This window comes from Loxodonta africana, chromosome 24 (assembly GCF_030014295.1).
Source record: "Loxodonta africana isolate mLoxAfr1 chromosome 24, mLoxAfr1.hap2, whole genome shotgun sequence".
NCBI classification, from domain to species: Eukaryota; Metazoa; Chordata; class Mammalia; order Proboscidea; family Elephantidae; genus Loxodonta; species Loxodonta africana.
Genome location: NC_087365.1, coordinates 28486741 through 28775098, shown reverse-complemented (window position 1 = coordinate 28775098; position 288358 = coordinate 28486741). Strand labels below are relative to the sequence as shown.

At 44.8% G+C, this 288358-nt stretch overlaps 1 protein-coding gene, 1 long non-coding RNA gene and 1 pseudogene across 2 annotated transcripts; all 3 read right to left on the bottom strand.

The window, feature by feature from the left end:
- Positions 1 to 108966: 108966 nt before the first annotated feature.
- Positions 108967 to 109482, bottom strand: LOC100672622 (signal-regulatory protein delta-like). The gene has a single exon (XM_023549912.2). The coding sequence runs from the start codon at positions 109432 to 109434 to the stop codon at positions 108970 to 108972; it is 465 nt and encodes a 154-aa protein (XP_023405680.2). The 5' UTR covers positions 109435 to 109482; the 3' UTR covers positions 108967 to 108969.
- Positions 109483 to 117303: 7821 nt separating this feature from the next.
- Positions 117304 to 120626, bottom strand: LOC135227220 (FGFR1 oncogene partner 2-like; annotated as a pseudogene).
- Positions 120627 to 124283: 3657 nt separating this feature from the next.
- Positions 124284 to 261870, bottom strand: LOC104846064 (uncharacterized). The gene is made up of 13 exons (XR_010319228.1): positions 244872 to 261870; positions 244738 to 244795; positions 241349 to 244515; positions 236611 to 236883; positions 235611 to 235767; positions 228328 to 235105; positions 211970 to 226834; positions 159607 to 159917; positions 158010 to 158213; positions 154609 to 154835; positions 145757 to 149967; positions 143790 to 143896; positions 124284 to 143651 (listed from the first exon to the last, which is right to left on the bottom strand). It is a non-coding gene; the product is annotated as an uncharacterized LOC104846064 (long non-coding RNA).
- Positions 261871 to 288358: the final 26488 nt, after the last annotated feature.

Genomic DNA, 288358 nt, shown 5'->3' with positions numbered 1-288358 from the left:
CACACAGCAGCCAATCCAGGGGTTCTCAACATTACTCTAACATGTGGATTTCTTTTGTCTCCATGCAGCCCCAGTGTTGAAATTATGTGGTGATGGTCTCCAAGGAAACCACCCACGCCGTTGCCCCTCACTCAGCCCCCCCCTGCCATTTCCTTCATGGAACCTCTAGGACAATGAGGATGCCCTTTGAAAACCCTCAAACCAAACCACCTCCAGCAGGACCCCACATGCTTCCTGGGAGCTGAGAACTTCTTCGAGGGTTCCATGAGACTCCTGAGAGAAGTGGGGGGTGTCACCTCTCTTAACGCTAGGTCGGTCCTGACACTGACACATGGGACCTCGTGGGATGGACCCCTTGATGACCTTTCTCCTTTGGGACAAACATTGGCCCGCCCTCCCTCCCTGAAGCATGAGCTTCTCCCACAACTTACTTTCAGGCCTTTGACTTCCTGTGGACATAGATAGCAGAGACACCAACCACCAGCAGTGCCTTGAGGCCTAGGAGGAGACCTCCAAGGAGGAAGAATGGAGTCAACAGTTCTGGAAGTCAACAGGCAAGAAGTGCCATTAGTGGAGGAACACAGGAGTTCAATCCCAGGATTTTTGCTTACTCCCTCTAAGGCTCCTTGTGCCCATTGATATTCTGAAGCTTTTGAATCTGTCCGCAGCCTGGCCTCTTTCTCATTTACCTTCTCAGCAGCCAAGGTAATCCTCCTTGAGAGAAAGGGTGGGGAGAACATGTATTCAGGGGCATATACAAAAGTGGCATCTCCTTTAGTTACGTGAACTTCATGACACTGGGGCAGGTATTATTATCCCCAGTGTGATGAGGAAACTGAAACTCAGAGAGTTTAGGGAGTGTCACAAGATTAATGAGATTCAATCCTAAGGATATCCAGCACTGTGATGCCTTAGAATGGCCCCCTAGATCCGTTATTTGGAGTCAAGACATGTCGAACTTCACAGAGTCATGGCAATGAATGTTGACACTGCAGGCAAGAGAGTAAGGACAGGTTTCACTGCACGAGTTTCAAGGCTTTGCACCAAGGAACTGAGAAGCCCTCATGGTGGCCTGACTTAATGAAACCTGCTGGGTGGAAGCACCCCGATAAGCCAAGGAAACAAGAGTCTCAGGCTTGGCAGGGGCCTCACACATGAACTAGTCCACCTGGTCCCAGAGCAGATGCCAGCAGAACCCTTTCTGTTGGACACAGAAAGGTAGACCTGGGCAAGTACCTTTTTGAATTCTTTGTGTTTTTCTTACGAGTGGTTTTTGCTTTTAAAATTAAACAAATAGTGAGAGTAAAATAATCCTTTTTTTAAAAAAGTAATTCTGAGCATGACAACTGTTTGCACTACCCAGGGAGTACCTTAGCCTTACTAATTCTTACTTCTATCATTTCCAATCTGCTGTTAAAGGAAGCCAATTAGTTTTTTACTTCATATATTCTATGTTTTAGTTTTATGATTACCCTTTGGTCTTTTAAAAATAGTTTTTATTTCTTTGATGAGATTATCTTTCTGTTTATTCATTTAAAAATATTTTCCTTTAATCATTGATCATAGCTTTAATAGCCAAATCAAAACTCTTGCCTTGTCATATATACATATGGATTATTTTAGGAATGATTGCCACTGATTGCTTTTTATGTTGAGAATTGCTTACATTTTTCACCTTTCTTCTTATGAGTAATTCTGGATTGTATCCTAGACATTGTAAATGAGATATTGTAGAGACCTTGAATTATTCTGCACTGAAGAGCGCTTTTTTTTTTTTTTTAAACAGTTAATTTTGGCTGAATAGTTTTTGAATAGTTCATTTGATTGAGCTAATACACAGATTTCTGGGTATCCTTCTTGGATTCTTCCTTTCTGGGATTCTGCTGTCCTCTAGTGGCTGTGGTCATGAAAACACTATCCTTTGACTCTTCAACCTGCAAGACTGCAAATGTTCCATCTAGGTTACAGTTGACTGGTGGTCACTGATCCAGGTGATCCTTAACAAAAAGCCACAACAATGGAAAACACAGCCAGCGCTGCTCCCTTCATTCAAATTTGATTGCTCTGCAGTTTCTGCCTGCTTTTGTTTAGTCACTGAAGTCTTCAGACAGTTGGTCCAATGCTTGTACATGTTATGTTCAGAAAATTCAGCCCAATGAGCTACTCCACCTTTTCTTAAAGTCTTACTTATTACATGTAAGATCTTAAGCCAGTGAGAATTTGTTTTAGATTATGGCGTAAATATGAATTCAATTTTTTTTCTTCCAGATGGACAGTCAGTTATGCTGGCAACATTTAGTAATGTTTTCCATCTGGTTTGCTATATCATCAATTATTTCTATTTGTGGCACTTGTCTGTTTTTATTTCTGTACCAATTCTGTATATATTCAAAGGCTGTATAGCATATTCCAGTGATTGGTAAGTGTCTAAGGCTGGGTTCCCTAGAGGAGCAAACCCAGGGAAACGTATATATATGAATACATGTTGTCGTTAACCACTGCTCCACCAAGTATGTAGAGAGAGATTTAATTAAAGGAAATTATTCATGCAGTTGTAGAGGCTGGCAAGTCCCGAATCTATGTATCAGGCATCAGGGTGGAGGCTTCCCCTCACTCACAGAACTGCAGGGGTTGACAAACTTTAGATCAGCAGGTCATGCAGTAGGCTACTGGCTCATGGTGCCCTGGGAGCTGGTGAATCCCAAAATCTGCAGGTCAGGCAGAAAGCTGCTGGCTCACATTCTAGGAGCTGAAGATCAGATAATGAGGTCTTGGATGTAGGATCCAGAGTGAGCAAGTGAACTTTGCCACAACGTCCATATACATTGGATGCAGGCCACAAAACCAAAAAAAAACTCCTCTCACAACTGATGGGCTAATCACATCAGATACATCATGACAGTGATGACATTATATTACACCATGGAAAAGGAATCAGTCCAATATCTGCCAAATTACAATAACCATAACCTGAGCAAGATGACACATAACATTATCCGTCAGAGTCCACCCATTGTCAACCTGGCACATATATACACATCTCCTTAAACCACACATAATCTCTAAATAAAGACAATTATAAAGTCATACTTCGCCTAATGTGACACAACTGACATGTGTACAACTGAAAACACACTAGCCAGCCCTGTTCACATCTTATATTTTATAAGCAATGGAATAAAGCAGAAGAGAAAACAAAAATATTTAATATACAGATATGTAAAAAAAATTATATATATACATATATAGGTGTATATGTATAAATACACACACATTAAAAAAAACAAAAACCAAACCTGTTGCCACCAAGTCAATTCTAATAGCAACCCTATAGGACAGAGTAGAACTACTCCATAGGGTTTCAAATGAGCAGCTGGTGGATTCCAACTGCTGACGTTTGGTTAGCAGTCAGTCATAGCTCTTAACTACTGAGCCACATACACATGCATCTGGCCACGCGGTCCTAGCTAGTGTTCAGAACGGCCTTCTTACACCACCTATTCCTTATTCCCTTTGCCCTCAGCAAGCACCTCACCTGGTTGTGGTTCTTTGTCCGGTGAGGTGATCCAAACATTCATTCCTGAAGGGTCTGGGCCATTATAGTCATGTCGGAATTGGGTTGCTGTAGCTTTCCATTGACTAATCACAGGGGATGGTAGTACTAAGAGATGCCCTAAAGGATCTCCTCTATGCCAGACATACTCATGTTTACCTCCATTATGTAATATCAATTCTATTGCCCCTTGGTAATCATGATCAATCATACTAGCCACTATGGTAACTCCCTTCTTTGTCTGTTGATCCAGAGCCAAGAAGAGCCCAAAGTGGCTGGGTGGCATTCTTAACTTTCAGTTCAATGGAATCAGTGTTGTGTTTCCAGGTGGGAGCATTCTTCTCTTTGGATCTAAGAGCTCTAGACCTGCAGTGCATAGCGTCGTGGGGACAGGGAGCAAAAATTTTGGGAGAGGGCAGCTAGTGGTAATAGTGAGTGCTGCCACTCAAATTTCCACCCCTTGATTCCTAACCCGTGAATTCTGGCTATGGAAGAAATAACACCAACCATATATTGGACACTGGTGAAGAGCATATACAGCCTCCTGAAAAAGTTGCCCAAAACCCTGCAAGGTATTGCCAACTAGTTTGCACCATAGTTGTGTCTTGAGAAGTTCATTCTATGTTCTATTAAGCCAGGGACTTCAGGATGATCGTGGACATGGTAAGAACAATGAATTCCACAGGCATGGGCCCACTACCACACTTCATTTGCTTTGAAGTGAGTTCCTTAATCAGAAGTGATGCTGTGTGGGATACCATGATAGTGGATGAGGCATTCTGTAAGTCCACAGAAGGTAGTTTTGGCAGAATCATTGCATGCAGGGAAGGCAAATCTGTATCCAGAGTAAGTGTCTATTCCATTAAGAACAAAACACTTCCCTCACTATGATGGAAGTGGTCCAATGCAATGAACCTGCCACCAGGAACAGTGCCATATCTTTGCTCTCGAAGGGTTGAGACCAATGGAATATCCTAGATGGCTGCTCACAGCCTAAGCCTTCTTCTACAGCATACCAAGGCCGGTCTGGCATTTCAACTTGATGTAGTGTGGGCCACCATTTAATCTATGCTTTAGAGTCTACCAAATGAACTATTAGATCCTTTCTCAAGCTGAAACATTGAAGAATTTGCATTTAGAGGGCCCATATTAATAAACAGACTGATACAACTTTATGTTCTTTGCATCATTATATCATTCCCTTAATAGCTATTCCCGCACTTATTCCCCAGGTTTCTGTTTGTATACACCAGAAAAATCAAGCAGTTCTTTTGGAGTGTACTGTATCTCCTCCTGGGCCACACCTTGTACTTCACCTCCTGAGGCTCAATGGGACTTAGGTACAGTTACATGTCTAGAAGCAAAAATGGGTGGTGGGGGTGGGTCCTGGGGACATTCAGCAATGTCTTATAAGGCATTGCCTCAGGCAATGACCCAGGCAATGCCCCAGGAGCCAACCTAGGCAATATTTAAGACAAAGACTCTTCAGGCACAATTTGTTAATCTCCTCAGATGGAGGTGAAAAGGATGATGGCTTTACTGAGGAGGGTGGTTTAGCAGACAAAGATGGAGTAATCTCTTCAGATTGATTTAAATGGCTGGTTCTGTTGGCAGGAGTGATTCAATGGAATTTAGACACTCAATGTCCCCAGCTCCCTGATTATCTACCTATATATCACCTTCCCAAGGTTCGGGACCCCATTTCTTCCCCATCAACGCCTTCACTGTAACTTCAGGCACCATTCAGTTTTGGATATTCAGTTGTCATTGTAATTCAGCCACTCTTATGATAAGACTGTGGTTTTGTTTTCAGCAGTATCAGCTCTGTTACTACAAGAAATAAGACTTTTCTTTCAAGGCAGAAGTGGCAACATTCAGGTCTTTTACGCAGTGTTTGAGCTGTGACTCTGAAGCCTTGAGCTCATTTGCTTCTTTTACAACTTTGTCTTCTGAAAGTAAAGCCAACCAACAAGCTTCCTTATTCTTCTCATTCTGACAAAATTGTAGAAAAGTATCAAATATGCAATCACCCAGGGCTTTGTCTCTCACAAATATTTAATCTATTGGTGGTGATATTTTGTGTATTTCTATTGCCACCTCATGCCATAGATTAGCAGTGCCCTCTTTACTGCTGGAAGTAGTCTTCAATGCCTTTAAAACTAGCCGGACTTAAGAAACAATTTGGAAAACGCATCCTTATAATTTTGTTCCTCTAGAATAACTCTCTGTACGAAATGTGTTAGGCTGGGTTCTCTAGAGGAGCAAATTCAGTGAAACGGATGTATGTGAATAAATAAAGATTTAATTCAAAGAAATGGCTCACACAACTGTGGAGGGTGGCAAGTCTTCAAATCCATGGGTCAGGCATCAGACTGGAGGCTTTTCATGACTCACATGTTTGCAGGGGCTGAGGAACTCAAAATCAGTAGGTCAGATGGCAGGCTGCTGACTCATGAGGCTACAGGAGTTTAAGAATCCCAATATCTGCAGGTCAGATGGCAGCCTGTTGACTCACATCCCAAGAAATGAAGATCACATGATGGCAAGTCAGATACAGGGTCGAGAGAGAGTGAGCTAGTGATCATTGTCAGAACATCCATATATATTGCATGCAGGTCACACCCCCCAAGTAAACTGCTCTTACAGCTGATTGGCTGATCATATCCGATCACATCGTGGAAATGATTATATTATATTCCATTATGGAAAATCAATCAGTCCAATGTCTGCCAAACCACTGAGAATCATAGCCTAGCCATGTTGACAGATAACAGTAGCCATCACAGTAAGCAATTCCTCCACACTGTTATTTTTCATTCTTTTCTTAGTCATGCTCATGAATTATTCTTCTATTTCAAATATGAACATCCCACAGGGGACTGAAACATCACTAGGTACGGCCATTTTGTAGAAACAAAAGAAATACATAAATAACAGGTCGAAAGAGGTGAGAAAAGGATACCAATACCCTCTCCCTCTCCCAGGGAGTGAATCAGTACAACCCTTTAAGAGGACAATATGGCAGTGTTATCATTGTCTTAAATAGGTGGACTATTTGACCAGAAGTGCTCCTTTGGGAATTCATGCCACAGTATAGTCACATGTGAGAGATAAATGTACAAGGACACTCTTGGCAGCATTAACTGTATAAGTGGCAAACATCACAAATGCACCGCCCATCCAGTGCACTGTCTGAAGGAGCCCTGGGATAGGCTTGCAAAGCTGTGAGGGAGACAAGGCAGAGGTTAGAAAGAAGAAGGAGGAGGGCTGTGGGCTCACATTGCCCTGGAAAAGTTGCATTTGTTAGGTGAGGAAAGGGCAGGACACTAAGAACAGGATGATTCTCTCCTTCCTTCCTTCCCTCCTTCTCTTTGTCTTTAATATGTATTTATGTGAAAATATTTATAAAGATATGTACCAAACCCTTAGTGGTGGGTGACCTTGGGCTGGGGGATTTCAGGAAAGGAAGCTCACTCTAAACTTTTCCTTTATAGTAACAGACATCTAGATTACTCTACAAAGAGTCCTAGTGGTCAGTGGTTAAGCACTCAGCCGCTAACTGAAGGGTCAGAGGTTCCAACCTACCAGCTGTTCTGCAAAAGAAAGACGTGGCAGTCTGCTTCCCCAAAGATTTACAGTCTTGCGACCCCTATGGGCAGCTCTACTCTCTTCTACAGGGTTCTATGAGTCAGAGTCAACTCAAAGGCAGTGGGTTTGGTTTTGGATTAGGTTACTCTATAATAAGGATGAACACAGGAGCCCTTGTGGGGCAAAGGTTAAGCCTTGGCTGTTAACCAAAAGATCACCGGTGTGAATGCACCCAGAGGCTCCACAAGAGAAAAATCTGGTGATCCACTCCTGTAAAGATTACAGCCTAGAAAACCCTATGGGGCAGTTCTGGTCTGTCACATGGGATCACTATGAGTTGAAATCGAGTCGATGGCACCTAACAACAGAAAGCATGATGACTATTTCAACATTAAAACAATAAAGATAAAATTAAGATACACTTTAAAAATAAGCCAGGTGGGGTGGAATGGAGGTCTCACCAGGGGATGTCTCTGTGGTCTGGTTCTTCGAGGGGGCTGTGAACTTCAGGGTCTTCTGTCCAGTGACTGCTGGCTGCCCATCATGCACCACCCGGCAGGTGAGCACATCCTCCCTGTGGGCAGAAGAGTTCACCAAGATCCAGCTCTTCAGGTTATAGGTCCCATCCTTGTCCTCGGTGGGGATCGAGGCTGAATCTGTTCGGGACACCTTTCCATTTTCCAGCCAGGTCAGCTGTAGGCTCTTGGGGTAGAACTTCTTCACCTGGCAGGTGACGTTCACCTGGTTCCCTTGAATGGGGAGTTGGGTAACCTCCAAGGTGGGCGGAACTGAAACAGCAGGGCAAAAAATCTGATCTTATGGAACACACAGATTAAGGGGCCTGGGGTGTCAATAGTAGCCCGACTGTCATGGCAAGGGATAACCGGGGGCAGTGCTATGCATGCAATAGGCGCTCAAACAATATACGCCCTCTTTGCATAATGGATAAATTCACTACACACAGTGCCTGGAACATGGTAGATGCTCAAGAAATGATAGCTCATATAAGGGTAATAGTGAGTGAAATCAACAAGCACAATGCCTTGCATGAAGTTGGAACATAATAATTTTGGCAAAATAAATAAAATCACCAAGCACATACAAGCTTAGCAAGTAGTTGGTGCTCAGTAATTGCCATTGCCATTGGTAAAATAAATGAAACTAACTAACACTGTGCTTGGCACATGGAAGGTGTTGAAGCAGAAGCTGCCATTAAAATAATAAGTGAAAGTGTTGAGCAGTGTGAGTGACACATTGTAGGTTTGTTAGGGATTGGATTCCAGGCAGTTCAAGTCCTGGAGCAAACCAGGGGGAGCAGACTGGGCTCTGGGTGGGGGTCTGGGCTGGATGTGAGCGTCATCTACCTCGAATGATGTCAGACAAGTTGGCCGTCCCACGAAGAGAGCCCTGCAAGGTACTGTGGGCCACCTCGCAGATGACCTCGCCGTGGACGTCCTCTCGGGTCAGTGTCACCTGGGTCCTGCTGGAGACATTGTAGGAGACACTGTGGTCCAGCGGGACCACCTTGGTCTGGAGGGCTGGGAGTTCATTCCCATTTTTGAACCACTTCAGGGTGACATGTCTTGGGAAGAAGGCGTGGGACTCGCAGCTGAAGATCACTGTCTGCCCAGGTGTGGTCCTCGCCGAGGGTCCCAATACCACAGGTGGAGAGGGCTTGGCTACAAGATGGAGCATTTATAAAAAATAACCATCACTGCACTGTCACCATGAACGAGAATCATGTGATTACTGCTGGCAGGGAGGGGACACTGTCCTCATCTCAAAGAGCAGGAAAAAAAGGTTCAGACAGGTGAGGGGACCTGACTGAGGACAGACAGTGAGTGATGGGGCTGCCATGGGATTCTAGGCCTGAGTCCAAAGTCCACTTTCTTTTCCCTGCACTGGGTGATTTCCCCACCAATCTCAGCCCTGGAACAAGTCTCATTCTTTGTATTAACCATTCCTAGCTGGTCTCACCCAGAAACCTTCCCATGCGTTTATAGAAGTAAATGAAGGGGAAGAAGTGCAGAGTGGGATCAGGAGAAAGGGGGATCAAGAATAATCAGCCACTGGCTGTGTGGCCGCCACATGTCCCAGCTCCCCCATTTGTAAAATGGGACCATAAGCATTTTTCCTGGGCTGGTCAGGATCAAATGAGCCAGCATGTCTGCTCTGGGCAAAGCATAGGAGGTGCTTAAGAGGAAAAAAAGAAACAGACCTGTCTTTAACCCAGGCTTTATTATTTTTTATTTATATCCAGAGATCCCTTTCTTTTAGGTGTTTATTATTTCATACTTTTCATTCTTTCCACCCACATTCCTGCAGGGCCGAATCTGTACCAAGCCTGGAAATTGAAAGGAGGGGGCAGAGGAATGTTTCTCAGAACCTGGGGTCTTCCACAGGGTCAGTTTTAGGTAGAATATGGATATCACTGAGTGCTGAGAAAGCCCAAAGAGGGCTTAACTGTTAATTACAAGAGAAACACAGACAGGGATACAAAGTCCAACAGCACATTTGGTGCCCTGAAAGCTTCCAGGAGTGGAAGAATCAGAAAAACCAGGGCAGTCTATCCCCGTGGTCGGGTCTCCATGGAGTGTCTCTGGGGTCTTCAAATCTTAATTTTTACCCAAATTTATGTGCCAGGAAATAATACAAATATTTGGATTTTGAATATATGACTTGCTTCCTAACACCCCATGGAACATTGTAGGGCATAGTAAGGAGGGTGGCACTTGAATAAGTCAAGTCATGAGAACACCAGCTTCCTGGATATCCCTAAAAGCATAACATGGGATGGCCCTTGACCATTTATTGAGAGTGTCCGGGTCTTGATGCCGGGCTGATCCCTCCAGCCCCTCAGCTCTTTAATCCTCCTCCCAGCCCTATGCACTAGACAACATGATGAGATGTCTCTTTTAGGAACAGGTTCAAAATATCCTGAGCTGTCTGCAGTATCTGTAGGATCTGGGTTGCAAAGTGAGCCCCTCCTCACCCTGTGGTAACTTTTTTTTTTTTTAATGCATATTGCAGCAAAGCAGAATAACACAAGATTTTAAAAGGAGAGGGCTAGAGCTTTCTCCATACTTTGACAAGCACAGCGGGGTGTGGCAGAGAGCAGGGACTCTGGAGTCTGGTGGCTTAGGGTCCCCTCTCCGAGCCTCAGGTCCTCACCTGTAAAAGGGGAGTGTAGTGCCCCTCACTCACAGCCCTGGCTGTAAGTGTAAATGCCATCACAGGGACACGATGGAGCCCCCAGCACCCCTTCTCATCCTGGCCATCACTTGGGAAGACAGCGTGGCAGAGAGGTACGGGCACTCACTAGGAGTTAGCAGCGCTGCATCAGGGTTGAGTTACTTGCCACTGCGACTACTTCCACAAGAGAAAGGGACACACCATCTGGGAACCTTGGTGTCTGCACCCGTAATGTCTGTAAATCACGATAAAGCCTCCTTCCCCGCCTGTGTCCAGGGTTGTGGGGAAACTCAGCTGCTGTGTCTGGGAGGGAATCTGGCCCTAACCACGGAAACTAAACTACCCACTATCCACCTAAACTAAACTACCCACTATCCACCTAAACTAAACTACCCACTATCCACCTAAACTAAACTACCCACTATCCACCTAAACTAAACTACCCACACTCTCTGATCCAGCAGTGCCACCCCCGGTGGATGCCCTGCTTGAGGAGGACGATGCAGGTGCAGGTCACCCCTGGCAGCACCGTGTAAACAGCTGGACACTGGGGACAGCCTATGCATCCATCCACAGGAGACTGTAAAATAAGTGCTGACACATCCCTACGATGGGGCGTTCTGCAGTCCTTAAAAACAATGGAGAAGCTCTGTATGTACTGCAACGGCCTACACAGAGTGATCTGGCTTAAGTTAGACAGAGGCTTTGCAACCGCCTGTGGGCCTCAGGGTCTGAGTGCGAGGGGCATTCTCGACCTTTGGGAAATTGATGAGAAGCAGCACTGCTGGCTCCTGCTCAATGTTGGGTTCAACGAGCTTTTATGCAGCGCCTACTGTGTGCCAGGCTCTTCTGTGGACAGAGTGTCTAATAGCGCAACAGTAAGCATCCTGGTCTGGAACCAGATCTCGGTTTGGGTCCAGAGCCCACCACTAACTCACCCTGTGAGCATGGTCAGGGCCCTGTTGCCTCCCAGCCTCAGGCGCCCCATCAGTGGGTGGAAGCTGGGCTGGATGGTGTCTAAAGTTCCTTTGGGGCTGACATCCAGGATCCAGGAGTTGGGAAGTGGATCCTGGGCCTCTGGCAGAAAACCCCAAAGAAGCATGTTCTTTGCTGCCTCAGCTGGGTAACTCCTAAGTCACTCACATGGTGACCCTCGTCCCTGAGGTGGGGGGCCTTCTGAGTTGACCAGCCTGGCTCTCAGTGGGTGTGTCAGTTCTGAATCACAGGGTTTTCCCAACAGAGCCCTGGGCCAAGCCAACCCTCTAGGCATCTCCCCCACCAGGGCTCTCAGATCAAACTGTGAGCCCCTGCCTCTTAGGACTTTCTGATCAGTGTGATGTTTCTGAATGCTAAATAAAGAAACTCTTACCCCACTCTCTGCCCTGGACCGACCCTCTCCTCCTTGGAGGGGAAGAGAATGGAAGCTTTGCGGGAGGAGAGCTTTTGCCTGCCTTGTTCCTTACTGTTTCCATCGACAGCAGAGCCTGGCGCACAGTAGGTCCTCAGCAAGTGTTTGTCGAGTAAGAGAAGACCCGACCATGGTACAGGGGAAGAATCTGGGGGCAGGAGGTGAGGTTTCTCCCTGTGACTGGGCAAGTCGCCCAAACTGTCAGTCCCCTCATCTGCAGGGACCAGATTGGGAAAGGCGAGGGGAGCCAGGCTGACTAGGTTTTCAGACTTTTCTCCACCTTGTATCAAATAGCATGCCCTCTAGGCCCCAGCTCCGTGATCTGTAAAAGTGGGTGAAAAGTGACCACCATGAGTATAAAATAAACACCCACCATTACAGCTGATACTTAGTTGTTGCTCAAAGAACAGAGGGTGTTATTACTGAGTTGTGATCACACGCCGGGGGGAGAAGGCCCACGCTACTCACCACTCACAGTCACCTCTGTCCCACGACCAGACTTAAACTGCACGTCTTCAGGGCTCCCTTTCCTGAACTTGACACAGAAGTAGGTGCCGGCGTCTGCTGGGGTGATGTTCCTGATGCGGATGGAATAGTCCGTGTTGCCTCTTATTGTCGGGTCTGTAACATTTGTTACTCGGGGGAAGAGGCGTACGCAGTCTAGGCCTCCTTTGAAACTGTAGACTAACTGCCGATCTGATCCATTCCCCTTGAACCACTGGATGGGCCCCACAGGTTGCAGAGAGGAGACAACGCAAAGCAGAGCCACTGCCTCTCCAGGTGCAACCAACACCGATGTCTCACGCTGAGTCACCTGCAGCTCCTGCTCACCTGTCACTCCTGCAGGAAAACAGACTGTTATTCATCCTGCGGGATCCTGCCTGTTGTCTCAGGTGTTTATCAGAAACAACTTCTGCTGACTGAGCTCAAACCATGAGCTGGGCTTCTGCTCAGCATGTCTCATGTACCATCTCATGGAATCCTCACCACAAGCCTACCCCGGGAGACTGCATGACAAATGGGGAAACTGGGTCACACAGTGTTTAATGACCCGGCAGATGTGGGTGTGGACCCCGTCTGAGTGGAGCTCGGAGCCCTCTCTGGAAGAGTCCTGTCTGAGCTGGGCTGTCTGGTTCAAATCTGGATTTACCAGGAAGAAAAGAAGCCCGGTAAGGAGACTGGGGGACGAGGGAAGGACATAGCCAGGACGATGAACGGGCAGGAGGATGATGAAGGGTCAGGAGGACATTGTTGTGAGATGTGTAGAGACCAAGGGAGAAGAGCCCAGGGCCTGATTCTGAACACAGTGGTGGCGAGGGGAGACAGACCACAATGACCAGGGAGAAACAGAGAGAGAAAGAGAGCCTGCCAGACAGACAGAGACAGAGAAGCAGACAGACACACAGAGAGAGGGAAAGGTAGACAGAGACAGAATGAGAGGGCGAGGTGGAATGGAGGAAGAGGAGAGAATGAGCCAGACAGAGACGGGGAGTGGTGACAGCCTGGTGTGTGGGGTGACAGAGATCCAGTCCCAGCCTGAGATCTCCACTGCCCTGTGATGTGCCACTGGGCAAGTCCTGCCCTGACCTAGGCCCCTTTGCCTCGCATGTCAGCCAGGGTTGCAACAAATGCCCTGAGCAGCCCATTCTGGCTCTGCCATGGGCAGGAGAGAGATCTTGTGGATTTCTCCCATCTCTATGGGCCTGGCACTGCCCCGCCAGCAGGGGCAGACATCCAAGGGAGGGGAGGGCCAGAGATCCCGGTGTGCCCTCACTGGGCTAGCCCAGGGCCTGAGAACAGGTCTCATCCACCTGTCCCTCTTCCTGTCTCTTTCCCCCTTCCCAGCTTTTCCCCAGCCTGGCTCCTGGGCCAGGGATCACCTCTGGGACCAGGTTCTCATAGCAGGTGAGCAGAGTCCCAGAGAGGCAACCTGTTCTTCAAACGATGGGCACAGAAGCTAGGACCCACAGAGCCAGGGGTACTGCCAGCATCACCCAGCCTAGAGTGGTGTGGCTGGTGCCAGATGTGTGAGAGACACAGGGAGGTACAGGCGCACCGTGGCAGAGACAAGAAGCAAACCAGCGACATCAGAGGAAGCACTGTAGCTGCCAACAACAGTGAGCCAGGCACATTCCCAGTGGGTCAGTATTTCAGCAGCAGAGACAGGACAAACTAGAAATACTGTTTGGAAGAAGGACAGACTCTGGGGTAAGTGGGCGGGGTGAGGACCTGGGCTCCTCTTTCACTGAGCCTAGCACCCACCCTCTCTGGGCGTCATCATCCATAAAGTGGGGGACCTGCATCTACCTCCTGGTTACTCCTGAGGACTGCATGACCGCACGGCCCAGTCGTCCACACTGCCTGCCACTTCGGTGGTGGTGGCCACCTTCTGGCTCCTGTCCCACTATTATCATCACATAGATGCATTATTTAGGTTTGATTTTCTCTCCATCACCATATCCACCCACTCACTTGTAAGATCCATGAGGCAGTGTTTCTAATACCTTGCCTGGAACACTGTCTGACATCACAGTAAAAAAAACGCGGGAGCTGTTGAACTGATTCAGACTCACAGCAACCCCACATGTGTCGGAGTAGACCTGTGCTCTACAGGGTTTTCATGGCTGAGTTTTTGGAAGTAGATCGATCACCAGGCTCTTCTTCTGAAGTGCCTCTGGGTGGATTCAAACCGTTAACCTTTTGGTTAGCGGTTGAGTGTATTAACTGTTTTACCATCCAGGCACACAATAAACCAAAGAAAACCTGTTGCCATTGGTCCGATTCATAGTGACTCCATGTGTGCAGAGTAGATCTGTGCTCCAAAGGCTCTTCAAGGCTGTAAATTTTTGGAAACAGATTGCCAAGCCTTTCTTCTTAGGTACCTCTGGGGGGGGTTCAAACTGCCAGCCTTTCAGATAGTTGTAGAGTACTTAACTGTGCACTGCCCAGGGACTCCAGGCACATAAACTAGGCCCTCAGTACATACATGCTGAAGGAATGCATGAATGAATGGATGAGTGAGGGATTGTACTTGCTCCATCGTTCTGGGCAAATCCCCTCTCTGAGCCTCTCTCCTCATCTGTGAAATGGAGCTGAGTTTGGCTATTCCAGGAGACAGTGCAAGCCTGGAGCCTGGGCTGAGCGGCTCACAGATCGAGTGTAGTAACTGGCAGTTTTTATTATCCTTATCAATAACACCATGCTGGGCTGTGAGTCAGCAGTTAGTGCAAGGGGAGAGGAGCTGCGGAGTCAGGCAAGCAGCAGGCTGGAGAAGGGCTATCCTTGTGGTGCCTCCAAGGCCTCTAATCACACCTGGGCAGGTGACAATAACATCAGGAGTTGTGGTGGGCTGGCTCCGTTTTTGTTTTGTTTTGTTTTTAGCTCTTCTTGAGTTCTCTCCACCAACTGCAGCTAGATTTAGCTAGTGTTTATAAAGAGTTGGAAGAATTTTAAAAACTTGACTTAAGTGCTGTCTTAGGCTGGGTTCTCTAGAGAAGCAAAACCAGTAAAGAGTATAAATATATAGAGAGAGAGGTTTATATCAAGAAAACGGCTCATGGGATTGTAGAGGCTGGAACTCCCAAGTCCGTGGATCAAGATCAAGGACTCTCTCAATTCACGTAGCTGCAGGAGTTCGTGAAGCCAAGATCAGTAGATCATGGAGAGAAGGGCTTTTGTTTACAGTCTGTGAAGATCAACCAATCCCAAGATTGGCAGATAAGCTGATAGTTCAAGTTCCTAAGAGCCAGAGGTCAGACAAACAGGAGGCAGCCACAGGATACACAGCAAGCAAAAAGCCAGAACAACTGCTTATATTATGATGCAGGCCACACCCCCGAGGAAACTCCCTCTCAACTGATTGGCTCCTCACAGCAAATGCCATCATGGGAGTATCACATATAAACACTGGGGATCATGGCCCAGCCAAGCTGGCACACAATCTTTACCATCACAAGTGCCATATATTGTGACTCCAGCAGAGTCCTTCTTTTCTCTTTCTTTTTCCCTGCAGGTTCTGTTCTGGGAAACGTGTTTGTGAAAAATCACACCTGCTTCTCTGGGCCTGGGGTCATCACACCAGCGTAGTTGGCAACACCGTTTTCTGCTGCTTCTGCTCTGCTGGTAGGGAAAGTGACTGCCCAGGGGTCTTAGAGGTGTTTGGGAGATGACGGTGGCTGGGCAGGTGTTCTCATAAGCTGCTGGTGGGAATGAAGATTAGAAACTCCTATAAGGTCCCAGGAGCCATGGTGGTGTAGTGGTTAAGAGCTAGGCTGCTAAGCAAAAGGTCAGAAGTTTGAATCCACCAGCCACTCCTTGAAAACCCTATGGGGTTGTTCTGCTCTGTCCTGTAGATTCGCTATGAGTTGGAATCAACTTGATGGCAATGGCTTTGGTTTTTTTGATATTAAGGTGCCTTGGTGGTGCAAATGGTTTATGCTTGACAACTAACCTAAAGGTTGGCAGTTCAAACCACTCAGCAGCATTGCAGAAGAAAGGCCTTGTGAGCGCCTCCTGAAAGGTCACAGCCATGAAAGACCTAATGGAGCACAATTCTACTCTCCAACACATGAGTTGAATCTACTCGACGGCCATGAGTTATGGGAAAAGCAGTTTGGCAGGATGCCCCAAAGGTGTGAAAACTGTTCACTAGCCTTTTGCTGGGCTGGTCCACTTCTGGGACTTCACCAGAGCTCATTACTCCAAATACAGAGTGTGCCTTCTCTATAATCTTTAAAAAGTTGGAAAAAAGTTCAAATGGCCAATGATAGGGAATAGCTAAGTGAATTATGGCCTATCCCCCATGTGGAATTGAAATAAAACACATGATTAAGTTTTCTAATGGGAGGAGCCAGCAGAGTGGATGGCAACAGCCCCCTCTATTTGTTGTAGAGAAACCAGTGTCACCAGGACGCTGGGGCCCACAGCACAGGGCCAGTCAGGACTTCATTCCTGGAGCCCACTGTGCGCCAGGCACTGAGCTCAGGGCTGTGAAGTGGCTGTGGTCCCTGCCCTCACAGAGCTGACGTGCTAGCCGGGGAGACAGAGGTTGAGGAAACAATTTGAATGATTACATTTGGAAGGAGCCCCCAGCCCCCATAGCCATGTGGCTCTTGCCGAGGTCTTGACCCCCATCTCATGCCCCCTTCCTGTAAGACACTGAGCTCCCCCCACCCCATTTTCCTTCCTTTTCCTCAAATAGGCCAAGTGGGGAGGACCACCTGCAAATGCTGCTGAGAGATGCAGTCAGATGAGACCTGACAGTACACAGTACTGGGGAAGTCAGCACAACATAATGAAAGCAAGGACATGGAAGCTTCATAGACACATCCAACTCCCTGAGGGACTGAATTATTGGGCTAAGGGCTGGTGACCATGGTCTCGGGGGACATCTAGCTCAATTGGCATAACATAGTGTATAAAGAAAATGTTCCACATCCTTCTTTGGTGAGTAGCATCTGGGGTCTTAAAAACTTGTGAGTAGCCATCTACTGGTCCCACCCCATCTGGAGCAAGGGAAAACGAAGAAAACCAAAAACACAAGGGAGAAATTAGTCCAAAGAACTAATGGACCACAACTACCACAGCCCCCACCAGATGGAGTCCGGCACAACTAGATGGTGCCCGGCTACCACCACTGACTGCTCTGACAGGGATCACAATAGAGTGTCCCAGACAGAGCTGGAAAAAAACGGGGAACAAAATTCTAACTCACAAAAAGAGACCAGGCCTTAAGAGGAACCCAAGGTTGAGAAGGGAGAGTGTTGACATGTCGTGGGGTTATTAACCAATGTCATAAAACAATATCTGTACTAACGGTTTAATAAGAAACTAGTTTGTTCTCTAAACTTTTGTCTAAAGTACAATTAAAACAAAAAAAAGGCCAGACTTACTGGTCTGACAGAGACTGGAGAGACCTCAAAAGTATGGCCCCTGGACACCCTTTTAACACAGTATTGACATCACTCCAGAGGTTCACCCTTCAGCCAAAGATTAGACAGGCCCATAAAACAAAATGAGACTAAATGGGCACACCAGTCCAGGAACAAGGACGAGAAAGCAGGAAGGGACAGGAAAGCTGGTAGGTGGGAACCTAGGGTCGAGAAGGGGAGAGTGATGACATGCCATGGGGTGGGCAACCAATGTCACAAAACAATATGTGTATTAATTGTTTAATGAAAAACTAATTTGCTCTGTAAAACTTCAACTAAAGTACAATTTAAAAAAAAGAAAGCTGGGGGCTGAGAAGTGACCATCAGGCTTCGGAAAATGTGTTTGATGCAGTGATCCTGTGAGAGCTGGACCTCGACGGGACTGTCTTGTTTGTCTGGGTCTCGCAAGTTTTCCACCTTTGACAGGGTGCAGCTTTATCACTTTTCTACTGCCTGTTTTAGTGGAAAATACTTTAGTTTTCCTTCTCTGATAGGTTTCTGCCTTATACAGGCTCTAGCTTTCTCAGGTTTTACTGTATATATATATATATGTTTTGCAATGGGCATTTTTGGCTTTTGAGATTTAAAAAGATTACAACAATTTTGATAAGTGAAAAAATAAGCAGGGATACTTTTTCCAATGGGGGAAAAAAAATCAACTTAGAGCCAAAACAAAATTCTTCAGAGTTTGTCTTATCTGGGGCACAGAGAACAAGCTGAAATTGTCCTTCCCGAGAATCAGCCTTGTCCAGGACGGAGCTCCCTGTCACTTGTATGAACGGGAAAGCAACGGGTAGCAAGGTGACCGCTCTCAGCCGGCCCACGAGCCAGCCGGGCCAGGGCCCAAGGAAGGGTAGGCCACCGTCGCAGGGGCCAAAGAAACAGACTGGAGGCCACCCCTCAGGTTTCTACAAACTCAAGGAGCCCAGGTGCATGGGAGTCTGCAGTAGAGCTTGGCAGTGCCCAGCACTCAGCATCCTAAGATGGCCAGAATGACACCTCACCCAGCACCCACAGCAGGGGTAGCCTGGCACCCACCCTTCCCCGACCACAGTCATTATCCACATGCCCGGGGGCTTATCATCATGAGCATGGCAGCACCTCATCAAGTGTTACCTTTCATAGCTTTTGGATTGTGATTAGTGGCTGTGTGTGAGTGTGTAAAGCAGGAGTGTGCAAAGTACACATGCACATAAGTGTGCTGAGTGTGTGTAAAAGAGTATACAGGCAGAACAAAATATAGTACAGGAGTGTGCAAAAGGACATGTGAACACAAGAATGTGTGAAAGAAAATGCAACAGGATGCAATGTAGGAGTGTGCAAAAACATACACGCGAGCGTGCTGAGTATGCATGAAAGAGTGCGCACACAGGAGAGACATTGGATGCCAGTGTGCACACATGTGCATGAGTGTGTGGAGCAGCGTGAGCACACATACACACGGGGGTGTGTGGGCATGTGAGCATGTGTGTACAGCAGTGTGCAACAGTGCAGCACAGAAGCGTGTCCAAATGGGGGCCAGTGAACAGGGCATGCAGGGGTGCAAGTCATGTAAAGACAGTCTCTGGAACTGGCTGGCCTGGGTGTGCCTGAGTGTGTCAGTGGGAGTGAGAGGGTGTGCGAGAGTGTGTCTGTGCCCGAGGTGGTGAACACCTGTTGGGGGCGTGAGCATGTGGGTGTGTGTGAATGTGTGGATGGAAGAGTGACCACAGGAGTAGTATGCAAGTGAGTCATGTGTGCACAAGTGTGCGTGTGTGTGAGGGGTGGAGACTGATGTGTGCACAAGTGTGCGTGTGTGTGAGGGGTGGAGACTGATGTGTGCACAAGTGTGCGTGTGTGTGGGGGGTGGAGAGTGATGTGTGCACAAGTATGATTGTGTGTGAGGGGGTGAAGGGGGTGTGTCGAGGGTGTAGGTGGGATGGGAGTGGGTGTATATGTGTGTACAGATGTGAGGTGCATGTACCCAGATAAGTACTGGGGGTAGGGGTGGCCCCACTGTTTGTGTACACCCTCGTGTGCCAAGGCATTCATGCCCATCTGTGAACTGCCTGGCGTGGCTGAGTTTGCCATAGGAGTGTCCACATGCAATGAGTGTGTGAGGAGAAAGAGGAGGAAGGGACATCCCCTCAAGTCCCAGCAGCTGCTGGTGGGCAAAACTCTGTGCAACACCTGGTACAGGGTCCTGCCCTTGATAGGAGGCTCAAACCTTTACTGAGCACCTACTGTGTGCTTACCCAGAACACAGCAGCTGTGAGCAGGTTTTGCTGAAAATGCTCTCCTAAAATCACAACCCCAAGGAGGTATGCAGAGGGTGCTTGGGACAGGATACAAAGGGACCTGCAAGGGGTGGGTGGCCATGTGGACTCCACAATTCCTAAGGGGGGAGCTCTGGGCCCGGCTAGCCATGCGAGCCACTGATTTCCCTCTGAATTTAGACTGATTTATTCATGCCTTCCCAAACCTCAGTAAGACCTCACTCTGCTGCTGGACCCTGTCCTCGGTGCTGAGAGCACAGAGCTGAGTAGGACACATCCCTGCCTCTGAGCTTTTCTTTGCTGGGGCAACAGGCAGTGACCATGCACAGAGTGATCAGTGCGGCAAGGGGAAGCTTGGGGGGGTGGGTCTTGGTATAGGAGTGGTATCAGGGAAGGCTTCCTGGAGGTGGTGACACTTGAGTTGTGCAGTTGAGCAGCAGAGACTGGGAGAAGGGAAGGCATTCCAGGATGAAGGAGCCACATGGTCAAAATAGCAGAGGGGAGACAAGAGCTCAGGTAGGTTCGTTTGCTGTGAGCAAGCAGGGATGGGGCTAGCCTGGTCTGGGTTAACCTAGAGGGATGGCTCGGTTGACCATCTGAAGAGCAGGCTGTCAGTGGGGGAAGAAAAAACCCAATAGGTAGAGAGGACCCAGGTACTGTGGCAGAAGCTACCACCTGCAATGGAGCCAGCACACATGGGGTGCACTTGGCCTGGCAAATAATGTGGGGCTGGGTCCAGGTGCTTGCACCTCCAACTACTCCAGGCAGCTCTGAGAACTGGGTAGTATGCGGCAGCCTTGCAGGGGAAGGTTCCACCCATCCCTGTAGCAGGTAAACTCTTAGGGTACCAAGATGGGCCAAAGTTGGATTTACATGCCTGTTCAGCTCGTCCCTACCAACGTGACCAGGCCAAATAGCTTTTTTATAAGGCTCCGCTGCCTCACCTGGAATAGGGGATACAGCCCCGACCGCCTGAGGTGGAGGCTCGGGGGTTAAGAGGGCCAAACTGGGAACTATATGTCTCTTCGACTCCTCGCTCTCCCATGTCGCACACACCATCTATTAGCAGGTCTTGTCACTTCAACTTTGAAGACATAACCAAACTCTGCCCTCTTTGCACCATGTCCACTGCACCACCATTCCTCACCTGCATCATATCGCAGCTTCCAAACTGGCCTCCCTGTGCCCACTTCACCCCTCTACACTGCACACTCTCCTTGCAGCCAGAAAAAAAAAAAAAAGCCAGAGGAGCCTCTAAAACCTGAGTCAGGTAGCATCCCTCCTTTGCTAAAAACCCTCCTGCAGACCCCACAAACTCAAAATGAGATCCAGAATGCTTATGGTGGCCCAGAGGACCCCACTTCCCTGCTCTTCCACAACCATGCCAGATCTCCACTCACCTCAGGGCCTTTGCACGTGCCATTCCCTCTGCCTGCAACTCTCATCCCCTAGGCATTGACAGGGCTGGCCGCCTTGCCTACTTCAGGCCTAGCTGAGATGCCTTCCCTTAACACCCTGTATAAAATAATTCCCACTATGTGCCCCTTGATCTGCTTTATTTTTCTGTGTATCACCCACCACCAGTCATATAACATACACAGTTGCTAACTTCTCTTAGTGTCCACCTCCTCTCCCTACACTTACTCATACCCAGCATGAGAGCAGGGCCTCAGTGTGGTCCCTGCAGTGTCTCCCAGGCTTGGACCAGTGCCTGGCATTTGCTGAATGAATATTTTGATTAGAATTTCAGCCACGAGACCTGAGGACATTTCTTAACCTCTGGGCTTCTGCTTCTTCATCTTTAGAGTAGGGATGATGATGATGATGATGATGATGATGATGATAAAAGGGCTGTTCTGAGAATGAAATGGGCTAATAAACGTCAAGAATTTAGTGCCACAAGCATTCAACACAGGGCAGCCGTTGCCATGCAGCCGGATATTTAAGGCTGAAGGGATGACAGATGATCACAGCCTTAAGCCCAGGAGGCTTAGGATTCTCACAAGGCAGACCCAGCCCTCCCCAGAATATGCCCGAGACTGCTGGGGAGCAGAACCTGCGAGCAGGCTGAGAAAGCTGGTGGCAGGAAGCCAGGGAGGCAGGGATGCCAGAGACCCCAGTGAGCACCTACTGTGTTGGGACAGAGCCGGGAGATGATGAAGCAATGTTTGCAGTGTGGCCCCGTTTGCAAGGTGCCAGGGGAAAAAGCATAAAGACATCTGCACTGGAGACACCCTTCTACTCAACAGGCATAGGAGGACCGGGGGAGGCTGGGAGAGCATCCAGGGGATACCAGCACCCACTAGTCCCTGAGCTTGTTGCCTTGACAACCTCAGGACTTTCTGTCCCACCTCACCATTTTGGTTTAGTGAAGGTGGCTAACGAACTTTGACCTCTGCCACTGCTGAGAGCACAAAAAGCCTCACCTAACCACCGCAGTGACCCAGCAAGACAGTGCTGTCACCACCCCACTTCAGAGGACAAGACTGGGGCTCAGGGCAGGTACAGCCCCTTGGCCAAGGTCACAGGGCTGGCAAGTGGTCTGACTCCACCTTCGTCTGTACCCCCACACCACACAGCTTTGTTCAGTGAATATTTGTGGGGAGGGTGACCCCGAGTTGGGCCCTCCAAACCAAATCTCGAGAAGAGAGTTCAGTGCCAATTGCTTCCTGTTTAATGGACTGCACAGCACCTGCTCATTCATCACACTTTCTAACCTGGGGAGGAAGTTGTGGGAAGCTGCAGGTTTCAGCACAAAATATGGGGTTTCTTGGTTTCTCCCCTAACTGCACCTTCGACTGATGTTTTGTGTTCTCTGATGTTTTGTGGCTCCGTATTGCAGAACAACAGGCAGGGATTTGTGGTGGTCACCAATCTGGTCACACAGGCAGGGTGCTGTATTGGTTAGAGCACAGCCTCTCCTTTCAGACCAGGTTACTGCCTACATGACCTCATGATGCAGAGCTTAGTACCCACCTTTTTCTTTCATTCAACCAATATGCATTAACCCATCTACTATGTGCCTGGCACTGCACTAAGACTCTGGGAGGCCCCCGCAAAAAACCTGATGCTGTCGGGTCAATTTGAACGCAGGGCAACCCTATAGGACAGAGTAGATCTGCCCAAAGGAGTTTCTAAGGAGCACCTAAGGAGCACCTGGTGGATTCGAACTGCCGAACTTTGGTTAGCAGCCGTAGCTCTTAACCACTATGCTACCGGGGTTTCTTCTGGGAGGCCCAGCACTGAATAAGCCAGGTACAACACCAACCGTCACAGAGCTTATATCCTAGTAGGGGGACAGGGCTGAAATAATGAAACAAACATGCAATTGGCTAGAAGAGCTAGGAAGAAAACAAATTTGGCATGGTGATAGAAAATAACAAGTGGGAGCCTCATTTAGAAGGCAGTGGTCAGGGATGGACATTGCTGAGGCCTGAAAAAAGTAAAAGAGGCCAGGGAAGGTGTTCCAGGAGGCGATAACAGCAAGTGCCAAGACCCTGAAGTAGAAAAGAAGCTACATACAAAGGCCACAAGAAGGCCATCATGGCAGAAGCCCATGAAGCAAGGCGAATGTGGAATGAGAATAGGCTGGCAAGATAGATGGGGCCCAGATAACACCACACTCCATAGGCCATGAAAAGGAGTTTGGTTTTACTAAGCATAGAGGAAACCACTGGAAGGTTCTGAGCACTGCAACTGCTATGGAGTGAAGAGACTGAAGGGGGCAAATGTGGAGCAGGAGAGCCAGTGATGAGAAAGATACAGGCTTCAGAGGCCTGGGTTCAAATCTTACCTCTACGCTTACATGTTATGTAACTGTGGGTGAGTCAGTTCACCTCTCTGAGCCTCATTTACTTCATCTGGCTAATGGGTATAATAATCGTTTCCATCTCACAGAACTGTGATGAGAATTCACTGAGATAATGCAAAGAGTAACCAGCCAGCACATGGGCTGTCATGGTCAATGCCAAGTGCTCAGCAAAGAAGATCCAACCTGGACCGGGCCTGATACCTCTCCTAACCCTCCCCACCCCCACCTCCCTCCCCTCCAGCCACACTGGCCTCATTGCTATTAATGGAACATTCCAAGACGATTCTGGCTTCAGGGCCTTTGCACATGCTATTCCTTCTGCCTGCAGTGCTCTTTCCCTGATATCCCATGGGTGCTCCCTCAGTTTTATTCAGGCCTCTGCTCCTCAGAGAGGCCCTTGACTGTCCCCATCCTCCCCATTCTCTATTCCCTCATCCTGCTTGGATGTCTTCCTGGAACCTGTGTCTCCACCTGACATGATTTGTTCACTTGGGTTTGTATTTTTCTTCCCTATTAAATGCCACCTCCTTGAGGGCAGATGTTTTTGTCTGTCTTGTGCATGGCTGTATCCCCAGCACCGAGAACCACTCTTCACACGTAGCAGATGCTCAAAAATGTTTGTTGAATGAATAATTATAACTGAAGTGGCAATGACTTGGACAGCACAGTGGTTAGGAACAAATGGAGGGTGGGAGCCAGGCTTTCACTCTCACCAGCTGTGTAGCTTTAAGAGCAGCCTAACTTGGCTTTGAGGAGCCTCAGTTTCCTTATCTGTAAAATGGGGTGAATGACTCCATGCTTCTTGGCTCACTGTGAGGATCAGAGTACGATGCACACCCAGAGATGCACGCTGGAGTATTTATGGGTAGAATGACTCATAGTGTCTAGCACCACTTTAGAATGTCCAGCAAAGTAAGGGGCAGGTAGAACAAGGATGGTGGAGTGTGATCACTATTGTCGTCACACCATTTTTTCTAACTTTGCACATGTTTGAAGTTTTCCAAAATAAAAAGATAAGGAAGAGCTAATAGGTGCTCAAGCCTCAGCCCGGGCCTGGCACACAGTGGGTGCTACACATGCACTAGTATTTCCCTCCACTCTGGGCTTCCATTTCTGGACACGGCGGCTTGAAGCTCAGGGGCAACAGAGCCGTCCTGACATCCCTGCCCACCCACCATCCCAGCCATCCTCCTGGCTGGAGCCCCGTCGCTCACTCCCTGATTCCAGTCTCTCTCCTGAGGGCACACTGATCTCCTCTGGCTCCCGGCGACAATGGGCAGCATAGCACCCTGCCCCCTAAATGGATGTGCCAGGAAATCTCACAGATACAGAGAACCTGAGGTGTTTTGCATCTCCCTGGACGAGAGCCTGGTGAGACACCTGGCAGGGAAAATCCATCTTACAGAGGGCCCAGTCAGAAAACCTGCCCAGGATGGCCTGAAGTGAACAGGAAAACAGTCTCTGCTGTAAAAATAGGTGCTTCCTTCTCTAGTACAAGGCCCGAAACACATCTTGGGGATGCCCGCCACCCCACCTCCCAGGAGGGTATACTCATTAACAGAAATATGAGAGACATACCAAGAGAGCAGGATGCCAGCACCTCTGGGCTTCAGTTTTCCTACCTGTCAAACATAGGGAGGTGATATCTAAGGAATGGTGCAGTGATTGACAACATGGGCTCTGCGCTCAGGCTGATCTGGGTCACCATCCCAGATACACTGTGTGGCCTTGTTCCTTGGTTTCCACATAGGTCAAAGAGGCCTGATGGTAATTGTGCACTCCACCTAGGGTGACTGTAAGCACCACTGGAGTCGTACACACCAAGTGCTGAGCCCAGTAAGTGGCTGGAAATGATCGCTTCTATTATTATTTTAATATTTTCCCATGGAATTTGGGATCTGTCTGGCTTGAACAGTGGGAACCAGCACAGCCCAGGGTAAAAAGCCTTGTGTTGGACAGCAGGCAGCTTGGCATTCCACCCAGGCCTGCTAAGGCTCTGCTGGGTGACAGTGGCCAGTCCTGCCCTCTCTCTGGGCCTCAGTATTCTTCACTGGATGAGAGGATGGCAGCTTTTCTCAGGACCCATCCAGCTTCCCAGGCCTGGGAATCCACTTGGACAGAGATACCTAGAGGCAGACAGTGCCCATGGTGCCAAGCCTTAGTAACAGACAATTAAATCACATTACCTGGGCTTTTGCTCCACTTGTCCATCCTCCAACAGCATAAAAGCTAGGGGAAAAACCTCAAGCTGCAAGTCATTCATCCACCCACTTAACAGCTTTTGTTGGTCTTTTGAGCACCTACTGTGTGCAAAGAGTTTTGCTAGGCACATTAAAATACCAAAAAACAAAATAAAACAAAAACAAAAAGATCTCATTGCATCCAGTCCATTGTAACTCGTGGCGACCCAATGTGTTTCAGAGTGTAACCCGTAGGGTTTTCAGTGGCTGTGATCTTATGGAAGTAGATCACCAGGTGTTGCTTTTTGCTGCACTGCTGGGTTGGTTCAAACTGACAACCCTTTGGTTAGTAGCCAAGAACAGTTCATTTGTGCCACCCAGGGACCTATGTACCTTACAAAGAGTAGTCTCAATTTTATAGATAAGGAAATTAAGATGGAATCAAATAATGGAGATGATTGCAACACTGTCTAACGGCATTGAGTGCTCACTACAGACCAGGAACACCTTCAAGCATTACCTTCACGTTAATTGACTTAATCCCTGCTTAAAATGAGTTGCTTTGGAGGCGGAGCCAACATGTCACCATGGACACAAACACCACATGACCTCCACAGCAAAGACCTAAAAACCTAAGTAAAACAGAGACAAACAGCAGACTTGGAACCCTAAGCATCAAATGAAGAGATAAAGAACTCAACAAAACACCAAATGAAATAAGAAACTGACAGAGAACAGAGAGTGAGGAGAGATACGGAATGGAGGTTCCCTATCAGCTAATGCAGCACAGATTCACCATCTTGGACTCATGTCGGAGAACAGTGGATGGGGGTATGCGAAAGCAGCTTCATGGAGAAAACAGAGCACCCGGTAACCAGTGGTACATGCTTTCTCACCCCCCTACCCTTCTTCCTCCTGCTTAGGCTCCACTGCTTCCTTGTGGGCCAAGGTCATCATTCTGCTGCAGAGGTACTGCTTCTGTGCTGCTTGAATTCATCCAGCCCACACTAGCCAGCTCCTTTGGTGCCATTTCTTTGTTGTTGTTGTTGTTGCTTTTTTCAGCTTCTTTTGGTTTCTTCTCTCTCTCACCTCCTTCCCTTCCTTTCTCTCAAACAGTGGGCTCTGTGTGCCATTTCTGCTTCTTTTTGACAGGCCATGAAGCACTGCTTAGTTGGGGAACTGCTTCACCAGTCCATGCTGCTACACTGGTGGGATTTCTGGGGTCATTTTTTTTTTTTTCTTTTTTCCTTTTTGTGTTTTTTCATTTCTCGGTTTCTTGTCTCTCTCTACTTACCTTCTTTTCCTGTCTCCTGAATACCTGATGCTGTGTGCCGTCTCTGCCCTTTTGAGACGAGCTGTGCTCCAAGGGTTGGGAGCTGCTTCCCTGGTCACTGGTGGGACCTCTGGGGGCATTTTTTTTTCCTTTTTGTTTTTCTTCATTTCTCAGTTTCCTATCTCTCTCTACTCTCCTCTCCTTTTCCTGTCTCCTGGACACCTGATGCTGTGTGCCATTTCTCCCCTTTCGAGATGGGCTGTACTCCAAGGTCTGGGAGCCACTTTCCCAGTTACCAGTGGGATCCCTGAGGGCATTTCTCTCTCTCTCTTTTTTTTTTTTCCTTCATTTATTGGTTTCTCGTCTTTCTCTACTTTCCTTCTTTCCTGTCTCCTGAATACCTGTACTGTAAACCATCTCTGCCCATTCTAGATGAGCTATGCAGTGTCTAGTGGCTTGGAAGCCATTTCCCCAGTCTGCGCCGCCAAGCCAGTGGGCTCCCTTGGGGATTTTTTTTCTTTGCTCAGTTTCTTGTCTCTCTCTACCATCCTTCGCTTCTTTTCTCCTGAACTCCTGGCTATGTGTGCCATCTCTGCTCTTTCTAGAGGGTTGTACAGTGCCTTGAGGCTGGAAAGCCACTGTAATAGTCTAGCCCACCACATCAGTGGCATCTCTCAGGGCATCTGTTTTATTATTATTATTTTTCTTTCTCTTCTTTTCTCAAATCCTTGTCTCCCTCTACCTTCTTTCCTTACCATTCTTCTGAACAGCCAGCACCATGTGCCATCTGCACTCCTTCTGGAGGGGCTGTGCAGTACCTCTCAACTGAGACCCTACCTTGGTGGGCTCCCTTGGGGCATTTTTTTTCTTTCATTCTTTCCACTTCTTTTTTTCCCTTGGTTTCTAGTTTTTCTCTACCACCCTTCCTTTCCTTCCTCCCAACCGTCTGGCATCTTTTTCTTCTCTCTCTCTGTTTCTTGTCTCTCTCTATGTTACTTTTCTTTCTTTCCCCCAACCACCTAGGCACGTGTGCCTTTCTCTCTTCTTTTATTTATAAATCTAGTTTCTTATTTCTCTCTCCCTTCCTTCCATTCCTTTCTCCCACCCATCTAGCTGCATGTGCCATGTCTGTCCCTTCTTGATAGTCCGTGCCTCACTACCTGGCTACAAAGGTACTGGCACACAGATTCCCCAGTCTGTGCCACTCTGATGGCAAGCTCACTCAGCACTTTTTTTGTCTCCTCTTTCTCTCTCCTCCTTCTCTTCTTTCACATGCTTACTTAATTCCACACATCACAACCTTCCCCCTCCCTTCTGACTACCTGCACCATGAGCTGAGCATTGCACCCCCAAGCAGCACAGTCATGGTCTACTGCAAACTACCTTCCATGGGCCCAAGATCCTGCCCTCTCAGCCCCAGTATGTAACACAAACAACCCATCCCAGCCCCTCCCTTTCAGCTGGACCTGCCCTGCAGCACCGTAGCTGAGAGACTGGCCCTGACCATTGGACAAGATGGTGAGAAGCATCCTGCCCAGAGATGAGCAACAATAAGGAAAGCACAGCTCCCCTGCTCAGACATAACCAAATAAAACAAAAAAAACAGGAAGAAACATCTACAATCAATAAATGAAGAAAATAACTACTGAATATCCAAAGACAGCAGACAATATCAAAACATAAAAACACAGGACAGGATGGTTCCAGTGGGTATCCAAAATGAAACACCAGGTGTGCTTCCGCTAGAAGGAAAGACACTGGACCCACCCAATAGGGAATTCAAGCCTCTAATATTCAGAGTTATCCAAGGGTTGAAGGAAACAGCAGGAAAAAATGAGGAAAAAATAGACAAAATCATGGAAAAGGTGGTCAAAAAAATGGAAGAATTCAGGAAAATAATACAGGAACAAAATGTCAAGATAAATTTACAACTATAAATCATACAAAGACAGCAATTAGAAATCCAAAAGATAAACAACAAGATTTCAGAAATGGACAGTGTCATAGAAGGCCTGAGGAAGACAGGATTGACAAAATTGAAGACAAATATTTGGGTACCACTTTGTCTGAGGAAAATCAGAAAAAAGGAATGAAGAAGAATGAAGAAACTCTGAGGATGATGTGGGATAAAATCAAAAGGAAAAATTTGTGAGCCATCAGAGCTCCAGAACAGGAGATGAAAATGGAAAGCACAGAGAGGATCATAGAAGAATTGCTGGCAGAAATCTTCCCTAATATCATGGGAGATGAAAAGCTGACCATTCAAGAGGCTCAACAACAGCACATAGGATAAAACCCAAAAGAAAATCACCAAGGCATATCATAATCATACCCACTAAAACCAAAGACAAAGAAAGAATCCTGATGGAAGCTCAAGGAAAAAAAGTCACATACAGAAGGGAAAGAATAAGACTAAGCTCTGATTACTTGGCAAGAAAATATGCAGGCAAAAAGGCAATGTGATAACATATATAAAACCTTGAATGAAAAAAATTGCCAAGCAAGAAAAATTTATCCGCAAAACTCTCATTCAAATATGATGGTGAAATTAGGACATTTCCAGATAAACGGAAACTAAGGGAATATGTAGAAACCAAAGCAAACTTACAAGGTTCATTGAAGGGAGTCCTTCGGTTTGAGAACAAACAACATCAGATGACAGCCTGAATCTAGGATACAAGATCATACGAGACAGATACAAACCTAGGAAATGAACTCTCAAGGATTAGTCAAAACTAAAAGATTTACAACAGGGAACCAGAGAGATTAATCTGTAAAAGACAACAACAGAAAAATAAAAGAGGGAATAAAGGGTGTAGGAATAGGACTTTCTAATGGAGAGGAAGGCAAGCAGATACTAAGTAATAAAAGACGGGTTCAAACTTAGGAAGATAAGGGTAAATTTCAAGGTAACCACAACGAAAGTTAAGAAACCTACTCATCAAACTAAAGAAGAAAAACATAAAGTCTCAGTAAACACAAAAACTACAAAAACAAAGGAAAGGGAAAAAAAAATCCACAAACAAAAGGAATTCAGCACAGGAGAGGAAGAGGAGCAAACAAAATGTCAGCACCAAAAAAAAAAAAACCCTACGAAATGACAACAATAAACTCACACCTATCAATAATTACACTGAATATAAATGCCCTAAATGCATCAATAAAGAGAAGAAGCATGACAAATGGATTAAAAAACAAACAAACAAACCATCAATATGCTGTCTACAAGAGACACACCTGAGAAACAAAGATGTAAATTCATTCAAAATCAAAGGATGGAAAAAATATATCAAGCAGAGAGAGGCGGGGCCAAGATGGCTGACTAGGTAGAAGCTACCTTGGATCCCTCTTGCAACAAAGACTTGGAAAAACAAGTGAATCGATCACATACATGACAATCTACAAATACTGACCATCAAACACAGATCTAAAGAGTTGACCTAAGTGACAGGTGAGTAAAATCTGCATCCTGAAGCAGGAACTGCCTCTGAAGCTGGTGACTAGTACTATAGCCTTGGGCCCTCCTGGTTCCCTGGTGCCGAGTGGTGGGGCTGATTGCTGCTTGCTGAGGCGGGGCAGGCACAGGACACAGCCCTAACCCCTAGCCCCCTGGGGTAACCTCCGTAGAGACTCAGCCAGCACAAGGAGGCTGCACACTAACGGGGCTAAGGAGAGAAGGAGCAACCAGGGGGAAGCAGCGACAGTTTTTGGAGTCTGGAGCCAGGGTCCCAGTCAGAAAACCTTGGCACTGGGCTTTGGACTGGGCGCAGGGGAGCTGAACATGGCATCCTGAGATGGCACAAACACGGGACACAGCTCTAGCCCCCTGAAGTGACCTCAGGGGAAGCTCAGCCAGTGCACGCAGGCAGTGCAGTGACGCGGCTGACAGGAGAAGTCACCAGGAGGTAGTGACTGGTTTTGGAGCCTGAAGTGTGGCATCCCAGCCAGGGACCCTTAGCACTGGGCTTTGGACTGGGACTGACCACGGCTTCTGAGACAGCACAAGCACAGGACGAGGGCCTGACCCTTGGGGGCAATCTCGACCCAGCCAGCACACACAGACTACACGCACCTCGGGAATCTCAGATAAAACAGTCATCACCAAGCAAGATAAGTAACTTTGTCTATATTCCTGGGTGATACTATCTTTTTTTACTCTTTTCTATCTATCTGATCCCTCCCCTCCCCTTCCCAGGTGGTTTCATTAACATTGAATTTCCCGGGCGAGAGAGTGAAGTGCTCTGCAGTTTGTTTTTGTTTTGTCTTTTCCTAATCCATTCTTCTGGCCTGAAAGAGGCAGCTACAAAAAAACCAGGGACCAAAAATCCTTCCCTGACTTCCCGAATTTGGAATAAAAATACAGAACCAGCTCCAGCCAAGCATATGAGATCCACAGCCTTGGGCTTTCATCCCTACAGGGAAGAAGGTGGCTATTATAATGCAAAGGAAATTCTGATACTGATCTAACTGTCATTGTTTTAGCGGATTACTGAAAAGACAAGTTTTCCAGGTCTGATATCTCTACCTATTAAACAGAACCCTCACTGACCCACAATGGGGAACTGAGGGCTAAAGCTCCACCCAACCCACCTAGCCTCCTGCCAAAGGGGTCTGAGGATAGTGCCACCTACCAATCTGTAGTGGTACATGCATTGGGTGCCTAAGGTACAGCTGCAGAGCCCACCCACTAAAGTGCTTTAGGAATAGAGACAAATCTACCTCACTGGCACTTGGGGGAAGCCTGTCAGCATCCTACCCCCACCCAGAGCGTGACCCCCTGCTGCTACTAGAATCTGGTGCACACAACTATCGCCAAAACTCCTCCAGGTGGAGAGGTGACAGTCTGCACCACACACTTGGTAATCCAAAATCAGATTCTATTCAAGAATAGTGAATGGATTCTTAGGCTTATACATCTGGTAACAGCCCAAACCAGCTGGTAATAGGACATAAGTGATTCAAAGGCTACAACAATCAAGACAGCACAATCTAGTAGCCCATCTACGTATATTGAAAGAAAACAAAACAAGATAAGATTCAGTGAGCAATTATAAAATAAATCACTACAATATCTTATAGATGGCTCGGAGACAGCAGTCGATATCAAACCACATAAAGAAGCAAACCATGATTGTTTCTACAACTCCCCAAATTAAAGAACCAAAATCTTTCCCAAATGAAGATACAATCCTGGAATTCCCAGATGCAGAATATGAAAAACTAATTTACAGAATGAGTCAAGACTTCAGGGATGACCTCAGAAATGAAATAAGGCAATCTACAGAAAAAGCCAAGGAACACACTGATAAAGCAGTTGAAGAAATCAAAAAGATTATTCAAGAACATAGTGGAAAATTAATAAGCTGCAAGAATCCATAGAGAGACAGCATTCAGAAATCCAAAAGATGAACAGTAAAATTACAGAATTAGACAACTCGATAGGAAGTCCTAGGAGCAGAATCGAGCAATTGGAATGCAGAGTGGGGGAGCTGGAGGATAAGACAATTGACACCAATATGGTTGAAGAAAAAACCAGGTAAAAGAATTTACAAAAATAAAGAAACCCTAAGAATCATGTGGGACTCTATCAAGAAGAATAACTTGCGTGTGATTGGAGTTCCAGAACAGGAAGGGATAACAGAAAATACAGAGAGAATAGTTGAAGATCTGTTGGGAGAAAACTTCCCTGACATCATGCAAGACGAAAGGATATCTATCCAAGATGCTCATCGAACCCCATATAAGATTGATCCAAAAAGAAAAACACCAAGACATATTGTCACCTAAGTTGCCAAAACCAAAGATAAAGAGAAAATTTTAAAAGCAGCCAGGGATAAAAGAAAGGTCTCTTACAAAGGAGAGTCAATAAGTTCAGACTACACAGCAGAATCCATGCAGTCAAGAAGGCAATGGGATGACATATAGAGAGCACTGAAGGAGAAAAACTGCCAGCCAAGGATTATATATCCAGCAAAACTCTCTCTCAAATATGAAGGTGAAACTAAAACATTTACACACAAAGACAAGCTTAGAGAATTTGCAAAAACCAAACCAAAGCTACAAGAAATACGAAAGGAAATTGTTTAGTCAGAAAATCAATATCAGATACCAACACAACACGAGGTCACAGAACAGAACATCCTGATATCAACTCAAACAGGGAAATCATAAAAACAAATTAAGATTAATTTTAAAAAGAAAAAAATGCTCAGAACAGGGAATCACTGAAGTCATTATGTAGAAGATCACAATCATCAAAAAAAGGGACTAAATACAGGAGGCATAGAACTCCCATATGGAGAGGAAAACAAGGCGATATACGACGATACAAGTTAGGTTTTTACTTAGAAAAAGAGGGGTAAATATTAAAGTAACCACAAAGAGGTCTAACAATTGCATAACTCAAAATAAAAACCAAGAAAAACATAACAACTCTGCAAACATAAATTCAACTACTATGAAAATGAGGAACATACAATTTACAAAGAAAAACATCTCAGCACAAGAAAGTAAGTGGAAAAATGAAATTGGCAACAACACACACAAAAAGGCATCAAAATGACAGCACTAAACACATACTTATCTATAATTACGCTGAATGTAAATAGACTAAATGCACCCATGATGAGACAGAGAGTCTCAGACTGGAGAAAGAAACACGATCTGTCTATAGGCTGCCTACAAGAGACACACCTTAGACTTAGAGACACAAACAAACTAAAACTCAAAGGATGGAAAAAAATATATCAAGCAAACAAGAAGCAAAAAAGAGCAGGAGTAGCAATATTAATTTCTGACAAAATAGTCTTTAAAGTGAAATCCACCACAAATGATAAAGAAGAACACTACATAATGATTAAAGGGACAATTGACCAGGAAGATATAACCATATTAAATATTTATGCACCCAATGACAGGGCTACAAGATATATAAAACAAACTTTAACAGAACTGAAAAGTGAGATAGACACCTCCACAATTATAGTAGGAGACTTCAACACACCACTTTCGGAGAAGGATAGGACTTCCAGTAAGAAGCTCAATAGAGACATGGAAGACCTAATTGCTACAATCAACCAACTTGACCTCATAGACTTATACAGGACACTCCAGCCAACAGCTGCAAAGTATACTTTTTTTTCTAGTGCACATGGAACATTCTCTAGAATAGACCACATATTAGGTCATAAAACAAACCTTTGCAGAATCCAAAACATCAAAATATTACAAAGCATCTTCTCAGACCACAAGGCCATAAAAGTGGAAATCAATAACAGAAAAACCAGGGAAAAGAAATCAAATACTTGGAAACTGAACAATAAAAAAAAAAAAATACCCTGCTCAAAAAAGACTGGGTGATAGAAGACATTAAGGAGGGAATAAAGAAATTCATAGAATGCAACGAGAATGAAAACACTTCCTATCAAAACCTCTGGTTATAAGATAAACATACAAAAATCACTTGGATCCCTCTACATCAACAAAAAGAACACCGAAGAGGAAATCACCAAATCAATACCATTCACAGCAGCCCCCAAGAAGATAAAATACTTAGGAATAAATCTTACCAAAGAGGTAAAAGACCTATACAAAGAAAACTACAAAGTGCTCCTGCAAGAAACTAAAAGGGGCCTACATAAGTGGAAAAACATACCTTGCTCGTGGAAAGGAAGACTTAATATAGTAAAAATGTCTATTCTACCAAAAAAAAAAAAAAAATACCAAAAGCCATCTACATATACAATGCACTTCTGATCCAAATTCCAATGACATTTTTTAATGTGATGGAGAAACAAATCACCAACATCATATAGAAGGGAAAGAACCCCCGGATAAGTAAAGCATTACTGAAAAAGAAGAAGAAAGTGGGAGGCCTCACTCTACCTGATTTCAGAACATATTATACAGCCACAGTAGTCAAAACAGCCTGGTACTGGTACAACGACAGGCACATAGACCTATGGAAAAGAATTGAGAACCCAGATATAAATCCATCCACATATGAGCAGCTGATATTTGACAAAGGCCCAGTGTCAGTTAATTGGGGAAAAGATAGTCTTTTTAACAAATGGTGCTGGCATAACTGGATATCCATTTGCAAAAAAATGAAACAGGACCCATACCTCACACCATGCACAAAAACTAACTCCAAGTGGATCAAAGACCTAAACATAAAGACTAAAATGATAAAGATCATGGAAGAAAAAATAGGGACAACGTTCGGAGCCCTAATACAAAGCATAAACAGAATACAAAACATGACTAAAAATGACAAAGAGAAACCAGATAACTGGGAGCTTCTAAAAATCAAACACCTATGCTCATCTAAAGACTTCACCAAAAGAATAAAAAGACCACCTACAGATTGGAAAAAAATTTCAGCTATGACATCTCCGACCAGCACCTGATCTCTAAAATCTATATGATTCTGTTAAAACTCACCACAAAAAGACAAACAACCCAATCAAAAATTGGACAAAGGATATGAACACGCACTTCACTAAAGAAGATATCCAGGCAGCTAACAGATACATGAGAAAATGCTCTCGATCATTAGCCATTAGAGAAATGCAAATTAAAACCACGATGAGATTCCATCTCACTCCAACAAGGCTGGCATTAATCCAAAAAACACAGAATAATAAATGTTGGAGAGGCTGCGGAGAGATTGGAACTCTTATACACTGCTGGTGGGAATGTAAAATGGTACAACCACTTTGGAAATCTATCTGGCGTTTTCTTAAAAAGCTAGAAATAGAATTACCATACAACCCAGAAATCCCACTCCTTGGAATATACCCTAGAGAAATAAGAGCGTTTACACGAACAGATGTGTGTACACCCATGTTTATTGCAGCACTGTTTACAATAGCAAAAAGATGGAAGCAACCAAGGTGCCCATCAATGGATGAATGGTTAAATAAATTGTGGTATATTCACACAATGGAATACTACACATCGATAAAGAACAGTGACGAATCTGTGAAACATTTCATAACATGGAGGAACCTGGAAGGCATTATGCTGAGTGAAATTAGTCAGATGTAAAAGGACAAATATTGTATAAGACCACTATTATAAGATCTTGAGAAATACTATAAATTGAGAAGAACACATACTTTTGTGGTTATGAGAGGGGGGAGGGAGGGAGGGTGGGAGAGGGTTATTTACTGATTAGATAGTAGATAAGAACTACTTTAGGTGAAGGGAAGGACAATACTCAATACAGGGAAGGTCAGCTCAACTGGACTGGACCAAAAGCAAAGAAGTTTCCAGGATAAACTGAATGCTTCGAAGGTCAGCGGAGCAAGGGCAGGGGTTTGGGAACTATGGCTTAGGGGAACTTCTAAGTCAATTGGCAAAATAATTCTATTAAGAAAACATTCTGCTTCCCACTTTTAAGTTTGGCATCTGGGTTCTTAAATGCTAAAGTGGCCATCTAAGATGCATCTGTTGGTCTCAACCCACCTGGATCAAAGGCGAATGAAGAACACCAAGGTCACACGATAAGTATGAGCCCAGGGGACAGAAAAGGCAACATGAACTAGAGACTTACATCCTCCTGAGAAGAGAAGAACTAGATGGTGCCCGGCTACACCGATGACTGCCCTGACAGGGAGCACAACAGAGAACTCCTGAAGGAGCAGGAGAACTGTGGGATGCAGACCCCAAATTCTCATAAAAAGACCAGACTTAATGGTCTGACTGAGACTAGAAGAACCCCGACGGTCACGGTCCCCAAACCTTCTGTTGGCCCAGGACAGGAACCATTCCGGAAGACAACTCATCAGACATGGAAGGGACTGGACAATGGGTTGGAGAGAGATGCCAATGAAGAGTGAGCTACTTGTATCAGGTGGACACTTGAGACTATGTTGGCATCTCCTGTCTGGAGGGGAGATGGGAGGATAGAGAGGGTTAGAAACTGGCAAAATGCTCAGGAAAGGAGAGACTGGAAGGAGGAAGCGGGCTGACTCATTGGGGGAGAGTAAATGGGAGTATGTAGTAAGGTGTATATAAGCTTATATGTGGCAGACTGATCTGATTTGTAAACTTTCACTTAAGGCACAATAAAAATTATTTAAAATATATATATATATATATATCAAGCAAATAGCTACCGAAAAAGAGCAGGAGTAGCAATACTAATCTCAGATAAACTAGACTTTAAAACAAAATCCACCATAAAAGACAAAGAAGGGCATTACATAATGATTAAAGGGACAAGCCACCATGAAGACATAACCATAATAAATATCTACATACCCAATGACAGGCCTCCAAAATACGTAAAACAAACTCTAACAGCACTGAAAAGAAAAACTGACAGTTCCACAATAATAGTAGGAGACTTCAACACACCACTCTCAGTAAAAGGCAAAACATCTAGAAAAAAACTCAACAAAGATACGGAAGGCCACAATCAGCCAAATTGACCTCATAGACATACATAGAACACTCCACCTAACAGCTGCAAAGTACATATTCTTTTCCAACACGCATGGAACATTCTCCAGAACAGACCACATATTTGGCCACAAAGCAACCCTCAACAAAATCTAAAACATTGCGATAATACAAAGTCTATTCTCTGATCACAATGTCTTCGAAGTAGAAATTAATAACAGGAAGAGCAAGGGAAAAAAAATCAATTACGTGGAAAATAATAACATCGTGCTTAAAAACCAATGGGAAATAAAAGAAAGCAAAGATGGAATCAACAATTCCTAGAATCAAACAAGAATGAAAGCACATCATACCAAAACTTTTGAGATATAACACAGGCAGTGCTCAGGGGTCAAATATAGCAATAGATGCACACATCAAAATGGAATAGAGGGATGAAATCAAAACATTAGCTACACAACTCAAACAAATAGAAAGAGAATGGCAAAGGAAGCCCACAGACACCAGAAGAAAGGAAATAATAAAGATCAGAGCAGAAATAAATGAAATACAGAATAGAAAGAATCAACAAAACCAAAAGTGGGTTCTTTGAAAGGATCAACAAAATCAACAAATTGACAAAAGAAAAACAGGAGAGGAGGCAAATAACTCAATTGAGAAATGAAATGGGGAAACATTACAACAGACTCAACTGAAATAAAAAGGACCATAACGTAGTACTATGAAAAACTATACTCCAACAAATTTGAAAACCTAGAGGAAATGGACAAATGTCTAGAAACACACTACCTAACCAAACTAACACAAAATTATTTTGAAAATCTGAACAGACCCGTAACGAGAAAAGAGATTGAAAAGGTGGTTAAAAAAAAAAAAAACTCCCAACAAAAAAAAACCCTGGCCCAGATGGCTTCAATGGAAAATTCTACCAAACATTCAAAGAAGAGCTTACACCAGTACTACTCAAACTATTTCAGAATGTAGAAAGGAGATACTTCTAAATTCATTCTATGAAGCCATCATAACCCAGATACCAAAACCAGGCAAAGACACCAGGAAAAAAGAAAATTATGGACCACTATCTCTCAGGAATATAGATGCAAAAATTCTCAGCCCAGATTGGGGGCTCTTACAGAGCCATGTCACTCCCCAGGCGTTGTCATCTGTGAGGGCCAAGGGGCTGTCAGCATTTCCATCTGAGAAGTACTGTGACTCAGTTAAAAGCTTCTGCCCCAGAGGAATTCTTCTACAAACCTCCACCTAAGCCCAGAGGGGACTCCTGCCTTGGGTCTCCAAACACTCCGTCTTGGACAAAGTAATTCTGATTGAGTCATTAAATTTCTCCTTCCCTCAGAGGCCACCCAAGGAGGCCTGGATTCAAAATCCAGGTTCCTTACCACACACTCTTTGGACAAGTTTTGAACTGGGTAATCAGTTTGGGGAATCTCTGGGTGGTGCAAAGGGTTAACTTATTCAACTGCTAACAAAGGTTGTAGGATCAAGTCTATATACAGACCCCTTGGAAAAAAGGCCAGGCAATATACTTCCCCAAAAAATCAGCCAGCGAAAATGCTATGGACCAAACACCTCATAGGTTTTGTTTCCCTGGTTTGGAGATTTAGGGTCACGTTTTCAAGGGAAATCCAAAGTAAGTGTCCCAATAACATGTTTGGTGCTTCTGTTCTAACTCTTAGTTTGTTTCATAGTGCCTGGGGTCTTAAAGCTCGCAAGTGGCCATCCAAGGAACAACAATTGGTCTCTATTTGCCTGGAGCAACAGAGAAAAGAGAGTCAGGAATAGGAGGAGGATATGGAATCTGTGGCTAATTGCCTCCATGAACAACCACCTCCTTTGCCATGAGACAAGAAGAACTGAAAGGTGTTTGGCTGACATTACTGAACATTTTGATCAAAGATTTTATACAAGAATCTTGATCAAAAGGAGGAAAATGCAGAAGACAGTTTCAAATTCTCATGTACTCCAGACTTTCTGGAGCCATGGAGGCTCGCTGAACCTCTGAAATTTTGCCCTGAGATCATCTTTAAAACCTTAAACCAAAGACAAAAAAAAAAAAAAAAAAAGAACAGCAAAAAATCCCCTGAAGTCTTCTTAAAACCAAACAATAGTTTAGCTTTACAGTAAAGAATGTCTGTCTTGAACATGGTGCTCTTTAAAGATATATCTCTATGAGATCTAATTGACAACAGCAAATGGAAAGATTAGATAGAAAATTTAGGGGGCAGTGAGTTTATGTTAATGAGGAGTAACAACTCAGGAAAGGAGGGTAAGAATGGTTGCATAACTCAAAGAATATAATCAATGTCACTGAACTGTACATGTAGAAATTATTGAATTGGTGTATGCTCTGTTGTGTATATTCTCAACAACATAGAAGTAATCAATTATAAAAAACAGAAAAGAAAAATTGCTGTGGAGCACAGCCCTGCTTTCACACATTATGAAATCACCATGAGTTGGAGTTGACTTAATGGCAACTGGTATTGATAATCAGTTTTGGACTCAACTTTCCTCATCTTTACAATGGGGATAACAGCCACCTCATTCTTTGCTTTGCAAATTAATGAGCTTATACAGAAAAAGCGCTTAGCCCACAGCCTGGTATGAGGTTGACATTCAATGAACATTGGTTGTCCTACCTGTGCTCAACATATGGTTCAAATCAGGGTTTCATACGTGCTGAATGACTATAGGAAAGGAATGAATAACACCATGGGTCTCCACGGGTCCAGTGGGAGAGGCCCCTGCACTGGGCATCAGGCTGACTGGGCTCAAGGCCTGGCTCCAGTATTGACCAGCCAAAGCCACGCCCTTCTTCTCCATTCTGTTCCTTTTTGTAAAGGTGATGGATCATTCCCATTTCTCATGTTGCTATGAGTTTTAAATGAAGACTCAGGCTTGTCCAGGGCACAGACCAAGTGCTCCATAAGGACCACATTCAGCAGGACCACTTTATGTATTTGCACTTGCTAAGCCCTGGAGGGGTACGACAGTCAAAGCTTACACAGACGCTGCTGCACACAATGCACAATGCAGTATTCTGAACACTTGGCTACATTTACTAACTTGTTTGATTTTCACCATAACCCTATCAAAAGGCATTATTATTTCTCCGCACTTTACAGACAAGTAACTTGCCCAAAGTCTAACAGCTGATAAGTGATGGAACTTGGAATTGAACTCTGGCAGGTTGGTTTCAAGAAATATCTGTGCTTTTAATCATTTTACTAGATGGCCTTTCAGCTGAGATGTTAGCACTTCTGGGAGGAGGAGGGGTGCTCTCCTGTCTGCCCAGAGGTCTGTGCCCAGCTCTGAGGAGAAGGGAGTGGATGGGTGGGAGAAACACCCACATCCAGAATGTAACCCTAGGATGCTGGATTCTGGGTGACTTCATAGTGTGCAAAGCACTATTTACCAGTTTTTTCTACTGTTGTTGTTAAGTGCCGTCCAGTTGATTCCAACTCATAGTGACCTTATGTACAACAGAGTGAAACTCTACCTGGTCCTGTGCCACCCTCATAATCATTGTTATGCTTGAGTCCATTGTTGCATCACTGTGTCAATACATCTCATTGAGGTTCTTTCCTTTTTTCGCTGACCCTCTACCATGCATGCATGATGTCCTTCTCAAGGAACTGGTTCCTCCTGATAATGTGCCCAAAGTATGTGAGACAAAGTCTCACCATCCTCACTTTTAGGAAGCATTCTGGATGTCTGTCTTCAAAGACCAATTTGTTTGTTCTTTTGGCAGTCCATGATATGTTCAATATTCTTCTCCAACACCATAATTCAAAGGGGTCAATTCTTCTTTGGTCTTCCTTGTTCATTGTCCAGCTTTTGCACACATATGAGGCAATTGAAAATGTCATGTCTTGAGTCAGGCACACCTTAGTCCTTAAAGTGACATCTTTGCTTTTTAACACTTTAAAGCAGTCTTTTGCAGCAGATTTGCCCAGTGCAATGCATTGTTTGATTTCTTGACTGCTGCTTCCATGGGCTTTGATTGTGGATCCAAGTAAAATGAAATCCTTAACAACGTCAATCTTTTCTCTGTTTATCATGATGTTGCTTATTGGTCCATTTGTGAGAGTTTTGGTTTTCTTTATATTGAGGTGTAATTCATACTGAAGGTTGTACTCTTTGATCTTTATCAATAAGTGCTTCAAGTCCTCTTCATTTTCAACAAGCAAGGTTACGTCATCTGCATATCACAGGTTGTTAACGAGTCTTCCTCCAATCCTGATGCCACATTCCTCATATAGTCCAGCCTTCTCAAATTATTTCCTCAGCATATAATAAGTGTGGTGAAAGGATACAACCCCGACACACATCTTTCTTGGCTTTAAACCATGCAATATTCCCTTGTTCTATTTGAAAGACTGCCTCTTGCTCTAAGCAGGGGGTTCCTCATGAGCACAATTAAGTGTTCTGGAATTCTCGTTCTTTGCAGTGTTATCCATAATTTGCTATGATCCACAAAGTCAAATGTCTTTGCATAGGCAGTAAAAGACAGGTAAATATCTTTCTAGTGTTCTCTACTTTCAGCCACCATCCATTTGACATCAACAATGCTATTCTTTGTTCCATGTCCTCTTCTGCATCTAGCGTTTTTTCTACTAGGTTTGTTATGTGTATATATATATTTGAAACTGTTAGAAAAATATATGTATTTTAAATAAACATATTTAGAATATAATATGTACTCATATTAGATAGTACATAATACAACATGTATATAATGCACACATACACACACACACGCACACATCCATGGGTGGTACAAGTAGTTAGCCCGGACACTACTAACAGAAAATTAGAGGTTCAAGTCCACCCAGAGAGGCCTTAGAAGAAAAGCCTGATGATGTACTGCTGAAAAATCAGCCACTGAAAATCCTAAGGAACGTAGGTAGTTCTACTCTGACACACATGAAGTCACCGTGATTCAGAGTCAAGTCCACAGCAATAGGAAAAAAAATACATGTGTATATATACATATACATAGGAGCCCTGGTGGTGCATTGGTTAGGCTCTTGGCAGCTAACCAAAAGGATGGCGGTTGGAACACACCCAGCGGCTCTGCGGGCAAAGGTCTGATGATTACTTCCATAAGATTACAGCCAAGAAAACCCTATGGGGTGGTTCTTCTCTGTCACACAGGGTCTCTATGAGTAGAAAATCAACTCCACAGCACCCAACAACAACAAATGTATACATGTATGCATACATATAATACACACATGCACATACATACATATATCACCTTTGCAGTTGAGTGGATTCGGACTCATAGCGACCCTATAGGACAGAGTAGAACTGCCCCATACAGTTTTCAAGGAGCACCTGGTGCATTCCAACTGCGGGCCTTTTGGTTTGCAGCTGTAGAACTTAACCACCATGCAACCAGGGTTTCCACATACATATGTACACACATACGTATACACACGCTGTTGTTGTTGTTAGGTGCCGTCGAGTCAGTTCCAACTCATAGAGACCTTACGCACAACAGAACGAAACACTGTCCGGTCCTGCGCCATCCTTACAATCGTTGTTATGCTTGAGCTCATTGTTGCAGCCACTGTGACAGTCCACCTCATTGAGGGTCTTCCTCTTTTCTGCTGAGCCTGTACTCTGCCAAGCATGATGTCCTTCTCCAGGGACTGATCCCTCCTGACAACATGTCCAAAGTATGTAAGACAGTCTCGCCATCCTTGCCTCTAAGGAGCATTCTGGCCACACTTCTTCCAAGACAGGTTTGTTCGTTCATTTGACAGTCCATGGTATATACAATATTCTTCGCCAACACTACAATTCAAAGGCGTCAACTCTTCTTCAGCCTTCCTTATTCATTGTCCAGCTTTCACATGCATATGATGTGATTGAAAATACCATGACTTGGGTCAGGCGCACCTTAGTCTTCAGGGTGACATCTTTGCTTTTCAACACTTTGAAGGCGTCCTTTGCAGCAGATTTGCCCAATGCAATGCATCTTTTGATTTCTTGACTGCTGCTTCCCTGGCTGTTGATTGTGGATCTAAGTAAAAGGAAATCCTTGACAACTTCAACCTTTTCTCCATTTATCATGATGTTGCTCATTGGTCCAGTTGTGAGGATTTTTGTTTTCTTTCTGTTGAGGTGTGATCCATACTGAAGGCTGTGGTCTTTGATCTTCATTAGTAAGTGCTTCAAGTCCTCTTCACTTTCAGCAAGCAAAGTTGTGTCATCTGCATAATCCAGGTTGTTAATGAGTCTTCCTCCGATCCTGATGCCCCGTTCTTCTTCATATAGTCCAGCTTCTCGTTTTATTTGTTCAGCATACAGATTAAATAGGTATGGTGAAAGAATACAACCCTGGCGCACACCATTCCTGACTTTAAACTGATCAGTATCCCCTTGTTCTGTTCGAACAGCTGCCTCTTGATCTATGTAAAGGTTCATCATGAGCACAATTAAGTGTTCGGGAATTCCCATTCTTCGCAGTGTTATCCATAGTTTGTTATGATCCACACAGTCGAATGCCTTTGCATAGTCAACAAAACACAGGTAAACATCCTTCTGGTATTCTCTACTTTCAGCTAGGATGCATCAGACATCAGCAATGATATCCCTGGCTCCACGTTCTCTTCTGAAATCGGCCTGAATTTCTGGCAGTTCCCTGTCGATATACTGTTGCAGCCATTTTTGAATGGTCTTCAGCAAAATTTTGCTTGCGTGTGATATTAATGATATTGTTCTATAATTTCCACATTCAGTTGGATCACCTTTCTTGGGAATAGGTATAAATATGGATCACTTCCAGTCAGTTAGCCAGGAAGCTGTCTTCCATATTTCTTAGCATAGGTGAGTGAGTACCTCCAGCACTGCATCTGTGTGTTGAAACAGCTCAATTGACATCCCATCAATTCCTGGAGCCTCGTTTTTCTCCAGTGCCTTCAGAGCAGCTTGGACTTCTTCCTTCAGTACTATCAGTTCCTGATCATATGCCACCTCTTGAAATGCTTGAACGTCCACTAATTCTTTTTGATATAATGACTCTGTGCATTCCTTCCATCTTCTTTTGATGCTTTCTGCATCATTTAATATTTTCCCCATGGAATCCTTCACTATTGCAACTCGAGGCTTGAATTTTTTCTTCAGTTCTTTCAGCTTGAGAAACGCCGAGCGTATTCTTCCCTTTTGGTTTTCCATCTCCAGCTCTTTGCACATCTCATTATAATACTTTACCTTGTCTTCTTGAGAGGCCCTTTGAAATCTTCTGTTCAGTTCTTTTACTTCATCAATTCTTCCTTTTGCTTTAGCTGCTCGACACTCAAGAGCAAGTTTCAGAGTCTCCTCTGACATCCATCCTGGTCTTTTCTTTCTTTTCTGTCTTTTCAGTGACCTCTTGCTTTCTTCATGGGTGATGTCCTTGATGTCATTCCACAACTCGTCTGGTCTTCGGTCACTAGTGTTCAATGCATCAAATCTATTCTTGAGATGGTCTCTAAATTCAGGTGGGATAGACTCAAGGTCATATTTTGGCTCTTGTGGACTTGCTCTGATTTTCTTCCATTTCAGCTTGAACTTGCATATGAGCAATTGGTGGTCTGTTCCACAGTTTGCCCCTGGCCTTGTTCTGGCTGATAATATTGAGCTTTTCCATCGTCTCTTTCCACAGATGTAGTCAATTTGATTTCTGTGTGTTCCATCTGGCGAGGTCAATGTGTATAGTGGCCGTTTATGTTGGTTAAAGAAGATATTTACAATGAAGAAGTTGTTGGTCTTGCAAAATTCTATCATTCAATCTCTGGCATTGTTTCTATCACCAAGGCCATATTTTCCAACTACTGATCCTTCTTCTTTGTTTCCAACTTCCGCATTCCAATCACCAGTAATTATCAATGCATCTTGATTGCATGTTCAATCACATATATATACATTAATACGGAAACCCTAGTGGCGTTGTGGTTAAGAGCTATGGTTGCTAACCAAAAGGTCAGCAGTTCAAATCCACGAGGCACTTCTTGGAAAATCCATAGGGGCAATTCTACTCTGTCCTATAGGGTCGCTATGAGTCAGAATTGACTTGACTGCAATGGGTTTGGGTTTTTTTTTTTTTTTTTTTGGTTTATACTTTAATACATGTATATTATGTATGAACACATAAATACGTATACATATATATGTATATATACACACATACACAAGTACATACATGTGTAAATATACATATACATATGTATATATACACACACGTGTATACACACACATACATGCATATGTATGTAATTAGGCAGCCAGCCTCCCAAGATCTATGGTCTTTAGCAGGAACAAAGAGTCTGATGCTGCACCCTCACTTCCTCCTTCAAGATGGCGCCAGAGCCTGCAGGTTAAGTCCCAGGAGGGCATGGAGCCTTCACAGGGTGCCAGGTGTGTGGGAGGTGAAGGAAAAAAGAGCAAAAACCAATTTCTGTCACATGGATTCTGACTCACAGTGACCCTGTGTGTGTCAGAGTAGAACTGTGCTCCATATGGTTTTCAATGACTGTGATCTTTCAGAAGTAGATTTGCTAGGCCTTTCCTCTTAGGTGCCTCTGGTGGATTCGAACAACTAAACTTTCTATCACTTAGTAACTGGGTACCACCCAGTGACTCTGTGGGAAGTGAGGAAGGACTGAATGAAGAACTGGAACTCCTGTGGGGTAAACCTTGCTGGACCTGGTTGGGGAGGAAAAGACCCCTCCAAGCAGTAAGACCACCCTGGGGAAAAAGTAAGGCTTCTATGGGGATTTCTTTAGGAGTTTCTTGTTTTAAACAACTATTTAAGGAAATGTCTTAAAGAGGAAGAGGCAGAGGAGAAAAAAGACTGAGAACTGTAAGGTAATTTAAGAAGAAGGAGGGCAACAGGAGATGAGGTGATGTGGGACAGAGACCCACCTGCCCCACTGCCAAGGAGGGAGGGGCACCACTGTCAAACTCAGGCTCAGGTGAGCATCCCTGCCGGGTGGTGCCCCAGGGGAACCACACTCACCTGTGAGTCCCAGCAGCAGAGGCAGCAGTAGGGAAGGCCGAGGCAGGCAGGGCTGGTTGGCAGAGACAGGCATCGTGGTGGTCCCTGGAGCTTGCTTTGTGCTAATGTTATCCTGGGAAGGCGCTGGACTCTGCTCTGCAGGGAGAGATGTAGCCTTTTCTCCTGTGGTGTCAGAGGAAGTGACTGTGATGGGAGGAAGGGGCTGTGAGACTTTGGAAGTTTCTGCTTCTAGATTGTGAAAGAGAAACCACACACCACCTAAGAGGTTACTGAGATGAGGATTCAAAGAAACAACGATTTTTGGAGAGGTCCTGGCCAACCCCTTTAGTGCCCACGCTCAGTGCCCTAGGCCCTGTGCCCCATCCCAGGGACGCCGGTAGCCCTTCCTCATCCAGGAGCACCAGGGGCATGGGCTGGATGAAGGCTTCTGCCCCAGAACCTCTCAGTGGTGGAAGGTGTGTCAGCCTCCTGTACCTACCCAGCATCTGGGGTCAGATGAGCTACACAGCTGGAGTCAGGAAGAGAGCTCCATAGGGCCAACACTGCCTTTTGGTGGAGATCCCAGGGGGTGGGGGCCCTGTTTTCCCCACTCCAGTGCTATCTGTGGTTTCAATATGCCTGAGTCAGTGTCTACTGAAGGATCCTGGATTTGCAGCCAGTCCCTGCCAGGGGTACAAGGATCTCTTCCTTTCTCCTTCTTGCTGGGAAAATAGCTTTGACTGAGCAAGGAGTTAAAACCTGGGAGGGGCTTGTGGTTTCTGTTTTAGAGGATAGAGGAAGCCTGTAGGGGAGGAAGGGAGAAGGGGACTAGCGGTGATCAACCTGGAGGAAGAACAGCACACCCAGAAGCACAGCTAGGACCAGAGGTGCCTCTCCTGTCTGCCCACCAGCCTGGGGATAGCTGTGGGGAGAGCGGATGGCAGAAGCCATGCCCACACCAAGAATGTGCCTCCACTTCCCACTTCTGAACAATCATGTCCACCTCACACCATGGTGTCCAGAGTCTCTCAACCCTGAGCTCTTCACTTCTGTGGGCCCGTCGCCAGGCACTCTGTCTGTGACTTAGTTTCTTCTGTGCGCCAGGCCCCTGCCTCTTTTCTAGAGGCTGACTGTACCTTTGTGATGAGAACGGACAAACCCAGTGTGGAAATTCAAGACTTGACAAGTTTCCTCTTCCCTTGAGACCGTATTATTCTAGCTTTTTTTTTTTTTCCTTCTGAGAGAGATTCCATAGAGGGGTCTTGACAAGAAGTTGACAGTAGTGGTCCCTGTGACATCCACCATCCCCACCCCAACCCCTCTTTTGAAGGACGACAGATTGCATTTTCCAGAGATGACCACGTTGCTATCCCTGTCCCACACCATCTCGACACCCCTTCCATGTGTTGTTGGTGTCTGTTCCCTCCTCCTGAACCTGGGCAGGCTGTGTCTATGGCCGAAATGAGGCTCTGTGACATCTTAGGCTAGATCGTTCAATTTCTCTGTATTTCCATCTTGCTCTTTTGGGATACTTATTGTTCGAATCTCATCTGAGGCACCAGTCCATGGCCAGATTCTATCACCATATAATTATAGAAGTTTCCAGATGATTCTTCGGAAACCCTGGTGGGGTAGTGGTTAAGCGCTATAGCTGCTAACCTAAAGGTCAGCAGTTCAAATCTGCCAGGAGCTCCTTGGAAACTCTATCGAGCAGTTCTACTGTGTCCTGTACGGTCACTATGAGTTGGAATGACTTGACGGCAACAGGTTTGGCTCTTTTTTTGTTTGTTTGTTTCCAGATGATTCTAGCCCACAGCAGTCTACTCACCCCCAGCTGAATCTTTCTGTCTGAGGTCCCAGAGAAGATACAGCAGAGACAAGCCATACGTGTGCCCTGTCTGAATTCCTGACCCACTCTATCCGTGATCGTAATAAAATGGTGGGTTTTGGCCCCTACGCAGATTCAGAAAACAAGCCTAAACTGGAGGAATTGGTACTTGAGAAGAGGGAGAGGAGTAGGACATGCAAGAAATTAGACATGAGGGTGGGATTCAGGCCCCCTGTTCTCCCTTCCCAGGTGGAATTGGCTGGATGAGCCCTCAGCTTTCCTATTGGGCTGCTCCATGTCTTGTCCTGAGACCTCGCACTGTGGTGTAGAGAGGAGGGTGGGAGACAGGCAGGCAGCAAGGGAAGGCTTATAAAGCTCATTGCTCCATATTTCTCCTCTCTCAGCTAGGAAGGAAGCAGCAGAGCCTGAAGTTCCCTCATTGCAGGGGAGGGAGTTGCTGTGGTGAAGCACGTCCATCCATCCACTCACTCACTCAACGCCTGCTTCCCGAGTGTCTGCACTTGTGCTCAGCATGGGACGCAGAAGGAGTGGATGCCCTTCTCTGTGAGGGCAGACACAGCCCCCTCCCAAGATTTAACCCCTTCTACTGACTCTTGGACATCTTTTGAAAATCCTTGATCAAACCCCGTTTTCCCCATTATTATACATGAGATGGAGGCTCTTAGAGGATATAGGGAGATCTCTGGGGAAGCAATGCCCCTGGGTGAATTGGCTTGCACTCAGCTAATAACAGAAAGTTTGTTGGTTTGAATCTGCCCAGTGATGCCATTGAAGAAAGATCTAGTCATCTGCTTTTGTAAAGGTTACGTCCAAGAAAACTCTGTGACACAGTTATGATTTGCATCACATGGGGTCACCATGAATTTTGACAGACTAAAAGAGGATTATTTTTTTTTTTTTTTTGTGAGGAAGTAGGCAGATGTGTCCCTTTCCGACCTCCAGATGAAACTTAGTACCATGTGACCTTGTAGGCCCTTCTTGACCTGGCCCTTTCTAATTTCACCTGCTCCCAGGTCAGGCTCTGACCACCATCTCATCCACCTCCTTGAAGCCTGAGCCTCCTTTCAACTTGAGCTCAAGCCCTCCACATCCTGCAGAATGGAGTGTTGAGACCTTTCTCATCAGCAGCACCTTGTGGCCTGTGAGGAGATCCAGGAAGAGAAGGGTGGGCAAGAAGAGCCTCCAGAGGGCACCTGGGAGCTCATCTGACAGGGCCTCCTCTCTCCCACCTGAGGCCACAGGGGCCCATCAGTGACAACTCTTCCCACTGCTCTGGGCCCTGCCCAGACACAGTAACCTGAGGCAGGAGCCCAGGCAAACATTCACCTGCATCTCACACTGCTCAGTGGGGCTTCATTTAGGGAAAAGGAAGAAAAACCTCAATCATTTAGTTTTCTTGCATTACCTCCTTCACTCCTCAGTCCTATGAGATGGGTATTACTACCTCCATTTTGGTAAGAAGATCCAGGCTCAAAGATTTTAGGAAACTTTCCAGGGTCAAAAGGTAGCAAGAGTCTGTCAAATACAATGCTCATTCTTGTCCCTCTAGATCAAGAAAGAACATGTACCAAGGACACCCAGAGTCCCTTCTGGGGACTAGGAGGGGCTAGGAGGGCAATGACACATCAGGGCCAAGGAGTGATCGTCTGCACTGGTAATATGTGGAGTACAGACATGATCCCATGGAGAGAACATCAAGGCTGCCCTGCTCGGCAACTAAGCAAAGATTGAAACACCTCCTGTTGTTAGGGGGCAGTGAGTCAGTTCAGACTCATAGCGACACTATGTACAACAGAAGAAAACGCTGCCCCATCCTGCTCCGTCCCTACAATTATTGTTATACTCGAGCCCATTGTTGCAGCCTCTGCATCCATCTATCTCATTGAGAGTCTTCCTCTTTTTTGCTGACTCTCTATTTTACCAAGCATGATGTCCTTCTCAAGGGAATGGTCCCTCCTGATAACTTATCCAAAGTATGTGAGATGAATTCTTGCCATCCTTGCTTCTAAATAGCATTTTGGTTGTACTTCTCCCAAGACCTATTTGTATGTTCTGTTGGCAGTGAATAATATATTCAATATTCTTCACCAACACCATTAATCAAAGATGTCAATTCTTCTTTGGTATTCTTTATTCATTGCCCAGCTTTTGCATGCTTGCAAGGCAGTTGAAAACACTATGGCTTCTGTCAGGCACACCTTATTCCTTAAAGTGACATCTTTTCTTTTTATTGATTTAAAGAGATCTTTTGCAACAGATTTGCCCAGTGCAATGCGTTGTTTGATTTCTTGACTGCTGCTTCCATGGGCATTGATTGTGGATCCAAGTAAAATGAAATCTTTAACAACTTCAATCTTCTCTTTATCATGATGTTGCTTACTGGTCCAGTTGTGAGGATTTCTGATTACTTTATGCTAAGATGTAATCCATACTAAAGGTATGGATTTGATCTTCATCAGTAAGTGCTTCAAGTACTCTTCACTTTCAGGAAACAAGGTTGTGTTATCTGCATATCACGGGTTGTTAATGAGTCTTCCTTCACTCCTGATGCCCCATTCTTCTTCATGTAGTCCAGCTTCTTGGGTTATTCGGTGATCATACAGATTGAGTAAGTATGGTTAAAGGATACAACCCTGACAAACACCATTCTTGACTAAACAATGCAGTATCCACTTGCTCTGTTTGAACATCTACCTCTTTGCCTACATACAGGTTCCTCATGAGCACAATTAGCTGTTCTGGAATTCCCATTCTTCACAATATTATTCATAATTTGTTACAATCCAGACATTCAAATGCCTCTGCATAGACAATAAAACACAGGTAAACATCTTTCTGGTATTCTCTGTTTTCAGCCAGGATCAATTTATGATCACCATGTCGTCTCCTGAATTCGGATCGAATTTCTGGTAGTTATCTGAGAAACAAAGACAGAAATCACGTAATAGAAATTTGCAAGACTAGACTTCTGGCCAACATGGCTCTATAGACAGAAGCACCACACTGTCCCTCCACAGCAAAGACCTGAAAAACTAAGTAAAACAGAGACAAATGTCAGTCCTGGAACTGGAAGTGTCAAATGCAGATATAAAGAACTCAGTCAAGCATCAAATACCATAAGAAACTGAGAACAGAGTGAACAGAGAGTGAGGAGACATACATGCAAAGGTTCCCTATCAGATAATGCAGCACGGATTTCCCATCTCGGACTCCTGCTGGATATCAGCAGACAGGGAGCACAGGAAAGCAGCTTCACAGAGCTCCCAGCAGGAGACAGAGCACCTGGTAACCAGCAATACATGCTTTCCCACCCCCCACCCTTCCCCCACTGCTCTATCTCCATGCTTCCTGGCTGGCAGTGGTGGCTCAAACAACCAGAAAGAGCAGCATCTGTGTATTCACCCCACCCACATCAGAGATCGGTGGACAGGTAGCGGCTTCACGAAGTTCTCAGCAGGAGACAGTGCACCTCATAGGCAATGATATATACCTTTTTAACCCCCATCCTTCTTCCCCCTTCCCCCTGAACTCCTCTGCTTCCCACTGGCGGCAGTCTCTTGGCCAGGAGGCAACTGCTTGGATTCACCCTGCCCACACTCCCTGAGTGCCCTTTATCTGTTCCTGATGTTGCTTTTTTCCACTTCTTTCGGTTTCCACAATGCCTCCAACAAGCTCCCTGTACTTTCTCTTGAACACCTGTGTGCCATCCTTGCTTCCTCTTGAAAGTATCTGAAGTGCCGCTGAACTAGGAAAACACTTCCCTGGTGGACAACACCACGCTGGTGGGATCCCCAGGTTCTTCTTCTTTTTTTTTTCCTTTGTTTTGTTTTCCTTTATTCCATTTTGTTTTATTTATTTGCTTGTTTTGTTTTTCTTTTCATGGCTTGGGAGCCCGTTCTAGCAGGGCTGCACTGCACAGCTTAGGAGCCACTTCCCCACATAGGTGGGATCCCTGGGGACATTTCTATTTTCTTTCTTTTTTTTCACTCTTTTTTCCTTTCTGTCTTCAATTCTCAGTTCTCGTCTCTCTATACTTACTTTCTTTTCCTGTCTCCTGAATACCTGGTGCTGTTTGACACCTATAACACATCTAGCCAGGTTATACTGCACAGCCTGGGAGCCATTTCCCCAGTCTTTGAAGCTGCACTGGCAGGACTGCTGGGGGATTTTCTTTTTTTTCCAATTTTTTTATCTGATAATTTTTTCCCTTTTTTTTTTCTTTTTGTTTTTCTCCCTTTCTCAGTTTATCATTTCTCCACTCCAACGGCAAGCTCCCTTGACACACTGTTTGTTTGTTTTTGGCTCCTGTTTCTCTCTCCTCTTTCTCATAACCATATTGGTTCCACACATCACAACCTCTCCCCTCCTTCCTGCTTACCTGCACCATGCACTGAACATCATAACCCCAAGCAGCACAGGCACGGCCTATCAGAACCTGCCCAGCACTGATTCCCAGCCAGCCCTGTAGACCCAAGTACATGCCACAAAGAGCCCACCTTAGCCCTTTCCCATCAGCTGGACTTGCCCTGCTGCACAGTAGTTGAACGACTGGCCCTGCCCATTGGATAAGGAGGTGAAAAGTTATCGTGACCACAGATGATTAAACAACAAAGAACACACAGCCCGCCTACTCAGACATAACCAAATAAAACAAGCAGGATGAAACAAACAGAACTACAATAAAAAAATGAAGCAAGGAGGGGATGATTCCAGTGGGAGTCCAAAATAAAACACCAGATAACTTTCCAGTAGAATAATATTCAGAGCTATCCAAGAGTTGAAGCAAAAAGCAGACAAAAATGAGGAAAAAATAGACAGATTCATGGAAAAGACAGACAAATTCATAGACAATACAGACCAAAAAATGGAATAATTCAGGAAACTAATACAGGAGCAAAATACCAAAATAAATTCACAACTGGAAATCATACAAAAACAATTATTAGAAATCCAAAAGATAAACAACAAGATTTCAGAAATGACCAGCACCATAGAAGGGCTGAGGAGCAGATTTGAAATGATGGAAGACAGGATCAGCAAAATGAAGGCAAACACTTGGATACAACAATGTTTGAGGAAAAATCAGAAAAAAAAAAAAATGAAGAAACCCTGAAAATTATGTGGAATGCAACCTAAAGCAAAAATTTGTGAGTGATTGGAGTTCTAGAACAGGGGGAGAAAATGGAAAACACATACAGGATCTTTGAAGAATTGCTGACAGAAAACTTCCCTAATATCATGAAAGATGAAAAGCTGACCATCCAAGAAGCTCAAAGAACCCCATATAGGATAGACCCGCACATAGGATAGACCCCCACATAGGATAGACCCCCAAAGAAAATCACCAAGACATATCATAATTACACTCACTAAAACCAAAGACAAAGAAAGAATCCTGAGATCAGCTCAAGAAAAACAAAAAGTCACATACAGAGAGGAAAAAATAAGACTAAGCTCTGATTACTCAGCAGAAACCATCCAGGCAAGAAGGCAATGGGATGACATAAATAAAACATGGAAAGAAAAAAAAATGCCAACCAAGAACAATATATCCTGCAAAACTCTCTTTCAAATATGGTGGTGAAATTCAGACATTTCCAGATAAACAGAAATGAAGGGACTATGTAAAAAAAAAAAAAAAAACCAAACTTACAAGAATTATTAAAGGGAGTCCTTTGGATTGAGAACAAATAACATCAGACAACAGCCTGAATCTAGGACACAAGGCCATACACCAGCCAGATACCAACCTAGGAAATGAACTCTGAAGGATTTATCAAAACTAAAAGATTTACAACAGGGAACCAGAGAGGTTAATCTATAATGACAACAATGTCAGAACAAAAAAAGTGGGAATAAATGGTGTAGGTATACAACTATCTAATAGAGAGGAAGGAAAGGTGATACCATGTAATAATAGGCTGGTTCAAACCTAGGAAGATAAGGATAAATTTCAAGGTTACCACAAAGAAAGTTAACAAATCTACTTATCAAAGAAAAGAAGAAAAACATAAAGTCTCAATAAAAACAAAACCCACAAAAAGAAATGAAATGAAAAAGAAATCCACAAACAAAAGGAATACAGCACAGGAGAATAAGAGGGACAAAGAAAACATTAGCACAACCAAAAAAAAAAAAAAAAACCCTACAAAATGACAGCAATAAACTCACACCTATCAATAATTACGCTGAATGTAAATAGCTGAAATGCACCAACAAAGACACACAGAGTGACAGAATGGATTAAAAAAAACTGTATCCAACAATATGCTGTCTTAGAAACAAAGATGTAAATATATTAAAACTCAAAGGATGGAAAAAAATATATCAAGCAGATATCTTCCACAAAAGAGCAGGAGTAGCAATACGAATCTCAGATAATATAGACTTTAACACAGAATCCACCATAAAAGACAAAGACGAACACTATATAATGATTAAAGGGACGATCCATCATGAAGACTTAACCATACTAAACATCTACTGACCCAGTGACTGGGCTCCAAAATACATATAAAAAAACCTCTAGCAGCACTGAAAAGAGAAATTGACAGTTCCACAATAACAGTAGGAGATCTCAACACACCACTCTCAGGAAAGAACAGGACAAGAGAAAGAAACTCAACAAAGATACAGAAGATCTAAAGGGCACAATCAACCAACTTGACCTCACAGACATATATAGAACACTCCACCCAACAGCTGCAAAATACACATTCTTTTCCAACACACATGCTACATTTCCCAGAATAGACCACATCTTAGGCCACAGAGCAACCCTCAATAAAATCTAAGACATTGAGATAATACAAAGTATCTTCTCTGATCACAACACCATCCAAGTAGAAAATAACAGGAAGAACAAGGAAAAATAAATAAATTACATGGAAACTGAATAACTCCCTGCTTAAGAACCACTGGGTAAGAGAAGAAATCAGAGATGGAATAAAAAAAATTCCTAGAATCAACTGAGAATGAAAAAACATCATACCAAAACTTTTGGGACACAGCAAAGGCAGTGCTCAGAGGTCAATTTATAGCAATAGATGCACACATCAAAAAAGAAGAAAGGGACAAAACCAAAACATTAGCTAAACAACTTGAACAAGGAGAAAGAGCACAGCGAAAGAAAGACCACAGCCACCAGAAGAAAGGGAATAATAAAGATCAGAGCAGAAATAAATGAAATAGAGAATAGAAAAACAATAGAAAGAATCAACAAAACCAAAAGTTGGTTCTTTGAAAGGATCAACAAAATTGACAAACCACTGGCCAAATTGGCAAAAGACAAACAGAAGAGAATGCAAATATCCCAAATAAGAAATGAAATGGGGGACATCAGAACAGACCCAACTGAAATAAAAAGGATCATAACAGAGTATTAGGAAAAGCTATACTCCAACAAATTTGAAAACCTAGAGGAAATGCGCAAATTTCTAGAAATATACTACCTACCGAAACTAACAAAATGAATTTGAAAACCTGTCCATAACAAGAAAAAAAAAATTCCCAACAAAAAAACCCCTGGCTCAAATGGCTTCACAGGAGAATTCTACCAAATATTCAGAGAAGAGTTTGCACCAGTACTACTCAAACTATTTCAGAACATAGAAAAGGAAGTGACACTTCCAAATTCATTCTATGAAGCCGGCATAACCCTGATACCAAAACCAGGCAAAGACATGACAAAAGAAAATTACAGACCAATATCTCTCATGAATACAGATGCAAAAATTCTTAAAATTCCAGCCAATAGAATTTAGCAGCATATCAAAAAAATAATACAAAATGACCAAGTAGGAGTCAACCAGGTGTGCAAGGATGGCTCAACATTAGAAAATCAGTCAACATAATCCACCACATAAATAAAAGGAAAGAAAAGAATCACATGGTCATCTCAATAGACACAGAAAAGGCATTAAACAAAGTCCAACACCCGTTCCCGATAAAAACTCTCAATAAATAGTTATAGAAGGGAAATTTCTCAACACAATAAAGGGCATACATGCAAAACAAATGGCCAATATCATTCTTAACAGAGAGAGGGTGAAAACATTTTCCTTCAGAACAGGAACAAGGCAAGGATGCCCTTTATCACCACTCCTATTTGACGTTGTACTGGAAATTCTAGCTAGAGCAATAAGGCAAGAAACATAAAAATAAAGGCCATCCAAATTGGTAATGAAGAAGTTAAACGGTCCCTATTTGTGGATAATTTGATACTAACATAGAAGACCCAAAAGACCCCATGAGAAAACTACTGCAACTAATAGAAAGATTCATCAGAGAATACAAGATAAATATACAAAAATCAGTTAGATTCCTATACACCAATAAGGAGAATGACAAAAACAAAACAATACCATTTACAATAGCCCCTAAAAAATAAAATACCTAAGAATAAATCTAACCAGGGATGTAAAAGACCTATACAAAGAAAAGTATAAAACGCTACTGCAAGAAACCAAAAGAGATCTATGTACATGGAAAAACATACCATGCTCATGGATAGGTAGACTCAACATTGTGAAAATGACAATTCTACCCAAAGCGATTTACAAATACAATGCAATCCCGATCCAAATACCAACAGCATAATTTAAAGAGATGGAAAAACTGATCTTTAACTTTACATGGAAAGGGAAGACACTCTGGATAAGTAAAGTAGGATGACTTACAGTACCTGACCTCAGAACCTACTATGCATACAACTACAGTAGTCAAAATGGCCTGATACTGGTACAATAACGGATACTTTGACCAATAGAACAGAATTGAGAACCCAGGTATAAATCCATCCACCTATGGTCACCTGATCTTCGACAAAGTCCATCAAATAGGGAAAAGACAGTCCTTTTAACAAAAAAAAAAAAGGACACTGGTAAAACTGGATGACCATCTGCAAAAAAAAAAAAAAAGTGAAACAGATCCCATACCTCAAACCATGTACAAAAACTAACTCAAAATGGATCAAAGACGTAAATATAAAGCCAAAAACCATGAAGTTTATAGGAGAAAAAAATAGGATCAACGCTAGAGGCCCTAATACACAGCATTAACAGGATACAAACTACAACCAACTACATACAAGCTCCATAGGATAAGCTAGATAACTGGGATCTTCTAAAAATTAAACACATGTTCATTGAAAGACTTCGCCAAAAGAGTAAAAAGAGAATCTACAGACTGGGAAAAATTTTTTGGCAATTACAAATCAGACAAAGATCTAATATCTAAAATCTACAAGAAAATCCAACACCTCTACAACAAAAAGACAATAATCTGATCAAAAAATGAGCAAAGGAAATGAACAGGCACCTCACCAAGAAGACATTCAAGCAGCCAACAGACACATGTGGAAATGCTCGCAATGTCTAGCCATTAGAGAAATGCAAATCAAAACCACAATGAGATATCATCTCGCCCTGGCATTACTGGCATGACTCAGTAAGACAGGAAATAACAAATGTTCAAGATGCTGTGAGGAGATCGGAACTCTCAAGCACTGCTGGAGGGAATTTAAAATGATACAACCATTTTGGAAAACGATATGGCGCTTCCTTAGAAAGCTAGAAATAGAATACCATGTGATCCAGGAACCCCACTCTTAGGAATATATCCTAGAGAAATAAGAGTTGTCACAAGAATAGACATATGCACACCCATGTTCACTGCAGCTTTTTTCACAATAGCAAAAAGACAGAAACAACCTAGAAGCCCATCAACAGATGCATGGATAAAGAAATTGTGGTACATACACACAATGGAGTATTATGCAATGATAAAGAACAATGATGAATCTGTGAGGCATCTCATAACACGGATGAGTCTGAAGGGCATTATGCTGAATGAAATAAGTCAATCACAAAAGGACAAATATTGTATGAGACCACTATTGTAAAAACTCATGAAAAGGTTTTCATACAAAAAAGAAACAATCTTTGATCGTTATGAGGGAGGGGAGGCGTGAGGATGGAAAAACTTTTAATAGACAATGGGTGAGTGGAAATTTGGTGAAGGGTAAGACAATACACATTACTGGGGAAGCCAGAAAACCTGTACAAGGCAAGGTCACAGTAGCTCCATAGACACATCCAGACTCCCTGAGGGACCAAACTGCTGGGTGGAGGGTTGTGGGGACCATAGTCTTGGGGGACATCTAGCTCAATTGGCATAACAGTTCATAAAGAAAATGTTCTACGTTCTACTTTGGTGAGTAGTGTCTGGTGTCTTAGAAGACTGTGAGGGGCCATCTAGGATACTCCACTGGTCTTACCCACTCGGGAGCAAGGAAGAATGAAGAAAACTAAAGGTACAAGGGAAAGATTATTCCAAAGGACTAATGGACCATGTCTACCACGGCCTCCACCAGACTGAGTCCAGTACAACTAGGTGGTGCCTGGCTACCACCACTGACTGCTCTGACAGGGATTATAGTACAGGGCCCCAGATAGAGCTGGAGAAAAATGTAGAAGAAAATTCTAACTCAAAAAGAAATACCAGATTTGCTGACCTGGTGGATGCTGGAGAAACCCTGGGAGTATGGCCCCCGAAAACACTTTCAGCCCAGTAATTGTGTCACTCCTGAGCTTCATCCTTCAGCCTAAGATTGGACAGGCCCATAAAACAAAATGAGACTAAAGGGGTACACCAGCCAGGAGCAAGGCCTAGAAGGCAGGAGGGAACAGGAAGGCTGGTAGTAGGGAACCCAAGGTTGAGATGGGAGAGTGTTAACATGTCGTGGGGTTGTTAACCAATGTCATAAAACAACATGTGTACAACTCTTTAATGAGAAGCTAGTTTGTTCTGTAAACCTTCATCTAAAGTACAATAAAAAATAATAGTAAAATGGAAAAAAAAAGAATTTTGCAAAAGCAACCACTTGTTAATTGCAAATACCTTTTTTCAACAACATCAATGGCGACTATACATGTGGACCTCGCCAGATGGCATAACAGGAATCAAATCGACTACATCTGTGGAAAGAGACAGTGGAAAACTCAACATCATCAGTTAGAACAAGGCCAGGGTCTGCTTTCAGCCCGGATGCATTTATTTTCACCACATCCTCTTCTGAATCCGGCTTGAATTTCTGGCAGTTCTCTGTCCATGTACTGCTGTAGCCGCTTTTGAATGATCTACAGCAAAATTTTACTTCCATGTGATATTAATGTTATTGTTCGATAATTTCCATATTTGTTTAGATCACCTTGTCCATAGAATCCTTCAGTATTGCAACTGAAGTCTTACATTTTTTCTTCAGTTTCTTCAGCTTGAGAAATACGAAGCATGTTCTTCCCTCTTGGTTTCCTAACTCCAGGTCTTTGCACATTCATTATAATATTTTGTCTTCTCAAGCCGCCCTTTCAAATCTTCTCTTCAGCTCTGTTACTTCATTTCTTCTGTTTGTTTTAGCTACTCTACATTGATGAACAAGTTTTAGAGTCTCTTCTTATCTCCATTTTGGTCTTATCTTTCTTTCCTGTCTTTTTAATGACCTCTTGCTTTCTTCATGAATGACGTCCTTGATGTCATTCCATAACCCAGCTGGTCTTTGGTCATTAGTGTTCAGTGGGTCAAATCTGTTCTTGAGACGGTCTCTAAATTCAGGTGGGATGTACTCGAGGCCAGATTTTGGCACTCCTGGACTTGTTCTAATTTTCTTCAACTTCAACTTGAACTTGCATAGGAGCAATGATGCTCTGTTCCACAGTCATCTCCTGACCTTGTTCTGACTGATGAGATTGAGTTTTCCATTGTCTCTTTCCACAGATGTAGTCGATTTGATTCATGTTTATTCCTTCTGGTGAGGTCCTCGTGCATAGTCGCCATTTATGCTGTTGAAAAAATGTATTTACAATTAACAAGTCATTGATCTTGCAAAACTCTGTCATGAGATTTCTGGCATTGCTTCTATCACCAAGGCCATATTTTTCAACTACCATTTCTTCTTTGTTTCCAACTTCTGGTAATTATTAATGCATCTTGCTTGTATGTTTGATCAAATTCAGACTGCAGAAGTTGGTAAAAATCTTCAAATTCTTCATCTTTGGCCATAATGGTTGGTGTGTAAATTTGAATACTAGTCGTGTTAACTAGTCTTCCTTGTAGGCATATGGATATTATCCTGTTACTGACAGCGTTGTACTTCAGAATAGGTCTTGAAATGCTCTTTTTGACAATGAATGCAATGACATTCCTCTACAATTTGTCATTCTCAGCATAGCAGACCATATGCTTGTCAGATTCAAAATAGCCAATACCAGTCCATTTCAGCTCACTAAGGCCTACGATGCTGAAATTTGTGCATTCCATTTCATTTTTGATGATTTCCAATTTTCCTAGATTCATATTTCCCACAGACCATGTTCCTATTATTAGTGGATGTTTGCAGTTGTTTCTTCTCATTTTGAGTCATGCCACATTAGCAAATGAAGGTCCCAAAAGCTTGACTCCATCCATACACATTATTACAGTTGACTCTACTTTGAGGAGGCAGCTCTTCTCCAGTCATATTTTGAATGCCTTCCAGCCTTAGGTTCTCATCTTCCCACTCCATATCAGACAATGTTCCAGTGGTATTCTTAAGGTTTTCATTGACTAATTTCTTCAGAAGTGGACTGACTTGTCCTTCTTTCTAGTCTGTTTTAGTCTGGAAACTCAGCTGAAACCTGTCTGCGATGAGAGACTGCTGGTATTTAAAATACCGGTGGTAAAACTTCCAGAATCACAGCAACGCACACCATCGCAGTGCAGAAAACCAACCCATACATGAGGATACTCAGTTGGTGACCCTTTTTTGTATAAGCAACCATAGCCAGGCAGTCATTGCTGTGACTGGTCCCCACCACTTCCTTCCTAAGGGAGGGACTGGATGTCAAAGCCAGGAGAGGTGTTAGAAAAACAGGAAAAGGCAAAGCAGGGAGTGAACACCCTCGATTAAATGACAAGATTCCCCTCCCTTCATGTTGTCAGCATCTTATTCCGTTTTTCTGGAACGGTGACCTCCACACTGGGAGGCCCATCCATGGGTCCTGCCAAGAACTGGGCAGAAATTTTCTTCCAGCTTCAATCATTCTACCTTTGTCCCACCCCACCCCCTTCCCTTAGACTATAAGAGTTTTGGAAGGTGGGAATATTAGTGGCATAATGGTCAAGAGCATTGGCTTTGGAACCAGATACAATCCAGGTTCAAATCCTGAATCTACCTCTTAGTAGTCAAGTAATCTTGAGCCCATCATGTAGACCCATATAATCTACAACCTTCTTGATATCTTCATTTCTATGCCTCGGGTGTCCAAAACTGACTTCATGATCTACACTCACATTCTCTTCTCCCAAGAGGTAAAGTGCTATTTTCATCCCATCATATTTAGAGTGCCTAGTATAAACATGATTTGGAACTGTTGATGTGGACTTTGATCACCTGGATGTGGTAGTGTTTGTCGGATTTTTCCATGGTGAACTTACATCCCCCCATCCCTTCCATTCTGTACTCTTTGGAAGGGCAAGCACAGTACACACTTAAGGAATAGGGAGTTAGGTTCCTTCTCCTTTAGAGTGCAGTATCTACATAAATGTTTGTAGATATTTGGTTGGGATATTTGTCTCTTTTCACAAATTTGTTAATTTATTCAATCATTTACTTGCATCAGTATGAACTCATGAATATTATATATTTTGGGATGTAATTCAATACTATTTTATTTATTTTGTTGCTGAAATCATTCCAGCCTTGGCTATTGGGAACTCTTTTAGTTGTTTCTTGCATTAATGTGGGGTTTTTTGTTTTTGGTGTTTTTGTTAGGTGGTTGTTTGAACACTTCCTTACTTTCCAAAGGATGTTGAGTTTTTGATGGAATTTCTAAAACTCAAAGAAGAGACAGCAGTCTTTAAAGAAAGGACTTTAGAATTTAAGAACCAAGTGATCGAATGGAAAATCACTTTATTTTGAAATTCAACATCTAATATAAACCAATGTCTTGCATAAAATATTATTCATTTTTTTATTAAACAAAATATTTAAGAGCCTATTATAGGGCAGTCATTGTTTTATCACTGAGGATACCTTTCCTGTTAGAAGTTACATTCTATTCCCCGAAGACAGACAACAAACTATTAAATACAGGAAGCTCTTCCTTGACATGGTGCTGATATGCATGAAGTTTGAAGAGAAGAGTTTAGTTAAATAACACCAATCTGCAAACAACATGGTTTCAAATTTTAGTTTCAAGTCAGCATGTGATAAATTCACTGTGAGTAATTGCATAAAGTACAAGCCTCACTGCTGGCTCGTCAGCCCACAAATCACTACATAATAACACATGCTCATCATGATCAGTGAACAATCAGGTCACTCCTTCTTTCAAAGTCTGTCAGCAATTGATTTGTGAAACTTATTCATTTTATGCACAGACAGCAAAGCATGGAGATCTGTTCCCTCCTGTGATGGTTAATGTTGTGGGTCAACTTGGTTGAGCCATGATTCTCAATGGTTTGGCAGTTATGATTAGGTTGGCAACTATATAGTGATGCAATCACCTTAGTAATGAGATCTGATACAATGTAATCACCTCCATGATGAGATCTGTTATGAGCAGCCAATCAGTTGAAAGTAGTTTCCTTGGGGGTGTGACCTGCATCCAATATAGATGGACTTTCTGGCAAAGCTCGAGGGCTTTTGTTCACTTTATATTGTGTGTCTGCCCCCTGTTTATCGGACCTTGGTTCTTGGGACTTAAGCTAGCAGCTTGCCTGCCAATCTTGGGATTCTTCAGCTTCCACAGCCTGTGAGGTATTGGCCTGACAGGTTTCCTGCAGTTCTTGTGCTCTTTGATCCCTGCAGCTACATGAATTGGGAGACGCCTCCAGCCTGACGCATGAAATAGGAAATTTCCGGCCTCTACAACATCATGAGCTTTTTCCTTGATATAAATCTCTCTCTCTCTCTCTCTCTCTATCTATCTATCTATCTATCTATCTATCTATCTATCTATCTATCTATCTATCTATCTATCTATCTATCTATCTATCTATCTACATACTCTCCACTGGTTTTGCTTTGCTAGAGAACCCAACATAAGACAATTGGTACCGAAAGTGGGTCTAGAGAAACAAAACTGTAAGGATGAGTTTTCTAAATTGGTTCTCAAGTCTAGTTGCTCTTAAAGAAGTTGACGACTCCACTTCCACTAGTAAAGAGGGCACTGCAAATCCATGATGTAAGGTGACAATACAAATATGTAAAATATCACTATCAATAGATTAGGTATTTGTGAGAGGTGAGGCTCTGGGTGATTGCATGTTTGATACTTCTCTACAGTTTTGTCATAATGAGAAGTTTAAGGGAGTTGGTTGGTTGGTCCTACTTTCACTAGACAAAGTGTTAAAAGAAAGATGAGTTCAGGGTTTCAGAATCACAGCTCAAGCTCTGCACAACCTCAAAAATTTCTACTTGTGCCTTGAAAGAAAGTCTTATTTCTTGTAGTAACAGAGCTGATACTTGTGAAAATCAAACCCAGAGTCTTATTGTGAGAGTGGCTGAATTATAACACCAATTGAATTCCCAACTTGAAATGGTGTCTGAAGTTCAAGTGAGGGCATTGATTGGGAAGAAACGGGATCCTGAAACTCAGGATGGGAACATATGGGCAGATAATCAGGAAGCTGGGGACGCTAAGCCCCTATATTCTATTGAATCACTCCTGCCAACAGAATCAGCCCTCTCATTCTCATCTGAAGAGATTACTCCATCTATGTCTGCTAAGTCACCCTTTCCAGTAAAATCATTAGCTTCTCTACCTCCATCTGGTGAGACTAACCCAGCTGTGTCTGAAGAGCTTTGTTGGAATCATCCCCTGGGGAGGCATCTAAATCATTGCCTGGGACACCACCTGAAACAGACACCTTACAAGATGTTGCTGAGTGTTCTCAGAACATATCCCCATCACCCATTTTTGCTTCTAGACCTATAACTAGACTTAAGTCCCAGCAAGCTCCAAAAGGTGAAGTACAAAGTGTGACCCAGGAAGAGGTATGCTACACTCCAAAAGAACTACTTGACTCTTCTAATATGTACAAATAGAAGCCTGAGGAGTAGGTATGGGAATGCCTATTAAGGGTGTGGCATAATTTTTTCTTTATAATGGTACAAGGAACATAAAATTGGATCAGTCTCAGTTTATTAATATGAGCCCACTAAGTATGGATCCTTCATTCAATGTTTCAGTTTGAGAGGTTAGGAAAGGATCTAACAGTTTATTTGCTTGGTTCACTGAAACATGGATTATGCAGTGGCCCACACAAAATCAAGCTGATGTGCCAGACCTGCCTTGGTATACTGTATCTTGGTATACTTGGTATCTCCCAGTGATGAACCCACATGATATTTTCCAAAAATGAATTATCAAAAGAGGGAATAGGCCAACAATGATTTAGGTGTAAGAAAAAAGGACAAGTGATAGTGCTGGAAGTGAAATTCAATCAAAGATCAAGGAATTGTAGAAGAAATAGTAGAACACGGAAATGTTGACACGTTGCTGTATGACAGACTCTAGATATGCAGCCATAGAAACTTAGTGAAAGCAAACTTACCAACAAAGTGAAGAAAGGTGTAGTAACCAAAGGATGAAAATGTCCCAGTAAAGAACTTCATGTTAAAGGAACTTTTAGGGAGATTTTACAACATTGGAAGTGCAAAGGATAAAATGTTGGTAGTGGATGCAAACTTTGAAAAGAGTATGATAACTCACCAAGGCAGGAGCAAGACACTTGCTCTCTATTGTAGATTACACAGTGAGAAGGCAAGCACTGTTCAAACTACTCTGGATAAAATTTTTACCAAGATACAAAACACTCTAATTCCCAATATTTCTAAATTTTATATTAAAATCTACTAAATCAATATTCTTTTTACTATTTTTTTCATTTCCCTATATCTGGGTGGCACAAGTGGTTTGTAACTGCCTGCTAACCTAAAGGTTGGCTGTTTAAACACACCCAGTTGCTCTGTGGAAGAAAGGCCTAGTGAACCACTTCTGTAAAGATTACAGGCAAGCCCTATAGCGCAGCTGTACTCTATAATACACGTGGTTGCTGTGGGTCAGAATCGACTCAGTAGCAATGGGTTTGTTTTGCTTTTTTATGCATTTATAACTGATAGTAAGAATGTTTTGGGAAAAAAATGGAAAATTTATTAAGCAATCACTATTTTCACATTGACTGTAAACACCACTTTCCATAGTTTCAATTTGCATGCTCATTTTTATGATCCTGCAGCTACTATGCAAAGCGAAGACTGCTCATATTTAATATATCAGACACTAACAGTGCTGTGGCAAAAAATCAGGTTAACAGGAAATGAAATGCCACTTTGGTGGGAAGGATTGATAATTTATATAGGGTGGTTTAAAGAAGGTGCCTTTAATAAGGTGACCTTTAAGCAGAGATTTGGAAAAGGGAGGGAGTGACCCAGGCAGATATTTCTGAGAAGAAGCAGAACAATAATATAAAGTGACTCACATTTCAAAGAGTCATCGTGGCCTCTTCAGGAGAAAACTGAAACAGGGAAGCCAGTTAGAGGGTACCATGATCCAAGAAGAGATGATGGTGGCTGGGATGAGGGAGTAGTGGTAGAGGTGAGGTGTACAGATGATGGATATAACTCAGGGGTGTGCTGGACTGGGGTTGTTCTGGCTCATGAAAGCCAATTGCTAAATTCTCAGGAATTTTTCAATCTGGTTACTAAACTGTTAGTAGCTTGAAGTTGGCCATAGTGGGACTATTTACATGACAGAAATTGGAAAATGCCACAGATTGGGCTTTTTTTTTTCTTTTCTTTTCTTTTAGGACAGTCAATTGTCAAACATTTACAAGTCTATCTCTGGATAAAAGCATTTGGACAGGGAGCAGTGGGTTGCAGACCCCAAATTCTCGTAAAAAGACCAGACTTAATGGTCTGACTGAGACTAGAAGGACCCCAGTGATCATGGCCCCCATACCGTCTGTTGGCCCAGGGCAGGAAACATTCCCAAAGCCACCTCTTCAGACAGGGATTGGACTGGACAATGGGTTGGAGAGGGATGCTGGTGAAGAGTGAGCTTCTTGGAACAGGTGGATACTTGAGACTATGTTGGCATCTCCTCCCTGGAGGGTAGATGAGAGGGTAGAGGGGGTTAGAAGCTGGCAAAACAGACATGAAAAGAAAGAGTGGAGGGAGAGAGCCAGCTGTCTTATTAGGGGGAGAGCAATTGGGAGTATGTAGCAAAAACCCAAGGTGTATATAAGTTTTTGTGTGAGAGATTGACTTGATTTGTAAACTTTCACTTAAAGCACAATAAAAATTGAAAAAAAAAAAAAGCATTTCGAAGGCAGAATTAAATACGGGGTATAAAAACTTTTGGAACACTTATAATGTGTGCACCATGGGCAACAGGGTAGGGGAGGGAGGAGGATGATATAAGAACTAGTGCTCCCATCACAGAGAGGGGAGGGAAAATTTCTTCTGGGTTTGAGGAGTAGGACACTTGGCAAAGAGGGAGAGGAGAATAATTTTTCTTTTTCAGAGGTGCAGAGGTAGGGATCCATTTATTTTGAGAAGGTAAGGCTGGAGAACGCAAGGATTGGCAGGAATCCAGAAGGTAAGAAGAATTCTTGACTTCACAGACTTGAGTATGCGGTTTATGGCCGAGTTGCACAGCAGCACAGTTAAGACATATCTTGATATGTTTAGGAAACTTGACTTTTTCTCATATTTTAGGGAAGTGGCGTGAGTTAGTCCTCAGAACCAGTTCCCAACACCTGGCCCTGGAGTAACCAAGGACTGTGAGAAGGGACAGCAGAAGGTTGTGGGCAGGCAGGTGTTCAGAGCAAAGAGGAATCTGGAACAGAGTTTCTGGACGCTTCCTTAAGACATTTCCTCACAGACTGGTCCACGAGAAGAGAAAGGAAGGTGCTATGGGGAAACAAGGCCACATTTAATCATCTGCTCATTATCAAGGGATGAGTGCATACTGTATCCCCGGGGCTTCTCTCCTTCTGAGATGATAGTTGTGAGGGGAATAGGAAGCCCCCGGAATTGGACTGCTCCCATCTTCATCTTTCTCCCTGAGTCCTAACCCTCCCTTCCCCAGTCCTGTCTACCCAGTCATGTGGAATGTCAGTAGGACAACCCACACAGCAGCCAATCCAGGGGTTCTCAACATTACTCTAACATATGGATTCCTTTTGCCTCCATGGAGCCCCAGTGTTGAAATTATCTGGTGATGGTCTTCAAGGGAACCGCCTACTCAGTTGCCCCTCACTCAGTCCCCCTCTGCCATTTCTTCCATGGGACTTCTAGGACACTGAGGATGCCCTTTGAAAACTCTTGAGCCAAACCACATCCAGCAGGACCCCACATGCTTCCTGGGAGCTGAGAACTTCGAGGGTTCCATGAGACTCCTGAGGGAAGTAGGGGGGTGTCACTCCTCTTAACTCCAGGTGGGTCCTGACACTGACACATGGGACCTCCTGGGTTGGTCCTCCTTGATGACCTTTCCCCTTTGGAACAAACATTGGCCTACCCTCCTTTCCTGAAGCCTGATCTTCTCCTACAACTTACTGTCAGTCCTTCTACTTCCTGTAGACATACATAGCAGAGACACCAACCACGAGCAGCACCTTGAGGCCTAGGAGGAGACCTCCAAGGAGGAGGAATGGAGTCAACAGTTCTGGAAGTCAACAGGCAAGAGATGCCATTAGAGGAGCCACACAGGAGTCCAGCCCCAGGATTTTTACTTACTCCCTCTAAGGCTCTTTGTGCCCATTGATATTCTGAAGCTTTTGAATCTGTCCACAGCCTGGCCTCTTTCTCATTTACCTTCTCAGCAGCCAAGATAATCCTTCTTGAGAGAAAGGGTGAGGAGAACATGTATTCAGGGGCATATACAAAAGTGACATCTGCTTTAGTTACTTGATCTTCATGACACTGGGGCAGGTATTATTATCACCAGTCCAATGAGGAAACTGAGGCTCAGACAGTTTAGGAAGTGTCACAAGATTAATGAGATTCAATGCTAGGGATGTCCATCACTGTGATGCCTTAGGATGGCCCCCTAGATCCGGTATTTGGAGTCAAGGCATGTCCAACTTCACAGAGTCATGGCAATGAATGTTGACACTGCAGGCAAGGGAGTAAGGACAGGTTTCACTGGAAGAGTTTCAAGGCTTTTCACCAAGGAATTGAGAAGCCCTCAGGGTGACCTGACCTAATGAAACCTGCTGGCTGGAAGCACCCTGATAAGTCAAGGAAACAGAGTCTCAGGATTGGGAGGGGCCTCACACATGAATTAGTCCACCTGGCCCCAGAAGAATGCCACCTGAACTCTTTCTGTTGGACACAGAAAGTTGGAGCTGGGGAAGCACACTTTTGAATTCTTTGTATTTTTCTAATGAGTGGTTTTTGCTTTTAAAATTAAACAAATAGAGAGAGTAAAATAATTCTTTTTTTAAATAAATAATGCCAGTGCCTCCTCCGTTTGTTACTGCTGGAGTGTTGGAGGCCACAAGCCTTAGATGAGTCACTCTCTGGAACTTTATCTCAGTTGAAGACAGCTGCATTGCCCAAGGTCACGCCTCCTTCTAGGGAGCAACTGAACCCAATGACTGGCTAAATTGGGGTACACAGGCTCAGTCCCAGCTCCTCAATTCGAAACAACTCTAAAAGTCCATCTTAGCTCTACCTTCTGTAGAAGTGGCCAAGTCTTTGGTTGTTCAACTGCAATTGTGGTTCCATTACAGTTCAATGTTTTTCATTCCCAGTTCTTCTTCCTTCATCCACTCTTGTGTATTGATCCTCATGATATTCCCCAATGAGCTTCCCACATTCTTAGATCCATTTTTGAGTCTATTTACCAGGGAAACTGACCTATTTGAATTGGTCTGGGAATGGTATGAAAAGTAGATGCTAAAATGCAAATCTGGAACTGGATCACTTGTGTTGTGGGTGAGTTATGTCTCTCTTACAATAGACCATATGTTGAAGTCCTAACCCCCACTGCATGTGAATGTGGTCTTAATTCAGAAGAGTCCTTGCAGATGTAATCAAGTTAAGATGAGGTCATACTAGATTAAGATGGGCCCTCAGTCCAATGACTAGTGTCCTCATAAGTAGAGAGATTCAGAGATACAGAGGCACAGAGGGCCATGTGATTATGGAGGCAGAGACTGCAGTGATGTCACTACAATCCAATGAATGCCAAGGATTGCTGTCAACCATCAGAAGTTAAAGTGAGGCAAAGAATTCTTCTCTAGAGCCTTCACAGAGAATGTGGCCCCGCCGACAGCTTGATTATAGATTTCTAACCTTTGGAACTCTGAGAGAACAAATTTCTTTTGTTTTAAGCCACATAGTTGGTGGCAATTTGTTACTGTAGCCCTAGGAATCGAATACAACCTGTTAGCTGGCTGGAAATGAAGACTCCATCACTGATGGTAAGAGGAGCCTGGGTTGATGCTGTTGTTAAAACTTTCATCAGTAGTGAACCGGAATGGTATATGCCAGAAGAAGGCAGTGCCCCGACATCAGGCATTTGAAGAATCACCGGGAAATGGCAATTATAAGGACTAGGAAATTTGATGAATGTAGCTGGGGGATCAATCCTTTGAAGAAAGACAATGAAAAGGTGAGAGTGATTAATCACCAATTAAAGGCAAACCATGAAAGCTAGAAGACATCTTAGCAGCATTGTAGATTCTTATCTGCAGGAACCAGAGAGGAGAAAATCCCAAGGAATGGGCCAAGGACAGAATTACAAGAACAGCAGAGCTACAGAGGAGGTTGAATGCGTTCTCAACCTCCATGGGCCTGCTATGGTAAGGATAAGACCCTGCTGTGCTAAGGATGGGCCTGCTATGCTAAGGATAACACCCTGATCAAGAAGTAGTGGAACGCTGAAATGAGTCCCTGGGCATGGTAAATTGTTAAGCATTAGACCACTAATCGAAAGGTTGGTGCATTGAATCCACACTGAGGCATATCACAAGAAAGGCCTGGCAATCTGCTTTTAAAGTCACAGTCATGAAAACCCTATGAAGCACAGTCCTACTCTGCAACACATAGGGTCACTATGAGTCATACTTGACTCAACAGCAACTAGTTTGGTTTTGGTTGGTTTGGGATTCTGAAATACAGGTAGGGATATATTGGCCAAAGCACTCAAAAATCTTCAGCTGACTTCTGGATTATTAAGCACAATGGTGACAGCATAGCTACTTATCTTCAAAAACATCCTTCCCAAATTATAAAAAAAAAAACCCAAGAAAAAGTAAATTCCACACAAAAATAAGGCTCTCAGTATTCCTTGAGAGCAAGCCAAAACTTCAAAGTCACTCTTTGTAAAAAGAAAAATCACTAAGTCCAGCGCACAATCTGTCATGCTTCCAGCTGTAGGTGTTGGGGATGATGACCAGCAAGAGAAAGAACCACATTCTAATTGGCACAAACATGCCATATAGGCGGGATTCAGGGATTCAGATTTACTCTGATTAGTTTAGGACAATCGCCCTGTCTAATGGCAAGGCATCTTCAACAACATCCCAAACTACTCCCTGAGTCCTAGTTTCCCATTTGTAAAACTCCAAACCAGCACAGTGGTTGAAGCAGGAAAGACCATAGACAAACTGAAATATACCTTTTTCTCAGTCCTAATAAGTTCCTTCACCTTTCCTGTATTGCAGGTGATAAACTCTCTGTTTTCATTTTTCAAAACAAAAAAATTACTTGCCTTCATTACAGAGGTTATTTTCATTGGATACAGAATATTACATTTACAGCCCAATTTTTTTTTCTTTGAGCATCTTAACGTTGATTTTCCATTGTGCCTTCCTTTTTCCAGTGAGAAGTCATGTGTCATTTGCCTTGTTCTCTTCTAAGTCCTGTCTTTATGTGTGTATGCAGCTGCTCTAAGATATTCTCTTAATCTCTCACTTTCAGCTGTTTAATTACGATGTACATAAATTTGGCTGGAGTTCACTGAGCACCTTGAATTTATAGATTAATTTCACTTACTAAATTTGAGATCTTTTCAACCATTATTTCTTCAAATAATTTTTATGCCCCAGTTTGTCTTTCCTCTTATTTTCCGACGGGTACCTATGTTTCTTGTTTTTAATCTTTTTCCTCTCTGCTTTCCAGGTTAGGTAATTTCTATTAATGTTTTTTATCAGTGCCAGTTGTCATTGTGTTGATTCTGACTCAGGGAAACCCTATCTGCTTCAGGTACAACTGTGCTCCATAGGGTTTCCAATGGCTGGTTTTTCAGAAGTAGATTGCCAGGCCTTTTTCTAAGGCACCTCTGGGTAGACTCAAACCATCAACCTTTCAGTTAGCAGCTGAGCATGACAACTGTTTGCACCACCCAGGGTACCTTAGCCTTACTAATTCTTACTTCTGTCATTTCCAATCTGCTCTTAAGGACAACCAATAAATTTTTTACTTCATATATTCTATGTTTTAGTTTTATGATTACCCTTTGGTCTTTTTAAAATAGTTTTTATTTCTTTGATGAGATTACCTTTCTGTTTATTCATTTAAAAATATTTCCCTTTAGTCATTGATCATAGTTTTAATAGCTGCATCAACCTTGCCTTCTCATACATATATTTGAACCATCTTATGAATGATCTTCACTGATCGCTTTTTATGTTGAGAATTGCCTATATTTTCTCTTTCTTCTTATGAATAATTTTGGATTGTATCTCCTAGACATTGTAAATGAGATATTGTAGAGACCTTGAATTATGCTGCTCTGAAGAGAGTTTTTTTTTTTTTTTTGAAACAGTTAATTTTGGCTAAATAGTTCTTGAATCGTTCATTTGGTTGAGCTAATACACAGGTCTGGGGCTACCCTTCTTGGATTCTTCCTTTCTGAGATTCTGCTGTCCTCTAGTGGCTGTGGTTATGAAAACACTATCCTCTGACCCTTCAACCTGGAAGACTTGCAAGTGTTCCATCCAAGTTACAGTTGACTGGTGGTCATTGATTTAGGCGATCCTTAACAAAAAGCCATAACAATGGAAAACACAGCCAGTGCTGCTCCCTTCATTCAAAGTTGATTCCTCAGCAGTTTCTGCCTGCTTTTGTTCAGTCTCCAAAGTCTTCAGACAGTCGATCCAATGCTTGTACATGTTATCTTCAGGAAATTCAGCCCAATGAGCTACTCCACCTTTTCTTAAAGTCTTATTTATTACATGTAAGACATTAAGCCAGCAAGAATTTATTTTAGATTATGGCATAAGTATGAAGTCAATTTTTATTTTCTTCCAGATGAGCAATCCACTATACTGGCAATATTTATTAATGTTTTCCATCTAGTTTGCTATATCATCAATTGTTTCTATTTGTGGCACTTGTCTGTTTTTATTTCTATACCAATTCTGTATATATTCAAAGGCTGTATAGCATATTCTAGTGTTTGGTAAGTGTCTTAGGCTGGGTTCCCTAGTGGAGCAAAACCAGTGAAACGTATATATATATGAATATATGTTGTTGTTGTTAACCACTCCTCCACCAAATATATATAGAGAGATTTAATTCAAGGAAATTATTCATGCAGTCGTAGAGGCTGGCAAGTCCTGAATCTGTGGGTTGGGCATCAGGCTGGAGGCTTCTCCTGACTCACGTGGTTGCAGGTCATATGCCAGGCTGCTGGCTCATGGTGCTGTGGGAGCTGGTGAATCCCAAAATCTGCAGGTCAGGCAGAAAGCTGCTGGCTCATAGCCCAGGAACTGAAGGTCAGATGATGATGTATTGGATGTAGGATCCAGAGTGAGTGAGTGAGCTTTGCCACAACATCCATATACACTGGATGCAGGCCACACAACCAAGAAAACTCCTCTTACAACTGATGGGCTGACCACATCAGATACATCAAGGTGATTACATTATATTACACTGTGGAAAAGTAATCAGTCCAATATCTGCCAAACAACTGATAATCATAATCCATTCAAGATGACACATAACATTATCCATCAGAGCCCACCCATTGTCATCTTGGCACCTATACACATCTCCATAAACAACACATAATCTCTAAATAAAGAAAATTATAAAGTCATACTTTGCCTAACATGGTACAACTAACGTGTACAGCTAAAAACACACTGGCTCTGTTCATATCTTATACTTTATAAGTAATGGGATAAAGGACATAAGAAAACAAAAATATTCAAGTATATATACATATATAGAGAGATAGATATACATATATAAATATATATGTATACACACAGACATATTTAAAAAAAACAGAAACCAAACCTGTTGCCATTGAGTCAGTTCTGATTCATTGCAACCCTATAGGACAGACTAGAACTGCTCCGTACGGTTTCCAAGGAGCAGATGGTGGATTTGAACTGCTGACCTTTGGTTAGCAGCCATAGCTCTTAACGACTGAGCCACTACACATACACATGCGTCTGGTCACGTGGTCCTAGTTAGTATTTAGAACTACCTTCTTCCACCACCTACTCCTTATTCTCTTTGCCTTCAGGAAGCACCTCATCTGGTCATTGTTCTTCATCTGGTGGGGTAATCCAAACATTCATTCCTGAAGGGTCTGGGCCATTAATAGTCAAGTCAGAATTGGGTTCCTGTAGTTTTCCATTGACTAATCACAAGGGATGGTAGTACTAAGAGAGGCCCTAAGGGATCTCCTGTATGCCAGACATACTCATTCTTACCTCCATTATGTAATATCAATTCTATGTTCCCCTTAGTAATCAGGATCAATCATACTAGCCACTATGGTAATCCCTTCTTTGCCTGTTGATCCAGAGCCATGAAGAGCCCAAAGTGGCCAGGAGGCATTCTTAACTTCCAGTTCAGTGGAATCAGTGTCGTGTCTACAGGTGGGAGCATTTTCCCTTTGGATCTAAAACCTCTAGACACACAGTGCATAGGGTCATGGGGACAGGGAGCAAAAATTTTGGGAGAGGGTAGCGACTGGTAATAGCGAGTGGTGCCTTGATTCCTGGACCCGTGAATTCTGGCTATGGAAGAAATAACACCATCCATATATCAGACGCTGGTTTAGAGCATATACAGCGTCCTGAAGCACACTGCCCCAACCCTGCAAGGTATTCCCACCCAGTTTGCACCATAGCTGTGCCTTGAGACGTTCATTCTATCAAGCCAGGGACTTCAGGATGATGATGGGTATGGTATCCAGTTACCCAGTGCCATCGAGTCAATTCCGACTCATAGCGACCCTCTAGGACAGAGTAGAACTGCCCCATAGAGTTTCCAAGGAGCGCCTGGCGGATTCGAACTGCTGACCCTTTGGTTAGCAGCCATAGCATTTAACCACTACGCCACCAGGGTTTCCGGTGGATATGGTAAGACCAGTGAATTCCTAGTCATGGGCCCAATGCCACCCTTCATATGCTGTGAAGTGAGTCCCTTGATCAGAAGTGATGCTATGTGGGATAGCATGACAATGGATGAGGCATTGTGGAGATCCACAGATGGTAGTTTTGGCAGAAACACTGCATACAGGGAAGGCAAATCTGTATCCAGAGCAAGTGTCTATTCCATAAAGAACAAAACACTACCCTTGCTATGACGGAAGTCGTCCAATGCAATGAACCTGCCACCAGGTTGCTGGCTGATCATCTTGAGGAAGAGCGCCATATCCTTGCTCCTGAAGGGGTGAGACCAGTGGAGCATCCTAGATGGGTGCTCACAGCCTATGGCTTCTTCTACAGTATACTAAGGCAGGTCTGGCATTTCAACTTGATTTAGTGTGGGCCACCATTTAATCTATGCTTTTTTAGTGAGCCAACCAACTAAATTATTAGATCCTTTCCTGAGCTGAAACACTGAAGAATCTGTGTTAAGTTGGTCCACATCAATAAACTCAGACTGACACAACTTATGTTCTTTGCACCATAATTGCATGCTTAATAGCCATTCCCACACATATTCTCTAGGTTTCTGTTTGTATACACCAGAAGAATCAAGCAGTTCTTTTGGAGTGTAGTTTACATCCTCCTGAGCCACACTTCGCACTTCACCTCTTGGTGTTCACTGGCATTTAAGTATAGTTACATGTCCAGAAGCAAAAATGGGTGGAGGGGGGTGGGTTCTGAGGACATTCATCAATGACTTATAAGGCATTGCCTCAGGCAATGACCCAGGCAATGCCCCTGGAGCCACTCCAGGCGATATTTAAGACAAAGACTCTTCAGGCACAGCTTTGTTAATCTCCTCAGATGGGGGTGGAAGAGATGATGGCTTTACTGGGGAGGGTGGTTTAGCAGAAAAAGATGGAGTAATCTCTTCAGATTGAATTAGAGGGCTGGTTCTGTTGGCAGCAGTGATTCAGTGGAATTTATACACTCAGTGTCCCAACTTCCTGATTATCTGCCCATATTATCACCATCCCAAGGTTTGGAACCCCATTTCTTCCCAAACATTCCCTTCACTTTAACTTCAGACATCATTCAGGATTGGATACTCAGTTGCCATCCTAATTCAGCCACTCTTATGATAAGACTGTGGGTTTGTTTTCAACAGTACCAGCTCCGTTACTACAAGAAATAAGACTTTCTTTCAAGGCACGAGTGGCAAAATTCAGGTCTTTTATGCAGTGCTTGAGCTGTGACTCTGAAGCCTTGAGCTCATTCGTTTCTTTTACCATTTTGTCTACTGAAAGTAGGACCAACCAACAAGCTTCCTCATACTTCTCATTTTGACAAAATTGTAGAAAAGTATCAAATATGCAATCTCCCAGAGCTTTGTCTCTCACAAATATTTAATCTATTGGTGGTAATATTTTGTGTATTTCTATTGCCACCTTATGCCATGGATTAGCAGTGCCCTCTTTATTACTGGAAGCAGAGTCTTCAATGCCTTTAAAAGTAGCCAGGCTTAAGAAACAATTCAGAAAACTCATCCTTATAATTTTGTTCCTCTATAATAACTCTTGGTACCAAATGTGTTAGACTGGGTTCTCTAGAAGAGCAAATTCAGTGAAATGGATATATATGAATAAATGGAGATTTAATTCAAGGAAATGGCTCACAGAGCTGTGGAGCTTGGCAAATCTCAAATCCATGGGTCAGGCATCAGACTGGAGGCTTCTCCTGACTCACATGTTTGCAAGGGCTAAGGAACTCAAAACCGGCAGGTCAGATGGCAGCGGCTGGCTCATGAGGCTACAGGAGTTTAAGAATCCCAATATCTGCAGGTCAGATGGCAGCCTGTTGACTCACATCCCAAGAAATGAAGATCACATGATGGCAAGTCAGATACAGGGTCGAGAGAGAGTGAGCTAGTGATCGTTGTCAGAACATCCATATATATTGCATGCAGGTCACATCCCCCAAGTAAACTGCTCTTACAGCTGATTGGCTGATCATATCAGATCACATGGTGGAAGTGACTATTTTATATTACATTATGGGAAAACAATCAGTCCAATGTCTGCCAAACCACTGAGAATCATAGCCTAGCCAAGTCAACAGATAACAGTAGCCATCACAGTAAACAATCCCTCCACCCTGTTATTTTTCATTCTTTTCTTAGTCATGCTCATGAATGTATTTTCCTATTTCAAGTATGAACATCCCACAGGGGACTGAAACACCACTAGGTATGGCCATTTTGTAGAAACAAAAGAAATAGAAATAACAGGTCAAAAGGGGATGAGAAAAGAATACCAAAACCCGCTTACTCTCCCAGGAGAGTGAATCCGTACAACCCTTTACAGGGACAACATGGCAATGTTATCATTGTCTTAAATAGGTGAACCCTTTGACTGGAAGTGCTCCTTTGGGAATTCATGCCACAGTATAGTCACATGTGAGAGATAAATGTACAAGGACACTCTTTGCAGCATTAACTGTGTAAGTGGCAAACATCACAAATGCACCGCCCATTCAGTGCACTGTCTGAAGGAGCCCTGGGATAGGCTTGCAAAGCTCTGAGGGAGACAAGGCAGAGGTTAGAAAGAAGAAGGAGGAGGGCTGTGGGCTCACATTGCCCTGGGAAAGTTGCATTTGTTAGGTGAGGAAAGGGCAGGACACTAAGAACAGGATGATTCTCTCCTTCCTTCCTTCCCTCCTTCTCTTTGTCTTTAATATGTATTTATGTGAAAATATTTATAAAGATATGTACCAAACCCTTAGTGGTGGGTGACCTTGGGCTGGGGGATTTCAGGAAAGGAAGCTCACTCTAAACTTCTCCTTTATAGTAACAAACATCTAGATTACTCTACAAAGAGTCCTAGTGGACAGTGGTTAAGCACTCAGTTGCAAACTGAAGGGTCAGAGGTTCCAACCTACCAGCTGTTCTGCAAAAGAAAGACGTGGCAGTCTGCTTCCCTAAAGATTTACAGTCTTGCGATCCCTATGGGCAGCTCTACTCTCTTCTACAGGGTTCTATGAGTCAGAGTCAAGTCAAAGGCAGTGGGTTTGGTTTTGGATTAGGTTACTCTATAATAAGGATGAACACAGGAGCACTTGTGGGGCAAAGGTTAAGCCTTGGCTGTTAACCAAAAGATCACCGGTGTGAATGCACCCAGAGGCTCCACAAGAGAAAAACCTGGTGATCCGCTCCTGTAAAGATTACAGCCTAGAAAACCCTATGGGGCAGTTCTGGTCTGTCACATGGGATCACTATGAGTTGAAATCGAGTCGATGGCACCTAACAACAGAAAGCATGATGACTATTTCAACATTAAAACAATAAAGATAAAATTAAGATACACTTTAAAAATGAGCCAGGTGGGGTGGAATGGAGGTCTCACCAGGGGATGTCTCTGTGGTCTGGTTCTTCGAGGGGGCTGTGAACTTCAGGGTCTTCTGTCCAGTGACTGCTGGCTGCCCATCATGCACCACCCGGCAGGTGAGCACATCCTCCCTGTGGGCAGAAGAGTTCACCAGGATCCAGCTCTTCAGGTTATAGGTCCCATCCTTGTCCTCGGTGGGGATCGAGGCTGAATCTGTTCGGGACACCTTTCCATTTTCCAGCCAGGTCAGCTGTAGGCTCTTGGGGTAGAACTTCTTCACCTGGCAGGTGACGTTCACCTGGTTCCCTTGAATGGGGAGTTGGGTAACCTCCAAGGTGGGCGGAACTGAAACAGCAGGGCAAAAAATCTGATCTTATGGAACACACAGATTAAGGGGCCTGGGGTGTCAATAGTGGCCCCACCATCATGGCAAGGGATAACCAGCGGCAGTGCTATGCATGCAGTAGGTACTCAAACAATATACACCCTCTTTGCATAATGGATAAAATCACTACGCACAGTGCCTGGAACATGGTAGATGCTCAAGAAATGATAGCTCATATAAGGGTAATAATGAGTGAAATCAACAAGCACAATGCCTTGCATGAAGTTGGAACATAATAATGTTGGCAAAATAAATAACATCACCAACCACATACGGGCTTAGCAGGTAGTTGGTGCTCAGTAATTGCCATTGCTATTGGTAAAATAAATGAAACTAACTAACACTGTGCTTGGCACATGGAAGGTGTTGAAGCAGAAGCTGCCGTTAAAATAATAAGTGAAAGTGTTGAGCAGTGTGACTGACACATTGTAGGTTTCTGGTAATTGGGAGGGACTATTTTTTTTATTAGGAATTGGATTCCAGGCAGTTCAAGTCCTGGAGCAAACCTGAGGGAGCAGACTGGGCTCTGGGTGAGGGTCTGGGCTGGACGTGAGTGTCATCTACCTCGAATGATGTCAGACAAGTTGGCCGACCCACAAAGAGAGCCCTGCAAGGTACTGTGGGCCACCTCGCAGATGACCTGATCGTGGATGTCCTCTCGGGTCAGTGTCACCTGGGTCCTGCTGGAGACATTGTAGGAGACACTGTTGTCCAGTGGGCCCACCTTGGTCTGGAGGGCTGGGAGTTCATTCCCATTCTTGAACCACATCAGGGTAACATATCTTGGGGAGAAGCTGTGGAATTCGCAGGTGAAGATCACTGTCTGCCCAGGTGTGGTCCTCGCCGAGGGTCCCAATACCACAGGGGGAAGAGGGCTTGGCTGCAAGATGGAGCATTTATAAAAAATAACCATCACTGCATTGTCACCATGAATGAGAATCATGTGATTACTGCTTAGACTCTACATGCTAATTATTTTCTAATACTGCTGGCAGGGAGGGGACACTGTCCTCATCTCAAGGAGCAGGAAAAAAAGGTTCAGACAGGTGAGGGGACCTGACTGAGGACAGACAGTAAGTGGTGGGGCTGCCATGGGATTCTAGACCTGAGTCCAAAGTCCACTTTCTTTTCCCTGCACTGGGTGATTTCCCCACCAATCTCAGCCCTGGAGCAAGTCTCATTCTTTGTATTAACCATTCCTAGCTGGTCTCACCCAGAAACCTTCCCATGTCAGAGAAAGCGTTTATAGAAGTAAACGAAGGGGAAGAAGTGCAGAGTGGGATCAGAAGAAAGGGGGATCGAGAATAATCAACCACTGGCTGTGTGGCTGCCGCACGTCCCAGCTCCCCCATTTGTAAAATGGGACCATAAGCATTTTTCCTGGGTTGGTCAGGATCAAATAAGACAGCATTTTTGCTCTGGGCAAAGCACAGGAGGTGCTTAACAGAAATTAAAAAAAAAAAAAAAAACAGACCTGTCTTTAACCCAGGCTTTATTTATATCCAGAGGTCCCTTTCTTTTAGGTGTTTATTATTTCATACTTTTCATTCTTTCCACCCACACTCCTGCAGGGCCGAATCTGTACCAAGCCTGGAAATTGAAAGGAGGGGGCAGAGGAATGTTTCTTGGAACCTGGGGGCTTCCACAGGGTCAGTTTTAGGTAGAATATGGATATCACTGAGTGCTGAGAAAGCCCAAAGAGGGCTTAACTGTTAATCACAAGAGAAACACAGACAGGGATACAAAGTCCAACAGCACATTTGGTGCCCTGAAAGCTTCCAGGAGTGGAAGAATCAGAAGAACCAGGGCAGTCTATCCCTGTGGTCGGGTCTCCATAGAGTGTCTCTGGGGTCTTCAAATCTTAATTTTTACCCAAATTTATGTGCCAGTAAATAGTACAAATATTTGGATTTTGAATATATAACTTGCCTCCTAACACCCATGGAACATTGTAGGGCATAGTAAGGAGGGTGGCACTTGAATAAGTCAAGTCATGAGAACACCAGCTTCCTGGATATCCCTAAAAGCAGGACATGGGATGGCCCTTGGCCATTTACTGGGAGTGTCCGGGTCCTGATGCCAGCCTGATCCCTCCAGCCCCTCAGCTCTTTCATCCTCCCCTCAGCCCTGTGCACTAGACAACATGATGAGATGTCTCTTTTAGGAACAGGTTCAACATATCCTGAGCTGTCTGCAGTATCTGTAGGATCTGGTTGCAAAGTGAGCCCCTCCTCACCCTGTGGTACTTTTTTTTTTTTTTTAGTGCATATTGCAGCAAAGCAGAATAACACAAGATTTTAAAAGGAGAGGGCTAGAGCTTTCTCCACACTTTGACAAGCACAGCGGGGTGTGGCAGAGAGCAGGGGCTGTGGAGTCTGGTAGCTTGGGGTCCCCTCTCCGAGCTTCAGGTCCTCACCTGTAAAAGGGGAGTGTAGTGCCCCTCACTCACAGCCCTGGCTGTAAGTGTAAATGCCATCACGGGGACAAGATAGAGCCCCCAGCACCCCTTCTCATCCTGGCCATCACTTGGGAAGACACCATGGCAGAGAGGGACGGGCACTCACTAGGAGTTAGCAGCGCTGCGTCAGGGTTGAGTTACTTGCTAATGTGACTACTTTCACAACAGAAATGGACTCACCACCTGGGAACTTCAGTGTCTCCACCTGTAATGTCTGTAATTCTGGATAAATCTGCCTTCCCCACCTACGTCCAGGGTTGTGGGAAACTCAGTTGCTGTGTCTGGGAGGGAACCTGGCCCTATCCACGTAAGCTACACTACCCACTATCCATGTTAACTAAACTACTCACTATCCTCGTAAACTAAACTACCCACTATCCACATAAACTAAACTATTCACTATCCACCTAAACTGAAGTACCCAGAATCCGGGTAAACTAAACTACCTGCGCTCTCTGACCCACCAGCACCACCCCCAGTGGACACCCCATGTGAGGAGGACTATGCAGGTGTGGGTCATCCCTGCCAGCACCGTGTTAACAGCTGGAGATTGGGGACAGCCTACGTATCCATCTAAAGGAGACTGTAAAATAAATGATGACACATCCATACGATGGGGCATTCTGCAGTCTTTAGAACAATGGAAAAGCTCTGTATGTACTGACTGAAATGGCTGACACAGAATGACTTGGCTTAAAACTGAGAGAGACTTTGCAATCACCTATGGATCCAGGAGCTGGAAGAGGATCCTGGGCCTCTGGCAGAAAACCCGAAAGGAGCATCTTCTTTGCTGCTTCAGCTGGGTAACTCCTAAGTCACCCACATGGGGGGCCTCATCTGTGGGGTTAGGGGTATTCTGAGATGACTGGCCTGGCTCGGAGCCTCTGTGCTCAAGCTCTGAATCACGGGGTTTTCCCAACAGAGCCCTTGGCCCAGCCAGCCCTCTCAGTATCTCTCGCAACCTGGGCTCTCAGATCAAACAGTGAGTCTCTGCCTCTTAGGACTTTTTGCTCGGTGTGATGTTTCTGAAGACTAAATAAAGAAACTCATACCCCACTCTCTGCCCTGGACCGACCCTCTCCTCCTTGGAGGGGAAGAGAAAGGAAGCTTCGTGGGAGGAGCGCCTTTGCCCGCCTTGTTACTTGCTGTTTCCAACGAGAGCAGAGCCTGGCACACCGTAGATCCTCAGAAAGTGATTGCCAAATAAGAGAAGACACGACCATGACGCAGGGGAAGAATCTGGGGACAGGAAGTGAGGTTTGGCCTGTGACTGGGCAAGTCGCCCAAACTGTCATCTCCCTCACCTACAGGGACCAGATTGGAAAAGGCAAGCATTTGGAGCTAGGCTGACTAAAAAAAAAAAAAGGTTTCCAGAATTTTCTCCACCTTTTATCAGCTGTGGGGCCTTGAGGAAAGAGCATGCCCTCTAGGCCTCAGCTTCCTGATCTGTAAAAGGGGGTGAAAAGTGACTACGAGTATAAACACCCACCATCACACATGATACTTAGTTGTTGCTCAAAGAACAGAGGGTGTTATTACTGAGTTGTGGTCACACACCAGGGGGAAGAGGCCCACAGTACTCACCACTCACAGTCACCTGTGTCCCGGGACCAGACTTAAACTCCTTGTCAGGGCTCCCTTTCCTGAACTTCACACAGATGTATGTGCCGGCGTCTGCTGGGGTGATGTTCCTGATGCGGATGGAATAGTCCATGCTGCCTCTTATTGTCTGGTCTGTAACATGTGTTACTCGGGGGAAGAGGCGTACGCGGTCTAGGCCTCCACCAAAACTGTAGACTAACTGCCGATCTGGTCCATTCCGCCTGAGCCACTGGACGGGCCCCACGGGTTGCAGAGAGGAGAGGACGCAGGGCAGAGCGACTGCCTCCCCAGCCGCTACTGACACCAACGTCTCACGCTGAGTCACCTGCAGCTCCTGCTCACCTGTCACTCCTGCAGGGAACACAGGCCATTATTCATCCTGCGGGATCCTGCCTGTTGTCTCAGGTGTTTATCAGCAACAGCTCCTGCTGACTAAGCGCACACCTTGAGCTGGGCTTGTACTCAGGACGTCCCAAGTACCATCTCATGTACTCCTCGCCACAAGCCTACCCCGGGAGACTGCATGACAAATGGGGAAACTGAGGCACACAGTGGTTAATGACCCAGCAGATGTGGGTGTGGACCCGGTCTGAGTGGAGCCCTGAGCCCTCTCTGGAAGAGTGCTATCCTAGCTCAGCTCTGGAGTTCAAACCTGGGTTTACAGAAAGAAAGGGGTCCCGATTTTCCTGACAGAGGTAACAGCCTGGGCCAAGGCTCAGAGGTGTGGGTACCATGTGTGTGGGGGGCTCAGAAAGGAGCTTAGTTCTGTTTCCAGGCCGACCAGGAAGCAGGCCTCAAGTAGGGAGTCGTACTCAGTGGTTTGGGCTTCATCCAGGCGGTGGAGCCATGGGAAAGATACAGGATTTAAAGTAGGAAAACTTGGGTTAGAGTCCTGGCCTGGTGGCTTCCAGCCATGTGACCCTGGGCAATCACTTAGGTGACTGACAGGGTCCAAGAGGGTGCTCACAAGTGAGCTCTGCAAACTGCCTTCTTTTGATTGGGTCCCTGTACTGCTCCTGAGCCTTAATCTCTTCTTCTATGAAATAGCTACCATGACCCCATCTCAAATCTTTGCGAGGGTTAGATCTGCCTAAGGCAGAGAGAGTGTCAAAAAGAACCAGGCCCCAAGGTTAATCCCTGGTCCAGGAGCCAGGGTAGGGTGATGCTGGGAAGGGGAAAGGGGACAGGAAGAGAGACAGATGGATGAGACCTGTTCTCAGACCCTGGGCTAGCCCACTGAGGGCACACTGGGATCTGTGGCCTCTTTTCCCTTGGGTGCCTGTCCCTGCTGGTGGGGCAGTGCCAGGCCCACAGGCTGGTGGGCAAACCCACAGGGCCTCTCCTATCCAGGCCAGACCCAGAGCACGCTGCTCAGGGCATCTGCTTCAGCCCCGGCTGATGTACAAGGCAAAGGGGCCTAGGTCAGGGCAGGACTTGCCCAAGGGCATGTTGCAGGGCAGTGGAAGCTCAGGCTCGGACTGGATCGCCTGTCTCCCTACACACCAGGCTGTCACCTCTCCATGTCTCTGTCACTCATTCTCTCTTTTTCCCCCACTCCACCTCACTCTTATTCTGTCTCTGTCTGCCTTTCCCTCTCTCTGTCTCTTTCCGCTTCTCTCTGTCTATTTCTCTCTCTGTTTCTCCCTGGTCACTGTGGTCTGTCTCTTTCCATTTCCTCTCCCTTCCCCCATCACTGTGTTCAGGACCAGGCACTGGGCTGTTCTCCCTTGGTCCCTACACATCTCACAACAACACCCTCCTGCCCCTTCATCATCCTGGCTATGTCCCCCCCCCCCCAGCCCCCTAGTCTCCTTACTGGGGTTCCTGTCTCATGTGCTCCAATTAGCCTTTGATTTGAGCCTCAGGCTCCTTTCCGCTACCCAGCCTAGGAGCCCTGGGTGCCTGGACTGGGTCCAGTTCCTGTGTGTCCCGCATCCAGCAGAGGCCTGGCCTGCAGGGGCATCAGCCAGGGCTGGTTGGTGACTTTTGTGCAGCAGCCTCTCCCCAACTCATTCATTGTTAATATAATGACAGGAAGAGCACCCCCTAGGTCCAGCTCAGTGCTAAGTGACTTTTATGTATGCCAGGTCTCCCATCTGGTAAATGATGGAGCAGGATCTCTACCTTCTCTTTTGAGCCCCAAAGCATAAAATCATGATAACACAATATTAAGGGTTAACATACTTGGCTGCTAACTGAAAGGTTGGAGGTTTGAGTCCATCCAGAGGTACCTTGGAAAAAAAGCCTACACTCTACTTTCAAAAGATCAGTCATGAGAGGGGGCCAAGAAGGCTGACTAGGTAGACGCTACCTCGGATCCCTCTTGCAAAAAAGACTCAGAAAAACAAGTGAATTGATCACATACGTGACAATCTATGAACCCTGAACAACAAACACAGATTTAAAGAGTTGACCTGAGTGACAGAGACTGAGAACGAACAACTACGGGGAAGCAGCGACTGTTTTCGGAGCCTGGAGCCAGCGTCCCAGTCAGGTAACCTTGGCGCTGGGCTTAGGACTGGGCCCAGGGGAGCTGAACACAACATCCTGTGACGACGCAAACACGGGGCTCAGCCCTACCCCCCTGAACTGACCCCGGGAGGGGGCCCAGCCGGTCCGCGTGGGTAGCACGGCCACGCGGCTGGTGGGAGGAGAAGTCCCTGGGAGGCAGTGACTGGTTTTGGAGCCGGGAGTGCAGCGTCCCAGCTGGGGAACCTTGGCGCCGGGCTTTGGACTGGGCACAGGGGAGCTGAGCACGGCATCCTGTGACCGTGCAAACATGGGGCGTAGCCCTACCCCCCTGAACTGACCCCGGGAGGGGGCCCAGCCGGTCGGTGCAGGCGGCAGAAGGAGAAGTCCCTGGGAGGCAGCGACTGGTTTTGGAGCCGGGAGTGCAGCATCCCAGCCGGGGAACCTTGACGCTGGGCTTTGGACTGGTAGCGGAGGAACTGACCACGGCTTCTGTGGGCCAGACCCTCGGGGGCAATTTCTACCCAGCCAGCACACATAGGAGACACGCCCCTCGGGAATCTCAGATAAAATAGTCATCCCAAGCAAGATAAGCAACTTTGGCTATATTCCAGGGTGCTACTCTCTCCTGGTTTTCTGGACCCTCCCCTCCCCTTCCCAGGTGGCTTCATTAACACTGGAATTTCCTGAGCCAGAGGGAGAATGGCTACGGCTCCGCGACTTTTCTTTTCCCTTTTTTTTTTTTTTTTTTTTTTTGGTCTTTTCCTAACCCATTCTTCCGGCCTGAGAGAAGCAACCACAAAAAACCCAGGGACCAAAAATCCTTCCCTAATTGGACTAAAAACACAGAACCAGCTCCAGCCAAGCATATAGGATCCATATCTCGGGCTTTCATCCCTACAGGCAACAAGGTGGCTATTATAATGCAAAGGCATTTCAGATAGGGATCTGACTGCATTTTTTTTTTTTAGCGTATTTACCGGAAAAACAAGTTTCCCAGGTCTGATATCTCTGCTTATTCAACAGAGCCCTAACTGACCCACAACAGGGAACTGAGGGCTGAAGCTCCCCCCAGACCACCTAGCCTCTTGCCTTAGGGGTCTAAGGAGGGTGACACCTACCAGTCTGTAGAGGTATTTGCACTGGGGGCCTAAGGTACAGCTGCAGAGCCCTCCCACCAAGGTGCTTTAGGAATAGAGACACACCTACCTCACTGACACTTGGGGGAAGCCTGTCAGCATCCTGCCCCCCCCGGAGTGTGAACCCCAGCTGCTACTAGAATCTGGTGCACACAACTATCACCACTACTTCTCGAGGTGGATAGGTGTTAGGGTGCAGCACACACTTGATGACCCCAAATCAGATTCTACTCAAGAATAGTGAATAGACTCAGGCATATATATCTGGCAACAGCCCAAACCAGCTGGTAATAGGTCATAAGTAAGTCAAGGGCTACAACAATCAAGACAGCACAATCTAGTAGCCCATCCACGTATATTGAAAGAAAACAAAACAAGATAAGACTCAGTGAGCAAATATAGAATAAATCACTACAATATCTTAGTGATGGCTGGGAGACAGCAGTCGATATCAAACCACATAAAGAAGCAGACCATGACAGCTTCTACAACCCCCCAAACAAAAGAATCAAAATCTTTCCCAAATGAAGATACAATCCTGGAATTCCCAGATGCAGAATATAAAAAACTAATTTACAGAATGCTTCAAGACATCAGGGATGACCTCAGAAATGAAATAAGGCAAACTGCAGAAAAAGCCAAGGAACACACTGATAAAACAGTTGAAGAACTCAAAAAGATTATTCAAGAACATAGTGGAAAAATTAATAAGTTGCAACAATCCATAGAGAGACAGCATGCAGAAATTCAAAAGATTAACAATAAAATTACAGAATTAGACAACGCAATAGGAAGTCAGAGGAGGAGACTCGAGCAATTAGAATGCAGAGTGGGAAATCTGGAGGACCAGGGAATTAACACCAACATAGCTGAAAAAAAATCAGATAAAAGAATTTTAAAAAATGAAGAAACCCTAAGAATCATGTGGGACTCTATCAAGGATAACTTGTGTGTGATTGGAGTCCCAGAACAGGGAGGAAGGACAGAAAACACAGAGAGAATAGTTGAAGATCTGCTGACAGAAAACTTCCCTGACATCATGAAAGACGAAAGGATATCTATCCAAGATGCTCATCGAACCCCATTTAAGACTGATCCAAAAAGAAAAACACCAAGACATATTATCATCAAACTTGCCAAAACCAAAGATAAAGAGAAAATTTTAAAAGCAGCCAGGGAGAAAAGAAAGGTCTCCTTCAAGGGAGAATCAATAAGAATAAGTTCAGACTACTCAGCAGAAACCATGCAGTCAAGGAGGCAATGGGATGACATATATAGAGCACTGAAGGAGAAAAACTGCCAGCCAAGGATCATATATCCAGCAAAACTCTCTCAAATATGAAGGCGACATTAAAACCTTTATAGATAAACAGAAGCTTAGAGAATTTGCAAAAACCACACCAAAGCTACAAGAAATACTAAAGGAAATTGTTTGGTCAGAAAACCAATAATATCAGATACCAGCACAACACAAAGTCACAGAACAGAACATCCTGATATCAACTCAAATAGGGAAATCGCAAAAACAAATTAAGATTAATTAAAAAAAAAATGCTCAAAACAGGGAATCATTGAAATCAATATGTAAAAGATCACAATAATCAAAAAGAGGGACTAAATACAGGTGGCATAGAACTGCCATATGGAGAGGGATACAAGGCAATATAGGACAATACAAGTTAGGTTTTTACTTAGAAAAATAGGAGTAAATATTAAGGTAACCACAAAGAGGAATAACAACTCCATAACTCAAAATAAAAACCAAGAAAAACGTAACGACTCAACAAACATAAAGTCAAATACTATGAAAATGAGGATCTCACAATTTACAAAGAAAAACGTCTCAGCACAAAAAAGTAAGTGGAAAAATGAAATTGTCAATAGCACACATGAAAAGCCATCAAAACGACAACACTAAACAGTTATCTATAATTACGCTGAATGTAAATGGACTAAATGCACCAATAAAGAGACAGAGAGTCTCAGACTGGATAAAGAAACACGATCTGTCTATATGCTGCCTACAAGAGACACACTAAACTCAAAAAAAAAAAAAACTCAAAGGATGGAAAAAAACATATCAAGCAAACAGTAAGCAACAAAGAAGAGGAGTAGCAATATTAATTTCTGACAAAATAGACTTTAGACTTAAATCCACCACAAAGGATAAAGAAGGACACTACGTAATGATAAAAGGGACAATTGACCAGGAAGATATAACCATATTAAATATTTACGCACCCAATGATAGGGCTGCAAGATACATAAATCAAATTTTAACAGAACTGAAAAGTGAGAGAGACACCTCCACAACTATAGTAGGAGACTTCAACACACCACTTTCGGAGAAGGACAGGACATCCAGTAAGAAGCTCAATAGAGACACAGGAGACCTAATTACAACCATCAACCAACTTGACCTCATTGACTTATGCAGAACTCTCCACCCAAATGCTGCAAACTATACTTTTTTTTCTAGCGCACATGGAACATTCTCTAGAATAGACCACATATTAGGTCATAAAACAAACCTTTGCAGAATCCGAAACATCGAAATATTACAAAGCATCTTCTCAGACCACAAGGCCATAAAAGCGGAAATCAATAACAGAAAAATTAGGGAAAAGAAATCAAATACTTGGAAATTGAACAATACCCTCCTGAAAAAAGACTGGGTTATAGAAGACGTTAAGGAGGGAATAAGGAAATTCATAGAAAGCAACGAGAATGAAAATACTTCCTATCAAAACCTCTGGGACACAGCAAAAGCAGTGCTCAGAGGCCAATTTATATCGATAAATGCACACATACAAAAACAAGAAAGAGCCAAAATCAGAGAACTGTCCCCACAACTTGAACAAATAGAAAGTGAGCAACGAAAGAATCCATCAGGCACCAGAAGAAAACAAATAATAAAAATTAGAGCTGAACTAAATGAATTAGAGAACAGAAAAACAATTGAAAGAATTAACAAAGCCAAAAGCTGGTTCCTTGAAAAAGTTAACAAAATTGATAAACCATTGGCTAGACTGACTAAAGAAATACAGGAAAGGAAACAAATAACCCGAATAAGAAACGAGAAGGGCCACATCACAACAGAACCAAATGAAATTAAAAGAATCATATCAGATTATTACGAAAAATTGTACTCTAACAAATTTGCAAACCTAGAAGAAATGGATGAATTCCTGGAAAAACACTACCTACCTAAACTAACACATTCAGAAGTAGAACAACTAAATAGACCCATAACAAAAAAAGAGATTGAAACGGTAATCAAAAAACTCCCAACCAAAAAAAGCCCTGGCCCGGACGGCTTCACTGCAGAGTTCTACTAAACTTTCAGAGAAGAGTTAACAGCACTACTACTAAAGGTATTTCAAAGCATAGAAAATGACGGAATACTACCCAACTCATTCTATGAAGCCACCACCTCCCTGATACCAAAACCAGGTAAAGACATTAAAAAAAAAGAAAATTACAGACCTATATCCCTCATGAACATTGATGCAAAAATCCTCAACAAAATTCTAGCCAACAGAATTCAACAACATACCAAAAAAATAATTCACCACGATCAAGTGGGATTTATACCAGGTATGCAAGGCTGGTTTAATATTAGAAAAACCATTAATGTAATCCACCACATAAATAAAACAAAAGACAAAAACCACATGATCTTATCAATTGATGCAGAAAAGGCATTTGACGAAGTCCAACACCGATTTATGATAAAAACTCTCACCAAAATAGGAACTGAAGGAAAACTCCTCAACATAATAAAGGGCATCTATGCAAAGCCAACATCCAACATCACTCTAAATGGAGAGAGCCTGAAAGCATTTCCCTTGAGAACGGGAACCAGACAAGGATGCCCTTTATCACCGCTCTTATTCAACATCGTGCTAGAAGTCCTAGCCAGGGCAATTAGGCTAGACAAAGAAATAAAGGGCATCCGGATTGGCAAGGAGGAAGTAAAATTATCTCTATTTGCAGATGACATGATCTTATACACAGAAAACCCTAAGGAATCCTCCAGAAAACTACCGAAACTAGTAGAAGTGTTTGGCAGAGTCTCAGGTTATAAGATAAACATACAAAAATCACTTGGATTCCTCTACATAAACAAAAAGAACATCGAAGAGGAAATAATCAAATCATTACCATTCACAGTAGCCCCCAAGAAGATAAAATACACAGGAATAAATCTTACCAAGGATGTAAAAGACCTATACAAAGAAAACTACAAAGCTCTACTACGAGAAATTAAAAAGGACATACTTAAGTGAAAAACATACCTTGCTCATGGATAGGAAGACTTAACATAGTAAAAATGTCTATTCTACCAAAAGCCATCTATACATACAATGCAATTCTGATCCAAATTCCAATGTCATTTTTTAATGTGATGGAGAAACAAATCACCAACTTCATATGGAAGGGAAAGAAGCCTCGGATAAGTAAAGCATTACTGAAAAAGAAGAAGAAAGTGGGAGGCCTCACTCTACCTGATTTCAGAAGCTATTATACAGCCACAGTAGTCAAAACAGCCTGGTACTGGTACAACAACAGACACATAGACCAGTGGAACAGAATTGAGAACCCAGATATAAATCCATCCACATATGAGCAGCTGATATTTGACAAAGGCCCAGTGTCAGTTAATTGGGGAAAAGATAGTCTTTTTAACAAAAGGTGCTGGCATAACTGAATATCCATTTGCAAAAAAATGAAACAGGACCCATACCTCACACCATGCACAAAAACTAACTCCAAGTGGATCAAAGACCTAAACATAAAGACTAAAATGATAAAGATCATGGAAGAAAAAATAGGGACAACCTTAGGAGCCCTAATACAGGCATAAACAGAATACAAAACATTACCAAAAATGACAAAGAGAAACCAGATAACTGGGAGCTTCTAAAAATCAAACACCTATGCTCATCTAAAGACTTCACCAAAAGAGTAAAAAGACAACCTACAGACTGGGAAAGAATTTTCAGCTATGACATTTCCGACCAGAGCCTGATCTCTAAAATCTATATGATTCTGTCAAAACTCAACCACAAAAAGGCAAACAACCCAATCAAGAAGTGGGCAAAGGATATGAACACACACTTCACTAAAGAAGATATTCAGGCAGCTAACAGATACATGAGAAAATGCTCTCGATCATTAGCCATTAAAAAAAAGCAAATTAAAACTACAATGAGATTCCATCTCACTCCAACAAGGCTGGCATTAATCCAAAAAACACAAAATAATAAACGTTGGAGAGGCTGTGGAGAGATTGGAACTGTTATACACTGCTGGTGGGAATGTAAAATGGTACAACCACTTTGGAAATCTATCTGGCGTTATCTTAAACAGTTAGAAATAGAACTACCATACAACCCAGAAATCCCACTCCTCGGAATATACCCTAGAGAAACAAGAGCCTTCACACAAACAGATATATGCACACCCATGTTTATTGCAGCTCTGTTTACAATAGCAAAAAGCTGGAAGCAACCAAGGTGTCCATCAACGGATGAATGGTTAGATAAATTGTGGTATATTCACACAATGGAATACTATGCATCGATAAAGAACAGTGACAAATCTGTGAAACATTTCATAACATGGAGGAACGTGGAAGGCATTATGCTGAGTGAAATTAGTCAGAGGCAAAAGGACAAATATTGTATAAGACCACTATTATAAGATCTTGAGAAATAGTATAAGCTGAGAAGAACACATACTTTTGTGGTTATGAGGGGGGCAGGGAGGGAGGGTGGGAGAGGGTTTTTTACTGATTAATTAGTAGATAAGAACTGCTTTAGGTGAAGGGAAGGACAACGCTCAATACATGGAAGGTCAGCTCAACTGGACTGGACCAAAAGCAAAGAAGTTTCCGGGATAAACTGAATGCTTCAAAGGTCAGCGGAGCAAGGGCGGGAGTTTGGGGACCATGGTTTAAGGGGACTTCTAAGTCAATTGGCAAAATAATTCTATTATGAAAACATTCTGCATCCCACTTTGAAATGTGGCGTCTGGGGTCTTAAATGCTAACAAGTGGCCATCTAAGATGCATCAATTGGTCTCAACCCACCTGGATCAAAGGAGACTGAACACCAAGGTCACACGATAACTAAGAGCCCAAGAGACAGAAAGGGCCACATGAACCAGAGACCTACATCATCCTGAGACCAGAAGAACTAGATGGTGCCCGGCCACATCCGATGACTGCCCTGACAGGGAGCACAACAGAGAATCCCTGAGGGAGCAGGAGATCAGTGGGATGCAGACCCCAAATTCTCACAAAAAGACCATACTTAATGGTCTGACTGAGACTAGAGGAATCCTGGCGGTCATGGTCCCCAAACCTTCTGTTGGCCCAGGACAGGAACCATTCCCGAAGACAACTCATCAGACATGAAAGGGACTGGACAGTGTGTAGGAGAGAGATGCTGATGAAGAGTGAGCTAATTATATCAGGTGGACACTTGAGACAGTGTTGGCTTCTCCTGTCCGGAGGGGGAATGGGAGGATAGAGAGAGTTGGAAGCTGGCAAAATTGTCACAAAAAGAGAGACTGGAAGGGCTGACTCATTAGGGGGAGAGCAAGTGGGAGTACGGAGTAAGGTGTGTATAAACTTATATGTGACAGTCTGACTTGATTTGTAAACGTTCACTTGAAGCTCAATAAAAGTTTATAAAATTAAAAAAAAAAAAGAGTGAGGAATAATGGTACAAAGAAAAAAAAAGATCAGTCATTGAAAACCTTATGTAGCACAGTCCTACTCTGACACACATGGGGTCACCATGAGTTTGAATAAACTCCATAACTACTGGTTTAGTAACAGTGGCTAACTAGCCTGGACTACTGCCCCTGCTGGGAGCATGACAGGTGTCACCTGACCTCCACGGTGGTCCAGCAAGGCAGTGCTGTCACCACCCCCACTTCAGAGAGGACAAGGCGGGGGCTCAGGGAGACACAGCCCCTTGCCCAAGGTCATAGGGCTGGCACACTCAATGCCAGTGCTCAACAAACAAGGTCCTACTTGGTCTGGGCCTGACACCTCTTCTAAGATGCCACAGTGGCCTCATTGCTATTCCTGGAGAATTCCAAGATCATTCTGGCTTCAAGGACTTCTGCCTGCAGTGCTCTTTCCCTGATACCCCCGTGGGTGCTACCGCAGTTTTATTCAGGCCTCTGCTCCTCAGAGAGGCCCTTGACTGTCCCCATCCTCCCCATTCTCTATTCCCTCATCCTGCTTGGGTGTCCTTCCTGGAACCTGTCTCTCTACCTGACGTGATTTGTTTCACTTGGGTTTGGTTTTTTGTTTCTACTAAAATGTCATCTCCCTTAGGGCAGGTGTTTTTTTCTGTCTTGTTCATGGCTGTATCCCCAGCACCGAGAACCACTCTTTGCACACAGCAGATGCTCGAAAATATTTGTTGAATGAATGATTATAACTGAAGTGGCCATGGCAAGGACAACACAGTGGTTAGGAGGAAACGGAGGCTGGGAGCCAGGTTTTCACTCTCACCAGCTATGTGGCTTTAGAAGGAACCCAAACTGGCTTTGAGGAGCCTCAGTTTCCTTACCTGTAAAATGCGGTGAAGGGCTCCATACTTCTTGGCTCATTATGAGGGTAAGATTATGATGCACACTAGAATATCGATGGATGGCTCCATAGTGTCTAGCATTCATTTTAGAATGTCCCAGCAAAGCGAGGGGCAGGTGGAACAAGGATGGCGGAGTGTGATAACTATGGTTGTCACACCATTTTTCTAACTTTACATATGTTTGAAGTTTTCCAAAATAAAAAGACAAGGAAGAGCTAATAGGTGCTCAAGGCTCAGCCCGGGCCTGGCACACAGTGGGTGCTCCACATGCACTAGTATTTCCTTCTACTCTGGGCTTCCATTTCTGGACATGGTGGCTAGAAGATTAGGGGCAACAGAGCCATCCTGACATCCCCGCCCACGCACCACCCCAGCCATCCTCCTGGCTGGAGCCCCATCACTCACTCCCTGATTACAGTCTCTCTCCTGACTGCACACTGATCTCCTCTGGCTCCTGGTGACAATGGGCAGCATAGCACCTGCCGCCAAATGGATGTGCCAGGGAATCTCACAGACACAGAGAACCGGTTCTGTAGCATCACCAGTTTCCATCTCAGCTGTTTTGCAACTCCCTGGACTGAAAGCCTGGCAAGACACCCGGCAGGGAAGATCCATCTTGCGGAGGGCTTAATCAGAAGACTAGCCCAGAAAGGAGGCTGTAGGATTGAGAGGCACCTTTGAAAAATGGCCTGGCGATCTACTTGCAAAAAAAATCAGCTGTTGAAAATGTTATGGATCAAACACCTCACAGGATTTGGTTCCCTGGTTTGGAGATTTAGGGTCAATGTTTCATGAGACATCCAAGGTAACTGGCCTAGTGAAGAGTTTTGTGCTTCTGTTCTACCTCCTAGTTTGTTGCATAGTACCTGGGGTCTTAACAGCTTCCAAGCAGTCATCCAAGGCACAATAATTAATCCCTATTTGCCTGGAGCAACAGAGGAAGGGGAGTCAGGAAACGGAGGATATGGAATGTGTGGCTAACTGCCTCCATGAACAGCTACTTTCTTTGCCCTTAGACCAGAAGAACTGGATGATGCCCAGCTACCATTACTGAACATTTTGACCAAAGATTCTATTGAAGAATCTTAATCAAAAAGGGGGAAAATGCAGAACAGAATTTCAAATTCTCATGTACTCCACAATTTCTGGAGTCATGGAGGCTGGATGAACCTCTGAAACTACTGCCCTGACATAATCTTTAAACTTTAAACCAAAAAATCCCCTGAAGTCTTCTTAAAACCAAACAATAGTTTAGCTTCACTAGTAAAAAATGTCTGCCTTGAGCATTGCGCTTTTAAGGTACATCTCTATGGGATCAAATTACAACAGAAAATGCAAAGATTAGACAGAAAAATTTAGGAGGCAGTCAGTTTATGTTAATGGGAGAGGAACAACTCAGGAAAGGAGGGTGAGAATGATGGTACAAGTCAAAGAATATAATCAATGTCACTGAATTGTACACGCAGAAATTGTTGAATTGGTATATGTTCTACTTTGTATATTCTCAACAACAACAAAAATAAAATTAATTATTAAAGAAAAAGAAAAGAAAACCCTATGGAGCACAGATCTACTCTGACACACATGAAATCACCATGAGTCCGAGTCGATTCATTGGCAACCTGTACTGGTAATCAGTTTTGAACTCAATTTTCCTCATCTGTGCAGTGGGGATAACAGCCACCTCATACTTTGCTTTGCTGATTAATGAGCTTATGCAGTTAAAGCACTCAGCACACAGCCTGGCATAAGGTCCAGTGGGAGAGGCCCCTGCACTGGGCATCAGGTTGACTGGGCTCAAGGCCTGTCTCCAGTATTGACCGGCCAAAGCCACGCCCTTCCTTTTCCATTCTGTTTCTTTTATAAACGTGATGGATCATTCCCATTTCCCATGTTTCTGTGAGTTTTAAACGAAGACTCAGGCTTGTCCAGGATACAGAGCCAGTGTACCATAAGGGCCACAATCAGCAGAACCACTTTATGTATTTACACTTACTAAGCCCTAGAAAGATGTGACAGGCAAAGCTTACACGGGTGCTGCTGGGCACCATGCATTATTCTCAACACTTGGCTACATTAACTAACTTGTTTAATTTTCACCACAGCCCTAATAGAGAGACATTGTTATTTCTCCCCACTTTATAGACAAGTAAATTGCCCGAAGTCTAACAGCTGATAAGTGATGGAACTTGGAATTGGACCCTGGCAGGTTAGTCTCAAGAAATACCTGTGCTTTTAATCACTTCACTAGATGGCCTCTCAGCTGAGATGTTAGCACTGCTGGGAGGAGGAGGAGTGCGCTCCTGTCTGCCTGGGGGTCTGTGCCCAGCTCTGGGGAGAAGGGAGTGGACGGGCGAGAGAAACGCCCACATCCAGAATGTAACCCTACGATGTTGGATTCTGGGTGACTTCATAGTGTGCAAAAGCAAGTTTTTTCTACCAGTTGTGTTATATATATGTAGATGGATGGACAGATGGATGGATGGACGGGTGGACGGGTGGACTGGTGGACGGGTGGGTGGGTGGGTAATAGACAAATTAGATTAGATAGATAGATCAGATAGACAGACAGATAGATAGATATAGGAAACTATTAGAAAAATGTAATGTATGTATTAAGTGTATATATTTACAATATACTACATATATTCATATTATGTAATATATAATATATATACGATGTACATGTGTGCACATACACACATACACATACATCCCTGAGTGGTGCAAGTAGTTAACCCGGTCACTGCTAACTGAAAAATTAGAGGTTCAAGTCCACCCAGAGGGGCCTCAGAAAAAAAGCCTGGTGATCTACTTCTGAAAAATCAGCTACTGAAAACCCTAAGGAGCACAGTTCTACTCTGACACGCATAAGGTCTCCACGAGACACAGTCAAGTTCACGGCAACTGGAAAAAATATGTACATATATATACAGATACTTAGGAACCCTGGTGGTGCAATAGCTAGGCTCTCAGCTGCTGAGCAATAAGATTGGTGGTTTGAACACACCCAGCAGCTCTGTGGGAAGAAGACCTGGTGATCTGCCAGATTACAGCCAAGAAAACCCTATGGGGCACTTCTACTCGGTCACACAGGGTCACTTTAAGAAAATAAACTCCACAGCACCCAACAATATCTGTATACATACAAGTACATATAATATACATATGCATATACATACATATATACACATACATGTACAAATACATACACACACATGTTATTTTTGAACACAGATATACACACACATATATATTATATGTACACATACTTGCACATATACATATATATGCACACATGTACATATATACATATATGCACCTGCATACATATATATACATATATGTATATGCGTACACATATATGCACATATATACACATACGTACATGTATATGCACTTATATGCACACATGTACACCTCCATACATACATAAATGTGTATATATACACACACATACATACAGATACACAAGTACATACGTGCTTTTATGTATACACACAAGCATATACATACATACATATGTACATATACACACACATACATACATGTATATTTATACACACATATACACTCGACGGCACTGGGTTGTTTTTTTTTTTTCTTATACACCTATGTATACACACAGGTTGTTATTTTTGTTAGGTGCCATCAAGTTGGTTCCAACTCATAGCAACTCTATGTGTAACAGAACGAAACAATGCCCAGTCTGGGCCAGCCTCACAATCATTGTTATGCTTGAGACCATTGTTGCAGCCACTGTGTCAATCCGTCTTGCTGAGTATCTTGCTCTTTTTTGATAAACTTTCACTTTACTAAGCTTGATGTCCTTCTCCAGAGACTCGTCCCTTCTGATAACATGTCCAAAGTACATAAGACGAAGACTTGCCATCTTCCCTTCTAAGGAGCATTCTGGCTGTTTCCGAGACAGATTTATCTGTTCTTCTGGCAGTCCACGGTATAGTCAATATTCTTCACCAAAACCGTAATTCAAAGCCGTCAGTTCTTCTGCTGTCTTCCGTATTCATTGTCCAGCTTCCGCATGCATATGAGGCAATTGAAAATACCATGGCTTGGGTCAGGCGCACCTTAGTCCTCAAAGTGACATCTTTCCTTTTGAGCACTTTAAAGCGGTCTTTTGCAGATTTGCCCAACATAATACGTTGTCTGATTTCTTGACTGCTGCTTCCATGGCTGTCAATTGTTCATCCAAGTAAAATGAAATCTTTGACAACTTCAGTCTTTTCTCTGTTTATCATGATGTTGATTATTGGTCCAGTTGTGAGGATTTTTGTTTTCTTTATACTGAGGTAAGATAATACTGAAGGCTGTAGTCTTTGATCTTTATCAGTAAGTGCTTCAAGTCCTCTTCACTTTCAGCAGGCAAGGTTGTGTTATCTGCATATTACAGATTGTTAATGCATCTTCCTCCAATCCTGATGCCACATTCTTCTTCATATAGTCCAGCTTCTTGGATTATTTGCTCAGCATACAGATTGAAAAAGTAAGGATACAATCATGATGCATACCTTTCTTGACTTTAAAAACCACACAGTATCCCCTTGTTCTGTTCGAATGACTGCCTCTTGGTCTATGTACAGGTTCTTCAAAAGCACAATTAAGTATTCTGGAATTCCCGTTCTTTGCAATGTTATCCATAATTTGTTATGATCCACACAGCGGAATACCTTTGGGTAGTCAATGAAACACAGGTAAAAATCTTTCTGGTATTCTCTGCTTTCAGTCAAGATACATACGACATCAGCCAGATATCCCTTGTTCCACATCCTCTTCTGAACCCAGCTTGAACTTCTGGCAGTTCCCTGTGGATGTAATGCTGCAACTGCTTTTGAATGCTCTTCAGGAAAATTTTACTTGTGTTTGGTATTAATGATATTGTTCAATAATTTCCACGTTATGTTGGATCACCTTTCTTTTGAATGGGCATAAATATAGATTTCTTCCAGTTGGTTGGCCAGGTAGCCACCTTCCAAAATTCTTAACGTAGACTAGTGAGCAACTCCAGTGCTGCATCCTTTTGTTGAAACATCTTAATTGGTATTCCATCAATTCCCAGAGCCTTGTTTGTCGGCAATGTCTTCCATGCAGCTTGGAGCTCTTCCTTCAGTACCGTTGATTGTTGATAATATGCTACCTCCTGAAATGGTTGAGCATCAACCAATTCTTTTTGGCACAGTGACTCTGTGTATTCCTTCCATTTTCTTTTGATGCTTCCTGCTTCATTCAATATTTTCCCCATAGAATCCTTCAGTATTGCAACTCAAGTTTTGAATTTTTTCTTCAATTCTTTCAGCTTGAGAAATGCCAAACATGTTCTTCCCTTTTGGTTTTCTAACTCCAGACTTTTGCATATTTCAATATAATACTTTACTTTGTCTTCTCCAGTCACCCTTTGAAATCTTCTGTTCAGCTCTTTTACTGCATCATTTCTTCCAATTGCTTTAACTACTCTAGGTTCAAGAGTAAGTTTCAGAGCCTTCTGATATCCGTTTTGGTTTTTTCTTTCTTTCCTGTCCTTTTAATGACCTTTTTCTTTCTTTATATTTGATGTCCTTGATGTCATTCCACAACTCGTTTGGTCTTTGGTCATTAGCGTTCAATGCATCAAAATTATTACGATGGTCTCTAAATTCAGGTGGCATATATTCAAAGTCACATTTTGGCTCTCCTGGAAACCAAAAAAAAAAACAAACCCAGTGCAGTTGAGTGGATTCCAACTCATAGCGACCATATAGGATGGAGTAGAACTGCCCCATAGAGTTTCCAAGGAGCACCTGGCAGATTCGAACTGTTGACCCTTTGGTTAGCAGCTGTAGCACTTAACCACTACGCCACCAGAGTTTCTGGCTCTCATGGACTTGCTCTAATTTTCTTCAGCTTCATCTTGAACTGGAATCTGAGCAATTGATGGTCTGTTCCTCGTTTGGTCCCTGGCCTTGTTCTGACTGATGATATTGAGCTTCTCCATAATCTCTTTCCACAGATGTAGTCTATTTGATTCCCATGTATCCCATCTGAAGAGGACCACATGTATAGTCACCTTTTATGTTGTTGAAAAAAGGTATTTGCAATGAAGAAGTTGTTGGTCTTGAAAAATTCTATCGTATGACCTCCGGCATCGTTTGTATCATCCAGGCCATATTTTCCAACTACCGATCCTTCTTTGTTTCTAACTTTCACATTCCAATCACCAGTAATTATCAATGCGTCTTGATTATATGTTTGATGAATATCAGACTGCAGACGTTGGTAATAATCGTCAATTCCTTCATCTTTGACATTAATGGTTGGTGCATAAATTTGAATAATAGTCATATTAACTGGTCTTCTTTGTACATATATGAATATTGTTCTATCACTGAGAGTGTTGTACTTCAGGATAGATCTTGAAATGTTTTTTGACAATGAATGTGACACCATTCCTCTTCAATTTGTCATTTCCAGCATTGTAGACCATGTGTTTGTCTGATTCAAAATGTCAATACCAGTCCATTTCAGCTCACTAATGCCTAGGATATAAATCTTTATGCATACTGTTTCATTTTTTACAACTTCCAATTTTCCTAGATTCATACTTCATACAATTCTGCATTCTGATTATGAATGGATGTTTGCAGCTGTTTCTTCTCATTTTGAGTCATTAAGTTTGATTTTACTTTCAGGAGGCAGCTCTTCCCTAGTCGTATTTTGAATGCCTTCCAGCCTGAGGGGATGGTTTTCCAGCACTACACAAGACAATGTCCCGCTGGTATTCATAATATTTTCACTGGTCACTTTTTTCAAAAGTAGACCACCGGGTCCTTCTTCCTAATCTGTCTTAGTCTGTAAGCTCTGCTGAAACCTGCCTACCACTCGTGACCCTGTTGGTATTTGAAACACTGGTGGCATAGCTTCCAGTGTCACAGTAACGGGCAAGCCACCACAGTATGACAAACTGACAGATGCATGCAGATACACACACACATATATATACACACACACATATACACACACATATACACAAACACACACATATGCAGGTATATAGGTGGTCTAGACTCCTAGGTTCTATGATCTTCAACAGCAACAAGGAGTACTATGCTGCACCCTCACTTTGTCCTTCAGGTCCCTGATCCTGCAGGTTAAGCCCCCCGGAAGGCATGGAGGCTTCACAAGGTATCAGGTGTGTGGGAAGTGAAAAAAAAAAAGCAAAAAACAGTTGTCGTCGCAGAGATTCTGACTCATGGTGATCCCATGTGTGTCAGAGTAGAACTGTGCTTCATATGGTTTTCAATGACTGTGATCTTTCAGAAGTAGATTCCCAGACCTTTCTTCTGAAGTCCTTCTGGTGTATTCAAACAACAAAACTTTCTTTCAGTTAGTAGCCAAACACCACTCAGTAATTCAGTGGGAAGTGAGGAAGGACTGAATGAAGGACTGGAAGTCATGTCAGGTAAATCCTGCCTGGACCTGGGTGGGAGAGGAAAGGACCCCTCCAAGCAATAAGACCTCCCTGGGGCAGAAGTAAGGCTTCTGGGGGGATTTCTCTGGGAGTCCCTTGTTATAAACAACTATTTGTGGAAATGTCTTAAAGAGGAACAGGCAGAGGAGAAAGAGGCCTGAGATCTGTGAGGTAATTTAATAGGAGGAGGGGGACAGAAGGCGAGGTGGTGTGGGACAGAGACCCATCTGCCCCACTGCCAAGGGGGGAGGGGCACCACTGTCAAACTCAGGCTCAGGTGAGCATCCCTGCATGGTGGTGCCTGAGGGCAGCCACACTCACCTGTGAGTCTCAGCAGCAGAAGCAGCAGAACGGAAGGCAGAGGTAGGTGGGGCTGAGTTGCAGAGACAGACATCGTGGTGGTCTGGGAACTTGCTTTTTGTCAGCTCTCCTGGGGAGTCCCTGGACTCTGCTCTGCAGAGAGAGATGCAGCTTTTTCTCCTGTGATGTGAGAGAAAGTGACTGTGATGGGAGGAAAGAGCTGTGGGACCCTGGCAGTTTCTGCTTCTAGATTGTGAAACAGGAACCAGACACCACCTAAGAGGTTACTGAGATAAGGGTTCCAAGAAACAACCATTTTTGAAGAAGTCCTGGCCAACCCCTTTTGTACCCAGGTTCTGTGTACACTGGGCCCTATATGCCATCTCAGGGGTGCTGGTGGCCCTTCCCCACCCAGGAGCACCAGGGACATGGGCTGAGTGAAGGCTTCTGTCCCAGAACCTTGAGATGGTGTAGGGTGTGTTCAGCTTCCTGTACCTGCCCAACATCTGGGGTCAGATGAACTGCACAGCTGGAGTCAGGCGGAGAGCTCCATAGGGCCAGCACTGCATTTTGGTGGAGGTCCCAGGGGACGGGACCCTGTTTTCCGCACTCCAGTGGTATCTGTGGTTACCATGAGCCTGAGTCAGTGTCTACTGAGGGCCCCTGGATTTGCAGCCAGTCCCTGCTCAAAGTACAGGGAGCTCCTCCTTTCTCCTTCTTGCAAGGGAAGGAGCTTTGACTGAGCAAGGAGTTAGACCCTGGGAGAGACTTGTGGTTTCTGTTTTACAGGATGGAGGAAGCAGGAGACTAGGGGTAATCATCCTGCAGGGAGAGCTACACACCCAGAAACACAGCTAGGAGCAGGGTGGCTCTCATGTATGCTCCCCCCTCCAAGTCTGGGGCCACTTGTGGGGAGAGTGGATGACAGGAGAAATGGCCACACCAGGAATGTGCCTCCTCTTCCTGCTCCTGAACAATCATGTCCAGCTCACACCATGGTGTCCAGAGCCTCTCAACCCTGCGCTCTTCACTTCTGTGGGCCCATCGCCAGGCAGTGCTGTCTGTGACTTACTTTCTCCTCTGCTCCAGACCGCTGCCTCCTTCCTAGAGGCTAACTGTACTTTTGTGATGAGAAGGGACAAAACCAATAGGGAAATCCAAGACATGACAAATTTTCCTCTTTCCTTAAGATCTTATTAGTCTAGCTTTTTTTTTTTTTTTTCTGGGTAAGGTTCCATGCAGTGATCTTGACAAGGAGTTGACAATAGTGCTCCCTGTGACATCTATCTTCCCAATCCCAATCCCTCTTTTGAAAGATGACAGATTGTATTTTCCAGAGATGACCATGATGATATCCCTGTCTCACGTGCTGTCAACACACCTCCTTCTGAATCTGGGCAGACTGCGTATATGGCCAAAGCGATGCTCTGTGACGTCTTAAGCTAGACCAAACAAATTCTCTGTACTTCCACCTTGCTCTTTTGGGATGCCTATTTTTGGAATCAAGCCATCACACTACGAGAAAGCCCAAACTTGTACACACAGAGAGACTACATAGCAAAAACACATATAAGAGTTCTAGTCCACAGGTCAGCTAAGGTGCCAGCCCATAGTCAGATTCCAACACCATATAATTAGAGAAGCTTCCAGATGATTCTGGCCCACAGGAATCAAGCCACCCTTAGCTGAGTCTTCCCAGCCAAAGTCCCAGACAACATACAGCAAAGACAAGCCATTCTTTCTGTGCCCTGTCTGAATTCCTGACCCACACTATCAGTGATTGTAACAAAATGGTGTTTCTGGCCCCTACACAGATTCAGAAAACAAACCTGAACTGGAGGAGTTGGTATTTGGAGAAGGAGAGGAGTAGAATGCATGAGAACTTAGACATGAGGGTGGGATTCAGGGGCCCTTGTTCTCCCTCCCTAGGTGGGATGAATGCAATGAGCCCTCAGCTTTCCTACTGGGCTGCTCCAGGCTTTGTCCCCAGACCTCATGCTGTGGCACGGAGAGGAGGGTAAGAGGCAGGCAGTCAGCAAGTGAAGGCTTATAAAACTCATTGCACCATATTTCTCTTCTCTCGGCTGAGGTCCTGGGAAAGAAGGAAGCAGCAGAGCCTGAAGTTCCCACAGTGACTGGAGGGAGTTGCTGTGAGGAAGCACATCCATCCATCCACTTACTCGCTCTTTGCCTGCTTCCCGAATGTCTGCACTTTTGTTCAGCCTGGGAGGTAGAAGGAGTGGACGCCCCGCTCTATGAGGGCAGACACAGCCCCCTCCCAGGTCTTAGTTCCTTCTACTGACTCTTGGACATCTTTCAAAAATCCTTGATCAAGTTCCATTTTCCCCATTACTACACCTGAAATGGAGACTCCTAGAGGATGTCAGGAGACTTGTGAGGAAGTAAGATCCCCAGTTGCGCATATGGTTTGCACTTATCTACCAACCGAAAGGTTGGTTTGAACCCACACAGTGGCGGCATGGAAAAGGCCTGGTGATCTGCTTCTGCAAAAGTTACATCCAAGAAAACCTTATAGAGCAGTTATGCTTTGTATCACATGAGGTCGTCATGAGTCTTAACCTACTCAAGGACAATGTTTTTGTTTTGTTTTGGTGGAGAAGTAAGCATATGTGTCCCCCTGACTTCCAGATGAAACTTGGCACCATGTGACCTTGTTGAGCCTTCTTGAACTGAGCCCTTCTCCTAACTTTCACCTGCTCCCAGGTCAGGCTGTGACCACAATCTCATCCACCTCCTTGAAGCCTGAGCCTCCTTTCAACTTGAGCTCAAGCCCTCCACATCCCGCAGAATGGAGGGTTGAGATCTCAATCATCAGCAGCACCTTGTGGCCTGGGAGGAGGGCCCTGAAGAGAAGAGGGTAAGAAAAGCCACCAGAGGGCACCTGGGAGCTCATCTGACAGGGCCTCACCTTTCCCACCTGAGGACACAAGGGCCCATCAATGACAACTGTTCCCACTGCTCTGGGCCCTGCCTGGCACAGGAGCCTGAGACAGGAGCCCAGGTAAACACTCAGCTGCATCACACCCCTGGGTGGGGCCTCATTTAAGAAAAAGGAGGAGAAGCCTCAATTATTTAATTTTCTTGCATTACCTTGTTTACTCCTTAGCGTAGTTCTATGAATTGGGTATTACCACCTCCATTTTGGTGAGAAAATCAAGGCTCAGAGATTTTAGGAAACTTCCCAGAGTCACAAAGTAGTAAGAGTCAAACTCACATATACCAAATACTATGCTCATCTCTGCTACCCCTCTGGATCAAGAAAGGACAGGTACCCAGGACACTTGAAGTCCCCTCTGGGGACTAGGAGAGCAGTGACACATCAGGGCGTGGGAGTGTATGTCTACACTGGTAGTAAATGGAGAATAAACATGATCCCATGGGCAGAGTGTCAAGGCTGCCCTGCTCAGCACCAGGACCTGGGCTCAATCAGGAACTGAGGAAAGATTCGATAATCTCCTGGCAAGAAGCAATTAAGGTCATTCAAGGTATCACAGATCCCTGGCTTGGCAGGAGTCTCAAGCATGATCTAGTCCTCCCACTGCCCAGTATCTGAAATGCAATTTGTGGTTAGATGAGATCTGCAGAGGATGTGCAGTGAATCATAAATAAAGATCTCCCTCTGGTGGGTTGGATTAGATGGTCTTGATTCCTAATAGATACTTAGTTTCTAATAGATATTTATACAGTTTTGGATTGTTTGGATGTGTGTGAGAGAGAGAGAGAGAACAGGTTTTGCTTTTATAATGTAAAATATTGTAAAATTAAAAAGGAAGTTTCAAGGAAAGATGATGGTGTCCACTTAAGTAAGCGATGGACGCCTTACCATTTATTACATCTAAGCCTTATTCTAATGAGCAGTGATCAGAAACGTCATTTTCGCAGTGGCCTCTTGCCGCCCATCTTGTTCCACCTGACAGGTGATGATGGCATTCTCCTTGTGGCCAGTTCTGTTGACCAGAATTGAGCTCTGCACACTATACAATCCATCTCTGCTCCTGGTGGGAGTCAGGGCTGCATCTCTCCGGAAGACCCTTCCATTCTCCAGCCAGGTCAGCCGCATGCCCTGGGGGTAGAATTTTTTCGCCTTGCAGGTGACATTTATGTTGTTCTCAGGGGCAGGGCGTTGAAAAACAACCACGGTGGGTGGAACTGAAATAGTATAGTACAAAGGCTCAGACTCCATGAAACCATAAGACCCATCTTGCTTATTATTTGGTGGCCATTTATTTAGCTCCTACCTAGCCTGCGGCAGTCCCTAGCACATAGTAGGTGCTCAATAGCTAGAAGGTCCTATTAGTATTTGCGTTGTACCTAGGCTTATGCCCTGAAGCAAATTTGGGGAGAACTGTGCTTTGAAGCCTAGTGGAAGCCTGGTCAGGTGTGGTATCACCTACCTAAAACGGTTTCAGACAAATCAGTATTCAAATGAACTGGGTGACGTAAGCCTGGGTGGCTCACTCTGCAGGTAACATGGGACAGGAAGTCCACTGGAGCCAGAAACACCTCAGCAGAGCTCGTGATATTGTAGACATTGCTATTCTTCACCTGGAGCACCTGGGTCTGGAGAGATGGTAGTTCCTTCCCGTTTTTGAACCACTTCAGGGTGATGTTACTGGGAAAGAAGCCATAGGACATGCAGCTGAAATTTACACTCTGCCCAATTAAGGCCCTCTCCATGGGGCCAATTACTACAGGCAGAGATGGTGGAGCTATAAGAAAGAACATTAATTAACAGTTAGTGTTGGTGATCCAGACAGTAGTCCATGTCCTTTACAAAATTTTAATTCTGACAACTCTGGGATTAAGTATGATAATGCCCATTTTATGGATGTGGAAATGAAGCTAGCAGATGTAAGAAACATACTAGCAATTAGCAGCGCCAAGACCGGAACACAGGTTTCTCTGACCGCGTGGCCTGAACTCTTAGGCCACATTGTTTCCTTGTCAGGAGACACATTCCTGTCTTTCTCACTTTTGGTACTGATTTTTCCTACTACCCATTCTCAGCTAAAAGGTTTAAACAACTAGAAATAGAAGGGAACTTTCTTAACCTGATGTTTATCTACCCAAACCCCAAAACAACATGATCTTTAATGTGAAAATCTACAAGAATGCCCTTTAGAATCAGCAACAATAGAATAGCAACTCTAATTGTATCTATTTAACAATGTCCTGGAGAGCCTAGTTAATGCGATGAGACCAGAAAAAGTAATGACTTAAGATTAATAAGGATGGAAGAAAAATTGTAATTTAAACCAACACTGAAAATCCAAGTCAATCTGTTGACTAAAAGACTTATGGAACAGAAGACCCATGTATACATGGGAATTTGGGGATCATTGGAAAAAATGGGCCAGTCAACATATGATATTGAGGAAAACTATCCTTTATAAGGAAATTTTAAAAAATTGATTACTACAGCTTATTGTGCACAGAAAAAATTCCAAAAGGATTAAGTTCTTAAATTTAAAAATTGATAAAAAATTTTTAGAAGAAAAAATAAAAGAATATCTTTATGACTTTTTGAGCTGAGGAAGGGCTTTAAGATGAGATCCTAAACATTACATCCACAGATATCAGGGTTAGAATTCCAACACAAATTTTGGGGAGACACAATTCAAAACATAACAACTGTTATCCTATGCTTGACCCATCTTTATATTTTTGGAATAGATAACTTGTTTCATAGTTTCACAGGTCCACAGATGGAAAGGAATTTTGCCCTACAATGTATTATACCCAGAGTATCACCCATACATAATTTACGTGATGAAATTTGAGCTTTGAGCCAATACTGAGAGTTTGGACTTGGTCGAGGCTTTGGGGGATGTTGGAATGGGATGAATGTATTTTACATGTGAAAGAAATGAGAATCTTTGGGGTCCAGAGGTTGGACTGTAGTAAGCTGAATGATCATTACCCAAAGACATGAAGTCCTAATCCCTGGAACCTGTGAATATGTTACCTTGCATGAAAAAGCCTTTGCAGGTGTGATTAAGGATCTTGACGTAAGGAGTTTTCCTTGATTATCTGAACAGGTCCTAAATGACTAATACAGAGTACACTGGACTATTCTTTACTAGCTGTACTCTTTAATCTCCTTGAGCCTCAGTTTTCTCATCTGTACAATTTGGACAAACATCTTTATATTCAAGGGTTGTTGTGTGGATAAATACAATGATATAGGTTAAGTGCCAGCAATATAGTTGTTAGTTGCCCTTGAATCAATTCTGACTCATGGTGACCCAAATGTACAGCATAGAAATGCTCAATAGGGTTTTGAAGGCTGTGACCTTTTGGAAGCAGATTAACAGGCCTGTCTTCTGAGGCACCTCTAGGTGGGTTAGAACCACCAACCTTTCAGTTAGCAGACAAGAACTTAACCACTTGCACTACCCAGGGACTCCAATAAATGATAACGGGTTGTAGTATTGCCTATATAATCACTTATCTTGCTTGGCATTGCTCAGAGTTCAGAACAAGTAGGAAAACAGTAAGAAAAAATGAGGCTTTGGGAGGAGAAAAACAACTGATTTGTACTTGTACCTCACTGTTCTGTGGATGTGGACCTTCATCATCTACCATCCCTTAGGATACTGTTGACTTTAAGCAAACTGGCTTAAATAACAAAGAAATGTTTTCTTTCCAATGACTGGGAGTCCAGAGATGGGGTGGGATCCAGGAACAGTAAGGTCTAGCAATGTTGTCTGAGACCCACATTTCTCCATCTCAGCACTCAGTTAGAGCCCTGGTGGAACAGCGGTTAAAGTGATTGGCTCCTAACTGAAAGGCTGGAGGTTCGAAACCACCAGTGGCTCTGCAGGAGAAAGATGTGGTAGTCTGCTTCAGTAGAGATTTGCAGCCTTGGAAACCTCGTGGGGTGGCTATGAGTCAGAATCGACTCAACAGCAGTAGGGATGGGCACTCAAGTAGAGGGGAAGTTTTTCTTCAACTTTGTTCCCCTCGTGGAGCACCTGGAGCAACATGATTCCTTATTCTTACCCATTAGGAGAGAGAAATGCTTCAGTTTCCCAGATTGCTCTGCAAACTTGTTCTTTGGTCTTATGGACCCAAATTGCCTTAAGCAAGGCCCGTATTTCAGTTAGTCATTGGCAAGTGAGATGCAGTTACCTTAATTGGTTTAGTCTAGTCACCCGGGGTGTGCTGAATACTGGAAAGTCAACCAAAATGTCCATCACTTTATTAACCATTCTGAGTCTCAGTTTTCCCTTACGTAAAGTACCTACTCACAGGTTGTTTAGAAAATGAAACAAGATCAAATTTATATTCTATCTTCAATCATACATGGCATCTAGCAGTTGTTGAGTGAATGGAGGACATTATTAAGGAGATGATACCCGATACCAGGGGATGAATGAGGTCATACTCACCATGCACAGACACTTCGGTGCCCTGACCTGACAGGTACTCTTTGTCAGGTTTCCCCTTCTGGAACTTCATGCAGTAGTAGGTGCCAGCATCGTCAAGAGTGATACCACTGATGCGAATGGAAAAATCTGTGTTGCCAGCTTTAGTGGTGTCTCCAATTCGTTTTATTCTTGGAAAGAGACCTTTTTGGAAGTCATAGATTAATTTCCGGTTTGGTCCATTCCCCTTGAACCACAAGACGGGTCCTTTTGGAAGTGAATCTGATACAGTACAACTCAAGGTGAGTGTGTCCCCAGTTAATACAGTCTCTGACATCTCAGCTTGCTGCACCTGGAACTTCTCACCTGTGGTTCCTGGAAAGAAACTCAAAATCATCTCCCATTTCCCCTGCTCTGGCCTTAATAGGATGGAGGAGCCTCGATCTAGGTCATGGTTGTGCCTCACTCACTAATTGTCTTAGTGACATGTTTGAGCACTCATACCCTGAGTTTACAGAGGTCTCTGCAAGTGGAGGAAGCTCCTCCCCTCAGTGCTGACAGTAGGGAGTCAGTCCAGAGACCCAGGTCCAGCAATAACAACCCTATTTCTAAGACTCTAACCAAGGTAAGAGGAGAATAGGGAGGGAAAGAGGGGGCTTTGTACAAGAGTTGTGTTAATGGGAGAGACTATCCCCTCCACCCATCCGAAAGCAAAACAACAATAAGTTTGGAGGTAGGATCCAACTCCCCTCCTATCATCTCCAGTGAGTTTGGGGTTGATCTTCGTCTCTCCTGAAGGTGACCAACCACTGAATATTGAGAGATTAGTGCTGAGAGGCGTGGAGAAAGGGACAGAAGTCAAGAAGCAAAGCGAAATAAAGAAGAGGCATATACTAAAAACCCAGGGCAGTGAAGTTGATTCTGACTCATAGCGACCCTATAGGACAGAGTAGAACTGCCCCGTAGAGTTTCCAAGGAGCACCTGAAGGATTCGAACTGCCAACCCTTTGGTTAGCAGCCGTAGCACTTGACCACTATGCCACCAGGGTTTCCAGCCAAGAGGCATATGGGAGTACTATATGCAGGGAGACAGAGTCTTGTTCCTCCACTTACCTTCTCAGGACTGTAGCAAGGGTCTGTTTGTCCTCTTTAACAACAAAAGAGGAGAGCCTCAAAGCCCTCATCAATTTCTGAGGGTCAACCACTGACATTATCCCTCCCCCACCACCACTACCACCACCGTCACTACTTCACACTCTATCAGGTTCTGGTGATAACCTCTCCTCCTTGGGTTAACAAACCAACAAAACCACAGACCACAGACTGCCCAATGCAATGCAGGGTAGAGAGTCAGGGGAACTTGGGAGCTGGCAAAGCTGAGATGGGGTGTCGGGGAAGAGGCCTGCATTCACTTTACTTAGCTTGACAGAGACACGTGAGTTTTCTGTGGGTCAGGGGGATGCCATGAAATGTGGCTCGACTTGAGGGAAACATTACTTGGGAGGCTCGGTTTTCCTGGTGCAATAGAGGGACACCCGAATCTCACTGTATATCATAAAATTAATTCAGAGATTGGCAAGGAGGAGGCAACACTGATTGTCCTCAGGGAACAAGAAAGAGGGTGGGTGGGTGAGGGAAATCGTGCCGACCTGTAGAGATTCTGGTAGCCTGGAGATCTGTTTTGACTTAGAAGGCAATTGGCATTTAGGGGAAAACGTCACCCTTGTTGAGATTCCACCCTGAAGCCAGGGCTAAGATGTGGCTTCAAGGACTTGTGGGTGCAAGTCTAGGGTAAGGAATAGGTCATAATAGATGCAGTGGATATTTCTGCATTCATGATTGTCCCAAAGGCCTTAGAAAAGTCAGTCGGCCTCGGGGTCTCAGATTTCTTGCTTTTGAACCAGGTGGTAGCAACACGTTGTTGCATTTTGCCTACCCAGTATCTTTTGTTTGAGAGTGTCCATTTCCCCATGTTATTGGGTTCTAGTGGAGTTGGCCCGTGGCCGCAGAATGGCTAATCAAGGTGGTTTTAGGATGCACAATATCCAATATCATTGTTCAGTGCAAGGTGGAGAGTTTGAAGGACTCATGTTCAAAGACAAAGGGGATGGGTAGCTCAGGCTGCACTCACCATTTATGAACACATGGATGCCAAGACCAGACTTCGACTCCTTGTCAGGATGCCCTTTCCTGAACACAGTAGTAGGTGCCAACATTCCTGGGCAACACAACATTGTTGCAGATGGAATAGTTTGTCTTACTGATTTTGTTCAACATTTATGTTACTTGATGGAAAAGAGCCTCCATTAAAATAGTAGATTAATTATCATTCTGGCCCAATTTCCTTGAACCATAAGATGGGCCCGATGGCGGACAGAGCAGACATGTCGAAGACCAGAGTTACAGCATCTCCAGCTTTTACCAATAACTACCTCTGAGGCTGATATTCAGGGGCTCTTCACCTGAAGTCCCTGGAGATAAACTCGGAATCATCTCTCATGTTTCCTCTCTTGGCCCAAGATGGTCTGAGGGTCTAGGGGTCTAGTTCTAAGCCAAGAAGTCAAGATGTTGTGTCATCCGCATAATGCAGGTTGTTAACAAGTCTTCCTCCAATCCTGATGCCCCGTTCTTCTTTAAATAGTCCAGCTTCTCGGATTATTTGCTCAGCACAGAGATTGAATAGATATGGTGAAAGGATGCAACCCTGACTCACAACTTTCCTGACTTTAAACCATTCAGTATATCCTTGTTCTGTTCGAACAACTGCCTCTTGATCTATGTAAAGCTTCCTCATGAGCACAATTCAGTGTTCTGGAATTCCCATTCTTCACAATGTTATCCAGAATTTGTTATGATCCACACAGTCAAATGCCTTTGTGTAGTCAAGAAAACACAGGTAAACATCTTTCTGGTATTCTCTGCTTTCAGCCAAGCTCTGTCTGACATTAGCTATTATATCCCTTGTTCCACATCCTCTTCTGAAACCAGCCTGAATTTCTGGCAGTTCCCTGTCGACATACTGCTGCAGCCGCTATTGAACAACCTTCAGCAAAATCTTGATCGTGTGTGATATTAATGATATTTTTTGATAATTTCCGCATTATGTTGGATCACCTTTCTTGGGAATAGGCATAAACGTGGATCTCTTCCAATTAGTTGGCCAGGAAGCTGTCTTCCCTATTTCTTGGCATAGATGTGTGAGCACCTCCAGCACTGTATCCATTTGTTGAAACACCTCAATTGATATCCTGTCAATTCCTGGAGCTTTGTTTTTCAGCAATGCCTTCAGAGCAGCTTGGACTTCTTCCTTTAGTACCATCGGTTCCTGATGATATGCTACCTCTTGAAATAGTTGAACATCGATTAATTCTATTTGGTATAATGACTCTGTGTATTCCTTCCATCTTCTTTTGATGCTTCCTGTGTCGTTTAATATTTTCCCTATAAAATCCTTCACTATTGCAACTCCAGGCTTGAATTTTTTCCTCAGTTCTTTCAGCATGATAAGTGCCGAGTGTGTTCTTCTCTTTTGGTTTTCTATCTCCAGCTCTTTGTGTATGTCATTATAATACTTTACTTTGTCTTCTCGAGAGGCCCTTTGAAATCTTCTGTTCAGTTCTTTTACTTCATCAATTCTTCCTTTTGCTTTAGCTGCTCTACACTTAAGAGCAAGTTTCAGAGTCTCCTCTGACATCCATCCTGGTCTTTTCTTTCTTTTCTGTCTTTTCAATGACCTCTTGCTTTCTTCATGTTTGATGTCATTGATGTCATTCCACAACTCGTCTGGTCTTCAGTCACTAGTGTTTAATGTGTCAAACGTATTCTTCAGATGGTCTCTAAATTCAGGTGAAATATACTCAAGGTCATATATTGGCTCTCGTGGACTTGCTCTGATTTTCTTCAGTTTCAGCTTGAAGTTGCACATGAGCAATTGATGGTCTGTTCCACAGTCAGCCCCTGGCCTTGTTCTGACTGATGATATTGAGCTTTTCCATCATCTCTTTCCACAGATATGCTCAATTTGATTTCTGTGTGTTCCATTTGGCAAGGTCCATGTGTATAGTCACCATTTACGTTGGTTAAAGAAGTTATTTGCAATGAAGAAGTCGTTGGTCTTGCAAAATTCTATCATTCAATCTCTGGCATTGTTTCTATCACCAAGGCCATATTTTCCAACTACCAATCCTTCTTCTTTGTTTCCAACTTTCTCATTCCAATCACAATTGTCAACGCATTCTGATTGCACGTTCAATTAATTTCATACTGCAGCAGCTGATAAAAATCTTCTATTTCTTCATCTTTAGCCTTAGTGGTTGGTGTGTAAATTTGAATAATAGTCATATTAACTGGTCTTCCCTGTAGGCATATGGATATTATCCTATCACTGACAGCGTTGTACTTCAGGATAGATCTTGAAGTGTTCTTTTTGACTATGAATGCAATGCCACTCCTCTCTAAGTTGTCCTTCCAACCATAGTAGGCTATATGATTGTCCTCGCTTTCTGAAAGTGAAGAGGACTTGAAGCACTTACTAATGCAGATCAGAGACCACAGCCTTCAGTATGGATTCCACCTCAACATAAAGAAAACAAAAATCCTCACAACTGGACCAATAGGCAACATCATGATAAATGGAGAAAAGATTGAAGTTGTCAAGGATTTCATTTTACTTGGATCCACAATCAACAGCACAGAAACAGCAGTCAAGAAATCAAAGGATGCATTGCATTGGGTAAGTCTGCAGCAAAAGGACCTCTTTAAAGTGTTGAAGAGCAAAGAAGTCACCTTGAAGACTAAGGTGCACCTGACCCAAACCATGATATTTTCAATCGCATCATATGCATGTGAAAGCTGGACAGTGAATAAGGAAGACTGAAGAAGACTTGATACCTTTGAATTGTGGTGTTGGAGAAGAATACTGAATATACTGTGGAATCCGAAAAGAGTGAACAAATCCTTCTTGGAAGAAGTGCAACCAGAATGCTCCTTAGAAGCAAGGATGGCAAGACTGCGTCTTACATGCTTTGGGCATGCTGTCAGGAGGATCCATCCCTGGAGAAGGACATCACGCTTGGCAAAGTATAGAGTCAGAGGAAAAGAAGAAGACCCTCAAAGAGGTAGATTGATACAGTGGCTGCGGCAATGAGCTCAAACATAACAACAATAGTAAGGATGGTGCAGGACTGGGCAGTGTTTCGTTCTGTGGTGCATAGGGTCGCTATGGGTTGGAACCGACTTGACAGCACCTAAAAACGACAACAACGAGTCACGATGGAATTTCATTCTTCACTCTTTCAGCAACGTATATTGGCATGTATTGTCTGAAAATTACAGGCCTGGTTGCCTCCAACAGTGAAAGCTTTGGAGTGGGGGATGAAACACAAGACCTATCCTTTTGGTCTGAAGATTCCCTAGATGATGCCTCAGGCTATGGTAGGAGATCGCACCCAATCAGATATCCAGTATGGAGACTACGGTCCCAGACAGGGTAGTGGTGGCCACTCAGTTACCTACTTTCTAATAAGAGTTAGGAGAATTGGGCAGGCCTGCAGAGATTCCAGCTGCTTGGGGATCCAGAGGGCAGAATGCCTTGTTCTTGGTTCAAGATAGAACAGGTACTTGGGGACAAATTTTACCAGTGTTGAGCATCTATTCTGGCTCAACCAGAGCCAAGACTTGGCTGCAAGGGTCACAGACTGGAAGTTGGGGTTCAGGCTCCTTCCTGGGGGCAGAGAAGCTGCATAGAGAGGATGACTAAGGCAAGGACACACATGGTGATTCACTTCCACAGACCAGAGATGGGGTGTGGGAGGAAAGACAGGCTTTGGATGCAACTCAGCTGTACAGTTGATTTTCTTTCTTTAATTCTTACTTGGGGTGAAAACTATTGGAGTAAATGTGCCACCAAATGAAGGGATGTTTTGTCAAAATCCATGGAAAAGTTTAAAATGAAAATTCTCTCCTTTATTTATAAAGTACTAATTGAAGCATATAAATGAGAAAAGAAACCTATTAATATTTGTGTCATTACCCTTTTCCCTTTTCAAGTAGACACAAACTTAAGATACAAAAATTCTAAAGTGAAAAGCAGGCTTTGAATTTATCAATATATGAAACACTGTGTGTAAGGAAGACAGAAGAAGAATCAATGCCTTTGAATTGTGGTGTTGGTGAAAAATATTCTATATACCATGGACTACCAAAAGAACAAATAAATCTGTCTTGGAAGAAGTACAAGCAGAATGCTCTGTAGAAGAAAAGATGGTGAGACTATGTCTCACATACTTTGGACATGTAATCAGGAGAGATCAGTCCCTGGAGAAGGGCATCATGCTTAGTAAAGAGTCAGCAAAAAAGAGGAAGACCCTCAATGACGTGGATTGACACAGTGGCTGCAACAATGGTCTCAAGCATAGCAACAATTATGAAGATGGCACAGGACTGGTCAGTGTTTCATTCTGTTGTGCATAGAGTGGCTATGAGTCAGAACCAACTCAACGGCACCTAACAACAGCAGCAACAAAACATGCATAAGACTGTATTACCATGGGAAGTAATATTTCTTTAACAAATGGTATACTCAAGGGAAGAATTTTCCATATGTGCTAATTTTAAGATATTCTGTATTATATACATATACCTACACTTATATATAATTAGGAGCCCTGGTGATTAAAAGCTAGGCTGCCAACCAAAAGGTTGGCAGTTGGAATCTACCAGCCGCTCCTTGGAAAACCCAGTTCTATTCTGTCATATAGGGTCTCTATGAGTCAGAATTTACTTGACAAAGGGGCACTGAGTCATATATAATCAAATATGTATAATATTTAAATTTATTTGACACGCTTCCTTGAGATTTAACCTTTTTTTCTATAATTAGCCCCAAAATTTTAGGTTTAAATTTGTGTTAAAGAGCACTCCTTAATTTGACCTTTTTTTTAAAAAAAAAATTTACATCCTGTAAATCGATATTTTGTGGAAAGGAAAGGGAGAAACTAATATTCCTAAATGCACAGATTTTACCCCTTTTCTACGGAGAGGCTGTAAAAACACATTACAGACCGTGGGGATCAAAGGAAGCCAAGAATAGATTCAGAAAAAAATTGTAATTTACTTGTTGGAATATCCTAAGAATAAGTTTAAAAAAGAATAAAGGCTTCTAGGAGCCAGAGGACAGGATAACAATACTACTACCAAAATTGTAAAATTTCATACAGCAAACTACCCAGATCCAGTGCCATCAACTAGGCACAGTAATTTTAATTTTATTCAATAACAAAGATGACTTGCATCTCCTCTCTGGTAGGCCATTAAGGGTATTATGTAGCTTATGAAGAGTAATTTGGGAATTCTTCACATGATGTTTTATACACTTCTCCACTTTAAGGAAATTATGATAATTATAAGCCAAGTATCATTTATATTAAATCAGTAAAATTAAATTACATCTTTTGGTTATTGTTGCTGTTGTCAGGTGTCAACGAAAACCAAACCGAACCTGGTGCCGTCAAGTCAATTCCTGTTCATAGCGACCCTACAGACAGAGTAGAACTGCCCTGTAGAGTTTCCAAGGAGCGTCTGGTGGATCTGAACTGCCGAATTTTTGGTTAACAGCCATAGCACTTAACCACTACTCCACCAGGGTTTCCAGGTGCCAAATGGCCCATTCCAATTCATACAGACACTATGTACAATAGAATGAAACAATGCCTGGTCCTGCATCATCCTCACAATCATTGCTATGTTTGAGCCCATTGTTGCAGCCACTGTGTCATCCATCTCACTGAGGGTCTATCACTTTTTTGTTGCTTCTCCCAAGCATGATGTCCTTCTCCGGGGACTGGTCCCCCCTGATAACTTGTCCAAAGCACATAGGACAAAGTCTCGCCATCTTCTCTTCTAAGAAGCTTTCTGGCTGTACTTCTTCCAAGACAGATTTGTTCGTTCTTCTGGCAGTACATGGTATAGTCAATATTCTTTGCCAACACCATACTGTAAAGGCATCGATTCTTCTTTGGTCTTCCGTATTCATTGTCCAGCTTTCACATGCATATGAGGGGATTGAAAATACCAAGGGTTGGTTCAGGTGCATCTTAGTCCTCAAAGTGACATCTTTGCTTTTTAACACTTTAAAGAGGTCTTTTGAAGTAGATTTGCCCAGTGAAATAAAGGGCTGGTCTTTCTGTTCCTCCACTGTTCTAGTAGCCATGGTGATCTTCAGGAGCTGTGAAGACACTCATAAACTCAGAAGATAGCCTGCTCTTCCTCAGGCACAGATCACTGTTAGTAACAGATGTTTACAAAATATCCTTTTAGATGTTTCATCTTTAAGTTGAAAAATTTGTTCTTTGCAATCATATTGTTCAGCATCATCAATGGCTTTCTTCATTCCTGAAGCCATTTCTGTTGTCAGATCAACACGTGCTTCTGTTTATTCTGCTTCCTTTCCTGTCCATGTTGTGTTGCTTCAAGGATACTTTGAGATGCATCAAGGAAAAATGCTTCAGAGCTGTTCACAAGGTACCACATCAACCTCGGAATGGTACTTTCTTAACTTCATTATCATGCCCCATCAATTTTTGGTAGCCATTGATAACTTAAACATTTGTTCTCAGTATTTGCTCATTATAAGTTCCAGAGTAGACTGATGTTTTTCCAGCAATGCACACAATTTCCTATTTTTTTTTTTTTTTTTGCACATCTCTGATTTTTCTGTTTCCTTGATGCATGCCTGTAACTATTGTGGACCATGACCAATTTCTTGCAACTTTATTGTATTCCTGAATTTCTTCCTGCTGCTTCATCACTTCTACTCACATGATGAGAGCTATAGTTTGGTAGTCAGAGACCCTGCTGCATTGTTAAATTCCTCAGTTTTCAAAAAGAGCTGTAGCGTCAGCAAATCCCTTCTCAATTGTGCAGCTCATTTCTAAAGAAGTACCTGGAAATCCTATTACTTTACTATAATCTTCATACCTTTTTTGATTGTTGTAAAAATAAATATATAACAACATTTGCCAATTCAAAATTTTTCAGGTATATACATATATATTTTTTTTAAGAAATAAGTCCTATTTTTTTAAGCCACTGAGACTGGGGATTTATTTGTTAATGAAGCATTACTGATCCTACCATGGTTTATACAAGTAAGAACAAGAAGTTCTCAGTGACTGTGGTAGACATATTGGTTTTGCCACTTGAAGCCCCAACAGTAATCTGCTACAAAGGGGTTAAGCCACTAGACTTTTAGTTTCTGCTCTGCTTGGAGGTTGCATTCATCCACTATCAGATTATACAATACATTGATAGATTTGCTCGCAAGCAGTAAGTAGAATTTCCCTTGCCCATCCACCTTTTTGGTTCATCCTTCATTTTCCGTAAAAAGCTGTTAGCAAAGAGGCCGCTGCACGAAGCTATCTCCTTTGAAGACTCAAATTATAAAGGATATGGCTTTCTAGATTTGATAGGACTTTGTCCTTTTATGTCCTGTTTGTGGGCCCTAAAGCAGAGGGCTCTGGAATCAAGTGCCTGTTTTTTTTCTTTTCTTTCCTTTTTCTCTTCCCAGGTTGACATGACTCAATTTTAATTGAATCACTTTATTTTCAGGAGAGTTGTAGACTTGCATATTTGATTTATAAAGAACTTCTTTGAGCGTCTATACAAAACTAACTACATTTTTTTTTTAAACTTTTTCTTTTGAGATAATTGTAGATTCAAATGCAGTTGTAAGAACTAACAGATCCCGTAAACTATTTACTCAGGTTCCTTCAAAACAAGCACCTTGCCAAAATATACTACAATATTACAATCAGAATATAATCCACTGGTCGTGTTCAGGTTTCTTTGATTTTACTTGCACTGATTTGTAATTGTGTGTGGGTGTGTGTATTTCATTCTATGCAACTTCTTCACATGTGTAGATTCAGGTATTCACCACCACAGTCAAGATATAGAACAGTCTATCAACACAAGATCCATCAGGTTGCCCTTTCATAACCACACCAACTCCCCCAACCCCCGTCCTTTTGGTGATGTTAGTGGCTCTTGACTCTATTCTGACTATGGCTACCCCACATATGCAGAGTAGTACTGCTCCATAGGATTTTCAAGGCTGTGAACTTTTGGAAGCATATTGCTGGGCCCGCCTTCTGAGGTGCCTCTGGGTGGGTTCAAACTGCCAACCTTTTGGCTAGTAGTCAAGTGCTTAACCATTTGCACCACCCAGAGACTCCTCCATAATCCCTGTTACACATTAATCTGTCCTCCGTTCCTATAATTTTGTCATTTCAAGAGTGTTATAGAAATGAAATCTTAAGTAGGTAAACCTTTAGGGGTTGAGTTTCTTCACTCTGCATAATTTCATGAAGATCCATCCAAGTTGTTATATGCATCAGCACATTGCTGAGTAGTATTGCATGGTATGGAGGTACCAAAATTTAACCATTCACCCGTTGAAAGACGTGTGGGTTGTTTCCAGTTTGCAGCTATTCTGAATAAAGCCACTGTAAATGTTTGTGCACAGGTTTTCACGTGAACATAAATTTTCATTTCTCTGGCATAAATGCCCAAGAGTGTAATAGCTGTGTTTAGTTTTTTTTTAAGAAACTGCTAACCTGTTTTCCAGAGTGGCTGTACCATTTCACTTTCTCATCAGCAATGTTTGAATGATCCTGTCTCTCGAAATTCTTGTATTTATGTTATCATTTTTATTTTAGCCATTTTGAAGGGTGTGTGGTGATATTTCATTGTGGGAGCCCTGGTTGCCCAGTGGCTAAGAACTTGGTTGCTAACCAAAAGGTCAGCAGTTTGAATCCTCCAGTTGCTTCTTGGAAAGCCTATGGGGTAATTCTACTTTGTCCTATAGGGTCTATAGGATTGCTCTCAGCCGGAATTGACTCGATGGCAATGGGTTTGGTTTTTGGTTTAAGGGCTACTAATGTTGAACATCTGTTCATGGGCTTATTTCCCATTTTTATTTCTTCTTTGGTTAAATGTCTGTTTGTGTCTTTTGTCCATTTTCTAATTGGATTTTTTTTTATGTTGAGTTTTGAGAGTTCTTTGTATATTCTAGATACAATTCCTTGTTGAATACGTGGTTTGTAAATATTTTCTCCTGCTCCGTAGCTTGTCTTTTCATCTTCTTAACAAGGTCTTTTGCAGAGCAAAAGTTTTTTAATTTTGATGAAGACCTGTTTATCAATTGTTTTTATTTATGGATCATGCTTTTGGTGTCAAGTCTAAGAAGGCTTTGGTAAGCACTAAATTTTCAATTTGTTTTTCTAAAAGTTGTAATTTTACATTCAAGTCTGTGATCCATTTTTGCACTTTTTTATATAAAGTGTGCAGTTTAGGTTGATGCTAATTTTTTCAAGCTAGGACTCATCACAATCTGAGTCCCTTAATTCTGCCTTTTCTGGAATGAGGCTAGATTCCAAAAGTCTAGGGCAAAAGGTGAGAGGGACACACTAAACAGGCAGAGAGTTCCCCCCCACACACAGCCTAAGGTCCCCACTTACCCGTAAGTCCCAGCAACAGAAGCAGCAATAGGCGAGGTAGAGGAAGGTGGAGTGGAGAGTCAAGGATGAGCATTGTGGTGGCCTGAGGAACCTGCTCTGTCTGAATGCCCTGGAAAGGCCCAGGAATCTGTATTCTGAGAAGAGAGTATAGTTTCTGTCTCCATGACCTCAGAGGAAAGGGATTGCGATGACAGGAAAAGCCACGGGACTGTGATACTTTTTCTTTCACAATTATAAATTAGACAAGATTGCTACAGATAAGTTGCTGATGAAAGTAAACTGTGGGCTGGAGCAGAGATCTTGATACCTGCAGGCTTGAGCTCCTCCCTTTCTATCTCAGGGCTTCTCTCCAATCCCACAATCCTTGCTTATCCCAGAGCTTCAGAGACATAGGCTGGGCCAAGGGCTTCTAGAGCCTTCTGACAGACAAGTGCAAGTCCAACTTCTGCATGAGCCCAACATTTGGCCTTCAGGGACTTGCACACCTGGAGGGAGGAGGAGGGATCTCTATATCTCACTTTCCTGGGAATAGAGTTGGAATCTATAAGGACCCTTCCTTCTACCCTTTCTACCCTACCATTCTACTCTTCCTCCCATCCCAAAAAGTCTTCTCATTTCCCACTGAACTCTAACAGGTGTCACAGGTATGAAATGAGCCCAATGCAATGTCTGCAGTGGACCCCCAGCTTTGCCATGAATCCCTGCATACAACATTAAGAGCTACCTCATTTCTTCTAACTGCATGGGTACTGGGTTTGGTTGGAAAAGGGTTAGATTTTTGGAGATGGTGATAATTTATGCTGTAGATAGAGGAGGGGAAAGTGGGGCTGTGGGTATCACTCTCCAGGAAGGAAAGTAAGGCACCTAGAGACCCACCTGGGAGAGAAATGGGTGCCTTTCCTGTCTCTGCCTAGATCTGGGGCTAGCTTTGGGGGAATGGAGTGGAAGGCCAGATAAACATCCCCAGAAAGAGGGAGAAACCAGTATGTTCTCCTTTTCTCTCACCTTTGGAATGGGCTCTACCCAAGCACAAAAGTGGTGTCCAGGGACTCTCAGGCCATACTCAGTTGTTGACCTTTTAATGTTCAACCATCCGTAACCAGGCAATAATTGCTGAGACTGTTTCCCAGCTGCCTAATTCTCAAGGGCAGACTAGATGTAAAAGCCAGGAAAGGATAAGAAGAAAAGGAAGAGCAGGGCCCCAACCCCCTCTATGAAATGACAAAATTCCTCTCCCCTTAATTTTTTTTTTTTTTTTTTTTGTGATGTCACCATCTCATTCCGTTGTTCTAGAATGATGAACTCCACACTGGGAGGCCCATCCATGGCTCCTGCCAAGAACTGGACAGAAACTTTCCTCCAGCTTGCATCATTCTACCCTTCCTTCCACCCTAAGAAGTCTACTTACTTTCCATTGGACTCTAAGCTCTTTGGAGGCTGGGATTATTAGTGGCATAATGATCAAGAGCACTGGTTTTGGAACAAGATACAATCCAGGTTCAAATCTTAAACCTACATCTTAGTAGCTGGGTAATCTTGAGCCCATCATACAGTCTCATAAAACACACAAGCTTCTTGATATCTGCATTTCTGTGCCTCAGATATCCCAAACTGTGTTCATGATCTATACTCACATTCTGTTCTCCTGAGAGGTAAAGTGCTAGTTTCATCACATCATGTTTAGAGTACTTGATTTAGAACTGTTAACATGGACTTTGATCTCCTGGACAAGATAATGTTCATCAGGTTTTCCATTGTAAAGTCACACCCCTAGCCCCTTCCATTCCATACTCTTTGGATGGCATTCACAGCCCGTACTTAAGGAACAAGGAGTTATGCTCCTTCTCTTTTAGAGTGGAGCATCTACATAAATGTTTGTAGATATTTGAATGGGATATTTGTCTCTTCTCACCAATTTATCAATTTATTCAATCATTTAGTTATAACAGTATGGGCTTATGGATTTTTACTATATACTTTAGGTTATAACCCAATACCATTTTATTTTGTTGCTGTATCGTTTCAGCTTTGGCTATTGGGAACTCGTTCAGTTGGTTCTTGTCTCCCCCTTGACATACCTCCATCAGTGTGGGGTTTTGTTGTTGTTATTTTTGTTGTTCTTGTTGTTTGAGTACTTTCTTACTTTCTGAAGGATGCTGAATTTCTTGTGGAATTTTTAAAAACAAAAAAGAGAGAGCAGTCTTTTTAAAAAGGCCTTTAGAATGCAAGGGCCAAGTGATTGAATGCGGAAAAGTTTTATTTTTAAATCCAACATCTAATGTAAACCAATGCCTTAAATGAGATATTATTCATTTATTTATTTAAAAAAATATTTGTGGGCCTATTATACAGCAGTCAGTGTGTTGGGCACTGAGGATGTAGATAACCCCTTCTGTGTTAGGGCTTACATTCTATTTGAGGAAGACAGACAACAAACAAACAAATACAGTAAGTTCTTCTTTTACGTGGTGCTGATATACACGAAGCTTGGGAAGAAGAGTTTAGTTAAATAACACCTGTCTCCCAACAACATGGGTTCAAATTTCAGTTTCGGTTCAGTTACATGATAAATTAACTGTGAGTAGTTGCATGAAGTATAAACTTCATGTCTGGCTTCTCAGTCCACAAATCACTACATAATAACAGATGCTCAACATGATCAGTGACGTCACTTCTTTCAAAGTCTGTCAGTGATTGATTTGTGAATCTTCAGTTTACGCACAGACAGCAAAGCATGGAGCTCTGTTGCCTCCATATCTCCCAGTGATGAATCCACATGATATTTTACAAAAATGAATTATCTGAAGAGGTAATTGGCCAACAAAGATTAGGGTGTGAGAAGAAAGAAAAAGTGATAGTGTCAGAAGTGAAATTCAAATCAAACATACAAGGAATTGTAGGAGGAACAGTTGACCAAGTAAACATTGACATGTTTGCTGTTTGATAGACTCTAGATATGCAACCATAGGGACTTAGTGGGGACAAGCATATCAACATATATGAGGAAAGTGATAGCGATGAAAAGGATGATGATGTCTCAGAGGAAGTGACACCAGAAAAAAAAAAATCTTCACATTAAAGTAACTCTTAATAAGATTTTACTACATTGGAAGTGCAAAGCATAAAATGTTGGAAGTAAATCCAAACTTTGAAAGGAGTGTGGTAACTCATCAAGTCATGGATGGGCAAGATGCTTACTCTGTATTGTAAGTTATACAATAAGAAGGAGGCAAGCACTGTTCAAACTACTGTTGGTAAATTTTTTACAAAGGAGCAAAATACTTTCGTTCCCAATATTTCTAAGCTTTAAATTACAGTGTACTAAATAAACATTCTTTTTACAATTTTTTTTTTTTTAATTTCCGTATATTGGGTAGGTCAAGTGGTTTCTGATCAGCTGCTAACATAAAGATTGGCTGTGCAAACCTACACAATGACTCTATGAAAGAAAGGCCTGGTGAACTGCTTCTAAAGAGAGTACATCCAAGAAAACCCTAAGGAGCAGTTATACTCTTTTGCACATGTGGTTGCCATGAATCAGAATCTACTCAATGGCGATGGAATTGGTTTTGGTTTTTTTTATGTATTTATAACTGATAGTAAGAAAGTTTTTAAAGTTTTTGACAATATATAAAGGTCATTGAGCACTCATTATTTTTCCCATTGACTACTGAGATCACTTTCTATGGTTTTAATTTGCATGGTCATTTTTATGATTCTGAACCTACCATGAAAACTGAAGACTGCTCTTATTTAGTTTGTCAGCTGGTAATAGTGCTATGACAAAAGATTAATCAGTTTAAGAGGACTTGAAATGCCGGGTGGTGGGAGGATTAATATTTTATGTAGAGTGGTTTGCAGAAGGTGCCTTTAATAAAGTAACATTTTAGCAGAGACTTGAAAGAAAGGACGGAGTGACCCAGGCAGATACGTCAGAGAAGAATGACATAGTTTGACTCACGTTCCCAAAGAATCATTATGGCTTCTTCAGGAGCAAAGACTGAAACAGAAGCCAGTTAGAGGGTAGCAAAGATCCAGAAAGAGGTGTTGGTGGCTGGGGTGAGGAAATAGTGGTGGAGGTGAGGTTTACCAATGATGGACATAACTCACTGGTGTGCTGGAGTGGCCTTGTACTGGCTCATGAAAACCGACTGTCAAATTTTCAGGAATTTTTCAATCTGATTGCTAATCTGTTAATAGGTTGAAATTGGCCATGGTGGGAATATTTACACCAAAGAAACTGGCAAATACTACAAATGAGGGTTTTCTTTTTTTGGTCAGTTGTTAAACTTTTATAAATCCATCTCTGCATATAAGCATTTTGAAGATAGAATTGAATATGGGGTATAAAAACTTTGGGACAGTGTCTTAGTCATCTAGTGCTGCTGTAAAGAAATACCACAAGTGGGTGGCTTTAACAACGAGAAATTTATTTTCTCACAGTCTAGTATGCAAGCAGTCCAAATTCAGGGCATCAGCTCCAGGGGAAGGCTTTCTCTCTCTGTTGGCTCTGGAGGAAGGTCCTTCTCAATCTTCCCTCTGACAGGGAGCTTCTCTGCGCAAGAACCCCAGGTCCAAAGGATGCAGTCTGCTCCTGGCCCTGCTTTCTTGGTGCTGTGAGGTTCCCAAGTCTCTGCTTGCTTCCCTTTCTTTTTCTCTTGTAAGATAAAAGGTGGTGCAGGCCACACCCCAGGGAAATTCCCTTTAAATTGGATCAAGGATGTGACCTTAGTAAGGGTGTTACAATTCCACCCTAATCCTCTTTAACGTAAAATTACAATCACAAAATGGAAGGCAACCACACAATACTGGGAATCATGGCCTAACCAAGTGGACACAGATTTTGGGAAGACACAATTCAATCCGTGACAGTGAAAACATGTGCACCATGAGCAACAGGGTAGGGGAGGATGCAGGATGATGTAAGAACTCGTGCTCCCATCACAGACGGGAGGGAAAACTTTTTGGTGGTGAGGAGTAGGACACTTGGGCAAAGAAGGAGAGGAGGATAATTTTTCTTTTTCAAACAGAATAGGGGTACATATACATTTAGGAAGCAAGGCTGGAGAGTAAGGGTAGGCAGGAATCCAGAAGGCGAGAAGAATTCTTGACTTCACAGGCTTGAGTATGCAGTTTATGGCCGAGTTGCACACAGCAGATGGGACATATCTTGATATGTTTAGGAAACTTGACTTTTTCTTGTATTCTAGGGAAGTGGAATGAGTCAGTCCTCAGAACCAGTTCCCGAGAACTGGACCTGGGGACACCAAGGACTGAGAGAAGGGACAGCAGAAAGGTGTGATTAGGCAGGTTTCCAGAGCTGGGAGGCACGTGGGGCAGAGTCTGCTTAGACTTCCATGTGGCACTTTCTCTCAAGCTGGGCCATCTGGGGAGGAAGGAAGTAGCTCTGGGAAAACAAGTCCATATTTAATTATCTGTTCTTTATCAAAAAAATGTTCTCTGAGTGCCTAGTGTGTCCCCAGGGCTGCTGTCCTCCTGGGATGGAAGTTGTATTGCGAGGGGGTAGGAAGCCCCTGGGATAAGACTGCTGCTATTTTCATTTTCCTCCCTGAGTCCTAATGCCCTTTCCCTAGTCCGGTCCACTCAGTCATGTGAAGTATCAGTAGGATACCCTCACAGAAGCCAATCCAGAGGTTCTCAACATTATTCTAAAATGTGGATTCTTTTTGCACCCACAGAACCTTAGGTTCAAATAATCTGGTAATGGTCTCCAAGAGAACCACCCACTCAGTTGCCCCTCACTCAGCCCCCCTCTGCCATTCCCTCTATGGAACCTCTAGGACCTTCAGTGTGATGGCTAAGGTTGTGTTGGTGGGAATGCATGGCTACACGGCAGGCAAGGGAGTAAGGACAGGTTTCACCAAGAGAGCCTCAAGGCTTTGCACCAAGGAGCTGAGGAACCCTCAGGGCAGCTTGACCTAATGAAACCTGCTGGCTGGAGGCACCCTGATAAGTCAAGGAAACAGAGTTTCAGGCTTTGGAGGGGTCTCACACATGAACTAGTCCACTTGGTCCCAGAGCAGGTGCCACCAGAACTCTTTCTGGTGGACACAGAAAATTCGATCTGCGGAAACACACTTTTGGATTCTACGTGTTTTTCTAGCGAGTGGTTTTTGCTTTTAAAATTAAACAAACAGAGATAGTAAAATAATTCTTTTTTTTAATAAGTAAGATATTACTGGTGTTTCCTTAAGGAAGGAGTGGAGACCTCCCCATTTGTTACTGCTGGGGTGTTGGAGGCCAGAAGTCTCAGCCAAGTCACTCTCTGGAAGTTTATCTCTGTTGAAGACAGCTGTATTGATTAATGTCACACTTCCTTCTAGTGGGCAACTGAATCCAATGACTGGCTGAATTGGGTTGTACAGGCTCAGTTCCATCTCCTCAATTGGAAACAACTCTAAAAGTCCATTCTAGCTCTACAGCCCTCTGCAGGAGTGGCCAAGTCTTTGGTTGTTCAACTTTTATTTATTTATTTTTTAATGAAATTGAATGTATGTAGCTGGGGTATCAATCCTTTGGAGAAAGCCAATGAAAAGCTGAGAGTGATTAATCACCACTTAAAGGCAAAGCATGAAAGCTAGAGGACTTCTTGGCAGCATAGTAGATTCTTGTCTCCGGGAACTAGAGAGCAGAAAATCCTGAGAACTGAGCCCAGGACAAAATTATAAGAGGAGCAGAGCTACAGAGGATGTTGAATTCATTCTCAACTTAAACGGACCTGCTGTGCCAAGGATAGCACCCTGATCAGTAAGTAGTGGGACCCTGAGAGGAGTCCTTGGGTGTCATAAATTGTTAAGCATTAGGCTACTAATCAAAAGGTTGGTGGGTTGAGAACATCAAGAGGCATCTCAGAGAAAGGCCTGGTGATCTGCTTCCAAAAGTCACAGACACGAAAGCCCTATGGAGCACACTTTTACTCTGCAACACATAGGGTTGCTAGGAGTCAGAATCAACTCAACAGCAACTCGTTGGTTTTAGACTCTGAAATGGAGGTAGGGACATACGGGCCAATGCACCTGAAAATCTTCAGTGGACTTCCAGATTACTAAGGATAATGTTGGCAGTATAGCTACTTTTCTCCAAAGATTTCCTTCCCAAACCATAAGAAAAAACAAGAAAGGAAAAGTAAATTCTACACAAAAACATGGCTCTCAGTAATACTTGAGAGAATGCCAAAATTGCAAAGTAACTGTGAGTAAAAAGAGAAAATCACTAAATCCTAGTGCATGAACTGTCATTCTTCCAGTTGTAGGTGTTCGGGATGATGACTAGCCAGAGAGAGAACCTTGTTCTAATTGGCACAAGTTTGCTATACGGGTTGGATGCAGAGATTCAAATTTACTCTGATTAGTTTAGGACACTCACCACGTCTAATGGCAAGGCGTCTTTAACACCCTTGGTCCTGGTTTTCCACCTGTGGAACTCTAAAATGACAGGGTAGTTGAAGCAGGAAAGGAGATCATAAATAAACTGAAATACAGTTTTCTCATTCCTAATAGGTTCCTTGGAGCCCTGGTGCCACAGTGGTTAAGGACTTGGCTGCTAACCAAAAGGTTGGCAGTTGGAATCCACAGGCTGCTCCTAGGAAACTCCACAGGGCAGTTCTACTCTGTCCTATAGGGTCACTATGAGTCGGACTCAACTCGACGGCAACGGGTTATTAAGTTCCCTTAGGTTTCCTGGTAGTGCAGATGATAAATTTCCTGTTTTCATTTTTTTTAATATTTTGCATTCATAATAGGAATTATTTTCATTGGATATAGAGCTCTTCATTTAGAGGGTTTTTTTTTTTCCTCCTTTACCACTTTAACGTTGCTCTTCCATTGTCTTGTGCCCTCCTTTTTCCACTGAGAAGTCATGTGTCATTTGTAATGTTCGCTTCTATTTCGTGTCTTTGTGTGTCTTAATTGCTCATTTTCAGCAGTCTGATTTGATAAACACAATGGGGAACACAGTGCTGGAGTTCACTGAGCTTCTTGAATTTGTAGATTAATTTCATTTCCCAAATTTTAGAAATTTTCAGCCATTTTCAGATAAGTTTTATGCCGTAGTTTGTCTCTCCTCTTATTTTCCCACAGGTACCTATGTTCCTTGTTTTTAATCTTTTTCCTCTCTCCTTTCAGATTAGGTCATTTCTATTTATCTATTTTATCATCGCCAGTTGTTGTTGAGTTGGTTCTGACTCATGGTGACCCCATATGTGTCAGAGTAGAACTGTGCTCCATAGTGTTTTCAAAGGTTGGTTTTTCAGACATAGATTGCCAGGCCTTTCTTCTGAGGCACCTCTGGGTGGGCTCAAATTGCCAACCTTTAGGTTAACAGCTGAGCATTTTAACTGTTTGCACCACACAGGGAGTACTTCAGCCCTACTAATTCTTACTCCCATCATTTCCAATCTGCTCCTAAGGAGAGCCAGTGAATTTTTTATTTCATGTATTTATGTTTTAGTTCTATGATTAATTTTTGATCTTTCTAAAATAGTTTTTATTTCTTTGATGAGATTACTTATCTATTTATTCATTTAAAAATATTTTCCTTTAGTCATCGATCATAGTCATAATAACTGAATCAAAATCCTAGCCTGCTAGTACATACATCTGGATCATCTCAGGGATGATCTCCATTGCTTTATTTTTATGCTGAGAGTTGCTTACATTTTCCCTTTCTTCATGTGAATAATTTTGGATCGTACCCTGGACATTGTAAATGAGACATTGTGGAGACATTGAATTATGCTGCTCTGAAGCGAGTTGATTTCTTTGAGAGTTAATTTGGCTAAATAGCTTTTAAGTAGTTCAGTTGGCTAAGTAAATACACAGAATTGGGGCTATCCTTCTTGGATTCTTCCTTTCTGGGATTCCCTGTCCTCCAGTGTCTGTGGTGACCAAAATGCTATCCTCTGACTCTTCAACCTGTAAGACTGCAAGTTTCCATCCAGGTTACTGTTGACTGATGGACATTGACTAGGGCCGATCATTAGCAAAAAGCTGTAACAGTGGGAAACACAGCCAGTGCTGCTCCCTTAATTTAGGGTTGACTCCTTTGCAGTTTCTGTCTGCTTTCGTTCACCCTTCAAAGTCTTCAGATTGTTGGTCCAGTGCTTGTATATGCTATCTTCAGAAAATTTGGCCCAATGAGCTACTCCACATTTTCTTAAAGTCTTACTTATTACATGTTAAGACTTTAATCCAGTGATAATTTTTTGATTACAGCCTAAGTATGAAGTCAATTTTTATTTTCTTCCAGGTGGACAATCAGTTATGCTGGCATTATTTTTAATGTTTTCCTAATGGTTTGATATATCATCATTTCTCTCAACTTGTGGCACTTGTCTGTTTCTATCTCTAAACCAATTCTGTATATTTTCAAAGACTGTGTAGCATACTCTAGTGTTTGGTCAGCAATCTCTCCATACCATTATTTTTCATTCTTTTCTTAGTAGTGCTCATGAATATATTTAAATATAAACATTTCACAGGGCACTGAAACACCACATCTTAATGATATTGTTCAATAATTTCTGCATTCTGTTGGATCACCTTTCTTTGGAATGGGTACAAAGATGGATGTCTTCCAGTCGGGTGGCCGGGTATTTGTCTTCCAAATTTCTTGGTATAGATGACTGAGCACCTCCATTGCTGTATCTCTTTGTTGAAACATCTCAGTTGGTGTTCCATCAATTCCCAGAGCCTTGTTTTTCGCCAATGCCTTCAGTGCAGCTTGGACTTCTTTCTCCTGTACCTTCTGTTCTTGATCATATTCTTCCTCCTGAAATGGTTGCACATCGACCAATTTTTTTTGGTACAGTGGCTCTGTGTATTCCTTCCATCTTTTTTTGATGCTTCCTGCATCATTCAATATTTTCCCTGCAATTCTTCAATATTGCAACTCAAGGCTTAAATATTTTCTTCACTTCTTTCACTTTGAGAAATTCCAAGCATGTTCTTCCCTTTTAGTTCTCTAACTCCAGGTCTTTGCACATTTCATTGTAATACTTTGCTTTCTCAGGTCAACCTTTGAAATATTCTATTCTTTTATTTCATCATTTCTTCCATTCACTTTAGGTGCTTTACGTTCAAAAGCAAGTTTCAGAGTCTCTTCTGACATCCATTTTGGTCTTTTTTTTTTTTTCTTTCCTGTCTTTTTAATGACCTCTTCCTTTTTTCATGTATGATATCCTTGATATTATCCCACAACTTGTCTGGTCTTCGGTCATTAGTGTTCAATGCATCAAAGCTATTTTTAAGATGGTCTCTAAATTCCTGTGAAATATACTTAGGATGATATTTTGGCTCTCTTGGATTTGTTCTAATTTTCTTCAGCTTCAACTTGAACTCGCATAGGAAAATTTGATGCTCTGTTCCACAGTCGACCCCGGCCTTGTTCTGACTGATGATATTGAGCTTCTCCATTGTCTCTTTCCTCAGATATACTTGATTTGATTCCTTTGTATTCCATCTGGTGAAGTCCTTGTGTATAGTCTCCATTTATGTCATTGATAATAGGTCTTTGCAGTGAAGAACTCATTGGTCTTGCAAAATCCTATCATGTGATCTCTGGCATCATTTCTATCACCAAGTCCATATTTTCCAACTACCAATCCTTCTTTGTTTCCAACTTTTGCATTCCAATCACCAGTAATTATCAATGCATCTTGATTGCATGTTTGCTCAATTTCAGACTGCAGAAGCTGGTAAAAATCTTCAATTCTTCATTTTTGGTTTTGGTATTTGGTGCATAAATTTGAATAAAATTCATATTAATTGATCTTCCTTGTAGACATATGGATATCAGCCTGTCACTGACAGCTTGGTACTTTGAGATATATCTTGAAATGTTCTTTTTAACAATGAATGTTATGCCTTTCCTCTTCAATTTGTCATTCCCAGCATAGTAGATCATGTGACTGTCTGATTCAGAATGGCCAATACCAGTTCATTTCAGCTCACTAATGCTTAGGGTGTCAAAGTTTATGTGCTCCATTTCATTTTTGACAACTTCAATTTTCCTAGATTCATACTTTGCACATTCCATGATCTGGTTATTAATGGTTGATTACAGCTGTTTCTTCTCATTTTGAGTCATTCTACATCATCAGATGAACCTCCCAAAAGCTTGACTCCATTCACATCATTAAGGTCAAATTGATTTTGAGGAGGCTGCTCTTCCCCAATCCTCTTTTGAGTGCCTTCCAACCTGAGGGTCTCATCTTCTGGCACTTTATCAGACAATGTTCTGCTGCTGTTCATAACGTTTTCACTGGCCAGTTTTTCAGAATAGACTGCCAATTCCTTCTTCCTAGTCTATCTTAGTCCGGAAGCTCCACTGAAACCTGTCCACCATGGGTGACCCTACTGGCATTTGAAATACTGGTGGCATAGCTGCCAGCATCAGAGCAATGTGCAAGCCACCACAGTACGACAAACTGACAGACAAGTGGTGGATTTAGTAAGTGTTAACTATTTTTAGTAATAATACAACTTTTTGCCTTGAGGCACAGAAAAGATGAATTCCCTACCCAGTATGAGTTAGATGCCAGGGCAGGCTGTATTCTGATGTAAAAAGTTGTGCACCAGAAGATGCCCACACTATTCTATGACAGTTCTGAGGCTTGTTTGTTCATTTTTAAAGAAGAGGAAGGCTCTGCATTTGAAACTTGGGAATTTCTAGCCTGGTAATTGGGGACAAAAAGAAGTAGTTGTTGAGCTCACATTGCTCAACATTCATTCCCAGGTTCACCTCACATGGTTGCATGTCCAAAGAGGACTGTGTAAAGAAAAAGGAGGATCTTGGCTCCTGACAGACCCTTTCTGAGTGGGTACCACTTACCCTTCACATTCCTACAGCATCTCATCTCCTCCAAATGGTGGATCAATTTCCTTTGTGCCTTCCTTACATTTTTTGCCCCACGATATCCTATTTGTGGCTCAGAGGCCCAGTCTGCTTTTCCACATACCAGGCCTGTTTTAAGGAGAAGGACTCCACAAGGCAATATTACCCTAGACCAGTGTTATTCAGGTTACCACCATTCTTGTCCCAACAGCTTTTCCTTCTGGCAGCTGGATCACTGAGTCCTTTCCTCCTTGTTCTTTCATATTTCCTATCCATCTGATTAGCTATTGAGTCCTCTCAATTCTGTCTTGACAGGTATACCACTTTGCTTTTCCTCTCCCTTCATATCTACTCCTGTGCTACCCAGATTTTCATCTCTTCTCTACATTTCAGTTTACCCTTCACCTTGCCTTTTGACTTGTTCCTCTGAGGTAACAATGATTATGCCACTACCTACTGAAAAGGGCCCTTTCTTATTGCCTACCTCTGACTCTGCCCAAACTCAATAATTAATAGTGTCAATTCCTTCCTTTTATGTAGTCCTGGGCGTTTCTTTGTTCCTTGGCTTGTAGACAATCCTCACATGGCATCTCCCTTCCCACCAAGTGTACATCTCTGTTTATTCTTATGAAGAAATAGATTTGTCACAATGGACTTAAAAAAAAAGTGGAAAGTAATAATAATCTGGATGCCCTACATAAACTATGTCATTTGCCATGTCTAAGACTATTATAATAAAATGGAACTAATAGAAGATCAAATACGTGGTATATTGTTGAGATATAGAATTTTATGATGCAACTTGTGCTTATAATGTTTGTTTTCCACAGATTTCATATTATGCTTTATAGCCACAGATAGATTTTCATCCTTGAAGTATTTTATAAACTAGTGACATATATATTTAATTTACATTTTCTCATAGCAAAGCAATAGTGTGACTCTCTGTTAGAAATTAAACAAAGAGTTTTATCAAAAGATGGAGAGATTCGTGAATTGGGAGACAGAATAGCATCTAGACAGGATACCAAAAACCCAACACCAAACCCACTGCTGTCAAGTCGATTCTGACTCATAGTGACTCTATAGGACAGAATAGAACTGCCCCGTAGAGTTTCCAAGGAGTGCCTCGCAGATTCGAACTGCTGACCTCTTGTTTAACAGCTGTAGCACTTAACCACTATGCCACCAGGGTTTCCCTAGACAGGATACTATGTCCCAAATTACAGAATCAGTGAGGTTTTTATCAGATGGAATAAACAAAGGCCTACATGCTCACAGGCACAAGGGGGATACATGACAAAAAGTTACAAGGAGGTTTTAAACTACAATTCTTCTTAATGTTAACATTTCCGTTTTCTAACCTCCTGCAACTTGTTCAGCAAAGCATTCTTCTTGGACGAAGCCATGCAAACACTCTCGACAAATATCATTTAACAAACAATTCCTCACACAAGCCAAAATATTCACCCTTGCTCCTTTTGGTTTACAGCCAGTCAAACTTTTACAAGAAGCTGAATTATCTTTTCAGAGTGGTAGAAACAGAGATTTTAGTCCAAGCTGCAGTTTGATTCAAAATGGAGTTTAATTTAGATCTGGGACAGCTGTTTGAGTCATGCTAACTGCTTACTTATCTCCCCCTTTGGATCAAGCCGTCACTAGGGGGTGCAGATCACCACAGAGGAGTCATCCATTTTCTGCAAGGATTTAATATCTCCAGGATGGCTGCTCTATTTGAGCGTTTGAGGCCTCAGATGCCAGCTATTTTATTAGAGGTAACCATTCACTGTTACCTTGCTATTGCTTCAGGCCTCATCTTCAGGGTGAGTTGGTTTTCATGGGGGAGGGTGTTGCGAACAGAACCACATTAGAGGAACAACTTGGCATTCCAAAAAGATGTGATCCCAGAACTAAATTTCATTCTCCTTAGCAAAATTAAAAACTAAAAAAGAAAAACCAAACCCTAGCAAAATTAGTTTCTTCTAAATACATGATTCTTTCCATGGCTAGATGTCTTGAGGGCTGGCTATGCCAATAAGAAACGTATGCATAATGTATTTAACAAGTTTTATAATAACAGTCACAGTGATTAAAAGTAGTAGGCAGGCTAGTAGAAAGAAGAGTATCCTAGATCTGATGTTTTGCAGTAACCAGCTAAAAATGTCGAAGAAGGGAGGTATGGTCATATGGGGGATGGTATGTAACCAGAAGGCCTTTTGACATATTTAAAGGACGTCTTGTTCTGCTTCTTCAGAGGTGTATATCTATGAACATCAAGATGTATTAGCAATAGCACAAATTCCTCCTTGTTGAACAAGGAGAAAATCAAGGGATATTCAGTGATCTAAGACAACTGTAACAAAAGAATCTAAGCATTTCTATTGAGCTGTCACTCCATTAGCAACACTCTCAGCAATTTGAGCCATAGTGGCAGATAGATTTAGAACAGATTGTTCTAATTGTAATATACCAAAGGAAGGAACAAGCACTCAAAGAAATGACTGGTCCCACCCAAGCCTATGGGCAACATGATTATTTGAGAGGATAAGTTCTCTCTTCCATATGAATATTAATTTCAAGTCATTGTTCCATAGTAAGCTGTTGCTGTATGAATGGGTACTCATGAGAACATCAAGTGTACCTAAGGTGCATTGGCTTAACATATCCCAACCATCTAAATATGGCAAGGACTTTTTTTCCTGAATAAGTTGGTGCTTCACATAAAAAGACATATCCAGATGAGGAACATAAAATACCCGCCCAGTGTAAATATTAGGAAATGGAATGGACTGATTGACTCTCTCAGGCCAGTCCACAGTGAATAAATCTTCACAAATGGGCATTTCTCCAAATTTTAGGGGATCCCAGAGTTGGGCACAAACTGGAAGATTTTGATCATTTTTGAAATAGTGATCTGCTATTGTGGAATAATATCAAGCGTCATTAATAAAAAATGTTACAAGTTGGAGAAAGAATAAAACATTCTAACCAGGCACGAGTAAAATTGAAACAGAATTGATGGATAGGTGGACAATTCTGGAGGGAGCCATAATTTGACACAAATAGTCTGTTTAAACAGTTTTTCAAAATGAATAGAAAAATTAGATGTGAATTTATGATCTAAGACTGGTACAGCAAGTGGATCAGTATGGTCCTGTGTAGACTGAGGGGAAGAGTGATATACCCAGCATTCATTTAAATTGCTGGGACTGGCTACTGATTAATTTGATTAAAAAAAGAAAAACTTTTGTTTCAAGCATCAGCAATGGTTATAATAAACAGAAAGAGAATGCTTACTAAAAATTTCATAATGGAGAATAGGTGTCATGGATTGAATTATGTCCCCCCAAAAATGTGTGTATTAACTTGGTTAGGTCATCATTCCCAGTATTCTGTATTGTCCTCCATTTTGTGATTGTAATTTTATGTTAAAGAGGATTAGGGCGGGATTGTAACATCATTACCAGGTCACATCCCTGATCCAATGTAAAGGGAGTTTCCCTGGGTTGTGGCCTACTCCACCTTTTATCTCTCAAGAGATAAAAGAAAAGGGAAATAAGGAGAGAGTTGGAGACCTCATACCACCAAGAAAGCAGTGCCAGGAGCAGGGCTTGTCCTTTGAACCTTAAGGTTCCTGTGCTGAGATGGTCCTAGGTCAAGGGAAGACTGAAGACAAGGACCTTCCTCCAGAGCCAACAGAGAGAGAAAGCCTTCCCCTAGACCCGATGCCCTGCATTTGAACTTGTAGCCTACTAGACAGTGAGAGAATAAACTTTTCTTTGTTAAAGCGATCCACTTGTGGTATTTCTGTTATAGCAGCACCAGATGACTAAGACAATAGGTTAGTCAGAAATTATAAGATATTATATTAGGAGATGAGCCTAAGTTAGTAAAACAAAACTTGTTTCAAAGGGTATAATCATTAAACAATGCGCAATAATTTCAATAAATGTTCAACTTGACTAGGTTAGGGTTAAAAGTATTTGATTATGACCAAAGTCATTAGGAAATAATTCCACAAGTGTGCAAAAACTGTCAAAACTGGCATAGGGTTAACTGGGCCGGTGGCTGAACAAAAGAGCTGTAAAAAGATTATCATCTAGAAGTTGGTAAACAAGAACCATACCCTGTTGTGAGACAGATGGGGTTAACTGTGCTGGTGGAACAAAAGAGCTGTTAAAAGATTACCCTAAAAGCTGGGTAAAAGGAACCCACCCTGTCAACATGAGATTGAAACAACTCATGAATTACTATCTCTTTCTTAGTGTTTTTCTAGTCCCCTCTTCCTTTACAGGCTCTGCATGCACAAAAGAACAAAGCGTGGCCGCTGTTTAACTTTCTTTAGCCCTCTGAAGATGGCGATGTAGTGCCAAAGATCAAGTGCACTTGTGCTATATTCCATAATAAGTGATGCCAAGGGCTGCCAAGAAGACTCCCTCTTGAATATCAGTGGGTTCCATCTTAGATTCCAGATGCGTGTGCAACCTAATTAACATACACTGTCATTCTGAGAAGTACCCACCCCTTGAAAGAAGCCCACTAAATATTCATTACTCTGTTGTCTCCACTGAACCCATATAAGCCCTAGCCTTGCTTCCCTTTTCAAGTCAGTCTTTTAGAGAGGCTTAGATCCTTGCTGACTCCTTTTGCTTGACTCAAGCAAAATAAAGCCTGCTGAAGGTAAAGTTTGTCTTTCACATGTATTCTTACTTGGGAAAAGACAAGGACCCTTTGTGCCAGATTGGCAATTGGAAACAAAAACTATTAAAATACCAGCAGTTAGGAAATAGAGTACACAAATATCAGCAGCTTGCATGTAATCTTGTTCCTCAATCTTGAAATCAGCTACCTGCTTCTGAAGTTGCCAGCTTCTGGTCACTGAGGCGTTTCAACCGGAATCTCAAATCTCCCGTTGGCTGGCAAGTCCAGATAAGTCCTTTAGTTTTCTTTAACTGTGATAAATGAATTCAAGGGTTAATTCCTTCTAGTTTCGCTGCATAAGGATTAGTTAAAAGAACTAGAAAAGGTCCCTTCCAGAGAGGTTCCAAAGAATCTTTTCGTTAGTGTCCTTTTCAATAAACATAGTCTTCTGGGTTAATATCAAGTAGAGAAGGGGAATCGGGTTTTGCTCCTCAAATACTTCTTTAATTTGTAAAGAAAAAATATATGTATGTGTATTTCTTAGAGTACTGTGTTGACAATATTCTGATAATTCAGGTTGTACTAAGTTAGAGTCGGTAGAGGTAATGTAAGGTAGGATCATAGGCCTTTCAGTAACAGATACCATAAGGAGTGAGTTTATGAAACCCAAAAGGAATAATGCTCCTTAAATTTAGAAGGACTGAAGACAGAACTTTAGTCCAAGACAAACCTAAGGATTTGGAAAGCTTGGCAAGCTACCCAATGTGAAAACCTACAAATCGTTACTAAGACAAATTTATAACCATTGGAAGGTCAAAGCTGGATAAAATCTAGTAGCCATTCAGGCATAGCTCCAGAGGGCAAAGGGTATTCCCCAGGTAAAGTGTTAAGATGTTTCCCAGGGTTATAGTGAGGATAAACAGAATAAGAGTCCACATGCTCAGCTGCCTCATAAAATATTCCCCTCCAGTATTTCTTTAAAATTACCATCATTTTATCTCTTCCTAGATGAGTGTTCTCATGTAGAGACCTCATCATAGGGACACAAAAAAGTTTAGGGAGAAAAATTTTAGTGTCAGGCTGTAACCATAATTTGGTGTCATGGTCTTGGTAACAGTCTGACTTTTTCCATGTTCCAATTTCATCTGACTGAGCTAATTGCTGATGTCTTAAAAGCTTTTCTTTGGTGGGTTTAAAAATACTAGTTATTTCATTGGAATAGTTCTCCATAGGTTCTTCTAGAGGCCCCTCTATAAATTCCTTTGTTATAACAGGGGCAACAATAATTTGGGAGGCAGCCTGTTTAGCAGCTGCACCAACAAGGTTATTTCCTCTAATTTGTTCAGTTTGAGGCACTCCCTTTGGAACTCCCTTTGCAACAAGGCATCTAAAATGCCTGTTACTAAAGCCCCATTTTTAATAGTGTTACCAGAAGAGGTTAAAAACCCTGTTCCCATAAGATTCTAAAATCATTAATGACTCCGGATTCATATTTAGAATCTGTAAAAATACTTATGGACTTCCCTTCAGCAAATTTGTGGGCTTTAGAACAGCAATAGTGGTTAAGTGCCAGGGCTGCTAACCAAGAGGTCGGCAGTTCAAATCTGCCAGGCACTCCCTGGAAACTCTATGTGGCAGTTCTACTCTGTTCTATAGGGTAGCTATGAGTTGGAATCGACTCAAGAGCAGTGGGTTTTTTGTAGTCAGAGCAATAAGTTCAGCTTGTTGGGCTGAAGTGGCTTTGGGAAGTGACTGGCTTTCAAAGACATCATGAGAAGTTGTAACAGTGTAGCCAGCCTGATAATGACAGTCAGGAGTTGGTTTTAAATACAAGCCATCTACAAATAACACCATATCAGGGTTTGTTTAAGGAGTTTCCTTTAAGGCATTATAGGGAGTCAAAAGCTGCTCAGTTAGAGCTAAACAGTCATAGTAAGGACAATTGTCTTTATCAGGTACAGAGAGAAGAGTTGCTGGGTTTAAAGTAGCCACAGTATGTAGTCTAATATTTGAAGCTGCCAGAAGAAAGACCTCATAGGAGGTGAGTCTGCTGGCAGATAAATGTTGAGTTAAAGCCAAATGAAGTAAAGCAGACACAACATGGGGTACCTATATATATCTAAAAAGTTCCATAAAATTATATCTGCAGTAGTTTCTACCAGTCTTGCAGTAGCAGCTATGGCCCTGAGAATGGGGCACAGGCTTTAACCACATGGTCCAGCTGCAAGCTGTAATGACCGACAGGACTATTTCATCTTCCGTGTTTCTGTGTAAGAACACCTAATGCATCCCCAGAAACTTCATGTACAAATACAGAGAAGTGCAAATATTAGTTAGGGAACCCTAGCGCGAGCATGTTAGTCAAAGCTTCTTTTAGTTATCACCCTACAGAACGAACTTTTCGTCCACTTCACTCTGAGAGTCCTGCCTTCTTCAGCATGAGTTTTGAATTCTGCGGACATCTGGTCACTCTACTTTTTCATGTAATCATTTTTTCAGTGGTCTTTATTTTACGCATTGGTGAAGAAAAGGGGTTTTGGAATGAAAATTTCGCATTCTAGCCTTGGCACTAAAACCTGATATCTATATATGATTTTAGGGACAAATAAACCAACTTTTTAATGCCTCAGTTTTCTTCTCTGTGAAATGGGCATAATAGTGGAGTCTACACTTTGGCTATGTTATGAAGATTACTGGAACTCTGTTTAGTACTAAAACTCAAACCAAACTCATTGCCATCAAGTCAATTGCAACTCATATTGACCCTATAGGACAGAGTAGAACTGCCCCATAGGGTTTCCAAGGAGCAGCTGGTGGATTCGAACTGCCAACCTTTTGGTTAGCAGCCTGAGCTCTTATCCACTGTGCCACTGGGGCTCTTTGTTACCTGTTTAGTACAGCACCTGCTTAGTTACTGATACTAGCACTACAAGGAGGAGGAGAGCTATAATTATCAGCTTAGGCTAAGTTGTACTACAATAACACATGACCCCCAAAACTCACAGCGATCTAACCTGAAACCCAGCCATATTCCTCATCCTTCGTAGGTTGGTTTTAGCTCTACACCATGACTTACACCAGAACCAAGGCCGAAGGAGAGCCCTCCCTTTGGGAACATGTTGCTGTCATGGCAGAGGAAAAAGAACAAGAGAGAGGACGGAGTCACGCAATCCTTAGAAATCGCACTGTCAGTTTTACTCACACGCATTGCCCAAGGGAAGTCATAGGTCAAGCTTGATATCAAGAGCAGGGAAGTATAATCCTTTTATGGAGAAGCAGATAGTAAGGGGAAATGATAAAATATGCCACAAAAGCCTGCTAATCACTAGGATTAACAAAATGACTAAGATGCATTTCTTCTTACCAGAAGTTCATATTCTGGTAAAAACAGACATTTAAGTAGAAAAATTGCAATATGGTTTGAATAAGGTGACATGTTCAGGCTGGACAGAAGAGGGTGTGAGCAGCTCTGCCTACAGTGTTGGGGGATGAGTTAGGAGAGTGTCTTAGGGGAACCCCAGCTAGCCTTGGTAGGCAGCAGTAAGGATTCCCTGGGTAGTACAGACAGTTAAGCTTTTGACAGCTGAAAGGTTGGCAGTTCGCACCCACCCAGGGGCTCTTCAGAAGACAGGCCTGACAGTTTGCTTCCAAAAGGTCACAGCCTTGAAAACCCTATGGAGCAGTCTACTCTCCACACATGAGGTCACCATTAGTTGGAATAGACTCAACGGCAGCTAACAACAGCAACAAGGCAGCAGTAGGACTGAAGTCATACCTGCTAAAATCCTGGCCAGGGTGTCTGAGGAGCTTCTAAAGGTGTCATAGCTCCTACCACCTCCCTCCTCTGGACCACATGAAGGTGTGGTGTTATCTTTGTAGAAGTCATTGTGAGACCTGGAGGGACTCAGTTCAGACCCCCAAACTCCTCAGAGTACAGAGACATAGAGAATTGAACAGAGCTGCAACCCTGGCCCAGGGGAGTCAGAAGCTGACTGCTGCATGCCCTAATTGGTCTGGAAAGAGATATTAGAGTAGGTTCATCCTCCACATGCATTAGGCTGTATTCTCTTTTCTCTGACTCAGGTAGCAGAAATTGATCTGGAACATGGAGCTTGAATCTGAGATGTGGATGCAAGAGCAGCGCAGTAAATTTTGATAGGTAAGGGAGAGTGTCACGGAACAGACTCAAGGGCTTATAAGCCAGAAATGAATAAAGGTAAAAAAAATCCAGAGAACCCGAGTAGACTGAGACTCTGTGATTGTTGAATGAGGTGAGTGTGAGCGCACAGGATCCCTGCTGAAGATGCATGAGTTTAGAACACACAAGAAAGGACCCAGCAGCATCAAGTTGCTTCTCCATCACACAGGTCCTGGATGCAGGGAGACAAGAGGGGATTTTATAACTGAGATTTGAAAAAGTCACCCCAGGCAGCAGAAATCCGTCTTGAGATGAAATAACTTACAACTGGCCCTATGGCAGAATTTCAAGGCAGTCGCTACACTGACTCTGGAGTCATTACTTTGCCTGATCCTTCTGCCCAAAGACTGAGGACTGGGAGAAGATTTTGGCTTCAAAGAACAGGGAGGATATTGAGACCAGGAAGAAACTGACTCAAAAACGTAAAGCAAAAGATGAGAGTTGTTGGAGTCTGGAAAGGTGAAGAGGGGTATTATCAAGACTTCAGGTTGGGGTGAGAATGCTTTAGGGGCCACAGCTGAGTAAAGTGGGTGCTTCCTTCCATTCCATGGCTCAGAAGAGCTACTCTGGGAGCATTACAGGAGGTCTGCTTTCTCACAGCTTCTCTTTCTTCCCTTAGGTTTGTCTTCTAAGGATACTGACTGGCACCAAGAGAAGAAGAGGAAGCCCAAAATAGTGATGAGTTGGAATTACCTTATTTTTCTAATGTGCTGGCTCGTTCACCAGAGAATAGGCATATATTCTTTGTCTTGAGAAGGGAGAAGGCAATCAACATTTAGGCATTTCATGCCTTCATGTCAGGTACCATATTAGGTGTTTTAGAATAGCTTCTGAATTTTTACATTTTATTTTTCTTATTGAAAAACATACCCTAGAATAACGTTAAGAATCCAGGAAACTCTAAGACATGAGGAATATTTTTGGGAAAAACTGAGATTATTAAATTTTCTAAATCTACCATTAAATTTCACTGCATGACCGCATAAATACTATCTAACAATACCATTGGGTATACTGGGCATCTTTTTCCTTTTTAATTATTGAACTTTTTAAACATACAAAATTAGACAGCATAGTAAAAATAGATTCTCAGGTACCATTATGTAGCTTTAACAATCATCTCTAATGGCCGGTCTTATTTACAGGAATATGATATTGTGTCCATAAATCTCAAAATCTCAAGCATAAAATATCCACTTTTCCACTTCTCTATTCAGTTCTGACACCAGCTGCCCACACATCACTTCTTTCTCTGATCCCCACCTGGACCTAGGTCAGATCTCACAAGTGAAAAGGGTACTTGTTCTTCAGACTGCCGAATAGGCAGATTCTAGCCAAAAGTTCAAGAGTCCACACAACACCCTCACTTCTGACCTGCTGGCTACAAATTCAAGGTTTTCTTCTACCCCTTTAGGATGCCAGCTACAAGGTTCGGTGTCCCCTGGGCTCCCTCACTACTAATCTTTTGGCTCTCACTACTCCTTTGGGTTTGATAATTTGCTGGAACAACTCATAGAACTCACAAAAAGTGCTATATTTATGACTACAGCTTTATCATAGCAAAAAAGGATATAAATAAAGAGATATGTAGGGCAAGGTCTAGGTGGGTTCCCAGCGTAGAGCTCTGTGTCCCCAAAACGGATGTGCTGCCATCCCACGAGCAGCGATGTCTTTCACCAACCAGGAAGCCTGTGGAACTTCTGTGTCCCAAGCTTTTGTTGACTTCATTTCATGGTCATGATTGATTGGGCCAATCCCTCTCTCCCTCCTAAGATCAGCTGAACTTTGAAAGAAGTCATGTGGTTCGTTGCTGATCTTGGTGTGCATCTGTATTTATGCAGTGATCTGTGAACTGAAGAGCTAGCAGCAAAGTCTGTATTTTTTGCAGTTACTCACGGTTAACGTACCATGGCAAATGAAATTTCAGACATTTTGTTGGCGGATCAAGGATTATTATGGAAACCCTGGTGGTATAGTGGCTAAGAGTTCAGCTGCTAACCAAAAGATCAGCAGATTGAATCCACAAGGCAATCTCTGCCCAGGACCAACCCTCTCCTCGGAGGGGAAGAGAATGGAAGCTTTCTGGGAGGAGAGCCTTTGCCCACTTTGTTCCTTGCCTGTTTCCAATGAGAGCAGAGCCTGGCACACAGTAGGTCCTCAGCAAGTGTTTGTTGAGTAAGAGAAGACACGACCACAATGCAGGGGAAGAATCTGGGGACAGGAGCCGAGGTTTGTCCCTGTGACTTGGCAAGTCACCCAAACTGTCAGTTCCCACATCTACGGGGACCAGATTGGGAAAGGCAAGCGTTTAGATCCAGGCTGACTAGGTTTCCAGACTTTTTTCCACCTTTTATCAGCTGCGGGGACTTGAGCAAATAGCATGCCTGCAGCCCTCAGCTCCCTGATCTGTAAAAGGAGGTGAAAGGTGACCATGAGTATAAATGCCCACCATCACACCTTATACTTAGTTGTTGCTCAAAGAACAGAGGGTGTTATTACTGAGTTGTCATCACACACCAGGGAGAGGAGGCCCACACTACTCACCACTCACAGTCACCTTTGTCCTGGGACCAGACTTAAACTCCATGTCAGGGCTCCCTTTCCCAAACTTGACACAGAAGTAGATGTCGGCATCTTCTGGGGTGATGTTCCTGATGCAGATGGAATAGTCCGTGTTGCCTTTTATTGTCTGGTCTGTAACGTTTGTTACTCAGGGGAAGAGACATGCATACTCTAGGCCACCACTTTGTATCTGTAGACTAATTGCCGATCTGGCCCATTCCCCCGAACCACTGGACGGGCCCCACAGGTTGCAGAGAGGAGAGGAAGCAGGGCAGAGTGACGTCTCACACTGAGCCACCTGCAGCTCCTGCTCGCCTGTCACTCCTGCAGGAAACACAGGCCGTTATTCATCCTGCGGGATCCTGTCTGTTGTCACAGGTGTTTATCAGCAACAACTTCTGCTGACTGAGTGAGAACCATGAGCTGGGCTTGTGCTCAGCACATCCCATGTACCGTCTCATGTAATCCTCACCACAAACCTACCCAGTGAGACTGTATGACAAATGGGGAAACTGAGGCACGCAGTGGTTAATGACCTGGCAGATTCAGGTGTGGGCCCACCCTGAGTGAAGCCCCGAACCCTCTCTGAAGGAGTCCTGTTTGAGTTGGTCTCTCAGATTCAAATCTGGATTTATCAGGAAGAAAGGCAGCATGGTTGAAGAACAACTGCCCGCTTGGCACAGTCCCCCTGAACCTGCCATGGGCCCCAAGGGGTACTGAGAGGACACAATGCAGCAGAGGGTGGCCTATGTCTGAATGTGACTGACACAGACTTCTCAGGTCGCCTACAGCTCCCCCTCCCCTGCCACTCCTGGAAAAAAAAAAAAAAAAAAAACCTGGAAGGAATCATAAATTCTTTATCTCTCTGTTCCATTTTATTCCTGCTTGCAAACCAGCCAATTTTTTGTCTTTCTTATAGTAACTCATTACAGTGTACAATAACCAACGCACACTACTAAAATTGTGTTTTTCAACATCTTTCCCTAGCGCTACTAGTAGATAAATTTTCTGCCTTCATGGTATTAAAGGTGATGTTTTTACCAATTGTTTCACCATCGTACAACTTGAATTGCCCTCCTTCCAGGTTCTATCAAGTTTCCTTGCCACTCAGTCCATAAGACAATGCCACATACTTAGGTTTTTGTGATGGCAACACCACACTTGCAGGTACCAATTTCTGTATTAGTCAGGAGGGATGTGTGTGGTACAGAGAATAACAGCCCTCCCGCCAAAATATGTCCTGCATCACATCAGGGCCAGCATGGGAACTGGGAGGGGTGCTGTGCCCAGCCCTGTGACTGTGGGGGCTGCTCAGCCACTGCCCTTTGTTCACTATCCCAAGGTTGTGAAGTCTGAAGTGGTGGGAGTGATAATCTGAGGTCACGGATGTAGAATGGAGAAGCAGGGGAGAACAAAGTGAGATGAAGCTCTTGAGAGGGATGGTCGCTGCCGTTCCCCATACACTGTTTTCCTTTGCAACTCAAGTGGGCACCCCTTTAGGTTTCACAACCTTGGGATAGTGAACAGAAGACAGGGGGCTTGGAGCCAGATAGCCCCCGGGTTCTCTCTGAGCTTCCTCTGGGACCTTGGACAAGTTACTTCTCATCTTGGAGTCTCAAGAGTTGCAAGGCTTTAAATAATGATCCCTCTGAAAAAGTATTCTGTCAATGGAAACAATTATAAAAATGTAAATTATTCTTGTTGTTACTTGAAGAATCATCTCATTTGAGGCCTCTGGCAGCCAGCCACAGGTGATGGGTCTACAGAGAAAACGCTCAGCTCCCTGATTTTATCTTCTCAGATAATGCCCAGTCCTTGGCCTTCTGTGGCAGCCCTGGATGGTGCATCTGTTTACCTAGAGTCCCTAGAAGTCTGGGTGCCGGGGCAGGGGATTGGGGGGCAAGCTGAGGGAACAGGAAGAGGGGATTCCACCTTAAGGCAACGCTCACCTGTAAGTCCCAGCAGCAGAGTCAGCAGCAGGGAGAGCAGAGGCTGGTGGGGCTGGGAGGCAGGAATGGGCATCCTGGAGGCCACGAGGTCTGCTCTGTGCCAATGTCTGTGTTGGGGAGGCCTGGGCTGTGCTCTGCAGAGAGAAGAGAAGCCCTGCCTCCTGCAATCTAAGAGGAAGTAGCTTTGACCTAAGAGGAAAATGTCCATGAGACGACACCTCTTCTAGATTGTGAAATAAAAAGCAGGCAGATAAGGTCATTTGAGGTGAGGAGTGACTCATAGTAAATATTCGAGAAGCTTGGACAGGCCTAGAAGAAATAATGCTTCCTCCCCTTCTTGGGGCCTGTGCTCTCTCTGCTTGGCTCCTCATCTCATTTTGAGGTCTCCATTCAGAAGCCCCAGGCCAAGAAGGACCTGTGGTTGTGGGTTGTTCCCCAAACTCCCAGGCCCAGGACCATAGGATATGGCTGACTATGATCTCATTTTGTACCATTTTCAACCAAGAACTACCCTGCTGGAGGGAGGAGGAGGGCTCTCTAGAACCTGGCCAACGTTGAAGTGGACCCAGGTCTGCTTGGTTCCTACCCTTTACTGATGTCACTGGTAAAGCTTAGCCCAAAGGCACAGTCTAATGTGGACCTCAGAAATTGCATGCCCCTGAACCCACAAAGGAATCCTTTCCTGGCTCCAAGGAGAGGAGGTGGGTTAAGGTTAACAAATATCTGCTTTATGGGGTGAGGTGGGGATTATGGGTTATGAAGAGGGGACAGGGTTGTGATGGGAGGAGCAAATGGTGAGCAGATTCCTGGGGGAGGGAACAGTCACTACCCTTTGTGCTGCACCTATTCTATGTACCACTTCTGTGCGAGTGGAACTGGAGAGAGAGGGAGGATGAATGTCCAGACCAAGAGGGCCTTCTAAGGAGTTAGGCACGTCGCCAGACATCCCCAGGATCAGTCTTGTCATCTCTAAACTGTCATTTCATAAGAAGTCTTGCCTTGCAGTGTTTTAGCGGAGATTAAAGGAGATCATGAGTGTAGTACACCTGAGACTCAATATGTAATTGTTGATAGTTCTGGCACCAAGCAAATTAACCAGCTGACCAGTTGCCATCACCTCTATTCCAACTCATGGTGTATGTTAGAGTATGTCAGAGTAGAACTGTGCTCTATAGGGTTTTCAATGGCTGGTTTTTTGGAAGTTAGATCACCAAGCCTTCTTCTGAAATGCCTCTCAGTGGACTCGAACCTCCAAACTTTCCTTTAGCAGCCAAGCTCATTAACCTTTTGCACCACAAAGGTGCAAATGAAGTAGGAAACTCAAAAATTGCTTTTGAATGAGTTCTTACAGCATGGTGTCAGTTGCTCCCCAGTGGTTTTCTCCAGGTTCTCTGGTCCTCCTGGGACCCAGCTTATCACTGGACAGCCCCTTCCACTCCAGGATCAATTGCTCCCTCTCTGGATCCTGCCCTTTGTTAATCCACTGAGCGGGCAGCAGCCCCACTTGAGGCTCTCCATTAGTTGTCTCCTATTTAAACTCAGCAGTACCATTTGGATTGGATACATCAAGGCGTTAAGGTATGGATGCCTAAGGGGCAGGTGCATGCTCTTCTATGTACCCGTATCTGTGGGCGCCCAGAGCTGAGTGGGACAGAGAGTGGAAGGGAAAGGAGAGTCATCCCTGTCCACGTCTGGCCCACACTGAGGTCCAAAGCCTGGCATTGCTCTTCCTGAAAGCTACCCGTCAACATTCCCTTTACTGGCTTGCTCTAGTCCTCTCTGTCTGGGATTTGTTCTTAGGAAATCCCAGATTTCTAGATCCCCATCACTAGAAGACTCAGCCTCAGAAAGATGCTGAGTTTGATTCCTCCTGTGACACCAGGCTTCTCCAGCCTGTTTGATTCTATGTAAATGGAGGCAATAACACGCACCTTGTAGAGCCATGGTAGGAATAACATAAAACAATCCATGCAAAATGCTGTGCTCACAATTCATTATAACCAATTAATTCTGGTTGTAATTATTCTCTGTGTGCAGGAAGAGATCACCAGATCTCCCCAACACAATATACCCTAGAAACAGCAGCGTCTTGTCAGAAGAAATAGTTTCTTCTTCAGGGTCTAGAGCTAATACAGGTTTGGCTTTAGGAAACTCTGTCCATGGTGGACCTCAGGTCTCTCACCTGCCATGGTTAACTATCAAATGAAGTTGTGAAAGTTACCATGTGCCCATCCAAATCCTATTTCAATGTAGCACATGAGCACATGGTGAAATCTTCCCTTCCTGCTGCAAATCTACATAACTGAAAAAGAAGACATTATTGTTATAAATATCTAATTAAAAACAATAGATGCAACTCTATACAACATAAAGGAGTTGTAGCTGCTATCACTTACTGAAGACTTATGCTCCAGATACTGCTTTGAGCACTCTATGTGGGTAACCTCATTAAATTTTCACACCAACTCTTTTAGGTAAAATCAATGTTCAATGTTAAAAATACACAAACACTATTAGAAATTCGAGAGACAAGAAAGTGAGCCAAATATTTGATATCTGATCAAGCTGTCTTTTAAATATAAAGGCCACTTCTCTGCAACTAATACTGGAAGCTACGCCACTGGTATTTCAAATACCAGCAGGGTCACTCACGGTACATAGGTTTCAGCAGAACTTGCAGACTAAGACAGAGTAGGAAGAAGGGCTTGGCAATCTACTGCCAACAAGTATCCAGTGAAAACCCTATGGTTCACACCAGAATATTGTCTGATATAGTGCTGGAAGATAAGCCCCCTGGGTTGGAAGGCATTCAAAATACACAATGACCACAACAATGGACTCGAGCATACCAACAGTATGGGGCAAGATGAGGCAGTTCCCCTCTGTCGTACATGAAGTTGCCATGGGGGAGCCAACTTAACAGAAGCTAACAAGAACACTCTAATTAAGACAGTGTTGTATTGGCAAAGGGAGAAGTAGATCAGTTGAATAAATAAAGAGCTCATGAAATTACCCACAAATTTATGGAAGCTTGCTATATGGCAAAGTAGCAGTACATACCAGTGAGTGCTGGGTAATTTATCCTTTTAGAAAAAAAATAAATAAAAAAGACCCCTTCCACTTATTTCTCTCTCTCTGTCTCATACACACACACACATATACATTCATACCAGAAAAATCTAGGTAGATTAAAGCCATAAATGTAAAGGCAAAATTTGAAACCTTCTTTTTGTGCCTCTCTGCAGCTGTGAGGCCCGCACTAGAGGAACTAGAGAGATTCTCCCACATGTGCCCATGGAAACCAGCTTAAGAATGGATGTGTCAAAACTGTACTAGCAAAACATAGCAAAAAGCTTTCATATCCATCACAAGAAGAACCAATAATTTGTGGCATATTCTTACAATCAAAGACCATAAAGCAGTGAAGAAAATAATAAAATGGAGCCACATGTATCAACATGAATAAATCTCAAAATCTGTTCAGCAGAAAAAATAAAATAAAATTCTGTAATGCTGTATACAGTACAATAACATTTATATAAAATCTAAAACATATCAAATAAAATCATATATTGCTTAAGGATTTACACCTATGTTATAAAAGTACAAAATCATGCTTGGGAATGACAAACACAAAATTCAACACAGCAATTTACAAAAGGAATTGAAGAACTTAACAGCAAAGTGTTAATATTTTGCACAGATAGGATGGTAGGCACATGGATATTTATTATACTATTCTTTATACTTTTTAGTATGCTTGAAATCATTCAGAACAGAAAAATTCCTATTCAGCTTACCAGTGATTTCAAAATATGTATTAAAATGTAATAATACTTGCAAAGCCTATGGATAAAAGTGAAAATCGTTCGGCAAGTTGTTCATGATCGGAGGCTGAATGGAAGCCCAATTTCTGGGTCTGCTTGATTCTCTTCGTGTGGAGGCAGGGCCAGTTTGAAGCTCAGTGAAGGCATCATCCAGACCTCCCTGACTCCCATTGACCAAAGTCCATAGCCATCACCACCCTTGACTCAGCTCAAAAGTGCTAAGTAAGGAATGTCAGGAAGGTGAACAGAAAGCAGCATGTTCACGGTGGAGGTGGGGGTGGCAGCATGAGAGGCAGGTGAAATGCACGGTCTGTGGATAGAATCTCTGAACATGGCAGGTAATAGCCACCAAATCCGAGGAGACTGAAGACTGGGACACTGTCACTGTAGGGGCAATTGACACAGCTCAGAGAAAGCAGACGATTACTGTAGGAAGTTCATTGTGGGATGCTGAGACCTCCTTGAGGATGGAGTCATCCACCCAGGGCCTAACTCAGGGACTGTCACAGAGGAGGATTTAGGTATTGGCTAACAGGTTCATGCATGATTGAATTATGGTGTGAATGCATGCTTGCTTGGATGGATGGATGGATGGACGGATGGACGGATGGACGGATGGGCGGATGGGCGGATGGGCGGATGGGCGGATGGGCGGATGGGCGGATGGGCGGATGGGCGGATGGGCGGATGGGCGGATGGGCGGATGGGCGGGGGGCGGGGGGGCGGATGGGTGGATGGGTGGATGGGTGGGGGGGTGGGGGGTGGATAGATGGATGGATGGATGGATGGATGGATGGATGGATGGATGGATGGATGGATGGATGGATGGATGGATGAAAGGCATCCTAATCTTTTCCTTCTTTTCTACTTTGGCCACTAAAGATGAAAATATGAGATTTGAATTCCATTTAAGAATCTGCAAATCAATTGACTCACTCTATGATTTGATAATTCCAAGAATTGAAGGTTCATAGACTCTAAGTCTTTATGTTCCAAGATACTAAGGTTTTACAAATGAGGAAACTTGGGTTTAGAGAGGTTCAGTAACTTGTCCAAGGTCAAGTGGCAAAGCTGGGATTACTCCAGAGGCAGCATGTTTTACTGCTATGCTTTTTTGACACTCAAACTATAAGAGGATAAGCATTCATGATTTCAGGCTTCTGAAATTATGATCTAATGACTTCTAGAATTTTTTCAACCAGATTTTCAGCTGTGCAATAGAATGTATTCATAATGAGGAAAATTGAGGGGGGGTTATTAAAAACTATAAAACATTAAATCTTTTATGAAAACAGAATGTTGTAGCCCTAACATTAATGTGGTCATACCAGAATAGGGCAGGTCCTCAACCTAATCATTTCTGAGTTATGAAAACAGCAGAGTAGACACAGAGACACATGGGGGGAAGACAGGTCCCAAGGATCACCGGCAGAAACCATAGACTAAGAGAGAGGCTCACAGATGGAATTCACATGGCTGAGGCTCTGATTTGGACTTTTAGCCTCCAGAACTGTGAGAAAATAAATTTCTGTTCTTTAAAGAAAATACCCTCTTGAGGTATTTGTGTTATGGCAGAACGAGGTAACTAAAATGCCAACACACCCAGATCTATAATTTTCTATCAGTGATGCTGTTAATGAGCTGGACAGTCAAGGCAAAACACCATCCCTTGAAGTTCACTACCTATACTCAGTCTTTCCACATCAGCATACCAAGTAGGCATTCTCACTGAGCAACGAGCAGAGCCCTGAGAAGGGTTGACCCAAGATTGTGAAGGCCTACTAACTGGGATGGTGCCTAGGGAGAGTATGACAAAACCAAATACCACCAAGTAAGGGTGATAAAGGGCACCAAGGCCAAAAAAAATGATAGGGAGGTTCAGATGACCCATTGTAGCCACCAGTGAGTTCTACCGGCTATATATACAGTGTCTAGGGGCAGTGTCGGGGACAGAGACCTGACATAGCTGATGGTAACTATTTCCATGCACTGAGTGGCAGTACTTGAGGCATTGTACATGTATTACCTCATTTAAGCCTCACAAAACCAAATGAGGCAAATACAGAAGGCTACTTGATATTGAGGAGCCGTGGTAGTGTGGTGGTTAAGCACTGGGCTGTTAAGTTCAGTGGTAGGAACCCACCAGCTGCTCTGTGGGAGGAAGATGTGCTAGTTTGCTTCCATAAAGATTTACAGTCTTGGAAACCCCAAAGGGCAGTTCAACTGTGTCCTTCAGGGTCGCTATGAGTCAGAATCAACTCGATGGGAATGGGTTGGATTTCTGGGTATTGAGAAAAAAAAAAACCACTTAAAATGAATCTATGGAAAATAGGCCCAAATTTCATAGAAATGTTGAAGAAGGAATTGGCTAAAACATCATCTTGAAAATTTTAAATTATAAATTTTTTTACATTTTTAATTAAATGTGGTATACAATTGCAACTATGCAACAATTCTTAGGCAGAATGAGAATGAAGCAGGTATTGGGAGAGTGAGGAAGCTGGCATAATTTTTTCCACAGAAACTCACACTACAGTACCAACAAATCCTTCATTTTAAGTCACATGTTCTCGGTGCCATCACTGAAAGGTTATTTTTGAAGAATTATTTGAAATTATTGAGTGTTTTAGCAATTTTCACAGGAGCCTCTTTTAATCAAAGCATTCTCTTTTTTCAAGCGCCTAGAGTATCCTCATCATCGTAGATTTTGTTCTTCTTCCTTTTTTTCTTTTAGTCTGTTCAGAGCTTTCGCCTGAGATCCCAGCGGTTCCCCAACACTATTTGCATCAGCTTCTTGAAACCCTACAAATTTAGCAAGATCTGTGATTTCACTTTACACCCAGGTTTGGATTGTGTTGCACGGTACTGTCTGGTGTTTACCACACTTCAATCAAGGCGAGCACCACCTCCTACAACGGAGATTTCTGTGCCTTCGCCACCTCCCCAGGCCAGCCAGCTCAGGCTGCTATGCTGGGCAATGCTTCGCACCCAGAGGCCCACCTCAAGCCCCTGCAACATCTCCCCTCTGCTTCTCAGCCTGAGGATTTCTCCAAACCATGACCTGCCACCCTGCCCATGCAGGCACATCCCAGCCGCCCCTCCTCTGAGTACAATTCTGAGGAAAAGTCTACACACTTCCCCTGAGGCCCCCATGGACCTGAGCCCCAACTGTCCAGGCTGGTATCCAGCTTCCCCTTTCTTGGCAGTCCCTCTTTCCCTGTTTCATTCTCCCCACTCCAGCCCCTCGGGGTCACCTTCCAAATAAACCATCTGTACCCAAGTCCTTGTTTCAGACTCTGGCTTCAAGATGACCCCAAGAAAGACCCCCACAAAGACATTTCCATGACAGGAGACAGGGCTGAGGTGCACACACTGTTGAGCGGGAAGGGGGTCTGGGTGGGGGCTGATTTTATAAGCAACCAATTCATTTGTGAATATTGTGCTTTTTATATCTTTTGCCTCTCTACACAATTGTCCTAACTCCGGGGAATTATATAAGCATTACTCAGATAGGAAACCCTGGTGGTGTAGTGGTTAAGTGCTACAGCTGCAAACCAAAGTGTCGGCAGTTCAAATACACCAGGCGCTCCTTGGAAACTCTATGGGGCAGGTCTACTCTGTCCTATAGGGTCACTATGAGTCGACCCTATACTGGACAACACTGGGTTTGGCTTGGTTTTTGGTTACTCAGATAAGGAGGACCCCCTGAACTATCATTTTCCTATTTTACAGCAAAAGATACAAGGCCATGAGAACTAAAGGGACCTGCAGGAGGTCCCACAGCTGGTAAATAGCAGAATTGGAAGCCTGAGGTCATGTCCAAGCTCTCTCACTCACTAGTTTTACAACCTTGAACAGCCTTCACCTCTCTGAGCCTGTTTCCTTCTGTAAACCATAAACGGGACCATCAGTCCATGGCTGTTGTGAGCGAGCATCCACCTTACTGACTGGGTGGTGTGCTCACTCCAGACATTAGTATTAATAATTTTTTCCATTTAAAACAGGTGTTTACTTCCATGATAACAGTCCATCCTCCCCAAATTTTGTGGATGAGAAAATAAAGAGGAAAATACTGTGTAAACTTTAAAGTCCAATCCACATTTAAGGAATTAATTTTATGGATCTGCAACCTTGGACCACTGACTTGACTTCTCTGGATTTTAGACTTGATATTCATAATGGAATGATCACTAGGATTGCTTTTAGGCATGATACTGAATTCGTAGATCTGTCAAGTATTGGCAGGAAAATCAACAAAAAAATCAGATAAACTATTAGGCCTGTGCCCATATAGGAGGGATGTTTATAGATACCATTTTTGTTCCCAGTTGCCATTGAGTCCACTCCAGCTCATGGTGACCCCATCTGTGTCAGAGTAGAATTGTGTTCCAAAGGGTTTTCAATGGCTGATTTTTCAGGTAGATCACCAAGTCTTTCTTCCCAGGTGACTCTGGGTAGACTCAAACCTCCAGCCTTTTGCTTAGCAGCCAAGTGTGTTAACCTTTTGCACCACTCATAATCCCTAAAATTTAGGCATTCACAAAGACCTTTACATACTTTTCATATTAAATATGTATAAACCCATTGCTGTCAAGTCAATTCCAACTCATAGCAACCCTTAGGACAGAGTAGAACTGCCCCATGGAGTTTCCAAGGAGTGCCTCGTGGATTCGAACGGCTGACCTTTTGGTTAGTAGCTGTAGCTCTTAACCGCTACACCACCAGAGTTTCCTAAATATATATATATGTGTGTAATAAAGTTAAATCCCTAAAAGGTAAATATATTGTTTCCATTTCACAGATGAGGAAATAGAGCTCTGAGAGGTGCTATGAATAGTAACAGCAACAATTGCCACTTTTCAGTGGTTAATATGAGCAAGGCGCTGTGTTAAGTACTTTACAGGCATAATTTCACTGCATCATCACAACAACCATTCATCAGTTGAGGAAACTGAGGCTCAGAGAAGTCCATGGTTCTCGAACCCAAGTCTACACTAACCCGGCAAAGCAAGGGGAAGTCCTTACCCTGGAGGTGCTGGTCCAGGCTGATGGTTTTCTGGAAAGCCAGAGCCGAGTTGTACTTGATGCGGCAGTGGCGGAGAGCAAGTATGTCGTCCTCCTTCAGTGGGACAAGCACATTGCTGCTCATATTGAAGGTGTTCCCGAAAGGGAGGATGCTGGTCCGGGTCTCTGGGAGTTCGAGGCTGTTTTTCAGCCAGGTCACATCGGATGCTTGTGGCTGGCCTGGATCGCTGAAGAGGACCTTACAGGGTGTAAGGGTAGGTGGTCCTTCCCGCAGTGAGAGATCCCTCACATGAGAGTGCACGGAGGCGCCCAAACCCCAGTGTGAACAATCCTCCTCAGTGTCTCTGCTGGGAATCCCCATTGCTTCCCCTTCCATAGGGTTTAAAAGTGATGTTCTAACTCCCTTGCAAAGCTGCTATCAGAGGCCAGACAATAAAACTACAGGGGGCCACCGCAATTTGTAAGGAGGCAGATTCCCACCAGCTCCTCAAGCCAACACCCATATCCACTTACTCTGCCCCAGGCTCTTCCCCATCTCATGGAGTTCTCACAACAACCCTAGAAAATGGGAGCTATTACTATTCCCACTTCACAGTTAAGAAACTGAGGCCTGGACAGGCTAGGTAACTTGTCTAGGGTCCACAGCTAATCAATGCTAGAGCCTGAGTTCTTAGCCAGGCAATTTGGTCCCAGGGTCTGTAGCTGTGATCACCACTCAGCCCTGCCCTTCGTTAACACCAGGTGGCACAGAGAAAAGGTTAGGAGCACAGGCTTTGGGGTCACACTCAACCTGAGTGTGCATGCTAACCCCTGTACTTATGAGCTAGAAAACTTAACTCCCTAAGCCTCAGTTCCTCTTCTGCAAAATGGGAATGATTCTGAATTCTCAGAGCTACCAGGCAAATTAAATGAAGAAACCGGTGTAGGGTATGTGGCACATAGTTACCACTCCATAAATGGTATCATATACTCAGAAATTATCTAAGCAATTGTTATTCACACATTTTTAATGTTAAGAGAGAAGGAAAAGGCTCAGAGAGGGTAAGTAACTCACACAAAGGCGTCTTAGCTAACAGAGCCAACGTTCCAGCCCAGGAGTCACAGCTCCAAGCCGAGACTCTTCCTGTTACATCACAGCTGCCTCTACTTCTCTGCAGTCGACCCTATAATAGTCAGGGATCTTTATTATTTTCCTGCTGTAGGGCCAGCTCTGTGCTAAGTACTATAAAGACTGCAAGCCACCACTGCAGAGCACCTACTACGTGCCAAGATGTTTCAGGCTTGAGTTAGTAAATGAATCCTCATCAGGTTCCCACAGGGCCTAAGAGTCATCATTCATAGCTGAGAAGCTGAGTTTGCCTGAGTCACACAGGTGGTCAGTGGCAACATTGGCACGTGAGACCGTGACTCCAAAGTTTGGGCCCCTGTAAACGTAAGGCCCAGTGCCACCCTGCACAGGTCTAACCACGGAGGAAAGGTACAAATGGGGTAGGATCCCAGGCAAGGGGCTCTCAGGAAGCCTCATAGTTTAAGTACCAAGAGTGAGGACAGAATGGTGTGGACAGATAAGACAGCTCAGGAAGGAATACGTTCCAGAAATGAGTATTTAAGATTGAGATTTGAAAAGAAACTCGAGATAACGGTCAAGTTTGTATTCATATGCAGGATGGAAGAGAAAACCACTAAAACACGATGATTTTGTAAACAGACTGGCCTGCATCCTTACCCCAGCTCTGCTGTTTGAGACCAGAGACCTTGGTACCTCTGCCACCTTTCCTGGAGGTCATAGGATCAGATAACACATGTGATGATGACAAGTACACAGGAAGCACTGCATAGGCGTTGGTCAAATCCCAACACCACCCACAGGTGGGAGGGTTTAAGGGGTGGGGGTGCCAGTGAGGGGGTTTACGGGCCAGGCCAGGACGTAGAACTGGAAAGGTTATGTTGACACCAAGCTGAAGGGGGCCTTGAGTGCCAGAGACAGAAGGTTGCCCTTCCCCCTGCAGATCATGGGGGGCTGCACAGGGGCGTGGTGTAATCAAAGCAATGCTGGGGGTAAGGGAGGCTGACCTTGCAGTGGTGGACTGCATACACTGAGGCAGATGAAGGAGAAAAATAAGACAGAGGGGAAAAAACTCTAAGTAGGTCAATAAAGAAATAATACAACTTGTTTCTGATCAGAAAAGACTAATTTGGAGTTTTTTACCCAGACCTGTATTTCTTGCTGGGTGAATGAATGTGTTTATTTCTGCTGGGCAAAAAAGAGGACACAGAGAAACTTGCAGACAAGTGGGATGGTTTCCACTTGAGAATTTACAAAGTAGGCAGATATGGCCAATTCCATCAGGAGGAATAAAATGCAGGATGGAAGCCCCTGTTGCAGAGCTGTGTCATTTTGCCAGCCCAGCATCCTGTCCCACCTTACTGTGGTAGGTCATGAGCTGTCATACAGGGACGCGGACGGGGTCAAGTACACTCACAATCCCTCTAGGGAACCGTCCTCCCCATTTCATGTCAATCCCATATTCTGTCTCACCCCGGCTCACCCAGGCCTGGTCAATCCTAATTACTGCCCGCCCCCACCCCACCAGTAACTGTCTCCCAAAGTGATCCAAGCTGAACCAAACGAGAGCGTCTCTTCTCTGGGTATCAACTGCCAGTGGACAGCTCCCCCTAGTGGACAAAGGCAAGAGAGACGAGCGATGAGAAGGGAAGGGAAGATAGGAGAGGAGGGGAAGAGGGGGGAGGACAAAGGAGGAGAAGGAGAGAAAGGCGGGGAGGGAGAGAGAGCAACCTGAAGGAGGAGGAAAAGGAGAAGGACACGGACAAGGAGAGAGAGACCAAACTGATAATCAGAGAGAGCCCTGAAGACACTGTGTGAGGACTTTTTATCTACATTCTTTCCCAGTTGAAGGAGTCAGGAATTCTGACCTCTCTTTAAAGTTGATTTTCAGAAAGTTTTCCAGCTGAAAAACTGGTTCTAGCTGAACCAGTCTTAAGTAATATGCTTTCTAGAAGAGATGTAGGTGCCAAGCAGTCCTTAATCTCTGGGGTTTTCTGAAGTCAAGTGTCAAAGAGGAGAAAAGAAGGGAAGTCCCTGGGGTGTGATGTGGGAGGGAGGAGTGGGTTGGGGTATGTGTGAGAGAGTTTCATCACCAGCCTCTCTTCCTTCACCTTCATTCCTTACTGCCCTGAGTCCCTGGCCCACTACTACCTAAGGCCCAGGCAGATGCTCCAATTTCTCCCACCTAAAACTCAGTGACATGCTGCCCAGAAGGGCTGGCCAAGAGGCTGCACCCCCCTTTCTCCAGTCTGGATGACTGAGCCCGCAGGGTGATGTTGGCAGAGACAGAGGGCTCATCGTGGGCCACCAAGCAGGCAAACACACTCACACTTACCTTGGTCTCTGCCAGCAACACGTGCTTCAGAGAGTACGTCCCATCTGGGTTTCTCGTAACCTGGGGAGACTCCACGGTCAGGATGACGTAACCATTCTCCGTTCAGGTGAGGTGCAGGGTAGAGGGGTAGAAGCGGTCCACTTGGCAGGTGAGATTCACTTGTTTGTGTGCATGGACTTCGTTCACAGAGGGCTTGGCAATGATCTTCACAGGGGATAGCCAGGCAGAGGGAGAGAGAAAAAGAGCTGTCAAAATTACCCCTGTACCCCCACCCTCGCCCGGTTTCCCATTCCCAGGGCCCAGTTGCAAGATCTGTCACTCTTTCTTCAGTTACCTTTACTTATATGAATGTGAGATGAATTTTTTTGGTCCGCTCAATATAGGCAAATGTGGCTAAATGCTGACTTTCATTAAATTTGGGTGGGGGTACATGGGTATCTGGTATATTATTTTCAGTACATTTGCAATATTTCATATCATGAAATATGATTTGAAGAATTACTAAAATACAATGCCCATGAGGACAAGGACTTCATCTTGTTTGTAGCAGTATCCCTAACACCTAGAACAGTGCCTGGCACACAGTGGATATTCATTATTTATTGGATGAATAATAAATCTACAATATCAAAAACCAATAGCTATTTTTACCAGTACTGTACAATTCAGTGACATGAATTGGTACATGTAGAAATTGTTGAATTGGCAAATGATTTGTGTTTTATACATACATATATATAAAATCACAATAATAATGAGTTAATTTTAGAAAAATCAATAGCAATAATATTAATAGAACAAATATGTTTGGAGTAAAAAGTTGGGGCCAAATAATAATCATAAAATGAAACACTTATGAACTACTTACTATGTGCCAAGCATTGTTCTAGGTACTCTGTAAGGCTGAAAAAACACAACTGCCGTTGAGTCATTCCTGACTCGTGGTGACCCCATGGGTTGCAGAGTAGAACTGCGCTCTGTAGGGTTTTCTTCACTGTAATCCTTACAGAAGAAGCACATCACAAGGTCTTTCTTCTACAGTATCATTGGATGGGTTCAAACCACTAATCTTTAGGTTGGTAGTCAAGCACAAACTGTTTGTGCAACCCGGAGACCTACTTTATAAAGAATCACTCATTTAATCCTCCATGGCAGCTATGAGGTAGGTTTTATTTTTATCCCCATTTTACAAAGAAACTGAGTAACAAAGAGGTTAAGTAAGTTGCCCAAGATCGCACAACTTGCAAAGTGGTGCAGCCAGGGTTGAAGCCCAGACGATTGGCCTCCCAAGTCTGTGCTCCTAACCACTGTACTATGGGATCAGCGATCCAAAAAACCCACTGCCATCAAGTTGATTCTGACTCATGGTGACACTGTAGGACAGAGGAGAACTGCCCCATAGGGTTTCCAAGGAGTGGCTGGTGGATTCAAATGGCCAACCTTTTGGTTAGCGGCCGAGCTCTTAAACACTGTGGCACCAGGGCTCCAGGGGGATCAGCAATGGCAGTGAGGAATTACAGGTTTCCCATTTGTGAAGCGGGGCTTTGGATGGAAAACTCTGAAAACCAGTGCTGCTAGGAGCCAGCTACCCGCTCACCTTGGAGCACTTTGGAGAGATTCGTGGTCTCTTGCAGGGGCTCTGCTAAGGTCCTATGGGTAGCTTCACAGGTGATCTTGGATGTGACATCTTGCTGGGTCATTGTCACCATGTCTGGCTGGTGATGGAGTAATGGCCTTTCTCCTCAGCTGCCAGGCACTGAGCTGAGGCTGGATGCTCCTCTCTGCCCTTCAAACAGGTGACATTATAGTCCCTGGAGCCAAAGGGGCCAACGGTGCAGTTGAAAGGCACTGAAACTCCTGGGGTCATCCTCTGAGCTGGGCTAGTCAGAGAAATGAAGGGCTGCCCACCTGTGAAAGATAGCAGAGGTGACAGTATCAGGAGTGAAATACAGTCAGCATCATGGTCTGCACAAGGCACCTGTGCTGTGGCAGGCCCTGCTGACCTACTGTGAGTCAGGCCTGGACCAAGCTTTGGGGAGCTGATAGACATCCAATAACAAGTAAAGAAACAAATGCATGTGTAATAACAGCTGGGCTCAATGCCTTCAAGAAAACCAAAAGGATGCAGAGAGAGAGAGAACACAGAGAAGAACATACTCTAGAAGGGGTGGTTGAGGAAGGATTCCTTGAGGAGGTGACATTGTCAGCTAAGATTTAAGAATGAATAGGAGTCAGTCAAGCGAAGAGGATGGAGAAGAGTACTCCACTCAAAGTGAACTGTAGCCAAGAAGTACCTCAGGCAGAAAGAGCTTGGTGGGCTTGAGAAACTGAGATGTCTCTAGGACTTCAGCATTGAGGGAAGAGAAGTCCAGATTGAGAAGACCCTTGTGGGGCATGATGACTGTCTTGAATTCTATTCTGAATGTGATGGGAAGTTGTCAGAGATTTTAAACAGAAAGGTAGCGTTATTTACAATTTTTAGAAGATAACCGGTTGCTCCAGGAGGAACGGAATGGAGGGAGGCAAGAATGGAAGCAGGGAGATCAGTAAGGAAGCTGGTGCAGCCCTCCAGGCAAGAGGTGATGGTGGCCTGGACTAGGGTGGTGAGAAGTGGAGGAATTTGAGATATTTTTGGAAGATACAGTCGACAGGACTTGGTGATACATTGGATATGGGGGGATAGGGGGTAGAATGAATTATAGATAAATGATTCCCAGGTTTTTCTCTTGAGCATGAGGGTTCATTTTGGTGCTATTTTCTAATAGGAAAGACTGGAGAAGGACCAAGTTGGGATGGGAAGGGTGTGGTGAGGAATCAAGATGACTGTTAGGAGTTGATTTCTCTCCCCTAAAAAAATTTTTTGAGATCCTAACTCCTGGTACCTGTGAACTTGGCCTTGTTTGGAAATAGAGTCTTTGAAGGTGTTACCAGCTAAGGTAACATGAGGTTACACTGGTGTAGGGTGGGTCCCAATCCAATCTGAGTGACTTCTTAAGAGGGGAAGAGATACTGAGAGACTGATACTAGGAGAAGACGTCCATGTGAAGAGGTATCTACAAGCCAGGGAATCAAGAAACTCCTGGGGCTACTAGAGACTGGAACAGACAAGGAAAGATCTTCCTCTACGGTCAACAGAGAGAGCATAGCCCTGCCAACACCCTGAACTCAGACTCCCAGCCTCCAGAATGGTGAGACAATAGATTTCTGTTCTTTAAAGCCACCCGCTTTGTGGTACTTTGTTACAGCGGCCCCAGGAAACTATTACAATGACTGTGAGTGTGAAGTCAAGAATCAAGCAAGCAAGGATGGTTGTCCCTCCTAATCAGGACCCTCCCATTAACACCCCATTGTGCATCCATTCTCTGCTTTCCCACCTCCAATGACAGGGAGCTCTCTTCCTCCAGGCAGTTTCACCCATTCTTATACAGCTAGAACTACTGCAAAGTACTTCCTGCTTCTAACTTAGGATCTGTCTCCTCGAGTTATCCCTTGAAAACTGCAGGACTAGACTGGTCTCCCCTCCAGGACAGCCCTGCAGAGGTCTGAGAGCAGGGACCCCTCTGGGTCTTTGCTGCATCCCGGAGCCCCTACTCTGCTTCAGGCCATGTGTTGGTTGCTGGAGACACAGAGATGAGTCAGACACGACTCTTGTCCTCAAAGAACATATGGTCAGGTGGGGGAGCCAGACATATAAACCAGCAATGACAACACAGGTAATGGTGGAATGGTATGGATTGAATTGTGTCCCCCAAAATTAAGTGTTATAAATCCTAACCCGTGTAACTGTGATGGGGCCCTGGTGGTGTAGTGGTTAAGGTCGAGCAATTTGAATCCACCAGCCGCTCCTTGGAAACAATATGGGCAGTTCTACTCTGTCCTATAGAGTTGCTATGAATTGGAATTGACTTGATGGCAATGGATTTGGTTTGGTTTTTTATACCCGTGGTTATAATTTCATTTAGAAATGGGTTTTCTTTGTTATGTTAATAAGGCAATATTAGTGTGGGGTTTGTCTTAAGCCAATCACTTTTTGAGATATAAAAACAGCAGATCAGGCACAGATCAGCCACATGAAAATGGCTGATGAAAAAGCTGAAAAAAGACAAGGACCTTCCTCCAGAGCCAACAGAGGGAGAAAGTCTTGCCCTAGAGCCAGCACCCTGAATTCGGACTTCTAGGTGCCTAACTATGAGAAAATAAATGTCTATAAAGGCCACCCATTTGTGGCCTTTCTGTTATAGCAGCACTAGGATACTAAGACAGTGACAGAAGGCAGCTGAGGAGGCCTTGGGAGCATGTCCTCTTACCATTCAGCTCTGGCACCTTCTGCATGGTGCTCTTCTCTGAGTAGACAATAATTGTACTCTCATCCCACCACGCACACCACCTGTGGTTTACCAAACACTTCCAGGTGTGTGTGCTCATTTTCATCAGCATCCCAACTGTGGGGCTGGTGTTATTGTCCCCACTTTCCAGAAGAGCAAACAGGTTCAGAGAGGTTTAATGGGTTGCTTAACGTCACACAGCCTTTCAGTAAAAGGAGAGATTTTAAGCAGTTCTGTCTGACTTTGGGTCTCAGATTCTTCCCTCAATGCCACAGTCTCCATCACTCCAGGATTTCTCTCTCACTCACTCTTTCTTTCACACCCTTACAACCTCTATGACCCAGACCTGTTAGTGACCCAGACCAGAGCTGACATCAGAGAAGCTGGGTGGTGAGTAAGGCTTATCTTTCACAGCAATCTTCCCCCAAGCCCCTCACCCTAGTGTCACCTTTTCCACCTCCTGACCCCCAAGCTCTGATGGGGGTCCACACAAGCTCCTTTCCCCACAAAATGCTCACAGAGAAGATGCAAACGGCAGCCTGGCAGATGGGAAAATGGCACCGTGCCAGCCCCGAGCCTCAGTAACACAAAGTGGCTGGGTGTGGTAATCAATGAGGGCCTCCCTACCTGTTCTGAGGGTATCTGTGAGCAGGACTCTCCTACAAACCCCAGCAGCAGGTGGGCAGGAGGGTGCCCTGGGCCCACCCAGGTATGGCAGGCATGGCAGGAGGCTCACGGTGTCCCTGGTCAGCACTGGCATCAGCTTCTGGGTGAGGCCCTATTGAGCTTGGCCTCCTGACAGTAAGGGGCGGGCCTTCCCCATCCTAGCAGCCCACCCACCCCAGGCCTGGAGCAGTGCTTTGAGTCACAATGAGAGAAGTGGATATTGTGGCCACGGTCACTTCTAAAGCCCAAACTCTCAGGCCTGAGGTCTCTCTGGAGCTCAAACAGGGGCCCTAGCAGGGGCATATTTGTTGAAATTGGATGTTGTCTATCCTGATGCCCCATGAGCCAGGGTGCAAAGACACTGGGCTCTGCCTCGGCTTTGAGCCACGGAGCTTGGTTCGGGTGTTGTGAGCCTTGGGGTCCCCTTTCTTGGGGGTTCCACCAGCCCAAGCCAATGTGTCTGGGTGCCTGTTCTGTCCCAGGCCCAGGGATGGCTTCTGGGAATACAAAAACATGTCAGACATGGCCCTTGAAGTTTTGGTGAAGTGATGACCCCAGGCGTATACAACCAAATGCCAAGAAGACAGAGCACAGACTCAGGACTCAGTCCCTGCCCTACAGGTGACTAGGCTCCCACAGTGTCAGATCCAGCTTTTCTAGTTCCCCTGGAATTGTCCACTGGATCCGAGTTGGGTGAAAGTGAATTTTAAACACAGCTACCCATTTCCCTGGCTTCCCTGTTAAAAGAGCCCTTTCCCCCTACCCCTTGCTCTACTTATTTGGCTTCCTAATAATGGTTAGCCCTGATATTATATCTGTTTCTGTCTTTTCCCCCATAAAAAAATAATTTGCAGTGAGGGCCATTGTCTTTTGTTCAGTGCTATAACCAGTACCCAGAACAGAGCTGGGAACACAATCGTTCTTCAATAATAAGGAATGAACCATTGGGGCCAGATATGCTCTCAGGTTTGAGTAAGAAGTAACTAAACCTGAATTCCCCCACATGTCTGTCAGTTTGTTGTATTGTGGGGACTTGCATGTTGCTGTGATGCTGGAAACTATGCCACTGGTATTCAAATACCAGCAGGGTCATCCATGGTAGACAAGTTAGAGCTGAGCTTCCAGACTAAGACAGACTAGGAAGAAGGACCCAGCAGTCTACTTCTGAAAAGAATTAGCCAGCGAAACCCTTATGAATAGCAGTGGAACATTGTCTGATATAGTGCCAGAAGATGAGCTTCTGAGGTTGGAAGGCACTCAAAAGACGACTGGGGAAGAGCTGCCTCCTCAAAGTAGAGTCGACCTTAATAACGCGGAAGGAGTCAAGCTTTTGGGACCTTCATCTGCTGATGTAGCACAACACATAATGAGAAGAAACAGCTGCAAACATCCATTAATAATCAGAACATGAAATGTATGAACTATGAATCTAGGAAAATTGGAAGTCATCAAAAATGAAATGGAACACATAAACATTGATATCCTAGGTATTTGCGAGCTGAAATGGACTGATACTGGCCATTTTGAACTGGACAATCATATAGTCTACTACACCAGGAACAACAACTTGAAGAGGAATGGTATTGCATTCATCATCAAAAAGAACATTTCAAGATCTATCCTAAAGTACATCGATTGCTTATATGCAAGTTCAAGCTGAAGCTGAAGAAAATTAGAACAAGTCCACAGGTGCCAAAGTACAACCTTGAAGGTATCCCACCTGAATTTAGAGGCCAACTCAAGAATAGATTTGACACATTGAACATTAATGACTGAATAGCAGATGAGTTGTGGAATGACATCAAGGACATCATACATGAAGAAAGTAAAAGGTCATTAAAAAGACAGGAAAGAAAGAAAACACCAAAATGGACATCAGAAGAGACTCTGAAACTTGCTCTTGAATGTCAAGTAGCTAAAACAAAAGGAAGAAATGATGAAGTAAGAGCTGAACAAATTTCAAAGGGCAGCCCCAGAAGACAAACTAAAGTATTATAATGAAATGTGCAAAGACCTGAAATTAGAAAACCAAAAGGGAAGAACACACTCGGCATTTCTCAAGCTGCAAGAACTAGAGAAAAAATTCAATCCTCAAGTTGCAATATTGAAGGAGTCTATGGGGAAACTATTAAATAATGCAGGGAGCATCAAAAGAAGATGGTGGGAATACACAGAGTCACTGTACCAAAAAGAATTGTTCAAAGCTCAATCATTTCAGGAGGTAGCATATGATCAGAAACCAATGGTACTGAAGGAAGAAGTCCAAACGGCACTGAAGGCATTAGGGAAAAACAAGGCTCCAGGAACTGACAGAATACCAATCGAGATGTTTCAACAAACAGACGCATGGCTGGAAGTGCTCATTCGTCTATGGCAAGAAATTTGGAAGACAGCTGCCTGGCCAACCAACTGGAAGAGATCCATATTTATGCCTATTCCAAAGAAAGATGATGCCACCAAATGTGGAAATTATCGAACAATATCATTAATATCACATACAAGTAAAATGTTGCTAAAGATCATTCAAAAGCAGTTGCAGCAGTACATTGACAGGGAACCACCAGAAATTCAAGCTGGATTTAGAAGAGGATGTGGAACTAGGAATATCATTGCTGATGTCAGATGGATCCTGTCTGAAAGCAGAGAATACCAGAATGATGTTTACCTGTGTTTTATTGACTATGCAAAGGCATTTGACTGTGTGGATCATAACAAATTATGGATAACATTGCGAAGAATGGGTATTTCAGAACACTTAATTGTGCTCCTGAGGAAATTGTACATAGATCAAGAGGTAGTCGTTCTAACAGAACAAGTGGATACCACGTGGTTTCAAGTCAGGAAAGGTGTGCATCAGGGTTGTATCCTTTACCAATACTTATTCAGTCTATAAGCTGGACTATACGAAGAAGAACAGGGCATCGGGATTGGAGGAAGACTCATTAACAACCCGTGTTATGCAGATGTCACAACCTTGCTTGCTGAAAGTGAAGAGAGCTTGAAGCACTTACTGATGAAGATCAAAGACGACATCCTTCAGTATGGATTACTCCTCAACTTAAAGAAAATAAAAATCCTCACTACTGAACAAATAAGCAACATCATGTTAAACTGAGAAAAGATTAAAAGTGTCAAAGATTTCATTTTACTTCGATTTACTATCAACACCCATGGAAGCAGCCATCAAGAAATCAAAAGACACATTGTATTGGGCAAATCTGCTGCAAAAGACCTCTATAAAATGTTAAAAAGTAAAAATGTCACCTTGAAGACTAAGGTGACCCTGATCCAAGCCTTGGTGTTTTCAACCACCTCGTATGATTGTGAAAGCTGGACAATGAATAAGGAAGACCAAAGAAGAATTGATGCCTTTGAATTGTGGTGTTAACAAAGAATATTAAATATACCGTGGACTGCCAAAAGAATGAACAAATCTGTCTTGGAAGAAGTACAACCAGAATGCTTCTTAGAAGCAAGGATGGCAATATTACATCTTACATACTTTGGACATGTTATCCGGAGGGATAAGTCCCTAGAGAAGGACATCATGCTTGGTAGAGGGTCAGAGAAAAAGAGAAAGACCTTCAATGAGGTGGATTGACACAGTGGCTGCAACAATGGGCTCAAGCATAACAAAGATTGTGAGGATGGCGCAGGACCGGATGGTGTTTCACTCTGTTGTACATAGGGACACTATGAGTCAGAACCAGCTCGGTGGCATCTAACAACAACAAAGTGAAATTTATTCCTACCGCAACAAAAAATTGTGTTTAACAACAACAACAAAAATTTACACCGTTTCAGTTTTTAAATTTCAATTAATTAAAACTTAAATTCCTCATTTGCAGTAGCTACATTTCAAGTGCTCAGTAGCCATGTGTGGCTCCTGGCTACTGCGTTGGACAGCACAGCCAGGGTGAAACATTTCTTCCAAGAAAGCTTTTCCCACTCTGGCCTCCTCCCTAAGTTTAAGTACTTTTCTTGCACAGCATTTATTGCAGCTATAATTGAATCTTTAATATAATTAACTGCATAATGACTCTCTTTCTTATTAGGCTGTAAGCTCCTCAGGGACCATGTCTTTGTTACTCGCTACTGGTTAAAGTATAGTAAAGCAGTTGCTGTTGAGCCGACTCTGACTTATGGCAACCCCATGTGTGACAGAGTAGAACCATGCTCCATAGGCTGATTTTTTTGGAAGTATGCAGTTCTACTCCGTCCTGTAGGGTCGCTATGAGTCGGAATCGACTTGACAGCACTGGGTTTATTAGCAGATATTTCCTCTGAGTTGACTAGAATTTCCAACCTTTCAGTAGCAGCCAAGCACATTAACCATCTGCACCAGCCAGGGCCTCCTGAGACATAGTAGGTGCTGAGTCAATGTTTGTTAGATAGATGGATGGATAGATAGATGGATGGATGGACAAATAAATGGATGAATGGATAAACTCATAGAGGGGTAGTAAAGTGCTATGGGGGTAATGAAAAGAAGGAAACACTAGCCATGAGAAAGCAGAGAAGGCTGAGTTTGCCTTCAAGGGCCCCTGCACTTGGCTTTCAGCTTCAGCCCCACCATCTGCATGAAAAGAGACTGGCGACACCAAAACTGGGCTTCAGGCAGTGGGGAGCTGTGGGGAGTCTGTTTGTAAGGCTCAAGGAGAAGTGGAGAGACTGGAGCCATTGCGGGGAGGGGTCAGAGGAGTGCCAAGGAAACCACAGGTTCACCAGGGGTGGGCCACCTGTACACTGGGTGAGCTCAGTTTCCACTGAGTGGAGCCAAGCCAACTTCTTCCTGATTCCAGCAACAGCAGGAACTGAATCTTACAATTGGTTAGCACAACCTCTTATGGGGCCCCAGCTCATCATGAGTAAGGGCCCAAACCCTGCCTTAATGGGCTGAGGGGTGGGAGAGGGGCAGAGAATCCCTAGCTTCTCAGAGTCTGTGTTATATGAGACATAATGATCTCTAACATCCAACCCCTGGCTGCAAGGACCCATGGCTCTTTCATCTTTGCCCATCTTTCTAAGCTGGGGCTTAGACTCAGCTTAGCCCAGCCACTCCTGCAAATCTGCTGCTCCTCCAAACAGAGGTTGTCTTCCCCAAGATGGTGCTCCACCTTCTTGATGAAAGGGACCATCTCTTGTCCACTTGCTCCAAGTCCAGTCCTCAGTACCTGGCACAGGACCTGATGCAGTATAGTCTTATAACAACACATGTTCATTAAACTCATTTATTCCATTGTCAGTTCATTCATTCATACAACTCTTCATAGAGCACCAATTATGTGCCAGGCACCATTGAAGGCACCAAAGTTATAGCAGTGAGCAAAACAGTCTCTACCTTCAGGGAGGCTACATTCTAAAGGAGAGGCAGAAAATGAATGAATAACTATGTGATATGATTTCAGGTACTCTTAACCAGTATGAAGAAAAATCAAGAAGACAAAGGATAGAGAGTGATGGATTATATTTTGGAGAGGGGTATGGGGAGGCCTCTCTGGGGAGAAGACATGTGAGCTGAGATCTGAGTGAAGGAGGGAGGGAGCCGTGGGGAGAACTGGGGGAAGTGTGTTCCAGAGAGAGGAATGCAACATGAAAGACAGGTGTGAGCTGGACATATCTGTGCAACAGCAAGGCCACTGGAGCAGAGTAGGGGGAGGGAGAACAAGTAGGTACTGATTGGCTTAAAGTCAGGAAAGGTATGCGTCAGGGTTGTATCCTTTCACCATACCTATTCAATTTGTATGCTGAGCAAATAATCCAAGAAGCTGGACTATATGAAGAATGGGGCATAAGGATTGGAGAAAGACTCATTAACAACCTGTGTTATGCAGATGGTACAACCTTGCTTGCTGAAAGTGAAGAGGACTTGAAACACTTACTAATGAAGACCAAAGACCACAGCCTTCAGTTTGGATTACACCTTAATATAAAGAAAACAAAAATCCTCACGACTGGACCAATAAGCAATGTTATAATAAATGTGAAAAAGATTGAAATTGTCGAGGATTCTATTTTACTTGGATCCAAAATCAACACCCAGGGAAGCAGCAGTCAAGAAATCAAAAGACGCATTGCATTGAGCAAATCTGCTGCAAAAGACCTCTTTAAAGTGTTGAGGTCACCTTGAGGACTAAGGTGCGCCTGACTCAAGCCATGGTGTTTTCAGTCACCTCCTATGTGAAAGCTGGATAATAAATAAAGACCAAAGAAGAATTGACTCCTTTGAATTGTGGTGTTGGAGAAGAATATTGAATATACCATGGACTGCCAAAAGAATAAACAAATCTGTCTTAGAAGAAGTGCAACCAGAATGCTCCTTAGAAGCAAGGATGGCGAGATACTTTGGACGTGTTGTCAGGAGGGATCAGTCCCTGGAGAAGGACATCATGGTTGGCAAAGTACAGGGTCAGCAGAAAAGAGGTAGACCCTCAACGAGGTGGATTGACACGGTGGCTGCAAAATGGGCTCAAGTATAACAACGATTGTGAGGATGGCTCAGAACTGGGCAGTCTTCCATTCTGTGGTACATAGAATTGCTATGAATCAGAACCAACTTGACAGCACCTAAGAACAACGACAACAACTTCCTGGCCAACCAACTGGAAGAGATCCATATTTTGTGCCCATTCCAAAGAAAGGTGATCCAACAGGACGCATAAATTATTGAACAATTTTCTTGATATCACACACAAGTAAAATTTTCCTGAAGATAATTCAAAAACGATTGCAACAGTACATCGACAGTGAACTGCCAGAAGTTCAGGCTGGATTCAGAAGAGGACTTGGAACAAGGGATACGATTGCTGATGTCAGATGGACCTTGAAAGAAGAATACCAGAAAGATGTTTACCTGTGTTTTATTTGACTATACAAAGGCATTTGACTGTGAATCATAATAAATTATGGATAACATTGCAAAGAATGGGAATTCCAGAACAGTTAATTGTGCTCAGGAGGAATTTGTACATAGACCAAGAGGCAGTTGTTCTAATAGAACAAGGGGATACTGCATGGTTTAGTCAGGAAAGGTGTGTGTTAGGATTATATCCTTCCACCATACCTATTTAATCTGTACGCCAGGCAAATAACCCAAAAAACTGGACTATATGAAGAAGAATGTGGCATCAGGATTAGCAGAAGATGCATTAACAACTTGCGATATGCAGATGACACAACCTTGCTTGCTGGAAGTAGCAGCAGTCATGAAATCAGACAAGGTACTGTATTGGGCAAATCTGCTGCAGAAGTCCTCTTTAACTGTTAAAAGCAAAAATCTCACCTTGAGAACTAAGGTGTGCCTGACCCAAGCCATGGTATTTTTAATCCCTCGTATGCATGCAAAATCTGGACAATGAATAAGGAAGATCGAAGAAGAATTGATGCATTGGAATTACAGTGTTGGTGAAGAATATTGAATATACCACGGACTGCCAAAAGAATGTCCAAATCTGTCTTGGAAGAAGTACAGTCAGATGCTTCTTAAAAGTGAGGATGGCCAGACTTCTCCTCACGTACTTTAGACATGTTATCAGGAGGGACCAGGCCCTGGAGAAGGACATCATGCTTGGTAAAGTAGAGGGTCAGGGAAAAAGAGGAAAGCCCTCACCAAGATGGATTGACACAATGGCTCAACAATGGGATCAAGCATAGCAATGATTGTGAGGATGAGGCAGGACCAGGCAGTGTTTCATTCTGTTATATATAAAGTCTCTATAAGTTGTAACCAACTCTATGGAACCCAACAACAACAAGATACTGTCTTTGGTCCTTTTAAATTTAGGAACTACTCCATTTGGACTTCACAAATTGACTCCTCATGAGATTATTACTGGACGACCCATGGCCCTTCCCTATTGGGCAACTTGTCCTGATTCAAATTTGATTCAATCTGGTTTGTTTCAGTATTGTAAATCTTCAATTCAATATTCTAAGCCTTTGATAATCAAAAGCAAGAAATGTCTAAATTACATAATATTCAACCCAGAGATTATGTTTACTGGAAAAGATACCAATTAAAGTTTTCTCAAACCTTGATGGAAAGAACCTTACCTGATAAAAAAAAATGAATAAATTATTTATTTATTTTTTTATACTACTCACTAATTCATAAGCCACTGAACTACAAGGGGTTAAGGCTTGAATTCATTTATCCCAGCTGAAGAAAGCCTCGACTCCCGAATGAACTGTTGAGCCTCATGAAAGATTAAAATTAAAATTCAAACATCACCCAAAAAAAGTAGATGACAGCTGGGTAGACTGCTTTCCTGAGATATCTGGACCAGACCTGAAACTGCCTATGCTGTCTGCAGTAAAATGTGGACTGTTTGCCTTTTTCTTTCATTTTTGGTATCTTAGTATTGTTAGCTGTTATGCATGATTGCAGAATTATATCCTGGTGGTATAGTTTTGGTGACTATCTTATGCCAATTTTTACCTTTGAAATAAATTGTTTAAATGAGGGTTTAACTCTTTTTCAATTTTTCTTATTCATCGGGATCATAAATTTTAGTTGTAGGTATTTTGATGATTTCCATGACCTAACTCTTCTGTAGTGCCACCTTCTGACAATTATAGTCATTTTTGCTTAATTTGAATTTATAACTTGCCATTGCTTTTGAAATAGCTTTTCGTTTTATAAACTCAAACTTTTAGTATATTAAAAAAAAATTAGCTGTAGAGAAACTAGGAATTTGTATTCTGATTAATCCTTTTTATTACATTGGACTCCAACTGTGGGGTATTATTTCATGTTTTAATATATTCTTTCCGTGAGAACCCATATAATGCCACTTTAAGAGAACAGTCACATTTCTTATGACCTGCCTGGGATTGGAATCCTTATTAGTTCTTTTGTTTTAAATTCTAATTGCATTTTTTATAATTGTTAGCATCATTTATATGTTATTAACCCCTTTTTTTTTTATTAATGCCAGTCACAGATTAATTTAGGAAGACAATGATTATTGAAGTAGCATTGTACCTTTTTATCATTAGCTTTCTAATTATATTTGTCCTTTATTGGTTAGTAGCTTTGTTATCCTCCTTTATGCTTTCATTGCTGAAGTTTGTTTTGTCATCACTATTATTTGTATGCTAGCAGCCCTTGTTTATTTCTTTTGGGCTGTGTTCCTCCACTATGAAGCCCTTCTTAAACTTCTGCCGGTACTGCTGCTCATCACAGCTCCAGTTAATTCTTGGCATGAGTATACCTTCATTAAGTTCACACATGGATTAACAACTCAGAGGAGGTAGAACAGGCTACTTGGCTCTATATACCTCCACCCTCAGATTCCCCTTTTCTAGATATTTTCAGCTAGCTACCCTCAGGTCATGGATTGAGTCTATATTGTTAAGCAAATTAATAATACCCATTGTCACCATAATAATCATAGGGGCTATTAAGTGTTGTATGAGACTTTTGACAAATGCTGTTACCCAAAAGGCTCACTAAATGCCTATGAAAAGAATAATGTACATTGACAGTACTTATATTTCAGACTGACTCGAGCCCACTCCTTGAGTAAGCCATTAGATGTCAAGTTATTCCTCTAATGTGGTCTGCTCTGCACTAACCCTCAAGTAATAAAACCACAGAAACAAGAGGCTAAAGCTATGACATGGTAAAGATGTCAAATAGTGCCCAGTTACCTTTTCGCAATGTTCTGCTGCTATTCATAGTTTAAGTTCATTTTTTGTGGCTCCACAGTTGACACCCATGGAAGCAGCAGTCAGGAGATCAAATGACTTATTGCATTTGGGCAGGTTGGCTGCAAAGGACATTTTTAAGATGTTGAAAAGCAGAGAAGTCAAGTTGAGGACTTCGGTGCACTTGACCCAAGCCATGGTATTTTCAACTGACCCATACGCATGTGAAAGTTGCACAATGAATAAGGAAGATAGAGAAAGAATTGACACATTTCTATTAGGGTGTTGGTGAAGAATATTGAGTATACTATGGACTACCAGGAGAACAAACAAACCTGTCTTGGAAGTACAGCCAGAATGCTCCTTAGGAGGAAGGATAGCACAGGATTGGGCAGGGTTTTGTTCTGTTGTGCATTGAGTCCTTATGAGTCAGAACTGACTTGACAGCACCTAACAACATTTTGACATACATAGTATCTGAGGCCTTAAACAGCAATTCAGAATAAAACATATACTCAAAGTCCATGCAGAAGAAAGCCTTATTTCAGAATAGTCAGTGAACTGATCAAAGAATTTCTTTTAAAATCATTCATCAAAAGGAGAGAATGTGAAAGAGAATTTAAAAATTTGAGGTACCTGAGAAGATCTGAAGTGGCCAACTTGAGGTTTGAGTGCTACTCCTCTGTGGCTAGTTCTGTTTCCACCCTAGCAACAGCCATTTTCTGTGCAGACGTAATCATGAAACTAAGAAATGTCTGGCAATGATGATGTAACTACACTGAGAGAAATGTCCAGTAATGATTATGTAATTACCCTATGATTCCCCTCCCCTGTCACATACCCTTATAGTCACCACATTGTAACCAATCTAAGAAAGACATGTATATCCTTTTAAGTCTTGCCTTATGAGTTCCCACCACAGGAAGTCCCACCTCAGAATGATCTACTACCAATCAAGTAATGTCTTCTGATGACAAAGCCTGTTATTAACAATCAACTAGTGTCATTCAATGATTTAAGTTCATAAATGCCAGTCAAGTATAGTACTTCATGTCCTTTGTTTCCCCCTTACAAAACCTGGTGGCACAGTGATTAAGAGCGCAGCTGCTAACCAAAAGATCGCCAGTTCGAATCCACCAGCTGCTCCTTGGAAACCCAGTGGGGCGGTTCTACTCTGTGCTGTAGGGTTGCTGTGAGTCCGAATCTACTCGACAGCAACAGGTTTATAAAATATCACTGCTGAGTTACTACATGAATTACTGGGTTCATTCAGTGTCAGCATGTGGATGGCTTCTAAAGACATTGCGTAGGATGAGACCACCTCGGGCAGGCAAGGGTAAAGGTAGAGAGGAAAGGCAGGGAGGTTGGAAAGGAGGGAGGTAGGAGAGAGGACTCCAGAGCTGAGGCTCTGACCTGGCTCTGCCATCAGTTTGCAGGGTGACCGTGGGCCGTTGCTCTGGTCCTCAGATTCCATGACCAGACAAGGAGGGGTTTGGGCTGAGTTATCTCTAAGGAATGTTCTTGCTGGAATATTCAGGAGTCTGATTCAATTCCCTGCACTCTGCCAGCCAGGCCGCTTCACAGTGTGGGACTCACACTGGACTTACTGCTCTGCTGTCACTGTCTTAAAACTCTTAATGATTTTTTTTTTTTTTGTAATTTAGCTGAAGGTTTACAGAGCAAATTAGTTTCTCATTAAACAATTAATACACACATTGTTTTGTGATATTGGTTGCCAACCCCACAACATGTCAACACTCTCCCCTTCTTGACCTTTGGTTTCCCATTACCAACTTTCCTGTCCCCTCCTGCTCTCTCATCTTTGTCCCTGGGCAGTGTGCCCATTTAGTCTTGTTTTGTTTTAAGGGCCCATCTAGTCTTTGGCTGAAGGGTGAACTCAAGGTGTGACTTCAGTACTGAGTTAAAAGTGTCCATACTCTCAGGGTTTCTCCAGTCTCTGTCAGACCAGTAAGTCTGGTCTTTGTGTGTGTGTGTGTGTGTGTGTGTTAGAATTTTGTCCTACATTAGTCCTTTGAACTAACCTTTTCCTTGTGTCTTTGCTTTTCTTCATTCTCTGTTGCTCCAGACGGGGTGAGACCCGTGGAGTATCTTAGATGGCCACTCACAAGCTTTTAAGATCCCAGATGCTACTCTCTAAAGTAGGATCTAGAACATTTTCTTTATAAATTATGTTATGCCAATTAAGCTAGATGTTCCCCAAGACCTCAAGATCTCAGTAATTACTGCCCTCAGCCCAGTAATTCGGTCCCTCAGAGAGTTGGCATGTGTCTGTGGAGCTTCCATGACCTTGCCTTGGCCAAGTTGTGCTGGATTCCCCAGTACTGTGTACTGTCTTACCCTTCACCAAAGTTATTACTTACCTATTGTCTATTTAGCATTTTTCCCTCCTCATCACTCCCCTCCCTCACAACCATCAAAGATTGTTTCTTTTTGTGTATAAAACTTTTCAAGAACTTTTATTGTAGTGGTCTCATAAAATGCTTGTCTTTTTGTGATTGACTTATTTCACTCAGCATAATGCCCTCCAGATTCATCCATGTTGTGAGATGTTTCAAAGATTCATCATTGTTCTTTATCATTGCATAATATTCCATTGTGTGTATGTACCACAGTTTGTTTATCCATTCATCTGTTGATGGACACTTAGGTTGTTTTCATCTTTTTGCTGTTGTGAATAATGCTGCAATGAACATAGGTGTGCATGTCTATTCTTGTGACAGCTCTTATTTCTCTAGGATATATTCTTAGGAGTGGGATTCCTGGATGATGTGATATTTCTATTTCTAGCCTTTTAAGGAAATGCCATATCATTTTCCAAAATGGATGTACCATTTTATGTTCCCACCAGCAGTCCATAGGAGTTCCAATCTCCCCACAGCCTCTCCAACATTTGTTATTTTCTGTTTTTTTGATTCTTGCCAGTAATGTCGAAGTGAGATGACATCTCATTGCAGTTTTGATCTACATTTCTGTAAGGGCTAGTGATTGTGAGCATTTCCTCATGTGTCTGTTAGCCGCCTGAATGTCTTCTTTGGTGAAGCGTCTGTTCATATCTTTTACCCATTTTTAAACTGGATTACTTGACTTTTTATTGTGGAGGTGTTGGATTTTCCTGTAGATTTTAGGGATTAGACTTTGTCAGATTTGTCACAGCCAAATTTTTTTTCCCAGTCTGCAAGTTCTCTTTTTACTCTTTTGATGAACATAAGTGTTTAATTTTTGGAAGATCCCAGTTATCTAGCTTACCTTCTGGTGTTTCTGTTTTGTTAGTTATGGTTTGTATACTGTTTATGCTGTGTAGTGGGGCTTCTAGTGTTGATCGTATTTTTTCTCCTATGATCTTTACAGTTTTTGGTTTTGTATTTAGGTCTTGGATCCATTTTGAATTAATTTTTGTGTGTGGTGTGAGGTATGGGTCCTGTTTCTTTCTTTTTTTTTTTTTTTGCAGATGGACATCCAATTTTACCAGCACCATTTGTTAAAAAGACTATCTTGGAGATGGGGCCAAGACGGCAGAATAGACAGATGCTTCTGGCAAGCCCTCTTACAACAATGACCCAAAAAATCAAGTGAAACGAGTATATTTATGACAAGCTAGAAGCCCTGAACATCAAAGACAAAGTTAGAAAATGAACCAAACTGCAGGGAGAGGAAGAGACGGTTCAGAAGCAAAGAGAAGTTACCAGACCTGAATCACCAAGAGCCCTCAGGCACCATTCCTGGGAGTGGTGGCCTGGTAGTAGCATTTGCCCACAATTTCCTCAGGGAGAAGCAGCCAGTCACACAGCCTACTCACACTTCCGAACCAGAGAAGAATGGCGCTTTCGGCAAAAGCTAAATACTTGCATATATTTTACCGCACCCCCACCCACAAGCCAGCTTCACTGGCTGTGATTTCTCTGGGCCTGACATAAGCCCTGTTGAGTGCCTAGAGCCATCCTCCCAGCCTTGGAGAAGGAATAAATTCGCAGCTGGGGAAAAAGATAATTTGTCAGCTCCACTAAACAGGGGAGCTGAGGAGAGAAGAGGCTCCTGTCCAGGCATTAATGGTCCCTGGACGTTGAATACCTTTCCCCCTTGCATGAACCAGTGTGGGCCTATTTCAGGAGAATAGGCCCTTGTTGGCAGACTATACCTGTTTCAGCTGTGTGCTGGAGAGGTGGGCGTTTGATGTTTGACACCGCTTTGCCTATTAAACAGGGTCCTCACCTACCCACATCAGGGGCATAAGAACTGGTGGCTCCACTCAGGTTACCCAGCCACCCGAAACAGGGATCCAAGGATAACTGGAACCTCCCAGTCCTTACAACCAAAAACATTGGGTTCCCATGGTCCATCTGCAGAACCCACCCATCTGTATGCTGTAGAGAAGAGGGATGAGCTTCCCTCAGAGACACTTGGGGGATGATTCTCAGACCCCTGCCTTTTTCAGAGTGTGACCCCCTGCTGCAATCAGATACTGGTACCTACACAAATCACCCCTGCCCCTCTAAGACTGTAGGACAGAGCCTGTACCACATACTTGATGAGCAGCTACCTGGACACCTGAGCTGAATTCATACAAGAAAAGTGAATGGACTCCTAGACTGATATACCTAATAACAGCTGGTGACAGGACATCAGAGCTTCAAAGGTGAAAATAATCAAGCTACTCACTCAAGCAACCCATTTGGGCATATCAAAACAAAACAAACCAAGAAGCTATGATACAGTAAGCAAACATAAAATAAACTAAGACAATAGCATAAGATAGCTCAGAGACAACAGTCAAAATCAAATCACATAAAGAAACAGACCATGATTGCTTCAAGAAGCTCTCAGAGCAAAGAATCAAGGGATCTTCTAGATGAAAGTCCTTTCCTGGAATTACTGGATGCAGAATACAAAAGATTAATATACAGAATCCTTCAAGATCAAGAAGAAAATCAGGCAATATGCAGAACAATTCAAGGAACACACAGATAAAGCAGTTGAAGAAATTAAAAAGGTTATTCAGGAACATAATGAAAAATTTATTAAGCTGGAAAAATCCATAGACAGACAGCAATTAGAAATTCAGAAGATTAACAATAGAATTGCAGAATGAGACAAGTCAATAGAAAGTCAGAGGAGCAGAATTGAGCAAGTGGAAGACAGAACTGCTGAACTGCAAGATAAAGCACTTGGCACCAATGTATTTGAAGAAAAATCAGATAAAAGAATTTTTTAAAATGAAGAAAACTTAAGAATCATGTGGGACTCTATCAAGAGAAATAACCTACAAATGGTTGTAGTGCCAGAACAGGGAGGAGTAACAGAAAATACAGAGAGAATTGTTGAAGATTTGTTGGCAGAAAACGTCCCTGATATCATGAAAGATGAGAAGATATCTGTCCAAGATACTCATCGAACTCTACATCAGGTAGATTTTAAAAGAAAATCACTAAGACATATTACAATCAAACTTGCCAAAACCAAAGATAAAGAGAGAATTTTAAGAACAGCTAGGGATAAACGAAAAGTCACCTAGAAAGGAGAGTCAATAAGAATAAGCTCAGACTACTCAGCAGAAACCATGAGGGCAAGAAGTCAATGGGATGACTTATATAAAGCACTGAAAGAAAAACACTGCCAGCCAAGAATCATATATCCAGCAAAACTGTCTCTCAAATATGAAGGTGAAATTAGGACATTTCCAGATAAACAGAAGTTTAGGGAATTCATAAAAATGAAACCAAAACTACAAGAAATACTAAAGGAAGTTCTTTGGTTAGAAAATCAATAATATCAAGTATCAACCCAAGACTAGAACACTGGACAGAGCAATCAGATGTCAACCCAGGCAGAGAAATTACAAAAATAAATCAAGATAAAAAAAAAAAACACTCAAAACAGGGAAACACTGATGCTATTATATAAAAGAAGATGACAATAAACAATAAAGAGGGACTAAGAAATGTAGTCATAGATCTTTCATATGGAGAGGAAGACAAGGCAATACAAAGAAATAAAGCTTAAGTTTAAATTTAGAAAAATAGGGGTAAATATTAATGTAACCACAAATGAGACAAACTATCCTACACATCAAAATAAAATACAAGAAAAAAATAGAGACTCAGCAGAAACAAAATCAACAACAATGAATATGAGGAAAAGACAATATAAAAAGATAAACTACTCAGCATAAAAAATTAAGTGGAAAAAAGAAACTATCAACAACATACAAAAAAAGACATCAAAATGATAGCACTAAATTCCTACCTACCCATAATTACACTGAATGTAAATGGACTAAATGCACCAATAAAGAGACAGGGAGTGGCAGAATGGGTTAAAAAACACAATCCAACTATATGCTGCCTGCAAGAGCTACACCTTAGACTTAGAGACACAAACAAACTCAAAGGATGGAAAAAATATATCAAGCAAACAACAACCAAAAAGGAGCAGGAGCAGCAACATTAATTCCTGACAAAATAGACTTTAAAGTTAAATCCACCACAAAGGAAAAGGAGGAACACTATATAATGATTAAAGAGACAATATACCAGAAGGATATAACCATATTAAATATTCATGCACCCAATGACGGGGATAAAAGATACATAAAAAAAAACTCTAACAGCATTGGAAAGTGAGATAGACTGCTCCACAATAATAGTAGGAGATTTCAACATACCACTTTCAGTGAAGGACAAGACATCCAGAAAGAAGCTCAATAAAGACACGGAGGATCTAAATGCCACAATCAACCAAATTGACCTCATAGACATATACAGAACACTCCACCCAACAGCAGTCAAGTATACTTTTTTTTCTAGTGCACATGGAACATTCTCTAGAATAGACCACATATTAGGTCATAAAGCAAGCCTCAGCAGAATCCAAAACATTGAAATATTACAAAGCATCCTCTCTGACCATAAAAAAAACAAAAAAAAAATTAGAAATCAAACACTTGGAAACTGAACAATACGCTGCTCAAAAAAGACTGCATTATAGAAGACATTAAGGATGGAAGAAAGAAATTTATAGAATCCAATGAGAATGAAAACACTTCTTATCAGAACCTTTGGAACACAGCAAAAGCAGTGCTCAGAGGTAATTTATATCAATAAATGCACACATACAAAAAGAAGAGAGGACCAAAATCAAAGACTTATCCTTACAACTTGAACGAATAAAAAGACAGCAACAAAAGAAACCCTCGGTTACTAGAATAAACCAAATAATAAAAATTAGAGCAGAATTAAATGAAACAGAAAAACAGTTGAGTCAACAAGACCAAAAGTTGGTTCTTTGAAAAAATTAGCAGAACTGATAAACCATTGGCCACGCTGACAAAAGAAAAACAGGAGAGGGAGCAAATAACCCAAACAAGAAATGAGATGGGCGATATTACAACAGACCCAATTGAAATTAAAAGAATCATATCAGATTACTATAAAAAATTACACTCTAACAAATTTGAAAACCTAGAAGAAATGGATGAATTCCTAGAAACACACTACCTATCTAAACTAACACAAACAGAGGTAGAAAAACTAAATAGGCCCATAACAAAAGAAGAGATTGAAGAGGTAATCAAAAAACTCCCAACAAAAAAAAAGCCCTGGTCCGGACACCTTCACAGCAGAGTTCTACCAAACTTTCAGAGAAGAGTTAACACCACTACTACTAAAGGTATTTCAGAGCATAGAAAAGGATGGAATACTCCCAAACTCATTCTATGAAGCCGTCATATCCCTGATACCAAAACGAGGCAAAGACACCACAAAAAAAGAAAATTACAGAACTATATCCCTCATGAACTTAGATGCAAAAATCCTCAACAGAATTCTATCCAATACAATTCAACAACATATCAAAAAAATAATTTATCATGACCAAGTGGGATTCATACCAGGTATGCAGGGATGGTTCAGCATTAGAAAAACAATTAATGTAATCCATCATATAAACAAATCAAAAGGCAAGAATCACATGGTTTTTTCAATTGCTGCAGAAAAGGCATTTAACAAAGTTCAACACCCATTCATGATAAAAACTCTCAGCAAAACAGGAATAGAAGGAAAATTCCTCAAACATAATAAAGAACATTTATACAAAGCCAATAGCTAACATCATCCTAAATGCAGAGAGTGTAAAAGCATTCCCCTTGAGATTGGGAACCAGACAAGGATGCCCTTTATTACCACTCTTATTCAACATTGTGCTGGACGTCCTAGCCAGAGCAATTAGGCTAGATAAAGAAATAAAGGGCATCCATATTGGCAAGGAAGAAGTAAAAGTATCTCTATTTGCAGATGACTTTATCTTATACACAGAAAGCCCTAAGGAATCCTCAAGAAAACTACTGAAACTAGTAGGAGAGTTCAGCAGAGTATCAGGATATAAGATAAACATACAAAAATCAGCTGGATTCCTCTACACCAACAAAAAGAACATCGAAGAGGAAATCACCAAATCAATACATTTATGGTAGCCCCCCTTTTTTTTTTTCAAGAAGATAAAATACTTAGAATAACTCTTACCAGAAATGTAAAAGACTTATAAAAAGCAAACTACAAAACACTACTGCAAGAAACCGAAAGAGACTTACATAAGTGGAAAAACATACCTTGCTCACGGATAGGAAGAGTTAACATTGCAAAAATGTCTATTCTACCAAAAGCCATCTATAGATACAATGCTATTCCGATCCAAATTCCAACAGCATTTTTTAATGAGATGGAGAAACAAATCACCAACTTCATATGGAAGGGAAAGAGGCCCTGGATAAGTAAAGCATTACTGAAAAAGAAGAACCAAGTGGGAGGCCTCACACTACCTGATTTTACTGGCACAACAACAGATACATGGACCAGTGGAACAGAATTGAGAATCCAGACATAAATCCATCCACATATGAGCAGCCGATATTTGACAAAGGCCCCAAATCAGTTAAATGGGGAAAAGACAGTCTTTTTAACAAATGGTGCTGGCGTAACTGGATATCCATCTGCAAAAAAATGAAATAAGACCCATACCTCACTCCATGCACAAAACTTATTCAAAATGGATCAAAGACCTAAATATAAAATCTAAAATGATAAAGATCATGGAAGAAAAAATAGGGACAACGTTAGGAGCCCTAATACATGGCATAAACAGTATATAAAACATTATTAACAATGCAGAAGAAAAACTAGATAACTGGGACGTCCTAAAAATCAAACACCTATGGTCATCCAAAGACTTCACCAAAAGAGTAAAATGATTACCTACAGACTGGGAAAATTTTTTTTTTTTAATAATTTTTATTGTGCTTTAAGTGAAAGTTTACAAATCAAGTCTCTCACATATAAACTTATATACACCTTACTACATACTCCCACTTAACTCTCCCCCTAATGAGTCAGACCACTCCCTCCTTCCAGTCTCTCCTTTTGTGACCGTTTTGCCAGTTTCTAACCCCCTCTACCCTCCCATCTCCCCTCCAGACAGGAGATGCCAACATAGTCTCAAGTGTCCACCTGATGCATGTAGCTCACTCCTCATCAGCATCTCTCTCCAACCCATTGTCCAGTCCAATCCATGTCTGATTGGGGATGGCTTTGGGGATGGTTCCTGTCCTGGGCGAACAGAAGGTTTGGGGCCCATGACCACTGGGATTTCTCTAGTGTTAGTAAGACCACTAAGTCTGGTCTTTTTATGAGAATTTGGGGTCTGCATCTCACTGTTCTCCTGCTCCCTCAGGGGTTCTCTGTTGTGACCCTGTCAGGGCAGTCATCAGTTGTGGCTGGGCACCATCTAGTTCTTCTAGTCTCAGGATGATGTAGTCTCTAGTTCATGTGGCCCTTTCTGTCTCTTGGGCTCATAATTACCTTGTGACCTTGGTGTTGTTTATTCTCCTTTGATCGAGGTGGGTTGAGACCAATTGATGCATCTTAGATGGCCACTTGTTAGCGTTTAAGATCCCAGGCGCCACATCTCAAAGTAGGATGCAGAATGTTTTGGGAAAAAGTTTTTAGCTATGACATTTCTGATTAGTGCCTGATCTCTAAAATCTACATGATACCGCAAAAACTCAAGTACAAAAAGATAAATAACCCAGTTAAAAAATGGGCAAAAGGTATGAACAGACACTTCACTAAAGAAGACATTCAGGTAGCTAACAGATACATGAGGAAATGCTCACAATCGTTAGCCATTAGAGAAATGCAAGTCAAAAGTACAATGAGATTCCATCTCACTCCAACAAGGCTGGCATTAATCCAAAAACACAAAATAATAAATGTTGGAGAGATTGTGAAGAGATTGGAACATTTATACACTGCTGGTGGGAATGTAAAATGGTATGACCACTTTGGAAACCAATTTGGCACTTCCTTAAAAAGCTAGAGATAGAACTACCATAGGATCCAGTGATCCCACTCTTTGGAATATATCCTAGAGAAATAAGAGCCTTTACATGAACGGATATATGCATACCCATGTTCACTGCAGCACTGTTTACAATAGCAAAAAGATGGAAGCAACCAAGGTGCCCCTCAACGGATGAATGGATAGATAAATTATGGCATATTCACACCATGGAATACTATGCATTGATAGTAAGACCAGTGATGAATCTGTGAAACATTTCATAACATGGAGGAATCTGGAAGGCATTATGCTGAGTGAAATTAGTCAGTTGCAAAAGGACAAATATTGTATACGACCACCATTACAAGAATTCAAGAAATAATTTAAATTATTCTTTGAAAATATTCTTTGATGTTTATGAGAGGGGGAGGGAGGAAGGGGGTATTCACTAATTAGATAGTAGATAAGAACTACTTTAGGTGAAGGGAAAGACACACGCAATACAGGAGAGGTCAGCACAACTGGACTATACCAAAAACAAAGAAGTTCCCTGAATAAACTGAATGCTTTGAAGGCCAGCATAGCAGGGGTGGGGGTTTGGGGACCATTGTTTTACGGGACATCTAAGTCATCTGGCATAATAAAATCTATTAAGAAAACATTCTGCATCCCACTTTGGAGAGTGGCGTCTGGGGTCTTAAATGCTAGCAAGCGACCATCTAAGATGTATCAGCTGGTCTCAAGCCACCTGGATCAAAAGAGAATGAAGAACACCAAAGACACAAGGTAATTATGAGCCCAGGAGACAGAAAGGGCCACAAAAACCAGAGTCTACATCAGCCTGAGACCAGAAGAACTAGGTGGTGCCCAGCTACAACCAATGACTGCCCTAACAGGAAACACAACAGAGAACACCCAAGGGAGCAAGAGAGCAGTGGGATACAGACCCCAAATTCTTGTAAAAAACCAGACTTAATAATGGTCTGACTGAGACTAGAAGGACCCTGGTGGTCATGGCCCCCAGGCCTCCTGTTAGCCCAAGACAGGAACCATTCCCAAACCCAACTCTTCAGACAGGGACTGGACTGGACTGGACAATGGGATAGAAAAAGATGCTGGTGAAGAATGAGCTTCTTGAATCAAGTAGACACTTGAGACTATGTTGGCATCTCCTCTCTGGAGTGGAGACGAGAGGGCGGAGGGGGTCAGAAGCTGGTGGAATGGACACGAAAAGAGAGAGTGGAGGGAAGGAGTGGGCTGTCTCATTAGGGGGAGAGCTTTTTTTTTTTTTTTAACAAGGTATATATAAATTTTTGTATGAAAGACCGACTTGATTTGTAAACTGTCACTTAAAGCACAATTTTTTAAAAAATCAGCAGGAAAAAGAAGACTGTCTTTTCCCCATTTTTGGACTTCATGACTCTGTGGAAGATCAGGTGACCATAGGTGAATGAATTAACATCTGGGTTCTCAATTCTGTTCCATTGTCAAAGTGTCTGTTATTGTACCAGTACCAGGCTGTTTTGACTACCACAGCTGTATAGTAGGTTCTGAGGTTAGGTAGTGCTAGTCCTTCTAATTTATTCTTCTTCTTCAATAGTGCTTTACTTATTTGGGGTCTCTTTCCTCTCCATATAAAGTTAATGGTTATTTTTTCCATTTCTTTAAAGAATGCTGTTGTTATTTGGATATGGATTGCATTGTATTTGTAGATTGCTTTGGGTAGAATTGGCATTATCACAATGTAGAGTCTACCTATCTATGAGCATGGTATGTTTTCCATTTATGTAGATCTCTTGGTTTCTTTCAGTAGTGTTTTGTAGCTTTCTTTGTATAGGTCTTTTATATCTCTGGTCAGATTTATTCTTAAGTATTTCATTTTTTTGTCAGCAATTCTTCAATGATCCTCTCCATGTTTTCTGTTTTCTCCCTCTGTTCTGGAACTCTGATCACATGCAAATTTTTGCTTGTGATTGTACCCCAGATTGTTCTCAGGGTTTCTTCATTTTCCTCATTCTTTTCTCTGATTTTTCCTCAAACAAAGTGGTATCCAAGAATTTCTCTTCAATTTCACCGATCCTGTCTTCCATTGTTTCAAATCTGCTCCTAAAACCTTCTCTGGCACTATTCATTTCTCAAATTTTTTTGTTTATCTTTTGGATTCCTAATTCCTGTATTTGCATCATTTTTAGTTTTTTGTTTATTTTGGCATTTTTTTCCTGTATTATTTTCCTAAATTCTTCCATTGTTTTGTCTGTCTTTTCCATGATTTTTTTCTGTTTTTTATATGATTTTGTCTATTTTTTCCTTATTTTTATCTGCCTTTTCCTTCATCTCTTGGTGAATATTAGAGTTTTGAATTCCCTATCGGGTAGTTCCAGTGCCTTTTCTCCTACTAGAAGATCATCTGGTGTTTTATTTTGGGTGCTTTCTGGAGCCATCATGCCCTGTTTTTTTTAATATGTTTTGATACTGTCTGCTGTCTTTGGGACATTCAGGAATTTTCACTTTTTTGATTGTAGATTTGTTTGTTTCATCCTGCTTTTTTTGTTTTATTTGGTTATGCCTGGGCAGGCAGTCTGGGCATTCTTTGCCATTTTCTTATGTGTGGGCACAATACTTCTCACCACTTTGTCCAGGTGAGTGGGGCCAGCCTCTCAGCTATGGTGCAGCAGGGCAGGTCCAGTGGAGGGGGGAGGCTGGGGATGGGTGGTTTGTAGCATCTACTGGGAACTACAGGGTGGGGCTGGGGAGCAGTGGAGGGCAGGGTCCAGTGGTCTGCATCTGTGCTGCTTGGGTGTGCAGCACTCAGCATATAGTGCAAATAGATAGGAGAGAAGGGGGAGAATGTGATGTGTGGAGCTAAGTTGGTGTGGGAAAGGGGAGAGAGAAACAGAAGCAAAAAAAAAAAAAAAAATGGTGTGGAGAGAGCCAGCCGGTAGAGTGGTGCAGACCTGGGGAAGCCATGTGCTGGTGGCCTTCTAGCTGAGTAGTGTGGCACAGCTTGTCAAGAATGGGCAGAGGTGACATGTACAACTTGGTGTTCAGGAGAAAGGAAAGGGAGAGAGACATAAGAAACCAAAAACAAAACAAAACAAAAACAAAGGCACACATGGCCACGTGGTCAGGAGAAAGGAAAGGAAGAAATGTAGCAAGAGACAAGAAACCAAGAAAGAAAAAAAAAATGCCCTGAGGGAGCCCACCAGCATGGCGACATGGACCGGGAAAGCCGTGTGCCAGCAGCTCCTCAACCAAGTTGTGTGGCACAGCCTGTCAAAAAGTGGCACAGACAATACATGTAGTCAGGTGGTCAGGAGAAAGGAAACGAAGGTAGAGAGAGACAAGAAACTGAAAAAAAAAAAAATTCCTTGAGGGAGCCCACTGGCATAGTGGTGCTGACCGGGGATGTGGCTCCCCAGCAAAGCTGGGCAGCACAACCCATCAAGAAGGAGTGAAAATGGCACACAGTGCCAGCTGAGAGGGAGAAGGGAAAGGAAGGAGGCAAAAGAGAGAGAAGAAACAAAAAGAAGCCAAAACAACAATAACATCCTTCAGGTTTCAGCTCAGTGTCACTCCACCAAGAAGCCTTCCCTGAACCCACCACCCAGGGAGCTGAGGAGAGCCTGTCTGACCTCTCCCAGCTCCCTGACCTTTCCTCAGCAGAGCACTTCTCACAGCTTATTATAATGGATTGATTGTCCTCATTACTGCTAGACAGCCACTCCAGGGAGGCCAGGATGGAGCTCCCTTGGCCTCCATGTATCTCTAGCATCTACCACAGACTTGGCACATGAAAGGTGCTCAATAAATATTTGTTGAATGGATGAACAAAGAAAGAGAGACAGAATTTGGACTTATAGGACTAAGGGTTTCATTCAGTTCTGAGAATTTGACATTTACTTGAGGGTGAGGGCTGTTGACTGACTCTTGCCCCACTCTAAGGAGACTCTATGGAGGCTGCCATCAAAATTCTCATTCCTGGGATTATCCTACAGTGATGGAGGATAAGATTGGCTGGAGTAATTTAGACTGAGATGTGAAAGGCTGACATACCCCATCACCTTTCTACAGTAGTTGTGATTCCAGAAATGCTACTTATTAACCCAACTGAATATCTCATTGGTACAATTCAAGCAGTTGAGGAGAAGAAATAAGCAAAAGACATTTGGGGGCAAAAGGAACCCTCTTTTGATATCTCACAGTTTCAATAAACTTCTTTCTTTTAGGCGTGGAAGACTTTAGCCACTATAAATGGTTTGGCTGCAGTGACACCTCCCCCCAACGAGAGCAAACAAGTACAATAACGGGAAATCATGGGTTAATATCAATGCCTTATGCCCAAAGAGAGGTTTTAAGGATGGATTTTTAGGCTCTATGCACTTTTTTTTTCTTTTATGCACTTAGGTGGGCCACAGGTGTGGGAGCAGCAGGAAGTAAGTGGAAACCCAGCAGGGTGAAATGACTTGCATGACAATACACAGCCCAAGAGGCCAGATGGAAACCGATGGGAGGAAGTTACAGGGAGGCTCACTTCAGCTTGAGAAAAGCAGGAACTTTCTAACAATTAATGCTGTCCAGCAATGAAACCTCTTACCTTCTGAGAGTGCAAGCTTCTCTTCATCAGAGGTGTGCAAGTATAGGTCTCATGTCAGAGATGCTGGGAAAGATGCTAGCTTGGCGGGTGGGGGGTGGGGGGGGAGGTGTTGTTTGCAGGTCACAACTCATTCAGGGGTCATAAAATCCATTTAGTGAACCTAAACCAGTATTTTATTTTAGTGGGAAAGGTAGAAGAGATAGAAGGGAAGTGTCATGGATTGAACTGTGTTTCCCAAAAATACGTGTATCGATTTCACCAATCTCTTTTGGGAAAAGTACCTCCAGGCACTTATCAGTGGAGCTAAAGGGTTTTGGAACACTTGCCCCAGCAGGGCAGACTCAGCAGGCAGAGAGGACCAAGGGGCCGAGAGGCCAGGAAACCAGAAGCAGAAACTGAAGAGTCAAGGAACACCGGAAACAGAGCTGCCTCAGTCTCAAAGGTTATGGCCACAACTTCTGGGGTCTCAAAGGATGGAGTCACCACTCAAATGGACTAGGAGAATGGGGCTGCCCAAAGCCGCGGGAGCAGAGCTGCTGTTGCAGTGGGCCTGGAAGGCAGAGCTGAAGTCCAGGGCCAAGTGACCTCCACTCAGAATCCAGAGAGTATGGCCAATACCTAGAGTCCGGAGGGCAGGGCCATTGTGTAAATGGTCTCAGAGAACAGGGGATTATTTTCAAAGCCTTGACAGCTAATGTGAGGTGTTCTGCTGATTTGTTTGGCACCTGTTGTATCTTCTTTCCCTCCAATTTCTCCCATTTGTAATGGAAATGTCTACCTTGCGCCTGCCTGTTGCACCGTTGTACCTTTGGAAGCAGATAACTTGTATTCTAGATTTCACAGATAAAGAGGAATTTTTTGGATTTTGGACTTAGAGCTGATTTAAGGCTTTGCTATAATATAAAAAAAAAATTTTTTTATATATAATATGATGGGATAAATGTCTTTTACATGTGGCAAGGACCTGAATTTTGGGGGGCCAAAGGGTGGAATGTCATGAATTGAATTGTGTCCACAAAAAATATGTGTATCAATTTGGCTAGGCCATGATTCCCAATATTGTGTGATTGTCCACCACTTTGTTATCTGATGTGATTATCCTATGTGTTGTAAATCCTTTCTTTATGATGTTGATGAGATCAGATTAGTGGCAGTTATGTTAATGAGGCAGAACTCAATTGAGAAGATTGAGTTGAGTCTTGAGCCAATCCCTTTTGAGATTTAAAAGAGAGAAGTGAGCAGAAGACTTGGAGAACTCATACTACCAAGAAAGCAACGCTGGGAGCAGAGCACGTCCTTTGGACCCAAGGTTCCTGCACTGAGATGCTCCTAGTCCAGGGGAATATTGAAGACAAGGACCTTCCTTCAGAGCCGACAGAGAGAGGAAGCCTTCCCCTGGAGCTGATGCCCTGAATTCAGACTTCTAGCCTACTGGACTGTAAGAGAATAAACTTCTGTTTGTTGAAGCCATCCACTTGTGGTATTTCTGTTATAGCAGCACTAGATGACTAAGACAGGAAGGGAAGAAAAGAGGAGGGGAGGGAAGGACAAAAAGAAAGAGAGGGGAGGAGAAAGAGAGTGGAGGCAAGAGGAAGAGGAGGGGAGAGGAGAGATGAAGAAATAATCTGAGTGTATCCCACATAGTAAGGGTAAGTACTGTTTTTTTAAAGGCTCACTGTGGTTGTGTGTGTGTATGTGTGCATGTGTGTGCACTGATGGTAATATAAACTGTATTACTAACAGTAGGTGATAATCAAAAAAGATGGAAAGCCTCTGGAAGCTGATCGCTAAGCTATCTTCCAACTTTGTAGTTATGTGAAGCAAGGATTCTATGTATGAAATTATGAGACTAGAATTCAAAGATTCATTTCTCTCTTTTTTTCTTATTCATTTACTCCACATTTATTTAATACCAATTCTAAGCCATGCTGAGTGCTAGAGACAAAGATAAATCCAAATCGGTTTCTCCCCTAGAGTTAGGTGATGGAGATTTGAACAGATAATTATAATACAATGTGGTAAGTGCTTCAGTAAGCACTTGGCTACACTTTCCACATATTGTACCAAATCTATGGGGGAGCTACTTTCTTAGCACCATTTTACAGACAAGAAAAACCAAGGCTCTGAAGTCATGCAAAGGGTCAATCAAGGTCATCCAACCAAAAAATAAAAACAAACCTGTTGCTGTTGAGTCAATTCCGACTCATAGTGACCCCATGTGTTACAGAACAGAGCTCCTCCATAGGGTTTTCTTGATTGTAATCTCTACAGAAGCAGATTGTCAGGACTTTCTTCTGGGGCGCTGCTGGGTGGGTTTGAACGGCCAACCTTCAGGTTAGTAGTTAACTGTTTGTGCCGCTCAGGACCTCCAGGCCAACCAGCAGAGCCATAATTTGAATCTGAGGCTCTGCCTGAGCACAGAGGCTGTATTCGCACCACTGGGCCGGACTGCTGTGCCAAAGTGGGGGGAGGGAATTCAGAGGAGAAAGAGGCTGATCAGGAAAGCTGGAGGTGAGGGAGGGAGAGGGCAGGGAAGGCTTAATAAATAGCAAAGGAACCCTTGACTTGTGTTTTGAAAGAAGACTAGAAGTTTAATGACAAGATGGAAAAGGTGTTCCCTCCCTCAAGAGACAGCCCAGAGGCCATGCTGAAAACTGGAAAGATTGTGAGATTTTGAGTAGGCAGGCCTGGCTTCGAACTTTAGTTCCAACTTTTACTACCCGTGTGACTCTGGGCAAGTCACCTAAGCCTTTCTGAGCCTCTAGTACTTTGTGAGTTAAATGGGAACTGTCGTGAAATTAGAGATTATGTAGGTAATGTATATACCACAGGGCAAATAGTAGGAGTTTCATACTAATTACAACCCAATTAGGAGAAATCCCGTCATTTGAATTCCAGCTCTGTCACTTACCAGCTGGGTAACCTTGGGCAAGTTGGTAACTTCTATGTGCCTCAGTCTCCACATCTTTAAAATAGGAATAAACAGCAAAGCTGTGACTCACAGGCTGCAAAGACCAACGAATCTCAAGATCAGCAGGCAAGATGGCAGGTAAGCTGCTAGCTCAAGTCCCAAGACCTGGAAGTCCAATGAGCATGAGCCAATTGCAGGATCCAGAGTGAGCAAAAGCCCAAGAGCCTTGCCAGAAAGTCCACCTATATTGGGTGCAGGCCACACTCTCAAGGAAACTCCCTTTCAACTTATTGGCTACTCAACAACAGATCTCATTATGGAGGTAATCAAATTATATCAAGTCTCATGGAAGTAATCACATCATTATATGACCACCAAACTATATCATAACTGCCAAACCACTGAGAATTATGGGCCTGCCAAGTTGACAGACAACCTTAACGATCACACACATGAAGTGCTTAGAAGAATATCAGGCACAAATCAGGTGCATAATAGAGAATGGCCATCGTTATAACTTTCAAGAGCTCTATAATTTTATCTACTCATTAGATTTAGAGATGGGGGCTTACCATGATCTAGGCAACTTCAAGGTGCATCAGGGAATCACACATAGTTTAATACATGGCTGGAACTCTGGGTGTTAAACAGAGTTCATTGTTGGGGTTGGAGGACGGGGGGAATAGGATTTGGGTGGGAGGTGAGATAGGTGGTAAGGGATGAGGCTGGAGAAGTGGATTATGAAAAACATTTTATGCCATGTCTTCTTGAAAGCAGTAGAGAGCCCCTGGAGATTTTTAATCTGGGGAATTTTTATCTTTAGAATTTATGATCACCCAGTTGCAAAACTCTATGAGTCTAATGCCAAAGTCTTTGTGATTCCAAGATTATAGCCCTATGATTTTGTGGCCCTTAATAATTCTTACTTACTGTGGTGGATTGATATAAAAAATGACCACAATAAGGACTTATGGTTTTAATTCCTACATGTGAAAAAATGGAAAGCCATTACTCCCATCCTTACAAAAAGGAAAAGTTGAACAAACTGAAGATCAATGACTTTCTTGGACCTATCAGACAACTGAGATTTCAGGGCAAACCATCACTCCAAAACCTGGAGAGTCAGAGATTAACAGCACCCAAGATTTGCTTACCTGGAGCAAGAGTCATCAGATGTCATAAATTGCTACCCAAAAACCCACTGCTGTTGTGTTGATTCTGACTCATAGTGACCTCATAGGACAGAGTAGAATTGCCCCATAGGGTTTCCAAGGCTGTAAATCTTTACGGAAGCGGTCGGTCACATCGTTCTCCTGCAGAGTGGCTGGTGGATTTGAACTGCCAACCTTTCAGTTAGCAGCCAAGCGCTTAACCACTGCACACCAGGACTCCATAAGTTGGTAGGAAAACTTAAATAGCAAATTTGCTGGAGGTTGAGTGAGTACTAGCACGACAATGAAAAGCTAATGGGGACCCTCACACTTTTGCAGGTTTTCCTCCAAGAACCCTGCCAGCTTCCCAAGGGGAGAATCTGAGAAATCTCCTTATGTAGCCTTGGCGGAAAGAGGGAGATGAGTGAGGGAAATATACCCATTGCCATGGAGTCAATTTAGACTCATAGCAACCCCATAGGTCAGAGTAGAACCACCAACCTTTTGATTAGCAGTTGAGTGCTTTACCACTGCACCCACCAGGGCTCCTGCAGGAAGATTAGCCATCACGAAACCGTTTCAGACCCCCTTCCAACAAAGACGAATCCGTAAAGGAAAGGACTTTGCCAGAGGACGACTCTGAAAACTTAACCCAACTAGGGAAAAGGAATTCTTTTCTACTCCAGCCCTCTCCAGCCATCTTGTCTAACTTAAAGGTATGTGTGTATGTGTATATATATATATATATATATATATATATATATATATATGCCATAGAAAGCAAGTTGTCTAACTTAAGGGATATATATATATATGCACGCCACAGAAAACAGAGACAAGGGCTTCAAGGAAATAGATTGGAATGCTGTAGCAGAGAAGGGGCCAGAGACAGGGGAGATGAAGCTCTACCCATGGAGAAGGGACAGAAATACACAGGCCCGCTAAAAGGCAGGCTTAATTAGAAGGTTAGAGAACATCCTCTTTCTCCCACAACTTACTACCACACCAACAAGGTTCCAGCATAATTGCAGATTACAGATGAAAGAGTGCAAGACACAGACTCTGAGAAGCAGTACAAAGGGAAATCCTAAAGTCAAGAAGGGAGGAAGAAATAAAGACAGCAGAGGAATATGAAGCCTCAGGAGTCTAAAGCTACAACAAATATGAAACACAGTCTAACTCTTAGCCAGATTAACATAAATACTCACACTAAAGGACTACAGACTTGGATATCTATTACCTTATACAACGTGCCCAGTTTTCACCCCAAAAAATGACAAGGCAAGGCAAAAGGTAAGAAAACACACAATCTGAAGAAATAAAACAATCATCTGAAGCAGACTCAGATATGACACAAATGTTGGAATTATCGAACAGGGAACTAAAAACAACTGTAATTAATACATTAAAGGCTCTAGTGGAAAAAGTAGACAACATGCAAGACCAGATGGGTAATGTCAGCAGATTAATGAAAACTATAAGAAAATAAAGAGAAAATGCTAGAAATAAAAAACACAGTGCCAGAAATGAAGATTGCCTTCCATGGACAAAGCCAAAAGGAGACTCAGTAAACTTGAAGACAGTTCAATAGAAACTTCCCAAACTGAAACCAAAGAGAAAAGTGAACAAAGAGAACAGAATATTCAAGAACTGTGGAACAATATTCAAAAGATATAACATACACTAGTGGGAATACTAGAAGAAGAAACAGAGACGGGGCAGAAGAAATTACAGTGAAAACCAGCAGCCTAGAAGCTACTGGAGGAGACAGAATGGGTTTGTAGCTCCTTCAAAGCCCCATTCCCAGAGAATGGTCATATCTGAGCCATCTGGTTGTTTTGTAGGGGACTCCATTCACAAGGTTGTCTTTTTTCGACTTGGCTCAGTTTGCCCAGTGTGAACAGTCTTTTCCCCAAGGGCATGTGTTGAAAACAATCAGGTAATTTTTGAAAGTCAACAACAACCACAAAAAAATGAGACATGGAATGATATAGAAAGTATGGCCCATACACAGGGAAAAAGGCCGTTTCTGCTGGCCAGGGAAGGGCAACAGTTGAGCACAGGCTTCTAGGTCAGTAGCCAGGATGCTAGACTGGGGACTTAGGCCAATCCCCCCACCTCCTGCCCCTCAAAATAAAGTACTTAGGTATAAATTCTAACAAAATATGTACATGATCTATACATGGAAAAGTACAAAACACCACTGAAAGAAATCAAATAAATGGAGAGATATTCTGTGTTCATAGATTGGAAGACTCAATATTGTTAAGATGTCAGTTCTCCCCAGTTTAATCTACAGGTTCAATGCAAACCCAATCAAGATTCCGGCAAGCTTTCTTGTAGATATTGATGCACTGATTGTAAAATCTATATGGAAAGGCAAAGTTACTAGAATAGCTGGCACAATTCTATAACAGAACGAAGCTGGAGGACTCACACAACCTGATTTCAAGACTTCCTGTAAGGCCACAGTAATCAAGACAGCGTGGTGGAAAGAATAAACACACGGATCAATAGACCAGAATAGAGAGCTCAGAGATAGATGCACTCAAATAGAGTCAACTGATTTTGACAAGGTGCAAAGGCAACTCAGTGGAGAGAGTCTTTTCAACAAATTAGGCTGGAATAATTAGATGTTCCCTTGACTCAGACCTTACATCTTACATGAAAATCAACTCAAAATGGATCATAGACCTAAATGTAAAACACAAAACTACAACATTTCTAGGAAAAATTTTGCTTGACTTTGAGTTTGGTAATGAGTTTTTAGATAGAACACCACAAGCACAATCCATGAAAGAAAAAAATGACAAATTAGACTTTATTAAAATTAAAACCTTTTGCTCTGCAAAAGACACTGTTAAGAAAATGAAAAGACAAGTCACAGACTAGGAGAAAAAAAATCAAAAACCAGACCCATTGCCATCAAGCCAATTCTAACTCATAGTGACCCTGGAGGACAGAGTAGAACTGCCCCACAGGGCTTCCAAGGAGCGCCTGGTGGATTCAAACTGCCAACCTTTTGGTTAGCAGCAGTAGCTCTTAACACTAAGCTACCAGGGTTTCCACAGACTAGGAGAAAGGATTTGTAAATCACATAACTGATAAAAGACTTGTATCCAGGATATGCAAGGAACTCTTAAACACAACAGTAAGAAAACAAACAACCTAATTAAAAATGGGCACAATATACTAACAGACTCCTCACCAAAGAAGATACACACACACACACACACACGCCCCCACTGCCATTGAGTCGATTCAGACTCATAGTGACCCTATAGGACAGAGCAGAACTGCCCCATAGAGTTTCCAAGGAGCACCTGGCGGATTTGAACTGCGGAGCCTTTGGTTAGCAGCTGTAGCACTTAACCACTAAGCCACCGGGGTTTCCAGAGAAGATGTACATATGGCAAATAAGCATATGAAAAAGACGCTAACATCATTGGTCATTAGGAAATAAACATTCTGGAGTCCATATTGATATACTAAATAACAGAATTCCAAATGACTTATGTAGGTATTTCCCCCTCAAGGAGGTGGAGCATAACCCACTCCTTAAGTGTAGGCTATGCATGGAAGGTCTTCCTTTTAAAGAGTACAGTATGGAAAGGGGGAGGGAAGGATAATTTCACAGTGGAAAAACTCAGCATGCACTCCCTCAGCCAGGTGATCAAGGTTAACATCAGTGATAAGTCATGCTGATTGATAGCATGTACTCTCGATAGGTTGTGTTGAGTATGGAACTTTACCTCTATGGTCCTCTTCCCCCAAAACCCGTAGCCCCACTCTAACCAGAAGGAAAACATCAGACAAACCCAAATTGAGGGACATTCTACAGAATACCTGACCAGAACACCTAAAAATTCTCCAAAACAATGAAATTCTCAGCAATTTTCATAGCCCAGAGGAGCCTAAGGAGGCATGACAGCTACATGTATTGTGGTATTCTGCATTAGCAAAGGGACATGAAGGAAAAACGAATGAAATCTAAATAAAGCATGGTATTTAGTTAACAATAATGTATCAATACTGGCTGTCAGTTGTGACAAATGTACCACAGCCATGGAAGATGTTAACACTAGGGAAACTGGGTGCAAAGTATACAGGAACTCTCTGTAGTACTTTTGCCTCTCTTCTGTAAGTCTGAAACTATTCTAAAACGAAAAGCTTGTTTAAATAGCTCTTTAAATGACCACAGTAGTTTATGTCCTCTGAATCTCACCCTTCTGCAATGTGACCTTGCCTCTCCTCCCGTTGAGAGATGGTTTCCATTTCCCCACTTGCTGTATGTGGGTTGGCCTTATGACTTGCTGGGACCCCATAGAATGTGATGGAAATAAACATGTACCAGTCATGGAGGGGCAAGAGGTCTTGTATGTTGCTGGATGATGAGAGACATGTGGCCCTGGTCCCCCTCGTTATAGCTTGAATTGGGTCCTCCAAAATATATACTGAAATTCTAATCTTTGTACCTGTGCATGTGCTAGTTTTTAGAAACAGGATTTTTCTTTTGTTTTGTTAATTAGTCATACCAGTGTAAGGTGGATCCTAAGCTTAGACAATTCTGATTTGTAAAAAGACCAGAATAGACACAGAGACATATACTGGGGAAGACAGATGCAGTACAAGAACCACCTCCAAGCCAAGGAACTAAAGAATGCCCAGGGTCATCGGTAAGGAATGAATCAACCTGGCCTAGACCCTGATTTGGACTTTCAGCCTCCAGAACTGTAAAAAAACAAATTTCTATTCTTTAAACCCACCCGTTGGTGGTATTTGTGTTACAGCAGTACTAGGGAACTAAGACATCCCTGTTGCCCCATCCCAGAGCCAGCTCACTGTCAGACATGTGATTGGGACCATAGTAGACATGCCAGCCCCCTTCTGGACCTGTCCCCTGATCCCAGGCACAAGGAACCAAGGCAAAATTATTCTAGTCTGGTCCAGATCAGTAAGGCACCCAAATGACATATATATATATATATATATATATATATAAAACCATGAGTGGTAATAAAGGTTTTTTTTTTTTTTTTTTTAAAGCCATGGGGTTTTGGAGTGGTTTGTTAAGCTTCAATAGCTAAGCAATTCACTCTTATGTACAAGGTTATACACTGTGGTCACAAAGGATTAGGTACAATTTAAGGGCTCATCAATAGGAAACCGATCAAATAATTATAGGCTATCCACTCATGGAGTCCCTGGGCGGCGCGAACAGTTAATAAACTCAGCTGTTAAGTGAAAGGTTGAGAGTTTGAGTCCACCGAAGTGTGCCTCAAAAGAAAGGCCTGGCGATTTACTTCTGAAAAAATCAGCCATTGAAAATCGTATGGCCCACAGTTCTACCCTGACACACATGGGGTCGCCGTAAGTCAGGGTCGACTCTGAAGGCAACTAGTTAGTTAGCTGGTTCATCCATACAATGGCTTATTATGCAGCTGTTCAAAAAATGAAGCAGCTTTCTGTGAATCGATATGGAACAAATTCCATGGCATGTTTTTAAGCCAGGAAGTAAGATGCCGAAGAGTGTATAGAGTAAGCGGCTGATCCTGTAAAATATATTTGCATATCCGGGAGGAAACACAAGAAACATGTAACAATGGCTGCCTGTAGGAAGGGGAACTGGGAGACTGAGAAACAAGTGTTGAAGAGAGACTTCCTTTTCCCTGTATCCTCTTTTTTATCTTTTTTGAATCATGGAAATGTGTTATCTATTCACAAATAAACAAAAGCAGAATGGAAAAAAAAAACAAAACTCTTGGGCCTTTCAAATTCAAAGTCTATTATTCTGTGTTTCCAAGATTCCCAAGATCCACCGGGACCATAAATAGCACTGAGAGAACTGGGTCGTTTTTCCCCTTCCTCCTCCCAGACAGTTCCCACCACGTGCGAGTGAGGCGGGGTTCTCCGGCTCCGCTTGTTTGTGACCATCAGCCGCGCCCGCGCAACCTCGCTCGCCACTAGAGGGCAGCACGAAGCGTCCTTGCCCGTGAGGAGCTGCGGAGAGATCTTGGTCAGCCCTGAATAACAGGCCGGCTCCTACAAAAAGGGCTCAGGTTCTTAGTCAAAAAAAAAAAAAAAAAAGCCTCAACTTGGGAGAAAAACACACCCCAGAGCCCCATTCCCAGCAGTGGATTCACTAGCGGTTATCTGGCCCGTCCCAGACAGAGCAGTGGACTCCCATCTTTGGAGGGTCGGGGGAGCCAATCCAGCGTTACTTGGCCCTCACCTCTATCAGGCTCTATGAAATTATTTGGAGGAACTTGGCCCTCGGATCTAACAGGCTCTATGAAATTATTTGGAGGAACTTGGCCCTCGGATCTAACAGGCTCTATAATAAACTATTCGGGGGAACTTGGCCCCCGGCTCTATGAAATTATTTGGAGAAACTTGGCCCTCGGATCTAACAGGCTCTGTAATAAACTATTCGGGGGAACTTGGCCCTCACCTCTGTCAGGCTCTATGAAATTATTTGGAGGAACTTGGCCCTCGGATCTAACAGGCTCTATAATAAACTATTCGGGGGAACTTGGCTCTTGTGGCTGCTGAGGACGACTGACAATCTTTATAACCAAGGCGACCTGGAGGGCTTGCCCTGACCTCCTGTGATCTTGGGGAAGGCCCTTCCTTCCCTGAGCCTGTTCCATATCTGTCCACCAGTCGTGGTGATTATTAGAATGTAATAATGTACTCAGCACTTGGTGCGAGACAGACAGGAGCCTGGGTGGCACCCACGGTTTGCCATGGGAGGTTAGCAGATTGAACCCACACAGCTGCTCCACTGAAGAAAGGCCTGGCGATCTGCTTCGTAAAGATTACAGCCAAAAATCTTTCCGAAGCAAAGTTTTAGGCTGTAACACACGGGGTCTCCATGTCACAGTTCCAGTCTGTAACACATGGGGTTGCCATGAGTCAACACGGACTCAATGGCAACAGGTTTGGTTTTGGGTTTTCTGTGGCAGACACTGGCTGAACTAAGCTAATTACAGATTTTTATCCTCCATTTTATAGATGAGGAAATGAGGCTTCGAGAAGCCAAGCTCATGGCTACACAGCTGGTAAATGGCAGAAAAGAATTTGAATTCGGGTTTCCTTGGCTGTAAACCCCTGCCCTTATACTTAACTCACCCCTCTTCAAAGGTCTGCTGGGAGGTGTTTCAAAAGAGAAGTGGCTGTGAAAAGCTTTGGAAAGGGGCAAGGGAGCTGTCACTGGGCTCCCTCTGGGTGCCAAGTAGCCACAGGCACATTACCTCATTGAACCCCCTTCCCCCCTGGAGACAAGCATCGGCACATTCTTGCGCCCGCGTCTGACAAATGAGGAACCGAGACCCAGACAGGCGCCTGGGAGCCCCGTGGCCCGTAGGTGCAGGAGGAAGGAGGAGGAGCGGGCTGGGATCCGAGGCCGGCGGCGGTCGCCCCTGCCCGGGCCCTTCCGCTTCTCCCCGGCGCGGCGGGGCCGGCCGCCCTCCCCGCGTAAATAGTCTAGATGAGTCGCCTCTCGCCCGGCGACCCAGAAAACCGTTTCCCCGGCCAGGGGAGGGGACGATCGTGCAGGGGCCGCTAGGTCGGTGCCTCCCTTCCCCCCAGCCCCGCCGGCCAGGCTGCTGGGCCGGGGTCTCGGGCCGGTCTCCCCACCCCGCTCCATTTCCCGGCTGGGGAAGGGCACGCAGCTGTGCGGCGCCAGAGTGCACACTGCGCCCCAAATGGATCCTTTTTGCAAACGGAGTTCCTGTTTTCATGCAAATGCCTTTGTTGGAACACCGGGGACCAGGAGAACGGAACAGCAGCCGCCACGGGCTGCGGGCCGCTTTTCCGCCTTCGCTTCTATCCGGCCCTGAAAGACAAACGTGCCGGGAACAAAACCGCCGGCGGCGGAAACCTGCGGGAGTGGTGCGCGTGGGCGAGGGCCTGTGAGGAGAGCTCCGGGCACATGGGACGGGGTTGGCCCCTGCAGGCCCTCCCTCCCAGTGACCGTGGGCAAGGAGCGTCTCCACCCTTGCCACGGTTTCCCCACCTGCAGCCCAGGGCCAGCGCCTTGGTGTAATTCATTTATCCATGCTTTATTTATTTTTTTTATAGCTGATGGCCTATAGGTGTCAGGCTCTGTGCCAGGTACTGTTGGAGAGCAGGGGTGAGGAGGAGGCTGCTGTGGGGTGTCTGTATTTCCAAGAGAGAAGGGGGGAAATAAAAAAAGTAAAGAAATAGACAAGATCTTTTCAAATAACAAGGGTTAATACGTAGCCAGCACAAGTGTAATGCTTGTGCCATATCAAAAAAAAAAAAAAAAAACTCTTTTCTGTCCAGTCGATTCCAATAGTGATACCATAAGACAGAGTAGAACTGCCCCATACAGTTTCCAAGGCTGTAAATATTTACTGAAGGAGAATGCCACATCTTTCTCCTGCAGAGTTGAACCGCTGACCTTTCAGTTTTCTGTTTGTGCCTTTACCCACTGCAAGACCAGAGCAGGCTCCTTCTGCCAGGCTTATTCTAAATGCTGTAAATATACACATTAACTCGCCCAATCCTCACAACAACCTAATGAGCTTGATTATTAACCCCTTTTACAGATGGGAAGACCGAGGTTGCATAATCTATTCAAGAGAAATTGGAGGTTGAATAATTTACTTACAGGAAGCTGGATTGAACAATTTATTCGAGGGTGCGGCAGATGATGGAGCCAGAATTTGGACCCAGACAGTCCAGATCAGAGCAGGGATTCTTAATTACACCACTACACTACTTCTCACTGTGCTAAGAAGGATGTAAAATGGTGCCCCGCTAAAAAGAGCTGGGCCAGAGCGGAGCTACACCCAAAAGGGTGTCAACCACCATCTCTATTACGCGGGCCATCTAAGTCCAAGCTTGAATGGTGAGAGGACCCAGCATGGGTGCTCTAGGCAGAGGAAACAGCATGGGCAAAGGCTCTGCAGTGGGAGGAATGGACTCAGTATACTTTATGAACAGAAGGAAGGCTGAGGAAGTTGGAGCTGAGTGAGCAACGGGACAAGCGGTGGGTGATGAGACCGGAGGTGGTCAGAGGCCAGGTGCAGCAGTTTTTGCAGGCCCTGACAGGGACTTGGATTTTATTCTAGGTGTGATAGGAAGTTGTGTTGTTGTTATAGCTGCTGAAGGTGGTGTTTGGATGAAGAGGTTGGACTAGATGGCAGAGGCCCTTCCTGTTCTGTGAGCCTTGAGTTTAAGGAGGAAGTTGATCACTCAGGCCTTAAACACTTCTGTCTTCCCCACTCCCACCAAATCTGGCCTCTAGGAAATTCATGTTGACATTGACCAAGTCCCAGCTCTTGGTCCCTGTTATGGATTGAATTGTGTCCCCCAAAATGTGTGTCAGCTTGGCTAGGCTATGATTCCCAGTATTGTGTGATTGTCCACCATTTTGTCATCTGATGTGATCTTCCCATGTGTGGTAAATCCTACCTCTATGATGTTAATGAGGCAGGATTAGAGGCAGTTATGTTAATGAGGCAGGACTCAATCTATAAGATTAGGTTGTATCTTGAGTCAATCTCTTTTGAGATATAAAAGAAGCAAGCAGATAAACAGAGGGACCTCATTACCACCAAGGGAAAAGATCCAGGAACGCTCATGTCCTTTGGACCCAGGGTCCCTGTACTGAGAAGTTCCTAGACCAGGGGAGGATTGATGACATGGACCTTCCTCCAGAGTCAACAAAGAGAGAAAGCCTTCCCCTGGAGCTGGCACCCTAAATTCAGACTTCAGGCCTCCTAGACTGTGAAAGAATAAATTTCTCTTTGTGAAAGCCATCCACTTGTGGTATTTCTGTTATAGCAGCCCTCGATAGCTAAGACAAACTGCAACACAAACTAAGGCCTCATCTTGCAGATTGGGGTGAGACTGGGGCGCAGACTAAAGGAATGGGTGCCTCCCTTCTGGGTGGCAGAGATGATGTCCCTTTCATTCACTGATGTATCCCCAATACCTAGCACATGTTTGGTCTGCCTGTCCTTAGACCCAACAAGAAGGCCCTGCCCTCATCCCCAGGTGTTAAAGGGCCCCTCTGACCCTCCTCCAGCTGCCAACATCACATCCCCACAGGGAGAAGTCCCTGGGGCCAAGTGGACATATTCGCCAAGCCTTCACCCCTTATTATACCACATTCTGGGTTGCCAGGACCCCTGAATTTCATGCAGAAAGGCCACAAGCCTGCTCCCCAGGCCTGTGCAGGCCTCTTCCTGGTCTGTTTTCTGGAGGCAGAACACTAGGCCCAAGGGGTAGCCAAAGTGGCCAGAGGAGAGCTACCCCCAAAAGGTGTGTGAGGAGTGAATGCAGCCTGGGGTGTCCAAACGTATGCACATGAGGCCTGGTGCTGGGGATGAGAAGGCGTCTTAGTCACCTGGTGCCGCCATAACAGAAATACCACCTGTGGGTGGCTTTAAAGAACAAAAATATATTTTCTCACAGTTCTGGAGGCTGAAAGTCCAAATCAGGGTCTCAGCCATGTCGATTCATTCTGTGAGCCTCTCTGCTAGTTTCTGGTGTCTGCCAGTGATCCTTGCGTTGCTGGGTGATTCTTGGCATTCCTTGGTGTCCGTCTTGCCCCTGTGTGTACCTCTGTGTCTATTCTGCTCTTTTTATAGCTCAGAAGCAATTAGGTTTAGAATCTTCTCTGATACGAAGTCATTAACATAACAAACAGCCTATTTCTAAACAGAATCATATTTACCAATACAGAGGTTAGGATTTCAACACATATTTTGGGGGCCACAATTCATTCCACAACAGAAGGGAAGGGGGCAGGTTGCAGGCTGGGGACTGAGGGGCTGGGGGTGGCAGGCAGCTCTCCCCCACACCACCACATTCAGTGCAGTGTCCGAGATGTCTGAGTTTCTAAGTTGAACCTGGCTTTCCAAATGGTTATAAAGACATATTTATCGAGAAGGATAGAACATTTAAAAAACAATTTATTAGCTTAATCTATAACTTTAAAATATTTAGGGGTGAGTAGCCTCCATTTGTACTGTTGCCCCAGGCCACACCAATATTAGGGACGGGCCTGGCCTAGCACATAGAAGATATTCAATATTTATCAAAAAATGGATTGATCTCATTTAATTTAATCCTCACAAAAGCCCTACAAGGGAAATAGCCTAGTCTGTGTTTTATTGATGAGAAAACTGAGACTCAGAGAGATGTAGTTACTGGCCCAATTTGTCCAGTTAAAACGTGATAGAGCTGAGACTCAAGCCCCAGCATGTCTGATTCCAAGATCCATTGTGAGTGGTTCATGACAAGCTAGTACCCATGACGAACACATTAAATAGAACAGCTTGGTCGTGTCCCTCATGAGTCTCTTGGAATACCAGTTGCTGTCGAGTCGATCCCAACTAATGGAGATCCCACGTGTGTCACAGCACGACTGTGCTCCACAGGGTTTTCAAGGGCTGATTTTTCAGAAGTAGATCACCAAGACTTCCTTCCGAGGTGCCTCTGGGTGGACTCGAACCTCCAACCTTTTGGTTAGCTGCCAAGCACATTAACTATTTGTGCCACCCAGGGACTCAAGCACTGTTTACACTATATGAAAAAGGCCTTCCCCTTTTGATTCTTACTCCATCTTCTCAGGCACCTTGTAATAGGGAAGGAGCTAATGCCCAATTTAACAAGTATGGGAAAGCTGAGGCCTTGAGCAATAGCTCACAGTAGATCAAGGCTGAAACAAATAGGGTTTGTTTTCCTCCTGTAACAAGAAATTTCAAGGTAGCCAGGCCAGGGCTGGTATAACTACTGCACCATCCTTAGCAAATAACTTCTAGTTCATGGTCTGTTCTGGTTATTTATTGCTGCATAACAAACTGCCCCCAAACAACCACCATTTTTTTAATATTCTATAGTTTTATGGGTCAGAAATTTGGGCAGGACTCATTTGGGTAATTCTGCTCTACGGGGCATTGATGAGAGACACCTGGTGGTATTCAGCTGATGGTAGGGGCTGGTCTAGCGGAGCAAGATGACTTTACTTGCAGGCCCAGTACTTTCGCAGGGATGACTGGCATGCTGAACTCAGTGGGTTCCTCTCCCTCTGCGTGTAATCTCAAGGCCTCTCCAGGTGGTTTCTCCAGCAGGGTAGTTTGACCTTTTGCATGGTAGCTCAGGGCTCCAAGAGGCCATGGCTAAAGCTGCCAGTCCTCCTAAAAGCTAGGCCCAGAATTTCCATCATGCTATATTGATCAAGGGACCCTGGTGACGCAACAGTTAAAGTGTTTGTCTGCTAACCAGAAGGTCAGGCAGTTCAAATCCACCAGCCACTCCTTGGAAACCCTGTGGAGCAGTTCTACTCTATTCTATAGGATCGCTATGAGTCAGAATCAACTCGAAGGCAGCAGGGTTACAGGTATTGATCAAAGAAGTCACATGTCATATAGCAACCCTATAGGGCATTGGCTCCATGGGAAAAAGATGTGGCAGTCTGCTTCCATAGCGGTTTACAGCCTTGGAAACCCTTCGGGGTCTCTATGAGTCGAAACTGACTCAACAGCAGTGGGTTTGGGTTTTTGGGGGGGGGGGCTATTAACTAAGGAAGAAGAGGAGAGTGAATATTGAGGACGAGCTAGTTTGTTCCACAGCTGGGGTTTTTGCTGCTAACAACAGCTAAACACATCCTAAGAAACATTTTTCATTTCCAATCTTATTCCTTCTAATACGTCCTCCACACTGTCACCAAAATAATCATTCCTTTATTATTCTTTTAAATATTTCTCAAAGGCAAACTATTTAATCATTCCCATGCCAACAGCAAGTGTCTGAAGTTTCTCGTGTGGGGATTTTAATGTCTGAAACAACAGCAACAATAGCTAACTCAGCCCTGGAGCCCTAGACCCTGAATGACTTTCTAGTAGCTAAACTGTGTTCTGGTCTTCCAATCTTTGCATGTGGTAGAATGGTTAAGCATTGGGCTCTAACCGAAAGGTTGGTGTTTTGAACACACCCAACAGCTCTAAGACCTGGGTAATCTGCTTCAGTGAAGATTACAGCCAAGAAAACCCTCCGGGACAGTTCTACTCTGTCACATGGGGTCACTACCTAACAACAACAACAAGCCTTGCATGTAGCCTTACAACAACCCCCATGGCTCAAGTTAACCTGAGGATCTTCTGCTGTTTTCGGCTAGCTCAGCCTTCACCTTTAACTTTAGGGTAAATGCTAAAAATGAGAAGTGGCAAGTGAGGATGGGGTGTACACTAGGACATCCTTCATACAACCCCCAAGCCTCATGCTGACAAGACACCTCCTGAGAAGGCGTCGGACATACACCAAGCCTCCCAGTTCCTGTTATGCCAGAGTCCCAGTCCACTTCCCTTCTCCATCTTTGATCTTGGGTCCACTTCCCTTCCCCAACTACAATCATGCCCTTAGTGAATTCACCCGCCATCTGTCGGGGCCCAGGCCAGGCCTCTCGTGTGCACTCCAGACTCAAAGGTCCAGCACCAACTCGCCATCTACACTTGAGTGGTGCACAGGCATCTCACCTCCAAACTGTACTAAACAGAACTCTGTCATCCCTCCACCTGGATTTCCTGCTCAGGAAATGCCAGCTCCACTCTTGCAGTTGCTGAGATCAAACAGCTTGGAGTCATCCTGACCCTCTCCTGCTGCCATACTCCAGCAACCCTTCAGTCATCCTGACCCCTCTCCTGCTGCCATATTCCAGCATCCCTTCAGTCATCCTGACCCTCTCCTGCTGCCATATTCCAGCATCCCTTCAGTCAACAAGTTCATTTGGGCCTGCCTTCCAAACACATCTATCAATTGACCACTTCTGACCATGCCCACCGTGAACATCCTGGTCTGAGCCGCCATCTTCTGTCATCCGGGGTGACCACAACAACCTCCTCCTGCTTCTGTCCTTGTCTCCTACGAATTGTTTTGATCTCAGCAACCAGAGAGGTCCCGTTAAAGCCGAAGCCAGGTCTCTCACCCCGCTGCTCAAAACTCACCAAGAGCTCCCCTTCTCACTCAGAGGAAAAGCAAAAGACTACACAGGCCTCCAAGGCCTTACACAGTCTACCTCTCCACTGGTTCCCTCCCAACCTATCTCCCTGACCTCACCCCTCGGCCCTCTCAGGCCTCTCAGGTCTCTCCCTCTGCTCCGGACAGACAAGGTTGCTTGCTCGTCCTGCAAGGAGCACCCCCCTCACGCCCCACCTGGAGAGCTCCTCCCCTCCCTCACCTTTTTTAAACCAGGTGCTGCTGAGTCGATTCCGACTCATGGTGACCCCGTGTGTGTCAGAATAGAACTGTGCTCCATACTGTTTTCAGTGGCTGATCTGTTGAAGTAAATCATCAGGTTTTTCTTCTGTGGTGCCTCTGGGTGGACTCCAACATTTTTGTTAACAGCCAAGCAAGTTACCCACCTGCACCACCCAGGAACTGCTTTGTTTTGTTTGCCCATTGCCATAGAGTTGATTCCGACTCACAGTGACCCTATAGGACAGAGTAGAACTGTCCCATAGGGTTTCCAAGGAGCACCTGGTGGATCAAACTGCCAACCTTTTGGTTAGCAGCCAAGCTCTCAACCGCTGTACCACCAAGGCTCCTTTGTCTTGTTTAGGCCTGTTCAAATGTCACCACCAACTCAGCAGAGTGGCCTTCCCTGGGCACCTTATTAACAATGCCACCCTCCTCCCTAGCAGTCCCTCCCCAGTTCCATTTCATGCTTTATTTTTCTCCATACCGCTTAGCACCACCTCACATCCTGTATATTTTACTTATTTGCGTACTGTCCCTCTCCCATCCTGGAATGTAAGCTATGCATGGGGAGGAATTGTCACCCACAGCATTTGCCACTGTGTCCCCATTGCCTAGAACACAGTGTCTGGCACATAGTAGGTGCTCAGTAAATTTTCATTCAGTGAACAATGCTGCACACATCTGAGGACTTCCCAGAGACACTCTGGCCCACTTCCCGCTATCCCAGCTGCCACTGCTCTGTGGGTTCCCAGGCTAGGTTCCCTCACTTCCTTGATTTAGGGTACTACCCGTTGCTGTCAAGTCAATTCCAAAACATGAGAGCCAAAGAAGAGCTGGTCAAGGAGGCATTCATCCAGATACATGAGAATTTCTTTTGAATTTTAACTTCTTTTTTTTTTTTCTTTCATAATACAGAAGTGCTTGTGCCCTCAGCTGTTGGCTCTCCTGTCCAACTTGGAGCTCAAAACGCTCTGTGTTCCTGCCAAGGGTCACCTGTCACAGAACTGCCCATGGGCAGGGTGGGCTTTACAGAAGGTTCACAGGGAGGCTGGGTGCATCACCTCTCTGTGGCCCACGCCTTAACCCACCACGAACAGGAAGGACCCAGTGTTGATGACGGATGAGGCTGGTAACGGGTATACAGAGGTCATAGTATTACTGCTTTTTCTTCTTTGCTGTAGTTTGAAAATTTCCATTAAAAAAATTTTTTAAATTAGTGTTTTTCTCAGAAGTCTCTTCTCCCCATTTCCAGAAGCCTTGCTGTGGGCTCTTTCCTCTTGGTCATTATCCCACCCTGAAACTTCTCCTTCCCCTCGCCTCTGGTGTGCAGAAAGAGTGGTTCAGCTTCACTTAGTAGCTGCACATTTGTATGCTGGTATCATCTGGAGACACCTAAAAACCATCGATGCCCAGTTGACCACCCCCTACCCCTGAGATTTGGATTCAAATGACCTGTTGGGTGGAGAGAGGACAGCTGGGACTTGAGTGTTGAAAATGCTCCCCAGGGGATTCTGGCTTTTGCTAGAGCTGAGTAACCATTAAGTCAACCCAGATCCAACCCCATTCTTTGCCACACCCAGAGCCATCTTGGCAACAGAACCCAGCCTCCTTAGAAGGCAGCAACATCTTTTGTTACCTGAGCCCACCCCTGGGGTCCCACCTTACCTGCCCTAAGTGGCTGGAAGAGCTATTTCTTCCAAACCAGGACAATGGGCTCCATGCACCACAAACACTCCTGGTGGATGACATTCTCTCCATTACCTGATGCAACACAGGTTCACTGTCACATTTTGGAAAGTGCAGAGACACACACAGGAACCCACCACAGTCCCACTTTGGCCCCCGGAATTTGTGAACAAAAAGGAGTTATTGTCATAGAGTCACTTTAAGGGAACAACTAAAACACACACTCAAAGGGCCTTGATGATAATGAGTATGCTAATAAATGATTTCCATAGGGCGCCTGTGCTACCTCTAAAAAAGCTGTCTGACCTTCCTCATGGATTCAAAGCTTCCATTGAAGTCGGCAGGGGATTTGGGTGAAAATAACCTGAAAGTTTTCATTTAAATGGATGAAACTGAGAACTATAAATTAAGGGTGAGTTTCACGTTGGCCCTGACACGGCTGACCTTCAAGGGGAAAGGCAGGCCCTGGCAGGGTATGAGCAGTGCTAGGTTAGCTGTTGCCTTTGGGCAACAAGTGGGAGGCTAAACGGAGGTCTCTTTTACATGACAAATAAGCACAGACGCTAGAGCTCCAGACACCTGAGTTCAAATCCCAGCTTGGCCACTCACTAGTTGGGTGGCCTTGGGCATGGCACAGCATTTTTCTGAGCCTCAATTTCCTTGTCTGTAAAATGGCATGGATGATACTTACTTTGCAGAGTTGCTTCGAAGATTAAATAAGAAGTATATACATGGGAGAGCCCCTGGGTGTTGCAGGCAGTTAATGCTCTCTGGGCTGCTAACTGAAAGGTTGGAGGTTCGAGTCCACCTAGAGGTTCCTTGGAGGAAAGGCTTGGTGATCTACTTCTGAAAAATTAGCTGTTGAAAACCCTATGCAGCACGGTTCTACTGACACATGTGGGGTTGCCATGGGTCGAAGTAGACAGTAACTGGTACTGGTAATGTATGTGGGAAGAGCTAGGAAAGTAGAAGGCATCTTCCAACCCATGGAAAAAGAAAGGCTTATGAATACTGACTTGGACAGTGAGGATGAAGCTTTGAAGCCCCCACCCTTGCATCCAATGGGAGGTGCAGCAAGAATGTGAAGAGCCCTGGCTTGCCTCCCCTCCCTTCCTTCACTCAACACACATTCTGAAGCCTTTCTTGGCTGCCAGGTCCTGTTTGGGTACTGGAGATTCAGTTGAGAAGAAAACAAATGAACTCTGCTCCAGTGGGCCTGCTACTCTAGTAGGTAAGACAGACACTAAACCCATGAACAGAAAAGTATTTAATATGTAAAGCGGTGGTAAGCGCCATGGAGAAGAAAACAGAAAGTGAAAGCAGTAGAGGTTTAGAAACACACAGACCTGAATTCACATCCAGCTTGCTCCTTGCTGACTGTGTACCTCTTGGGAAAGTGATTTTATTTCCCTGATACTCCTATCATATGTGAAATGAGATCTACTGATTATTCATCCATCCACTAAACAAATATTATAGCGTCTCTAGCTTCCGTCAAGCATTGTTTTAAGTCCCAGGGAGGCCACAAAGAATAAAACAGACAAAACTCCTTGCCCTCTTGGGGCTTAAAGTCCAGTGGAGAGAAATATACACGAAACAAATATGTATAGGTCCAGTAATGAAGAAAAATAAAACAAGGTGAGGAAGTAGAGAACAATGGAGAAGAGAGAAGGGTGGTCAGAGAAGGCCTCTCTGAGGAGGTGACATTTGGGCTGAGACCTGAAGGACAAGGGGCAGTTAGCCCCGTGGGTACCTGCTGGAAGAGCATGCTCAGCCAGAGGAACAGTAAGGTCAAAGGCCCCTAGGCAGGACCAGGCATGGCTGAGGATTAGAGAATCAGAGACAATGTGTATGAAGCTCCTGGTGCAGTGCCTGGCTCTGAGTAGATTCCCAATAGATTTGTTGTTTTTAGCTACCGCTGAGCCAGCCCGCAACTCAATGGAGATCCCATGCACAACAAAGGAAACGCTGCCCAGTTCTACGCCATCTCCATGATCAGTTGGGCATCAGACCACTGTGATCCAGAGGATTTTCATTGGCTGATTTTCGGAGGTAGATTGGCCTTTCTTCCTAGTCCCTCTTCTGAAGCCTGTTCAGCATCACAGCAACACTCAAGCCTCCACTGACAGATGGGTGGTGACAGCGAATGTGGTGTATTGGCAAGAGTCCAACCTGGGGCTCCCACATGGAAGGTGAGAATTCTACCACTGAACCATCACTGCCCCTCTCAATAAATAGATATTATTTGTGCTCTTTTCATGGGAAAATGGGGAATAAGTCATTTTCCACTATCATAAATGTTCTTGAGAGCTCTGTAGATTGGCAACTTTTTCATTCACTTTTCATTTCTTGTTTTCTGAGTGAGAACCAGCAAGTCAAACTCCCCAGCCCACCAGCCAGCCAACCTCTCTGTCATGGATTGAATTATGTACCCCCAAAAATGTGTATATCAATTTGATTAGGCCATGATTCCCAGTATTGCATGGTTGTCCTCCATTTCATCGTAATTTTATGTTGAGAGGATTAGGGTGGGATTGTAACACCACCCTCTCAGGACACCTCCCTGATCCACGGTAAAGGGAGTTTCCCTGGGGTGTGGCCTGTACCACCTTTTCTCTCAAGAGATGAAAGGGAAGCAAGCAGAGAGTTGGGGACCTCATACCACCAAGAAAGCAGCACCAGGAGCAGAGTGCGTCCTTTGGACACGGGGTCCCTGCGCCTGAGAAGCTCCTTGACCAGGGGAAGATTTGAGGACAAGAACCTTCCCCTAGAGCCAACAGAGAGAGAAAGCCTTCCCTTGGAGCAGATGTGCTGAACTTGGGCTTGTAACCTACTAAGAAAAAAACTGTGAGAAAATTAATTTCTCTCTGTTAAAGCCACCCACCTGTGGTATTTCTGTTATAGCAGCACTAGATGACTAAGACAGTCTCTGTCTCCAGTCCAAAGCCAGTTGGACTGTTCAACATGTGGAGGTGGAGCTGAGGGTAGGGGGATGTGTAGTTAACGATGGTTATTAAATAATAATGGCAGCATTTTCAATTTCTCTCCTCTCCACAGCCTCACAAATCAGACATCCCGGAAATGTTGCTCCCAGTTCCAAGATGCACCTCCATCTGGGGTTGAAGGCAACATCTGCTAAACAGCTGCATCTTGTTTAAGAGCTGGTACTTAATTAAGTTACTCAGCTCTGGTAGGGGCAGGCAGAGCTGAGCGGGAAGGGGCAAGTTGAGTCACAAGCATATATGCCACCCTTTCCCAAGCTGACCTGAGCTTCTCTCCCATAGTGAGAAATGATGGCCCTGTTGATCCAGCCAACCTGGGCATCAATACCTTTCCAGGACATACCATGCTCATTCATACTATGTCCTTGTCTTTGCCCAAGCTGTCTCCTGCCAGGAACACCCTGCTCCTCATGTCCAACTTCTCCAAGTCCTGCAAAAGGTCCAACTCCAACATCAAGAACTCCTGCATGAGGCCCCTTCCCAGCTCCAAGCCACAGGGAATGGCCCCCCTTGAGGTCTCTCACCACTTTGTGTGACTGTAGCACTTGACTGTAGCATTCATCTCATTGCATTGCAGCTGCGTGTCCCCTGCTATTTTGTGAGCTCTTTATGGTTGGGAACCATGTTTAAAATATCCTTGTCATTCCAGAATTGTGCCTGACTCTCCACAGACACTTAATAAATGTTTGGTTAATAAATGGATGGATGGATATATGCATGGTGGGTGGATGAATAGATGTATGGATGGATGGATAGGTGGATAGATGGATAGAACAAAGGGGAGGAGGAGGAATAGATGAGCAGATGGAACCATTGCCACCATCTAAATCCAACACACCATCGTTTCTCACTGGGAAAACTCCATGGTCTCTCACTGGTCTTTCAGTTCCACTCATGCCCTCAATAGTCAGAGTGCCCTAAGGAATTTTTAGAATCATATCATGTCACTCCTCCCCTTAAAACCTGCCAGTAGCTTCCACATCCTAACCCTAGCCTACAAACCCCTGTAGAATCCAGCCCCTCTCTACCTCTCTGATCTCATCTCCTCACTGTCCTATGCTCTGACTATTTTGGGAAATGGCCAAGCTATCTTAACCTCAGGGCCTTTGAATCTGCTGTTCCCTCTGCCTGAGACTCACTTTCCTTGGCGGTCCATGAACCTGACATCCTCTTATTCTTCAGGTCTAGCGCAAATGCCACCTCCTCAGAGAGGCCTTTCTTCACCTTCCTAGTTAAAATATCCACCATCTTGACCCCCAAAGAAAAGGGAGCCCTGATCCAGTATCCACGGTTTTGGCTGCTGAAATCCAACCGGCTCTCCAGAGCACCAGCCTCACCTGGTACAGATGACCACCACCAAAGGCAAGCCACAAGCCATCACTTCCTGTGGGCACTCACCCCTCCTCTCCATCACCAGAAGATCCTTCGTGAATGAGCTTGTCTGGAACTGCAGCAATTAAACCATGAGAGAAACATTGAGCCATTTGTTTACTATGGCACTTAGAGCTGGAATGGTGGTTGTTTTGACGGCTTCTATTTTTGGATCCACTTCCTAAGGGTAGTGGGGAGAGGGTAGGCAATGAATCTTGGTCTATTCAAGTAAAAAGATGCTTCAGTGAATCCTAGAATTTCAGAGTCACAGAATTCTAGAATCATTGTCATGGAAAGTGAGAGCAGAGAAAATCTATAATTTTGAATATGTTATTGTTGTTATGTGCCTTTGAGTCAGTTCCAGCTCATAGCAACCCTATAGGACCGAGTAGAACTGCCCCCATAGCGTTTCCAAGAAGCAGCTGGTGGATTCGAATTGGCAACCTTTTGGTTAGCAGCCTAGCTCTTAACCATTGCACCACCAGGACTCCAATTTTCGATATAGGCCTCTAAATGCATGAAATTCCAGAATCTTATTCAACGGAAATTGGATTCTGAGTCAAAAGAAAATTTTTCTCTAAGTCTTGGAATTAGGGAATCTTAAGAGACTGTCTTACTTTGCTGAGTTCTCTGCTCTAGTGTCACCTCCTCAGAAGACTTTCTCTGACCATCTTTCCAAAATGTATCCATGCCCACAGTCTGTCACTGTCTACTGCTTTACCCTGGTTCATTTTTCTTCATGGCACTGATCACACCTGCTTATTTGCTTATTGCCTGTCTCCCCCACATGTTAGATTGAGGTCAGGAACTTTATTTTGTTCGTACTTAGACCAGTACTTCCAACAATGCCTGCCATGTAGTAAGGGCTGAAAAAAAAATCCATTAGTTCAACAAACATTTATTGAGTACCTACTTCACCCTGGTCCTTTGGAGATATCTTGCCCTAGGGTGAGGTGGGTCTTACTTTGCATGCAAATCCAATAAGCAGTAGGTGCCCAGAGCACTGTGTCGAAAAGGACTCTCAGGGCTCATCCAGCTCCACAGGGAATGGCGATTGATTAGCAATATCTGGCATGGGCCCAGCAATGGAGGGAGGCGGCCAACACTGTAATGGCCTCTCGTCTTATACTTCAGACTATGGAAGGCCAGAAAGGGAATGGGAGCACTCCGGTGAGGCCCAGCATGGCGGCGCTGGAGCCAGAATTTAAACCCCATTGTTCTGTGTATGCTCTTCAGCCTTGCCTTGCTGTGTCTGTGTTCATTTCTGAGTCTCTCTCTCTCTCTCTGCCATCTGTTTACTGCCCCTCCCCCAGTCTCTGGAGTCCCTGGGTGGTGCAAACAGTTAAGCTCTTGACTACTGGCCAGAAGGTTGGCATTCGAAACCTACCCAGAGGCACCTCAGAAGACAGGTCTGGCAATTCGCTTCCAAAAGTCACAGCCTTGAAAACCCTATGGAGTAGTTCCATTCTGCACACATGGGGTCGCCATGAGTTGGAATCAACTCATCAGCAACTAATAACAACAGTCTGTCTTTAGGCTTTCCCTTCCCACTGGGCCTTCCCAGGACTGGGGGCTGCTGGAGTGTCTCGCCCTGAACCCCGGCCTGGGAACTCAATTCTGGAACACTGCCTGAATGCACAAGCCAGTTATTTTTAAAAATCCAAAAAGAAAAGGAAGAAAGAGAAAATGCAGTACTTCGGTCTGTGCACCAGGCCTGGCTGAAAGAATAGAGACTTGAAAGGAACAAAGGGCTTCCTCAAATGCGGCAGATCAAGGGCTTGGCTTATGTGGTAACCGGTAACCAACCACCGAGCTTTGTGACAGATCCTTCAGAAGGCGGCAGCCTCTGTTCCCACTGCAGTCTTGATGGTCGGGGGGGAGGGCTGTGGGGAGAAGGGGACACACTCCCACCCCCCACCAGGTGAACCCCAAATGTTAGGACCTCAAAGACCCCTACAGAACATGGAGTCCAAGCCCCTCTTGGTCATACAGGCAGGCAGAAGCCCTGAGAGAGGCTGAAACCTGCTGGAGGTCGCACAGGAGACATGGGCCAGCAACTCGGTCCCTTTCAGGGAGGTGGAGACCAGTTAAACCCACCCAGCACCCCTTACTTATCTGACGTGCTACCTGAAAAAGCCTTCTCTGGAACTCTCCCAGCCACAAAGACTTCCTACTCACTTCCCTCTGCAGATTTCCCCTTTCGAGGTGCTTGTGGGATATGGTTTTACACCCAGGTCTCTGGGGTCAGTGCTAGTCAATTCTGAGCTCACAGAAAGATCATAGGTGAGCCCCAGGACTCCAGGATGGACAACGTCAACTGGTTGGTAATAGGTTGAGCAGTACTACTCCAGGTGCTGTGCTAAGCCCCGCACAGGTGATGTCTCATAGAGGCACAATAACCCACTCTAAGATGTAGGTGCTATGATCCCCGTTTCTCAAATGAGGTAACCAGGGCTTCAGAAGACTAAATCCCATGGCTTGTGGGTTGATGGAGCAATAGTTGGTGGAGCCAATGCTTGAACTCTGGTCTCTGGAGCCGTGTTCCTGTTGACCTCTCTGCTCACCCTCCCCTTTGTGTATCCAAAAGTAGCCAACACATAATAACCCCAAGTCACAGAATGGAGGCTGGCACCAGAGAGGCCAGGCTGGGAATGAGGGCTTCCAGCCCATCCACCAGTGCAGGGGTGGATTAACCAGCAAACACAGTATGCACCAGTGTAGGGTAAGCAAGGTACACACGCACTACGGATTAGTAAGTAAGCACAATTAAACCCGTGCGTATCTTGCTTATTGGGTAATCCATCTCAGCATCATTGTCTAAGAAAGTAGACCACACATTGTGCGCACGCATGGGGCTGGCTTAGAACCCAAGAGAGACACAGGCCCATCCAGTCTCTGTGACTCCTCTCTGTGGGCCACTGCCTCACAGCGTCCTTACCCTGCTTCAGTCTCTGACTTAACATTTCTCAGGCCCTTTTCTAGCCAGTCTGTCAATATGGGAGAGGTGGGAGTGGGGGGCTCCCTCCTTGCCTCCATTCCATGGGCCTGTCTGCAGCATTTTCTGCTTCTGTCTCTGTCCTTCCCCTCATGCTCCCAGTATCTCTCCTCCTTTGTCTTTTCTTTCTTTCTCTCTGCATGCTACTTTCTCTCTCTCTCTCTCTCGCTCGCTCGCTCTTACTCTCTCTCTCTGTATTTTAAAACCATACTTGTTGCCTGGGTGTGGCTGAGGCAGCAGGAGTTTCAAAGCTCCCTGGTGACTCAATATAAAGCCAAAGCTTGGAGCCCCTAAGCTAGAAGAACTTCAGCTCCCCAAGGGCAGGGACTTCCTGGGTCTAATTTAACAAGTGTCTGGTGAGCAGTAAACCAAAACCAAAAAACCCATTGCCGTCGAGTCAATTCTGACTCATAGCGACCCCATAGGACAGAGTACAACTGCACCATAGGGTTTCCTAGGCTGTAATCTTTACAGAGGCAGGCTGCCACATCTTTCTCCTGCAGAGCATCTGCTGGGTTCAAACCACTGACCTTTTGGTTAGCAGCCAAGCACTTCATCACTTCGCCACCAGGGTTCCTTCCCTGTATTTTACCTCTCCCTGTAATCCTCTATCCCTAGCTCTGTGTGTCTCTTTCCTCAGCCCATCTCTCTCTGTCTTTGTCTCTTTCTCCTTAGCAATACTTCTCTCCTAGGGCTATTCTCCTTCTGTCTCTCCTCTCTACCTCTCTGCATCTCTGTCTCTTTCTCTCTTCCTCTTTTTTTTAAAATCTCTCTCTCTCTCTCCCCGTGTCTCTGTCTCCGTCTTTCTGTTTGCAGCCTTCCCCACTTTCCCTCTCCCGTCCCCTCCTGGAGTCCCTCCTTCTCCCCCACACCCCCCCACTGGCCCATTATATTCCAGCAAATCCCAGCTTAGCTGAAGGGGGAAAGCTGAGGAGGGATTGGCCAGGGGCCCTCCAAAAAGTGGATTTCGTGGAGGGCGGAAGTCGTGTTAAAAGGAACCAACCCGGCCTCCTCCTTTTCTTCCTCAAAAATGACTGGTTGCATTCCTGGGAGGCAAAAGGGAAAGTCCCTGAATAGGGATTTAAAGTACTAAGCCTTGATTCCTTCTTTTTAATATTTATAAAGAGAGAAAGGGGATAATTTCAGGAAGATCATTTCAAGGCGAAAACCCACATATTTTCAATAGAATTATTCCAAAAGCCCCTTTCCGGCTCATTGGAGTGTATAATTTTGTAAGTTAAAGACACGAGGCCTGGTTTCCAAGTTCCTTAAAATGACGCAGCTAAGTGAGGGCCAGAAAGGAAGTGTAAGGTGAGGAGAGGGAGGATGGCAGTGGAGGAGAGACAAGCCTGTCTCGACCAGGTACAACCAGCAGCTGTACCCCATCCCGCTTTCCCTCAACACACCAGCCTAACGTGGGGCTACAATCATTGCCTCAATATATCCATCCCTACTCCTGAGACCTCTAAGTCTGGAGCTACAGTGTCAAATGCCCATAGAGAGGACTCACGCGTTCTGCAAACTCAACGTATCCAGAGATACCCCACCGTCAACTCCCCAAGCCTCTTCCATTCTTAGTCTCCTTCATCTCAACCACCCAGTTGCCCCAGCAACTGGGAGTCAACCCTGCGTCCTGCCTGAACCCTACCACTTCTAATTACGTAGTTAGCAAGACTTGTTGATTCTACGACCTTAATATCTCTGAAACCCTCCCCACTCTCACTGCCTCAGGCGAGGCCTCAGCATCCTTGGCCTCAGCCACTCTAGTGGTTTCCGGGCAGATCTCCCAGTCTCTTGCGTGAACGCAGGCTGATAGAGCCATCTTCCTGAAGCCCAGCTCTGAGGATGGTCCTCCCTTGCTCAGAAACAGTCTTGGCTCCCCATCACCCCAGGCGAAGAGCAGGCTCCCCTGCCCTGTCATCCATGATCTAGCCACGGCCTGTCCCCACCCTCCCACGGCAAACTCTTCACTATGGTCAAAATGAGCCACTCTTTTTTCTGCCTACCTGAAAGGAAGAACAGTTTTTCTGCCTCCAAACCCTGGCCCAGACTCCTCCCTTCCATCATCAATGCCATCCTGGCATGGGAAGCTCCAATCTGATAGCAAGGTCTAGCTCAAATGCCACCTTTCTATGAGGCATGGATGTGTCTCTCACTGTCCTCCCTGCAGCAGGTTATCTTTCTTCTCTTTGACCCTTTACCTTTCACTTTGAACATGAGAGGACCTGCAGGGCCTGAGAACAGGTGACATCAGTGGCCAAGATAAAGGGAACAGGAATAAGGGGCACTCCCTCTGAATTCTCCCTGACTGGACCAAGCTGGTCTCTGTGGTTCTGCTGGGGACTGAAAATTGTGAGCAGGTCTCCCCTGATAATTATTATGGTTATAACAGTAATTAGCAGTGTCATTGCCAAGATCAATTATTGAGCACTTACAATGAACCAGGCACTGTGCTAAGGGCTTTGCATACATTACATCCCGTAGATCATGACAACCTAACCGTGTCATTATCATCGCAGTGGTGCAGTTGAAAGAAGTCGAGGCTCAGAGAAGGGCTACAGCCACCGGCCTCACACTGAGTCAGAGGGAGTCAGACCGACCTAGGGATCCTCCTTTTTGACCCCAGGTATTCTGAGAATGCTGAAACCTCTGTGTCAGCAGGAACTGAGCAGTGTGGTCCCTGACTTATCCTCCCTGAGGGGCCCATGGCCACATTCCTGCCCTGGGCCCCAGCTTCCCCATTTTCCCAGTGGTATGGTTTCTACTTGAGAAACATGGGCCTTTACAAATGCACACACGCGTACACACAAACACACACAAGCTCATCTTCCTTTCTCTGGAGTAACACATGGGGGCGGGGTGGGGGGGAGGACAGAGAGCAGAGCACAGAACTTCAAAAGTCCATGGGGCAAAAGCCAGCCTCCCGCTCTTACCCTGGCACGGGACTAGATTCGACTCGGCGGGGGCTGCCCCTGGTCCACCTCCAAAAGCTCTCCAGGATGCTGCTGGCTGTTTCCATAGATCTCTCCGTCTCATTCTGACCCCTGCCAAGGGCTGAACCCCAATTCCCAGGCTCACTTCATTACTCACCAGGCATCACACCAACCTCCTCAGGGGTCACCTGCTTCCACTCTTGGCCTTTATCTACACAGCAGCCTTGGCATTTTAAACAAAAATCACAGGGTCTCTTTACTTCTTAAAACCCTCCCTGGGTGCCCATCACAGTTAGAATAAAGTCCAAACGCCTTGTCCTGGCCTCTTAGGCCCTGCTGGCTCTGACCCTCAGGCATCCCTGTGATATGTGGTTCAATATTTATGTTTCTAATGTATTGCTCAAAGGTGCTTCAATGGTAGAGTTCTCGTCTTCCACGCGGGAGACCCAGGTTTGATTCCCAGCCAGTGCACCTCACGTGTGGCTACCACCTATCTGTCAGAGGGGGCTTGCATGCTGAACAGGTTTCAGCGGAGCTTCCAGACTAAAAAGAAAGGCCTGGTGATCTACTTCTGAAAATCATCCAGTGAAAACCCTATGGAACACAACAGTCTGATCCACAACCAATCATGGGGTTGGTGCAGGACCAAGCACTGTTTCATTCTGTTGTGCATGGGGTCGCCATGAGTCAGGGGCTGACACAATAGCGGATGACAATGGCAACGTATTGACCAGTCTGTTTTCTGCATGTTAGTTCCATGAGAGCAAGAATTAATTCTACCTTGCTCACTGCTGTGCCTCAGCACCAGGCACAGTGCCTGGGACACATTTGCCCAATGCCCACTGTCCCCAGCAGGTGACCACAGGGAAAGCAGACAGGTGGGGTCTGGGGATTGTCACCCAGCCCAAACAGGGGCACTAGCCACTGACCATCCTCAGCTCTGCCAGCTGCTTACACCAGGAGTATTCTTGGAATACTGTTGTTGTCCTCCAAGCAGGAAGATGGGAGTGAAGGTGCTTGGGAATTGTGAGCAACTTCCCTAGCCAAGCACTTGAGAGCCTGAGGCTGCACATCAGAGAATCTGAGGGTCTAAAGGGGATGCACCACTGGAGTCATCCAATCTGACCAGCTTGTGAGGCCTAGAGAGGGCAGGGGACCCGCTGAGGGTCACACAGCAAGCCAGTGGCACAGCAGCATTTGAACCCAGGTCTGCTGATTGTCCATCGCATGCTATTTCCCTAAGGCGTACTGGGAGTCCTTATCTCCTCCCCCTCGTTCTTTCCTGTCACTCCCCCATTGCTGTGTGACACTCTGCTTTCTGTCCCCACATTACACAAAGCCTCTCATGGTCCTTTCTGGATTTGAGTTATACCATGATGTTGGCTGCTACAGTGGCCCTGTGAAAGAAGTACAGGACCTTTTTTTGTTTTAAACTGTGATAGAATATATATAACAAAAAAATATGTCATTTTAGCCATTTTTAAGTGTACAATTCTGAAATATTAACCACATCCACTATGCTATACAACCATCACTGCTATCCATTTGCAAAAGCTTTTCATCACCCCAAATAGAAACTCAGGGCCCCTTCAGCAGTCACTCCCCAACTCTGCCTCCCCCAGCCCCTGGTAACCACTAATACATTTTTGTCTCTATGCATTTCCTTGTTCTATATATTTCGTATAAGTGGGATCATAGAATATTATTGTCCTTTCATATCTGACTTATTTTACTCAGCATAATGCTTTCCTGGTGCATCCATTTCGTAGCATGTATCAGGACTTCATTTCTCTTTATGGCTGAATAATATTCCACCGTATGGATATACCACATTTTGTTCATTCATTCATCCAGTGATGGACACTTGGGTTGTTTCCACATTTTGGTTATTGTGGGTAACGCTGCAGTGAACATTGGTGTACGAGTATCTATTTGGGTCCCTGCTTTCAAGTCTCTTGAGTGTATGCCTAGGAGTGAAATTTTTAGGTCATATGGTAGTTCTCTATGGGGCAGTTCTATGTTTAAGCTTTTGAAAAACTGCCAAACTGATTTCCATAGCAGCTGCACCATTTTCCATTCCTACCAGCCGTGCATGACGGTTCCAAATTCCCCACTACTTGCCAACACTTGTTTTCATTTTTCTGATCAGAGCCATCCTAGTGGGTGTGAAGTGGTGACTCATTGTGGCTTTGATTTACATTTCCTTAATGATTAACGGGGGTCCCTGAGTGTTACAAATCTTTAACAAGATCAGCTTCTAACCAAAAGGTTGGTGGTTCAAGTATACCCCAAGATGCCTTGGAAGAAAGGCCTGGTGATCTACCTCCAAAAAATCAGCCACTGGGACGATGGAGCACAGTTCTATCCTGACGCACATGGGGTCACCATGAATCAGAATCTACTGAATGCCAATTGGTTAATGGTGTCTTTTCATGGGCTTATTGGACTTTTGTATATCTTCTCGGAAAAATGTCTATTCAAATCCTTTGTCCGTTTTTTAATTGTGTTGTTTGTCTTTTTGTTGTCGAGTTCTAGGAGTTCTTTATATATTATGGATATTAAACTCTTATTAGACATATAAACCAAAAAAAAACCAAACCTGTTGCCATCAAGTCAATTCGGACTCATAGCAACCCTATAGGACCGAGTAGAACTGCCCCATATGGCTTCAAAGGAGTGGCTGATGGATTCAAACTGCTGACCTTTTGGTTAGCAGCCATAGCTCTTAACCACCGCACCACCAGGGCTCCTGTTAGACATTTGGTTACCAAATATTTTCTCCCTTTCTGTAGGTTGTCTCTTTACTTTCTTGATAAAATCCTTTGATGCCCAAAAGTTTTTAATTTTGATGAAGTACAATTTGTTCATTTATTTTTTTTCTTTTGTTGCTCATGCTTTCAGTGTCATATCTAAGAATCCATTGTCAAAAACAAGGCCTTGAAGCTTTACCTGTATGTTTTCTTTGAAGTGTTTCATAGCTTTAGTTCTTCGATTTAGGTCATTGATCCATTTTGAGTTAATTTTCATATATGGTATAAGGTATGGATTCAAAGGAGGTGCCTTTTTAAGCCCCATTTTACAGGTAACTGAGGCCCTGAAATAGGAAGAGGTCAGCCAGTTAAGCAATGTAGGCCTAGAACCCTGCTCAGACTCTTGACTCCAGGTTTCAAGGCATTACCTCTCTTATCAGGTGCCCTTGCAGGTATCAGGTGATTCATTTGCTTCACCAAAACCCCCTTACTCATCATGTCTACCCCAGAACACTCCCAGCCACAGAGACTTCTGGCTGTCTTTCTCCTGTGGATTTTCCCTTTTCATCTCAGGATGACCATGGGATATGGATTTTATCCTCTGAACTGGAGCAGGCAGGTGGCTGGGACCCAGAGCCTGAGCTGGAGGCATGGGGGAGGGGTAGAGGTAGGCCTGGGTCTGGACAACCTCCACATTTGCTGAATACCTGCCAGTTGGTCAGTGCTGAGCTAAATACTGAGACCAGTAGCCTGCCCGCCATCTTGAATAGGCAAAGGGCTGTGCCTGCCACCTTCTGTGATTTAGGAACTAACTCCCTGCCTTTAAGCTATCTCCTTATTTAGGGATGCTTCCTGTTTCTGGCCAAGCTGAGGAAAACAAGAGACTGGGGTCACAGGACCAGCTGAAACTGGCAAGAACTAGATCTGGCCTGCCCGGACATGCACAGAACCATCAACCCCCTTCCTTTGGGTGACCCTGGAACTCTTTTCCCACCGGAGAGAACCAAACTTTAGCATCCCAAGAGTGGGGGAAGGCTTTCAGAACCGAGGGGGCTGAGCCTAAGATTCAGTTTGAGAGCCACCACTTTTTAAACTGAGCAAGCGCAGAAAGGCCAGACTGCCCCGGGAACGCCTTTCCTGCCTGACCAATCAGCAAGTTGGCCCCAACTCGAGGTGCTCCTGAAGACCCCAGACCCAATTTACTTCGCCCATATAAACCCCTTGGGCCATTGTTCTGGGAGCCATCTTGGCAATGCAAGTCCCAGTGTGCTCCTTTGCTTGGCCAATCAAATAAAGCTTCTTCATTCACTTTCACCTGTTTTGTTTCTCTACAGCCACGCCGAGCAGACCTGGAACAGTTTGGTTACAATACTTTCAGGTGGTATCTCAAGTTCGTGCTCACCATGTCCATGAGATCATGGTGAGCACAAGCTTGAAATTATACTTGAAAGCATTTAGCTCAGTGCTTGAACCATTTTACACTTGAGGACACATGTAAGCAAGAAGGAAGTGACTTGTGCAAGAGCCTTCACGGTCACTAACTGGTGTGCTGGGCTCTGCTCTCGGCCCCATCACTGCCTGAGGTCAAGGATAGCTGGGTCTCTGGGTGGAGGTGCGTGGGAACCCTGAAGATGCACATAAAAATCAGAGTGTGTGAGTTTCCCAGGCTGTTTTGGCATCAGTCTTGGTTTTTAGGAAGTGAGAAGCAGTGAGGGTTGGGGTTGGGGTGGCCCAGGATAGTTTTACTCAACTCATTTGTCCAAGGCCTACCTACTCAGCAGTTCCTCCCGTCAGTCAGGGTGGGCAGTCCAGGACTGGAACTGGCCGTGGGTCTGGAAAGGGCCAGGGGCGGGGGTGTCCCTCACAGCTGTTAAGCCACAGCCAATGCAGAGGTACAGGGGACCTTGGAGCATCCTCATTTGGGGAAATGGACTGTCATGCCTTTAGAGGGCAGTAAGCTGCTGGATGGAGGCCCCATGATTCTGTCCCCTTGACCTGGCCACCAGGAGTTTCTCTCACCCTGGATACTTGATCCTTTTACTTTTCCTGTCAGTGAGGATGCTCTTTACTCCGAGAAAGTCATTAACACACTGATAAGATCAACCTCATTGTTAAAGAGAATTCTCACTTCCTGACCGGGAGGGGACAAAGTCCAGTAGTCTAGCGCCACAGGCAGTCCAAGGGAGGAAGCCCTAGACCACACTGCCCACAAGCCCCTGCTTTGAAAATGGGGAAATTGAGGTCAGAAGAGAGGAAGAGGTGGGGAAGAAGTCGGCATTAGAGCCCCTCCCAAACTTGGTGCCGTGCCCTGGCAAAGGACTCTTGCCTCGGTGAACCAGCCTCTGAATTTTAAGACTCAAGTTGACATTCTAAGAAAATTCACTAACAAAGCATTTCAACACCATTTTCTAATGTAACACTCTAATATATCAGAACATTGTTGTTGTTAGGTACCATTGAGTCGGTTCCAACTCATAGCGACCCTACGCACAACAGAACAAAACACTGCCTGGTCCTGAGTCATCCTTACAATCGTTGTTATGCTTGAGCTCATTGTTGCAGCCACTGTGTCAATCCACCTCGTTGAGGGTCTTCCTCTTTTCTGCTGACCTTGTACTCTGCCAAGCATGATGTCCTTCTCCAGGGACGGATTCCTCCTGACAACATGTCCAAAGTATGTAAGACGCAGTCTCGCCATCCTTGCTTCTAAGGAGCATTCTGGTTGTACTTCTTCCAAGATAGATGGATTCGTTCTTTTGGCAGTCCGTGGTATATTCAATGTTCTTTGCCAACACCACAATTCAAAGGCGTCAATTCTTCTGCAGTCTTAGCGTTCGAATATAACACTCCAATACAACTTAATATTCTAATGTAGCATCTTGGCACAGTTGTAACCAACATTCTCATTGAACATTCTAAAGCCACACAACATTCTAAGACATAACATTACACAGCCTGCTAATGCAATATTATGAGTGTGTAACTTGAGACTGTGCTGGCATCTCCTGTCTGGAGGGGAGATGGGAGGGTAGAGAGGGTTAGAAACTGGCAAAACGGTCATGAAAGGAGAGACTGGAAGAAGGGAGCTGGCTGACTCATTAGGGGGAGAGTAAATGGGAATATGTAGTGAGGTGTATATAAGTTTATATGTGAGAGACTGACTTGATTTGTAAACTTTCACTTAAAGCACAATAAAAATTATTTAAAAACAAAAAGAGTGTGTAACACAACAGTCTCATCTAAGAGGCTAACACACTATGACATTTGGACACAATTCTAACACAATGTTCTAAATAACTTTCTACATTATAACTCTAGGACAGAGAACTCCGAGATTCTAGAGCTCTGGAATTTCCCTGGACATGGTGACCCTGATCTCCAGACATGCCGACCAGTGCTCATGGCTAGCTATACCCAGAACGACCTGGCCATCTCCCTCACTCGGGCTTTGTGCCCACACCTGGCCAAGCTCAGCCTGCTTCTGATCTGTGAGGCCAGAGCACTCGCCAGCTTTGGGCCCCCAGGACCCAGGTCAGACAGACCCAGCCTTTTAGAGCACGCAATCCTCCCCAAGGCAGGGGGCTTAACCCCTTGATCACTCATGGTAACCTTTCTTCCAACCCCTCCCTTCCAAGCCCCAAGCTTTTATGAGCTGGCAGGGTAGAGGGGGTGCATGTGGGGTGGAAGGGGCTGGGTCTGATGCCACTGCGAGTACATTGAGACAAGTGGGGATGATCCCAATATTCGGACCAGCCTTTTCTTGCCAGCATCTATTTGGGTAATGAGGGTCACGGCTAAGAGGATGTAGCCAGGGAGGAGGAAATCAGGGCCTTGAGGCAGCAATAACTCCTCCAGGCCTGGGGAACCGTGGGACGTGTGGCTGCTGAAGCTTAAGACTCAATGAGGACAGTAGTTTGGGAACTTTTTCTTGGCCAAGGAGCTATCTGTTCATCTACAATCTTACCCACAAGCCCGGGTCTATGAGGCTGATCCTAACAAGACTCAGCTGCCTCTCAACCTGCCTCCTTCCATTCTTCCCGTCACAGGCCTGCCCTCCCACCACGTTCCAGCCACGCTGCTGGCTCCTTTGCCATTCATCACACGACCATGCTCTTCCCCATCCCCATGTCTTGGCACATGCTCTTCCCTTTGCCTGGGCTACTTTCCCTTAGTATCACATGACTCACTCCCTCACTTTCTTTGGATCCCTCCTTGCTCTACTGTCACCTCCCCATGTGACCCTCTCTGACCAAGCTATCTTAAACAGCAACCCCATCCCACTCAACCCTTTTACCTGTGTGGCTTTCTCCACCGCAGGTCTCACTGCCTGAGGTGTTTTGTTTATCTGTCTCCTCCCCCAAACAGTGGCTCTCAACCCTGCAGCACACTGGAATTCCCCAGGGGGAGCTTTTTAAATCCTGATGCCCCGTTGCAGACCAATTGAGTCAGAATCACTGGGGCGCAGCCGAGGCAGCAGGAGTTTTCAAGGCTCCCTGGGTGACTCAATACAGAGCCAAGGCTGTGAGCCCCTAAGCTAGAACATCAGCTCCCTGAGGGCAGGGACTTCTTGAGCCTTTTTTTTTTTTTTTAATGATCATTCATATTTATTAAACATATTACAATATGCTAGGCACCTTGCTAAGCCATTTACAGAATTATCTCAATTAGTACTCAAAACAACCTTATCACTACAGGACTTATCTTAACCCCATTTTACAGACAAGAAAACTGAGGCTTCAGGAAGTTTAGAAATTAGACCAAAATCACCTATATAGTAACAAGAATAGCCATAATTCAAAACCACTTATCTAAAGTTAAAACCGGCCCTTTTAACCACTCTATAAATCATCTCCAATATGTAATGGTTTTCAATGTTTTAAAACAAGGAAGCAAATATTACATTTTAACAGTGATATAACCAGCTTTAACACACAGAGTTGATATAATTCTAGGTAAAATCAAACTATTTGAAGTTTCAGTCAATCTACGAAGTACTTTTATTTCTTTTCTAATGTAAATTTTAGCTGGATCTATTCTGAAATACCTCCATTACTGTTGTTCCATATCCTTAAGGTTTTAAGGGCTCCAAGTAGAGAACAAATTATTTAAGGCAAATGTTAAGGACTCTGTCATCTCTTAAAAAACAAACACAGGTTATGTTACACTTCAATAAAAAGTTTTTAAAAAGTTGATTCCTTTTTTCACATGGACATTGCTATAGCTCTGCCTGTTGTTGTTAGAAGGTATGTAGAAGTTCTCAAATTTCCACATGCATGAGGAACCCCTTGGATTTCTGGTTCCCCTTCCAGATGTTCTGATTCTTAACTTAGGAACTTGAATTCTTAGGATCTAGAAACTTACATTTTTCACCAGCCTTCGACAAGGCTCCTGAGCAGATGATTCTCAAAAAATCCTTACTCCTTAGCCAAAAACTTCCTCGTTTTCACTTATACCCTGAACAACTCCTTATGAACATAACATCAAGAGTGATTATATCGGTGCACTGCTCAAAACTGTCCTCTGGCCTCTTGATGCATTTCAATTACATTTTTTTTTTATTAACTTTTATTAAGCTTCAAGTGAACGTTTACAAATCCAATCAGTCTGTCACATATAAGTTTACATACATCTCACTCCCTACTCCCACTTGCTCTCCCCCTCTTGAGTCAGCCCTTTCAGTCTCTCCTTTCGTGACAATTTTGCCAGCTTCCCTCTCTCTCTATCCTCCCATCCCCTCTCCAGACAAGAGTTGCCAACACAATCTCTTGAGCCTTTTTTGACATGTGTCTGGTGTGCAGTAAACCAAAACCAAAAAAATTCTCTGCCATCGAGTCAATTCTGGTTCATAAAAAAAAAAAAATAGCTACTCTACATGTCAGAGCGCAACTGTGCCATAGGTTTTCCCAGGCTGTAAATCTTTATGGAGGCAGGCTGCCACATCTTTCTCCTTCAGGGCGTCTGCTGGGTTCAAACCACTGACGTTTTGGTTAGCAGCCAAGCACTTCACCACTGCAACACCAGGGCTTCTTCGGTAAACAGTAGGTGCTCAATAAATACCTGTTTTATGAATAAGCAAATTCAACAAAATACTTCCATTTTTTAAATTAGCCACATACTAAAAATTTCAAACAGTATGAATAGTTTTACAATGAAAAGTGAACTACCTCCTGCCCTAGGCTGAGAGTTGAGTCTTAAAAGGCGAGGCAGCATTGACCTGACAAAAAAAAAAAAAGAAAAAGGACACAGCTCATGCAAAGTCCCAGTGGTGTGGCCTAGCACTAGCCTCTGGTTCTCTTAAGTATTTCTGCCTTGGAGAGTCTCTTTCCTGTCAATCTTTGTCACCTCATCATCTTGCCAGGACATATGGGTGCCTTTTTGGAATACCTCAACTCCCCATAAGTTCATATTCTCCAAATTTCCTTCAAGCTTTGGTTTCTTCTTCAGGCAATGGCTATGATCCTGCCTCCTGAGGAGTGTTCTGAGCATCCAGTGAGATGATAGATGGGACAGGATGTATTGGCTGTAAAGCAGTGTGCATTGTAATGACTGAGTGCCCTCTCTGTGCCAGGCTTGTGCTTTGTTCTTTACAGACATCATCTCACTGAAGCTATGCAACAGCTGGAGGTGGACTTATTATGGTACCATTTTGCAGATGGGGAAATAGACCCAGAGAGGTGACGTGACTTGTCCAAGGCCACCCAACTAAAGGACTAAGCCTGGAACAAAATCCAAGTCTGTTGGTCTCCAAATGCCACAGTAACTGCAGTTTCAAGGGCTCTTAACCCCACATGTACAAGGTCTGTAGGATTTGAGAGCTCCCAGACCTGTGAATACCAGGTGGCCAGGACAGGGCAGACAGTCTGGTTCATGATTCATTTCACCACCACCCAATTGTTTGCCAAAGGGAGGGATGAGGGGGGCTGGCGGCTGGGAGCCAGGGCTGCCTCAGTCACGGGGTGGACTTGTCTAATGGCCAGCCAATCCAGGCCGCCCGAGCTGGCGTTGGAAAGGCCCTGGCCCCATCTTGTGGGGACACTCTATCTTTGTCCCAGGACACAAAAGAGGCCTTGTCCTGGCCCGGCAGCGCTGATGACACATGCTCCTGACTACCCCAGCCCCTCTGCCTCAAGAAAGGCCCACTTTGTAGAGTCAAAAGACTAACTTGTTTCTTTTTCATCAAAACGTGTTGACTGACCTGGTTGATTTATCTTGGGAAAGTGGTGGGTGAGGGAGGGGAATGAGGTGACAGAGATGAGGACTATATACAAGGTAGAGTAGCCCAGGCTGACTTGGGAGTATGCCCTCAGCCCTCACCTGAGACAGAGAGACAGCTGTACACTGAGTGTGATTTCAAGGGAATAGGACAGTCCCCCAACCTCACTAGTGGCAAAGATTCCACCATTAGGTATTCATTTCTTTGTCTTCAACCTTTGATGGTAGCTAAAAATAAAAACTTCCTTTGAATGGGAGTGCCCTGTTATCTCACCTAAGTGTGAATTCATTTTCCTGAGAATTGGGGTCAATCAGTGGCAGGAGAGAACAAGCAGAAGAAAGGGGCCACTAATAAAAGGGTTGCTGGGAGTGAGGAGAGGATGCTACTCACAGGATGAGATTAAGTAAAAAAAAAAAAATTAAGTAAAGGAGAGAATAAAAGAGAACTTTTTCCTTTGGTAATTTTCTCCCAAGATCAGTTGTTCTTCAACCAACCTCATTGCTCGGCTCTTTCGTTCATTTCTTCAAGAAATATTTGTTGACCACCCACTTTGTGCCAGAGACTCTTCTAGGCACTGGGGCCACAATGGAGAATAAGACCGGCACCTTCAGGAAGCTCCCTCTCTTGTGGGGAATAAAGTAAACAGATGAACTAACAAAATAGTTTCCATGTGGTATGTGCTGTGAAGAAGTCAGGCAGGGCAACAGGGCAGAATAGCTGAGGGTAGGCGGGAGGTCTGCTTTGGCCAGGCTTCCCAAGGAGGGGATATTTGTACTGAGACCTGAAGGGTGGAAGGAACCAGCCATGGGGGACACTGAGAGATGGACGTTCCAGGCAGAAAAAAAAGGGAACAGTATATGCAAAGTCTCCAAGGTGGGGCAACTTGACGTTTCCTAGATACTCTGAAGAGGCCAACGTGATTGGAGCCATGTGTGCAAGGGGGAGGGCAGTAAGAGGGAAGATCAAGGATTACAGCCCAGATTCTTAGGGCATTATGACTCCTAGTAAAGTCCTTGGCTTTTATTCCAAGTGAGATGGGAAACTGTGAGAGGATCCAAGCAAGAGGGCGACATGACCTGATTTTTATGTTTTAAAAAGTGCTCCCTCCCCGTCCTGCTGTGAAAAATGGCTTGGATGGACCTTGTTGCAGCTGCCTAGGTAAGAGCTGTCAGTGACTGGGCCCAGGGGACGGCCAGCCGTGCGGGACAGTGACAGAAAAAAAAAAAATTGAGACATAATTTGTGGAAACAGAACCCAGCAAATGAATGAATGAATGAGTAAATGAATGAACCCATGAGCCCATGAGATAGGCACCAGGAAATTTAGGTTCGAGTCCCTGTTCTGCCACTTAGTGTCAGTGTGACCCTGGGCTAATCCCCTCCCATCTCTGATCCTCAGTTTCCCCATCTATGAAGTGAGGTCCAAAGAGGCTGGAACAAGGTCGCCTGCAGCGGGCACAGCCAGCCTTGAGTTCCTGAGCCCCAGACTCTCTCAGGGGCGGGGACTCTGATCCAGTTACTAATCCAGGAAGGCCTGGCTGGCCGAAGGGCAGCAGCGGAAACCTGGGGTGATGCAGTGACTCACGCATGGTCCCTCTGCTGTCAGTAGAAACTGGGGCAGCCAGAGGCCTGATACTCGCCCACAGGCTTGGAAGGGCTGACAGGATGCCACCACGCAGCTGGAGGAAGGGAGCAGGCTGCCAGCACTGGGTTTCCTCTGGGGATTAGCATTTCAGCCAATGCAGCCCCCTACCTTCCTACTTGTCCCGGCTCAGTCCTGGGGCTGTGTCCCACCTATGTGGGTTAACAGGAGGCAGGAGAGTAGTGCCTGCTGGCTATCCGCTCTGTCCTCTCTCTGCCAGGACTTGATCCAGTACACATCACCACCCCTACTTACTGTTGAGGAAACCTAGGCCCAGAAAGAGAGATAACTCATAAGCTGTGAGTGGCAGAGTCAGGAGCCCTACTCGGTTTGACAAGCTCCTTGCATTGCTCTCTTCTGTGTCCTAAATATGGAGAGAACTGGAGTGACAAAGAAAAGAAGAGAAGCTAAATATGTTTTAATAAATATAGAAACTCACACCCTCATGTTTTGCTGGGGCTGAGGAGCTTCAAACAAAAGCCTCTTCTCATCTATGGCCTTTTTGCAATGTGGATAAGCCATTTGGCTATTGTTCTCAGCTCTTTCACTGCTCATTTATCCATTCACACTTTCAGCAAATACTTATTCGGAGCCTTCTACATGCCAGGGATTAAGTGAAGCTCCGAGGAGGGAGACATGATGATCAACAAAAAGAGACTGAGCACTCATTGACATATGTCACATAAACCAGTGAGACAGATGTTAGCACTAATTGTGGAGACTCTACAATCATTTTGTACTTGTGGTTTTAAGTTCCTGGATTCTCTCAGCTTTAGCGTCCTCATTCTAAAATGGGATGGTTAGAGTTTCTCCCTCCTGAGGTTGTGTGAGGATTAGGTGAGATATTGCCTATACAGGATGTAGCACAGTGCTTGGCCCATTAACATGTGCGCATTAACGATTAGTTGTTGCTGTTATTTGCTGTGCATGACATAACCTGAACAGCCTACGAGTGGGTAACTGTGCTAGTGCGGGCCAACAGAGAAGCAGATACCAAAACTGGATTATAAATGCAAGAGGTTTTTGGGGGTGTAAGCAGGAGAAGGCAGGGAGAAACTTCAGGCGGTGACATGTAGGTCTGACACCTGGGGATAGAGGGGGAAGGAAGGCAGCTTGGGGAGGAAGAGTCTGGGACTGCAGTGCAGTTCCAAGAAAGGTTCAGCCATGGTAATTGGGAATCCCTGGGCCAAAGTCACTCACTAGAGTGGTCCACATGTCTCCAGATTGGGCCTGTCCTGGTACCCCCACCTGCTCAGGCACTGACTGGAAGGGTGGGCTCAGCACAAAGTGGTAGTGGAGCCCCAGGGGCACAGCTAGGGCTGTCGCCCACTCACAGTCCTATAGCAACAAATCTGGTGGTGGCGTCCACTGCTGCCCCAATAACTGGGCTTGACCCTGGAGGCTGAGCATCTCCAAACTCTGCACCAGCTCATCAGAATGAGTCCATCCCGTGCCCCGTGCCCTCAGCATGATAAATTCACTGGCTCAGGGTTTGGCCAGTGTCACTAGACATCCACCCACCCACCCTAGACAAGTTTTAGGTTGTGGGTAGGTGGAAAACATAACGGGACCCAGGCTGCATGAGGGTCCCTTTGGACCAGACACGGCTGACTTCAAGAAGGGGAAGTTGGAACTACGTTTGCAATAGTAAGGCAAATCCCAAAATATACCAAGGAGACAGCTGCTGAGAGCCCTTGCTATTTAGGGGAAATGAACTTCAGTGAGGAACATGAACTTCCATCACCATGAAGACAAGCCGCTGGGTTCCCACCCAGTTGGAAGGGTCTTGGGTTTTGAGGGAACATTAGCTACTCAGCGTGAGACGGGACTTTCTCACTCATCCAGTCCAACCTTCTCACTGCACACATAGGGAAGTTGAGGCCCAGAATACAGACAAGAGTTGCATAAAGTCCCCTAAGAGTCTCAAGCTGTACTGAGGCTTGAGCCAGGATTCCTGATTCCCAGGCCAGAGCTAAGTCCTCCACAGCCAACCCTGCTAGTCCCTAGGTGGTGCAAATGGTTTGTGTTCCACTATGGACCAAAATGGCAGTTCAAAACCACCCAGAGGTACCTTGGAAGAAAGGCTTGCCGATCTACTTCCATAAAGATTACAGCTAAGAAAACACTGTCGAGCAGTTCTACTCTATAACAGTTGGGTCGCCATGAGTTGGAATTGACTCGATGGCAGTGAATTTCATGTTGTTTTGATCTGGAGGTAGCGGCTGGGGAAGGCAGAGAGGTGACAGGGACCCAGAGAGGATGATGGGGTTCAGAGGGGGACAAGGGCCCAGAGAGGAGAAGGGATTCAGAGATGGGCAGGGATCTAGAGAGGAATACCCATTGCCGTTGAGTCGATTCCAACTCATAGCAACCCTATAGGACAGAGTAGAACTGCCCCATAGGGTTTCCAAGGAGCACCTGGTGGATTAGAACTGCCAACTTTTTGGTTAGCAGCTGTAGCTCTTAACTACTATGCCACCAGGGTTTCCCTAGAGAGGACTAGGATATGGAAACTCAAAAAAGGGTGCGGAGGATCTGGGAGAAGGGGGGTCTCAGTGAGAAAAAAAGAGCCCTGATAGAGAGGCTGGGACATGTATGCCCAATGGGTGGGGCCTTGGGGCAGGGCTGGGGCTCTGAGGACACACAGGTGGCCCTGGTGTCCCAGCAGCTCTTGGAGGCAGCAGCTTCCTCCCCCCCCCCCACTACCTCACTCCCCTGCTTTTGAGACACCTATGCTCCTACCTGGAGGGGGAGGGAATGACACTCTCGGGCATTAGTCAGCTCATGGTGGTTAAAAAAAGAAGCCTTGGTGGCAATTGTGAGGAATGCATCTTTCAGCTTTGAGCACCCAGGGGCCGCCACCTCCCCCCTGCACCCACAGCTGGGTCTGACCACTGGGTGGAAGTGGGGGAAATCAAGGCAGAGCAGGACGGCCCAGAAGCCAGGGAACCCCACTCCCAAAAGGACTTCCTCTCACTTGCAGCTTTGTCATGATAATAATAAGGGCTATGATACCATCAATAGTCTTGTTTGTGACCTCACTATTCATGCCTCCGGCCCAGGGCTATGCAAAGGGCTTGGAGAACATGGGCTGCTCAGGAGTGGCCTATGTGGAGTTGCAGGCTACCAGGGACCTCAGAGGTCCCCCACTTCAGCCTCCATCTCCCACCTCACAGATGGGAAAACCGAGGCTCTTCGAAAGCAGTGATAGTCCAAGGTCACGTGGCAAGTTACAAAGGTCTCCTGTCCCCAGGCTAGGGAGGGTCTCAGTAAACCCGATGGTGCACAATGAGCCTGGGCCCTGGCAAAGTGTGGCAGAGGGTTAATGTTCCTGAGTGTTCCCTCTGTAACAGACACAGGCTACCAGTTGCCATCCAGTCAATTCCGACTCATGGCGACCCCATGTGTGTCAGAGTAGAACCATGCTTCATAGGGTTTTCAGTGGTTGATTTTTCAGAAGTAGATCACCAGATCCTTTTTCTGAGGCACCTCTGGGTGGACTTGAACCTCCAACCTTTCGGTTAGCAGCCAAACGTGTTAACTGTTTACACCACCCGGGGACTCTAGGCACACACCAAGATTCATGTACTCCTCAACAACTCTAGGAGGCAGGTACCGTTTTAAATCCCATCTATCAACATGAGAAAATTTAAGTGAGGTGCCCAAGGCTACAAAACTGGAAACTGGTAGAACTAGGGCCTGAACCCAGGCAGGCAACCGCATGCCTCTTGTTAAACAGGCAAAGACAAAACCCAGGTAGTAACAATTGTTTACTTGAAGCTACCATTCATTGGCACTTATAATGACAGGGACTGGGCTAAATTATTTACATAAATGCATTCATTCATCTGTTCATCCAGCAAACATAGAGCACCTACTGTATACCAGACACCATTCCATATACCCAGGGGCCAAAGAGTGCCTTCTCCACTCCCGGTGCTTGCATAGGGATAGATAATAGGTTCTATTGTTTATTCCAGCGAGTTCACTAAGGAATGTGTAATAGTATGGCTGGGTAGTGTTCAGGAAACAAACAACCCCCAGTTCTCACTGGCTTCAAATAAGGGTCAGCAAACTCTGGCCCCTGGCCACCTGTTTTTGTACATAAAATTTTATCTGAACATAGCCACACCCATTCATGTATATATGTCCATGGCTGCTTTCTTGCTACAGCGGCAGAGCTGAGTTGCTGTGACAGAGACAACACGGCCCCCATGCTTAAAATATTTCCTATCTGGCTTTTTAACAAAAAGTTTGCTGACTGTTGGCTGAGAATAACAAAGGTTAATTTCTTACTCATGTTACATATCCATCTCAAGTTGGCGCGGGCTCTGCTCTGCATTGTTTCAGCCAGGGACCCAGGCTGGCAAAGCCATTCCACGAAGACCCTGCTCCTCATGCTGGCAGGGTCTAGAGATGGCAAACCGTTCACCAGCTCCTAAGGCTTCCACCTGGAAGAGGCACACGCCACTTCTGCTCACAAATCTTTGGCCAAACCAAGTCACACGGTATGCCTAACTTCAAGGGGTCAGGAAAATACAATCCCTGACAGCATTCCTGACAACCATTGGGATGCAACCCCACCCTCCATTATGGCCTCCGTGGAGACAGAGGCAGAAAGGTCTCAACACCCTTGAAGCTGATGGCCCCTGGCAGCTCAGGTCACACCCTCTGTCCCCCTTCCCCTCACTTCCTCAGACTTTAACCTTGAATGGAATGTGGAGGAGAGAGACCCCCAGGGGCTCCCTTCTCTCTCCACCAGGGACCAGAAGCTGGCCAAGCACTGAAGAGGCCTTGGCTCAAGTACTAGCTTTAGGGCCCATCACCTCCCGGTTGTATGGACTTGGCAGATCATGTCCCCTTGCAGAGCCTCCATTTTCTCATCTGTAGCCATCACCTGTTCCTAGGAAGAAAGGCCTGGTGATCTGCATCTGAAAATTAGCCAATGGAAACCTTATGGACCACAACAGAACATTGTCAGATGGATTTCTTTGGACATGTCGTTGAGAGGGATCAATCGCTGGAGGAGGATATCATATTTGCCAAAGAAGAGGGCCGGAAAGGGCGAGGGAGACCCTGGGTGAGATGGACTGGCACAATGGACTCAAACATGCCAGTGATTGCGAGGACGATGTAGGGCTGGGCAACATTTTGTTCTGTTGGACACAGGGTGGCCAGAAGTTGGAGCTGACTCAGCAGCAGTTAAAAACAACCACCCCCACCGCCTTCCCAAGGAGAGCCGAGGTTCTCAGTGTGCTCACGGGACCAGCAGCATCAGCCGTGCCAGGGAACAGGTTGTTGTTGTTGGCTGGCGTTGTGTCAATTCTGACTGGTGGAGACCCCAAGTATGTCAGAGTAGTACTGTGCTCCGTAGGATTTACAAGGCCTTTTGGAAGTAGATTGCCACACATGTCTTCTGAAGTGCCTCTGAGTGGATTTGAACTGCCTGCTGACCTTTAGGCTAGGGGTCGAATGTTTAGCTGCTTGCGCCATTCTTGGGGAACAGGTTAGAGATGCAAATCAGCTCCACCCAGACCCACTGGGTCAGAAACTCTGGCCGGGGGAGGCCCAGCAGTCTGGGCTTAACAAGCCTCTCAGGTGACTCTGATGCTCACTTGGGCGTGTGAACCACTGGTATAAAGCAAGGAACAGACAAATTGAGATGTGAAAGCCCATGCTCGAACCTGCTTTTCCTGCATCTCCCCATCTCTGTAAATGACAACCCCAGTGGCACACCGGGCGTCATCCTCATGCCCTATCCCTGTGGCCACCTCTACCATAGACCCCAATCTGTGCCTTCCACACCGCCTTCCCCATTCCCGCCTGGCCCACGCTTGCAAAATCTGATGCCCGCGTTTCTGCAATAACTTTCTAGCCCATCTTCCTGCATTTGTTCTCGCATTCTCACCCCAGTGATCAAGGGGTCCTCGGAAAAAGTAAATCAGATTATTCCACTCCTCTGCTCAGAAGCTCCAATGGTCCCATCTCACTCAGAATGAAATCCTACAGGGTGCCCGCTCGGAGGACTCCGCTGACCCTTCCACTGTCCCCCCTTCCCCTCCCCATTCCTCACTCCCCCTGCTCCAGCCACACTGACCTCCTTGCTGTTCTTCCAACATGCCAGACACGCTCCTACCTTGGGGCCTTGGCTTCCGCTGTTTCCTCGGCCAGAAATGCTTTTCCTTCAGATATCCTCACATGGCTTGCTCCCTCACCTCCTTCAGATCACTGTTCAAATGTCACCTCCTCAGAGAAGACTTCTCTGACCCCAGCCATCACGCTGTCCCCTTCTCCTGCACAGAGGGTGGACATGCATCTTTATAGTCTCTAGGTTTTTTATTGCCTGTCATCTCTCCCCACTAGAATATGTGGTCTGGGAGGCCAGGGACAGTCTGCCTGTTCACTGCTGTACCCCAGTGCCTGGGATATTGCCTGGCGCAGAGTAGGCCTTCAACAAATACTTGTTCAGTGAATGAATGAATAATGGCTCCCCTCCCTGCCCCTCCTGCTAAGACTATGCCCCCGGACCCTGGCTGTAACTGGCACAAGGCCATTTTCATGGGCACTGGAAACCTAGTGCAGATTCCCTGGCTCAGTTGGCTTCCAAGGGTTACACTACAAAAGGATTCCAGAATAGGACATGGGTTCCAGCACGTCACTCTGGAACCAACAAGTCTGGGCTTACATCTCTGCTCTTCTACGTTTTAGCCCTATGAATGACCTGGGGCAAATCACATCACCTCTCAGGTCCTCAACTTTCTCATCTCTACAGTAGGAGTGATGCTAATAATACGTACCCTCCAGGGCTGTTGCAAGGACTAAGTAAGGTGCATGTGACAACTGTAGCATTGTATCTGGGACACACTGAGCCCTCAATACATACAAGTGACTATTATGACTATTACTATTGTTTTGCTTTCTTTTCAATTTTGCCAAGGGTTGGGGATATTTGGGCAACAGTAGAGTTTATTAGGAGTATAAAAGGCTTCAGGGAATGGGGTCCTGGGTTTGAATTCCAGCTGCTACCGTCTTGCTAGGTGACTTTGTACAAGTCACTACCTATTTCTGGGCATCAGTTTCTGTATCTGGACAAGAAGAGGTTTTGTTGAGGAGTCTCCATCATCCATCCAGCTTACCTCTCCAAACTCTTCCTGAGGACCAAGGCTCTGCTCACCGAACCCTCTTTGGGGCCCCAGCCATGGAGGCCCCTGGGCTCATTGGGTGGCTCAACCACGTGCTGCCTTCTCCCACCATCTTCACTGAGGTGGAGAGGGGGGCAGAGGGCAGTGACACGTTGTGGCTGATAGCACATGAACTCCAGATCTAAACTGGCTCGGCTGAAATCCGGGCTCTACCTCTGGTAACTGTGTGACAAGGCAAGTCAATCTCTCGTGCCTTGATGTCCTCATCTGTGAAACGGAAGTAATTACAGCTTGTGAGGATTAAATAAGCTATGACTAATAAAGCATACAGATGAGTACTTGGTACAGAATAAGCACCATTATCACTAAGAGTTATTATTACTACTAACAACCATGGCTGGTCTTTGGACCAGGTGCAGTGCTAAGCGTTGGGTAATCTTTGATTTAGTTCTCACAAAAACTCTACAAGGAAAGAACCTTTTGCTTCTATTTTAGAGGTGAATAAGCTTGACTCAGAGACTTAAGCCACTTGCCCAAGGTGACACAGCATATGGGTGAAGCTGGATTTGAATCCAGTGCTCTCTCAGCTCAACCCCGAGCCTGGTTCTTTCCACTCACCACGCTGCTTCCTCTCAGCTCTGTTATAGTGATGAGGAACTGAGGCTCAGAGAACTCAATCTCCGGTTGGAGTTCTGCGGGGCCCTTTCATCTAGGGCCTTCCTGAACCCAGGCAGCATCATGCCTAAAGGAGTACTCTGGTACCATTAGTACTCGCATTTATGGAGAAAGAAACTGAACTTCGGGACAGAAAGGAACCCACCCAAGGCTGCTCAGCTTGGTGCCCCCCAGGTGGACAACAAGGTCTTCAGGGAAGAGGCCCCAGCATGCGCCCTGGCAGCTGGCCCCCTCTCTTGCCCTACAGCCCCCGCTCCTCTCCTCCTTCTGCTTTATGACCTGTTTTATGAGCGCAGCCTGGCGGCTTCCATGTTACCATGGGAACCAGCCTGGTGCTGGCTCCCGGCAGCTTGATCTGGGATTGGCAATTTTAAGTCAGAGCTTATCCTGGGGCCCAGTGGGGGGACCTAAAGTTGGGGTCTGTACACCCTGGAGATGCAGAAGGCTGCTTGCCTCTCTGCTGTGCTCTGGCTGCCCAGGGGCCCACAGAGCTCAGGGACCATGCCGCCAGGAGACCACAGGGCCCATGAGAGCCCTGGAGGGGCCTGGGGCAGACAGGGGTGAGATGGGCTGCCGAGTGGAACACAGGGAATGGACAGAGCTAGACTGGTGGGCATACATACTCAGAGACACGCAGAGACTTGTGTGGGCACACAACACACAGAGACATAGAACAGCCAACATGAAGAGCCTTGTGCTGGTCTATACGGACACACACAGACGCCCACAAACACAGAAACAGAGATTGTACACAGCAATCACAGGGAAAGATACATCCAGACACACACCAATCCAGGCAGAGATGCGTGGACACCCAGACACACACATCCACAGACACACAGACACCCAGAAACACACACAGAGTACACTTGAACACCCAGAGACACATGTAGACACACAGACACACAAAGAGACATACAGGCACCCAGACACACAGGCAAGCACATATAGAAAGATACCCAGCACACACAGACACAAACACATAGATAGACACACAGACACACCCAGGACGAGTGAACACACAGAGACACACACAAAGACAGATACACACACACACACAGAGACCTGCAGACATACACTGACCCACAGAGGGACACATGGACATCCAGAGGCACATACAGACACACAGACCCACAGAGAGATGCATGGACACCAAGGGACACATGCAGACACAAAGACACAGAGGGACACACAAATACCTAGAACCAGGTGCAGACATACAGAGGGATGCATGGATACACAGACAGACGGAGACCCACGGGACTCCCAGAGGGACAAAAGATACCCAGGGACATACACAGATACAGGGACACTGCAAATCACATACGGACTCACAGATGCACAGATGTACCAACTCAACAATTCACACAGGAGCATCATAGGGGCAGACATGCTGACACACACACACCAGAGACTCAGGGGGAGACATGGGCATAGAGACACACCAAGCAGACACACTCAGGTCCAGGGATCTGTGAACATGCACACACACACATCCCAGAGACCCAGGGGTAGACATGGGCATAGAGATGCACCAACACAGATACAGGTCCAGGGATCTATGAACACACACATGTACATACACACACATACACACACAGGCCCACAAAGACCCCCAGAGACAGAGGACAGCCCAAGCCCACAGTCAAACAGGCAGCTGAGACGCTACCCACAACCACCTACAGGGAGCATGCAGAGGCAGCGCTGGCACCTGGAGAAGGGCCCACTCCCCTCATGAGTAAAAGTGTCCTCCATTCTTCTTGTCCTTTTGTTCATGAAGCAGCCAGTTTGGCCAACATTGAACCGAGGAATGCCCAAGCAGGAGTGACATCACTGTCACTGAGCACATGGGGAGACAAGTGCAGAAGGAGCACAGGCCTGGCATAGGTCACCAAATGAGGCGGGGCTGAGGGAGTACTGGCCCTTGGAACCTAGGACCCAGGCCCCTTACCCTAGACCACCTCCTCACCTGGCTCCGGGTCGGAACACCCTGGGACCAGGGCCCAACTGAGCTGCCCTCCCCCTGTAGCACCCAGTGTCCCCAGCTAAGGGTTTGGGTTTGGGAGACTACAAGTGCTGCCAGTTCAGTCCCTTGGGAAGTCCCCTTTCCAGACTTCAGTTTGCTCTTCTGTACAGTGGGGGCAGTAATCTCCTCTGGTCATTGCAAGGCCAGGGAGGTCTGTGTGTTCGTTGCTGTACCCCAGTGCCCTGGATATTCCCCTGTGGGTCAGTTCTACTCTGTCCTATAGGATCGCTATGAGTTGGAATCGACTCTACAGCAATCAGTAGGAAGACAATAAGCCAAGATAACAGTGAGTTGGTGGAGGGACAGTTAAGGTAGTCAGGGAAAGTTCTCTGAGGAGTGGCATTCACCTGAGCCTGAAAGGTACGATGGAGCTAGCCGTGGGAGGGTGTAGGAGAAAAACATTGCAGCCAGGAGGAACAGCAGATACGAAAGCCTGGAGGAGGTCAGCGTGGCTGCAGGGGGGATGGGGAGAGGGGTAGGAGATGAGTCCAGGGTTAACCAGGGTCCAGATCAGGCAGGGCTTTGCTGGCCAAGGTATGGACCGTGGGTTTCATCCTACATGACATGGGACTCACTGAAGGGTTTCCCTCAGATGACCTGATCAGAACCCCATGTTAATAAGCTCTCTTTGGCTGCTGGGTGGAAACTGCCTGGATGGGACAAGACTAGAGCCAGGGAGCCCAGGGCCGAGGCTGTCATCCAGGCGAGGTGGGGCAATGCAGTGGAGAGGCTGCTCCTGAATTCCTGCATCCAGTGTGTGTTCACCGGGCCCCTAACATCTGTGCCAGGCACTGTTCTGGGCTCTGGAGACACAGCTGAAAACAGAGCAGCGGAAATCCCTGTCCTCATGGGGCCTGCGATCCAGTGGGAGGAGAAAGGTAAATGAGCAAAGAAATCCTAACAGGATGTGTCAGCTGGGATGCCGTGTTGTGTGCTGGAAAGGAACCTCAGCGGGGATGGGGGCAGGGAGGCCAGGCAGGGGTGCAGGTGGTGTGAAATTTTAAACACAGCTGTCTGCCGGGGAGGCATCCCTGAAATGGGAGGCCTCCCTGAAACGGTGACATTTGAGCAAAGATCTGAAGGACAGGCAACTCCAGGGCAGAGAGTTCCAGGCAAGGGAAACAGCAAGTGCAGAGGCACAGAGGCATGGATCTGAGGTCTGTTTGAGGACAGTGAGCAGCCCTTGTGGCTGTAGGGAAGTAAATGGTGTGGAACTGGGGCAGGTCAGGTGGGGAGGGTGTGGCTGAATGGTTTGGAGAGACCACAAGGACCTGGGTGCCCACCGGAGGAGAGAGAGCCTCGAGGGAGGCTTCGGGGCGGGGGAGCTATCTCCATTTTCCCAGGAAGCAGAATTTCCTCCTCCTTCCATCTCCAAACCTTCATAAGCCAAAAACTGATAATAATAATAATAATAAAAAAAATTATAGTGGGCGAAGAAAATATCTCCAGGAAAGGAAGGCAGCTGAGATGGTACCTTCACCCAGGACAGACCTGGCCCAGGCCAGAAGGGATTTCTCCCGCTGCCCACAGGAAACAAAGAGGAATCAGAGAAGGGCAACAAAAGCTTCAGAGTCAGAAAGACCCAGGGAGATCTGCCTCTAACACTTTGTCCAGTGTAACCTTGGACACGTCACAGCCAGCCTATCCCGGGATGTTAGGCGTGTCACGAGGGCCTGTTGCCTTGTCCATTTCTCCAGGCAGGTATCTTAAAGGTGGACTGTGGCTGGGGGCCCTGCCATGCTCTAGCCTCAGACCACACGCCAATGGGAAGAGGTCATCAGGGGACTCCCAGGCAGGAGGGTTTGAAGACAAACAACTTCTCTGCCAGGACACCCCACTAGCTTGCTTGTCATGGTGCCTAGGATCCCACTATGAAAGCTCATCAGTCATGTTATGAGTCACTAGATTATAAAGTCCACGAGGGCAGGATGTCATCAGTGACGCTGATTGACTTCTATGTCCCCAGATCTAGCACGGTGCCTGCCATGGAGGTGGTGAGCAGTGGTTAAGGGGTAGGTTTTGGAGACAAACCTGAGTTTCAATTTCAGCTCCAGGCCTGGTTTAGCAGTATGATGTGAGCAAATTGCTTCTGTCACTGAGCCTCAGTTTCTTCCTCTGCAAAATTGGCTAATAATAGGACCTGCACTATAGCATCCTTGAGAGGCAGAAATTTGTTCAGTATGTAATCCAGAAGCAAGCATAGGGCCTGGAACATGGTAATGACAACAATAATTTGCTTCCATTATTACTGTTGCTGCTGTTTACTGAGCTCTTACGACGTGCCAAGTACTGTTGTCAGATGGATTGCATGGATCAGTTCATGTAATGCTCACTACCACACAAGCAGGTTGAATGAGCAGCCTATAGCCTATTCTCTGCCCGCATGTCCTTGGTCTACTCTAGAGGACCCTGGGGGCCATTTCCTAGGAAGGCCAACAGCCTCCTGCCCCTGCACCTGAGGTGTTCTCTGGCCAGGCCAAAAGTGTCGGGGAGTAAACACCCCCAAGAGGGACCCTAAACCAGTGAGGAATGGGAAGTGATGAATGAAGGCCCAGCTTCCCCACCCCTCAGCGGGACACATCCAAGGTGTGTTTGCACTCTTTCAGAGGTTCTTCAAGGAGGCTGACCCTGATTGCCACTATTGGTGCCTGCACCCTTTATAGGCTATTCTCTCTTTCCCCACTTCTGACAGGCTTTCTGTGAGCACCTTCCAAATAAGCTGTTGTTGTTGTCGTTAGCTGCCATCAAGTCATCCCCTGACTCATGGTGACCCCACGCACAATGGAATGGCCAACTGCCTGGTCCTGAGCCACACCGTGAGCAGTTGCAGATCGGACTGGTGTGATCCATAGGATTTTCACTGCTGCTTTTTGGAAGAAGATCATCAGGACTTTCTTGCTGCCCATATAAACTACTTACATCCAAATCTTTATATCAGGGTCTGCTTTCAAGGGGAACTCAGGCGAAGACACAGCTTTAATTCACAAATTAAAAACCCAAAGCCAGAGAGGTTAAGCAACCTGCCCAGTAAGATGCTCGTGGATGTACAGTTCCTGATAACATTTTCCCTCTCTGGTGTCTCACCGCCTCCCTGGCCGCTGCTGTGGCCCGTACCCTGCACCAAAGCTCTTCAGCGAGCAGAGGAAGCCATTCCTGGGCCAGTGGCACAGATGGGGTGGGCATCACCCCTGGTTCCCAACCTGCCCAGAGACGTCCCAAGCCTGGATGCAGGGCAGCCAGGTGGTCCCCAGGGGGCTGCTCACTGGGCTGCGGGTGAATGGAGTGGATTTCCTGGGCCACAGGCGGTTAATTAGGGTGCTGACTCCCACTGCTTTCAGTGCACGGAGGCCCTGGGTTGGATTTCAGGCTCATTAGTGTCTTGGCACAGACAAACAGAACCCATTCTGGCTGTGAAGCTCCCACTGCCCAGCCCTGCATGCCAGGAGAGGGCATGGAAGGAGGGCTCACAGGGACTTCCACCCTGCCTGGTCCTCCCCAAGGAGGTCCAGGGTTCAAGGCAGCCATGGAGGCTGGAGGGTCCTCCACCAAGCCCATCCGGTGACCTGGGCTGAGACACCCTCCTGCTCTGAGCTTCCTTGTCCTCCTCTGTCCAGAGGGGGTCACAGCCTTGTCGCCCCTGACTCCCAGAACTGGAGTGAGCCTCTGAATTATAGGATGGAAGTGAAAGTGCCCTGAACCATTAAAAAACAGATGGGCTCTGTGTCCCAGGCAAGCGAGAGCTTCAGGCTGAGTCGTTAAGTGGGGCAAGGTGTGATGAGGACAACAGCAGCAGCTGCCTCCCTGTCTCCCTGCTCCTGCCCTTCTCCAGCTGCCATGCTCAACCAGCAGCCCCTGGATTCTGTCACACAAAATGCTGCATCAGGCCACTCCTCTGCTCAACATCTTCCCATGGCTCCCATTGAATTTGGAGTAAAATCCAAACTGCTCACCGCAGCCCTCATGGCCCCACATGCTCTGCCCCCCACCCCAACGCCACCTCTCCAACCCATCTCTGGTCCTCTCCCCTCCTGACTCCACTCCAACCCCTCTGGCATCCTTGCTTTTTCCAACTCACTAATTTCATGCCAGAGCCCTGAAGGCTCAGTGGTTAAGAGCTCTGCTGCTACCAAAAAGTCAGCAGTTCGAATCCACCAGCCGCTCCTTGGTTACCCTATGGGGCAGTTCTACTCCATCCTGCAGGGTCTCTATGAGTTGGAATCTACTCAATGGCAATGGAAATTTCACGTCAGCTTTAGGGCCTTGGCACTTCTTGTTTCTTCTGCCTGGAAGGCTCTACCCCCTGATAGCTACAGGGCCTGTTGTTTCTCACCCTTCAACTCCCAGGTCAAATGTCACCTTTGCAGAGGGGCTTCCCTGGACACCTGAACTAAAATAACCCCCATCCCGACTCCTATCATTCTCTACCCCTTTACCTAAATTTATGTCTGCTTATAGCATCTATCACCACCTGAACTGATACTATGTACTTATCTGCTGTCTAGGCTATTAGAATGTCAGCTCCAGAGGGCAGGAATCTCATTTTTGTGTCCCTAGCACCTAGAACAGTACTAGGCACCTAAGTAGGTGTTCAATAAACATTTGTTGAATGAATGATTCCATTGGTGTATAATTCATGTTTATGGGCAACATGTTTTGTTACATAAACCAAAAACCAAACCCATTGTCGTCAAGTCGATTCTGACTCATAACAAACCCAAAGGACAGAGGAGACCTGCCCCATAGGGTTTCCAAGGCTGTAAATCTTTACGGGAGCAGACTGCCATATTTTTCTCCTACAGAGTGGCGGATGGGTTTGAACCACTGACTTTCCAGTTAGTAGCCGAGTGCTTTACTCACTGTGCCACCAGGGCCCCTAGTTTTGTTCTATATGGACACATGTAAAATATAGGAAAAGACCTGGAAAGATGCTCTCTGTTTAGTTTCCTAGGGCTGTCCTAAAAAAAGTACGACAAATTGAGAGGCTTATAGGAACAGGAAGTTGCTGTCTCACAGTTCTGGAGGCTGGGAGTCCAATATCAGTGTTGGCTAAGTTGATCCCTTCCGAGGGCTTTGAGGGCTAATCTGCTGCCTGCCTCTCTCCTAACTTCTGGTGACAGCTGGTGATCCTTGGCTGTAGATGACTCCAGTTTCTGCTTCCGTCTTCACAGGGTCATCTTTCCTGTGTCTCTTCTGCTTTTCTGTAAGGACACCACTCATAATGGACCCACTCATCTCTAGTATGACTTCATGTTAACTGATAACATCTCCAAACACCCTACTCCCAAACAAGGTCACATTCATAGGTCAAGAGGTTACTAGGACTTCAGCACTTCTCTTGGGAGGACACAATTCTTTTTTGGAGGACAGTAGGCAGAGGGGGCTGTGGGCACTGACAGGCAGAGGTCCCTTTCCATGTTTACCTGAGACACTCGGATATTGCATGAAGCTCTCCCCGTAGAGAACAGAGTCATCTGGTCCCTGGGTAATTTGAAAGAGCCCTAAGTTAGTGATGGGATGTCCCAGGTCCTAAATGCCCATTGTGTGATTCTCTCACCTAGCCTTTCCAACAACCCCGGAAGGGGTATTGTCACTCCCAGCCTGTTTCACAGTGCAGCTCACCATCCATTCCCCAGAGTTCCTGAGCTTCTGCTAGTGCCAGGCACTGTCCTGGGGTTAGGGGACACCAGAGTGAAGAAATAATCCTTGGCTTCATGAAGCTTACAGTCTAGTGGGGAGACAAACAATAAGCAAGTAAACAGAACATGTCTGTGGGTAAGAAGCTATTAAGAAATGTAGAGAGGGAAGAAGGATGACGGGGGGGTGAGTGGAGAAGGGGCTGTAATGTAAGTAGGGAAACCTGGAAAGGCCTCACTGGGAAGGTGACATTTAATCAAAGACCTGCAGGAGATGAGGGAGGGAGTTATGTGGATTCATCCAGGCAGAAGGAACAGCAAGTGCCAAGGCCCTGGGGTAACAGCATCCTTGGCATGTGAGAGCAATAGCCAAGAGGCAGCTGTGGCAAGAGGGGTATGCTCTAGAAGGACAGCAGTGGGTCCAGAAAGGTAAAGTCACTTGCCTCATAAGCTGGAGGGCAGCTCTGAGCAACAGCTTGGGCCTGCCTGTCTGTGAAGTCAGAGCTCTTAGCTGCAAAAGGCCTGAAGCTACTAGGGAGGGAAGCCATATAGGCTGAACACATATTGTGCACCAGACACTGTGCCAGGTGCACTGGGGGATCACACTGGGGGAAGCCCCCACAGTGCGGGGGGGCTGCCCATCTAATGGAGAGAGGGGAGGAGCCTGCAAGAAGTCAGCTCTGAGCAGAGGCAGAAGGCTGCAAGAACTGTGTGATTGTTGTTTTCCATTTCTCTGCGTGTGGGGGGAAGGATGAGGCATATGTGCACACAGCATATGCGATCAGACCTGAGCGTGCATCTGTGTGAATGCATATTCTCGTATGACGCTGTGCTTGGGTCTTGGGTCTGCTGGCCCCAAGTTTAAGGGTGGTCTTTTACCCCTCCGCATCTGCGTGAGTGCGTGTGAGTGTGGACAGCCTTGTCTTCGTGAATGTCCTGGGGAAGGTCTCCATTTCCCCTACTGGGCACACTGTGTCCAAGGGTCTAAAAGTGAGTGTCATTGCAGACGTGAGCTGTGAGTCTGTTGCCATGCCTGCAGGTTCCACTTCTGTGGTATGACTCCCTGGGTTGGAAGCCAAGCTCTGCCACTTACTTTGTGTTATCTTGGGAAAATTACCTAACTTCTCTCTGCCTCACTTTCCCCATCTGTAAAATGGGGACAACGATAGAGCATACCTCCTAAGGTTGCTGAGAAGCTCCAATGAATGAATAGATGTAAAATGCTTAGAGCTGGGCCTGGCACATAACAAAAGCAATATGTCAGCTGTTATGTTAGGGCTCTGTGTGTGTGTGTCTGTCTGTCTGTCTGTCTGTCTGAGTGCACACATTCATATTGATGTTCTAGTACATGTGTGAGCTCGCACGTCCAGTGAGTGCCTTGTCCATGTGTCTGTCTGTGTGCTTAGCCTCAGTCTTCTCCCCGCATTTGCTTGCAAAGCTCAGCCTCCTCTCTGGCCAAAGAGTGTGTATGTGGCTGCTTGAGAAAGGGACTGGGGGGGAAAGGCCAGCAAGAGGGGCTCCTGCACAGCCTGGCCAGCTGGACTTTTCACACCCCAGTGACTCTGCCCCTCTGAGTGGCCAGGCAGCTAAGGAGACAGACAAAGGAAGAGCCCTTTCTCTCAGCTCCCTGGGCACTGAGGGCTGGCTGGATGCCAGGCTCCATTCTACACTGATATGTGGCCTAAGTCACTGATTCCTCCATCTGTTTTCTGGGATGGGTCCTTCTATTACCCCCACTTTACAGATAAGGAAACCAAGGCACTGAAAGACGAATTACTTACTTAAATCACACAGCTGGTAAGTGGAGAGATGAGATATCCAGCCAGGCTGTCTGGCTCTGGAAGGTGGGTGCTTACATACCTCTCTTTACTGAAGAGAAGCTGATTAAATGTATATTAAATGAGTGAATCAACAAATTAGAGACAGAGGGATGAGATTTGGGGTGGCATGAGGAGGCCGGGGAGAAGGTAGAAAGTGGTTCTGGCAGAGAAGGGGACCAGCTTGGCTCCCTGCTGGGATGGGAGAGGTGGACAGGCCCAGATGGTGGGGGTCTGGAAAGCCAAGCGGAGTGGCTTGAATCAGAGCCGGCTCCACTCTTCAGAGACCTGGCTATAGTGGAGAGGCCGTGGAGACAGGCCACCTGGATCCTTCTTTGTGGAAAATTGGTGAGCTGAGCTCAGGTCTTGGGGAGAGAGCGTGGCTGAAGGCAGATTGGCAGAGTGGGTTAGAACGAAAGCTCTGTAGTCAGTCCAGGGTCAGAATTCCAACGTTCAGTGCTTGGGGCAAGTCACCTTCTGTCCTTAACCTCAATGTTTTCATCTGAATCAACTTGTTGAAAAGATTAAAGTCGTTAGCCCAACTGCCTGACACATTAAAAAAAAACACGAATCAACCAGAGACCCCATGTGCATAAGAGTAAAACTCTGCTCCACAGGGTTCTCGTTGGCTGATTTTTTTGAAGTAGATCACCAGACCTTTGTTGCAAGGCACCTTGCATGAACTTAAACCTCCAAACTTTTGGTTAGCAGCCAAGAGTATTACACTATTTATACCATTAAGGGACTCCACCCAACACATGTTGCTGTTGTTGTTAGGTGCCATAAAGTTGATTCCAAGTCATACCAACCCCATGTACAACAGAATGAAGGACTGCCCAGTCGTACACTTTCATCACAATCATTGCTATGATTGAGCCCATTGTTGCAGCCACTGTGTCAATCCATCTCATTGAGAGTCTTCCTCTTTTTCTCTGACCCTCTACTTTACCAAGTACCCCACAGAGTACTCAATAAATGATCATCCATTATCAAACAGGGACTTCAAAAAATAACTATAGTAAGTGTATCAAAAGATCTAGTAAAAAAGGTAGACAACATGCATGAACAGATAGGGAGTTTCAGTAGAGAGAAGGACACTATATAAAAATATATATGATACCAAAGAAGAAGGATTATTTTGATGAGATTGTCAGCAGACTTGACACAGGAGAGGAGAGAATCGGTGAATTTCGTGACGGGCCAACAGAAATTCTAGAAACAGAAAAGAGGAAATGAGAATAAAAATTCATAGTGCAGGTTTCCTGGGCTTGTTGAGAAAACCAAAGCTCAGTGTCTAACACGCACAATCAATGGTAGAATTGCTTCTCTCATTTAACAGCTCTTGCCAGCTAGTGCTCTCAGGGAGGAGCCCTGGTGGTGCAGTGGTTAGGCACTAGGCTGCTCATTGAAAGGTCAGTGGTTCAAATCTACCAGCCACTCCGTGGGAGAAAGATATCTGCTTCTGTAAAGATTTACACCCTGGAACTCTTATAGAGCAGTTTTACTCTGTCCTACAGGGTTGCCATGAGTCAGAATCGACTTGATGGCAATGGGTTTTTTTGTTTTTGTTTTTAGTGCTCTGAGCACGGAGGTCTCAACAGTAACAAAAAGTTATTTTAAAGTCCCTGCTTGTCAAAAGGACGAAGGTTCCTGCCACTGGAGATGGCACAGTCTGCAGAGAGAGGCAGACCCATATGTAAGTAAAATGTATAGTGGGTTAGATGGTGGTGTGCGCAATGGAGAAAAAGCACAGAAGGGAGCCAAGAGGAGTTGGGGTGGGGGATGAAATTTTAAATAAAATGGTCTGGGAAGGCCTCAATAAGAAGGTGACATTTGAGAAGAGATCTGAAGGAGGTAAGGGAGAAAACCATGTGAATATCTGGTGGAGGGGCATTCCAGCGGGATGAACAGCTGGTGCAAAGGTCCTGGGGCATGACTGCTCCCAGGCAGTCAGTAGAAAAGCCAGAGGGCTGAGGTGGCCAGAGCTGAGCAATTGAGAGCTGTGGGAAATGAGGTCATAGAGGTAAATGGGGGGTGGGAGACACCAAGAGGGAAGCAGATTATCCTGTATGGACTATGCATTTCACTCTGAGTGAGCTGGGGTCCATTGCAGGATTTGGAACAGAGGAGTGACATGGCCTGACTTCTATGTCAGTAAGATCACTGTGGCTACTACCTGGAGGACAGACTGGAGGGGAGCAGAGTAGAAGCAGAGAGCCCAGGGAGGACGCTGCAGGTGATCCAGGTAAGATCGAGGCAACTGGGATGAAGGTGCTGGCAGTGGAGGTGATGGCAAGTGTTTCGGTTCAGGATACACTTTGAAGGATGGCTTGATGTCAGGATAATTGCTATTATTATTGGTGGTGTTGTTAGAGCTAACCAAGCTCCCCAAACTTCTTCAGGGAGCCCTCACCCAGCCAAACAGGAATGGAGCTGCCTACTGGCCCCTCCTGCCAGAGGACTCTCACTGATCTTCTCGGGAGGCCTGGTTGCCAAGCACTGTCTCCCCGGAGCCAGGGCCCATTGGGCTCCCCACCCCCTGCCAGGCAGCCCTGGAGGCCCAGGCACAGGTCTGCTCTGTGCAACCCCCAGCTCCACAGCTGTAAGGCTTGAGTTGTTTGTTTACTCAGAGTCAAGTGAAGGTCGGTGGCAGAAGCATCACGGAAATTGGACCCTGCAGCACCAGGCAGCCAATTGGTGTGGGCAGCCCGAGTGACCTCACCTCTCTGCCTGAGCCCCACTTCATGGAGGGAGGAGGAAAGCAACCTCTCCTGGACACCCCGACTGTGGCTGATTCCCAGGGCCCCCCTCTGCTTTCCTATAGTACTACCCTGTCTGGGCCCTGCTCTCTCCAGGGTGGCTATCACAGCCTCCATGCTGATGCTCCTGCCTCCATCCCACCCTCTCCCTTCTGAAAAGTATGATGTCACCCCACGCTTAAAACTCCAACTGGGCTTCCAGTGCCAGGTCATCTGTAGTGAACAATTTCACATTTTCTCACCACATCACAGATTCTGGGTCTAGATAGGGCTGCATCTATCTCTCTCCCAACCCCACAGCACCTTCCTACAAAATCAAAGGCTCTTTTCAAATTTACAGTCCCTGACAGTGACGGTTACCCAGTAAGCAAGGTAAGCATGGGTTTACTCGTGCTGATTTACTAATCTGTAGTGGCCAAGTTTGCATGGGTTTGACGGGGAAATCCACCCCTGCCCAGTGCCCTCAGGAGGGCCAGAGGGCCTCTACCCCTCCCCTACCCCAGGTTCACTGCCCTAAGCCCCCTCCCCTGCCCCAGCCCGCTGCCCTAAGCCCTGCCTCTACCCGCTAAGGCTCTTTAGCTCTGAGCTTCCTGGAATTTCCGTTGTGCCAAACTCCAGTTAGCAGTTGTGTCTGGCCTGTTTGACGCAGCCCCCGTCAGTACGAAACTCACAGATCATTCTGAGGAAATCTTCGGGGAACTGAAACCCATACCTTTCCTTCCTCTTGATTCTTCTCTTAAATCTGTCCACACTGACTGCATGTCTCATCTCAAGTTAAAAACCAGGGGCTTATTGTAACAACAACCAAAAAATTTGCATATGGTTACACATGTATGTGTGTTTGCATATATGCGTGTAGGTATGTATATGTGCATATATATGGGTGCATATAGACATGTAGCTATATGCATATTCATGTGTGTATTCATGCATGTATGTTCATATATGTAACAAAGCATGCAGGGGGCACAGTTATGGATACTTAGACATAACCAAACACCTCGTGGGATTGATTTTCAGAGTTTGAAGCCTTAGGACTGTATTGTCACGGGACAACTGGCATAATATAGTTCATAAAGTGATGTTATGCATCCTAGTTTGGTAAGTAGTGGCTGGGGCCTTAAAAGCTCACAAGCAGCCATCTAAGATACAATGATCAGTCTTTTCTTGTGTGGGGCCAAAGAGGAAGAAGGAAAAGAGTGAAGAAACCAGGCTACAGGACTAACCGGCTACATGAACTGCCCTCAGACCATGTTATAGATTGAATTGTGTCCCCCCAAAAATGTGTCAACTTGGTGTCTTAAGTATCTAGTGCTGCTATAACAGAAATACCACAAGTGGATGGCTTTAACAAAGAGAAATTTATTTCTTCACAGCAAAGTAGGCTAAAAGTCCAAATTCAGGGCATCAGCTCCAAGGGAAGGCTTTCTCTCTCTGTCGGCCTTCTCGTCAATCTTCCCCCAGTCTAGGAGCTTCTCCACAGAGGGACCCCGGGTCCAAAGGATGTGCTCTGCACCCAGCGCTGCTTTCTTGGAGGCATGAGGTGCCCCCCTCTCTGCTTGCTTCCCTTTCCTTTTATCTTTTGTAAGATGAAAGGTGGTGCAGGCCACACCCCAGGGAAACTCCCTTTACATTGGATCCAGGATATGATCTTAGTAAGGGTGTTACAATCCCACCCTAATCCTCTTTAACATAAAATTACAATCACAAAATGGAGGACAACCACACAATACTGGGAATCATAGCCTAACCAAGTCGACACATATTTTGGGGGGACACAATTCAATCCATGACACTTGGCTACATCATGATTCTCAGTATTGTGACATCTGATGTGGTTTTCCTATGTGTTGTAAATCCTAACTCTACGACATTAATAAGGCAGGATTATAGGCAGTTATATTAATGAGGCAGGACTCAATCTACAAGATTAGGCTGTATCTTAAGTCCATCTCTTTTGAGATATAAGAGAGAAGCAAGCAGAGAGACAGGGGGACCTCATACCACCAAGAAAGTAGAGCCAGGAGTGAGTATCCTTTGGACCCAGGATCCCTGCAATGAGAAATTCCTAGAGCAGGGGAAGATTGATGACAAGGACCTTCCCCCAGAGCTGACAGAGACAGAAAGCCTTCCCCTGGGGCTGGCAACCTGAATTTGGGCTTCTAGCCTACTGGACTGTGAGAGAATAAATTTCTCTTTGTTAAAGCCATCCACTTGTGATAGTTCTGTCATAGCAACAGTAGATAACTAAGACAGGATTTGGTACTGAGAGTGGGGTGCTGTTGTAACACATACCTAAAATGTGGAAGCAGTTTTGAAACTGTGAATGGATAGAGTTGGAAGAATCTTAAAGTGCCTAATAGTAAAAGCTTAGATTGTCTTGAAGAGACTGTTGGTGGAATTATGGACATAAAAGACAATTATGGTGAGGACTCAGAAGGAAATAAAGAGAGCTGTTACACTGGAGACAGCACAGACGGCAAGAAGCAGCAGCAGAACCAGGAAACCAGAGTGAGACAGCACTGGAACTGATCCACGAAGCGAGAGAGCTGAGTGCCTTTGGCAGGAGGCTTCCTGGTGGAGTGGGGTGCCTCCGAGTACCTATCAGTGGAGCTAGGCTTGTTGACCCATGGAGCGAAACAGCTGAGTGCCTTCTGGCTGAAGTTTACTGGCAGAGTGGGGTACCTCCAGGCACTTATCAGTGGAGCTAAAGAGCTTTGGAACTCTTGCCTAAGCAGGACAGGCTTGGGCACTGAGGCCTGAGGGGCCAAGAGGCCAAGGACTCAGGAAGCAGAAGCTGAAGAGACAAGGAAAACAGGAAGCAGAGCTGCCTCAGTCTCAAAGGGTAGGGCTGTGACCTCTGGGGTCCCAAAAGGTGGAGTCACCACTCAAATAGACTATGAGAATAGGGCTGCCCAAAGCCAAGGGAGCAGAGCTGCTGCTCCGCTGGGCCTGGAAGGTGGAGCTGAAGCCTAGGGCTGAGGGACCTCCACTCGGAATCCACAGTGTTTGGCCAATACCTAGAGTCTGGAGGGCGGGGCCACTGTGTCAAAGGTCTCAGAGAACAGAGGATTATTTTCAAGCCTTGAGGGCTCATGTAATGTGTTCTGCTGACTTGCTTGGTTCCTGTTATCACTTCTTTCCCTCCAATTTCTCCCATTTGTAATGAAAATGTCTAGCTTGTGGCTGTTCCACCATCGTACTTTGGAAGCAGGTAACTTGTGTTATAGATTTCACAGATGAAGAGGAATTTTGCAGAGGATGAGATTTTGAACTTGGAGATGATTTAAGACTTTTGCTATGATATGATGGGGTGATTGTGTTTTACACGTGGCAAGGACATGAATTGGGGGGGCAAAGGGTAGAATGTTATAGATTGAATTATGTCTTCCAAAAATATGTGTCAGCTTTGCTAGGCCACCATTCCCAGTATTGTGTCATCTGATGTTTTCCTCTGTGTTGTAAATCCTACCTCTATGATTTTAATGAGGCAAGATTAGAGGCAGTTATGTTAATGAGGCAGGACTCAATCTACAAGATTAGGTTGTGTTTTTAGTCAATCTCCTTTAAGACATAAAAGAGAGAAGCAAGCAGAGAGACAGAGGATCTCACACCACCAAGAAAGTAGAGCCAGAAGCGCATGTCATTTGAACCCAGGGTCCCTGCGCTGAGAAGTTCCTAGACCAGGGAAAGATTGATGACAAGGACTTTCCGCCAGAGCCAACAGAGAGAGCAAGGCTTCCCCTGGAGCTGACACCCTGAATTCAGACTTCTACCCTCCTAAACTGTGAGAGAATAAATTTCTCTTTGTTAAAGCCATCCACTCATGGCATTTCTGTTATAGCAGGAATAGATAACTAAGACAGACCAGAAGAACAAGAAGGTGCCCAGCTACCACTAACAACCGTTCTGATCAGGGCCACAATAGATGGATCCTGATAGAACGGGAGAAAGACATGGACCGAACTCAAGTTCTTAAAAAGTCCAGACTTACTGGACCAGTTGGGACTAGAGGATTCCCAGAGACCATCGCCCTGAAATACTGCAATAAATCCTGAACCAAAACTACCCCCAGAGGTCACCTTTAGCAAAATAACAGATTGGCTCATAAAATAAAAACATTGCCGGTGAGTACTGCACACCTTAAAAAAAAAAATCATCTATATGAGACCAAATGGTCAACAATTACTCTAAAGCAAAGATGAAAGATAAGGGGACAGGGAAACCAGATTACTGGAAGCGAAACATCCAGAAGGGAATTAATGAAAATGTTAACACAACGTGAAAAATGTAGCCAATGTCTCTGAACAATTTGTGTAGTAATTGTTAATTGGGAACTGAATTTGCTGTGTAAACTTTCACCGAAAACACAATAAAATATTATATTAAAAAAGAAAAAGACCCTGAAGTTTAGAGGGTAGGGGTTAGGCTTGGTGGCATTCCCAAACTCTATTCCACAGAGCCCTAAAAGGTGCCACATGATCAAAGGATTTAGGGGACAATATATTCTGGAAATGCGAAATGAGATCTCCCCTCTTGAAGCCTCACATTACATAGCAGCATATAACATAATTTAAGTCAAGCAAAAAAAAATTTTTTTTTTTTTTTGCCAAAACATTGTTTAATCCAGTTCTTCAAACGTATTTAACCACACGACCCTTTCTCTTGAAGTCCTTGTGTATATTTCTCCCAGTTACTCTTCTTTTAGTTGCAACAACAACAAAAAACTCAGTCAAGCTGGTTTGTACAAGGACAGTATGTTAGCTTTTGTAATTGCAAAGTCTAGAAGTCCTGTGGACCTCAAGGTTGTGGACCTCAAGGTTCAATCAAGGCCTTTGTTCCATCTGTTGGGGGTTCTTTTAGCTCTCCATCCTCTCCTTTGTGTATATGCCAGCTTCATCCTTAGTTAGGCTGGTCTCATGGGAACAAAACGGCTGCAGTAGTTCTAGGCATCACATTCGAATTCCTCACTGCACGAGGAGGAAGAGCCTTCTCTCCCCCCTATTATGGACTAGAATTCCTGGCCCTATTTAGACCATGTGCTCATTGCTGAGCCAATCACCAGGCAAGAGGAATGAGTATCAGCCAATGACAGCCCACCCCTGGAAAGCAATTATTACATCTTTCACAAACCTTATGGCAGACACTGTCCTCTCCCTAATTAGTAATCCCACCCCCACCCCATTCTTTTCTGCTAAGGAAACTGATTTGTTCCTGTGGCACTGGTGATTTGCTCATCTCAAGGAGAATTAGGCCTCTACCTGAGCCCTCTGAGTGAATCTTGATTGTTCCAAAGGGCATGGTAACCTTATTCTCTTCACTAACGATTGGTTAGGAATAGCCATATGATTCGGTTCTGGCTAATGAAATACAAGCAAAAATCTGCCCAGTGGGGCTTCTAGGAAAGCTTTTACCTCTTTGATATAAAGAACAGACTTGGCTGGCATGTCCCTTTGCCCCTTCACTTTTCCTTCTTCTTTCTACCTGGGATGAGGGTTTGACATCTGGAGGTATGGCAGCCATCTTGGGACCATGAGGCAATAAGTATAGAAACAAATGCCACCTTGCCAGAGATGGCAGAAGAGAAAGATAGAGGCTGAGGCCTAGATGGTAGTTGGACAGCCGCATATATCTTGGACTGCTATCCTTGGATGTCTTAAAAAAAATAAAATGCGTATTTAAGCCAAAGGCATTTCTAACTGACATAAAGCCAAGCCATTTGTTTGCAAACTAGCACTTGTGAGAGCACAGAGGCACAGTTTCAGAGACACAGCTCAAGTTTCCTTGACTCCCAGATGCTTTGTTAAACATATTCTAGCCCAAGGATATTTGAGGGAAAGCAGACCATCCCCAAGCTTTGCCTCTACCCCAGTGAAGGTGAAGGGTTGAGTGTTCCCTGCACGGAGTAGGATGCCAGGAGCCTTGGAGCAGCAAGCCATGGGAGACAATGACTCGTCTACTCCCACCACAGAGCATCCCAGGATTGTTTTGAGACTTATTTCAGAGGCTTATAGTGACGTCAAGTAGCCCTGGCGTTGTGGTTAACCACTCGGCTGCTAACCAAAAAGTCAGTGGTTCAAACCCATCAGCTACTCTGTGGGAGAGAGACGTGGCAGTCTACTTCTGTGAAGATTTACAGCCTTTGGAACCCTTTGAGGTGGTTCTACTCTGTCCTAGAAAGTCACCATGAGTCCGAATCAGCTCCACGGCAATGGGTTTGGCTTTTTTTCTTTTCTTTTTGTAGTGATGTCAACAAAAAAACCACATTCTTAAATCCAGGTACTGGTTGGGGTTCAGCAAAATCTATCTACAGCCTTAAACTTATCTCCACCTTCCAGCCCAGTTGTCAGACTTGTGGGATCTCTCCTGAGAAAATAACCCAAAATATGGGATGAAAAATCCAGGAAGATAAACATTTTCATCACAGCCATACATACTACAGCAAACAACCAAACAAAGATAGACAAATCTAAATGTCCTAATACAGGAGAAGGGGTAAGAAACTCTCTGCTCAAATGGAATATTACATGGCCATGAAAAACGATGCTAAGAAAGTTAGTAATTACACAGGGAATATTCAAAATATGCTTATGAGAAAGCCAGCTTCTGCATTTTATAAATATACATATGGTATGACCTAAATTATACAAAATTTCAGGGGGAAAAAAACTGGGAAAGGATTATGCTAACATGTTAAGAGCAATTGGGCCTGGTTGGAGTCATCACAGGAACTTTTTGGGGGATTTTCCCTGCTGTTCCACATTTTTGCACTGTCTATATGTACTACTTTTATAAGCAGAAAAAATAAAATTGACTTTCCTTTTGAAAGCTTCCAGGACCCTCCCCTGTGTGAGCTCCTTGCGGTCATCTCCCCTCCAGTAAAGCAGGTCATCAAGTGCTGCTGAGAGAAGGTGTCCCCCTTCTGCACGAGGCCACAATAAAAACTGCTTCCAAACCCGGCACATTTGATTAATAGCTTGAAATTCTGTCAAGAAGCAAAGGGAGTGGTAGAAAAAGGGGAAGATCAACACCCTATTTTTAAACAGTGACGTGAGCTCACAGGAATGAAAGGCAAGAAGTGGTACACACCATGCCAGGCCTTATGCAAATCTATGCAAATGAATATACTCTCTAGTGGAGCAAGGATTCTGGGTCTGAGCACCCACCTGGATTCCTGGGTCTCGCTGAGAGGGGAAGGGAGGAGCGAGAGGAAACATAGTGATGAGCAGCCTTCACTGAGCACCTACTAAGCATCTGGCATGCAGAGCATTTTCACAGCCTTCATGACCTCACCACCACCCAGTGCTGCGTCCCCACTTGACAGGTGAGCCAAGTGGAGTGCAGAGAGGGGAGTAACCTGGGCAAGGTCACAGGGGGAGCAACCAACTCTAAAGCCAGTGGTGCTTGCAACCTGGCCCGGTAGCCCTGGCATACAAGGGCGAAGTGCTTCTGGGGGTGCTCAGAGTCAGTCCTTGGTGGAGGGGGGGAAGCGAGAGGAAGAGGGAAGATGCCAGCTGCCAAAAGCCCACAAAGCACTAGTGTCAGGAACCCCTGGACACAATGTGTGAGACATCCAGGTGCTATCATGTGAATCCCAGGCAGGCCTTGGTCCCCACCTGGCCTTTGCATTTGCTGTGCCCTCTGCCCGGAACACCCCACTGGCTCGTTGTAACTGCCCAGTCAGCTCTCTGTTTTAAGGTCACTGTATCAGAGGGGCCTAGGATGATCCCCCCCCACCTAGCAAAGCACCCCCACCACTCCAACCCCAACATCTATTCCACCCCTGCTTAGTTTCTGTTGATAGCACTCATCATCTGCCTTGGTCCCTGGGTGGTACAAATGGCTAAGACCCTATACTAACTGAAAGGTACACATCAAGGGTGCCTCGGAGGAGTCCTGGTGGGGAAGTGATTGAGAATGCGGCTGCTAACCAAAATGGCTGAAATACAAATCCACCAGTCGTTCCTTGGAAACCCTATGGGGGCAGTTCTACTTTGTCCTACAGGTTCGCTTTGTGTAGGAATCGACTCAACAGCAACTAGTTTGCTTTTTGATTTTAAGGTACCTCGGAAGAAAGGCCTGGTGATCTACCTTCAAAAATCACAGCCTTGAAAATATGGAGCACAGCTCTACTCTGAGACATATGGGGTTGCCATGAGCTAAAATCTCCTCAACGGCAACTGGTTTTTATTTATTTGTTTATTTATTTTGGTTTATCACCTCTCTAACTGAACATATATTATTTGCTTATTGACTAGAATGTGTGCTCTATCAAAGCAGGGATTTTAGCTTTGGGGTTCACTGCTGTATTTCTAACACTGAGCACAAACTTGGTTTTCAAGACATATATGTCAAACGAATTGATGAATGAATACCTGCATCTCAACTCCCCTAGGACCTAGTTACACGGACTCGGACAATGATACAACAATAGCGTAATTATTAATGACGCGTCGTTACAGCTAACATTCCTCAGCATGTCTTTTTACGTTCCTTTTCATATTTTAACAGTCACATCAACTATCTGAGGCGGGGAACATAATTATCCCCATTAGACAGCTGCAGAGACAGAGGCTGTAAGAAGTCAGGCACGCTGCCCGGGGTCAGAGAGCAGAACCAGCACAGCCAGGTCTGGAGTCAGGCCTGACAGATTTTAGAGTCTACTTCTGTACCTGTCACGTGATGCCCCAGGTTGATTCCATCAGATGAGAGGGCAGGGGCTAGGTCTTAGTCATCTAGTGCTGCTACAACGGTGGATGGCTCCAACAAAGAGAAGCTTATTCTCTCACAGTCCAGTAAGCCAGAAGTCTGAATTCAGGGTGCCAGCCTCAGGGGAAAGCCCTCCCGCCCAATCAGCTCTGGAGGAAGGTCCTTGTCATCAGTCTTCCTTGGTCTGGGAGCATCTCAGCACAGGAATCTCAGGTCGAAAGGATGCGCTCTGCTCCTGGCGCTGCTTTCTTGGTGGTATGAGGTCCCTATGTCTCTCTGCTCGCTTCTCTCTTTTGTATCTCAAAAGAGATTGGCTTAAGACACTATCTAATCTTGCAGATCTCATCAGTGTAGCTGCCACTAATCCATCTCATTACATCATAGCGATAGGATTTCCAATACATAGGGAAATCACATCAGATGGCAAAATAGTACACAATCATGCAATACTGGGAACCATGACCTAGTCAAGTTAACAAATATTTTAGGGAGGCACAATTCAATTCACGACAGGCTACATTCACCTGATTCATTGCCATATTTTCAGTGCCTGGCACCAAGTAAGTTACTAGTTATATAAATCAGTTGTTCTCAAAGTGTGGTCCCTGGATCAGCGGCATCAGCATCACTTGGGACCTTATTAGAAATGTTGCTCTTCTGAGCCCTACTGCAGACCTACAGAGTCCCACTGCGAGGCACACTGGGGTGTGAGAGTCAATGATGCAAATGAACGGGCTTCCCCAAGCCTGTCATCCCATCCACCCCCGAAACAGGGCTGATCATCCAGGGGGTGGTGGGCCCCGGCAGGGCTGCCATCCCTCTTCATTCTCTCACACAAGGCATTGGAGGAAAAGTTTTCGGCTCCAATTTCAGGCCTTTGATTTTGGCCTTATCAGCTTGTCAGAGGGGGTGGAGAGTTGGGAGCAATGCTGCTGGAGCAGGGGGATCTATTATTAATTACCGTGTGACATTGATGAGGAGGCCACAGGGCGCCGCAGCCATGTGGAGCTAGGGAGAGCCTCCCTCCGCTCCTGTCCGGATGGGAAAATGATTAGTAATGTTATGAAAGGAAATATTCACCCTGTAGCAGCCCTGAGCAAACATCTCCAGGGGTGGGGAATTTTCCTTTCCAGGGATGTCTCCTCACAGAGCTGGGGCAGCCGCAGCCGCCTTAGAAGCCTGAGGCAAGCTTGTTGGGGATCTACCAGCTGACCTCTGACCTGCCTGCAGGCACTGGGTGGATTGACAGATCAAAGAGCACATGCTCTACCACCCAGTTCCAGGGAACCAGGGAGCCCCAGCTTGGCCACTTGAGAAAGCAGTTCCAAGCGGCTGGATCAGATTTCTGATTTTTCAAGTGATAGAGGCAATCTAGGTTTGTGGGTGAAATCTCCTAATTTTTAAATATGATTAAGACAGATTTTGGGCCAGCAACTTTCTAGCTGCTCAGCTGCTAGTTTAGTTAACCCTTATAACAACCCCATCTCCAGTGAAGAAACTGAGGCTCAGGGCTCCCACAGGAAGTTGGAGGAAGAATTGGGATTTGAACCCAAATGTGATTGCCGAGTCCTTGCTGTCTTCCTCCACTGGACCACTCAACTTCTCTGATGTCCTGCCCCTGTGTCCCTAAACTATCCAAACATATGCCAGAAAGTCTACAACTACTGCCCAATCTAAGCTGCACCCCTCCAAACTGTGCCTCACACCCAGGTGTATCACAGAAGCCCCTAGTCAGACTGCACATCCGAATGTCTGGGTTTGAAAACCTGGCCATCCCACCTATGCTGTGTTCCCAGAGGTAACGCTATGGTTTTCCCAGAATCTGGGTGAGACAGTGCTAGGAAGCCAGCCCCACCCACCCACTGGCCCTGCTTCTGACCTTTGACTTCACATTGCTAGAAGGGTCAAGTGGGACTGATAATCACCTCTCACTTTGCTTCAGGAAACTATTTTTTCTGCCACTGGCTAGCTGGGAAGCCTTAAGCAAGTCCCTGCCCTTATCTGGGCCTTGATTTCTCCCACATACCAAAGAGGACTGTTTGGCCCCAAGAATCAAGTTTCTGGCCTCATGAGTTCTGTGATCAAGCCACTGACGGAGTCATTCCTAAAATCCAGAGTGAGAAGAAAAAAATTCACAGCTGATGATGATGATGGTAAAGATGATAGATATCAAGAAGATAACAGCTCTCTTAGTCATCTAGTGCTGCTGTAACAGAAATACCACAAGTGGATGGCTTTAACAAAGAGAAACTTATTCTCTCACAGTCTAGTAGGCTAGAAGTCTGAATTCAGGGTGCTGGCTCCAGGGGAAGGTTTTTTCTCTCTGTGGGCATTGGAGGAAGGTCCTTGTGATGAATCAGCTTTCCCTTGGTCTGGGAGCATCTCAGCACAGGAACCTCAGGTCCAAAGGACAGGCTCTGCTTCCGTCACTGAGTTCCTGGTGGTATGAGGTCGCCATGTCTCTAATCTTCTAGATCTCATCAATATAACTGCCACTAATCCATTTCATTACGTCATAGTGGTAGGATTTACAACACATAGGAAAATCACATCAGATGACAATATGGTGGAAAATCACACGATACTGGGAATTGTGGCCTAGCCAAATCGATATACATATTTTGAGGGGACACAATTCAATTCATGACACCAGCTAACATTTTTAAACATTACCTGTGTGCCAGGTAGAGTCTTTGATTGGGGGCAAACAATGTGCCTGGCTGCTAACCGGAAGGTTGGAGGTTTGAGTTCACCCAAAGGCACCTCAGAAGAAAGGCCTGGTGATTTACTGCTAAAAAATCAGCCATTGAAAACTCTGTGGAACACAGTTCTACTCTGATACACATGAGGTCATCAAGAGTTGGGCTCACTGGGAAAGAATTTTCAGCTATGACATCTCCGACCAGCGCCTGATCTCTAAAATCTACATGAATTCTGTCAAAACTCAACCACAAAAAGACAAACAACCCAATCAAGAAGTGGGCAAAGGAAATGAACACACACTTCACTAAAGAAGATATTCAAGCAGCTAACAGATACATGAGAAAATGCTCTCGATCATTAGCCATTAGAGAAATGCAGATTAAAACTACGATGAGATTCCATCTCACTCCAACAAGGCTGGCATTAATCCAAAAAACACAAAATAATAAATGTTGGAGAGGCTGTGGAGAAATTGGAACTCTTATACACTGCTGGTGGGAATGTAAAATGGTACAACCACTTTGGAAATCTATCTGGTGTTATCTTAAACAGTTAGAAATAGAACTACCATACAACCCAGAAATCCCACTCCTCGGAATATACCCTAGAGATACAAGAGCCTTCACACAAACAGATATATGCACACCCATGTTTATTGCAGCTCTGTTTACAATAGCAAAAAGCTGGAAGCAACCAAGGTGTCCAGCAACGGATGAATGGTTAGATAAATTGTGGTATATTCACACAATGGAATACTACGCATCGATAAAGAACAGTGACGAATCTGTGAAACATTTCATAACATGGAGGAACCTGGAAGGTATTATGCTGAGCGAAATTAGTCAGAAGCAAAAGGACAAATATTGTATAAGACCACTATTATAAGATCTTGAGAAATAGTAAAAACTGAGAAGAACACATACTTTTGTGGTTACGAGGTAGGGTGGGAGGGAGGGAGGGAGAGGGTTTTTTATTGATTAATCAGTAGATAAGAACCGCTTTAGGTGAAGGGAAGGAAAACACTCAATACATGGAAGGTCAGCTCAATTGGACTGGACCAAAAGCAAAGAAGTTTCCGGGATAAAATGAATGCTTCAAAGGTCAGCGGAGCAAGGGCGGAGGTCTGGGGACCATGGTTTGAGGGGACTTCTAAGTCAATTGGCAAAATAATTCTATTATGAAAACATTCTGCATCCCACTTTGAAATGTGGCGTCTGGGGTCTTAAATGCTAACAAGCGGCCATCTAAGATGCATCAATTGGTCTCAACCCACCTGGATCAAAGGAGAATGAAGAACACCAAGGTCACACGACAACTAAGAGCCCAAGAGACAGAAAGGGCCACATGAACCAGAGACCTACATCATCCTGAGACCAGAAGAACTAGCTGGTGCCCGGCCACAATCGATGACTGCCCTGTCAGGGAGCACAACAGAGAACCCCTGAGGGAGCAGGAGATCAGTGGGATGCAGACCCCAAATTCTCATAAAAAGACCATACTTAATGGTCTGACTGAGACTAGAGGAATCCCGGCGGCCATGATCCCCAGACCTTCTGTTGGCACAGGACAGGAACCATCCCCGAAGACAACTCATCAGACATGAAAGGGACTGGTCAGTGGGTGGGAGAGAGATGCTGATGAAGAGTGAGCTAATTATATCAGGTGGACACTTGAGATTGTGTTGGCATCTCTTGTCCGGAGGGGGGATGGGAAGATAGAGAGAGAGGGAAGCTGGCAAAATTGTCACGAAAGGAGAGACTGAAAGGGTTGACTCAATAGGGGGAGAGCAAGAGGGAGTACGGAGTAAGATGTATGTAAACTTATATGTGACAGACTGATTGGATTTGTAAACGTTCACTTGAAGCTTAATAAAAGTTAATAAAAAAAAAAAAAGAGTTGGGCTCGACTGCAACTGGTTTTTACTTGGCAGGTACTATGCTACATACTTAAAGGGATTGTTATGTTCAATCCTCACATCAACGCTGTGAAGACGGCAGAACTATAATTTGTTCAGAAGATGAGACTGAGGCTCAGAGAGGGAAATGACTCCAGGGCAGATGCTCTGAGTCACCACTTTGAAGTCCACTCTGTGTCCTCTCCTACGGCCACAAAACATGGTGCCTGTTGGCTCCTTCTAAATTTCTCCATCTGTAATCCAGACCACACCAGGTCCCTGGGGGAAGAGCAGACTGCTCTGTTTCCCAGGAAACCATTTTGAGCCCTGAGAACTTAAGAAGGAGTCCACAAACTTAAGAAGGAGTCCACAAACTTAAGGAAGGGTTTTCAAACTGGTACAGTTGACCACAGATTCCCCAGGGAGGTACTAAGCTCCCCATCCCTGTAGGTGTGCAAGCTGAGGCAAGGCAATGAATTCAGAAGATTCCAGCAACAGATAGGGAGATACAGAGTGTGAGCTAAATCAGTGGCTTTCTGGGCAAAAGAGAAGTAGTTAAGAGCCAGACTGCCCGGGCTCAAATCCCACTCACTTTGCTGTGTGACCTTGGGCAAGTTACTTAATTTCTCTTTGCTTAATATCCTTGCATTTAAAACTAGCAATAGTACCTACCTTATTGCATTACTGTAAGATTGCATAAATATGTGTGGAACATTTAGCAGAGCGCTGGCAATTAGCAAGCCCATGAAGTGTTAGCTATTACTCTCAAGAAGTCCCTACGTGGTGCAAATGGTTAACATGCTCACTGCTAACTAAAAGCTTGGAGGTTCTAGTCTACCCATAGGTGCCTTGGAAGAAAGGTCTGGCAATCTACTTCCAAAAAAATCAGCCATTGAAAACTCCATGGAGCACAGCTCTAACACACATGGGGTCACCATGATTTAGAATCGATTCAACAGCAACTGGTTTACTTTCAAACTTTTTAACTTTGGGGTCTTAACATCTAATCAAAACTTCAGTGAATGCCAGTACAAGAAACACATCAAAGAGAAGATGCCCTTGTGCAAGAAGTGGGGGTTGGAGGCACCGGAGCCCTGTCAAACGCCCCCACCCCCCACAATAGGCTCTCAACTACATCAAGGGCCTGTGGGGCCAGTGAAGCCCACAGCCGGATGTCACTGAAGGCCCCTCCACCCTTGGTGGCTAGTCCAAGACCAGAAATGCTACCTGTCATCCAAATCCATTCTGCCGGGGCCCCTTGAAATGATGGCATTCAGCTGCCACATTTCACAGGTGGGGAAACTGAGGTCCAGAGAGGTGTGGGAACTGGCTGAGGTCACCAACCAGTTGAGAGACAAGCTCCTCAGGAGGGCAGATGAGCTTCTCAGCCCACTCCTCACACATTAAAAAACAATCCTCAGGTGCAAAGTCCATTGCCCCTCTCTGGCCATCCATACAAGGGATCCAGCATATATATCCAGCTGCCATCAAGTCAATTTGAGGGGCCTACGGAGCCTCCTTAACACCCTTCCAGTGCACGGCCTCCCACTGCAGGAAGCTGGCTGCAGAGGAAAGTCGCTGCCGGGAAGCCAGAGGGTGGAAGCAATTGTTGGAGAAAGGAAAGCAGGGTGACAAGAGCCAAGAGGCAGCGTGTCTTGAGGACTGTTGAGTCAGGCTGGAGCAGGGACAGCTCAGCCAGCTCCCACCCAGCTCCACTTGCCAGGCCTCGGAGGGAGGGACCTGGAATGAGCAAACACGGGAGAGTCCCCAGACTTGCCACTCTACCCCACTCCACAATGAGAGGACTCTGCTGCTGTCTACAATGAGACCCTCCAGTCACTGGCCCCTTGAGTTGTCAATGACTGACAGGATTTTGTCTTCGTCCTCTCACAGGAGCTTGTAAGGTCATCGGATTGCAGATCCTCATTGTACAGGGAGGAACACCAGCCCAGAGAGGGGTGGTGACTTCTCCCAAGCCATGCAGCAGGCTGGGGCAGAGCTGTGACCGCCCTTCAGGTCTTCGGGGCCTTATTGTTTTCACTGGCTTCAAAGCCTTAGCCCAGTAACCACGTCATAGCAGTGATGGCAACAAGAATAATAGCTAGAGTGTGTGTGTGTGTGTGTGTGTGTGTGTGTGTGTGTGTGTGTTTAGTGCCTACTGTAGGGCAGGCACAATTCTAAGCCCTTCACATAATCAAGCTCATTTCATCCTCATTAAACAATTCTGTGGGAGAAGAACCACAAATTCCATTTTACAGATGAGGAAACTGAGGCACAGTGAGGTCACACAGTCTGCCTGAGATCACACCTCTGGTCCTTGGTGGAACAGGGATTCGGGGCTGGCAGTCTGGCTGCACAACACCCATCTTGATCATTACACTGCCAAGGGGGAGAGGACTTTCCTTCTGGAAGCTCAAGCCTTAGTGAGCATGGGTGAAGGGGACTTCAGGGCTTGGAGAAACATCTTAAGGCTGCCAAAACCACATGTGGGCTGCTGTCTTTCACATGGTCAATAGCACCTCTCACACTTGCTAGGAAGAAACCAGAACGCTAACTCTCCCATCTTCCTTTTCAGCTATGAGTGACATGTGACACTGACCTGGCTAATGAGATGTAGGTAAAAGACCTAGAGACAGTGTTCATCCACAATTAAAAAGCCCTTTCCTCTGCATTTAGCCAGTTTCCCCACTTTCTGCATGGAACAGGGATGCAAATGTCTGAAACCTGGTAGCCATTTTGCAACCAGGAGGGATGAGGAATGAGGACAAAGTGCTATAAGCTAAAGATGCCGAAGACAAATGGCAAACAGAATCTGGTCCTGGGAAGCCTACTCTGGATTTCTTGTCATATAAGGCAATAAGTACCAATCAGTTTAAGCCTCTGTAGTAAGGTTTCTGTTATTTGTAACTGAGTGACTTCCTAACTATCCCAATGGTGGCTGGGATGGGACTTGACCCCAAGCCAATGATCCTTCTATGGAATCACACTGCCTTCCATGGGTCTACCTTCTCCCTTTCTATACACCCTCCACCCACACACACAAAAAAATGTACTAGCATTAAGCCTTTGCCTGGCTCAGGACTCAGAAAAGGCTCCTGAGCAACTAACTGCCCCTCATGCCACGTATCGCCGGACCAACCAATGTGAACCCATTTGGGAATTGTGAGGATTGGGGTGGGAGTCCTGCCTCGAACCCATCTACCATGAAAATCCTAGGGTCTCAGGTATCCAGGAAATTGAACCTCCAGGCCACCCATTTGATTTGACCAACAATTACCAAACACACCCATCATTCATTTGGTTATTCAACAAATATTTACTGAACTGCTGTTAAGTTGCAGGTGCTTGGGTGAACAAAGCCAGCAAATCCTTGCCCTCAAGCCACATCCTAGCGGGAGAGGCAGCCGAAAAATTCCTCTTGATAAAGTCCCTCACTTTTGGGAGGTCCTTTTCCGTTTACATGACTTCACTTCATTCCCACAGCCACCCTGTAAAGTAGGGACCATTGTCCAATTTTACAGAAGAAGAAACAGGCACAAAATGGGGAGGAAAAAGAGACTTTCCCAAGGTCACGCAGCCCTTGACCTTGGTCTTGGACCCTGGTCAGACTAGCTGTACTCACCCTCCCCAAGGCACCACGTCTGTCCACTAGCACCATCAAATCAGACCCTTCTGCCGTCAGGATCTGTGGTTCTGGGCGCCACTGAAACATTTGTCACAAACAACGGGCTCAACCCAAAAACAGAGTGGGGCTGGGATGCGGTGTTGCCAACGGTACGACACCCCCCCTCGCCAAGCTGTTGGCACCCGATGTTTCTTTAATTATTCATCCCCACTGAACACACAAGCCCAGGTCTTCAGCCCTGCTTTTTGGAACTCACCCATTGGGGGAGCCTGGGTAATGAGTCCAGATCTGTCAAGAAGTTTGGAATCTGTCTGCCCACAAAATGTTCTCTGGTCCTCCCACACCAGCCCCGTCAGGCAGAGTAGAAGATGACAATGAGCCAGGAGACTTCAAAGACCAGGGCCCAGGCTGTGTTTGCAATTTGATAGCTAAAACCTCTTGGTCTGCTTTTCATTCCTCCCAGCCTAAGGTCTTGCAGATTCTGAGCTAGGTGGAGTGCTAGGCAAATTGTGGAAGCTGGACGTACATGCATTGCTTCTGGGGAGTGGGAGCTAGACAGTGACTTAAAGAAGTCACCAGACAGGGAGAATATCTTCATTGCCAACACAGGCAAAACCAAACGGACTTGGGTTAAGTCTTGGTACTGTCATTTGCTAGCTGTGTCCTTGGACAAGTCACTTGCCCTCTCTGATCAAAGTCTTGTGTAAAATGGAGATTCATTCATTGCATAAATGTCTATTGGGCCCCTCATATGTGCAGGCACTGGGGATACAGCAGTGAAAATAACAGACAAGTCTCTGCTCACACTGTGTGGCTTTTGAAAAACTCAGAGTTAATACATTTAAAGTACTATGTTTGATCTGTAAGACGTGCTCACTGCATGGTCGTTGTTTCTTTTGTTATTGTAAGAGAATTTAGGCTTTATACATACAATTATTCTCTATCACTCACCCCTTATGACCATTATTACCACAAGAGAAAAGACCCCCTCCACACATACACACACCAGCCATTTTGAAGGAATTTATTTCCTCCTTCTAAGTTGCCTTTGATGTTCACTTTTCCTAGCCTGTGAGTTATTTTGTCTCTTTCATCTGTATTCATTTCCTTCAGTCCTAACCTATCCTAACTTGTCTTGACCTTGCCTGGCACATAGCAGGGCTCAATAAGTGTTTTCTTCACTCACTTATTCATTTGTTCATTTACTTTACAGACAGTTATTAAGTCCTACTCTGTGCCAAGGAAACCCTGGTGGCATAGTGGTTAAGTGCTATGGCTGCTAACCAAAAGGTTAGCAGTTCAAATCCGCCAGGCGCTCCTTGGAAACTCTACGCAGCAGTTCTACTCTACCCTATAGTGTCGCCATGAGTCGGCAGTGGGTTTGGTTTGGTTTGGTTTTTACTCTGTGCTAAAGGAGCCCTGGTGGTGCAGTGGTTAAAAGTTCAGCTGCTAGCTGAAAAATTGGCGGTTCAAACCCACCCAGAAGCTCTGCAGTAGAAAGACCTGGAGACCTGCTTCCGTAAAAAGATTACAGCCAAGGAAGCCCCATGGGGCAGTTCTACTCTGTCACACGGGGTCGCTATGAGTCAGAACTGATGCAATGGTACCTAACTGCAACACTCTATCCCAGACCCTGCGCTGGACACTGGGGACATGGCTGTAACCAAGATAGACAAAGCCCCTGCCCTCATGAAACTTATATCCTAGAAGGGAAGACAGACTGTACAGACAGACAGACAGACTATAGATAGACTAAGGGTATAATATACCATCAGGTAGTGATTGGTGCTAGAAGAGAAAAGCAGAAGGCATTAGGATAGTGAGGATGGAGGTGATGGAAGGTCTTGCAAAGGGGGTGACATTTGAGCAGGCACCTGGGTAGGGTGGGGGAGGAGCTTTGTGAACATCTGGAGGAAGAAAGGACACCCCTAGCAGAGAGAGCACCAGGTGCAAAGGTCTGAGGCAGGAAGAGGAAATTTGTCCTGGGTTCCCAGCCTGCCTTGTTCTGCGTTGGGCAGAGCACAAAAGCAGGCACCAGTGATGCCCAGCAGCACCGTAGTCTCAACTTACCCACCCACTGCCGTCGAGTCAATCCCGACCCATAGTGACCCCATAGGACAGAGTAGAACTGCCCCATAGAGTTTCCAAGGAGTGCCTGGAGGATTCGAACTGCCAATCTCATGGTTAGCAGCTGTAGCACTTAACCGCTAGCCACCAGGGTTTCCATAGACTTACTTAGACTCCTAAAATAGAGATTCAAGGGATTACCTCAGACTCCAGCTCCTTCCTGAAGAATTAGGAGAACAGGTGACAAGAGAGAGAAGGCCGTTTCCCAGGGTCACACGGCCAGCAGTGTCTCTTAGCTCGCACCAGCGTTGCCTCTACTAAATCAGTCATTGCCTTTCTGGGTGTCAGGTTAGGGGGTCCAGGAAGATCACCCAGGTTGGGAGACAGAGTGGAGAGATGCGAACTCAAAGACTCCCCCGCCCCCAGCCATGCTTGTCCACGTGCTACGAGAACCACAGGCTCCAAGATAGCAGTTTCCATCCTAGCTCTGCATCTGGGAACCATGGTTACGGCTGCCGTCTGATCGGCAGGGGGTCCGGAACGCATTCGTGCCACCCCCTGCTTCCTAGAGGTTGTGTCAGAAACGGGAGCAAGGGCCAGGGGACAAGCGGGGGGTCAGCAGTAGCCCCGGGTACCACTCGCTTAACCTTCCCCTCCCGGGCCGTTCATCCGGGCACCACAGGCCACCATGAAATCCTTTTTAGAGCTCTAAATTAAAAATAAATTTGCAAGCACATAACCAGATGTTACATGGGGAAAAGATAAATAACTCAGCCTGTCAAGGAACTGCCTCATCTCAGTCAACCCTCTCTCTTTCACAAGGTTTTAATTTTTAATTTCACAGCGGTAACTATAGCAACCTGCAAAAATAATATATTCCAAAGCAAAACAACTTTCTTGGCTCTGGCTTGGCATCTCCATGTTCCCTTCTTCCCTCCTCTCTACCAACTTCACGCAGGTCTGTGCCCAGAGTTGACAAACATTTTCAGCTTTGAACTCTCTCGTTCATTAAGTGACTAATTCATTCATATGCAAGTATCCCTTGCCATCCAAATCTATGCAGCTCCTAAGCTCAGGTAGCAGAGCGTTGGGCAACAGGTTCAGAATCATGAAGGCTGCCATGATCCTATTTGGTTCCTAAGTTTTGAGTGGTTAGGAGCAAGAGTTTGGATAGTGAGGGATACCTGTATTCATTGGACCCCTAATTTGTCCCAGGGACCGTGCTGGGCATTGGGATGAGAGAGATGAAAAAGACTGAATCCTGACTAGTGGAGACAGACATATAAACAGATAATTAGAATAAGGTAAGGGAAGTCTTGGATAAAAGGGGTGAATAATGTACAAATGGAGTCCTTGGGTGGCACAAAGAGTTAAGCACTGGGCTGTTAACAAAAGGGTTGGAGGTTCAAGTCCATTCAGAAATGCCTTGGAAGAAAGGCCTGGTGATCTATGCCCAAAAGATCAGTCATCATGAGTCAAAAATCGACTCCATGGCAACTCCATTTTTCGGTTTGTTTTTTAAACATATATATGGGGCACAAAAGAAGGGAGACATCTAGGGTGATCTGGGAAGGCTTCAGAGAGGAAGTGACTTCTGAGATGGGTCTTGTTGGATGGGTAGAGGTTTTCTCAGTGGCCAAGATAGGGAAGGGCAAGCAGGGGGGACAGTAAGTACAAAGGCAGAAATGTGTGAGACAGGTTACTATGACTCAAGGACAAGAGGAGGGCTGTGCACACAGAGAAAGCTGGAGTGTCGATAAGAGAAACACACAGAACCTTGAACGCTGCACTGAGGACATCAGTGTGGAGGCAAGGGGAAATCAGCAAAGGAATGAGGTGGACAAAACATTTTAAAAGGTGTATCTGGGGACAGGCACACAGAATGGATCAGAGGGGAGAGACTGGAGACTAAGCCTGCGAGGCATCTAGTTGGGAGAGGCCTCAACTGGATGGTGGCTGCGGGGAAGAAGGAGAAGGTAGAAGTTTTAGCTCAACTGCCCTCAGAAGCAGACCCAGAGCCAAGGATTCAAGCTTATTTGGGAGAAGGTTCTAGGAAGCACTGATAGCAAAGTGGGGAGGTGAAGAAAGCCAATAAAAGCTTTATTATCAAGCCAGTTACCACCATGGGCAACTGGAGTTCAGTCTTGTAGAGGAGCCCTGGGAAACAGCACTGAATATGCCTCAGAGTTGTCCCCTCCAGGGAGGGAAAGCTGGAGTGTTTTAATGCCAGCTCCTATGGTAACAAGCTGAGGGCTGCTCTCAGGAGGCACTCATTCCCTGGCACTTCTGACCTGCCACCCTTGATAGGGAGCAGTGCAGGCTCTGAGACCAAAGGAAGTCCTTATGCAGAGATGCCTGAAATAGAAAAGGCCAAAGGGACGTGGGTAGGGCACAGACAGCACTGGCCCTGGTAGAGCTCTAGTAGATAGGAAGTGGTGTAATGGCAGCCCTTGGCACCTGGGAGGATGGGCGAACCCACTGGCACATACAGCCTGGGCCAGGGTGGTCATAGGCAACATGACCCCAGAAAGGACTGAACCAAAAGACATCCTAGATGCAGGCTGATTAAGGATCCCAGTGGAGACAGACCAAATTCTGGGCAGCAGGCCCAGTGCAGCCCTCAGGGCCTCCATCTGGCCCATTGGGAGCAAAGCAGAGCCCAGGGTGGGCTAGACCTTCTTTCCAAGTACAGAGACAAGACCTTCCAGGGAAAGCAGAGCTGCTCTCCCAGTCCCATCAGGAAAATGTGTCGAGTATGGAAAATGAACATACAAGCGCGTTCCATCGCAGAGATGTAGCCCTGATGTTGTCCTTGGGCAGGCTTCTTCCTCTCCCTGAGCCTAAGTTTCCTCATCTGTAGAATGTGGTTCATGGTAGAGCCTACCACATGGACTTGTCAGGTGTGACTGGATGATGTATGGCAATGCCTAGAAGAGCTGCCTAGTAGATATTACTTGCTGTTATTATTATTTTCAACACAATTTCTTATTATTATTATTGTGTTTTAGATGAAGGTTTATAGAACAAACTAGCTTCTCATTAAACAGTTAGTACACATATTGTTTTATGACGTTGGTTAACAGCCCCATGACATGTCAACACACTCCTTTCTTGACCTTGGGTTTCCTATTATCAGCTTTCCTGTCCCCTCCTGCACTCTAGTCCTTGCCCCTGGCCTGGTGTGCCCCTTTAGTCTCGTTTTGTCTTATGGGCCTGCCTAATCTTTGGCTGAAGGGTGAACCTCAGGAGTAACTTCATTACTGAGCCAAAAGGGTGTGCGGGGGGCCATACTCTCCAGGTTTCTCCAGTCTCTGGTAAGCCTGATCTTTTTTGGGGAGTTAGAATTTTGTTCTACATTTTTCTCCAGCTCTGTCCAGGACTCTCCATTCTGTGATCCCTGTCAGCGCAGTCAGTGGTGGTAGCCAGGCATCATCTAGTTGTACTGGATTCAATCTGGTGGAGGCTGTGGTAGTTGTGATCCATTGGTCCTTGGGACTAGTCTTTCTCTTGTATCTTTAGTTTTCTTCATTCTCTCTTGCTCCCGAAGGGTGAGACCAGTGGAGTATCTTAGATGGCCACTCACAGTCTTTTAAGACCCCAGACGCTACTCACCAAAGCAGAATGTAGAATACTTTCTTTATAAACTATGTTACGCCAATTGAACTAGATGTTCCCCGAGACCATCGACAAAATTTCTTGAGCATGGCACGCCGGCTGCCAGGCCGCAGGGACGCAGCCATCGTCAACGCAGACACGGCCCCTTCCCTCATGCTGCCTCCAGCATCAGGGACATGCTGAAATGCTTTTTATAGAACTTTAAAGAAAGCAGAGTAAAAAATTATGCATGAAGTATGATTCTAATTTTGTCGAAACACACACACTTTTGAAAGCTGGAGGGTTACACATCAACATGCAACAACAGATAACACTAGATGGTGGAAGTGAAGGTGGCTTGTGTTTTTGCAATTCTTTTCTGTTTTTTTTTTTCTAAAATTTTCACAGTGGATTGTACTATTTGAATAGTCATTTTGAAAAAGGAAGAAAACAAATGTGTTTCTTTCCCTGACTCCTTGCTTATCACAAATTTCATCTTCTTCCTCGGGAACCAGGAGCTCCCCCCTTAGAGTAGCTTCCTTGTGCCCCTTCGGGTGTACCCACCAGGCACCGGGGTCTCAGGTCCTGGCCTCACCCTACACTGCAGTGTACTATTGGAGGGGGTGTGACCTTTCCATGGCTCTGTGCTTCCTCATGGGGGACTTTCAACACAGCACCAATCCTGGGTTTATTTACTGATAAGTGTGGAGGGAGGGGTAAACTCTCTCTCAGCATGGGAGGTCAGCCTGCCTATTGGTCTGAGGGGAGTGATCTGTGCTTGTCCATCCACCTGTGACTGGAGAGATAAACCAGCAGCCCTTGAGTCGAGCCCAACTCATGACTATCCCAGGTGTGTCAGAGTTGAACTGTGGTCTATAGGATTTTCAATGGCTGATTTATTCAGATCACCAGGCCTTTTTTAAGGGATTTCTGGGTGCACTTGAACTGCCAACCTTTTGGTCATCAGCCAAGCATGTTAGCCATTTGTACCACCCAGGACTCTAACTGGAAAGGTACAACTGTCCATTTTGAAGGTCAGTGCTAGCAAGTCCATTTAGGTGCATGCCAAGTCATGTTCTCTAAATGGTTTTGTCTCTAGTGAACTGACATGTTGGTCTTCATCTCTTGACTCTTGGGTCTACTTCTACTGTTTCTGAATTTAAGTGGGGGATAAAAAAAGTCATATGTTGATGTCCTAAAATCATATGGTCTATACCTAGCTCCTGGAAATTGGCTATTAACACAGGTATTAACCACCTCTTTTTCTCAAGTTCATTCTCTTTGACATCTAGGACTGTGTGATAGGCCCAACACTTTTGGAATGTCCTAGTAAGGTCCCATGTAGAAGTAGACTTAATGGTATTATCTGCCTGAGTCCCTTCTTAGGAAAATGATCCCTCTCCCACACTCATGTGGGCTTCATGGGGCTTCCACCAATGGATCACTCCCTAAACAAGCGTGGTCATGGACCCTTGTAGGGCTAAAGTATTTTTCTGGGCTTGGTATATAGACCTATACATGGATATATTATATATAGGAGAAAGAAACCATCTTTCTTGCTGGCATTGCTGATCTTGAAGCACATGAGTCCAGGGCCATTTGCTAGTGGCCACCTTCACTACCACATGTTGAGAGCCTGCTTTTAAAATAAAGCCAAGGAGAAACGATGACCCTGTATGCAGCCATCCCTGAAACTGCCTTCCTAGTTACCAGAACCAACACATTCACTTTTCTCTTAAGTGAGTTTGAGTTGTGTTTTGGTCAACTGAAATTGAAACAATTCTGACTAGCATACTGCAATAGACATCTACTGGCTAGAGGTTGTGGCCACTCAGAATCCATGCTCCCTTCCTAAGCACTCTCGTTGTTTAGGAAAATCACCTTTTGTCCATTGATTTTATCCGGTGGAGTTGCTAAGTGGATGCTGACATCACTCTCAACTTCGCTCCTAGGTTGTTGGAGCCATTCTGCACCCCCAAACAGACCAAGTGAGTTGGTGTGAGTCCCTTCCAAGCCTGCTCATAAAACCTCCCACACAGTCCTCCATGCCCTATCATTTCCTCTCCTCTTGTGGGGGATACAGAAGACCCAGAAGACCCAAGACCCCAAAAGATGTCAGAGCCGCTGGGCAGAAGAAGCCTGGTTCTCTGGATGACTGTGAGGCATCTACTCACATTGGACTGTGACATGAGTGAGAAAAAGCATCCATTGTGCTGAGCCACTGAGATTTGGAGGTTATTTGTTACAGCATCTATCTTGCCCTGACTCTCACCATGGAGAGCTACCTGGGAGCAATTATCCTGAGAGTGTCTGAGGCCTTTCCATTTGACCAAAAATATTTATTAAGCTTCCCTGTGCTTCCCTTTATCTTACACTGCCTGCAATTGCGTCTTTCATTGTCTGTCTGTCTTCTCCATCTGGACCATAAGCTCCCCAAGAGGTGGGACCTTATCTGTCTTCTTCCTCTATACTGTGTCTAGAACCTGATACCTAGTTTAGAACCAGATACGTAGTAAGTGCTTGATAAATATTGATTAATTTAAAAACTTAACTCAAAATGAATCATAGATCTAAATGTAAGGCACAAAACTATACAACTTCTAGAAGATAATATAGGAGAGAATCTAGATGGCCTTGGGTTTTTAGATACCATACCAATAGCATGATCCATAAAAAAAAAAACAAAAATTGATAAGTTAGGCTTTATTAAAATTAAAAACATCTGCTTTCCAAAAGACATTCTTAAGAGAATGAAAAGACAATATTTGCAAAACACATCTCTGATAAAGGACTCATATTCAAAATATTAAATTAAAAAAAAAAAAAAACCCCTCCTAAAACTCAACGATACAAAAACCAACATCCCAACTTAAAAATGGGCAAAAGATCTGCACAGACACCTCACCAAAGAAGATATACAGATGGCAGATAAGCATATGAAAAGATGCTCAAATTCATATGTCATTAGGAAATTGCAAATTGAAACAATAAAATACTACTACACACCTAGGAGAATGGCTGAAGTCCAAAGCAATGACAACAGCAAATGTTGACAAGGATATGAAGCAACAGGAACCCTCACCCATTGCTGGTGGAAATGCAAAATGGCACAGCCACTTTGAAAAACAGTCTGGAACTTTCTCACAAAGCTAGAAACAGGTTTACCACACAATACAGCAGTTGAGCTCTTAAGTATTTACCCAACTGAGCTGAGAATGCATGTCTACATAAAAGTCTGCCCAAGAATGTTTATAGCAACTTTATTCATAATTGCCAAAAATTGAAAGCAACCAAGAGGTCTTTCAGTAGGTGAACGGATAAACAAACTGTGGTACATCCATATAAATGAAGTATTATTCAACAATAAAAAGAAATGAGTTATAGAGCTATGAAAAGACATAGAAGAACTTTAAGTGCATATTTCTAAGTGAAAGAAGCCAGTCTGCAAAAGCTGCATACTGTATGATTCCAGCTACATGACATCCTGGAAAAAGCAAAGTTCTAGAGGCGGTAAAAAGATGAGCAGTTGCCATAGGCTAAGGAGCCAGGGAGAGGGAGAGGAATGAATAGGTAGAACACAGGGCACTTTTAGGGCAGTGAAACTATTCTGTATGGTTCTGTAATGGTGGACACAGGACACTATGCATTTGTCAAAATTTGTAGGACTATATATACAACACAATGAACCCTACATAAACTGTGGACTTTAGTTAACATTAACGCATCAGTATTGGTTCATCAATTGTAACAAAAGGACCAGACCTTTTTGTACTTCCGGCACAATTTCTCTGTAAATCTAAAACTCCTCTAAAATATAAAGCCCAATCTTAAAAATATTGACTAATGGAATTTGCAAAATGACCAGATACACAAAATTGTTGTGAGGCTTAAGTGAGGTTCTAATTTTGAAGCCGCATGGCACATGATAAAAAAATACCCACAGAGTAAATATGAGCTAAGTAGAGATGTATGAGCTGGAAAGGGCTTCCAGAAAGAGGGTAGACTTTAGGCAGGACTTACACTACCCCCCAGCCCTGCAGAAAGTCAAATTCACTCCTGTCCTGGCTGGCAGGAGGCCGGGGAGGCAGAGGGTGCTGGCAGGACAGGGCAGTGGTGGGGACCAACTGTTTCTCAGAGGAAGCCCCCAGTCCCAGGAAGCTTGGGCTGTCATAGGGGTGAGGCCACACTTCAGAAAATAACACTCTGAAGGCTTTGCTGTGAGAGCAGACTTATCACCCCTGCTACGGCGTGGAGGTAGGTGTGGGATGCCTGATGCATCTCTAGCGTTTGAAATGTCATTTCAGTAAAGGTTAACCCTTTGCACCAAGTCCTACTCGTTGGAGACAGGCTCCTGGGATTTAGCCCAAGACTCCTAGGATAAAGTCCAAATTCCTCACCTGGGGAGGGAGCCAGGGTGTCAAAGCAGAATAAAACCAAAAACCAAACCAGTTGCCACCAAGTCAATTACAACTCATGACGACACCATGTGCGTCAGAGTAGAACATCATATGCTCCATGTGATTTTTCTAAAGTGGATCACCAGACCTTTCTTCCAAGGCACCTCTGGGTGGACTCAAAGTGCCAGCCTTTCAGTTAGCAGCTGAGTGTGTTAACCATTTGCCACCCAAGGTAGTAATAAATGGCATTGGCTGTGGAGCCAGACTGACTGGATTCAAATCCTGGCTCTTCCGCCTTTTTAGCACGGAAACTCTGGACTGCTATGCTTATCTGGACCTCAGTTTTCTCATCTATAAAATGGGAGATGATACTACTACTAACAACATTCAAGGGTTGTTGGGAAGATTGAATGAGTTAATACAAGTAAGGTGCATAAGGCAATATTCCTCCATGCATGGTCCAGGGTCCCCATGGGTGTCCCTGAGAACTTCATAATAATTCTAAGATATCGTTTGCCCTTTTCCCTTCCATTTTCTCTTGAGTGTGCAGTGGAGTGCCCAGGACATGTGATGAAGTCATCGCTCAGACAACTAATGGAATGTGTTTCAAAAGTGTCTCCATTTTAATTTCTAATACAGTAAATATCAATAGATAAACTGAAATAAACAAAAGCTCTTTGGGGTCCTCGATAATTTTTAAAAAGAGTATAAAGGGTGCCAGAGCCCCCAAAAGTTGAAAACCACTGGTTTTGGATAACTGCTTTATAAATGTTAAAAAAACAAAAAAACCCTGTTGAGTTGATTCTGACTCATGGAGACCCCATGTGTGTTACAGTAGAACTGTGCTCCATAGAGTTTTCAATGGTTGTGACCTTTCGAAAGTAGATCGTCAGGACTTCCTTCCAAGGTGCCTCTGGGTGGATGCGAACCACCGACCTTTCAGTTAGTAGCTGAGCATTTACCGTTTGTACCACCCAGGGACTCCCTAATAAATAGCACAGTGGTTAAGGGCTTGGCTGCTAACCAAAAAAGGTCAGCAGTTTGAATCTACCAGCTGCTCCTTGGAAACCCTGTGGGGCAGTTCTACTCTGCCCCATAGGGCCGCTACGAGTTGGAATCAGCATAAGGACAAGTTTGGTTTTTTTGGTATTGTTACTCTGCCCTCAGTTCAGTAGGCTTCCTCTCTCCCTCCACTTCAGCTGAACCCTATGCTCTGTCCAACCAACCACTCTAAGCACCTGCCCAAGGAAGCCATGAGGATTCTGCCTCCACATCCCTGCACAGCAGTGACTCCACCTTGAATCCATCCCTGTCTCTGCCCTTAACCAAATCTGACTCACTCTTTAGGGCCCCGTTCCTTCTGCCTCCCCCAGGGAGCCCTGCGAACTGCCCGGCCCACATGGAGCACCCGGTCCTCTGAGCTCACACAGCTCTTGCTCAGCTACCAGGGCAGATGGTCGATAGGGCTGAATCATTTTTGCTTCTGGAACCACCAACTCCCCCGCCAGGCAGCATGCTACTGCTGGAGTCAGAGCAAACGGGAACTGTGTCACACTGGGCAAGTCAATTCCCCTCTCTGAGCCTTCTTCCTCATCTGTAAAATGAGGCAATTATAATACTCTCCTTGCAGATCTTGTGAGGATGGGCTGGCTGGGCTAATGCAGCCCACCCAGGGCTTGTCACCTAATGGGGCTCAGAGAACTGGGCTTCTCTCCCACCCCCTGCAGAGCCTAGGACAGTGGTCAGTGACTGGGTTGGGCCTTTGGCCCCTGCATGGGTCAGTCATTGGACATGTGCTGCCCGGGGAGGGACTGTGACCTCAGGTAAGGCAGCTCTCCTCAGCTGTGCAATCCCCAGAGAGGGGTCTCTGCTGACTGCCCTCCAGCAGCTGGGCAGTAAGTCCTTCCTTCCTGAGGGCTTATAGGCTGGGTATTAAGTGTCCACCACGTGCCTTTACTTGCTACGTGACCTTGGGTAAGCGACTTGCCTTCTTGGAACCTCAAGTTCCTCATCTGTAAAATAAGAAAATGACTTGCAAAGTAAAGAAGAGAAATGAGAGCATCACTGTTATTTTTATTTATTCAACAATTACTTTTATGAAGCACCTACTGTGTTTCAGGTTTGCCACCTGTCAGTTTGTCATACGGTTGTGGCTTGTGTATTGCTATGATGCTGGAAGCTAAGCCGCTGATATTTCAAACGTCGGCAAGGTCACCCAAGGTTTCAGCAGAGCTTCCAGACTAAGACAGACTAGGAAGAAAGGCCTGTCTACCTACTTCTGAAACTTCGCCAGTGAGAACCCTATAGATCATAACAGAATATTGTCTGACATAGTAAACCCTGGTGGCATAGCGGTTAAGTGCTATGGCTGCTAACCAAAGTGTCAGCAGTTCGAATCCGCCAAGCGCTCCTTGGAAACTCTATGGGGCAGTTCTACTCTGTTCTATAGGGTCGCTATGAGTCAGAATCGACTCGAAGGCACTGGGTTTGTTTTTTGGTTTTAGTGCTGAAGGACGAACCGCCTAGGTTGGAAGACACTCAGAATACACAGTGCCTGCAACAATGGACTCAAACATACCAATGGTTGTGAGGATGGTGCAGGACCAGGCAACATTTTGCTCTGTTGTACATGGGTTGCCACAAGTCAGAGCCAACTCAACAGGAACTAACATCGACAATGTTCCAGGCACTGTTCCAGGGACAGGGGATACAGCAGTGAACTAAGCAGGCAAAACCTCTGCCTTCGTGGAGCTGACATTAACACAGGGGCTGCCAGGCACTACAAATAAAAAGGTAAAATACATGGTTATCAGATGGCGGTAAGTGCTGTGAAAACGTAATAATTAAACCAAGAAGGGCAATAGGGAGTGCTGGGGGTGGGCATGGGGGTGGAGAAAGAGGGATGCAATTTTAACTAGGGTGTCAGGAAAGCCCTGTCTAAACAAAGACTTCAGCAAGGTGAGAGACCATGTAGATATCTCAGAGAATAGCTGTACGGGCAGAAGGCCCGGAGTGTGCCCGGCATGTTCCATGAACAGGTGGCAAGATATGAGTGAGCAAGGGAGAGGGTGGCTGGAAGTGAGGTCAGAGGAGCAGCGGAAGTCAGCGGGGCAAGGCTTGCAGGCCACTGTGAAGACTTCATCTTTCCTCTGTGTGCAACGGTGAGCCCAGGAGCCTTTTGAGCAGAGGAGGGCGTGACCTCACTTTCATTTTGCTAACAGAGCGTAACCCAGGTGACAAGACAAGAGTCCAGCTGTCTCCTCCACTGCGCAGAACACGTGGAGGGGCTGGCAGGCTCTGGCCAGCCTCTCTGGACCATCTCTAGCTGCTCCTGCCCTCCATTCTGCACTCTGGCCACCCTTGGCTCCACCCAGCAGCTGTGGGCTCCCACCTCTACCCAACTGTGTGCCATTCTCTCAGGCTGGGACACTTTTCTCAATCCCCTTACCCCAGGGTATCCTTTCTAACTCCTGCTTATGCTTCAGGGTTCGGAGTGGACCTTACCTCTTCTGGGGAGCAGCCCAAGCCTCAAGCTGGTCCTCATCCCCCCTGTGTTTCTCACCCCAGAGAACCAAGAAGCAGGATCATGCAGGGTTAGGGACAGGCCTGGCGTCACAGTGCCAGGTTCAAATCTTCCTTATTTAGAATCTTTGTACCTCAGTGTTTTTCACCTGTAAAACGGGGGCAATAATAACGGAATACTGAAAACCCACCTTCACATGGCAATTGGAATCCTAAGACTCCAATTGCATAAAATTCAGCATGGCGTGACCACAAGGTTCATGAAAACTCAAACTTTTGATTTGCCTGTATTGTCACAAGAGTAAAAACATGAAACTTTTACCTCTCATCACCACCGGAAAAATGCCCAGTTGTCACGAGGACTCACTTCCTCACTTCTTCCCACTCCCATTTCCCACAGCAACCCATGACCACCCTGCCTGAGGGCAGGGGCTGGGCCAGTGGGGGGTGCTCACCACCACCCCAGTTATTCTCCCATTGGCTGGGGGCAGGAGGAGGGGCAGAGGGACCATGGGTGAATATAGGAAACACCCTTGGGAGTTGCCTAGTGTTTTCCACATGTTTGGTGAAGGTTAGCTGCTGCCACAGGCCCCATCATTCTGCATGGAAGGACTTCCTTCCTTCTCTGCCTTGCCCCCTAGCCCATGGGAGAGATATGGGGAGTGACCAGGTTCACACTGGATTGTCAACACCTACAATACAGCAGGGGCTCAATAAGTGCTTGCTGGAAGCATCAGAGCACAGCCAGAAGTGGCCATGTCCTGGTTGTACCATTTCCCAGAGGTGTGGCCTGGAGCGAGCCACTTTGCCTCTCTGAGCCTTTGTTTCCTCATCTGTAAAATGGAAGGAATCGCTCCTCCCTGGTGAGGCGTGTAGCTGGTTCAGCTCCTGTGCCTCAGCTGCACTGGGAGGTGGGGGGCCCAAGTACCTGGAGAGTGTCCAGCAGGTGTCCGATGGACATGGACATGGTGGTGCCCATCAGAGCCATAGCAGCATCTGTGCGGAGCAGATTGAGTGTGAGCTCTTGTGAGGTTCAGCTCAGGGGCTCCCAGATGGATGTAATCTGGTGAGGCTCACAGGGGTCTGAGGGCCTGTGGCAGCAGAGGGTGAGAGAGTGCCATTATTTGTATTCCAAGCTTCTGCATTTGGTAGGCTTGCTCTGGGCTCAGAAAGGAGCAGGATTCACTGGGAGTCTCCCCTATCCCCACTCCAGTTCCCAGCAAAGATAGCCTCAAGAAACCCGCCATTTTGAGAGCTTCTATATGTTTCCTGGGCTTTTTAGGTACTTCCTAACAGCTAATTGCTACTAAGCACTCACCACGTGTCTCATATACCGAGTCAGACAAGGCCTTGCGAAAAGCTTTCCTGTTTAATGTGAACATTTTGCAAGACAGGAAACTGGGAAACAAAAAGGCCAAGTAATTGGTCAGGGTCATGTAGCTAATAAGTGGTGGGGCCAGGGTTTGAACTCAAATCTAAGCCCCTGCTCCATTCACCGGATGGAGGAATGGAAGTAGAAAGGCTACAAGCCTGCACCTCCCCACAGCCTGGCCCTCTGCTTGCCTACAGCAAGCACAGGCTCCTGCCTGGGGCTGTCTGGGGTCTGTTCTCGGGGCAGAGGGTGAGCTCTCCTGTCTCTCATAGGCTGGCTTTCTGGCTGGTTTCTCCTCGCTCCCATAGCCTAGCCTGGTGGATAAAGCTTTGATCTCTTCCAAAACTAGGCCACTGGGGTTCAAAGCTTGGTTCTGCCACTTTGCTTCTGAGTGCCTCAGTGTCCTCCTCCAGAAAATGGGAGCCACAGGACCTACTTCCATGGGGTGCTGTGAGAATTAATGTTGGGTTGCACTTAAAGTGACAGACAGTCCATGTTCATTACAAGCTCACTCTTATGCCAGCTTACTGCTCTCTTCTCTCGGGTGTCTCTTTCCTGTCTCATTTCTCTCTCTTGCTCTCTCTCTGCCATATCTTAGGAGGCATTTCTATCTTGTTTTGAAAGCTTCTCTTTGTCAGTTTCCTCTCTTTTTCTCTCTCTTCTGGGTCCTAAATCCTGGCTGTGCATTTCTGCGCTGCATAAACTTAAGCAGAGAACACAGCAGCCATCCTGACAGGATCTCCTCAAACTGTACTCTCTAGAAAACTCCCTGCAGATGGATTCCTGGCCCCACTCCAGGGATTCTAGTTCTGGAGCTTCAGGAGGGGGTCAGGAATCTTCATTGCAGCCAGCACCCCCAGCCCCCAATAAGGAGTACACTCTTGAATTATGCTTTAAGAACACATTTGCCCTTAGTCTTCTCTTCTGTGAAATGGGGATGAATAGAACCCCCCTCCCAAGACTGTAAAGATGAAATGGAATAGTTTTGTCTGGAAAATAGTGCAAGCTCCTTCCATTTTTTTCTCTTGTCTTTTGTATAATGTCTTTGGTTTCTGACTTTCTCATTCTCTGATCCTGGTGTTTTCATATTTCTGCCTCTCTCCTTGCTCCCCACCACCTATCTGAAGGTGGACCCAACACCAAACCAGAAGTGGAAGAATTGTACAAGAGTGGCCCTTTCGCAAGGGCTGGAGGACCCACGACCACTCAAATGGCCTGTTGCACTCCTCCCAGCCTTTACCCGGCAGTCCCCCAACAGGGCTCATCTCCTGCCATGCAGCCCCATTGCGGCAAAGCCCAGGAAAATGGGGGGATCCATTGTGCGGGAATGGCTCTGCTGCTATGGAAACGAGTGCTTAGGAACCGCTCAGAGCCAATACATTCGGGGGAGCAGCTGGCCTTGGGGGAGGGGGAGAGATCAAACTCTGTGCCTTGGACTTTGCCCTCCCATTACTGAAGCCCTTGTGACGCTGGGCAAGTCACTTAACCTCTCTGATCCCTCCTCTCCCTCACCGGTCTGGGAGCAGCAGCCCCCATTGGTGGTGGGTAATAACAGCCTCCAATGACTGAACGCTGAGCTGCGGCTTTCAAGCCTGAAGACACGCCAAATTGCCATTTGCTTTCATTACTGCGAGCTCAAAATATTCTAGTGCCAGTTTACTACGTGACCCCGTGCCACCTGAGGGCCGCCAAATGATTTCCATGATAGAATTTCTCCTCACAGAGGCCCAGGGTCCACTGTGAGCCATGCTTGCTCACGCATATACACACACACACACATTCACATACCAGCTACTGAACTGAGCTGTGGACACCTGCCTGACCCTGGTTGAGGTTTCTCTTCCAGGAAGGGAAGGAGAAGTGAGCACTGTCTGGGGATTACTCCATCTCAGAGGCCCAGGGTCTGCAGCTGCTGTAGCACACCACTGGCCAGGGGACTTAGGTCCTCTTCCAGGCCTCCCCAGGCTCCCCAAGGCTCCAGGCCTCAGTCTGAGCCCTCCAGCCTGGACTCAAGGCTCCCAGGTCAGCCTAATAGGCTCCCCAGAGAAGCCCGCCCTGTCACCTTGCTCAACTGCCCCACCCTCTCAATCTATTCCTTCACAACCTTCTCACAACTTGCAGAATGTTTTTCGTAAGTCTGCCTCCTTGGGGTTGCCTGCATCTCCCCTCAGACCATAGCTTTGTGAGGCAGGGATTGTGTCTGTCTCCGTTGCCACTGGACACGCAGTGTCTGGCACTCTGTTAGACTGGGGAGAGTAGGGAATAAGAGCATTGGCTCAGAAGCCACTCTGGGTGAGGGGGTGCTGTAACGTTCACCCCACCAGATGAGAGCCATTGGGCAAGTGCTTTACCCTCCCAGTGCCCCGATTTCCTCACACACACTAAGCTACACACCATTATACTCACACACAGAGAGATACAACACACACATCACACCTCACCCACCTCCCTCACACACAGACACACGCCACACATCACATACCACCCTCACACACAGTAATATACCACTCACACACACACAGAGCACACACCACACATCACACACCATCCTCACACAGAGTAACATATACCACACACACACACAGAGGCACACACACACAGAGGCACCACACACCACACATTACATACGGTAACACACCACACTCATAAACACACACTCACACAGAGACACACACCACACATCACATACCACACACACACAGAGGCACACACACACAGAGGCACACACCACACATCACACACCACACACACACACACAGAGGCAGGCATACACACACACACAGAGGCACACACCACACCCATACACACACTCATACAGAGACACACACAATACTCCCATACACAGCAGCACACCACACACACATGCCCTCCCCCACACACACCCCTGGACAGCTGGCCATCCCCTGAAGGAGGTTTGTGTATGGCTTCAGGCCTCCCTGCCTTTGCTCAAGTGGTTCCTGCTCACTGTAACCCATTCCCACAGTTTCCTCCAGAACTCTCCAGATCCTCTGCCCCTCATCCGCTCACAAATCAATTAAATTTTCCAGAGAACATGGTGACCGGCCCAGGATCACACACGAAGTTGCTGCAGAGCAAGTGTTCGAGCCCGGGCCCTGGGGGTACACTGAGTCCAGCTGCTCCAGCGAGCGTCTGCGCGTTCATTCCATCAGCCAGCCGTCTGCTTGTTTGTTTTCCCAGCAAACATTCATTGCGCCCCAGGCAGGCTGCTTGGTGCTGGGGACCCATCCATGAACAAGGCCAGCCGAGAACGAGACAGTGCGCAGTCCAGAGAAGCAGACAGATGCTAAACAAGTAATTACAAGCGTGATGGATGCCACAAAAGAAACGCAGACAGAGCCCTGGGAAGGGAACAGGAAGGGATGCCAGCTTCTCTCATTTATACACGATTTTACAGCAGCCGGTGCCAGAGTAGTCCTCCTGCCCCTGTACCAGAACCACCTGGAAGCCCTGTTTAACGCCCTCCCCCCGAGCCAGCAGACTGGGCATCCCCAGGGAGGGGGCCTCCTCCTGAACTTGCTGCCCAGGGACGGCCATTCCGAGGTCAGAGAATCACAGCTTCAGAGGCCCAGGGAACAGGAATGGAGGGAAGACGTGTACGTGTTTTCTAATCACTCACAAGCCTTTTTTTAAATTGTGGTAAATACGTTTGTAACAAAACATTTGCTGTTTCAACATTCTTCTCATGTGCAATTTAGTGACATTAACTGTATTCAGCATGTTGTGCAACCATCACCAGTATCCACTTCCAGTTTTTTCCATCCCCCTTAACAGACACTCAGCTTCTCTGAAGCAGTGAGCCCTCTTTTCCCCCTTCCTCTCGGCCGCCCCTGGTAACCACTAATAATCCTTGGTCTGCGTACATTTGCCCGTTCTAGATGTTTCATAGAAGTGGAATCATACAATATTTGTTCTTTTATGACAGACTTATTCCACTCAGCATGATGTTTTCAACGTTCAGCCATGTTGTAGTCTGTATCAGGACTTCATTTCTCTTTATGACTGAGTGGTATTTCGTGGTATATGTGTTCCACATTTCGTTTATCCATTCATTTGTTGATGGGCATTTAGGTCGTTTGTACCTTTTGGCCGTTGTGAATAGTGCTGCAGTGAACATCAGTATACTGAGCCACCAAGTCTCGAGCACATTCACCTCTCACCAGGCCCCTGAAGGAGGTAGAAGGAGCCCCAGTTTACAGATAAGACAACCAAGGCCTAGAAAACCCCAGCGACTAGCACAGATTCAAACCTGGGCTTGCTGGACTCCAGATTTGGGTGCCCAACACGTAGCCCCGCTGAAGTGTGTTTGCAGTTAAGAGGGTGGCTTAGTCATCTAGTGCTGCTATAACAGAAACACCACAAGTGGATGGCTTTAACAAAGAGAAATTTATTCTCTCACAGTCTTAGTAGGTTACAAGTCCAAATTCAGGGAGTCGGTTCCAGGGAAGGCTTTTTTTCTCTGTCCGCTCTGGAGGAAGGTCCTTGTCCTCAATCTTCCCCTGTTCGAGGAGCTTCTCAGGCACAGGGATCCCAGGTCCAAAGGATGCACTCTGCTCCTGGTGCTGCTTTCTTGGTGGTATGAGGTCCCCACCTCTCTGCTTGCTTCTCTTTCCTTTTTATCTCTTGAGAGATAGAAGGTGGTGCAGCCCACACCCCAGGGAAACTCCCTTTACGTCAGGATCAGGGATGTGACCTGGGCAAGGGTGGTGTTACAATCCCACCCTAATCCTTTTTAACATAAAATTAAAATCACAAAATGGAGGACAACCACAGAATACTGGGAATCATGGCCTAACCAAGTTGACACGTATTTTTTGTGGGGGGAGGGACTCAATTCAATCCATGACAAAGGGGAAACAAATAACTAATTCTCAATGAGCCCAGTCTTGCTGGTTACAAGATGCCATATGCATTTTATAATACAGCATTTTAGTATCATAATGATAAGAGGTGTTATTTTATGATAGGAGGCTCTGGACCTAGGGTCCCGGGCCAAGCACCTTCGTTTACTAGCTGTGTGGCCTGGGGCAAGTTACTTGACTTCTCTGGGCTCAGTTTTCATGTCTGTAAGATGGGGATAATAGTGGTACCACTGCCTGGGTTATACCTTTCCAGCTTCATCGCCTTCTCCCTTCCTCTCCATCTTCAGCCCCAGCAAAACTGGCTCCCCTGCTCTTCTCAAACATGCCAGGCACATTTCCCGTTCAACAGTTTTGCATATGCTGTTCCCTCTGCCTGAATGTCCTTCCTCCAAATATCATCATGTCTCACTCTCCTACTCCCTTCAAGTCTTTGTTCGAATGTCTCCTTTTCAGAGAGACCCTCCCTGATCACCCTGGCTAAAATAGCTCCTGCACCATCCCCTGCAACCCGCTCGAAAAACAAGTTGCTGTCAAGTGGATTCTGGCTTGTGTCAACCCCATATGTGTAAGAGTAGAACTGTGCTCCATAAGGTTTTCAATGGCTGTGACCTTTAGTGCTTCTGGGTGGATTCAAACCACCAACCTTTCTGTTAGTAGCTGAGCACTTCAGCTTTGGAACCACCTGGGACTGGATCCCCCCACCTGACTTTCTTTTGCCCAACGCACTATCACCAGCTCTTCTTCCTGTCTCCCTACACAAGAACGGAAGTTGCAGGAGAGTGGCAAGGTTGCTTTGTGCATCCTTGTCTCCCCAGCCAAGGGGCTTGATTAGGGCCACCCCAAGTTAACAAGCGAGCTACAGGGGCTCAACCCAGGCTGTCTGCATCCCCATGTCTGCACAGAGCCCTGGCAGTGCAGCAGAGGCATCACCCAGGCATCCGTGAGGGCTGGCTGTAAGCATGCCACCCGGAGCCCAGCAGACAGCAAAGCCAAGTTAGTGCATGTCCACGCTGTGCAAATCTGCTGCCCATGAGCTGACGATGGCTCAGGCCTCCTCCACCGAAGCAAGGACTCTGAAGGAAGGGACAATGAGTTCCCCTGGACCCCCTCCCTGAGGGCCCTGGGACTGGTAGGCAGTGGGAAACTAGGCCCAGGCTTGGCAGGGGCTCAGTGCCAAGGGCAGGGCCCTGCCAACCTCACTCCCCCAAACAGCAACTGATTGTCCCAGCTGCTCCCAAGTCCCCCAAAGACTTCCCAGTGGCCACTCTCTCACGGGGACACTGGCTCTCAAAGGGGCCAGCAGCCTGGCTGCTTCTGGCTGTGCCAAGGGAGGCCGGGCGGGCATGGTGGTCCCGGCCTTCCGGGCCTGCTGGGAACTCACAGCCTGGTGCTTGGCTGAGAGCAGATGAGGATAGTTCCTGAGGGCAGGCCCAGCCCCTTTTGGCATTTGTATGCAGGTGCAGGCCCTGCACATGAGCTGGAATCCATCAATAGAAAATAAAACACTCAGAGAGAGCAGCCCTCAGAAGACAAACTGCTATGGGAGAAGGTATTGTCGGGCGCAGCTTGCTGAGCACTCGCTAGGCCAGCTTGCTCTCTGGCATCTCTGAGTGTGGACTCATCACACCCTCACCAGGGAGGTGCGAACTGGTGGAATTTCTGCTTCTCAGAGGCACAGAGAGAGGAGGCCTCTTGCCTGGAAGAGGAAAGTCAGGATTTGAACTCAAGCTCCCTGGCTCCAGAGGCAGGACCTCACCTGCTCTGCCATATCCCAAAGCTTCCTTGAAAGGGCAGGAAGTGGGGGTGAGGAGGAGCTGGCCACCAGGAGTGAGGCTGATTCACATCAGAGCCCTGAGCTATCACCCTCAGAATCCGGCCATGGGACACCCGCACCAGAAGAACCAGGAACAGGTTAGAAAGGCCAGTCCTCAGGCCCACCCAGACCAGCTGGGCCTGGCAAGCCTACGCTTTCCACACAATCCTAGGTGGGTCTGATGCACATCTGAGTTTGAGAACTACTGGCTTAGAGTCAGCTCTGACCCAGATTAAAAAAAAAAACAGCTTTTTAT

Bases quoted from the DNA above. Each gene is read 5' to 3' on its own strand.
- LOC100672622 (XM_023549912.2), bottom strand. From the start codon at position 109,434: ATGATTTTGAGTTTCTTTCCAGGAACCACAGGTGAGAAGTTCCAGGTG.